The sequence below is a fragment of the Equus quagga genome, chromosome 11, assembly GCF_021613505.1.
Source record: "Equus quagga isolate Etosha38 chromosome 11, UCLA_HA_Equagga_1.0, whole genome shotgun sequence".
In the NCBI taxonomy this organism is placed as follows: Eukaryota; Metazoa; Chordata; class Mammalia; order Perissodactyla; family Equidae; genus Equus; species Equus quagga.
This window is the reverse complement of record NC_060277.1, coordinates 86,805,233-87,093,590: the sequence shown is the minus strand read 5'-3', so window position 1 is coordinate 87,093,590 and position 288,358 is coordinate 86,805,233. Positions and strand designations below refer to the sequence as shown.

The 288,358-nt window shown below is 39.0% G+C and overlaps 3 protein-coding genes across 7 annotated transcripts; 2 read left to right on the top strand and 1 right to left on the bottom strand.

Annotated features, from left to right (window-relative positions):
• Window positions 1-48,527: 48,527 nt before the first annotated feature.
• On the top strand, window positions 48,528-110,294 carry TOM1L1 (target of myb1 like 1 membrane trafficking protein). Of its 4 annotated transcripts, XM_046675299.1 has the most exons (16): window positions 48,534-48,768; window positions 51,085-51,169; window positions 53,327-53,405; window positions 60,049-60,198; window positions 60,826-60,951; window positions 62,476-62,580; window positions 63,582-63,698; window positions 88,743-88,876; window positions 93,714-93,774; window positions 94,146-94,263; window positions 95,589-95,685; window positions 102,151-102,202; window positions 104,195-104,300; window positions 104,999-105,080; window positions 108,955-109,019; window positions 109,613-110,294. In XM_046675299.1, the coding sequence occupies exons 1-15, from the start codon at window positions 48,711-48,713 to the stop codon at window positions 109,016-109,018; spliced, it is 1,434 nt and encodes a 477-aa protein (XP_046531255.1). In that variant the 5' UTR covers window positions 48,534-48,710; the 3' UTR covers window position 109,019; window positions 109,613-110,294. The 4 variants fall into 4 exon arrangements, 2 of the variants coding, with proteins under 2 accessions (XP_046531256.1, XP_046531255.1); XR_006890585.1 differs by lacking the exon at window positions 109,613-110,294 and having other exon boundaries at window positions 48,528-48,768; window positions 102,119-102,202; window positions 108,955-109,008; XR_006890586.1 differs by lacking the exons at window positions 102,151-102,202; window positions 109,613-110,294 and having other exon boundaries at window positions 48,530-48,768; window positions 108,955-109,008.
• A 151-nt stretch (window positions 110,295-110,445) lies between these two features.
• Window positions 110,446-116,812, bottom strand: LOC124246766 (cytochrome c oxidase assembly protein COX11, mitochondrial). Its single transcript, XM_046675301.1, has 4 exons — window positions 116,322-116,812; window positions 113,096-113,251; window positions 111,648-111,773; window positions 110,446-111,270 (listed from the first exon to the last, which is right to left on the bottom strand). The coding sequence occupies exons 1-4, from the start codon at window positions 116,745-116,747 to the stop codon at window positions 111,088-111,090; spliced, it is 891 nt and encodes a 296-aa protein (XP_046531257.1). The 5' UTR covers window positions 116,748-116,812; the 3' UTR covers window positions 110,446-111,087.
• On the top strand, window positions 116,758-280,472 carry STXBP4 (syntaxin binding protein 4). Of its 2 annotated transcripts, XM_046675297.1 has the most exons (18): window positions 116,758-116,848; window positions 128,483-128,559; window positions 129,025-129,146; window positions 132,898-133,030; window positions 141,999-142,105; window positions 142,282-142,501; window positions 143,497-143,575; window positions 148,887-148,981; window positions 158,261-158,357; window positions 161,096-161,187; window positions 172,296-172,385; window positions 176,317-176,382; window positions 207,879-208,055; window positions 214,921-215,037; window positions 215,521-215,570; window positions 218,125-218,258; window positions 258,364-258,421; window positions 276,515-280,471. In XM_046675297.1, the coding sequence occupies exons 3-18, from the start codon at window positions 129,100-129,102 to the stop codon at window positions 276,627-276,629; spliced, it is 1,677 nt and encodes a 558-aa protein (XP_046531253.1). In that variant the 5' UTR covers window positions 116,758-116,848; window positions 128,483-128,559; window positions 129,025-129,099; the 3' UTR covers window positions 276,630-280,471. The 2 variants fall into 2 exon arrangements, with proteins under 2 accessions (XP_046531253.1, XP_046531254.1); XM_046675298.1 differs by lacking the exons at window positions 116,758-116,848; window positions 128,483-128,559 and having other exon boundaries at window positions 129,087-129,210; window positions 276,515-280,472.
• Window positions 280,473-288,358: the final 7,886 nt, after the last annotated feature.

The following is a 288,358-nucleotide window of genomic DNA, read 5'->3' as shown; positions in this document are numbered from 1 at the left end:
GCAAAATTCCTTCAGTACTTAGCCACCGTTTCACTTTCTTTTGTCTCTGTTTCAAGGCCTCTATTTAGATATTTAAACCATCACCAACTAACATATTATGTGAACAGATTCAACTTTTGTGGACTTTTAAAATCCTCTGAGGGGTGGCACAGTGGTTAAGTTCACACATTCCACTTCAGCGGCCCGGGGTTTCACCAGTTCAGATCCTGGGCTCAGACCTACGCACCGCTATCAAGCCACTCTGTGACAGGCGTCCTGATATCGAACCTGCAGTGAGTTCACTCACCCGTTGTGCAGCAAGCCAATCTCTGACACCGGGTGTGGTGGAAGAAAGTAGAAACTTTATTATTGCACAGCACTGAGCAAAGAGAGAGGGCAGCTAACGCTGAAATCCCAAACTCCCCAAATAGCTAAAAGGAAGGGATTTTATTTGGGGTTTTAGGGAGGGGTGGGGGAGCATATGGCCTTGCTGGTCGGAGCTTTCCCACCAGCCTGTCTTTGACCTTGAGACTACTTGATGAGAGGAGGGAGCCTGTGACCTTGCTGGTCAGCAGCTTTCCCACCAGCCTGTATCTCTTTGCTGGGAGGAGATAATGAATCGAGGTGCTTGTCCTTGGCAATGACTGTCTCCATGGAGGATAGTGGATTCTGGAGCCAGGAAGCCAAGGAGTAAGCAGGGAATGAGTGTTTTGGTTTTAACCCCATATATACTGGGTTTAATGTGGGGAAACTGATATCAGGGTCGGTATAAGTCCCACATATAAAATAGTGGACGATGGGCATTGATGTTAGCTCAGGGCTAATCTTCCTCAAAAAAAAAAAAAGTCAGGTTAATAAAAACTCCTCATTATTGATACACAAGACAACCTGGATGAATCTCAAGAGAATTATGCTGAGTGAGGGGGGGAAAAGCCGATTTTAAAAGTTTACATAGTATATGATTCAATTTCTTTAACATTCTCAAAATGACAAAATTATAAAAATGGAAGACAGATTAGTGTTTCCCAAGGTTTAGGAATGGGGGGACGGAGTGGCAGGGAAACAGAAATGTGACGATAAAGGGGCAGCATGAGGAATTTTTGAGGTGATGGAGCAGTTTTTGTATTTCAGTTGCAGTGATGGTAACAGAATCTACATGCGACAAAATTGCATACAACTGCACACACACAAGTGCATGTGAGTTGGTAAACTGAATAAGCTCTGTGGATTGTACCAATGTCAATTTCTTGGCTTTGATATTGAACTATATAGTTTGTAAGATGTTACTATTGGGTGAAACTGGGTGAGGGGTACACAGAACCTCTCTCTTTTATTTTTACAATTTCCTGTGAGTCTATAATTATTTCAAAATTTAAAAAAAAAATTTAGTCTCCTGATCTTAGTGGGGGACCTCGTTGGACCACCAGTGCCTATGACCTCACCAGCCATGCCTCAGGTAAATCTACTCCATCATCCCCAGAAGTCCCCTCCCCATCAAGGGAAGCAGCTGGGACTCTCAGAGCTGCTGTCAAATGCGTCCCAAATCTAATCATGTTGCTTCTCTTTTTAAAACACATCCATAGAATAAAGTCCAATTTCCTCGTTTCGCATGACATTCAGGCTCATTATAATCTGAATCCTGCTTACTTTTCCAACCTCATTATATGCCCTTCCCCTGCCCCCCTAAAAAAGAAATACTCTCAGGCTTGTGGTTCTGATTTTGTCCTTCCTTCTTTCTGGAAGGCCTTTCTTCAGGGGCTTTCCAGAGGGACTCAGTTGTCAGAATTCAGCAGCCCAGCAGTACTGCCAACAGCTAGGGGTATGAGTATCTCAGGAGATCTCTTGCCTACCTCAACAGACTCAGTGTTTTTTGCTCCCAACAGACCTTGCAGCTAAGGAGCAGCATATAGCAAGTCAAAACCTCAACTCATCAGCAGGCCCACTGAAGATGCTTCACAGCCTCTCTCTCTAGTCGGGATTCTCAAGCATTTGCCTTTGCCAAGTACTGAATCCACTCACCAATTTTTTGCAGCTATCCTTCTATGACTCCAGAAGCAAAGCCTGACCTAAATTATCCCCAGAAGGGAAGCATGTTGATTTTTCTCTCCCACCATTTCAGGTGTTTCCTACCCACCAAGGTTTCAGAATCGATACTAGAGGGTGGCAATGACAAAAGGTAGCACTAAGACTAGGATATTGAAATAATAAATCAGCTAGACTTTGCCTGTACAGGTTACTTCTGAGAGGTTGTGAACCAACAGCTTAATTTGCATCACACAACTCCAGGGTTTCATGGGCACCCATTTTAGAGGAGAGAAATCATACAGTGTGGCTGCAACTTAACCCAATGTATGAGCCAGGAGGGCGAGAAGCAAAGAACATCCAGTGACACTCTCAGACCCAGGACTACAGAGCCAATGCCATCACATTGGTTTGTTCATCCTGAGAATTTTTGACCACCTTGGGTTCTTCTTTCCCCTCCTATCTTTCCATTCCTGGTGATTCATGCCATGGACAGGTAGTGGCACTCCTGAAAGAAGTGCAGTTCAAACAAAGTTATTCTGAGAGATCACTGAAGAGATGCATCAGCATAAAGGAGTGAAAATGTATTTGTGAGGTTGATTCTTGTCCCAATGATTCTAGCCTTGAGCTGATTTTTAACTAAGAGGGACATGCTGATTAACCTTCTCTCTAAAATCTCTTCTCATCAAGCCAGCTGAATCTCCAGCAATGCCTATGGATAAGATAAAGAATTGTTGATCCTTTTAAATAATTCAGCAGCATATTAATCTTTGTGAACTGTGGAGGACTGTGTTAATGTCAGCTTTACGTTGGTTATCTGGGGCCACAGAGTATTCAGGACACATTTCTCCCCTCAGGTAAAGAAGCACAGAGGGACCATTCAAGATGGCAGCATAGGAAGATGCTGAACTCATCTCCCCCGTGGACACACAGAATCTACAGCTACAGATGGAACAACTTCCTCTGGGAAAAAAACTAAAACTAACTGAGCAATGACTATACATCAGGCAAATGAGAAAAAACCCACATCCAAGTGGGTAGGAGAGGCTGAGACATAATCTCATCATAAGCCCCACCCCCAGCATGGGCGCTCACAATGGACAGGGAACTCAAAACCCACAGCTTCTCTTGAGGAGCGAAGAGTTTGAACCTCACATTGGGTACCCAACCTTTACGACCCGCACCTGAGAGATGAGCCCCCAAAACATCTAGCTTGGAAAGCCAATGGGGCTCACGTCCATGAGACCCACAAGGCTATAAGGGTCTGAGAAACAGCTCTTGAAGTGCTCCTGGCCTCACACTCAGCTGCCCTGGGGCCCAGTGCAGAGGCAGCCCATTGAGAAGTGCCCAGACTTGCTGTGAAAGGAGGCTTATTTTCTTCTCTTAAAGCATCCCTCTGAAGGGCAGCCATCTAATTTAACACACATCTAAAGGCCTGTTGAAATACTCTCTGGGATGGAGGCTGGCAGGCACCATCTTCCCACTCTCCCTCTGCCTTGCTCCAGCTCACCGGCATCCACCGGAAGGGATCTTACACCCTCCCCTGGAGCCCCGATTTTTGCAGCTGCCACCAGGGGGCGCCTCTAGATTAGGAGGCTCTGCTGGGCAGTGGGGCTTAAGCTCACAGGTCCCACAGGACTGTAACCAAGGAGAAAGAGTTCTTAACCAGCAGCTATGCCAGGGCACAGCAAGAGGCAAGAGTCTGAGGCACCCAGTCTTTCTGTGAGGGAGCTACAGTAGTGCAGGCTCCGAAAAGTTCAAGTCTGAAAGTTAAACTGGAGCACAAACAATCGGAAGTATTTGGAACTTGCCACCCATGAGCATTCTGTGGAAGTAGGGCCCTGTTCTGAAGAAAAGGTTCTGACTCTCCATTTCTTCCCAACCGACTTTTCCCACCAGGTAAGTAAGAACCCCAGAGCTTTGCTGATAAAAGCCAATGGAAAGGGAAAAGATGTCGCTGTTGAAGCAGAGGGTTCAACCCAGTGGATAGAATGGTTCCTTCCTTCCAGCCACCCAGTGTTAATTTCAGCCAGTCACAGACAGTGAAAGCTACTCAAAGAGCCGTGAAAGCTACTCAAAGAGCCGTGAAAGCTACTCAGAGATGTGAAAGCAATGTAGATGCCTAGAAGTTATCTGGCCAGTTTGATGACTCAAGTTAAGGTATGCATTAACATAGTCTGTCTACATCAACCAAAATATCCGATATTGCAGAATCTGCTTAGAAATATCAAAGCATAGAGGTCTTTGTGATTTTCTACTTAAATAAAGTTACAAATATTTTGAACTCCAAATCCCCTAACTTTATAACCAACTGCCATTTACCTCATGTATGTAGAATTCACCCTCTACCTAACTGTGAAATGTTAAATCCACCCATTGAGTATCTGATTAACCACTTTAAATTGAGGAATATTCCTAAACAAAGTATTTTCAAATTCTTGCAAAACAATTTAATCTAATTAATGGCTCAGGTATATATCGCTTGAGAATGGATTCAAAGTACAATAAATCATGCTTTTTACAAGAGCAGCCCTCTTACTCATTGTCTTCATGAAGAATTGGTAGATTATAGGTTCAACTGGTACACCACTGAATATTTGTACCCTCCAATTTACCTGATGGAGAATGTTAATCAGAGTTAAAGACTTTTTAGAAGTAAGAATTGATCTATCAGCTTTGTTCAAACACCCTCCTTAGGAGGTAGGGCTGGTCTTATGGATAGACACATGCTCAGTGCTAGGGGGTTCCAGAACTTTAAACTAGGGGGTGGCAACCAATCTAAGGCGCTAAGAAAGAAGCTGAAACATGCACACAAGCCAAAATCTATTGACGATAGCTGAAAGTAAAATTACAAAGAAGCATTTAAAAAAAAAAAGAAAGAAAGAAAAAGGACAATCCACAGTGCCAGAAATGCGAGATTTTGAGGAAGGGAGCCAAAAGTTTGAGGTCAGAAGGGGGTTAGATCAGACAAAGATTACATCAAGAACAAGCCAAGAAGATCCAAAGTGCTAATTGAAAAGACCATTCAAGCGTCTGTGGCATGCTTTTACAATTGGGCAGGTGGAAGGACGTCGCCAGCTGGCTCAACGCATCAGAATTAGGCTGCAGAAGCTTTGATCACACAGATGGGAACAGCATATGGGTCAATTCCCTCAAAATAGGTCATGGACTCTAAATGATTCTTCCAAGCCTTTGTCAAATCACCTCTGTGAAAAACAGATCACACAGCAATGGACTCAGGCCCCGTAAATTCTGAACCTAACCAATGTATTAAAAAATTTAAAAGGCTGTGTTCTAAACCCTCCACTTTCAAATTTTCACTTAGGGTAAAAATGTGAGTCAGGTTTCTTAATTTCCCTATCCAAATGTTAACTCTTCCACTTGTGCATCTCCATCGAAAGTATATGGATCTCATCGAACATCCAAACTCTCACTGAGACGACTGATGTTCTAGACAGGCTAAGAGACTTGCTAAATATTCATTTCCCTCAGTCCTCTAAGCTCTATACCTGAATCAAATCAAATAGCCAGAAAAGCTACATGCAAGAATGATTCTATTAGTTCTCTATAGAAATGCCATTACAGACCAGGTTAATATTATTTCTTCTGATTGAAAGGACAAAGTATTTGTCACCTCTTGAAAATGGCTATTGACAAAACTATTTAGTATGTTGCGTGATCCCTGCCATATAAAACACATCAAAAGCAAAATCAGTGCAAGAATATTATTACATGCCCTGATAAACAGGAACTTTGTTAGAAAATGACGGCATTGAAGTTTTCCACCAAAACAGCCAGGAAGCTCAAAACTAACATTTTTGTGCCTTCTCCATTATTAATTTTGTATTCCTCTCCTCTTCTTTTATTAGAAGCCTTCTCAAGTCATTTTTGGAAAGAGGAAGTATATAAATTAATAGATGCTGGAAGTAAATTTCGGAATACGAAAAGTGGAGTCATAAGTACAGCTTCATTATTGGTTTGCTTTTTTTTATGAGTGTACAACTCATGGTTGGCTCCATCTATTAATTTCTGATATTTGGGAAAGTTCCTAGTGGCAGAAACAATGCTGTATATTTATCAATTTCCATTACGTTTTCCTCTTCCTGGACATCCAGGAAGAATACACTTCTTGCGCAAGCTGCAGTTAAATTGCTACCCTGTCTGTGGATTCTGGCCAATGAAACTTAGATTGGGTCGGACACCCTGACCTAGATTGGGCTTCTTTAGTGGAGTTTACTATTTTCTTGCTTCAGAGAGAATCTCCAGCTGTTTCCACGTCACACAAGTGCAGGTGTAGGAACACAGCTTTTCTCACCATTACTGCCATGACAGGTACCAGAGCTCCACCCTCTTCCTCTGGGACCCCACCCTGCTTTTTTCTGTGGCTTACAAATGTCTTGGGATCTTACAAGATGGAGGAAGGTGATGGGTTGCTCACATAGGAGAAATTGGACAAGGACAGAGCAATCTCTGAGTATAAAAAGCATCTTCCTGCTGGGTGGTCAGTAGGCCATGGGCTAATGGCTGGTGAGGAGAAGTCTTCTCTAGAGAAGAAGGAAATCTAGCATAGCCCCTGGACATAAGTGACACACCATGGTCACTAGCAGGGAGACTAGCCCACACCATTGATGGGCTCTGGTCACTGAGGGTAAACACTACTTGCTCAAATAGAGTGTGTGAAGTGTGGGGACACTGACTCACAAATAACCCCTTCATGTGGGCTCCCTTGACTTCAGCCCCAACAACCTTTTCCTCTCATCCCTTCCCCTCCTCCCCTGGGTCCCCCTCCCCCAGACCTGGAGAACCCTTCTATACTGGGGAAGAGGAGAAGCCTGTATACTTGTCACACATTCTCCCTAACAATTTGAATATGAAAAGTACTGTTTCCGTGACTTTTAGAGCCTAAACTTAAGAAACTCAAAAGCCTTGAAGAGGCACCTTTTTTTCTGTGCTCTCTATTACATTCCTGCCCTGACAAAAGAAAGCAAAGAAAGACCTTTACTAAATGAGGGTGGTCAGCTGGTATTCTATCCGAAAAGCCACAGTCCGCAGGCAATTACCACAAGCACTTCTATTATTCATATCTCAATCAACACTTGAAGTTAGGCTCATTAGCACAGGAAGTAGTGGAAATGGGTTTTATTGCTGAAATGTGTAACATATTAAATGGCATGATGAATGCCAGATATGGAACTCTCTCTGGGAAAATTTAAAGTATTTATGGTATGTGGATTGGCTAAAACATTTTAAAGCTATGCCCCACTCTTGCGAGAGGGTATAAGAATCTGAACAGACTTCTAACTTTTTCTCTTAAGAGATGGCGCTTGTGGCTTGATCCCTAAATGGTCTTCTATGAAACCTTCTTGAGGGGAATTCTATTTGACTGATACCAACTGTAGGACAAACAGAATCCTGCCTCTGAAACAACGCTGTGTCTGCATCCTACCAGTGATGGACAGAACGTCCAAAAATACAGTGCAGAGAGACTTTATGGAGCTTACTTTATGGAGCGCAGATTGTATAAATTGTTTTATGCCTCTTCCATAAAGTGATTCTCTCATAAAGGTCTGTGTGTGTAGTCGAATTTGACCTAAGACTTGCTTTCTTAAAAACCTGGCAGTGAGATTGCAGAAAGTAACTAATCCTTTCTCATTCTAAATTCCTTTGGAGGCTAGGTTAAGAACTTGAGTTGAGCATGACTAAATCAGCCAAGAGGGATAATAAAATATCAGAAAAAATAAGTTATATTATAAACATATTTTTTCTGCTACAGAAGTTTCCAGATTGTAGAGTATGCAGCAAGGCATTAGCTTACTTCTACAGTCAGCAAGGGTTGGCACCAGGAATGAAAAGTTCCGGAAAGTGTATCTAGCAACTCAAGATTATATAGGTATCCAGGTATGCTATATATGGTTAGCCTTTCCAGGTGGAGAGATGACTGACCCTTCTAGTTACTTCAGGATTGGCTCTTAAAAGGTTTTTAGAAATTTAAGAAGGCCTGGGTATTGGGGGGGCGGGGGGAGTTCAGTACATGTGCTCATGGGAAACAGGGAAGACAAAGGCAGGATATAAAGCAGAAGCTGACAGTATGACAGTCTCCCTTTCTGAATAGACAAATTTTGTGAAATCAGTCCATCAACGGATATATAGGAATCTCTGGCCAAAAGGCAAGTACGCAGACATGTATTTCTTTATTTTTCTATAACTGAATTAAAATCCTATTTTCAGTAATCATTCAACCAGGTGATGAAAACTTAATCTCTGTTATTTTACAGTTGCTTCATCTTTACTCAACTTGTGCCAAGTTCCAGGGTAATTACATGGTGTCAGGGCTCGGTTGGGTGGGGTGAGGTGTACATAGATTTGATTGTGTATGTTTGGATTCCCCCAGGAACAGATCTTGAGACAAAGATTCAAGTGTATGTAGTTTGTTTGGAGCTGATCCCAGGAAACATTAGTAGGAGAGTGAGAAGTGAGATGGAGAAGGGAAGGTAAGGCAGCCGCTATGAGTAATGAGATTTTTCCTGCTGGGGAATCCTGGGGGTCAATGTAGAACACACACCTTTGAGTTATCTCACCTGAGCACAAGAGAGCTTGGATATTTGTGCACTATCTCCCATGAATCTACTGGTCGAGGAGTCGCTGCTGGGGGCGAGGGCAGGGGGCACTAATTCTGCAGCACTGCTGCAGTGGCAGGCTAGGTGGTGGCACTGTGAACTAAGGACCCATCTGCCCAAGCTCACCACCATTTCCTCTCTGAGGTCTTGCCGCCTCTCTGAGATTCTATTCTGGAAGCCGCACACAGAGCTTCAGACATACCTGTCATTTTTTATTGCAATCCCCACCTGAATTAGCCTGAGGGGCTAGGTCAAGGTGGGGATATCCCGTTTCTGAGCCCATGTGCACTGCTTCTTCTCAGACTTGTTTCTACCTCTCCACCTGTGGAGTCGCTGTCTAGTCTCCTGGCCTGATTCCTGCCGCTGACTCATCTTGTAGTCTGCTCACGTTAGTGTTTATCCTCTGAGGACTCTCAAAGGTTAGACTGTTCTTTTGAAAAAGTTCAAGTTTTTCTTGGATTTCTTTTTCATTCCCCTTAACTTGAGGCAATGAAGGACACAGATCTAGCAGTCCAAACGAGGAACAGGAAATACAAGAAAAAAAAAACTTTTGGTAACTCATCCAAGAATATCACGAAGCCATGACTGTCCACCCTGCTGATTGCTCTTTTGCTTGATGAGAATTCCATTCATTCATTAAGGAGCAGTCTTCTGAAGACACCCTTGATTTTGGGACAGTAAATCCTTTATCTGACTGTCTTATTTCAGGAACTATAACCATATTTACTTTCGTAGATATCCCCATAATTTCACAGGCCCTTCTTTTTCATCCAGGCAGTGACCAGCACATCATTTCCGTCTCTAAATGAGAAGAGTTAACCTTGCTACACTTTCTGGATTTACTGTTGGAGGCCTGTCTGTCCCTTATGTTTCCAGATTTGCAAATGAGACAGAGCTGAGTGTTATCTCACAACTCATGCAAATTAGATGCCAGGAAGGCTATTGAAAAGGGAAGATGGTATCATCTGTCTTGCAAGGGCATTGCTCGGATTGACAGCCCCACATTTAACCTCCTCTTTTCCTTCTCATGAATTAATAGCTCACTTACCCTCCCTAAGAAGTCATCTGCTTTATTGAAATTAAATTCCAGCTATACTGGGGAGAGCCACTAGACAGAATCTGTCACTTGCTGCCTTTGTTCTCCTGGGCTGGAAAGTTCCATACTCTTTAGCACTCATGTGCTAAAGAATCTTTAAGAAGACTTTTGATGTGAGTGATAAAGGGGGGTGGGGTAAAGACTCTTCCCTGATATTTAGATGCCTACACATTTACGGACTTCAGTCAGTGGCATTCCTACTGGGTCCTGCCATCATTCCTGCATTTCCCATAATGTCCAAGAAATAATGCTGCTAGACTTATCCATCAATATACACCCTTATACATTATGACAGCCCAGGTTGAAGATTAATTCAACCCACTCCATGAAAATATGAGAACCTGAGCAATTAGCAGGCATCATTTGTTTTGGTATATTTAGACGAACCTATAATTAGGGCCAAACGTCTCAATCAAGAGGCAAACATATGTCTCTGACCAGAATATAATTAGGAAACATGCCTAGGTAACTAATTACTCATTTGACAAATATTTATTGAACAATTACTATGTTCCAAGGATTATTCTGGTGCTCAAGATACAGTGGCAAACCAGACAAACAAAGTCAACACCCTCAAAAGTTCATTATCTTATTGGGAAACCAGAAAGAATATACTATAAAATCAAATAAATAAACTTGCTGATTTCAGAGTGAGGTAAACCATGATGGAAACAAAACAGAGTGAGGTGACAGCAATGAGCACTGAGGTAGACACACTTTGGGCAAGTGGTCAGGGAAGACCTCTCTGAAGAGGTGACATATGAGATGAGACATGAATGATGAGAAGGAGGCAGATATAAAACAAACTAGGGCTCCAAACCCTAAGGTACAACCAAGCCTGCGATAGTCCAAGAGAGGCCAGTGTAGCTGGAGTCTAGTGACCAAGATAGAGGGATAAGAGGGGCCAGAATCCACTGGATTTGGTAGGAAGATTTGAGAGTTTTCAGCTGGAGTTGGCATCATCCAAATTTTAAAAATATCACTGTGATATTTTTATATCAAATTGGGTGAAAATTGGGTAATCGTGGATCAAGAGTGAGCAAAGACACTGGTTAGGTGGCAATAGCGTAATCCAGGTGAGAAATGGCAGAGACATCAATAGACCAGTGTGTTTGGGAAAAATAAACCACATTGGTTTGTGTGTGTGTGTGTATGTGTGTGTGTGTGTGAGGAAGACCGGCCCTGAGTTAACATCTGTTGCCAATCTTCCTCTTTTCTTTTGCTTGAGGAAAATTGTCACTGAATTAACATCTGTGCCAATCTTCCTCAATTTTATGCGGGATGCCACCACAGCGTGGCTTGACAAGCAGTGCTAGGCCCGCATGCAGGATCTGAACCTGCGAAACCCCAAGGTGCCAAAGCAGAGCACACAAACTTAACCACTATGCCACCGGGCTGGCCCCAAACCACAGTGCTTTTGAATCAGAAGTATCGAAATCAACTCTTTATTCTAAAACTAGTGGATGCTGGAAGAAACAGAAATTGAACTAGTTTCTTCCCACTCAGACAATTTTGGAGATAACATGTACTTTTGGGAGAAAAAAGAAAGGAAGCGGAAGTGGAGAGAAAAGAAATCAATGATGTCATGTGCAACAGAAACAAAGAAAAGCAAGCTTACATTTTAGTAATCAACACGATTTCAATGTTTCATGATTCCACCCACTTTTTTCAAGAGAGATCAAAGTTTACAATGCAGGTATTAAAAGGCAAAATCAGATAAAAAGAATTTGATGGTAAAACTTGTCTTTATAGGAGATGCAAGAAAATCTCAAAAGAGGAAATCTACCACTTGGGACAGGCAGAAAAACAGATTTAAATTCAGTCCTGTTGGAACCCACCTTCAGCTTGATTAACTGGATAATCAAAACTTCTTTTTACTTTCAGTTTCTTCTCAGATCAAAGTAAAGTCCTCATGAACAGCACCTCATCTGTACGACCAACGTTCCCACAGCATCTTCTCCTGGCGCAGGATTCTTTGTTTTAGGTGTTCCTTTTTCAATCAAGCTGGGCAAAAGGAAGCATATAATTTTTATCACAGCTAAAATTCTACAGGTGTTAGCAGTGGTGATGCAAAGAAGGAAATAGATTCAGAATGTACAAACAAGAGATAAAACTAATGAGATTTTGTTAGTGGATTAGATTTGAGAGGTAAAGAACAGGGAAGAATCAAGGTAAATTCCTCAACTTTTGGGTGTGAGCAAAAACATAGACCTTCGTGAACGTAAGAGGCCTTAGGAAACTTAGCAACTAAGAACTAAGCACCTTAGAAATCAAAAGAGTCTTAGGCGTTGGTTCTTACTGATTTACGATTACAAGCCTCTTGAGGGCAGGAATTATGTTATATACCTGCATATGTCCAGCAAGTGAAATCGAGGATGTAGTTAAAGACTTCTACAGATTGCTAGAGAGTCAAGTTTGAATCGAAAATTCTATCAATGAGGGTATAGGGTCAATAAATCAAAGAGCTTTGAACAGACTACCTAGCATGGCTGAAAAACCAACTCTTGATAAGATATAATAATAATCATCATTACAATCACTAGTATTTTCGTGATTACCTTGCTTCAGCCTTAGGGTATTGTACACATATTGTTTCAATTAATCTTCCTAGAACTCTATGGGGTAGATGCTGTTGTTATGTTCATTTTACAGATGAGGAAATTAAGACAAAAGGTGTCCAAGCTTGCTCAGAGTCGCCTGGTTAGAAGTAACAGAACCAAAATTAGAACTGACACCAACCATCAAGCCTTGACTCAGAACCACCAGGTTTACTACGCACCAACGGTGAATGATTTTCCTGACATTCTTCACATTCACCACAAGTGAATCAAATCCTGTGGAAATATGCCTCTCAGAAAAGAAGGCAGAATTTCAAGGAAGATGACTCCATCTGGAGGTCAAGACTTGAGAGCTGTTCTATGCGGGGCTACGCCCTGACAGCTGTATTGGCCACAGGAGGGCCTGGTGCACAGGATGATAAGTCATGGCTCTTGGGCTACGTTTGCTGCAGACCTGTCCACTTGTGGAAACAGTTCCTGCTCTCTCCGTTGGCCTAGTATCTCCATGACTGGGCCCTGCAATCCCAGAGGACATTTATTTGATTTTCCTCTCTTTACCGTATTAGATTTCTCCAGAGAAACAGAACCAATAGGTTCTGTGGGTGTGTGTGTATGATTTATTTTGGAATTGACAATTTTGGAATTGACATGCAATCATGGAAGCGATCAAGTCCAAAATCTGCCAAGTGGACTGGCAAGCAGGGGTCCCAAGAAGAGCCAGTGTAGCAGTTCAAGTCCAAAGGACATCTGCTGGCGCAGTTTGTTATTGCTCTGGGGAGGTCAGTCTTTTGTTCTGTTCAGGCCTTCAACTGATTGCACGAGACTCATTCACATTATAGAGAGCACTCTGCTTCATTTGAAGTCCACCAATTTCAGTGTAAATCTCATCCAAAAACACCCTCACAGACACATTACCAAATATCTAGGCACTGTAACCCAGGCAAGCTGACACATAAAATTACCCATCAAACTCACTTAGGCAAAAGGAGAAAATATCAGTGGCCTCTAAACTTTTTCATGTTGCTTCTTCCCTGAGAACCTCTGGGTCTTCTTTGGAATGTAGTACAATATATAGACTAATGGTTAAATGTATGGGTTTGGTATCAGACTGATTTTGAGTCCTGGCTCTGCCACTCACTAGCATTGCAACTACAGGAAAGCCACATTCCCTTTCTACCCAAAGCTTGCACACCTGTGAAAGAGAGTTTATGATGTCTCCAACTCCCACAGTGGCACTGAAATAATGGAAGTAGAGCATGTGGCACACTGTTTGGCACATGATGGTCTCTACAGCTACCAGGAGGAGAAGTCATCCAACCTTGCCCAGGCAATGGTGAGGGCACATACTCTCCCTATGTGGAAGAGAAAAAGAAAAGAAACATCAAGAACCCAGGTTATAAAATAGTCCTCGATTTAATTCCCCAAAGCTGGACTCATACTAGGATATTTTCCTACCTATTCAAACCCAGAGTGATGTCTGTTTCTTTGCACTACTTTGTATATAATTGTGTCTGCGCAGTTTAACACTTATTTCTATTCTCTAAATCAGTGTATTCCTCAGAACCACAGGATATTAATAGGTGTTACCCACACCAAAAAGGCCTTCTGGTCATATGAGATATGGAATTTACACAGGCTTCTTTATCACGCGATTTCTCAGAGCATTTAGTGTGCATAAGTACACTGAAATCTCTGAAGGAGGGTATAATAAGCAACATTTCAAATGTAATTGACCACAGTGCTCTTTCTGATGTAGCTCTCCCACGGTGAGAGTTCTGCAGCACCCTCCTTGGCAGACAATGTCTAATTGTTTCAAGTGGGTCAGCCTTGTCTTTCAGGTTAAACCATAAAGTCCCCAAGAGTAGAGAAATAATTGCCTCTTTTGTGTTCCCCACAGCACCAGCACAGTGCAGGAAATAGAGCAGTTCAGTAAATACGTGTTCTTTGATAAAAATTATTTTAATTCCTTAATCAGCACATTTTTAAAAAGTTTTTTGCAGAGCCTGCTGTATGCTGGATATTATCCAAGGTGCTACGAAAACCAAAAGTAATTAAATACAGCCCCTGCCCTCAAGAAACACACAGTCCAGTGAAGAAGAAAGACAAGTATACAAATACTTGCAATATTGCTCACTAATTACTATAATGTCATGTTTACAAGGTCTTGGAGTGACAAAAAGAAGGAAATAGCTTCAGGGCCGGAGGCAGAGAACGGAGAGGGAGGGTTGGAAAAAGCTTCACTGAGAAGGTGACAATTGAACTGAAGTTTGAGCATTGAGAAGGAACTCTCCAGACAGGCACGGGGTTAAAGGGCATTCCAGGAAAAAGCAAGAGGCATGTGCCAAACCACAGGCATAAAAATAGCACGGCCTGTTTACTGAATCATGAGAATATGACTTGTGCATGAAATGCATGTAAGGATGCGATGGGAGCTGGAGAAGAGGAAGTGGGGGAAGCAGGTCAGGGAATGTCTGGTATCTTGCATGCCATACTAAAAAGTTTTAACTATTCTTGAGGTAATGGGGAGCCAGTGACAGATTTTGGGGGTCCTTGAAAGTGTTGAGGAAGTTACGAGGAAGGAAAAGATAGAACCCAGGAACCACATACTCCCTGCAATACTCCCAACTTGACAACACTGCTGCTAAGAACACAGCATCATGTCTGGTTTCTTTCTAATTGAGACAAATGCTTATCATCTTAGTTTGATGATATCGTTATATCAGTACGATTGTCAGTTTCCCATTTCAGGTAGCCCCTTTTGGAATAACAGTGTCTCTCCAGCATGAGGTATTACTAATTAATATTTGACTATTTAAAAACAGATTAAGTGAAAGCTTTGGGAAATTGTGAATGATAATATTACCATAAACAGATCTTGTTTGGAAGCCCCATGATATCTAAAGAAGAGAATTATGTCAACAGTGTCCTTAGAGATATTTCAAGTTTATTGTTTTTAAAATTATTCCTTAATATGAGAGTATATAAGGAAAACACTTTGGTTGAAGCATGCTCTGTAATATAAGAAAAGGATTATGATTCCAGCTGGTAGTAACACCAGCAGTTAATGAAATTGCTCTTTGGGGAGAACTCAATATATACCTTTAAACGTTACAAATTTGCATGATCCTTTAAGGATTCTTCTAGAAAAACCTCAGAGTTAAGCCACTCACTTGAAATCATTACTTGAGATAAGACTCTCAGCATTGAGATGATGCCACTATCTTCTTCCCTCTCTCCCTCAAACCCCACCAATTATTAGTCCTCCTTGCATTGTACCACTTTATTACCACATGTGCAATGAGTGACCGAAGTCCACTGGATGGGTTTTCAGAGTAACATGATTTCATAGAGAAGCTTCAATCCCCTTCATGAGGGAATAGGAAATAAAGTTGTCCTATGCCAGATCCAAAGAGGCTGTAACCTGTTCACCGTATTTGATGGTGCTCTGACAGCAGCTGCCTTTCACAGGTGCAGTGCAGGAAGAAGGGACACCCGCTCCCAAGAATGACAGGAGGAGACGAGAGAGGTATTAACTCTGGGAAATCCTCCTAAATGAAATAACCAAGTCAAACAGGAAAACAATAAAGCTCAAAATGACCCGGTTGTTACCAGAGAAGACAACTGAATAAAGGAGAAAGCCTGGGCAAGCCCCGAGGGCTCTGGCTTGAGATCATAATCAGGGACAATCTCACAGGCAAGCAGAGAGGCAGCTGCTCACCTGGAAGAGTCCAAGGGGTGCCTGGTCTGAGAGATCAGCTCTTCACCCCGGGCCTCAGAGGGTGGCACTGGGCAACAGGCATCTAGGGTCTCCTCAGCTGTGCCAGGAAAATCCCTCTTGTTTATCAACCCATTGTAATCGGTCTCAGAGGTTCTGGCACTCCCTAATCATCTTGAGAGGTAGATTAACAAATCAATAACTCATTTAATTGATACACCAGCTTATGCTAGGGGTCCCATCATGGTGCCAAGAGCTTCACTCAGACCCCAAGACCCAAAACTCTAGCTTTATACTATCAGCAAAACCTGTCGTGTGCACAGTATAAGCATTACCGTGATATAACATGACATACGTGCTCCTGAACAATCTCAAGTTTTACAAAATTAGATGTAAACATAAGAAGGTCTATGCAGAATATGGGGTTAGGGCAAACCACTCAAGATGTATGGGGCTTTGTAACCCAAGCACTATTGTTAACAATAACTGGAACCTCAGGAGATGACTTGGAGAACCCAATCAGACAGCTCAGCAGGGTTGAAGAACACCCCAGGGGATAGTAAATTATCCTCTACCTCAAAAGTAGAAATGCTGCTTGTATGCCTGAGACAACGCAGGCGGAGCGAGACTAGAGCTGTGCACACAGAAGGAAGTGCGATCTGCCGCAGGCTGAGCAAGCCCATCCTGGGGAGGGACATCCTGGTACAAATGCTCATCTCTACTAAAAAAGCTTCTGTCTGTGCCTCAGACAATGAATGTCTTCTTTCCTCTTGAAGGTTATAATTCTTCTACTATGCTGGTTCACCTTGCCTAGAAAAAATCATGTATGAACCAACATAACTTCCATGTTATGGGACGTCATTCCCTCACTTACCAATCGCACGTTGGCTGATTCATGTTTTAGAGATGATGCTTTAGCAGAACTGCTACCTGGCTTTCTGCTCCACATCTCTTCTCCAGACCAGAGCGCCACGAGTGGAACAGGAGACAGATCTGGGTGGCGTTACCAAGCCACAGGACACAGAGATCCTAAAATGCACTGCCATTTCCCTTTTTGTATAGCTAACAGCGAGGGGATGTCAGAGCTTGTGGCGAAGAGTCTAAAGGTGAATGTGGGCAGATGTTGGGAGAGCTCCAAGAGGGGGTTTACAACATGAGAATGTCTTGCAGAAAGCAAGTACAGGCTGTATAATAATGGACTTTTCTAGACCTTCAGCTTGACTGAGAATAGGAGGCTGGTACAGTGAGCAGTAAGGTAAGAAGAAATGAGAATGTAGTGTCATGGAAGCCAGGAAGAAAAGGTGCTGGAAGAGACACCAACTGTATATAATACTGTTGAAAGATCGAGTAACAGGAAATCTCTGAATGTGGTAACAAGGAAAATTTTGTTATACCTGACAAGAGCAGTCACAGTGGAAAGATGGAGACAGAAGCTTTAGCAGAGTGAACTGGGAGGAGACGGCGTTGTGAGGAACTGCAAAGACTGTAAACCAGAGGTCTATAAAGAGCCAGAGAGTAAATATTTTAGACTTTGAGAACCTTACGGGCTCTGTCACAACTCCTCACCTCGGCCATTATAGAATGAAAACAGCCGCAGATAATACATAAGCAAAGGGCATGGCTGAGTTCCAATAAAACTTTATTTATCGACAATGAAATTTGAATTTCATGTAATTTTCACATCATGAAATATTCTTCTTTTGATTTTTTTCCCCCAACAGTTACAAATGTAAAGCCCAATCTTAGCTCTTGAGCTGTGGAAAAATGATTATCAGGCCAGATTTGGATGCAGGCCACAGTATGCAAAGTCTTGCAATAAACTTCTCTTGGGAAAAGCTTTTCTGTGAATGGTATTGAGTGGATGACACGGAATCTATAGATCAAAAGGGAACGCAAGCTCCATGCAGGAAAGACATTTTCTCTCTTGTTTTCTAGTCTATTCTCAGCTTCTAACACAGGGCTTAGCGTATGATAAATGCTTAATAAGTATGTGCTAAATAAATGAATTCATTTAACCTAGATCTGACTACTAAGTCTGTCTTCTTTCTATTCTATCCCACTGCCACATAGGCACACAGCTACCTCGAATTGGAGCATCCCAAAGTTCTCACCAGATAATACAATAATAACCTGTCTGTGTATGTTGTGTGCTGTAACTCCTTCACCCCTTCTGGGACAGGAGTCAGACACCTGTCTGCCAAACTAGCGGCCTGCTTACTTGGCCTTACTTGGAATCCCTGACACAGGCATGTGCCTTTGTGCTCAGACTTCACCCTTGCAAACTCATTTGAGACTATGTGTCCTGTCCTTTGAAAACAGCCCGGGTTGAGTGAGGAAATTCCCACCTGAATCCTAGTGTCACTTTCCTTTTAGTGATGAATCCCTTTTCTTAATAGAGATACCTAGCTAAATGATAAGGCCCAGCCAAGAAGAAGATAGCTCTAGATAGAGGTATAGATATAGATATATGCATACATACATATATACAGCTATATCTGCATGTATACACACACGAGTATATATACACACACACAGACATAGACACACGTACATGTACATAAATATATACATATACATATTTTTTTCTTTGCTCTATTTCCCTCTTCTCTTTAGAGGCCTGCTATCTTGTGTTTCTCACAAACAGCCTCTGAGCTGCTTTGCCCGATAAGCCCGTGAATAGGTAAGCCCTTTCAGATTCCTCCAGGGCCTCTGGCAGCTATGCTGGCTGAGGGAGCAGATAACTCTGGGTTTGAGGAATGACAGAATTTTCCTTGATCCACTAGCTGACTCACTCAGCTCTCCGCTACACACAGATCCAGGGTCTGTGTTTTCAAAGATCACTCGGGGAGACGGATCCAGGGAGTGAGATTGTCAGCACAGAATTTCCACAACAAGAATGAGCCAAGGAGCAAAGGCTCACGTGGCTTTTTCCCTCCTCTGAACTCACATCACTTACAGTGTAAGCCACTTGAATTTAATCACACGCTGCCCTGGCGTATTAAAGCCCTCTGCCTACATTTTCAGTCTTATCATCCCTTACACACTCTTTCTGATCCCTCACAGCCTATATTTGAGTCACACTGAATTTTCTGCCATTTTGAACAACCCATTTTCCTCCACTTCATTTACTTGCTCATTTTGCAGCCTGCAACCCACTCCTCTCCCACTTCTCCGCAGCCCACATCTCTTTCTCTCAAAGTCCCACCCATCCTTTAAGGCTTTACTACAATTTTTCTTTCTTCCATGAAGTTTTCCCAGATGCCCACGCTGGCATTCACGTCTCCAGGTCCTACCATCCATTTCACTTTGTTTTCCCCTCTATTGCAACATGTGCTACATATAGTATGTAGGTTTCAATGGCGAGGGGACACACGCTAGCGTTAGAAAGACGTAGTTCAAATGTCCCTGGTAACTAGTCACAAACGGATCTTAGTGAAGTCAGTTAACCTCTCTGAGCTTCTGTTTTCTCATGGATAAAATGCCTAAATATTTCCAGGTTTGCTTGAGTAGCAAATGAAATAATGAATGGGAAGCACCTGGTTTAGGAGATCAACAAAAGACAGTTAGCATTTTGCTGCTTTATCCCACTCCATTCTGTAAGGAATGACTTTACACAACTTCCCTATTTGCTCCATCCCATGTGTTTTCCTTAGGGGATCTGGCCTATTTTCTCAGGAGGGAAGTGATTAAACCCAAATGCCTATAACCAACCTCTCAAGTTAAACAAAAGTAGAATTAGAGAGTTTATAGAGTAGAAGGAATCTGAAGAAAGCATCTGGTACTATCAGCTACCTTCAAACAAATCACCGGCTGTCACCTGATAGTCATGGGTATCTGCGCATGGACTCAACCTAATGCAATCACTGGCCATTATCTAGTGCTAACATTCCAGGCCCTCAAAACTGCTTTAGCAAGAGATCTTCCTCTCTGGTTCATATCCCTTCAATGTGCTGACTATATCTGTAATTGTGGCAATGCTGCCTTGGTTAGTAAATAAAAAAGGAATTCTTGAAAGAAACCAATCAAAAGGCATTCACCTTATATGGCTGTCCTTATATTTTTACATCACCAAATCTTTTATATTTCTGATCTTATCTTTAATTCTTTCGTGCTTTTAAATATCTCATTTCAAAGTGATGGTATTGTACCAAATGCAGCTTCTCTCATTTTACAAAATGGAAAATTTAGAGTCATAATGGTGAGGACAATGAGGCAGTGTTGCCATTGATCTCTCTGCCGTAGCCAAAAAATCTAGAAGCCCAGTCAGTGGAGTGCTGGTCAAAGGGCCAGCGCAAGCTTGGCCCACGGTCAGCATCACTCTAGAGGCATGTCTGGCCTCCACCAGACTGACCTGGAATGACACTAGAAATGAAGAGCTTAGAGTAGGATATTTTCAGTTTGCAATGAAAGAGAAACAAGGGCAGGAAGAGCAAGGCAGGAGATGACAGACCCACAAATAAAAAAAGGCTTTCCAAAAAGGAGATTTACCCAAGAAGATGATCACATTGAAAAATCGAATCTCCTCAGGCAAAGCAAACTGTTTCCCAGTAAAGGTCAGTTATTCCTTCTAGATCAGAGCTGTTGCAACCAACTATTTGTTTTAAAGTGAGCTCCTTAGTGTTTGTTTTCACAGATCCTGGTCTCTGTTATGTAGGGAGACTACTAAAGGGGAAAAAGAAAAAAGCAGAAACATCATTTCCTTTGATGCATGCCTAGGAATATGAAACGGTGGTTGACTATTTAAATGTGCTGTTTGTACTAGATTCAAAATGCATTATCCTACATCTCAGTTGATGTTGAAACACTTAGCCAAATGTTTAATGCCCAGAAAAGCTATGTTGGACCTTAACAGCTGTGGTTTAAACATAGGTGATGTCACAATTTTTTCACTAGCTTTTGAGTTAACTCTTGGTCATCCAGCATGACGTGAATAACGTCTAAAATAGACCCTGAATTGTAGAGCAATCATGGAATAGTGGAGAAGAAACGTTAGGAATCTGCTTAGGTGGTATCCTGAAGGGAGTTTCGATCTTTTAATAAGATTAATAAAAGGCTAAGGAACTAAGGGTTCTGCACCCTACTCCAGGGTGGAGGGGGTTCTTCTCACACCAACAAGCAATGCTCCGACACCAGCTGGGTGTCCTTCAATTCAACTCAATCCTGACACTACCTGGAGACAGTGTCAGATCCCACAGCTTAAGAGCTCAGTCCTACAAGACTGCCCCCACCCCCACTTCAAATGCCAGTCACAAGTCCATGTTATAAGCTGTGCTTCTGACCAACTGGCTATAGATTGGAGGTTCCAAACCCCGCTCCTTGGGTTCTGTAATTTGCTAGAGCAACTCATAGAACTCAGAGAAACATTTTACTTACTAGATCACCGGTTTACTATAAAAGGATATGACTCAGGAACAGCCAGATGGAAGAAATGCATAGGGCAAGGCATGGAGGAAGGGCATGGAGCTTCCGTGTCTTCTTCAGGTGCACCACTCTTCCCAAATCTCCATGTGTTCAACCAACCCAAAAGTTCTTCAAACCCAGGCCTTTTGGGTTTTTATGGGAGCTTCATTACATAGGCATGATTATTTAAATTATTAGCCATTGGCAACTGATTCAACTTCCAGCCCCTCCCCCCTCCCCTGGGGAGGTTGGGGTGGGGGGTTGGGGACTGAACTCTCTAATCACTTAGTTTGTTCTCCTGGCAACCAGCCCCCATCCCAAGTTGCTCCCAATGTCACCCGATTAACATAACAAAAGATGCCTTTATGTCTCTCCTCACTTAGGAAGTTCCAAGGGTTTTAGGAGCTCTGCGCCAGAAACAGGGACAAAGACCAAATATGTATTTCTTATTATAAATCACAGGGACAAACCAAAAGTTAGGATGACTAAGAGAAATAAAGGGCACTCTTTGTTGGAACTCCTGAAATGGCAAATGACTCTCAGCTTGGAGAACGCCAAGGTGCTGGGATAGGAACGAACATTCAGGGAACTGGTACATGCCAGGGATGACCCTTCCTAAAAAGAAGCCAACGAATCAATGGGCTGCCACAGGACACACACCTGGGTCAGGAGCTGTCAGATTCTTAGTAAAAGAACAGGTTAGTAACTATAGCATATTATTCACTGTGTCAGGCCCTGCAATAAGGGTTTTACAAACCTCATACCAATTAATCCTCATAACACTTCTTCTAGGTAGGAATTATTTTCTCCACTTCATCAACAAAGGGGTTGAGGACTTGAGGGGTGAATGAAGTTGACCGAGGTAACAGCTTAAGTGGCAGAGGTGGGACTTGAACTTTGTTTGTATGGTGCCTAAGCCTAAATACTTAGTACCATGCAGCCCAGACCCCCAGGACATCACAGACAAGGGAATTAAAGATACAGGAGAGGGTCAATGAGGCCAAAGTCAAGAGTAGAATTGATACATCTGCTAATTGACCATTAAATATTCCATGCAAAGACAGGAAGTTAAAAGGTGGAATCTGACAATTTGCCCTGGATTGCCAAAGCATTTACGTTTACGTGCTTCTTCATGCTCCCTTTAGCTTGATCCATGTTCCCCAGTTTTCAGTATAAGTTTCTGCCTCCTCTGATTGGCCCAGGGACCTTTCTAAATTCCCTTATCTAGAATGTTAGTCTCCACCCTCTAAGGTCTTTTGGTCCCAGTTCTAGGAACTGGCAGTTCCTATAAGATATATCCACTCCACCAACCCTAGCTGGAAACTTTAGCATACAGATCAGCCCCTGACTTCTTTGATTTCCTTTCACTTGCTGCCCCTTAGTCCCTCCCTCCCACCCTACCATTGGGGTGGGGTTAAGACTCAAGCAGGAGGTCACAGTGTCCTGAAACAGCAGAAAAGCTGATGGCTAAGCAAAAATTCCAGTTCTAAATAGACATTCTAATGACGGTAGTTGAAAAATCCTTCCTCTCTTTTTCTTCGGTTCCAAAACAGGCCACAAATCAGCCTCATCAAACACCCATAGAGATTCTATCTGTTAAGTGGCAGATAAAAAGGAGAGGACCTTTTTCGGATATTCAGGCTTGAGTGGAAATTTACATTGCTGGCCTCCAGGTCATCACTGAGAAAACATCTTCTCTCCACCAGAAAATACCAGCAACTCCTCCTTCTCAGGTTCTGTTTGTTGATTCAGTGGGTACACCAACACCTGTCTTCTCAGAACCAACCTGTCAGCTACCTAGCTCTTTCTGGCTTTCCCCAGATTCCACATTTTGCTCAGAAAGTGCTTTAATACCAGCTTTGTTCTCCCTCTATTATTTCCTGAACTCTGACAGCCCCAATGAATTTCTCCCCTTTAATGTTTAATGCTATGATGACTGTTACTGATTAGGACTAAATTTTACCCCAGGATGCCTAGGGAATAAATGTTTTTATTAAGAGTCCAAGAGAGGGAAAGTCATTCTGAAAAATAGAAAAGATTCCCATGATTTCCCTCTTGAGACTCATTGAGCAGAGAGCAGAGCTGGCTTGTGGTTATTATTTGATCCGCTAGAGCTAATCTGTGTTGATGCCTCCTGCCAAGTTCTACCATTTGTGTGTGATTTCTCATCTACTAATACATAATGTATAGATCTGGATATAGGCAAATCAATTATCCTGCCTCAAGGAAGCAAAGCCAAAGTAATGGAAACATTAGCCCAAGACTTCAGGAAAATTGGAGAATTGAAGACCCAGGTGTGCGTGTTTTATAGTGTTTTGGGGGAGAGCTTTCCAAAGAGGTGGGAAGCAAGGAAAGGGGTACAGAGAACAAAGAGGAGGGTGGAAAGAGGGGCAAAATTCCATCACTAGAGGCCAAAATAACCTGGCTGTTCTGTGTGGAGGACTCTGACCCTAACAACAAAGATTCATGGAAAACAACACCCGGATGCTTCCAGAACTCTTAGCTTTCTTGTGTTAAATTATCAGATGCAACAAGATATGTATTTAGCTCTATTGAGCCAAACTAAGGATCGGCCTGAACATCCACTGGAGAAATTATAAGTAACAGGCTCTTCTAGGGAACGCTGTCTCTGCCATGCTTGAATTCTTCAGGTCTCCAGAAGTCTGAAAATTGATGGCACAGATACAATGTCTTAATATCGGTAGGGGGTTAGAGGATGGGAAATTGGAAGGGGTTGGGGATACTCTTGAAGGCTGCCTGAACAGGATCTACTGCGTGCTTGAGAAGCTAGTTTAAATCTGTCTCTCTCCAGAGATTGATGTTTAAAACTTTAAAAATATATGCTGTGTCCTTTCAGTTATTTACACGTAAAAAATGTTACTGAATATGTTGTTATCTTTCAGAAAATACGATTTTCTAGATGAACTTAATCTAGAATTGTATGATATCTTTTTCTTGAGGAAGATTAGCCCTGAGCTAACTGCTGCCAATCCTCCTCTTTTTGCTGAGCAAGGCTGACCCTGAGCTAACATCCGTGCCCATCTTCCTCTACTTTATACGTGGGACGCCTACCACAGCATGGCTTGCCAAGCGGTGCCATGTCTGCACCCGGGATCCGAATCGGTGAACCCTGGGCAGCCAAAGCAGAACATGCAAACTTAACTGCTGCGCCATCAGTCTGCCCCTAGAATTTTATGATTTGACACTTGTAAGAAGCAATTTTGTATACCACTAAGAATTCCTAGGACTGAGCTCAGTGGCTAGCATATAGTTGGTACTTAAGAAATGTTTAGACGGAAAAATAGATGAGGGAGTGAATGAGTGAGACATCATATACATTCAGCTAGAGCATCCTATAGGCATATGAGGGTAGGCAGATAAGAACCTCAAAATATTTTAAAGCGTTAAGAACACTTTCCAAACATTTGAAATGATTATGACCACCTTCCAGTATTTGGTAGAGAGTCTACCCCTCTCTGAATGGTGAGAGTCCTGTATTTGTGAGTTGAATACAGGAAAGATAGGTGCCCACTGCGTGAGTTTTTTACTTGGGAAGTCATAATCCTTACAAGTGATATGAGGCTCAGTTATAACACACCATTAAGAAAATTCAAGCTAGGCAAACATCAACAGATCCAATAGAGTCTGAGATACTGAGAGTGGAATCACAGACAGGAGGGGAAAATTCTGGATGGTTCAGAGGACATAAAGAGCCAAATTTACTCTAAAACAAATATTACAATTTGATGGTGGCCTGTGAAACTCAATATCTGACATTTTTTAAGACAGAATACTGTGGTGATGTGAACACAGACAGAAACACATTTTGTGGCTACCACTACCAGCAGCTGCCATGTGTTGAAGGCCCTATGCTAGGCACTTTGACTCATTTCTTCTCACACTCAAAACAGGCTGAAGCTGAGTATCATTATCTCCATTTTGTAAATGAGAAAATTGATGTACAAAAGGTAAAGTATCTTTCCATGGTGGCCTAGCCAAGATGTGACAGAGTTGGGATTCAAACCTAAGTCCCTCGGACTCCAAAACCCAGCTTGTGATCTCCAAGAACCACTGCAGTCTGTTTCCAGAAGGACAAATGAACACAGAAAATTAATGTGTCGTTAGTTTGCACTAATCCAGAGATCAATTTAATACAAACCTTCATATCCCCAACTGCCTATGTAAAGGTCCTATGCTAAATACTGTGGATATGGATGTGAATAAAGCATAGTCCTTGTCCTCAAGAAATTTATAAGCTGGCATAAGAAATAGACACGGGCAAAATGAGACATAACACAGGGGCCCAAGGGCTGTGCTGGCAACACAACTGAGGAAGTAACTGTGTAGAGAAGAAATCAAAATGAATACCTTTTCTCAAAGAATCATGGGTGTTCTTAGCTGGCACAATCAATAGTAAGATTAAGTACTCAGGTGAGCACAAAGTCTTATGCCCAAGGAGGTATGTTTCTAATTCTATTTGTGATTTATTTCTATGCAGAGCTCTAGATGATTTTGAACTATTTTATGGAATATGTTATACCATGTCAAAAATAAAGCTGTACCCTTGCAAAACTCAACCAGAAAAGCAAGAATATATTCAATAACAGAATTATAATTATCCCCGACAATGAAATTTCACCATTTTTCTTAACTAAATCAACACTTGAGGAAATCACATGGCATTCTCCATCATAGAGCTGATTCTGCCTTTGTATAAAATAAACAAGACAATGGCTGTGATTTTTAACATGTCATTAAACTATAGGCTAAACGTACTTACAGATAAGTAATAAAAAAGCAATATAGGTCAAAGAACATCAAATAATTTATTGCAACAGAAAATATGCTCATGGTATTGACTAGACAAAAGAACTCTATGAATATTTTGGTACCTATTGATGAACCACGTGCATAATAACAAAAATATCTAAAGGTGACTCTACCAATACAAGAAATGCTCATTAGGAAAAAAGCACTGTGAACTAAAATAATTCACTTAGAAGGATTTATTTTGCGTAAAAGAGAGACATTTTGAAGACATTTGCACAGATGTGAATTTTAGGAAAGTTCTGAAGCCATGGAGAACTTCTCTCCGGGTTTTGAAAGAATTGTTGTCCTTATCAAAGCAGGTTAGGCAAAGATTTCTTGGCACAAAAAGCATAAACTATCAAAGAAAAAACTGATGAAAGGAAAATCTGATTTCATCAAAATTAAAAATTTCTCTTTGAAGAACACTGCTAAGAAAATGAAAAGAAAAGCCACAGACTGGGAGAAAATATTTGTAAAACACATATCAGATAATGGACTGAAATCTGGAATATATAAAGAACTCTTACAATTCAATAATAAAAAATAAATAACCCAATTAAAAACAGAAAATATTTGAATAGACACTTCATTAAAGAAGATATACAGATGGCAAATAAACACATGGGAAGATCCTCAATATCTTGTGATTTGTTGCATATCTACTAACTATAACTTCACTAGTTGTTAGGGAAATGCAAAGTAAAACCACAATGAGATATTATCACCCCCTTGTTAGAATGACTTAATAAAAAAGACTGAGCATATCGCATGCTGGTGAGGATGCAAAGCAGTTGGAACTCTGATATACTGCTAATGAGAATGTAATATGGTCCACCACTTTGGCAAACAGTTTGGCAATTTCTTACAAACTAAACATATACTTACCATATGACCCAACCATTCCACTTCTAGGTTATTAGCTGAGAGAAATGAAAACATATGTCCACACAAAGTCTTCTTCATGAATGTTCATTGCAGCTTTATTTGTAATAGCCAAAAGCGGGATCAGGGTTGGGGGCAGAGGGGTATGTCCATTACCTTATGAATGAATAAACAATGTGTGATATATTCATACAAAGGAATATTACTAAGCAATATAAAAGAAAAACTACTGATACATGCACCAACAAGGATGAAGCTCAGAAGATTCATTCTAAGTCAAAGATGCCAGATTTAAAACATACATGCGGTAGGTTCCATTTATATGACATTTTGGAAAAGGCAAAACTATAGGGAAAGAAACACATCAGTAGTTACCAAGGCTGGTGGGAGGAGGAGGGGGCGATGTTGACCACAAAAGAACATGAAGGAAATTTTGGGAGTGATGGAAATATTGTATATCTCAATCGTGATGATAGTTACACAACTGTGTCTATCTGTCAAAATTCACAGAGCTGCATGCCAAAGCAGGGCAAATTTCATTGTATGTATATTACACCTTAATCAACTTGACTTTAATAAAAGAATATACATGAAATACCTATTTCATTTACCCTTAAAGTTTAGTAACAGAAAAGTATTTACACACCTAGATTCCAAATAGAATTGTCACATGTGAGAAATCATAAACTATCATTTATTCAACAGTAAAAACAAAACTGCTACCTGAATTTACTAACAAATGTTTTTTGTAGTTTTAAAAAATATTCAACCATGAGCTACTGAACCTCAAAAATTACTCACTTGTAAAAGAATGTATATTAAACTGAATATAGGATTTTCCATGACACACTTTGCAGTTAATCATTCTTAGCTAATCTTTGTCACCTTTAAAAAGCCCCAAGTTACATATTTCCCTTCAGGATTATAATACACAGATATCTGAACCAAATGGACTCTACTGGTTACATTTCTGCTTTCTCACAATGAAGAAAATAAGTAATTAGTAGGAGCACCCTTTTTGTAATTTTAATTTTAAGGATTATTTCAACCTGCATGTATGACATGTCACCTCTGGTCTGTAGCACACTCTCTAATATGCAGTATTGAAAAAAGAATCACGCTTTCAAGGGTGAGCCTACTGAATAACTGCTCCAAATTCACGCTCATGGGCTGACATCCGTGAGATGATTCCGGCTCACCGTGTGCAATCTGAAACTCAGCAATTGCCTCTGACTGAGAAAGAGTATTAACTTCACATTATTGTTTCTGAGCTTTACGGGGTATCTGGCCTGGCACATGATAGATATACTGCTCTCTCAGTTTATTTTCATCTCGTTGTATGGAATATTTTCCACGGAGGACTTACGAGGGGGAAATGCAGGAAGCTGCTTCAGGCAGTGGTGGAATGGCCTGAGCATTTAATTTTTTGCAGAGAGCTCAAGAAAGGAGTCATATCAAGGGAAGAACTGAGCTGGGCCTCCAGAGCAGCTGATGCTTAGCAAGGTACTAGGTGACACATCCATACATCTTAATAAAGCACCGTGCATTAATCTATTAGCAGCAACTCAAGGAAATACTCCAGTGGCCAAAGCAGAGTGGGTATGTGGTAAAGACTAACAAGATGGATGGGAGAAATGTATTACAAAGAAACTTAGTGATAATGCTTTCTCCCCCACCCACAAAGAATTCTCTATCTTCAAAATTGAGAAGAATGCATCCCAGTGAGGGAATGGCTGTTGGAGGAATCGTCTGGGTATGGTGGGAGTTGGACAGGAAGCTGCTTGAGCAAGCCAGATGTGTATTGGGGTTATTTGTCCCCACTGATACACAGGGAAACAGTAGAAATAGCAACTGCCAGTTCCTAGAATGTCAGCAACAGAAAAACAATGGAGATGCAACGACAAGAAATGTTACTTAGTTTTTAAAAATGTAAAAGCATGATGCAAGCCAGTTGGGAGAGAGATGACAGGCAGTTGACTAGCTTCTTTGAGGTCTAGTGTCAAACCTGTTTGCACGCAATGGGTGAGGTCAAGTGGACGGTAGACAATAGTGGCACAGCAGCAGAACATTGGACTTAGAATCAAAAGATTTACATTTGAATCTCTATTCTGCCACCTGCTAGCAAGGTGACCTTTGGCAAGTTACTGAACTTCTCTGGAATTAAGTGAAGTAATAATATGAACGTGCCTGGCCCCAGCAGACACCAAATAGAATTTTACTTGTTCTGTTCATCTATTGTGGAGACAACGCATGCAGTACAGCCTCAAGTGATGAATATGTCTTTTTAAACTTTTTTTATTGTAAACAGTTCATTGGCATAGGACTTATCAGTCACGATGTCAATATCTTCTTGAGCAGGCCCACCCAAGTGGAGTCAGTCTCTCGGTTGACCCACCTAAATAGTTAATATACGCTGCCTGCATTTGTGTGTAGTGGCTGGTAAATTACTTTGTAAGCATTCTTATGTCTGCTCATGTGTGCGTGTCCTGTCTACTCAATTAGGATTATCGACTTATTGAGCCATAAGGCATTTTAGAGGAGGATTTAGGCCAAACTCTTCATTGTACAGGAATATCAAAGTCCAGGGAAGTCGAGGGACTTGTCTCAAGTCACATATCGATTGGTGACTGAGTTAGCATTAGGACCAATTCACTTCACTCCCTGGCCAATGCTTCTTTCTCCCAGTCTCATCACAAACTTTTCTAAAAATAAGCATCTGAGGACAAGAACCAGTTTTGCTATTGTTGCTGTTTGCCCCTAAAATTCAGTACGCATGCACACAACCTAAAAGACCAGGGACATTTGAAACTCTCAGTGTTTATAAATTGCTACATTCAGAAACACCAGAAGTACTCTTCTAATGATTGATTCATTCTGCGAATCCTATTCTTTCTTCATAAGGTTAATAACACTATCACGGTTATAGACATCTTTAGCTTTATAAAGCAGTTTCACCTCTATTGTCATATTTGATAAGTTTGGAAACCCTGTGGAGGAACAGAGTAGGTAGCACCACCCCCATTTCACAGTTGAAGAAATGGAAGGCCAGGGAGGTTAAATCATTTTCCTAACTACACACAGCTACTCATTGGTGGAGCTGGAACTCCAACCAACTCAGGTTTTCTGGCTTAATAATCCAATATACTGCCACTGCACTATGCTGCCTCACAGTGATAACAAAATGTTAGTTTTTGTACTGGTTAGGATGTAAATGACTAAAGCCCATTCAAACAAGCTTAAGTTTCAACAACAAAAAGAAGGCAGGAGAGTGGGACGTTGACCGGGAAAGTGAAACCCATTGGCCTAATGTAACCAAACCTTCTGGAAGGCAAAAGTAGAGCAGCCTTAAAGAACAGCCCTCGTTCTAACCTTCACAGCTTTATCACCAGAAGGATCGAGACCTTCCTCTCCCAGGTTCCTCTGAAAAATCCTAAGGAACAACTCTGATAGGGATCAGGGGTCAACTTGTATCATATGTTTATTTCTTAAAACCTTAGACCAATCTTTGCATCCAGAGTCCATTATCAGAAAATTAGAGAATGGAAAATCAGGCAGACAAAAACCAGTATTTGTCTACTACATTCATGTTCAGACAACGATGGAACAGCTGGCTCTCTGGCAAAACAAAACACACAAACAAAACACCTGATTTGCAGTGTTTGCTCATTTCTAAGGTATAAATACTCCCACTACGGCTGATTTCAGGTTACCAACATGACATCAACCAGATCACAAAATTCCTGAAAATTTAGCAACTGGCTCTTGTGAACCAGCCTCAACTCACCATGGCCAGGTAACACTGGTTAACCATACTCAGACCTGGACAGTTCAGGAAATTCATAAAAGCCACCAGGTCATGGCAGATGTTCCTTCCCACCTCTGGAAAGGAGAAACAATTCAATTCAGCAAACATTTATTGAGTACCTACTAAATGCCAGGCATTGGGCATGTCAATAAGAAGATAAAAAGATATTCCCACCTTCAAGGATTTCATACTCTAGAAGGAAGAGAAATGAACTAAAGAGTGGAAGATAGTGTGAGATGTACTATAATGGAAACGCTAATTCATTTCTTCACAAATATTTATGAATCAGTTACTAAGCACTAAGCATTATGCTTACATTCAAATGAGAAATGTAGACAGTTGATACAAAAATTCTAATGGAGGAAAGAGGGTCCAGGGCAGAAAGAACATAGAAGGAAAAAAGAAAGTTACTAAGAGTTGAGGTCAGAGAGGTAAGCAGGGACCATAGTGTATGGAGCAGTGGTTTACAAAGTGTGATCCCCAAACCAGCAGTAATAACATCACCTGGGAAGTTGTTAGACAAGCAAATTCTCCACCTGCAGTCCAGGTCTACTGATTCAGAAACTCTGGATGAGGTCTCATATTCTGGGTGTTAACAGATCTGCCAGGTGATCATGGAGCATGCTCAAACTTGAGACCCATCAGTATAGAGTTTTATAGATAAGGATAGACAGTTTGGATTTTAGTCTAAAGTATGGGGTCAAGACCAATGATGATTTTAAGCTCTAGAGAAGGGATATATGACATCATCAGACTTGTGTTTTTAAAAGACCACTCTCTGTGGCTTTGCAGAAAGTGAAATATAAAGATGCAAGAGTTCAATCAGGGAAATAAATTAGGAGGGCTTTTAAGGCTATAAATTAGGGTATCTTAGATTAGGGTTGCAGGCGTAGAGATGGAGAAAAACGGATAGGTTTTGAGGATCCACAGGACTTACTGATGTGGCAGGCAAAAGAAAGTAAGAAATCAAGGACAATACCCTGGTTTGGGTCTCAAGCAACAGGGTAGATTGTGATGCTGTTCCCTGAGGTAAAGACGATTGGAGGAGGAGTGTATTTGGGGGTGGAAATCAAGAGTCCCCTTTTGGTCATGTTATGTTTGAGATGGCTAATATACGTCTACATGGATGTGTCAGTTAGGCAGTTGGATAGAAGGGTCTGGAGTTTGAAGAAAAGATATCAAAGATATGTTTTTGGAGTCATCTGTACATTGATGGTATGTAAACCCACGGGATTGGATGAGATCCCCTGGAGAGAGTCTTCAGATAGGTTAGAAAGGAAGGTCCAGAACAGAGCCCTGGGGCATCTAACATTTACAGATCTGAGAGAGGGGTGGGGCCCTCAAAAAACAGAATAATCCATGAGACAGGAGGAAACTAAGAAACTGAGTTTATGGTGTCATGGAATCAAGTGAACAGAATGTTTCAAAAAAAGAGAGCACCAGCTGTTTTGAATGTTGTCAGGGGATCAATTAAGACAAGACAAAGAAGTGACCAATGGACCATCCCAGATCATTGGTAACCTTGATGAGAGAAGTTTCCATGCAGCGATAGGAAGGAAACCACTTAGAATGGGTTGAGAGGAGAATGTGAGGTAAGGAAGTAGAGAAAGTGTGTATAATGACACTTTACGTGAAGAGGGACAGAGAAATGGGAAGGAACTAGAAAGCCATGTGTGATTGAGGCAGTTTTGCGTGTTCTGGGAACTGTGTAAGAGAGACAGTGCCTGCCTCAGATAGCTTTACCATACAGCAGAGAAGTCAGGAAAGAAGAAAATAACACCCCCAAATCTAACCAATTACCATTGTGATAAATGCATAGAACAGAATAACATTTACTGAGCAACTATGATGGGTAAGGTCCTGTGGAGGTACTTTGTCATGGAAAAATGAATGCACAGTTAGGTAATTAAAATAAATGGTGTGTGATAATTCTACAGCAAAGGTTCAAATTGCTTTGAGATCAAAGAGAAAAAAAGGATTGATTTTTGTCTGACCTGTTGCTAATCTTCAAGAAAAACAGGATTGGGACTGTTTTATTGAAGGACAGAGAAGAATTAGCTTTTAATATAGAGGGGCTAGTTTGCTATAGATTAATAAAGAGAATGATCAGTGATGTTGTCAAATGGAAATATTAATTTAGCTTCAATTACATTCCAAAGAATAATACTAATATTATGTAATTCTGACTTTTTAATACCTTTATATTTTTGTTCTTCATATTTATAGAAAATAGAACAGTTGGATATCTGCAGAGAGAGAGAAAGAAAGGAGAACATAGGGAAGAAGTGGAAATTGAAAAGGAAGGAAATATATTTATTGAGCATCTATTAACCTATTACCTGCCAACCTTTGCGGCAATACTTCCACATCCATCATCTCATCAAATCCTCAGCCAACCTTACTCGGCCACCTTTATTTCAGTGCTAATCTGGAAACATTTATTTCACGTATATTCGCTTAGAGGAAATTACATATAGTTCCTTCTAAGGATGTCTCTCAGTGAGTTTATTTCCTCCCCAAATAAATGAGGAGTAATAGATCCTATTCCTTCCACAGTTATTAATTGGGCAACTATTACTTGCAAGAATCTTAACCGGGAAAAAACATATTTTTCATTCAAAGAATTTCTTAACATTGAGAAACCACAGTTGAATCCTGGGGGAAGCTTTCTGAAAATGCAGCTTCCCAGACTCCACTCCCAGAGGTTGTGATTCTGTTGATTTTATGCATAGGTAGGAAGCGGCAGGGTGTACAATATCCTCAGACGATTTTGGTGTGCAGCCAGCTGTGGAAAGCACAACTCTGATCACAGGCAGTACTCTCACAATTTATGTTTTCATAGCATGATTTGGCTATAATAAGATTGAAAGATTAGGGAACACTATTTGCCCTGCAAGGACAAGTGTCGGTATCAAGGGATGGCCAGGAACTCACAATGCTAGTGGGGAGAAAAAAATCTGTCGTCCACATAGTTGGTAAAAATGCTTTTGCTAACCTGCTGTACTACTATGTTTGTTTGAGAGAGTCTCTGTTTTGCAATAACAATGGATAGAACAAGTGATAAAGAGAAGAGTATGAGAGAGGTTCTGCTGATGAGGATGCTGATGATTAAAGGAAAGAAACCATTTTGCTTGAGAAAATTAAATGGGGGATCTGCTCAGTGATATTTGAGGACTATAATTACATACTCTGCCTATAGAAACACCTTCATTATTGAAATTTTTCAGGAAAAATAATCCATTTAATTCCACTTAAACAGTTGTTTTGGTAACACTTTTTAAAAAGAACACCATGTTTCTTTAAGTAATGCAACTATTTAATAGCAGAATAGACTACAATCTCTGCCCATGAATAGGTATAATAATAAACATGCAAATATGCAAGAGTATGCTAGATGTAAGCATAAAGGGCCCCTGATTCTGCTTAGGGGATCTTAAAAGATTGGCAAGAATTATGCTGAAAAGGTAGAGGGCGTATTAAAAAAACTACTTACTGCATTTGCTTCTCTCTTTACCTTTTAGGTGTTAAGAGATTTTCTGTCATCTTTGTTTACTCTACAATCTCACCACTCTACTAATTAGCAAGTTCTCCTTGAATGCTCTAAATCCCTTTCTATGTAATTCCAATTCATTCCCAAGAGGATGCTTTCGTTGACAGAAATCCTGCTTCGTAGAAGTAGCACCTGGATGGGTTGATTTCCCTATAGAGACAGGTATTGACAGGCAACTCAAGGCTCCTCCCTTCTCCCCCACCCTCATTTTACTCCTTCCGGAGGATGAGGCAGGGTTGGGAGAAGACACTTCAGCCTTCCTTCAAGGGCAGGAGCGCTGATCAGGATGATATACTTAGGCTGTGGGCTACTCTTTTGGGGATAGAGCTTTAAAAAGTGATAAAATGTCACTGATTAGCATGGTCTTTCTCCTCTTTCTGTAGATTTCCCTCAGGCACCAGGTGCAGCCAGAGCTGCTTCCATATGGGCAGAGGCTGACCAGCTCTGTCACCTCTGATATCCCCTTCTCCCAGGGCTATGCCACGGCAGGGCCAGGGGCAAGGACATCTTTACATTGGGGCAAAGGGGCTTTTTTGCACTCTAGCTCTCTCGACATCGCTTTTTCTCTCAACAAGGGGACAAAGTTCCAAAATTGGAAGTGGAAATACGGGGGAAAAAATGTGGCCATTTCCCCAGCTTTGGTTCTAGGCTCTTAACTCGGGCAAAAAGAGAATTTTCCATAGTTTAGCTCTCTTTAGAGTTTTGTACTGTATTGTGGTTTGAGGACAAATTCTGCTGAAAATCAAGCATCTGTTTAGTCTCTTTTGCCTCCATTGTGTTTATATTATCCCAAGAGATTTTGCTCAAGTCTTTGCAGGTGACCCAGCCCAATGCTATGCCCATTCCTTCTATTTGTAGCACCCCTCAACTCACCCTCTCCGCTCCAACGGAAAGCACAAGTCCAAACCGGGTTCTGTGTTTTCAGCCCCAGTTTCTTTCCTTCTATAAATGCTGCTCCGGGTACCTAAAGATATTCTGGGGCTGTGCTTCCTATTTCCAAGGAGCACTTGTCTGAGTCAATTACTGACGAGTCTTCAGGACTTTCTACCCAGCACCTGCCTATTAATTTGTTATGCCCAACCTACAACATCTGTCAGCTCTTCCCATGAATTAATAGGTCTGTAATTAAAATCCAACAGAGAGCTCAAAAATTAATTAGGACAGGAAACAGCCATGGGAGCAGCATGGAACATAGCTTTCTACAAAGAAAAGACAAGCTTCATGTCAAACAAGGGTATACCGCAGGCCTCTGTCCGTCTCTACATCAGCTGGTCCTTGAACTGCCTTTTTCTGATCTGTAACCTCATTGTGAAGGTGCCTAATGGAAGGCGGCCACATAGTGGGTATCAATACGTCGCATTGACCGTCTGACTTGTTATTTAAAATACAATCCAGGGGAGCCTATTTCTCCTGCTTACAGAAAAAAGGAGATTTAGAGAGATCACATATCTTGTTGCTCACACCTGGGTTTTCTTCTTCAGATCTCCACGCTCTGTGCATGGAGAGTTCTTTTAAGTTTTCTGGAGCCTGAGCTCATGGGCATAATGCTGGAGGCAGGACGGTACAGTGATCACGTACACTGGAATAAATGTATCTGCTACTTACTGTGGGACCTTGGGAAAGTTATCAATACTCTGCGCCTCAGTGTCCAGTACATGTCAAGTTTGCAAATCTTGGGTATATTATTAATGCAGTTCAGTCCCTAACAGAATAACAGTAATGACGTCTATTTTTGCCCCCTCTCAAGAGGGCAGAGGTAAGGGATTCATATCAATAACTTCAACATATTCTCAGATCTATAAGAAACAGTTTCCAAAAACATGGTGCCGTGTTTTACGCAATGTTTAGCAATTGGCTAAACTTTTTTTAAAAAAAGAATAAGAATGAATCAGAGAAATAAAATATCTTTCAGCAGAGCCCTAAGAGGAGATATATTAACAAATCCAAGAATTCACCCCTTCAAAAATAAAATATCTTTCTACCCTGAATAGCTGCAAAATTGCACCTCCTTTCCCATACTGTGGAAAAAAAGGACAAACATTTCTTCCAAAATACGTTATTTTAAGATTGGCGGCCCAAGAAGGGGATCTAAAACACTGTCAGAGATGACAAGGGATGAATTAAATTCCAGGGACCGTTAAGAGCCATGTGAAGGACTCGTCTCTGGCCAGGGATAACTGGACATAAAAGCATATTGATTAATAATGTTACCTCCCTTTAAACCTGTTCCCAGGCAGCCCAAAAATCCTTTGCTGCGCTCAGCTGAGAAATATGAAAAGGTTTCTCCAAGATTCCCTCAGAAGCGACAACTGGAATAAACTAGACTTGTCGTGGAAGAATTTTCACCATATGGAGCCCAAGCCTCAATGAGCAGCACTGAATGGCCTGAAGGGGATACACATTCCTGCTTGCTCCTCGTCATATGCCCCCAAAGAAAATGCGCATTTCCAAGGAAAGTTTTACCTAGACTTAATCTATTCAAAGGCTAGACAAAACGTATAAAACAAACGATTAACAGAGAAATCTCCTAATAGAGCCAGTACTTGGTGATTAAGATTTGATGTACAACTCTGGTTCCTAACCTACAGGCAGAGGAGAGTGTTAGCTGGGTTCTGTGGAATTATCAGAAATAGAAATTCATTGAGGTTATTTCTAGCAATGGGAAATCAGCTGTGAGTCTATGCGTGGAAATAAGAATAGAAAACCCCAGGAACACAGGAATTGCTGGACTAAGGTTAGAATATAGTTTAAAAATCGTAAGATTTTTTTTCAGGACACACAATTCCCAAGACCCATTGTGTTCTCAGGAATTTGATGACCCCCACCAATGGTAATCCTTTCAGATTCTCAACTATCTATATTATTAACCAACTACCTCCCCCTCTATTTAGATATCATTTTTCTATCTTTTGGCTTTAGTTTACTAATAGCTCCTGATTACTCCTGACTCCTGCTGAAGCTGATCCTGCTAACAATTGCTCTATCCACCTATCTATGTATCTATGTATCTATCTATCTACCTATCATTTATCTATCAATATCGAAACACCCTGATTGGTACAAAGATCTCATGCCAAGTCCCCTCCAAGGCTGCTGATCACCTTGACACTGCCTACTTGATTTGCTTCTCTTACTTTAGGTGCCTCTCCTAGTCTAGTCAGCTGAAATGGTGGCATCAAATGATTTAAACAGGAGTCTGCAAAGTGGCCCACAGGCCAAATCTGGCCTGAGACCTGTTCTGGTACTAGGATTCTTTTACGTATTGTCTATGGCTCCTTTGCACTGCAAGGGTAGGCAGAGGGGCCAAGGGCCTGCCCTGTGGCACAGCAGTTAAGTGTGCACGTTCTGTTTCGGTGACCCGGGGTTCGCTGGTTTGGACCCCGGGTGCAGACATGGCACCGTTTGGCAAGGTATGCTGTGGTAGGCATCCCACATATAAAGTAGAGGAAGATGGGCATGGATGTTAGCTCAGGGCCAGTCTTCCTCAGCAAAAAGAGGAGGCGTGGCAGCAGATGTTAGCTCAGGGTAATCTTCCTCAAAAAAAAAAGGGGAGGTTAGGCAGAGTTAATTAGTTGCCCACAAATCCTAAAATAGTTATGACTCAGCCTTTTACAGAAAGTACCTGCTGATCCCTGATTTAAGGGCTGTAAGTAGGTTTTCTTAGGAAGGACTCAGGAATATAGCAGGTATTCTGAGGCTAACGGCCTCAGGGAAGCTGCAGAATTATCTTAGGAAGTCCTTGGATCCATGTGCACACTATAGATCGAACAAATGTGCATACATTCAAATGCATATTGATGATTTTCTTGTGAATAGTATATAAAATTAATTCACTTTAAAGTGAAATTTATCCCATGCTATGTCTTTAATAACTTTTTTCTCCATGAATTGGAGCGTACCTCCAAGCATATTAGAAAGCCCTGCTATAGAAATAGCAAAACAGTACCTGATCTGAAAAGCATTTCTATTTAGCTCTGGAATGCAACTGACATTGTTGTTTTATTATGTTTTTGTAAGGAACATGGTTGTATATTCGCCTTATAACTTGGGGCTAAGACTAATATGAAATACTATGACTTCTAACACTTCCATCCCTGCCATTTGGAAGTTCATCCTGATCCTTTTAGGATAAGAAGCCAATGAGGAAAACCTGTGATCACTAGATTAAAGGACTTGATGAAAAGTGAATTTTCTGTCCATCTGCACAAGAAATTAACTTTGCCCGCTAGGTTATGGGTTCTTCCATCCTTGACGGTGAGCACTTGGCTACAGATTGGATTTCATCTCCTTCATATACCACTAATTCCTCATACAATGACTTGCACGTTTGAGGGCCCCAATATATGTTTGTAGAGTGAATGAGTGAACCTTGCCATATGTTCTCATAGCTCAGTTAGCAAAGCTGACCGAGAAGGACCCTTAACTATAAAGGAAATCGGACACACCTTCATGACTGCTATGGCCCCTGTAGAGACAGAAAAGCACTCAAAGTAAAAGTTCTTCCTGTAAAGGAGTCAGGTGCAGAGTTTGTGAGATCGAGAATTGCGAGAGCTTTCTTGCTTTCCTAACTCACAGAACTGACTCTAACTCTATGCCACCCAGACCTTTAATCCACGCCAGGATCCAATCCTCCACGCAAAGTTAATTCCCACTCTGCCCTCCCATGATACTGTGTCCATGCGTTTATTCACCACTTAGACTGAACTGCAATTATCATTTACTAGACAGTTTCTCTCACTAGCTTAGGAGTTCATATTGTGCCTCTGTATGATGAAGTTGAATAATGTGTGCTAAATGAAGGAATGAATGAATAAATGGTCTAATACGGATGTAAGCTGGGCTTTATCCTCTCTCGTCTCCCTGACCATCTACACTAATTGATCACAATGCACTTCCTTTGCTAGACTCACCTTCAACCTCACACCTTCCTGAATGGTTAGCCTCTCCAGGTAGCCTCTAACTATGTTGCAAAGTTTGTACAACTGTGGGTGTATATTTGTCATTGAGAGGTTCAAGTCCCAGACATGGCTTTTATTAAACCATCCCCTCCTGCAGCCACCTAACTGGATGCATATCAATCCTGCGAACAACCAGCTCCCCTCAGACTCTTCCCCATCTGCCTGCTGAATAAAGCACCCCAGGTTTCACTGGCATATCAGGTTTTACTACCGATACGAGACCCCAGGGAGGAAAGACAGGGAGCAGCATCAGTGTGCTTCCCTGCGGAGCAGCTAGCCTTTAGCAGGAAAACACCCTGGAAAACACAGCTGGCCTGGGTTCCTGGAGCTGTCCTCCACCTCCAGTGAATCATTCTGCTGGAATTCAGCTGCCCAGCTAGGCCTTTGGGAGAATTTAATAAGTTAACCAAGGCTGCCCTCTCATGGTCAAAAAAAATTACCTGTACAAAATAAAATGCTTTCTAGTCTATACACAGGAAATCTAGGGCACCCTGTTGAAAATGTAATACTTATATCTTTTTAAAAGCAGATAATTTAAAGTACATTGCAGCCAACTTGTAAGATTAAATGAATGACAAGTAAAATTGTAAGTGAAGAAGTACATTGATGGTTTCAAAACCTGTTCTAGATTGAATTATAATCGTCATCAAGAATTCATGAACTGGTTCCAGAATTGAAAGGCAGATGAAATAAGTCCTTAATACATGGGATTTCTTTCACAGGTGATTTCTTTTAGACATTATTGCCTTATACAGCAGTAACGCTGGTTCCATTCATCCATTCATTCATTGAGCAAGTATCTATAAAGTACCTACTAAGAAATTTCAACAATTCTAAGATACTCTTTCTTTCCTTATTTTAATATTTCTAATGCATTTTACAACCTGTGGTGCGTTATAATTTGTCACCAGGCGGCAGTAGCGATCTGGATGTGCCATCTGCTTGTTATCGCTGGTGGCTCACAAAGCAACTGCAGCTCCTTGATATCTCAGTCTCAAATGTATTTAAGGACCATTGAGGGAAGGAAAACCAGTCCCACTTGTTGCCTGAAAAACCTTACCTTCTGGTAAGATCAAGAAAGCATCGCCATCAAAACTTGCAAAATGGTTGTCTCCTAACCCAGCTTAGGGGAAAATATGGGGATACAATAGGAGAGTACTCTAAGAAATGCTACCTCATCGGTGCTCTTGATGGCACAAAGGACGACACGCTGCAGAAAAACACATTGACGTCTCTGAGGCAAGGAGTGAATCAGGAGAGATGGATTATGTATGGAAAGAAGAAATATCTTTGTTAATTTATTTTGCTTACATTTTCCTTCTCCTATATAAGAGAATAGGAGTCACAGGTATAAAAAACAAAATCTAGGTCTTATAAGTTTCAAAGGGTTATATAAATAAATACAAAATAAAAATCATAAGCGATAAGCAAGCAGTATGTCATAGTTTAATTGGAAATGTTTTATCTTTTAGCAGTCCCTAAAATAACAGTGCATCTTATAACAGGAGTCTTAGATTCAATGAACTATGGAACTTACTAGCAGTGGTGCAGGCAGTGAGTAACGCAGTGATGAACAAAACAGATCTTCTGCCCTCACAGAGCCAACTAAGGGGGAGACAACCATAAACATGCAAACTAATAAAGAAATGAGACCATTTCAAATCGCAGTGAGTGCTACGAAGCCATAAAGCAGAGTAATAGGATAAAGAGGGGCCGGGGCAGAGAGAGAGGCTTTAGATCAGTACTTTAGGGAGATGCAGAAATCCAGGAGAGCACACCGCCCCATCACAAGAGGTAAGAGAAGAAATGTGGTCAAGAAGCAGGCAGAGGGCAACTGTGACAAATGGTGATAGAAGGGAAAGCAAGGTGAGTTGAGAGGACTGTCCTCAGTATTGACAAGGCCATATCCTTTAACAGCGACCTCACAGCTGGACTAACGTGGGCTGAGGATGAATGGGAGATGTGGATGGAGGGGAGCAAAAAGGCATCTTTTGGGGAAGGTCTGTTTCAGGGACTGAGAGAAACTGCCGGGTGGGTCTTACCTGCAGGGCAATGGAGAATAACAAGAGGATACGTTTTGCAGTGTAAGGGGGACAATATTAAGTCTTGAGAACAGACAACAAATAAACAAATAATTAGGGGCCAGCTCTGTGACCTAGCAGTTAAGTTTTCACCCTCGACTTCAGCAGCCTGGGGCTCGCCATTTCAGATCCTGGACGCGGACATACACACCACTCATCAAGCCATGCTGTGGTGGGTGCCACATGGAAGAACTAGAATGACCTACAACTAGGATATGCAACTATGTACCAGGGCTTTGGGGAGAAAAAGAAAAAAGAGGAAGATTGACAACAGATGTTAGCTCAGGACCAATCTTCCTCACCAAAAAGGCATTCTTAAAAAAAACCCCACACAAATAATTACACCAAACAATTTGAGACCATAACTAGTGTTATGAAGAGCGTAATCAAGATGAGGTGGTAGAAAGCAGGGAATAGGAGCCTACCGTAGGCTTTGGACTTTAGCGATTATTGAGCACAGCGATATGCCAAGGCACCTGTTAAAAGTGTGTGAATGTTGTGAAATTGAATCTTGACCTATTGCTTGAGAAATATGGAGTTAGCTCCATTGTCGTAGATAAGGAAACGGGTTCTGAAAGAAAGATTTGCTATCAAAGGTCACAGGTAATGAAAGGTAGCAGTGGGATTTGAACCAAGTTTGACATCTAAATGAAATGTCTCTGTTTCGCTTGCTGTCCACCCTCTCCTTCAAGGCTCTCCTGCAGAACAAACCTCCAGCAGCATCCTGCTGGGCCTGCCCTTCTGCTACTCCAGCCAGAAATCCCAGCTCTGAGGCTTTTCAGAGCCCCATTCCCATAAGACTTTTTTTCAAGTAAATTATTCAACAAATCACACATTATTTGGGCCAGCCCCAGTGGCCTAGTGGTTAAGTTCAGCGTGATCTGTTTCAGCACCCTGGGTTCAGATCCCAGGCACAGATCTACACCACTCATCTGTTAGCAGCCAAGCTGTGGCAGTGGCTCACATAAAAAGAAAAAAAAGAGGAAGATTGGAGGCTGGCTCTGTGGTCAAGTGATTAAGTTCACGTGCTCCACATCGGCAGCCTGGGGTTCACTGGTTTGGATCCTGGGCATGGACCTACACACCACTCATCAAGCCATGCTGTGGTGGCATCTCACATAGAAGAACTAGAATGACCTACAACTAGGATATACAACTAGGTACTGGGGCTTTGAGGAGAAAAATTAAAAGAAGAGGAAGATTGGGGCTGGCCCCGTGGCTGAGTGGTTAAGTTCCCGCGCTCGGCTGCAGGCGGCCCAGTGTTTCGTTGGTTCGAATCCTGGGCGCGGACATGGCAGTGCTCATCAAACCACGCTGAGGCAGCGTCCCACATGCCACAACTAGAAGGACCCACAACAAAGAATATACAACTATGTACCGGGGGGTTTTGGGGAGAAAAAGAAAAAAATAAAATCTTTAAAAAAAAAAAAAAGAAGAGGAAGATTGGCAATGGATGTTACCTCAGGGTGAATCTTCCTCAGCAAAAAAATAAATAAAATAAAAAAATCACTCATTATTCATAATATGCTAATAGAAACTAAATGTGTGACTGGTATTGCTAGTGGGTGCTAATAGGACCCTCTCTCCTGAACAGGTAACACCTGAATATTTAAATAGTGGCTTTTAGGGAGCTATTGATAAGGCTCAAAGGCTGTTTTCCAAGGACATTTCACGCCACCTAGTAGGCTGGAAGGAGATGATAACTAGTTAATATTTACTGAGCTTTATTATAGGCCAAACACCATCCTAAGTGCTATATATACATCATCTCATTATTTTTCAAAACAACCCTATGAAGTTGGAATTATTTTTCTCACCTGAGAGCTGTGATTTAAACCCAGGTGATCTGTCTTGCAAACTTGAGCTAGATTTCCAAAGGAACACACAGGAATTAAATTACAAACCCCAAATGAGTTAAGTGTGACCTGGTGAGATCATGAACTCCACAGAAAGCGGATTGGCTTAGGTTATGAAGCTATTGGTTCTTTGGTTTATTTTCCAGATAAAACTTTGGTTTTAAGCTTTATTGGTGTCCTTTGAAGTGACAAATTTAGCCAACAGATGCTCTTTAGTCTCAGATTTCAATGGAGCTCCTTAATTCTAAGGGTGATGAGGGAAACTAATGAAAGCATTTGCGTGGTTTAAAGTTCAATATTGAAGGAAAGGTAAATGTTTAAAATCAATCAACAAACTTCTACTTGGCACTGCTGGATGAGGAGCTCTGGGATAGATGCCACAGGTGCTCCCGGAGATCGATGAAGGATCCTTGCTCTGGGTGTGTGTGATGAAATGGAAAAGGGCTTAAGTATCAGAATGAGATAAACACAACTTCATCCCCCGATTCGGAGTGACTTCAGGCAAGTCAGTCAGTAAAATGGGAATAATGAGTCTGAGTTTATGAGATTATTATGAGGTTTGTTGGAAATACCAAAGCCCTTTGTACAGTGGCTGGCACAGTAGGAAGTCAACCAGTGTAACCTCCCATCACTCTTCCTGTGCCTTTTCCTCTCTTATCTTGGGTCTCTGTGTTCTGCTGAAAGCCCATAAAAACGGACCAAGACATTCCTTGGAGAGAAACTCAAGAGCAGGAACAGAAGGCAGGCTGAGCTTTGAAGTTAATTTACAGAATCAGGAGTTACCAAGATTTAATATATTAAACAACTGTGGAAATAAAGTCAACATTTATCTTTGTACATATGGTTTTCAGAAATAATGGGTCAGAATTACTGTGGAAAAGAGGTCAATTTTAAAGACTAATAATGTCTTAAATTCACAGGGTCTTGGCTATGTTTGGGAGAACCCAAGCTTCAGTCTAATTTCATCCCTAAACAGTACTAACGCTTATGACGTTTAAGAACTGCTGGATGGAGCAGTGCCCACAGAGAAACAAAAGGCAAGGAGACAGAGAGAGAAAGAAGACAGGACAATCCAGAACTGATGGAAAGGAAAGAGTTGGGGATAACTTCAAGATTTTTTATTCAGGCAGTTATTAGCTCATCTGGGGAACTTTAAAGATCTTGAGGCCCTTGGTGCATCTCACGTTCATTAAACCCGAATCTCTGAGGGTGGGACCCACACACCAGTACTCTTTACAGCAACCCAGATGATGACATCCCATGCACAGAGATACACACACCTACTGTGCGCATCACTGTGTTATGCCGGCTAGGCAATCTTGTGACTGTTGTAAAAGGGACATTCCTATCATATGTGATGTATGCTCTTTGTTCCAAGATCATATTAACCACTCTGTACAACCCACTTCTTTGGTGACCTTCCTTCCTTGGGGAAGGAAAGTCCTGGGCTATATGGGCCTCAGATCTGGCTCATAACAAATTTACCCCAATTTTGATTTATTGATTGGTTATGGATTATTTTCAACAACAGAGGGTTGGAGAAGCACATTTAAATATTAAAATAGAGAGGAGGTGCCTGTAGTTGGAAGAGTTTGGGGCTCTGGTTAAGCTATTGTGTTGCATTCTCCAGGCTTGGAGCTGGATGGCCCTGGGCTAGTCACTTCCCTTCTCTGGCTGTCAGTTTTTTCATCTACAAAATCATGGGGATAGAGACTATCTGATTTCTAGAGTCATGTCCAGATCTGACAATCTAAAAACTTTAGTGGTAAGAACAGAATCAAATGAAAGGATGAAAATGACTCTTAGCTGTGAAAAGCCTGAGGATGGGTCAACTTTGTCTTCTAGACGTGAGACCTTGCCATGGCCACTCACCTCATTCTCTAGGCACCATCCCGTAGAACCCACTTTTTTAAAAAAGTGTGGCTAGTCAAGGGTACCACCTACCATCTAGGGCTCTGCCCATGAGAGGTGGCATAGTACGTACGTTAAAGTCACAGCTTCTGGAATCAGATAGTCCTTCACTAGCAAGGCGACTGTGTGAAAAGTTATTTACTTTGATTTTTCTAATCTGTAAAATAGGGTAATAATGGTACTGGTTTCATAGAGTTATTACGGGATTAAGTGAGATGATGCATGTAACGTATTTAGAGCACACCTAGCATAGAGTTCTAGTACAGAAAATACTAGCATTCTTGAAGAAGCACAGAAAGAGCAGGACCCTGTGCCAGCAAAGTATATGACAGCCCTACTTCTATCTTCTTCTAGAGGTCTCCCTTTGAGTCAAACAGATCCTTTGAAAAATGAGATGTCACGCTCAATGAGCAGATTCACGTAGTGGCAATAATACGGGCTTTGGAATCAGGCCCCCACGATTCAACTCTAGCAAAGCTATGTATTAGCTTTATTTTTCTTAATCTCAGCCTACCTATTTGTAAAACTGAGGTGAATGCTACCTGCCTCCAGGATTGTGAAGACCACGTTAAGATAGATTTCCTGTTCTGGGCTCTTAGCGCATTTTAAATAAAGGTTATTTTCTTTGTTTCCATCTAGTATTATGACTTACACACAAATAAATGCTTAGGAGGTGTTCTTCGAATTGAAATTGTGAAATTTTGCTCCTGGCAGCCAAAATCTTTACCCTTGTTTCCTTTTGGGATTCTGCTCCTTTTCCTTTCCTTTTTTCTTTCTTTTTTTTTTTTTTGAGGAAGATTAGCCCTGAGCTAACGTCTGCTGCCAATCCTCCTCTTTTTGCTGAGGAAGACTGGCCCTGAGCTAACATCCGTGCCTATCTTCCTCTACTTTATATGTGGGACGCCTACCACAGCATGGCTTGCCAAGCAGTACCATGTCCACACCCAGGATCCCAACCAGCAAACCCCGGGCCGCTAAAGCGGAACGTGTGCACTAAACCACTGCACCACCAGGCCGGCCCCTCTGCTCCTTTTCTGACCTTAACTTGGCTATGAATTCTACTGTCCTGCTCCCAGATCATAGCGACATCTGCTGAGTTGATTTTCACCCCTGAGGAGTCGAGTGATCATGGAGAAAGAGGCAGAGCACAGAAAGAGAAGGCTGCAACCACCACAATACCCTCATGGGCACGTGGGGAGAGAAAAGAGCACAGCTGAGCTAGAACACAGGTAGTTTTCATCAGCCTGGTGGTTTCCCCAGGCACGGCGTCCTGAATATGCTCCCTAGTGCGGTTTCGCCCATTCTCAGTGCCTCAATCCCGTAACACAAGAGAATAAAAAATAAAACAGCCTTCTCAATAAGAAGTAGCAGGGTTATGTTAAAAATCCGTGTGAATGCTTAGTTCCTTCCTAATTCTCACTTCCTGATGGAAGGCCACTGACACTAACAGTAACCTAAGCTAAAATTGCCTTTCTCTTTAAGCTTGCTTAATTGTAGGGTTCAGAAAAGGTGAAATATTTTGCTAGCGTCTGTAAGATGGAATAGAGATTAGTTTGGTGATTTTCAACAGTGTTGTAACAGAGGCTGTAGTGGAGTGACTAAGGAAGTTGATAAAATCTGAAATAGCTACTCAACCTGGATAAACAGGTGGAGAGTATGAGTGACAGGCAGGACCCATCCCATTATTAGAAATACCATCACAACAAAAATATTTCATTCTAGATTTTAGATCCCAGGTAGTAGCTCACTTAGGTGAAGAAAAATTAAAAACATAGGTTCCTCTGCTATCTGAAACGTCGCTTCACGCCACTTCGATCTTTCGAAAGATCTGACATTAGTACCTGTTTGTGCTAACTGAAAGAAATCTGAAGAGCATTTCACTTTTAAAAAAAAGGGGGAAAGAAAAAAAAAGCATTCAATGTTGTCTTTTTTTTTTTTTTTTTTTTTTTTTTTGCAGCCTGCCGTTATAGACGCAGCCTACACCCTTAGCAGCCAGACTGGCGCCGCCAAGCCGCGTCCCCGGGAACTACATGAGCGTCTCAGCATCAAGCCGCCGTAGCTTGGAACTGTGCGTGCGTTCACATCTGTGCTTTATCTCCAGTTATTTTGGTAGGTTATTTTTTCGGTCTGGGAAGGCTCAAAACTTTTTCCCATATAAATTAATGGCAATTACTTCTTCCCTTTATGCCTTTTCGGCTTATGAAAGGTCTTATAGGAATGCTCTACCTTCACATAGCGGGGAAAACCTGTAACAGAATTAGAGCAAAAGAAAAGTTAGCCCCTTGGCACGCATTGCAATTGGTTTTGACTTCTATTTTAAAATATCTAAGACTAAGGACATAAGTCAGACGAAGCTCCCTTGATCTCTCTCCTCAGCATTCCCAGGGCCAAAGAAGGGCGTGTGGAAGTGGGCCCACTTGACCACAGGAAGCCAGCTCTGGAGGCACAGGGAGCCCATTTTATGGCTAGTTGCCATCACCTGCACACACCCCGCTCTCTAGCAGGCTCCGGCGTCGCTGGAGATTGTGAACATCGCTAATCAGATGTTAATTGAATGCACAGGAAAAGGAAATAAATTCGTCTTCTGAAAGGGCAGCTGGAAAGGGGTTCGACTGCTCAAGTTCGGATTTACATTCCAAAGCAGTCCCAAGGCCAAACACACTCCAGCCTGAGCAGAAGGAAAACCCCTCTCCTCTTTCCAGCATCGCTGGAAAACACAGCTCCCAAGAGGGAGGGTTCTGGAACCGAGAGCTTGGCGGCGCCCTGTGGTCCCTCAGGAAATAGGGGCGAGACAAAGGACGCCGGCTCCTGGGAGGTCCCTAAATTCGAAGCCAATCCCTCTTCCTAGACACTACCTGCAGCTTTAAACGGCAAGAGACACACCTCCCCTCCCGGATCTCTGGGGCGAGGGTGGGGGGCAAATATTTCTTTCTAGTTACTCCATTCAGACTGTGCTTAAATATTTATTTTGTGGGTGTCAGACACTGACCTAAGCGTTTTACGTCCTTCATTCTCAATTATGAGATTTGTATTATTAATCCTATATTTCCTTGTCTACGAAGAGGAGCCAGAGGCGCAGAGAAGAGGAGCAACTTGCCCGTAGGCGGCGCGATCAGAGCCTGGGTCTCTAATTCCCAGGCGGCGGCTCCGGGGCAGCCCGGCTCGGTGGGGACGAGAAGGCCACCTGGGTCCGGAGCGCCGCCTCGCGTCTCCCCTGGAGCGGGGAGCACCGCCTCCGCGCCCGTCCCGCGGGGCGCGTGGCAGGTGCGCGCGCGCCCCAGGTCCCCGCCCCGTGTCCCCCTGCCCCGGTGCCCCACCCGGCGCCCTGCCGCGGCCAGGCAGGCACTCAGCCTGGGCCGGAGCCCGGGAAGCGCGCGGGCGAAGAGGAGGAGCCAGGGGCCCGAGCGGGTGGAGCCGGGAGCCCGAGATCGGTGGAGTCAGATTTCCTGGGCCCGGCTCTCTGCGGCTACCATGGCGTTTGCGAAGAGTCACCGGGATCCCTATGCGACCTCCGTGGGCCACCTCATAGGTAAGGAGGCACGGAGGGAGATGCCCGGGTAGGCTTTGGGGAGCGGGGCGTCCCTTCCTGCTGGACTCCATTCTCGCCTGCGGAGGACAGAGTTGGTCCAAGTTTGAGGAAAGTCGCTCCCCTCCCCCTGCAACTTTCCTAGGGCGCTTGCATTCCACCCGGCCTCGGAGGCGTTTCCTTAAGCCACTCTTTCTAGAACCCCCTTCTCAAAATCTCCCTCCCTTTTGATCTCCTGGGGAGTGGACCGAACAGGTGCACCACGCATGGGATTCAGGCGTGGAGCGTTTGGGTCTCTACAAGGAGAAAGCGTAAACTTTTTGGCCAGGGGAAGGCTATTCATAAAATGCGTTCACTCGAAGGCGCAGTATTGTTCTGTCCACTTTACAGAGGGGGGAAAGAAGGTTCAAGGCGGTTAAGAAGTGATGTGACCTCACTGTGACAGGCAGGTCTCTCCAAACCATTTTTCTCTGGGGCCAAGCCCTTACAACCTGAGTTACTTTTTCTTTAAACAAAGAGAATGAAAATGCTCGGCACTGGAGTGAGGAAGGAGGGGAGCAGATGAGCGATCTGGGGTCACAGGAGGCCTCTCGAGGCCGCTAGGGACCGCGCGGGTATCTGCCCAACTCATTCCTGTGGTTCTACTCTGAATACTGTCCTCGGCAGCAGAGGCCAGTGACTGGACTGTTTTCCCAGTGCTAGGTCGCTCCTCCGTTTTCTCCCCGTGCCTGCCTGCCTGCCTTGGGAACCGGGTGTGGCACTAGTGCCTGTGGATACCAAGCAAAGAATGATAATATCTGGAACTTAGTGGGGTTGAGGAAATCGTGAGAACCTGGGAGTTATAGTGAGGAGGCTGAGATTTGGAAAGTTTTGGCTGCAGCTCAATTAACTCCTGTGTGACATGGAACTCTCCACTTAACCTGAGCCTTAGTTCCCATACCCTTATAAAACAGTGAGAGTAACAGTCCTTTGACGCCAGGGTCCTTTCTAGTGTTGCTGGCTACATCCCTATTGAATATCAAAATGAGCTCTGAGCAGAAATGGATTCAGACTGCATCTTCGTAGGCTGCTTAATTCTTTAATGCAGTAAACATTTACAAATGGCCAGCTGTATGCCTGGACCTGGGTGAGGTCAAGGTAACGCTTGGCCTGAACCCTCAGGGAACACAATCTTGTAGGGAAGATGGACACAGTTTTGTAGTAAACATAATAGGGTATCTTTACAATGCAAGAAAAATACACAACACCCAAAATTTCTGAAAAGGGAGAAATTAACTCTGTCATGGCTTTTGAAGGGTGAATAGGAGTTTTCTAGGAAGATGGGTAGGTGAGAGGAACAGCAAGGAATCTGGCAGAAGGAACAACAGTATGTGCCTAAACACACTAGGTTGGTTAGCTTTGTCCATTGAATGCCAAATTCAAATAGCTTCTTTTCTAGATGGGAAGCAGGCTGAGCTTTGGGGTTCCCCCAACCAAACCCTTATTCTTTCATCCCCTTCATTATCCTGTTTACTTTTCTCTTTGTTCCCCTGGGACCTCATGTTTTCATGCTGAGGGATCTGCTTTCTTGTAGTCCAGATGTTAAGCTCGTTCAGGTTGAGCTCTCTTTTACCCTCCCAGAGAGCATTTTGTATTCTTAAGGGGGCCATCTGGAGAGGGCAAAATATCTGATTGTTTAGTAATGGGGTTCCAGGCCCAGGAGCATTCAGGTCGGCCTGGTGTAGCTTTGGTTGGTACAGGTGCTGCTTAAGGACACAATTTCAGTAGTTCTGATCATTTCCTCAGTACTCCCTCCAAGGAGAATAAATGATTTTTAAAAACAAACCAAAACTGACATCAAACAACTTAGGTTTGAATACTAGTTCTGCCTTGTACCAGCTGTGTAGCCTTGGCTAACTTTCTCAAGCTCTCTGAACTTCTTTTTCTTCATCTCTAACAGTGGGTTCAGTGAGATTGCATAAGAAAATACTCAGCACAGTGCATTTCACCTTGCACGTGGCTGCCCGGGAGGTGAGTACCTGTCCTTTGAAAGGCAGGCGGATGGAGATTTAGGGGGCCTCGCCTGGCCCTGCCGCCAGGCGTCATGCCTGCAGTGTTTGTTAATAGGTCACCCGTTACTGTTGCAACAGCAGCACCCTGAACTGGGTGCTCACTGAGTCCTGAGTTACTGGGAGTTGCTCAGAAAAAAGTCTCTTGGCCTTTTGGTGATAGAAACTTGACAGGACTTGCTGGTGAACCGCGGGCAGATTGTTTCAGGAAGACCAGACGTTTCTTACTTTGTTGTAGCTCAGACTCAACACAACAGCTCTTTCTTTGTAGAAAAGGCTACATTTGCTGGAGTTCAGACTGAAGATTGGGGCCAGTTCATGCACATCTGTGACATAATTAACACTGCCCACGACGGGTGAGTACAGCGTGTGGTTCATGCCCTTTGCCTCTGATAAGATGCATCAGAATTACAGCGCATTTTCCCCTGCAAACTCTTTGGTTTTCTTGTTGAAAGAGTGTTTTCTGTACCCCTTGGGCACCTGCTGCCTTTTGAAGGCATGGTGTGGTTCAAATATTAGAACAGCTGCTTGTTTCAGCATGTGGAATATTTGAGAAGCCATTATAATTTTTCTCCTCCTTGCCTTTTCCTTACTAGTTTCAAGTTTTGTCTCTGTGAGGCTCAGATTCCATGTTATTTCGAGAGAGACTGTTCTTTAGACATTCCCTCTGCTCTGATTGCCAGTATTTTATGTTACTGTAACTGAGAAATATTATCAAGAAGCTAGTGGACTCCTGGTGGTGACCTGTCCCTGGGCAATGGTCATTACTAACTAGGAAATAATCGACCAATCTTTTTTTCTCTCCCTGTCACAAGACAGTTTTTCTTTCAAGTGCCAATTCACCCTTGTTCTTGCTGTATTCTTTTTTTTTTTTTTGGTGAGGAAGATTTGCCCTGAGCTAACATCTGTTGCCAATCTTCCTCTTCTTGCTTGAGGAAGATCGTTGCTGAGCCAGCATCCGTGCCAGTCTTCCTCTGTTTTGTATGTGGGCTACCTCTACCGCTTGGCTTGATTAGTGGTGTGTGGGTCCACACCCAGGATCCTAACCTGTGAACCCTGGGCCACTGAAGTGGAGTACGCAAACTCAGCCACTGTGCCACTGGCCCCACATACTGTATTCTTAAATGATATCCTAACGTTTATTATACTTTTTAAATTTTAGAGAATTGAAGTTTTTAAAAAGAAATCATTAAGAAGGCCAACTATTTTGTGAATTTAGTCTGAATTACAGGTTGTTATAAGCGATACCATTCTGTTAATTTTCCTATGCATATTAAAGTGATAACTGATAGCATAAGAAATTTAGTTTATGTTGATGAAGAAAACGTTACACTTAATTGACTATATCGATGAAAAAGGCTTATGGTTAGTACTTTAAAGTGTTTATGGTGTTTTCCCTATAATCTTGTTTACCATATTTGGGTCCTCTGTGAATCTTTTCTTCACTGATAATACTAATTTCTTCACTGATAGTACAAAAAGGGAATCTCAAAGTAAAATTATTTTTCCTTTTAAAACAGTATTTTTATTCTTTTAAACTTTTCCAAGAGTTTAATCTTAGATTTTTTATAGAATTTTTTAGAAATATGGATAATATAATATTTTATAATAGTTACAATTTTATGAAAGCATATGTAATACTGTATAATTATATTATCATATAATAGAAATTCTGTCCACACAAACATAACAAACAAAATTGGAAGATAATATGTACAAAGGATTTCTATCTTTTTTTTTCAGTTTTGAGAAGTGACATATAGCGCTGTGTAAGTGTAAAGTGTACAGCATAATGACGACATACATATATTACAAAATGATTACCAAGTACATTTAATTAAGATCCGTCACTGCATATAGTTACAAAAAAATTTTTTTGTGATGAGAACTTTTAGGATCTATTCTCTTAGCATCTTTCAAATATACTATGCAGCGTGTTAACTGTGGTCATCATTTGTACGTTACATCCCTGTGACTTATTTATGTTGTAACTGGAAGTCTGTACCTTTTGACCATCTCAAAGTAAATTTTGACCCTCTACTTATACACAGTTCTTCCTTTTGTAACGTAAAATTGTAGCATATCAGGAATTGACCTAGTTAGTCATAATTCCTCCTACATCCTTTTGCCTATAGGCTGCTCAGGAAATACTAATAGTCTTAATTAAAATGGGTAACCTTCATTGTTTTGAAAATTGCATTTCCTATAAACTGGTTCTGTACATTGATGGAAAGAGATGGATATGAGTACATTTTACGTGTAGTGCTTTCTAGGTAATACTCTTATGTAACTATATTATTTGATTCTCACAAGGGGGAGGGTGGTGGTGTCTGCTGAGATATATGAGGAAACAGGCATGAGAAGTTATATGATCTGCCCAGGGTCACACAGCAGAACCAAGGCCTCGATCTTCTCCTTAGACGTTCCTCTTTCCACAGTGCATATTGCTTTTCAGACACTACTTGTTTTCAGTGACGCCTAAGTTGATGATTTCCCGGTATTTATTGCTGTAGGCCAAAAGATGCAGTAAAAGCTTTGAAGAAAAGGATTTCCAAAAACTACAATCATAAAGAAATCCAGCTTACCTTGTCAGTAAGTACCTTAATGTTATAATTAAGAGACTGGGATTTCCCAAGCTATAGTGACATTTTTAGTTTTGGGTAAAAAAAATATATAGATGTAAATATCCTGAGATAATTAATAGGTTAGCAAAAAGTTATTTACAGTGTGAATTAAAACTGTTTATTGAGAATTGCTGAATTGAGAGTTTTGTTAATTGTAATAACATTTAATCTTGTGGGAAGAGAGTGTTTCTGGGAAATCAGTTTTCCCAGGTCAGGAGATGGAAACCGGTCATTAAAAACTTATAGATACTGAGCCGATCGAGAAGCGTGTGTGTGTGTTACACATCGGGAGAACTGAAGTCTTGAAAGATGCCTCCCCATTAGCTTTCCCCCTCACTTGAACTTGTGGAATTCTGAGATGCCGGCAGCTCGTTAAGTTTCAACCAAGTTCTTCTGCTTCGTATTATTTGGAGAGTGTTCTTTGTTGATTTAAGCAATTCTTTTATGCGCCATATTGTCTGTGATTTGGGTGTGGACACTCGTTTGACTTGTTCCCATTTTCCCCCCATCCTTGGCCATATGAGCTCTTCAGTCACTTTGGTGAGTTGCCCTTTCTCCTTTGCTATGTTTTGCGAGCCCTGCGTGCTGCCTGAGAGTGAGCTGTGTGGCTTTCTAATTTCTTCTGCATGCTTTGTTTGCTCAGCCCAGCCCCAGGCCATGCATGGTTATGGCACCATTCAGCCGGGTCACACTGCTCTTGGGGACTTTGGCAGTTTTTCTCAAGAAGGCTATGGGGCAGAGGTGAGGGCAGCTCTCGTCTTCTAGATTCTTGGGGGAGAAAATTTATCACCTCTTGCTTCCTTCCAGAGTAACTGAGAAGAATTGAATTGAACAGTCTCGATGATGCTATCACTGAAGAAACCCTTCAAGTTGGCATCTGAATCGAAACTATTTTTAGAGGCATTTTCCTCCTTCACCTTCTTTTGACCTCTTCCCTGTCCTTTACTCATAGCAGCCACCTCAGGGAGGTCACAGAATGGAGGGAACTTCAGTAGAAGTATCACGACAAAGGGTCCCTAATGGAAATAAACCTTTGCCTGGAGCCTGATTGATGCTCTTGACAGCTCTGTGAAGTAGTTGTGTTATTAACTCTATTTCACAGATAAAGAAACTGAGACTAAGTGAGGTTGTGATTTTTTTTCCCCCACAAGATTTGAGTGGCATAGGCAAGATTTCAACCTGGTCCTCGGATTCTAAAAGCCATGCCCTTGCCCGGTACTCCCTTGCTTCTCAGAATAAATCAAGCCCCTTGAAAGAATGGGCTACTGTTTTTCATTTGTGTCTTCAACTCCTTGGTATGTGCTGCAAGACCCAGTACATCAGTGTATCAGGTGTCGACTGAATTAATGACTGAGTGTCCTTCAGCCCCATCCTACTCTCCTAGTATCCAGGAAGACTCAAAGGCTAATGGAATGTACTGTAGAGTTGGGGTAGAAAGATATGTGGCTGTGCCCTACAATGAGGTGAATATAGGATCCACTAGCCTTCCCAAGGCTGCTGGAGGTTAGGAGAATCGACTGAGGAAGATAGAGGCAGACAATGAATTTCCGCCACCTTCTGTATTTCAGCCTGTGGTATCTCACCTTCTTACAGTTGTTTATTCTATATAATGGGTTTGTCTCTTTCTCTGTTGTACGCAGCCCTCTTGACATTTCTGTGGTTGCATCTCATCCATATCTTCATATCTTCCTTCATCATGGTTCCTTCCTTCTGAGGATGAACCAGGACCTTGAGGAAGCTGGGTTATTCCAGAGTGTTGTGTCTTCTGGCCCTTCATTGCTCTTTGGGTTCCCACTCTTTCTTCCCTTCAGGTAGTCTGAGCTCTCAAGACTTACTACCAGCTAGCTGCCTGTTCCCATGACCTGTTCCACCTCATAACTGTACATCCTCCACCTTGTGATTTCCACAGCAGTATGTGAGAACAAGCGCACCTAAAACCTGGGCCAGGATAAAGGTGAGAGTCACAGGTTGGGGATCAGACTAGCCCCTCCTTGTTAGGGTCAGAGTTCATTAAGGTACCTACTTCTTGGATTTTCTTTAAATAGGGCTTTGACTCCTGATTAGCTTCATGCAGATGTCCCCAAGTTGTCTATTCAGTGGCCTGCTCACCTCACCTCAGACAACTCCATTATGGAGATATGTTTAAGGCCTCAGAACTGACTTTAATATTAACTTAAGCCAGACTTAATTATGACGGAAATTAGTCACAGAAAGAATCATCCAATGTCTGTCAAAGGCAATTATATGTTTACCAATAAACTCTTTAGAAATGAATCCCCACATAGGACATTTCCATTTTATCACTATGAAGTGATGAGAGCCTGTCAAAGTTAATTATCAATATTCTTTTTTTTTCTTTTGAGGAAGATTAGCCCTGAGCTAACTACTGCCAATCCTCCTCTTTTTGCTGAGGAAGACTGGCCCTGAGCTAACATCTGTGCCCATCTTCCTCTACTTTATACGTGGGACGCCTACCACAGCATGGCTTGCCAAGCAGTGCCATGTCTGCACCCGGGATCCGAACCAGCGAACTCCAGGCCGCCGAAGTAAAACGTGTGCACTTAACTGCTATACCACTGGGCCGGCCCCATCAATATTCTTTGTATTATCTGTCATTTGGGTTCCCCGTGGACTTGTTAGCCTTGATTAGGCCTTTGATGGGATCCGACTAGACTGTGATTTCCTACCATCAGTTGGTGAAGCAGTTCTGTCAAGAAGCCAGTGGTTTTGTTTTGTTTTATAAAAAGCGTTTTGTAACCAGGCTTTATAACTCTTAGCCAGAGGCTAGCCTTATCTTGAATGAGTGAATTGTGATAACTCTCAGCAAGATGATATTATTGTCAAATGGAAAGTGGTTGAACAGATTCCTGGGAATCAGTTAATTAACAGGCCTTTGTGGAGCACCCCCTAGGTGGTGAGATACGGGGCCTTGAGAATTAGAATAAAAGGCATTTGTTTCTCTAGGAGCCTGTTGTCCAGTAAGCTCATCCCCTAGGGTGGCCTTCTCTTGGTGTGGTCTCCTGCTCTGGGTGACCCCAAAGCCTGGTTTACCATGCTTGGCTTTAGAAATTTTTTGTGAGAACTAAAACTACCAAGTAGCTCTTTCTCTTCCAGCCATTCTGAAAAGAATACTTATACAGCTAATCAACATATTCTCCCCAACAGGAAGTTATCCGTGGAAGAGATGATCAAAATAGTTACCATTTACTAAGGTCCTGCTGTGTGTCAAGCTCTTTATATACTTTATATTCACTTAAGCCTTATAAGAAGTCTCTAGAGGGAGGTATTCTGCCCATTTTGCAGATGAGGATACTGAGCCTTGGTAAGGATAAGTGACTTGCCCAGCCAAGCACAATAGGAGGTGGGTGAAGCCTGAAGTCGTCACACTTAGTCTCTGACTCTTAGGTTGTCTATCCTGCCTCAGGTTAAGGTTTCTTGGTTGTCCTCCTTGGTTGTCTTGGTGTCCTCAATACATACATTGCAGTAACACCCAATTTCAAAATGTATAAAAGCAATGTATTTAATTTTTCCCATTTGCCACAACAGGTTTTATTGCTTATCTGAGTGGGCTGGGGTGAAAGAGGGACTGGTGACGTAATGGAAGAGGTGATATAGAAGTCCTTAGTCCTGACAATCTAGATTACAATGGGAAAACACAAAGGGCATGATTTGTGATCTCTAGATGTTAACATGTTAGCGTTTCATGTTGACTCTTTGATTTTGTGCAGGTAACCTCCTGGGACTGTTACCCATGACCATAAAATCTTGGTGCTCCAGAGATAAAAATCGGTTTGTGGCATAGTTAGCAAGAAATTCCCCATTCATTTAGGGAAAATGAGGCTTGGAGGCTAGATATCTTGTGTAAGACTGCGTAACCAGTTGGATGAAGTATTTCTATAAATTCCCTTTGAACTAAAGGCACTTTTCCTCTCAACGTTTCACCAGAAAAACTCATCATAATAACATATCAAGCAAAAAGTCATTTGTTATTCAACTTTTCAGCTTGTCTTTCTCTAGACAACTTGCGTTAAAATAGATTCCTCTTAGTAGATTTTGGATTTTGTTTTTAGTTTCCTTTGCCTTGAAGGTCGTCCCTGTGCTTCACAGAGCCGCATGTGCTCAGCATCTGTATTTTCTGATCGCCTTCTTAGCCACATTGTCCTTAAAACTGCAGCTTTCATTCCTCATCCCTTCTTCTTTTTGTATTGCCGTTAAAGTGACATAATACAGAGCATGGCGTGAAGTCAATTTTCAGGGCTGCTTTCCTGCAAAGATGATTATACCTGTCCGGTTGTTTTATGGTTTCTGTAACCTCTCTAAACCGAGGTTGAAGCATAGAAACTACAGATTTAATTTTGTTTTTAGCTCCCTTTTAGAAATCCACTCTCTGCAATTCTTCACTACCAGCTCATTCCTTCTCAGCCTGACTTCTGCTCATGTTGCTTTATTGAAAATGCTTTTTCAAGGTGACTAATGACCCCACTAGTCAACACACCTAGCTGAGTTTTTCTCAATCCATATTCTTAATTGTTTGACACACCCTCCTCCCAGAAACTCTGCCCTCTTTCGACTTTGCCAATATTGCGTTCTTTTTATTTTATGCATCAAGTTCTCTTGCTGCGGGGCCGTGGCACAGCGGTTAAGTTCGCATGTTCCGCTTCGGCGGCCAGGAGTTCGCCAGTTCGGATCCCAGGTGCAGATATGGCACCGCTTGTCAAACCATGCTGTGGCAGGCATCCCACATATAAAGTAGAGGCAGATGGGCACGGATGTTAGCTCAGGGCCAGTCTTCCTCAGCAAAAAGAGGAGGATTGGCAGCAGATGTTAGCTCAGGGCTGATCTTCCTCAAAAAAAAAAAAAAATTCTATTGTTGCTCTTCAGTTGCCTTTATTGAGTGTTCTTGCAGCCTGTGTGATAGGGGACCCCCATTGCTTCAGCGATTCCTCTTCTCTGCTCATCCGAGGCAGCCTGAATTTCTTACTTTTGGCCTAACTCTCTCCTGGACTGTAGCTGTGCATGTGCAGCTGTCGGCTAAACATATCTGCTCGAGTGTCCCCCCGTCTTTTGTCTTGGTCGTGTTAGGCTGCTAAAACAAAATTATAGCCTGACGGGCTTAAACAATGGACATTTATTTCTCACAGTTCTGGGGCTATAAAGTCTAAGATCAAAGTGCCAGCAGATCCAGTGTCTGGCGAGGGCCCACTTTCTGGCTTGTGGATGACCATCTTCTCATTGTATCGTCACATGGCCCAGAGAGATCATCTCTCTCATCCCTTTGTATAAGGGCACTGATCTCATTCATGAGGGCTCCACTCTCATGACCTAATTATCTCCCAAAGGTCCCACCTCCCAATACCATTACATTAGGGTTTAGGGGTGTCAATGTATGAATTTGGGAGGGACGAAAACATTCAGTCCATAGCACTTTTAAACTCAAAAATCTAAACTTCAACCCATCATTTTTGCCCTAGGCCAAATCATTCCACCCCATCCACTTCCAAATTTCCATCGAAGGTGCCATCAGTCATGCAGAATGACAGCTAGTTAAATTTCGATCATCTTCTTTCAACAAGCATCCAGTTGTTGAGAGTTCCTCCTTCATGATTCTCTCATATCTTTCCCTTCCTTGCCCCACATCATCCTAGTGTAGGCCTTTCTGCCTCAGGCCTGCACTAGTGGGTCCCTACTGGATTTCTCCATCATTCTAGGTTCTTTTGCCATCCATTTCCCTTTGTAGAGTGTTGCTTGAAAACCTTTCCAGAGCATTACTTTGCACACATTAACCTTTCTCTCAAGTTCAGGATAGATGGTGATGGTATGATGGTGACAAACTAACAAGAACCCTCAGTGGCTTCTTAGTGCCTTCAAGATAACGTTCAAACTCTACACTGCCACACAAATTTCTCTACAGTCCAGAAGATGCCCCTCAGACTTTTCCATCCTACCTCCCCCACATCCCCAGTTTGCCTACGTAAAGAAGCCTCTACAAACCAGAGTACTTATTTTCCTCGTCACATCTCAAACACTTTGTCAGCCGTATATGTGTGTTTAATACCATCTTCCTGTCTAAAATGTTGTTCTACGCTCACTCATACTTTTCTTAATTTTCAAAGCCCAGCTTAAGACCAGCCCTTTCCAAAAGACTTAAGACCACCTGGTCCTAAATGATCACATCTGCCTATAAAGGTCTATTGCTAAGGTGACTGTGTAATTTATCATCCAGACCAGGACATTTTTGACAGTGAAAGGGGGTGTCATCATTGATAAGGCCAGGCCAACTGAAGTAGAGCAGGACTTCTCTGGAAAAGCTGGGTCATTTGTTTTGTTTGCACTTCCCACTGAGCCCTTGGCACTTATTATCTTGTATTCTTATTAATGCTCTTTAACTATGTCCTGACTCCCCAACGAGTCCATCCTCTAAGCAGTGACATGACGCCTTGTACTTCCTCACATTCCTAGAACCTAACTTTTTGCCACATATTTTGGTAGATACTAAATTCTGTTTGTTAATTAGAATACTGCAGGAGATCATTACTTAGCAATTTCTACCTTATATTTAGTAGGGGGTTTTGCCAGAGAGAGACAATGTTTAATTTTTCTCTCCAATTTAGCTTATTGACATGTGCATGCAGAACTGTGGTCCAAGTTTCCAATCTCTGATTGTGAAGAAGGAGTTTGTTAAAGATAGCCTAGTCAAGCTGCTGAATCCCAGATACACCTTGCCTTTAGACGTTCAGAATAGAATCCTGAATTTCATTAAGGTAAGTCTGTGGTATGCCTTATGGGATGGTACATTTCTGAGATTAAAGGTTTAATTACATTCCTCCCAATTCAGTGATCCTTTATAAACCTGGGATTGAACCAGGAAGCATTGTTAGTAGTTTATTTTCTGTGTAATAATAACTTCTTGACATTGGATGGTGCCCTTTTTATGTAGACATTGTAGTCTTTTTCCCTTCTTTTCCCTCAGTTTCTATTTTATCCACATCAGGTAGGAAAGAGAGTAATGTGTACCTCCATCTTGCAGGTATGGAAACTATGCCTGGAGTAGATAGCCGACTACTTTCAGTTATTTGGCAAAAGAGCTACCGAGGCTGTTGTAGAATCTTTCTATTAATTCTGGATTTAGTACAACAACAACAACAAAAAATTGGTAGTATCTATTCCAGGGTCTCATTAAAATGTTGAGGTGTGGGAGTCTGATGATTAAAAATATTTGTTATTATTCTAGTCTTTGAAAATGTACATTTTGTCCATGGCATTGCAAAATAGCTTACAGAAAGCTGAGTGAGGTACATAATTGTCACTCTCTCATTTTCTGTCTCCAGCTTAAGAGTTTTGTTTTGGCTGCTGTTTTAACTCTGGAACTTTCCATCTCCTGAATTCAGACTTGGTCACAGGGTTTCCCAGGAGGCGTGGACGTAAGTGAAGTGAAAGAAGTGTACCTTGACCTGCTGAAGAAAGGTGTTCAGTTTCCTCCCTCAGAGGCAGAGGCTGAAAGAGCAGGACTCGAGGTAGGAGGCCTTTCTTTGACCCTTGTAGAGTAAGATAGTGGATTATGTGGGTCTTTTCTCATCGAAAGGGACAACCCCAGCTCCATCAAGCTTAAGCTAAAAGGTTAATTTATTAGAAGGTTATGGTGATTTCTCACAGAATAATCAAGCCACGAGAGAGCTGGTGTTAGCTGGATCTTTGGAACAGCAGAGAACCAAACACTCAAATGCCCTGTTACTTGTCTACTTCTCTTTGATCGTCAGCTTCCTCCTTCTCTCTCATTGCAGGCTAGCTTTTTCCACATAGTAGACAACGTAGCCTCCAAATTTTCGTATTATAGCTTTACCTTTGTCAGCTTCCAAACTCAAAAATTTTGGAGAAGGGTCTCATCGAACTAACCTGAGTCAGTTTTCCATTTCTGCACAAAGCAACTGAGGTCACTTAAGAACATGGAGGCTCCAAATGAAAATCATTTGGATATAGTAGAGGAGGGGGCAGTTTTCAAAAGAAAGGATTGATGCTAGACAGGCCAGGGTCCCTACCATAGGTAGTCATAAAATAAACTTCTTATTAATACTGTGCCCTTGGAAGAGTTTCTAGATGTTGACGTGTATTCATTCTCCAGTTTGCAAATAATTTGCAAGGTTTTGAACTTGTAACACTTTGAGTGGCTGATTATAATTCAGCTCCTAGCTTTCTGTGATTTCCATAATGTGAAACAGCAGTTCTTCCCTTGTATAGATGAGTTCTGCCTTGGTGGAATAAGCAATTGAAGTGTGTACCAGAAGTCTGATCTTTGAGGAAGCATTGTCTTGAGGGCCAACTCTTCTATTTGTGAAGGCTGCTCCTGGCCATTAGCCTCCTGCCCCATCCTATTATCCAACCAGGAGCTTGCCCACTGTACCCCTTTTCTGTCTTCCTTCCAAGGCACAATATAGTAGAGGCCTAGGACCTTGCTACTCAAGATGTGACTTGGGGTATAATCTGGGAGCTTGTTAAGTATATTCCACCCTCAACTAAGTCAAACTCTTCATTTTTACAAGATTTCCAGGTGACTTATTATTCCTTTCCAGAAGCACTGGCCTAGAGCCCTGTGCTTTGGGCTCTCTACCCAAGGTTGGAAATGCGGCATCGACTCTGGGAGTATTCACTGGTGGAGAAGGAGATGCCTTGCCAGCTGTGGCTTAAAAAGTCTTGACACAAATTGTTTTTAACAACCCAAAGAGAGGGCAGCACTAATCTCACATGGCAGTTTCTCTTGTAGCCTCTTGGTGTAACCTAAGAGCATTTTATTAAATTTCAATTTAGTTAATAATCATAATAGCAGCCACCTGTTATTGAACACTTGCTCTGTTGTGGGCACACCATTGCTTGGCACTCTTCTCAAAATGCTGGCAGGTTGTACACTTGATGACTGACTGTGGACTAACACCCCCCACTCAGGACTTTGGTTGAGAGAAAGTGAGTGAGTCATCTGAATGGACAAACAGCTTGGGTGGCTACCTTAATTCAAATAATAATATTTGCATATTTCATATTGATAGACTTCTCAGATCTCATCGAATCCACCAACCCCTGTTCCTAGTGCACCAGCTCTTTCTTCTGTAATTGCTCCCAGGAACTCTACTATCACACTGGTCCCAGAACAGGTAACGATAGCAACAACTGTATGTATTGATGATTCTTTCTAAGTTCTAAGCACTCTATCTACAGTTTGTTTATTCTTCTTAACAACGTTATGAGGTCAAGGTACATTATTACCCTCCTTTTACAGAGGAGGGACTGAAGCTTAGTGATACTGTGTGACTTATCATGGTTCACTTCTAAGAGGAATTATTCCCATGGATTCTGTCTCATTCTAAAGCCCACGCCTTTAACAGTTGTGCTCAGCTGGCGGCTTTCATGTCTTGGTGGAGACTGGGCTGTGGAACGGATCTTGCATCCCCCAGCTGATTCCTATTGCTGCTGATAGGACTGTCCAGATCCCATTTCAGAGTTCAGTAAGTGGTCGCCTTATTACTAGTATTAATTGTGCGGCTGAATTACATTGACTTGTTTATATCTGTTTATCAGAGGTCCAGAGAAGCCATTCTGATGTGAAGTTCCTTTCTGTCCCGCTATAAGGGAACTATCACTGAAGACTCTGTATTATTATTATTCAGCATCATATAAAAATTCATGTGGCTAATTCCTTTTAGAATTTAATCCAGAAAGAAATAAAGTGTTTCTCTTTTGGTTCTTCCTTCCCCAATGCCATGAGAAATATAAAACCTTTTTTTTCTCCTTTTTTTCCATTGGTTGCCAAGAAATGCAGACTAACATTTGCCATTTTGTCCAGGTTCCTAGTATAGGCACCTTCCCCCTTCTCCATGTTGTTTCTCATCTGGCTGTTTTCCCCCTTCATTTTTAACTTTCCTAAAGTGTATTTTTGAATTTATTACAAGTGATCTCAAGTCCTTTTAGAATGTGATAGATTATACATTTGTAAAGTAATTTTATGTATATTTATATTCATTTAAATATAAATTTGAAAATGTTAAATTTTGCAAAAGGATCGTCTCTTCCAGCAGATGTCTCCAAAGAGAAAGAAATAGGTTACCATTGTTTATGTGTCATGTATACTGACTGGCAATCGTGTTGCTCTCTCCAGATTGGTAAATTGCACAGTGAGTTGGATATGGTGAAAATGAATGTGAGAGTGATGTCCACCATATTGATGGAGAATATTCCTGGATCGGAAAATTGTGAAGACATGGAGCTTCTGCAGGTGTAGTATGATTTCAGAGATGCCTATAGTGTCTCTTAAAATTATTCTCTACGGTGCCAACCCGGTAGCTCAGCAGTTAAGTTCACACGTTCCACTTTGGCGGCCCAGGGTTCACCAGTTTGGATCCCGGGTGTGGATATGTCACTGCTTGGCAAGCCACGCTGTGGCAGGCATCCCACATATAAAAAAATAAAAAATAAAAAAAAAAAGTAAAGGAAGATGGGCACGGATGTTAGCTCAGGGCCAGTCTTCCTCAGCAAAAAGAGGAGGATTAGCAGCAGATGTTAGCTCAGGGCTAATCTTCCTAAAAAAAAAAAAAAAAATTATTCTCTAAACTTAGAGGCTTGGCGATGGAAGATGCGTTAACATTGTCTAATCTGTCCTCCTGCATCTTCAGGTGATTGTAAACTTAACAAAAAAAAATGCAAGGCTGACTTTATCAAAAATGCGATAGTAACTTAGATGTGGTCCTTACCCTCTTGCAACAAATAATTAACTGTCATTTAATCATTTATAGTCTTGGTCATATACAATCTCTTAGTAATCTCTAATTGCTTTAAATTCGAAGAGATTGCCTCTGTGTGCATGTATTCAACAAACACTGAGTAACTACAATGTGGTAAAGGACGTAGAGATGCAGAGGCTGTCCTAGTTCTCAGAAACTTACGTCTAGGGAACAAGATTGTTTTGCAAACAACCTGTTTAATGCAGTATGATACATGCTCGAATAGAAATTTGTTTATCATACAGTGGGATTAGGGGTGGGGGCAAGGAGAAAGGTGAGGATTTGGGGAAATATTTAGATGGAGGCAGTACTTGGGCTTTGGAGGGAGCAGAGGACAGTGCGTTTGGACCTGCATGAGCATGTGAGGACAACCATGAGCAGTTCGGTATTACTGGAGCAGTGGCCCTCCTACGCCTTTTTCTGTGTCTGTACATCCTTACACTCTACTTTTTTCCCTTCTAATGATTCATTCTAATGATCAATTTTATATTTTAACACACTTTTTACCATATTAATTTTAGAAGTTATTAGGAAAAAAAAATCAGTTTCTAAATCTTTTTTCCCCCACACAAGTTAAGAACTTGTCGTATTTTTACTTGTCCTGGATTCCCACTCTCCACTTCTCATGTTGGTGTTATCTTTCCTTTAAATTTTTAGATTGTTAGTAAGTAACATTTTTCTTAATCATTGCTTATTTGGGAAACAATAAATTGTAAAACTTTACTTGCTCAACATTGCTTCTTGCATATTACTGCTATCTCCTTGAATCATTACTAGTGGTAAACTATGAGCGTTGACATGTCCAAAAATGTCTTTTTGCTTCCCCATTAAGTGCTAGTAGTTTTGCTAGATACAGAATTCTAGATACAAAATTCTTTTCCTTAAGTCCTTTGAAGAGGCAGCCCCATTGTTATCTTGCACCCAGTGATGCTGAGGAGAAGTATGGTATTATTGATCCTTGTACCTTTGTTTTATAATCAGGTTTTTTTTTTTTCTGGTTGCGTTTGTGATTTCTCTTTACGTTAACATTTTTGAAATTTCACTGTACTGTATGCAGGGATGTGTGTGCATGTATGTGCGTATGTATGTTTCCCTTAGCTATCCTTCTTAGTACTCCATAGGCCTTTTTGCCTTGTCAACTTGTGTATTTTTTTTTTAAAGATTGGCGTCTTGTTTAAAGGGCTAACATCTGTTGCCAATCATTTTTTGTTTTTCCTTCTTCTTCTCCCCAAAGCCCCCCAGGACACAGTCATAGATTCTAGTTGTGAGTGCCTCTGGTTGTGCTGTGTGGGACGCCACCTCAGCGTGGCCTGATGAGCGGTGCTAGGTCCGCACCCAGGATCTGAACCAGCAAAACCCTGGGCCGCTGAAGCAGAGCATGCGAACTTAAATACTCGACTAAGGGGCTGGCCCCAACTTATGTATATTTTAATTCTGGGAAATTCTCAGCTCTTACTGCAAATATTTCTTTTCTAGCATCTTTCTATTCTTTTCCCATGGAACTTTTTTCAGATGATGAAACTTCCACCTATGTTTTTTATCTCTTAATGTTTTAAAAATACTGTTCATTTCTTCCTTCTTTTGGGCTGTAGTTCTAGGAAATTTTCTGCATTTCATGTACTGTTTCTCTGAAACATGTACATCAGATCGTCTGGTTAGCTCTTTTAAGGAATGTTTTATTTCAACAATTATGTTTTTTATTTTAAAAATCTATTTGGATTTTTATAATAGTTTTTTTAATTCCATAGATGTGCATTCTCCTTTTTCTAAAGATAATTATTTTTAATCTTACTTTTCCATTTGTGTTATGGATTTTCCTTCCTTGTGTGCAAATTCCTTTGTTCCTCCCTTCTTTCATTTGCATTCCTCAACTATCTGGCTGGATTGCAGATAGTGAGCTCATTTTTGTGTGAGATTCCCTGGCAGCTGGTCTGCATCTTCTGTGACCCAGCTCACCCATGCCAAGGGGAGGATACAATTGCTGCAGCTTCTGCTTGGTACTGTTTTCAGAGTATATGGGATTGGCATGGGATGATGCTGGGGTGGATATGTTGGTAGCTGGTCTTCTGAGTTATGTTTCCTATTTTTTCCTGGATGCTACCAGCAACTGGAAATAATACCCTATGTCTCTGTCCCAAACATTGCTCCCAGCTGGAAACAGATACTCCTGTCTCAGCTATTTGGTCTCCAATGGGGAGAGAGGTGTGAGAAGGGAATGTCTTGCTGGCTGTTTGATTGCCACTCCTCAACTCTGTTAGCTGCCCCTCATGCCATCTTGTTCCAGCTACCACAGTCTCTAGGCATGGAGTGGTCCTTTATTTTCCTTCCGTGTTCTACGGCAGTACTCACGGTGGGCAGTCTTGAATGTCCTGGATTATGCTTTCCTCTAATTGAGGAAACTGCCAGCAAACTGTGGCTGGTGGGCCACATGCAGGGCTTGGTATGTTTTTGTGCTGGCTGTGAACTCAGAATGGTTTTTACATTTTTATAGGGTTGTTTAAAAAAAAAAAAAAAAAAGGTCATTTCTCAAGCTATATCTATGTAAGCCTACCTCCAGAGACCATTAGGGTGTCAGATACACCTCTTAAGGAACTCCTTGCCACCCCTCACCCACTATTAATGGATCCGAGTTTGTGGTATCTCTCAGGTACATAAGGATGAGAAGAGAATTTAAAACTACAGCTTGGGGGCATAAAGTTCCAGGTGATGAGTGACAAGATTTGGTCTATACAGTTATTAAGGACCCTGTAGGCCATGCCAGAGTGGGCTGAACCCAGAGAGCAGAAGGGAGCCGTTAAAGGGATGTAAGCCGAAAGACTACATAACCAGATAACATTTGGAAAGGTTCCTCTGATGACATTAAGATAATAAGATTCTGGGGGAATCAACACAAAACTCTAGGAAACAATTTAAGACAGCATTTCCTACTGGTCTTATGCTGTGTTCTGTGGGGGTGAAATGCTACCTGTGGGCAAATAAGTTTGCAAAACTCATTGCCTACTATATTTCTCCTCTTTGAGGTGTTACTGAGCAAGAGCTCTCTGCACCCCATGTGCATAGAAGCCAATACTGTGTTACACAGGTCTTTGAGGGAAGAAAGTTTATTATGCAATCAATTGGCAAGGAGACAGAAGGAAGGCTCTCAACTCTGTCTCCCTGATCCAGGGTATAGGGTAAGGTTTAAGGCTGGTATGCAGAAGCACTGGCAGGATGAGTTTTGATTGGCAGATCAAAATTTTCTCTTCTGTACCTACTCCTGGCTGGATCACAGCCCCTGAAAAATTTCCTTAACATTCTGTTAAGACGAGGTGAGCATAGTAAACAAGGGTAAAGTTGTTGTGCAGATTTAAGTCATTGCCTTCTCTGTTGATAAAGAGTTTCTAGAGATTTAATTGTCCTCTCCTTTCTGCTCAGAGAGGAAGGCATCCTTACAAATGGAGATTTCTCTTATAAATGTAAATTTCTCTTATAAATGGGTAACTTCTTCTAGGTTTTCAGATCTTTCCTTGTGGCTGCTTTTTTTTTTTTTTTTCCTTCTTTTAAATACTTGGCCCAAAATAGTTTTTATGCTAAAGAGGCATGTTTTGGGGTGGCAAATTCTGTTCCTGGTCCTGTGGTTACAAATACCCTCTTTTGTTGTTCATTCCTCGATCTTAAAGGAAATGGAGTGACACACAGCTCTAGCTGCTTCCTACTGATAAGGGGTGTGGACTTAACAGGGGCTAGATGAATGAAATTGTTTAGCTTTTCATTGTAAATACCCAGGTTGTAATCTGGATGTTGCATTATGGGTCTCCCTTATGATCAAGACGGGAGTGTGGGGAGTGGATTTTTGGGTACCAAAAACACAGCAAGCGCAGAGTTTGACAAGGAGGAGTATAAATCCTAATAGGTGTAACACTGTGATACCTAACTTTATCAATCTCTCAAATATAGGCCTTATTACTGACAGGATCCACCAAAAAATATTGTTTGAGAGATCAAACCCAGGTTCTTGGGATGACACTTGTTGGAGCCAAGTTGCCTGTTGTCTCATTTTGTCTATATGAGTTTCAGTCTCTGAGGAGGTGTTAATATAGATGCAACAGCAAGAATTTGCCATGGCACAAATGCCTCCTTGTTCAGCTAGTATGTAATCTAAAGCAATTTGGTTATTGAGCACTACTTTAGCCGTGGAACCCAGTGCTTTCTGTTAGGAAGCTAAGGCTTGGGCCGCTTGCCTGGCTACTATTCCTAAGGTGGGAGAGAGATTTCTAATCATATGTTCATGAGCTGCCACCCCCCACCAGGTGATAAGGTTTGTCCAGAGAAATATGCATCAGAATCTTCCTGATATCCAGGCACATATTTGTCTGGTGCTTTCAAGATCAAATCTCCATCTAATATAGATCCTTTAGTTCTAGTGAAAAGTTTTAAGGAACTAGTCCAGTGCTGGGCTTCACTCGAGTTATGTACAGAGAAAGGAGTGACTAAATATCCTAATAGACCGGTACCTCCTATGTGCCAGCTATCAAGGCAGTTATAGGCCCAAGGATGGCGATTGGATTCACAGACAAAGATATACCCTGAGGGGGGCACATAGAATACCTTAGTCATGTTGGTAAAATTTAGGCTTTCATTTTTGGGGATTTTATCTAGGATCTGGTTGATCCAGGGGTCAGTGCAAGGCACTGTCCAGGAGGAAGAATGTAATCCACAGGTTGGTATAGAATTGGGTGTTCCATGCAGGAACACTAGATTTTTTTTTTTAAATTAAAATCCTGACATAATTAGGTGGACTTATAATTTGGATCTTGCCAGCACCTTTCCTGGACCAGATAGTAGGAAATAGGGAGTGAGCAGTAAGTATCATTGAGCGTACAGGTGAGTGCAGTCTGTCCGTTGGTTAATATCTGGTCCTGATGGCTATAAGTCCTTTTGTCCTTATGTTCTTCTTCAGTAACCTTCATAGGTTGCATTTTAGGGATGGTTATAAAGAAACAGGGGACAGGAAATCCTCTGTCTATTACCCTGACCCTATAGGTCACATCTGAAGGTTTTATATCATAAGTCACAGTAAAATCAGGTATACTTGAGAAATTGACTACTGGATTTACTATAGGGTCACCATGATCATGTACTGCGTAGGGCTTTGGGTGACAGGTCCAGCAGTCAGTCAGGTTCCCTGATTTTGAAAAAATCTGTGAAATTCTTATTAAGGACTTATCTTTCCAAGCCTGAGAGGCCAGGGCAAATGAAAGAACATAGCAAAGAAAAGTAGGGGACATTTTATAGCCTGGACTAGAATTGGCAAAGAAAATGGTTCAATCCTTCTGGAAGAAGGCAATTAGTTTGTAAGAAAGAAGTAGAAAGTCAGAATAATTACAAGAAGAAGAAGAAGAAAAAGGACAATATACCAAAAGGAGTCAGGCAAAGGTGTGTTAATGAGGTAGGCATGGTTAGTTAAACAGTGCAGAATAGGGTGTATGAGATAAGGTAAAATTAAGTTGCATCAACACAGGCCTGGTCCAGTATCTTGGGTAAGCTGTCTCCTTCAGCTGTCGGCTGCTTCTGGCCTCAATCTGATCAGACAGAGGCTGGCTTTAGAGGCAGGAACAGCTTCTTGTTTATCTGGAAATCCAAGAGTTCCCTCAGTTTCATTGGTTTTCTGAAAAGTAACTTAAGATCAGTTAAAGGTTCACAAGAGTACTCTTGGGTGGAAAAATTGGCCGTGGGCCTCCGTAGCTGCTCAGTGTTTGGATGATTTGGTCCTTCTGTTTCCTATTGTTCGTGAAGGGCATTACCTTTTTGGGAATTATAGAGTGGATGAGAGGAGTCCTGACTGGAAATGGGCGTTATTTTTATTCATGAGTGGTGTATCCAAGCTTTAACTCTTTAATTTTACTGAAGAACGTGTAACCAGAAGGACTTTGTAGGCTCCGTTCCACTTAGGTTGCAGTTCATCCTTAGGGTGTTGACTTCTGCAAGTCTTGAGGACCCAATCCCCTGGGTTTCTGCAGTGCAGGGGAATGTCTGTGGGAAACGTTAGTAACAAGAAGCATGTTCATGTATAGCAGATAAAGTAGCACCTAAGGACAGTACACATTTTACTGCATCTAATTCTTGTACAGCACAATCATTTTCAAGATTGCGATAATACTTAGTCTCAAGGGAGGGTCTCCCGTATAACATTTCATAAGGGCTCAGTTGGAGCCTACTTCTAGGGGCTACTCTTACCCTAAACAGGGCAATTGGCAAGACCTCATCCCTAAGGTTAAGTTGGTTTCCTGACATATTTTGGCAATTGTTTCCTTTAAGGTATGGTTCATATTTTCAGTCTTTCCTGTAGACTGAGGCCTCCATAAAGCATATAACTTCCATTGTATTCCAAGGGCCCAAGACATCTCTTGTGTTACCTTGGCTGTGAAAGCTCCTCCATTACCACTTTGAATTGAAAGAGGCACCCCAAAGTGAGGGATGATTTATTTTAGTAAGGCCTTTGTTACTTCGGAAGCCTTTTCCATCCTACATGGAAAAGCTTCAACCTGTCCTGTGAAGGTGTCCACAAATACCAGTAAATATTTATCATTTCCCAATAAGGTCTATTTGCCAGTTATCTTCTGGTTATGTCCCTTGGATTTGCACCTCTTTTATGATTGGAGGTGGCCCAGTTTTGGGATTGTTTCTGGCACAAATCAGGCAATTTTGCACTACCTTTTGGATAGTCCTTTGCATTTTTGGACCAACAGTTAACTTTTGTAGTGAATGATAGATTGCATCTCTCCCATAATGGGTTCCTTGATGATGTAGTGAGCAATAATTTTTTCCATTAAATTCTTGAGTATAAGCACTCGTCCCTGTTGATTATAAATCCAGCCTTCTTTAATGGTTTAATACTGACCACCTTTAAGTTGCTAGAGTCAGAATGAGATCCCCATTCTTCTGCTCTCTCTAGATCTGCTTGTTTTGCAGCCTGATCAGCCAAATTTTTTCCTTTAGCTATATAACTATCAGCCTTTTGGTGGCCTGGGCAATGCACAGGGCCACCTTTTCCGGCATCCAGACAAAATCTAATAAGGCCAGTATCTCCTCGACATGTTTAATCTCTTTCCTTCCTGCTTTGAATAGGCCTCTCTCTTTCCATGGAGCCCCATGTGCATGCATGACAAAGAAGGCACGCTTCGAATCTGTAGAAATGGTTACCTTTTTCTTAGCTCCTAGAAGCACGGCTTCACGAGGCCTATGAGTTCTGCCTTCTGGGCGGATGTACCTGGAGAGAGTGCTTCTGCTTCTAGGACTTCCTGTTGCGTTATTATGGCATATCCAGCCTTCCAAAGTCCATAGTCCATGAAGCTGCTTCCCTCAGGAAGCATTTCCACATCTGGATTCTCCAAAGGCTGGTCAATCAGGTCGGGTCTGCTAGAATAAACTCTCCAATTATTTGTGTACAAGCACGGACAGGTTCTCCTGTCATAGCGGGCAGCAGAGTGGCTGGGTTTAGAGTGGGTATCACCTTTAAATTTACATTTGGGTTATCTAGTAGTATGGCCTGATATTTGCCCAGTCTCCCTGAAGTAAGCCAGTATCCACCTTTTTATTCAAGTAGAGGAAGCAGGCACTGTAAAATGTGCACAGTTGTAGGCTGACCCAGAGTAAATTTTTCAGCTTCTTGTAAATGGTCACAGGTTGCAGCTACAGCCCAGAGGCAAACTGGCCACCCTTGAGTTATGATATCCAATTGTTTGGGAAAGTAAGCTACTGGTCTTCTGGAAGCACCTAAATTCTGAGTTCACAACCCAAGACTTATGCCCTGTCGCTCATGTCCAGTGGCTTTCTAACGTCTGGGAGACCAAGTGCTAGGGCTGTTGAAAGTGTCCCCTCGATGATATGAAACGCCTTATGGCATTCTGCAGGCCAGTTTAATGGCTCATTCTCATTTCCTCCAAGAGCCTCATGTGAGGGTTTGGCCATGAGTTCAAAGTTAGGAGTCCAAATACAACAAAACCCAGTCATCCCTAAAAATCCTCACAGTTGTCCTCTGGTGGTGGGCACAGCCTCCCTAGCTAACGCTTCCCTTCCATCTGGCAATAGGTTTCTTTGTCCTTTTGATAATTCAAATCCTAGGTATTTTACAGTTAGTGGAGAAATCTGTGCCTTTCTCTTGGAGACTTTATATCCCCGTTCTGCCAGAAAATTTAAAGTAAGGATTGTATTTCAGTTTGAGTAGTTTTACTAGTAATCAGTATGGCATCCACATACTGGAGTAAGACTCTCTCACTCATCTGGAAATGCTTTAAGTCTTTGGCTAAGGCTTCCCCCAAAATGGAGGAGGCATTTTTAAATCCCTCTGGGAGTACCATCCAGCAATATTGTTGTTTTACATCAGTCTCTGGATTGTCCCATTCAAAGGCAAGCGGTTCCTGTGACTCAGGACTTAGGGGTATGCAGTAAAAGACATCCTTGAAGTCTAGCCCTGTAAACCTACAGAAGTCTCCAGATAAAGTTGTAAGCAAAGTATAAGGATTTGGTACCACCAGATGTATATCCTCTACAATTTGGTTAATGGCTCTTGAATGCTGTACAAAACGATAGTCTCTGTTTTTTGTCCTGGCAGGATGGTCCCTGTTTTTTGTACTGGCAGGATGGGAGTGTTATATGGGGATTGATAAGGTTGCATTAATTGGCATTTAAGAAAGGTGGCTATCAGGGATTTTATACCTTCTTTTCTCTGTCTCTTTAAAGGGTATTGTTTCAAATTTGGCATCTTGGCACCTTTTGGATCAGCCATCTTGGCACTTCCCAGCCTCCCTTCAGCCCAAACGTCTGCTCTTACCTTTTTATTTATTTATTTTTATTTTTTTAAAGATTTTATTTTTTTCCTTTTTCTCCCCAAAGCCCCCCGGTACATAGCTGTATATTCTTCGTTGTGGGTCCTTCTAGTTGTGGCATGTGGGACGCTGCCTCAGCGTGGTTTGATGAGCAGTGCCCTGTCCGCGCCCAGGATTTGAACCAACGAAACACTGGGCCGCCTGCAGCGGAGTGCGTGAACTTAACCACTCGGCCACGGGGCCAGCCCCATCCGCTGTTACCTTTTGCAGAACTTCTTCAGGGACCAATTGAGGCTCGTCTCCCAGTTGCAGTGGCACTGCTTGGAGGGGGCAGGCTTAATCTGGGGGGACTTTAATGTCTACTTCTTCTGGTGAAAAAGTCACTTGGGCATTGTGTTAGTAGATCCCGTCCCAACAATGGGATGGGGCCCTCAGGCATTTACAGAAAGCTGTGCTTTAGATACGTTTTCCCTATGTGACACTCAAGTGGTTGTAGAAAAGGTTTAAGAGAGAGTGACTTAGATATACCCATAACGGATGTGGTCTTGGGGGAGAGGAGCCCCTGTCTGGTGTTTAGTACAGAATAAGTAGCTTTGGTGCCAATTAGAAACTCTATAAGTTTCTTTCTCACTGCTGTTGTTACCCGGGGTTCCTTGTAGGAGATGTCGATGGAGCTGGTGGAGTCTAGAGGAGCCCCTAGGCCCCTTCATTCTTGGTCTCCGTCGACAAATTGGGGCATCTGATGGTTGGGCACATTGGTTTTCTCTCTCAGCTTTCAAAAACGATTAGGACATTCCTTTTTCCAAGGGCCTTCCTGCTCACACTAAGCACATTGCCTCAGGGCTGAGGGTCCCTTGTGGTTGGAAGGTGGGGCCCCATGGGTCTTACTCGTGGCCATTTGTCTTTTCTCATTGGTCTTGGCGGATTGTGACTGAGGGCTGTGGCGAGTAGGGCAGCTTACAGTCTCATCTCTCATTGTTTCTGTTTCTCTAGCTCCTGGTCACACCTATTAAACACTTTAAAAGCAATATCGACAAGTTGAGACTCAGACATCCCCAATCCCCCTTCCAATCTTTGTAATGTTTTTCTTATATCAGGGGCACTATGGCTGATAAAAGTCATATTGAGCAGCCTCATGTTATCTGGATGTTCCAGGTCCATATCAGTATACTTTCTCTAGGTTTCAAAGACTCTGTACCTTCTGGACCTTATTTAGGCTCTTCAATTTGGGGACCCCCATCTGCATTCTAATTATTAAACATGCTTTATAATGGTTGAGCCTCACCCAGTCTCCTGGACCACTGGGGTCCCAGCCTGGCTGAACCCCGGGTATGGGCTCTACTGCTGGAGCACTGATTGGATGGTTAGGTTGTAACTCGTGGACTCTCTTGGCTTCCTGATGAGCCTTGTCCAGTATCATCCTATGCTCCCCTGGGCTGAGGAGGGTATACACAAGGGCCTGAATGTTAGCCTAGGCGGGGTTATGGGTAGAAAAGATGGATGTAAATAAACTTTCCATCTTTGGGGGATCATCCTGGTAAGTGGGCATGTTGTTGTTCCAGTTGTGTAAATCTGAAGTTGAAAAAGGGGTATGCACATTCAAAAATCCTCTGGGGCTGGCCTTTGTCATTGAGACCTACAGGGACTTGTGTTAGTAGAAATTGCCCTGCCTGGGGTGGAGCATTCCCTGGGCCAAATTGAGTACCTCGATGGGTATGAGGAGGGGAGCCATTCCTGCCTGACTGTTAGGTAAAGGAGGGTACAAAGCCAAGCCAGCAGCTTCAGGGGGATCATTATGCCTTTCCTGGTCATCTCCAATTGCACCCCCGGCATACTGTGGGGGCGCTGTAGGGGATAGCAAATGAGGAAGGATAAGATCATCATCTGACTTTGATGATGCTGGGAGGACAGGTTTTTTTCTGTGGAGCCTCCCTCTGAATCATAATCTTACATCTCTTTTGAAAGTTCTTGTTCTAATATAAAAACACAAAAGATTGCACATAGGGGATCTCGTCCCACTGAGTACTGGGGCCAGGCCGTATTACAAAAGGATATCATTTTCTTTTTCTTCATGGGCTCATAACTGAACGTCACCCAATTTTGAAGGATGCCTCACAGCGGGCTGCATTTTGGTATACCATTTACATTTCCCATTTAAGGGGGGCTTTTACCAAGGTGGCTGCAACAAGCAAGGTCTTTTTAGGGGATGGTGTTTTGATAGTGTGCTTGTGGGAACAGCTCTCCCAAGAATAACCAAGGGGTTGGCTGTTTCCCTTACGTGTTCTGGCATCCACAGATTTTGGGTGATTTGAGCTCTGGATGAGCTGCCGCTGCTGATTGCCTGACCTCAAACAATGAGGGTCCAATAAGATATGTTCCTCAGAATGGGGTCCCTATGAGGCCTTGCATGTCACGGGCAGATGCCTTGACACCTCCCTAAAGTGCCCAGTCAGGAACATCCCGAAGGACCAGAGGGAACAGTGCCTCTTTTTTTCTGAGTCATAAGACCCTCCTATGGTTAATTTCTAAAGGGACTTTGTTACAGTCACAGAGAAACTCAGTCCCCAAATAGCCAATACAATTCAGACAAACATTAACACACAATACAATCCCACATGTGACATAGACCAGAACACTAGCTAGTCTACCAGGAGCTGCTCAGAACCAGATTGCCAGGAGCAACTCACAAGTGACCCCTTTATTCTGCCTCTAATTACTTTGGGTGGTTCAGGCTCAAGATTCAGGACTCAGCCCACCGGGATTCCCCAGGATACAAGCTAAACTTCTATTTCCAAGAAATCAAACCAGTGAGTCACTTAAAGTTACTCACCCAGAACCCAGAGATGTCTAGATTCAGAAGCCATTTCTTCTCTCAAAGGGGAAAAAAAAAAGCACCGAGGGGCCTGGAGCACCACAGTGGGAAATGGAAATCCAATCCTCTGAGCCTCTAGACAAAATTGTCCAGGCGGCCAGTTAGGGTCAACGAAAAGACCCCTGCCCTGCCGGGGACTCCAGAGCCTCCAGTGGGTGGTCACAGGACCTATTCCCTTTGTGGTCGCCAAAAATTGTTACCAAGCAAGGAGTCTCTCCACTCATGCACGGCAGCCAATACTGTGGTACACTGTCCTTTGTGGGAAGAAAATTTATTATGCAATTGGTTGATGAGGAGACAGAAGATTCTCAACTCTGTCCCCCTGATCCAGGGTATAGGGTAAGATTTAAGGGCTCAGGGAGGCTGGCCTGGTGTGCAGAAGCATTGGCAGGATGAATTTCGATTGTCAGATCAAAATTCTCTCTTCTGCGCGTGCTCCTGACTGGCTGTCACCCCTGAAAAATAGTCTTAACGTTCTGTCGTTAAGATGAGGTCAGCACAGTAAACGAGCATAGAGTTGTGTAGATTCAAGTCATTGCCTTCTCTGTTAAGAGTTTCTGGAGATTTAGTTGTCCTGTCTCCTTCCTGGCTCAGAGAGGAAGGCACCCTTACAAACAGAGATTTCTCTTTAAATTCTTTTAAATAATCAGCCCCAAATAATTTTTATACTAAAGAAGCATATTTTGGGATGGCAAATTCTGTCCCTGGGGTTACAGAGATTCATAAAGTTCATTCGTATAGTAAACACTCTAGGAATCTTCGTTTAACTCAACATTTACAAACTTATTTGAGCAAAGAAGCCCCATTTGCTGAGTATCTGTTATTACCCTACAGAACATCAGAGAACATCCTGAGAAACAAATCAATATTTTGCATTCAATGGCATTAAGTATATTACTTTTAGAATATTTTACTTAGGAACATTTTAATATATCATTTTGCTAACGATTCCTGGGGCTCTTGGCCTTGAGCAAGTTATTGACTATCGTTGGACTTAGTTTCTGTATTATGTATAAAATGAAGATCAAAGAGGATACTTAGTAAACGAAGGTGATATTAACACGTCCTATTTATTAGGAGATTAAAAGGAAAATTAATCACTAGATAGAGTTCCTAATCCTTTTTAAAAAATTCACTATTGAAAGCTTTTACAGATACGAACTTTGTGACTCGGGATATTAACAAGCTTGTTAAACTGAAATTTAAATATCAAAGTAAAAGGGTATGTGGCAGATGATAGTTTTCAAAAATGGCCACAGCAATATTTCTAGTTCCGTGTGGTTCTTCAGGCCTTTCAGAGCTCTAAAATGACATGATTTGTGACTTTTCTCTCGTTTTCATCTACCTGTGGCAAACAATCTTTCAGTAAAAAAATGTACAATGAAACATTCCATTTAAATATGTGAAGTTAGTTTGATATTTTATGCCGTCCTGGAGTACACTGAAAGGCCTTTTTGTGTCGGAGTCTTTGGGTGCAGAGGTTTGGTTGAATTTTGCAAGCATAATGCTGATTTGTTGGTTGCTGTTCTGATGCCAGAGCTTAGAGCTGTGTATTGCCTTGAATAGTAAAGACACTTGGGTCATAAATCGACGTTAGAATACTACTCAAGGCCAATTCAAATTGAATGGATTCTGGCTTCAGATCAACTTATTTACGGGACCTATTGAATGGGTAGCTTTATTTTTTTTCTGTGCTTTCCGTTAGTAACACAGAGATTTGGTGTGGGGAGTGCCGTTCTTAAACTCTTTTGTCAGGTATTTAAGGTTTTTCTTTTAATCTAAATAATCTCATTAAAGAAAACTATTTCTCTCCTCACGACGCTTCTGACACTAAGCGTGTGGGGTTTTTTTCCTCACGTCGAACAGTTCTGACATAGCACAGACCCACAAGTTACGGGCTCAGTCCCACAAGAGTGCCCCCACTTCAGACACCAATCACAAGTAGTGGGTCCCCAGGTTACCTACACTTCTGTCCGATTTGGCTGTAGATCAAGGGTTCCCGCGATCCCTTCCTCAGGTTCAGTAATTGGCTAGAATGGCTCACGGAATCCGGGAAACACTTTATTTACTATCACGGGCTTATTATAAAGGATACAGATGAACAACCAGATGAGTAGGTACATACAGTGAAGTGTGGAAGGGTCCTGAGCACAAGAGCTTCTGTCCCTGTGGAGTTGGGGTTCACCACTGACCCAGAAACTCTCTAAACCTCCTCTTTTAGGGTTTTTATGGAGATTCCATTATGTAGGCATCATTGATTTAATCACTGGCCACTCCTGATTAACTGGATCCTCAACCCTTCTCCCCTTTCTGGGGGTTGTGGGGTAGGGCTGAAAGTTCCAGCCCTCTAATTACAGGGTTGGTTCCTCTGGAAGCCTGCCTCCACTCTCCAAGAGTCATCTAATTAGCATAAACTCCGGATGGTTGAAAAGCGTTTGTTATGAATAACAAAAGATGTTCCTCTCACCTCTACTTCTCGGGAATTTCCGAGGCTTTTGTGCCAGGAAATTGTGCCAGAAGCTCTGTGCCAGGGACTGGAGATGAAGACCAAATATATATTTCATATTGTATCACAATATCCTATCTCACTATAGTCAATCTACAATAACGTGATGAAATCTTCTATGGAGATAGAGGACAAAGAGCCTATTGGATTCAACCATCTAAAAGAGAAACCAGCAAAGACAGACTATGGAGAACCAAATTCTTAGTTTGTACTTTTTCAAGGTTTTCTCACATCTGTCTGAACCATTCAGGTGAACGGAGTTAGAGCCACTAGAGGAAGCTGGCTCCCTCCTGGCCTCCCCAACATCACCACAGGGGCTTTTGCAGACTTTGACATGAGCCTAGGGGGGTCATCAGAGGTTGAAGAGGCAGCAAGGTGGGAGGCAGTGAGCGGCCACGGCATCACAAGGGCATACTCTGGGGGAAGGAACGCATCTGTAAAGAAGTGATGAAAGTATCTGAAGTCAACGATGTGAGTTTTGAAACAGACATCTATTTTTTTCCCTCCAAACCAGCTAATAACCACAGGGTTTTTTTTAGCTTGCTAAGATAATAAATTTGCCTCCTCTTTCTTCCCTAAATCCTGTTGAAAGGACATAAGAAATTTCAAGAATAAACTCCAGGGATTACAGGAGAGCCTAGACAGACCATCAGGAGACCAGAACAGGGAGAATATTCTGTGTCTGATAATGTAGGTGGGATCAGACCAACTGGGAAACCCAGAGCTCCACCCAGGTGAGAGAGACCCAAGTGACTCTCCAGAAGAAGCCTATACTAACCTATAAATCAGAGTGAGATTGGATGGGCCTTAGGGACTTACATGGAGATGAAAACAGCTGTGTCTGTCCTCTGCTGTCACAGTAGCTAACTTCAGCAGCAGAGAACAACCAGTGTCACTGTTAAGGCCAGAGAAAAGGGACTCCAAATAACTGGTGGTTTCCAGAACCTGGAACTGTTACCACCCAAGGGAAGCCATCTGCCTGCACCAAAACATGCCAATAGTCAAGAGGCGAGGTGGTAGGAGAGAAAGGGTTTTTTATTACAGCTTGCTAGCAAGGGTGAAGATTGCCGACTAATGTCCAAAAGAACCATCTTAAGGGAGGTGTACAGAATCTTGAAGCAGTTATATAGGCCAGTGGGTTATAGGGGAGGGGGGTTGGGAATGTTGGTCACCCTCTCCCACCCCCACCCCTGGTGTTACAGGCTGGGAGTTGCCACATCAGATCTTTCAGTTGTCATGGATATCAGCACAGAATCTCTGTCCAGAGGCCATCACATTCCTAGAAATCACGAACAAAATTATCATCTTATTCTCACTGGGAGGGCCCTGCATATTCCCTGGAGATGGCCCTTAATTATCTAGGCAAACTAAAGCCAAGTTTCAAAGGGGCTGGTGAGTCAGGGTTATTCATAGTTCCAGTATGGCTTTCTCCTATAAGATGGCTTGTCTTATGCTATCTTTTGACTGTACCTGTATCAGTTAACTCAACGGCGCTCACAGAACCTCAAGAATCAGAAGAAGAAGGACCAGCACTCTCTAGGGTTTGTAAACATTGAAGGCAGGGAGTCTCATCCCTAGAGATGATGATGCAGTAAGGCTGTTAGAATTCTCAGGAAAAATACTTATTTTCCTACTCTCCCCAAAAGCCAAGGCTGAGACGCCATTTTCTTTTGTGGGTCTGAGTTTTGTTTTGTTTTGTTTTGTTTTAATTTACTGACTTATATAGTGAAAGGAAACCTTTGTTTTTTTTTTTTACTACTCACATCCAACGCTTCTGACACTGAATGTGTGGGTGTTTTTCCCACACTGACCAATTTTCCCATGCCAGCTTGTCACTGACTAATTGCCCCGAGGAGCTCAAGGGTGGGTTTGGAAGCATTTAACTGTGTAAGAAATGCCATCACTGACCACCTTGACCAGACCAAGCCCCACCACAAGAGTGATGCCTATGACCTTTGCCTTATTTTTAATGCTAAGATCTCTCCAGAAGGAGCTCGGGCCTTATGACCATAACCTGCAGTGTATGTGGAAGCATGTTTTCCAACTGAGCCTGCACAAGCGAATACCCACCTCCCCCTTTTGAATAGTCATTCCCCATCTGAAATAAAAGGCCCTTGCTATCTCTTGCTCAGGGACACCACGATTTTGGAAATGATTCTGCTTGGCCTCCTGTTTGCTGCAAATATACCCTACTTTGTGTGACAACTACTTCTAGTGGAGAGTCTGATTTAACTCACCAGGAGATGAACCCACTTTGGTTTCCGTAATAAGCTGGGTGTCCCACAATTCAATGCAATTCTGACACTACCTGGAGTTAGCATCAGATCCCACAGGGTAAGAGCTCAGCCCCACAAGACTGCCCCTACTTCAGATGCCTGTTGCAAGTCTGGGTCTTCCACACTTCTGACCGACCAGCTATAAACCAGGAGTTCCCACGACCTTCTCCTTGGGTTTGATAATTTGCTAGAATGGCTCATAGAACTCAGGGAAACACTTACTGATTTGTTATAAAGGATGTTGCAAAGGATGCAGATGAATTTCCAGATGAAGAGGTCCGGAAGAGTTCTGAGCACAGGAGCTTCTGTCCCCTTGGAGTTGGGATGCACCACCCTCCCAGCACAGGTGTGTTCACCAACCTGGAATCTCTTTGAACCTTGTAGTTTATGGATTTTCATGGAGGCTTCATTACAGAGGCATGATTGATTATTAACTCTAATCTCTAGCCTCTCTCCTCTTCCCAGAGAATGGAGAGTGGGGCTGAAAGTTCCAAGCTTCTAATCATGGCTTGGTTTTTCTGGTGACCAGCCCTCATCCTGAAGTCATCTAGGAACCCACCAAGAGTTGCCGTGTTAGAACAAAAGATGCTCCCATTACCCAGGAAATCCTAAGGGATTTAGGAGCTCTATGTCTGAAACCAAGACCAGTATATATATTTCACATCTTACATACAGGAAGTAGCCATCCAGGTGTCCCACCTGCATGTGGAATCTTTGATCCATCTCCCCATCTCGTTCAGGCCCCAGGCTTTGTCTCCTGCCTTTCAAAGTCGTTAGAGTTTGGCAAGTGGCTGCCTTTTGGAAGCTTTTGTGTGTTTATTGCCTCTCATATCTTTGGATCCTTGTTGGTTTCTCAGTCTTTGTGGACTTCTCTTGCTTTCTTAAAAGTTTAAGCATGCATGTTAAATATCTTATATCACATCAGCGTATTCAAGTATTTTGTTGTCAGAAGAGTGTTCAGGATAGTACAGTGCTGTGCTGAAAACCTTAGCACTTTTTTAAATTGAGGTAGAATTCGCGTAACGTAAAACTGTTTTAAAGTCTACCATTTCATGGCATTTAGTACATTCACAGTATAACCATTTCCTCTATTTAGTTCCAAAACATTTCATTACCCCAAAAGGAAACCCCATAGCCATTAAACAGTTTCTCCTTCCTGTCTTCATCTAGTCCTAGGCAATTACCTTTCTGTTTTCTATGAATTTACCTGTCCTGGATATTTCATATAAACGGAACCATATAAAATTTGGCGTTTTGTGTCAGGCTTCTTTCACTTACCGTAATGTTTTCAAGATTCATCCATGTTGTAGCATGTATCACAATTTCATTCCTTTTATGGCCCAATAAAGTTCCATTGTATGGATATCCTGCATTTTATTTACCCCTTCATTAGTTGGTGAGCATTTGGGTTGTTTCCACCTTTTGGCTGCTGTGAATAATGCTACTATGAACATTCATGTGCAAGTTTTTGTTTGAATACTCGTGTCTGGTTCTTTTGGGTATATACCTAGGAGTAGCATTGCTAGGTCATGTAGTAACTCTATGTTTAACTTGTTGATGAACTGTCAAACTGTTTTCCGCAGTGGCTGCACCATTTTACATTCCCACCAATGTACAAGGGTTCCAATTTCTCCACTTCCTTGTCAACACTTATTTTTTTTTTTAAAGCCATTCAGTAGTTGTGAAGTGATATCTCAATATGGATTTGATTTGCTTTTCCCTAATGACTAATGATATTGAACATCTCTATATAGCTTTTTAAAACATAAACCAGATCATTTAAGGGTAAACCCTCCAGTGGCTTCCCCTCACACTTGCGATCAAACCAAACCTCCTTATTTTGGCCACAAAGCCCTTCCTGATCAGCTCCTGCCTGTCTCTCCTTACACAGCACATGCATGCTTCTCCTTGGTCCAGCTACGCTGGCTACCTTCCTGTTCTAGGACACACTGAGTTCTTTCTTGCTGGGGAGTTGTTTCATCCTTGACTCTCAGGTTTCCCGCATCTTCTAATGGGCAGCTTTTTCTTGTCACTCTGATCTTAGTATGTTACCTCCTCTGAGAGGTCTTCTTTGACTCCCTAGTCTTTAGACTTTTATCAGCCACTTTCCTATCACGTCACCATTTCATTCTCCATGCAGCACTCTGACACTTCTCCTGCCCATTTGTTCAGCTGTCTTTGGCTACTGGAATGGATGCTCCACAAAGCTTGTCTTGTGTACTGCTCAGGTTCTGGCTCCCAGAGCAGTGCCTGGCATAATGTCATCACTCAATAAAAAATATCTTTAATAAATTAATGGAGTGGCCGGCCCCGTAACTGAGTGTTTAACTCTGCACACTCCGCTTTGGTGGCCCAGGGTTTCGCCAGTTTGAATCCAGGGTGCAGACATGGCACTGCTCATCAAGCCACGCTGAGGCGGCATCCCACATGCCACAACCAGAAGGACCCACAACTAAAAATCCACAACTATGTAGCGGGGGGCTTTGAGGAGAAAAAGGAAAACTAAAATCTTAAAAAAAAAAATTAATGGATTTTACCTAGATGTTATGTGGTTTAAAATTAAAATCTTTATCCTTTGTCTGAGTTAGAGACTTTACCTTCATTTATTTTTTTCAGTTAGATGGCTGGTTGTCCGAATAACACTATAATTCATACCTTCTCCACTGGTTTCAAACACCCCTTTGTCACATTCCATATTCTGATACAAGGATGTATTTCCAGATGGTTTTCTCTTTGTTTGGTTTGTTTGTCTATCCCTGTGTTGGTATCATACTATTTTGATTACTCTGTGTTTTCATGCCTTGTAGGGATTATCAGTCAAACAGATGGCATACTCAATTTGGGTAATTTGAAGAGAGTTTAATTGAGGCAGTATTTATGTAGCGAGATATCACAGGGTTCAGAGAAACCACAGGAGCTAGTTCACTACCCTGGGCTATTAACTAATGTCCCTACACATAAATAGGCAAGAGGGAACTTTTGCCAGAACCCAAAGGAAAGAATCATGTGGAGAAGGGCGGCTTGGGAGTGGTGGTGCCTTTGGTGGCCGGAGTGAAGGGAGTAAACACCCAGACCTCCCTCCCCTCCTTTCTCCCATTTCCTGCCACTGTATCTTGTTGGCTGAACCCAATCAGAAGTGAGAGGGCGGGGCACCTGGTGGTGTGTTCTCTACAGGCCAGCCCCCAGAGCATGGAGCAGGGCAGAGAGTGTAGATGGTGGATCTGGAGGGCAAAAGAAAGGTGTCCAGCACATAGGAAAAGTCTCCAGTCAAAAATTCCCTGGCTCTTCTTACACATATACTTTGCCAGTGATCATAATCTTATTATGAAATTTGTTAACATTGAAACCAGCCTCTGTACTTGGAATCTTTTCCTGTTTTTCTATTGGTGTGTACCTCCTAGCAGCTGTTCTGTTTATTTGGAACCCATTCGCTATCTGTTTCCTTCCATCTGAAATCCAGTGTACTTACCTGGAATCCTCGATCTGTTCTCCAGTCCATGCTGAACAGTTAGATTCTGAAGCCCTGCTAATTAATGAGGCCCTTGCTCTTTGTTAGGCTCTTAGGCAGTAAAGCTATTTTGTGTAGGAAACACCTTTTCCGCCACTATGTTTCTTGTGGACTTTGAACTTCATTAGAGGTGGAGACTGGGTGTCTTCTAGTTTGCCACAGCAGAGTACAAAGATTCCAAGGCTTCCTCCAGCCTGGTGAGTGTGGTGATGACTTAAAAGTGTGTGCTCTGGGGGCTGGCCCCGTGGCCGACTGGTTAAGTTCACATGCTCCGCTTCCACTGGCCAGGGTTTTGCTGGTTCGGATCCTGGGTGCAGACCTAGCGCCACTCGTTAGGCCGTGCCGAGGCGGCGTCCCACATAGAACAAGCAGAAAGACCTACAACTAGAAAATTCAACTATGTACTGGGGGGCTTTGGGCAGAAGAAGAAGAAGGAAAAACAAAAAAAAGAAGATTGGCAACAGATGTTAGCTCAGGTGCCAATCTTTAAAAAAAAAAAAAAGTGTATGCTCTGGCCACAGGAAGGAAACGTTCCAGCATGCGTTCCTCTATTTGCTTTCTCTTCATCGTGCCCTTGGCTTTGGGCCCCCTTATTCCAACCTTAAAGAGCTGAATTTCCCTGGTACCTCTCATTTTAGTCTTTCTTATCTTGTTCTTGCCCAGCCCCAGGAGGACAATGAAAGGGGAGGATGCTTAGCCTTCTGTAAAATAAAGTGAGCTCTGATTTTGAAAGTGCAACTAGAGAAAGCCTTACTCTAATTTGAGAAGTTTAAAATCCTGCAAATCTAAAATTGGATCCTGTGAGAATAATTTGTAACCAGTTGAGAAAAAAACCTGAGAGTAAAATAGGAAGTCATCCTCTCCTGACTACTCTTCCTGTCTTTACTGTTTAGAAACTTGTAGGGTATTAAGAGTGGAAGGGACTGAGTGTCACTGAGACCATCTCCCTTCCTTTACAGATGAGGCTGCATATGTAGAAAGGGGATGATTTGCCCACACAGTGGCAACGGATGGAGCTGGAGTGAGAACCTCATTCTCCTAAGCCTACCTTCTGTTCCTTAGCCCAACTTATTTCTCATTTTTGAACCTAGGATTGATTTTCTAGCATAGATGGCTAACCTATTGTCTTTTCATGTATTGGCTCTCTAGCTAGGTTGGAAGCAAGCTGAAGGCAGTAACCAAGTTCTATACTTCTAAATCCATGTGTCTGCATGTTTAGAGTGTATGCTTTGGACTCTGGACGACCTCATTGAATGTCAGTTGAATTGACTAGATCGATGTTATTGAAGAATTAATGATTTAGGGCAAAAGGGTGAAGGAGTTACTGAAGACAAAGGCTTTTGGTAAATAAAATGTGGACAGTATTGAGTTGGGAAAAAAAGTTGCAAGAGTTCTAATGCATTAATGATCTTTGAGGATTGTCTTGACCGTTTGTTATTCACTCAGCTGAGGCCTATATGCAGGAAGAAAAGACTGTATGAGCAAGTTACACTGAGAAATGTCCATTTTTAGAGTTGGTTGGAATTTGTTTTTGAGCAGACAGAGACGCTCTCTGAGTCTCTTGGAGTCTAAGTGGCGAGTACTGGGAGAGAGGAAATATGTTATGGGCTGATAATAGGAGTTTTGCCATACGGATATTATTTCCAGAGAAGGCTTTTGAGTAAACACATTTCTTCCTGTTTTTACTTATTCAAGGGAGATGTTCAGGCCCTTTTGTTTTTCATTTTATTGAGTTGCCCTGGTTGGTGGATGCGGGAGGATTACAGTTGGAGTTGAAATTGTGGAGGGATCTCCTTCCTTAATTCCTGAGTGCTCCGTGGAGGAGTCGAGCCATCTGGATGTCAGAAGAGGAAGCTCTTAATGAGTTCCTTTTTGTTTTGCTCCAAAGACTTTTGAATTGGTTGTTAAATTCACTTTAACTTAGAAGCCTGCCTTTGCTTTGATATGCTGTAAAGGGAGGTGATTCCGAGGGCTCTTCGATGGGCATATCCACCAGCAGCTGTTAGTCTGTGTTTTGACTCACTCCCGCTGGCTCTCCACATCCACAGGCCTGCAAGTGTGTGCTGTGGGGAACTTCTGACCCATCCTTTTGGACCATTGTGCTTGATCTACACTGTTTCCAGGTGGCTTGGCCCTGCTCTGAGACAGACATCAATTGCAAAGATCAGAGTGGGCTGGCTTTTGAAGAGGTTTTTCAAATTCCGCTTTGCAATCCTGCTGAGAGATGGGGGTGCTCCTTTCATGTTTCCATTCCATCTGTCTCTTGAGACGGCCAAGGGAAGGTCTTCATGTGACCGGCGGCTGTTGATGTTGGCTGCAAATTCATTTCAAATTAATTTCTACATTTTTGTCACAGGCATCTAACAACCATTGTATTTCCTTGATCTTGACATTGCTCTAGCAACGCTACCAGGGAATGAGTAAGAAGGAGAACAGTTCTGTACATTCACGCAAGAACAATGCAAAAGTCCTCATTCATCATGGGGTTATAGCAAATGCTGGTCTTAGTTGTTTCCTTTGTTTAATATTGGGTCCTGGGTAATGGCGTGAGTATTACAGGATTGTATTAGTTATCTAGTTAAGCTTCCAGCAACGCCTCCCTACACAACCATAATACATTCAGATACGGTGGGATTCCAACTGCACCATTCCCCTATCCTTGTTTTATAGAAGAAGAAAATTTTAAAAAGAGGCTAAAATTTAACGAAATCCAATGTCAGGTATGTAAATGGGAGATGCCTTTGGTCTGCTGACTCTAAAGTCTGTTCTCTTTTCCCAATACCAGGGAGCCGTAAATGAGTCAGATTTAGCCCCCACCTGTCTTTGTTTTATTAGGATACGGCCATACCTGTTTGTTTACATATTGTCTGTGGTTGCTCTCATGCTACAAAGGCAGAGTTCAGTGGTTTCCACAGAGAACACATAGCCTACAAAGCAGAAAGTATTTAATATCCGGACCTTTAAGAAAAGAGTTTGTCTACACCTGCTGATAGTGGTCAAGCCATTAGCACATAGGACAGTTGTTCTGGCTGCGCATTGCCAGATGGCACAAAACCCAGAGTCTGTCATGTGTCTGTCTATGTCACTTTTTTTCCTTTTCCTTTTGTCTTCTAAATATTTTTGTTACGATTTTGTGGAGAGTAGTGGCTTTTACCTCTGAGTCTAAATGCCAGCTAGTAATGGTTTGATTTATTTAGTTAGAGATTTCCTGTCAGGAGTATTGTAATAGATTGTTTGAGATTCTAAATGGTTTTGTGAACTGTAAGTTTTTTAGGGGGTCTTTCTTTCTTCAGGGGGAAAAAGTCAAATAATGTAACAGTGTGATGATTTAGCGAGTCATGCTGCTCTCATTTGGAAAAGGGAAACGTCCCTGTGTTTTGGCCTGATGTTAATGTACTGTTACATTTACAACTTCTAGCCGAGGTGGGTTTGAAGAAATGTTAATATCAGTTTTATGCTCCTCAGGCTTATTGGAGCTTTGCCTAGGAGGAAGTAAGTTGTAAGGGAGTTTTCAAATGTCGGTGTACATCCGCAACACTTTGGGATACTTGCTAAAAAATGTAGATTCTTCAAACCCTCAGCCCTGGAGATTCCAAATGAGTAAGTCTGCTGTAGCTGCCTCTGATGCGTCTGAAAAAAAAGCTGCTTTGGGGAGTGGAGCGATGGCTTAATGTAGTGATTCTGGGTAGTCCGAATGAGGATAGTATCCATGACTAGTTTTTTTTTTTTTTTTTAAGATTTTATTTTCTCTTTTTCTCCCAAAGCCCCCTGGTACATAGTTGTGGATTTGTAGTTGTGGGTCCTTCTATTTGTGGCATGTGGGATGCTGCCTCAGCCAGGCTGGATGAGTGGTGCCATGTCCGCGCCCGGGATTCGAACTGGCGAAACCCTGGGCCGCCGAAGCGGAGTGCGTGAACTTAACCGCTCAGCCACAGGGCCGGCCCCCATGACTAGTTTTTTAACCCTGGTTCAGTTTACCTTAGAATGTGATATTTTAACTGTAAACTTTAAATGTTTATTTAAGTAAAACATAATAGGAAAATTATGCTGCTGTAAATGTATTTTAACTACTTCTTTCTTCCACTACCACTGATAATGATAACAGCATTTGTTTTATGCAGTGCTTTATAGTTATAGAGTTCCTCATCATACACATCTCATTTGATTTTTATGCCTCCCCTTGAAGGAGATGTGGCAAATAGTATAATTTCATTTATCAAACGAGAAAACTGAAATTGAGAAAACAAGTGATTTTTCTTTTTCTACGTGGTACGGCCGATAAGCAGTACCTGTAGAGTTCCCATACACCACTTCTAATTTCTAGTCTAGTGTTACATGCAGTGTACCATATTGTTCTTATGACAGCTATTTTGATTTTTAGAGGAAAATACCATCATTTATAACTCATTGCCTTCTGATAAGGATGAGCTGTCTGTGGTTAAATACTTTGCTGATCTCCCATAGGTGACTAAATGTGGAGGTGATCATAGGTGTGTACAGATTGGCAAATCGGTTGTCTAATAGAACATTCCTAGCACGGAAGAGGAAATCTCTCTCCTTTCTTCCACAGAAACTTTATAAGACGGGTCGGGAGATGCAGGAGAGGATCATGGACCTGCTCGTGGTGGTGGAGAATGAAGACGTAACAGTTGAGCTCATTCAAGTCAATGAGGATTTGAATAATGCCATCCTTGGATGTGAGAGGTGAGTGGATGGTGTCCCCCCTCCGACCCTCCTCCAATTCTAGTTTGGCTCCAGTTACTCAGCATTCTTATTAGAGTGCCTACAACATGAACACTCAGGAAGATCAAGAACAAGTTCAGGACCAGACCGGCTTCCTCCCAAGATAGGGAATCTGGTCCTAGCCTTCTGGGAGCTTGTGATGTGGCTTGCAAGAATGAGAGACTGCCCGAGTAGTGCTAGGAGCATTCTTGGACATTTCGGGTGGTGTAAACACCTAACCTGTAAGCAGGTCCTGGATCTTATTCACTTAATATTGTCTTCCCTGAGTGCATCATAGGCTCTCAAATAGATGAATGGTATAAACAAAGCATCTTAGTGAAAGTGAAGTTTACCCTAAGTTTGAGATGGAGAAGAACATGGAATGGTTAAGAGAAAAGCGGAGGATATTTTTGTGTTTTGCTAGGAAAGATTTGTCCTGAGCTAACATCTGTTGCCAATCTTCCTCTCTCTTTTTTTTCCCCTCCCCAAAGCCCCAGTACCTAGTTGTATATTCTAGTTGTAGGTCCTTCTAGTTCTTCTATGTGAGCCGCCACCATAGCATGGCTACTGACAGACGAGTGGTGTGGTTCTGCTCCCAGGAACCAAACCTGGGCCGCTGGAACAGAGCATGCCAAACTTTAACCATTAGGCCATCAGGGCTGGCTCAAGTGGAGGATATCTTATGTGGAGAAAATAGTCTGTACAAAACCAGAGTAGCCAGTGAGGACATTTTGTATATGAACATAGATTCTTAAAAATTTCCATTTGGAAAAGTGTGAAGGCAAAGATTTTAAATACTCATAATTTTGTCACTGATATGTTAGGTTTTTCCCTAAACTTTTTTATAGTTGTGATCCTATAAAGAACATATACTCCTATTTCTCCCTTGATTTTATTCACTGTATAGCACATATTTGTGTATCCTATGTTTTTAAATGCTTTTGATAAACGATTATTTTTATTTTATTTAAAAAAATTTTTTTTCTTTTAAAGATTTGCACCTGAGCTAACATCTGTGCCAATCTTTTTTTTCTTTTCTTTTCTCCTTCTTCTCCCCAAAGCTCCCCAGTACATAGTTGTATATTCTAGTTGTGAGTGCCTCTGGTTGTGCTATGTGGGACACCGCCTCAGCATGGCCTGATGAGCAGTGCCATGTCCGTGCCCAGGGTCCGAACCAGCGAAACCCTAGGCCGCCAAAGCAGAGCACGCAAACTTAACCACTCAGCCTTAGGGCTGGCTCCCATTATATTTAATAGCTGAATAGTGGTCCTGTTTCTCTCACAGTTCACTTATTAGGCATTTAAGTTGTTTCTAACTCATTTATTCATTCATCAAAATAACAGTCTTATAATGTATTGTAATCTATAGTCAGGTCTACAGTCAGGAAAACACCTTAAATCTTACGTATGCACACACTTGGAAATTGAAACAAGTGCAGTGAAACAAAAGTTCAGGACATCTGTTTGGTGAGAATAACAACCGGACCTAATCCAGCTTGGGAGAAGGAGAGGAAGGCTGCTCTGAGGAGGTGCTATTTGAGAACTTACCTGACCAGTAGGAGTTGATGAAACAAGGAGCAGAGTACACGGAGGTACGGTCTGTGAAGCTATGGGAAAGTACGGGAGATATGAGATTGGAGGAGCGAGTGTGCACCCAGAACCCAGCCCCGAGGACCTGCAGCATGCTTTGATTGACAGGCAGCTTTTTCCTCAGTCTTAACGTAAAGTGATGGGTAAAATAAGAACATAGCTTCAGGCAAATCTCCTGGTCTCTTTCCAAAGCTATCCCTAGGCCTTCCTATCATAGAAATTATGGAGCCTCTGAGATCTACTCACTTTTTCTGGATCCTTGTTTCTCAGTAGGAGTAGTGTTGGCATTTTGAGTGGGACAGTTTTCTCTTGTGTGGCTCCTACTCACTAAATGCTGGAAGTATTATTCCTAGTTTAAGTGGCACATCTAGACACCCTCAGGGGCACCATTTCTGTTGAGAATTACTGGGAATGTGTAATTGCACGGTGGCTGTATTTCCAACCGGCTGATAAGGAATGAGACCAGTGTAACTAACATAAGAAAGAGACATGAATAGGCCCAGCTTCAAATCTTGATGATTTCAGATAAGTTGCTTAGCTTTTTTAAGACTTACGTTTTTTCCTGTATATTAAAAAGGATAATACTACCTATTTGGAGGGGTTTTTTTGTTTGTTTTGGGGTTTTTTTTTGAGAATTAAATAATATATATAAAAGCACCCAGCAAAGTGCTAGCACATTGACACTCTTTAAATAGTAATTTCTCGTTCTCCTCCCCATTAATGTCCCACTGAGCCTTTTAATTTGTTGACTAGATTTATTTCCACTGATTATAAATGAGCCAAGAGAATCAGTGAAGTAAAACCAATAGCTATGAAATGGTAAGTTCTCTGCGTCACCACCTGCCTGTCAGGGACAGCAGCCTTTCCTATGAGGACATGACAGAGCATCGACTGAGGATGTGAGCCCAGTGACCAGCGTCGTCTTAGCATTGAACAGACTCCCAGTCCTTGCCCTTTGTTTTACGGGTATAAATCTTCATAAGCAGAAAATATCTAAGGAAAACCACATAGTTTTCAGTAGAGTGCTGCCTTCTGGTTTTTATTTTGGATAATTCTATTACAAACCATAAGACCACTAACTAAACGCTTCCTTAGAGACTGAATGTGTGTTTATTTGGTCTAATATGAAGAGATTGGATGACTTCTGTGAATGGCTCATTCTGATTCAGCTTTGAACCATATGTGTGAAAAGCAACTGCAGTAAATTGTGAGAGAGAAACCTGTCTTAAGATTCAGAGAAAAGTTCTTGCCTCTAGAAAAGATGCTAATCTAATGTATTAGTTTCCTATGGCTGCTGTAACAATTTACCACAAATTTAGTGGCTTAAAACAACATAAACTTACAGTTCCGTAAAGGGCTATCATCAAGGTATCAGCAGGGCTACAGTCCTTTTTGGAGGCCCTAGAAGTTCTGTTTCTTTAACTTTTGCAACTTCTAGAGGCTGGCCACTTTCCTTGGTTCATGGCCTCTTTCCTCCATCTTCAAAGCCAACGTCATCCAGTTGAGTCCTCTCGCACCGTATCACTCTGCTTCCTCTTCTTCCTCCTCTTCCTCCCTCTTCCACACTTAAGGACCTTTGTGATTACATTGGGGTCATCTGTATCATTCAGGGTCATCTCCCTGTTAAAGACAGCTCTCTAGCAACCTTCATTCCCCTTGCCGTTTCACTGTTCTTTTGATTAGGCTGTGGATATCTTCGGAGGGGCATCATTCTGCCTGTCACAGTCTGCCCTCTGTTCCACAAAGGTTCACATCCATTCCACATGCGAAATATTTCCACCCTATTCCAACATCCCCCAAAGTCTCTACTCATTACAACCAGGGAATACTTGTGCAAATAAGGAAATGGGGATTTGTTACTCAAGGCTTTATCTGTGAAGGTTGTTCATACCCAGCACGTAACTAACTAGCATATAAGAAATCAATGCCATAAGTACACGGAAGAAAAAACATGCGTTTTAGAAATGGAAAGTCCTGGGGCCAGCCCGGTGGCACAGTGGTTAAGTTCGCACCTTCTTCTTCGGCAGCCCGGGGTTTGCCAGTTTGGATCCCAGGTGCGGACCTACGCACCACTTGTCAAGCCACACTGTGGCAGGCATTCCACGTATAAAGTAGAGGAAGATGACCACACATGTCAGCTCAGGGCCAGTCTTCCTCAGCAAAAAGAGGAGAATTGGGCAGCAGATGTTAGCTCAGGGCTAATCTTCCTCAAAAAAACCCAAAAAACAAACAAAAACATTAAAAAAAAAAAAGAAATGGAAAATGCTTAAACTTAAGTGCATGTTCCAATTCAGTGTAAGATTTTAGACTTGTTTGGGTTCATGGAGTCAATGTGTCATACTAGTAATAATGTATGTTTCTAAAGCAGCTTTTAGTTGGCAAAGCATTTGCATATTCATCCACGTGCATTATCTATCTATATCTTGCCCCTGAGAATAACTTTTTGAGGAAATGGTTCAAATGTTGTTATTCTCTTTTAGCAGATGGAGAACTGAGGATCAGGAAGTCATACCCATGGTCATGTAGCTACTAGATAATAATGCTGACAGTTGAATCTTGGACTTCTGTCTCAAGTTCACTATCCTTTTAAACCTATTATTTACTTAAAAGTTCCTCCTTTACTCCCAGTGTAGAGCAAGGTAAAAGTAAAGTTGTAAAAGGTCAAGATTTTTAGTAGGTATCAAGTGTCTTATAAAAATGAACATAAACAGTGAAAAATGCTTTCAGTGTATTAGAGTTTTTGTGGAAAATTATAATGGCAAAGTTAGAAACAAGTATTTGAGAGAAGAATAGTTAAATGTGTGATACATTCATGAGATAAAATATGCAGCCACTAAAAATTATATTTCTGAATAACTATAAAAATGCTTACAACATAGTTGAATTAGGATATAGAATTATGGAAAGTATAATTTCAACTAAGTTTAAAATGGATTAATTTACAGGAAAAAATACTGGAAGGAAAGTCATTGTAATGTTAATAGGGGCCATTTCTAGGTGATGGAATTCTTTTCATATTTTTGATCCTTGTCCTTTTTCGCACATTTTTCTCTAAAGGCGTTATTACCTCTATAAAGTAGAAAAAAGTTATTGAAGTACTTTATTGGGAATTGAGTGGGGATGAAGCTGATTGTCTTTGTTCCTAAATATTTGCATATTAATTGTTAAATATTCTAGCATTTTCGTATCTGTTTTTCTTTTAAATACTTGCATTTTGCTAATTCAAACAGGTTTACTCGAAACCAACAAAGGATTTTGGAGCAAAATAAGAACCAGACAGAAGATGCCAATGTAAGTGAATAGAAATGTTATAAAACAATTGAACTTTTAACGAATTGTAGGTAAGAAATAATGCTTACTTCAAATAGGTCTTTCATTCATTAATGATGGAGAGGTTTTGGCGGTGTAGAGTATTTGCCTTAATAACGATGTTATTAAGTTATTAATAAGAGGTCATAAGAAGATCCTCTAATTGAGCAGGAACCTATGTAGACAGTGAGATGTGATTAGTACTAGTGTTGTCCATTGAATGGAGAATTCTCCCTCAAAATGCATCCAAATAGAATCTTCCCTTCTCCACAGGCAAGTGTTTGGAGAGAAAGCTGTGAAAAATGACCTGACACATTTTTCCTAAGTTGTGTTTTTGTTTGCTTTGCTTTCAGATTACCAGTGAACCTTCTGCCCCGTCCTGTGATCTCCTTGACCTGAGTCCCAGCCCCCCGAAGCCGAGGGCCACTCTGAGAGAACTCAACTCCGTGAATGCTCAGCTCTCAGACCTAAGTAAATAAGCACGTGGGCCTTTTCAGACCAGCAGAAGAGCTTGATGTGAAACAGTTCTCCTTGGTTTCATGACTAAATGCAACCTGAGAAGGACTGAAGTCTGTCTGAATATCAGAGAACTATATCAGGGGATGTAATTGCTTCTTGGCAAACGGTTGGGTTATTTGCAGTACAGGAATGGATGTGTCTGGGGAAGAGGTCCTTGAAACTCATCCCACTGGTTAGAATCTCATGGGATTTACCTGGCCTGCTTTATCGAGGTTGTTCCTCTCCATGGCCAATACTTAAATCTACTCTGAACCCACGCACTATTATCTATGGGTTTCTCTGCTATGCTATAGCGTCAGGTAAGGGCATATTTGATGCAGATGGAGAAATTCAGGAATTATGAGGCCTGGTCCACATGGTGGGGAGATGTAAAAGGGAAAACACAGACTTTTGAGTCAAAGAATGCCAAGCTGAAATCCCGGTTCTGTCACATCTTAGCCACCAGACCATTGAGACTTTCCTACCTTAAACAGTGAGAACGGTAGTTGCTCTAATGAGTTGCTGTGAAGATAAATGAATAATGTTTATAAAATGCATTGTAGGCTTAGAGTTACCTATGTTACCTGTCTTATTTGTTATCTCCTACTATCCTTATTCCCAAAAAGTTTGGGTAAATTACAAAATTAAGGATGATGAAAAATGCTGAAACCCAGAAGTTTTTGCCAAACTAAAATCAGTTTGTTTTTCTCTTCTGTTAGCAGGTTTTTCCAGAGTCAAAATATTCAGTATCACTGAATTTGTGGTTTCCTTATAACTTCCCCTATTTCTAAAATGTTGGCTGCTTGCTTATTTAGACCAGTGGAACGTGTGGAGTCTGTTACATGGAAGAGTTATTCTTGAGTTTTTATCAGGCATTTTTAGAGGGGAGGAAATGATTATTCCCTTTGGGGCGTCTCACCTAGGATTGTAGGAAGTTAAGAGCTTGGGGAGGTGAAGGTGGAGCTCTGTACATACCATAGCTTTAAAACTTGTGTGCTTGGCAGAAGCGTACAGGTAAAATCTCTTCCATTCTGGATCAGCTTGGGAGTTTAGAAAACCCAATAAAATAACGTTTGTTACCTTTTCAATAACCTCTTTTTGTGGCAGGGGATTTCTCTCTTTCTAATGGTAAAAATGATACTTTTTAATTTCTGGTTGAGGAAATCCCATGATTTTGTGGTGACAGAAACCTCTCTCTTTAATTTGTTTTTTTGTTTGTTTTTTTACTGTGGAAAATCCCACAGAACTGACTGACAAAATGTTTTGAAGCCACACAGCAAATCTATTTTGTATTCTAGATTTCACTTCTCCAAGTCCTGCTGTAACGAACAACGTGAAACCTAGTCTTTGTCCACAGATGGATTTGCTAGCCTTGGAAAATACAGAAACATCCCTGTAAGTATGTCAGTAATGCTCCGGAACTGATACCATCTCATGGTGATTCCTCATATTTAAGAAAACATGACATAATAGAAAAAGTAGAGGCTTAGGAGTCAAACAGACCTGAGTCAGAATCTCAGTGCTACTTCCTACTATCTGTGTGACCTTGGATGAGCAACTTAACCAGTGGAAGCTTTCATTTTTCTTCTAAGAATATTTCTTAGGATTCTTATGAAGATTCAGTGAGATGTTATATGTCAAACTCCAGTATAGCTCTTGGTACATAATAAGCCTTCAATCAGTTGTCTTTGTTTCTGTTATTTTTTAGTGATAATAGAAGGTAGGGGGACTACAATGACAAAGGTAGGGGAAGAGAAATGAGGTTTAAAATTGTTAAGAGTAACAGCCACACCGATTACACAGCACTTGCTGTGTGCCAGGCACTTTGCTAAGCTGTTTTTGTTTATTTCATTTAATCTTTGCAAACGTTCTTGGGTCAGTTCTGTTGTTATTCCTATTTTAGAGGAGAAAAGGCTGAGACTTAGGGAATGGAACTTGCCCCAGTTCATTTAGCTATCAAGGAGCGGGTCTGATGAACTGAGAGTTCACCAGAAAAGAATACAAACGACCCTTAAACATATGCAATGATGCTCAACCTTACTTATAGTTACATATAAATATATATGTAATAAGTATAATATAAATTCAACTACAATGAGAGTATTTTTTAACCTCACAGACTGGCAAAAGTCCAAATGTTTGATAACGTGCTTTGTTGCCTGTGGAAAGACAGATGCTATCACAAAATTATACAGTTCTTATAAGGGGCAAGTGGCAATATCTATTAAAATTATAAATGTGTTTACCTTGGAACCTGCGATCTCATTTCTGGGAATTCTCACCTCTGCAAGATGAGTTGTTTACAAGATTATTCTTTACCACATTTGGGCAAGAGCTAATAATTGGAAACAATTCAAGTACCCATCAGTTGGGGACTGGTTAAATAAACATCTATGCAGTGTATTACTATATAGCTAGGGAAAAAAAAGTAGGCTCTTTATATGAGGAACAACCACTAATGTATTTATTATTAAGTGAAACAAAAAGGTGCAAAGTAGTGTGTGTATACTATATTGCATTTGTGTAAGAAAGTGAGAAATAAGAATATGTATTATTTGCCTCTATTTGCATGAAGAATGCAAGAAGGATGCAGAAGAAGCTAAAAAGCATGGTTCCCTAAGGTCAGGGAGGGGCAGGATAGGGTGGATAGAGCTAAAAATACACAGAAGTTGGATTTGCCTTATACCAAAGCCTATATTGTTTTTTTTCATTTAAATGTGTACATTTTAGCTAATAGGCAATGCATTTCCATGATTCAAATATCAAAACAATATAAAAAGTTGTACAGAGACTATTACTTTTCTTTGTTTTTTTTGGTTGGGTGGTGAGGAAGATTTGCCCTGAGCTAACATCTGTTGCCAATCTGCCTCTTTTTCTGCTTGAGGACGTTTAGCCCTGAGCTAACAGCTGTGCCAGTCTGTTTTGTATGCGGGTCACTGCACCAGCATGGCTGACGAGTGGTGTAGGTCCACACCTGGGATCCAAACCCGTGAACCCCGGGCCACCGAAGCAGAGCACGCACACAGAATTTAACCACTAGGCCACAGGGCAGCCCCCAACAATTACTTTTCTTTATTAAAAAAAGAGTAGGGGCAGAGGGGTAGAAAGGAGAATGAGAAAGCACAATCAAATTGGGGAGAAAAGCAGAAAAAAAAAAAAAAAAGCATAAGGGAAGAAGAGGAGTAAGGAAAGATTCATGTGCCAGGACACAATAGAGTCAATGGCTATCTCATGAACCACTAAGTTGGGTAAGAGCCTTAGGTTGGCTTCCTCTGGTGTGATGCAAGTAAGTGCTGAAATGTAGGCAGATCTCCAGTGAAGTTGCTTAGGAAGTAATGTAGTCTAAAGTAGCTGATGCTGTTTTCCTTTATCCTGCAAATCTTATTGGCTAATATGAGAAAGAAGAGGATATAGAGGAAATCCCATTATAAAAATTGTGTCTGTAAAACTCATAAAAAGATGAATCCTAGCTAGTAGCTGCTTATTTTAATCTGTACTCTTGTGGATGTCATTCTTTGGTAGGCATAAAAACCATTTGGGTGACTTAAAAGGTAAAGTTGCTGGGCCTCAGAAATTCTGATTCAGTAGCAGGAATCTTTGATTTTAAAAGGCATCCCAGTGGAATCATAAAGCAGTAGTTTGCCAGTCATACATTAGACATCCTATAATGGTCATCCACTCAAGATCCAGATATCAAAATAATTATAATAGTGCTTGGAATTCACTGGAATGAAAGATACTCTTTAATATTAATAATATTTTGTTTTCTATACTATCTTTCTAAGCCTTTTGTGTCTATTTTGTTCTAATTTTCAAAAAAGCTTAATTAGAGGGTCCCTGACTTAGGATGGTGGTTTGAATTACGATTTTTCAACTTTACGATGTGCAGAAGCTGTACACGTTTAGTAGAAACCACATTTTGAGTTTTGATCTTTTCCTGGGCTAGCAGTCTGCAATATGATACTCTCTTGTGATGCTGGGCAGTGGCAGCGAGCTGCAACTCCCAGTCAGCTATGCGATCTTGAGGGTAAACAACCGATATATTTACAACCATTCTGTACCCTTACCACCATTTTGTTTTTCACTTTCAGTACAGCATTCAATAAATTACATGAGATATTCAACACTTTATTATAAAACAGACTTCGTGTTAGATGATTTTGTCCAACTGTAGGCTAATGCAAGTGTTCTGAGCATGTTTAAGGAAGGCTAGATTAATCTATGATGTCTGGTAGGTTTTTGGCTTAAGTTATTTTCAACATATGATGAGTTTATCAGGCATAACCCCATTGTAAGTCAAGGAAGATCTGTACATGACTGAAACTGTGATTAGACCAATTTTTTACAGTGTCAGAAATTGAAGGACTAAAGCTGCCTAGGACATGTATCTACGTTAAATTATATGCTGAAGATTACGTATGAGAGGCAAAATCAGTCACAATAATGCCTTATGGTCTTGAGATTTTTCCACCCCTCTGTGTTTGCAGTTTAATTTGTTTACCATCACAGAACAAATGAGTGATGGAATTATTCATAAGAGAAAGGATCCTTGAAAAACAATGATAATGGTGGGATAAAGTCATAGGTCATATATATTTATAACCCACTTATTATCAGGCAGCACACTAAGAAGAATAAGAAATGTTTACTAATTACTTACCAGTGCTCCCAATAGACCTATGAGGTGGCCTCCCGTGTCATTCTCATTGTAAAAATAATAAACCAAGGCTGAGGAAGATTAACTTGCTAAAATTTGCCCAACTAATGCAGAAACAGGATTCAAATTCAAGTGGATCTGATTTCAGTACCTGCTCTCTTTTTTCTTTCTGTAATTTAATTTTATTTTTAAAATTTCCATATATTAAAATTGACCCTTTTTCCCGTTTGATGTACAGTTCTATGAATTCTAACATATCCTGGGCCACCAAAGCAGAGCGCGCGAACTTAACCACTCGACCACGGGGCCGGCCCCCATCTTTACTTTTAACTTAACTATCTTGATATATTTGAAGTGCGTTTCTTGTAGATGGCGTATAGTTGGGTCATGCAGTTTTATACATTCTCATAATTTCTGTCCTTAATTGCTATTTTAGGCCATTTACATTTAATTTAATTATAGGTTTGGATTTAGGGCTACCATTGTGTAATGTGTTTTCTGTTTGTTCCCTTTCTTTTTCTTCTGTTTCCTCTTTCCTGCAGTCTTTGGGATTATTGGAATGTTTTCAGTATTCCATTTTATCTCCTGTGATTTTGACTATAACTTTGTGTGTATAGTTTTTATATGGGGAGGGGGGCTGGTTGCTCTAGGGATTGAAGTATATGTATTTACCTTTTTAGTTTACTTAGAACCAACATTTTACCTCTTGAAGTGAAATGTAGAAAACTTAGACATACATCCTCCTTTATATTGTAGTTATGGCAGATATTACATCTGTATACATTGGGGAGAAAACCACCACCAATGTTATCATTTTTGCTTGCAACCCTCAAATATATTTTAAAGAAGTTGAGAGGAATAATCTATTATATTTACCCAATATTCGCTATTTCTGTTGCTCATATATTCTTCCGGTATAATTTCCCTTCTCTCCGAAGTATTTCCTTTAGCAATTCTCCTGGAACCAGTTTTTGGCAGTGAAAATCTGTTCGTTTTACTTCATGTGAGAATGTCTTTATTTCTTTTCTTTTTTTTTGAGGAAGATTAGCCCTGACCTAACTGCTGGCAGTCCTCCTCTTTTTGCCAAGGAGGACTGGCCCTGAGCTCACATCCGTTCCCATCTGCCTCTACTTTATATGTGGGACGCCTACCACAGCCATGTCCGCACCCTGGATCCAAACTGGCGAACCCAGGGCCACCGGAGCAGAATGTGCGCACTTAACCACTGCACCACCAGCCAGCCCCCTCTTTATTTCATTTTTGTTCCTGGAGGATATTTTCAGTGGATATAGAATTCTGGGTTGACAGTTCTTTTCAGCAGTTTCTAAATGTTGCTCCACTCTCCTCTGGCCCAAATGGTTTCTAATGAGAAAACTACATTCATTCAAATTGTTGTTCCCCTAGAGATAATGTGTTCTTTTCTCTGGCTGTGCCTTCAGGAAATTTTCTTTTCTAATTTTGAATGGTTTGATTATGATATGTCTGGGTATGGATTTCTTTTGGTTTATTCTGTTTGGGGTTTGCTGAGTTTATTAGTTTCCCGTGGCTACCATAAAAAAAAAAATTACCACAAACTAGGCAGTTTAAAACCACGGGAATTTATTTTCTCATATTTCTGGAGTCCAGGAGTCTGAGCTTCAGCAGGGCGACATTCCCTCTGGGGCTTTTCGGGGAGAAGCCATTTTTCCTCTTCCAGATGCTGGCGACTTTTTGTACTCCTTGGCTTCCTTTGCTTTGGCCACATCACTCCACTCTGTGCCTCCACCTTCACATTACCTTCTCCTTTGTGTGTCTCAAATCTCTTTCTGATTTTCTCATTTGAGGTCACTTGTCATTGGATTTAAGGCCCACTTGAATAATACAGGATATCATCATCTCAAGATCTTTAACTTAATTACATCTGCAAAGACCCTTTTTTTCCAATAAGGTAACATTCATAGGTTCCAAGAATTAGGACAAGGACATAACTTTTTGGGGAGCCATTCAACCTACTACACTGAACTTCTTGAATCTATGTGTTTATGTCTTTCACCAAATTTGTGAAGTTTTCAGCCTTTATATTTTCAAATATCTTTTCAGCCCTACACACTTTCTGCTGTCCTTTTGGAACTCGTTGTTGTTATTGAGGTCATAATAGTTTATAACATTGTGAAAGTTCAGTTGTATGTTGTTATTTGTCAGTCACCATATATATGTGCCCCTTTGCCTGGGGTTTTGGGTGTGAGAGAACAGAGAGGGGAGGGAAAAAAGAGGTGAGAGATTTCCACACGCTTTCTGAGCATTGGAATTTCCCTTTCCTGCTCCTCGAGTAAGAACAAGGGAGCATCTCTTGGAGCTCTGTCTGTCCTCACTGCCCTCTTTCGCATTTTAGGTTGCATTGCATTCAGGTTAGGGAATACCACAGGGGCGAAAAATGGTAAGTTCACCAGTGATTCAGCGATCTGGTCTTTTTTCCCAGTTAGCCTGTAACTATTTACATTTCAGTTCTCAAATATTTGCCCCATACATTCTGTCCAGGTTTTATTATTGCATTCAGTACGAGAGACAGGGTGAAGTGTGTTTACTCCATCTTACCCAGAACTGTCCCACTTCTTTCTTTCTTTCTTTTTTTGAGGTAGATTAGCCCTAAGCTAACATCTGCCACCAATCCTCCTCTTTTTGCTGAGGAAGACTGGCCCTGAGCTAACATCTGTGCCCATCTTCCTCTACTTTATATGTGGGATGCCTACCACAGCATGGCGTGCCAAGCGGTGCCATGTCCGCACCCAGGATCAGAACTGGGGAACCCCGGGCCATTGAAGTGGAATGTGTGAACTTAACTGCTGCACCACTGGGCCGGCCCCCCGCTATTTCTTTCTTAAGCTCCACTTTGCATTGCCTCTCATCCTTCAGGGATTGATAGCGTGGTGGCTGGTCTGAGGGAAAGATCGAAGGCTCTGTTTTTGCTTGTGTACCATGCACCCTCCAGGGTCTCAGGGCTACCACTGCCCAGGGACAGTGCTTTTTCTTTACTCTTTTTGGTATTTGGGCATCGTGACCTGGGGGGCACTGAAACCAGATGGCAATTGTTATAGAAATTTAATGCTTTTGTGCAGTCTAAAGGTACATTTTAAGTTTTGTTTTTAGACTAAGAAAGCCATCTTACTTTCTGCATTTGTGTTCTCACTGTAGGGTAATCATGCTGTGTTATCACACTATCCTAGGTTTGCTCAAAGGACCAGCCAAAACCTCTCCTCAAGTCATGCATATGAGAATGTGAGTAATGAACCCTTCCCTGACAGTGCTCCTAGTCGGCAGATTCTCCTGGCCAGAACGACCTCCTGCTTGTTAGTTCTCCTGTTCTGCTCAATATTTCTTTGTCTGTCTAATGTATCGATACTGGCTTTGTTAGGACTTTCCCTTGTCTTCTTTTAACCTTTCGACGTTGACAAGTTGAGTCTCACTTCTCTTAGAAAGATGGTTAAGGATCAAAATTCCTTTAGAGTTGTTTATATTTGCTGTCTCCAGTTTCTTTCTTCTCCTCCTCTTTGACAGACTCCAGACAGGCTCTCATCCCAACCACTTTACTGGCATAGCTCTTGTCAAAGTCACCAGTGACTGCCATGTTGCTAAATCTAGTCCTGCCATGCTCAGTCCTCATCTTACCTGATTTATCAGCAGCAAGTGACAAAGTCAGTCACTTCCTCCTTTTTGCACATGTGGCTTTCAGATACCACTCATTTTTCTTCTCTTGCCTCACTTCCATTTCTTCACCCATCTCCTTTGCTGGTCCCTCCTCCTCTCCTGGCTTTTCAATGTTGGACCTCAGGGTTCAGGCTTCAGACTTCTCTGTCCATATTCATTCCTCTGTGGTCTTTTGGTCTCATCTCTTGAAATACTATTCAAATTCTGACAACTTACAAGTTGGTGTCTCTAGCCTATACCCCTCCCTGGAAAGCAGAACTCACATGTCCACTTCCCACTTAACATCTCTTGATTTCTTTGCAGCCCCGGCTCCCAACCTGCTCTTCCTACGGTCTTCCCCACCTCCGTAAATGACCACTCCACTATTTCAATTGCTCAGATGAAAAACCTTAGAAAATAGTGCTTGAATTTTACCTTTTTACCTTCAAAATATATCTTATTATCCAGCCACTTCTCACCATCTCCACTTCTATATCCCAGTCCCAGCCACCATCAGATGGACATTGCAGGGGCCTCCTAGGAGTTGCCCTTCGTCAGCCTTCACCTCTCTCTTCGCCCCCCGCCCCCACCTCACAATCTGTTCTCAAAACAGAAACCAGTGCAATCGTTTTTAAAAAGTAAAGTCATATTATGTTACTCGTCTGCTCTAAACCCATCTACGATTTTCTTCCTCACTCCATTTTACATAGTAAAAGCATTAAATGCTGATCTTCTCCCTCCCCTTACTTCTCCAACCTCACCTCTTGCCTCCCTCCCTTGGCTCACTCGGCTCCAGCCACACTGGCCTCTCCTGCTTCAGAGCATCTGATCTTGTGTCCCCTCCGATAATCACCAGGCCCACCTCAGTCGGGGCTCTGCTCATTGTCCCCAGTGGTGAGCCTTCCCTGACCGCTACAAGCAGAGCAGTATCCCACCCCGCCTCCTCTGCCTCCCCTGCCTCCTCTGCCTCCCCTGCCTCCCTTCTCCGTTACCTTGCTTTTTTCTTAGAGCACTTGCCATCTGACATCCGTTTACATTTGTGGATTGTCTGCTCCATGAGGGCAGGGATTTGTCCTGTTTTATTTATTGCTTTATTTATAGCACCCGGTAGGTGCCCAGGACGTTTGTGAAATGAATGAGGAAAATTACAAGAAGAAAGAGATTTCTAATTAAGACCTTAATCTTTATCAGTCCTGATTTGATAGCATCACCTTCTGCCTTTCTTTAGTTAAGATTGGTTTTTGTCCTGTTTGAAGCTGAGGTTTTATATTCAATGTGGAACTACAGAATCTGGACTGAGCCACATATTCCTGCTGCTTTTTTTTAAAGCAACACTGTTTTAAAAAAACAATTTACCTTTTATGAGAAATGAAGTGCAATGGGGCTGAAATCAGACAGAAAAGCAATAAATTGTGTAAGCAGTTATTACCTAAAAAACTAAAGTAATAGTTAATAATTACTAATTCTTGTCCAGTTGAGGGTATATGCTTCTTGGAATAGTGCCACTTGGAAGCCTAGGAATCTAAAGAATAAGAAAAGCTTAATGTAGAATGTTTATTTGAACATGTGCTATACCTTCTTCAGTTTCCAGAACATTCAAATTCAGTGTTACTACAGCCGGTTAGTCTACAGACCATTCCAGCAACACCATCAAACCAGACACTGCCGTCCTTGCCCGGCAATCACCCAGGTACTTGAGACCTTATTATTTGCATCAAGTAAGGAAACTTGTGGGAATATATGAGTCTGCCAGACTTATTGGTAATTGAAAATAGATATGTAGAGGAGAAAAATTAGTTCATTTGCTTTTGTGTGGTGTTTTTTTTTGTTTTTGTTTTTGTTTTTGTTTTTGTTTTGGTGAGGAAGATTGGCCCTGAGCTAACATCTGTGCTAATCTTCCTCTACTTTGTATGTGGGATGCCACCACAGCATGGTTTGATGAACGGTGTGTAGGTCTGTGCCGGGGATCTGAAACCATGAACCCTGGGCCCCTGAAGCAGAGTGCACGAACTTAACCACTATGGCACCAGGCCAACCCCACAGAGGAGTTCATTTGCATTTTTAAGTGACATGAAGTAAATTCAGAGCAGTTATGACCATTATGACTGACATTAAGAGACTGTAAAAATGCTTGTGTTGCACTGAAGATTCTATGTTGAATACTACAGTAAATGAAGCTTTTGTTGACGTTTGGAAATTTTTCTTTGCAGATAGATTTGTTGCCCTTGCAAGCAGCATGGGAACACCAGTATATTTGTTTCTGGTTGTCAGTTTGTTAGGATCTTATGTTTGAAGTCTAAATCATAAAGAGAATTGTACATAGCACTTCTCGTCGAAAAGCACAATGTGTGTTTATTGGCTTTTTTTTTTTTTTTTTTTTGCCTGTAGCGATGACAAAGAATGATCTCCAGCTACCCCATTACTACGAGGTAATGGAGTTTGATCCCTTAGCTCCTGCTGTCACTGCAGAGTAAGTCATTTACAAAATGATTATTTTTTGTCTAGATTCCCTTTGGTAGCAGAGCTAACAGGGCTTGCTTATACGTTTAACTTTGTTTAGGTCTTGGCAGAAATTGATGGCCTTATTAAAAATGACTTACGAGGTTTTATGGAGGCTATTGCTCTTAATGGTCTTATTGTTCTCAGTCTTGTGACTAAAAAATAAAAATCCTGGGATTGCACATTAAGAAATAACCAGAACCATCATGTGCATCCGTGGATTCCTCAGAGATGCCTTGGCAGAAAGTGGGGTTCTCTCCAGCTTGAGAAGGGCACTATTCACTGATGCGTGACATAAGTGACACCACATTGATGGGATATTTTAGCTGTTCTTTTGACTACTAATCCCAAAAATACTTACATAAGAACTTATTTTTAGCCTTCACTACATATGACAAGAGTGTGCTCAAAATGGATTAATAAAGCATTAGTGTAAAAATTACTTTTTAACTTGAAATCCTTAAAACACCATTATTTTATGATTCTATATTGGTCAAGTGTATATAAATATTTATGGGATGGTAGGCTTATTAGAGCTTTAATACCCTTTGATTGACTGAAGGTTAGCCCCAAAATTGTTAAAAATGATTAAAGCAAGTTTATGGAAATCATTGTTCAGAAACTGGTAGCCTGCTGGCTGTATCTTGCCTGCAGCTGTGTTTTGTTTGACCTATGCGGAATTTAAAATATGCATTTAAAAAGTAATTGCCAACAGTTAAAAACTGAGATATTTCAAAAAATATCTGGACCTCTGGATTCTTTTAGATACCATGGCAATACCAGGCTGGCATTTTTACATGCTAGCAATAGGTTGGGGCTGAATATTAGCTGCCTCCTTAAGGTGAGGCATGCTCTGCAGTCCAGTGGCCTGCACCTGGTCCCCTGCGTCCATTCATTTGATCTGCCTGGCATGTGTAGACATTTGAGGTTTTGACCCTTGCTTTAAGCCCTCAATGTAGTGATCCATTTTGAAATAACTTATGAATAAATCTTGATAGACTTAGGAGTTCATTAAATATTTCTTAACTTAGAATTGTGAAATTTCCCTAAGTCATTCTGTTTGATAAAGTTCAGTCATGTGCTGTGTAACGATATTTCAGTCAACGATGGACTGCAAAAATGACAGTGGTCCCCTAACATTAGCACCACATAGCCTAGGTGTGTAGTAGGCTGTGCCATCTAGGTTTGTGTAAGTATACTCTATGATGTTCGCACAACGATGAAATTGCCTAGCAATGCATTTTCAGAATGTATCCTCGTTGTTAAGCAGCACGTGACTGTATTGCTGAGTATATTAATGGTTTAAGGAATTAGAAATTGGTTAAACTAGGTTTGCTGTCTGGAAACTGAATTTTTTTAATCAGTTTATGCATCCAAATAGGAAGCAGAAAAGTTTTTTTTTTATTATATTCCAGTTAATTAGGAGGTTGTTGTAAGTGGATATGGCAGTGCAACAGATATTAAGATGAGAGAGGTACTAAGAAGCTGGAGAGGTGAAACTTTGGAATTCTCTACCATTGTGGTTATCACTTTCTAGGGGATAGGGTGTCTCAATTCCTTTGAAAGTTGCATGAAATCCAGGGAACTTCTCTCTAAAGAAAACAAAATCTTGCAGAAAAGTTCTGAGATTTTACATCACTGGTTGTCCACGAACCACAGGTTAAGAATTTCTGCTCTAGTGCGACACGGAGTACAATACTTATGAAGATATATACGTACACACAATTCATTCATTTGACGAATGCATTGAACATTGACTATGTGCCAGGGACAATGACTGGTACCTAATCTATCATGTTGAACGAGAGAGATTCTCTCTGTCCTCATAAAGGTTAAATCTAGTGTGGAGGCAGAAATTAAATCAGCAGCCAAACACGTATTTACTCGTATTTGTGGTAATGGTATGGAAGGTTATGGTGACTTGACAGTGTATCCCAGGAAGATCTAGGTTAAATGAGGGTTAGAGGAAGTGACATTCAAGATGAGACCTGTAACTGTTAGTCAACTGCCAAGTTTAGGAATCAGTTTGTAGGCCCAGGGAACAATGTGTACAAAGACCCTGAGGAGAGTTTTGGCACATTCAAGGAAATGGAAAAGCCACGAGCAAAGAGAGCAACAGGGAACCTATTACCAGATGTGGAAACTGCAATTTGGAAACAGAAAGAAGAAGGTGCACAGCTGTGATGAACACCACTGAGAGGACAAGTAAGATGAGGACTGGAAACTAGTAACAGATTTTTTGTTGTTAGTGCTATTGAGTTGATTCTGACTCCCAGTGACCCTGTGTGCAAGAGAGCGGAACCCTGCTGGGTCTTTTTATGCCATCCTCTCACCTTCCAGAGCTGTATCAGGCAATGCTCCCCTGCTATTCACAGGGTTTTCATGGCCAATTTTTCAGAAGTAGGTGGTCATGTCCTTCTTCCTAGTCTGTCTAGTCTGGAAGCTCCACCAAAACCTGTCCACCCTGGGTGACCCTGCTGGTATTTAAATACCGGTGGCACAGCTTTCAGCATCACAGCAACACACAGCCTCCACAGTATGACAACCAACAGAGAGGTAGTATGGTTCCCCGACCAGGAAATAAACCTGGGCTGTGGCAGTGAGAGCACCTAATTTCAACGACTAGACCACCAGGGTCTAGGTTATTTAATGCATTAAATAACCGGAAATCATTGATTTTAGTACAAGTCATTTTGGTAGATTGATGGGGACAGAAGCCAAATTTCAGTGTGTGAAAAGTAAGAGATGAAGTAGAGACAATAAGTGCAGATGACACTAGAAACTTAACCATGAAGGGATGATGGAAAGTGGCCTGGCAGCTCGAGGATTACTGAGGTGATTACTCTAAGTAGACATGGGATTGAGGACGGTATTGTAAAGTGGGAGATGCTGGAGCCTCTGTAAATGGTGAAAGGGAGGATCCAGTAGAGAGGGAGAGGTCGAAGATTCAGTTTGAGAAGGGGGATACCTAATGAGTGAAGTGTTTGAGAAGCCAGCGGTTGACAGGATCACAGAAGTAGATGATGGTGCACATGAAAATAGACTTGAAGATTCGGTGATGGGAAGATGAGGAAGTCTCCATATCAAGGCATTTAATTAAGAAGAGAGGTTTCTGCCTGAGAGTGAGAGGAGGGGGCTCAGAAATTTGAGGAGAGTAAAGGAGCCTGAAATAGTTTTGTGGAAAATGAGACAAAACTTATTTGAGAAATATATTAAAACTTTTGGACCATGAAGTTGATTATGGCTTCATAGTTTCACAGTGCTGTGGTTTTTATGCAAGTTTTCCTCAGCCATGTTTTAGTATGTAGTGTATATGAACATTGTTTGTTTGTAGGTAGAGAGATTTTCTAGCTAAAGACATATGTAAGACACACATAAAGAACTGAATGATGTCATAGAAAAATTACTACATGCGAAGTACAAAGATAACAGTTAAGCTAAAGGTGGCTCAGGAGTTTGGACTGTAATAACATAGGTTAAATAAGCTGGCATACTAATATTTTTTAAAAGTGTTTTGAGGCCAGGAAAAGCAGAACAATTTTTGCTTTTTTTTAAAGCAGAAAGCAAACTGTCCAAATTTGAGCCATATTTTCCATTAAATCACAAGTAAAATGAATTGGTTATATAACAATACATATTTATAAGATGCAAGGGACTTGGAGCATTAGGATCTGAGAAAGCTATCATGTAAGCTTTAGGGCAGAGATTTTTGTTTTTATTCACTGACAGAGCCTGAACACCTAAAATGGCACCAGATTTTTAGCTAAGGTGTTGGCAGTTAAAAACAAAAATAGTACTTTAAAACAGATATAAATCTTTTTGCCATGATGACTTGTTTGTTTCAGAGCTATTTATGAAGAAATTGATGGTCATCACCAAAAAGGAGCTGAAAGTCATAGTGATTGTTGAGGTAAAGACTTCAATTTATACCACTTACATTGCACATTCTACATGATTTCAGTGCAATTATCACTTTGAGTATTTAGTATATACATTTTATAAGGGCCATCCAATCCTCTGACACTTTGAGTGAAATAGTATATAAGTCCCACTGAATCACTCAAATTGTAATGAACTATTGTTCACTAATGCAATACATTGTTTGTGACTTTGTTAGCTTAAAATAACCTTAGAATGTAGAAGTTGGTTTATGGTATAGAAATATGAATGCTAACAAAATAGATGATCAATAAAAACTTCTTAGCAATGGATTCAGACATTTGTGCTCCTAATACCTATTAACTGGGACTAGTAGAACCCATTCATGGTTAGTCCACATAGGTCTGGATTCTATTTGCTGTAATAGTCATCTCATTTATTTATGAATGAATGCATGACCACCAGTAACCTATTAACCGTATTTATTCCCCTTAGACCCTTCCCCATGGAAGTAGTACATTCCCACCTTTCCTCTACCAAACTGTGGCTCTCTAGTTACCAAGGAATAGGGGAAGAGAGGGAAAGGATGGATGGACATGGTTGACTATCTTCTTTTTATTCTAGGTGCAAGTGCATGACCAGCTCACCTGCTAGACCCTGTCCACTTTTGAGACCCAGAAGACAAGACCTACCAACACATCAAAACCATGGTGGAACATTTCTCCCCTGCAATAATGAAGTTTAAACAGAAGAGTAACAGCCCCAGAGTAAGATTTATGGTTCCTGACGGCAGCTCAAGCTTTATCTCAAAAGAACTTGGTTGTAACATGAATTCACTTAAAACTTTACAGAAGAAAAGTTCATTGTACTGAGGCCAACCAGGTTACTTGTAGCATCTTATGTTTCACAGACCTTCCTACATTTAGAAATCACCACACAGCCATGATAAGAGGAGATGAAGATTATTTCATTACAAAATAACTCTGAATAGATGTTAAGCATGAAATGTGAGAAACTATTATTCAGGAAGAATACTGAGTGCCTTCATTTAACTAAAGTTGAATGTAAAAGTCAATTTGCACTTCTTTATAAATACTACTCTTGTTTAGGAGTATGAACTCTAAAAGCCGTGATTGTAGTTTAATTATATTTCAGGTACTCAGATGAGGTCACCGGACTACATCGGACTGCCTTTAAATAGGACTCTTTATAATACTAAATTTTTTTTTTCTTTTTACTGCAATTTAATATTTCTATTTGGAACAAAAACTACTGGAAGACATAATAAATTGTGCATTCGTTTATGTCATAAATTACAATGACAAATAAATTACTATTAAAACAACTTAATACATCTTTTTTATAGCATTTGTTCAGAGAATCTTCACAATCCCACACTTACACTTTAACATTCAGGGACTTGGAACTGTCGTAAAAAATGATAGAAGCCTAGTAGATATACTTATGCATTTTATTTCAATTTCATGATACTGAAATTTCAAAATAATTATAAAGTACTCTGAATGTAAAATAGTCCTAGATCTGAAAGGAAAACTACAGTCAAATTTGAAATCAGAATGTAATCTTTGGGCAAGCTGGTATAGGGTGTAGTGATTCCTCTTGTTTTGAGCTTTTAAAATAGTGACTGTTCACAAAGAAAGTAGTAACCAACTATATTTGAGAAACAATGAAAATGGTCAGAAGTTCTGACCTACAGCCTAAAACAAATAACCCTGGCATTAAAAAAAAAATTCATTATTACAAGTATGAAGTGCTAATAATTTGGAAGGGGACTGGGGAATTAAGATGAACCATCAAGTCCAAGCTTACATATTTAAGAAACAAAGCAGTTTCTTTTAATACTATTTAACAAACTAAGTATGGTTTTGAACAGTCATACATTCTAAATTGGCGTGTGGATTCCTTATGATAAAAAGGTAATCCCGTTCTCTCAATTTTAAGTAGGGTAAATTAGTTGGGAAGAAGAAAAGAACCATCAGTACATAATATTTAAAATAGAAGCATATTTCTCTTCTGAGAAGACTAAATACATGATTTTTCAAAAATCACAAATTTGAAGCGGGACTCAGTTGCTGACTTCAATTATAGCCTGGAACCGGCAACTTGTATCCCTCCTTTGCTTCAAAAAAAGTATAAGAAAGAGTGATGAGATCAACATTCACCATTCTTGGATCTTCAGCAAATTCAGGATCAATGTAGAAAAACACTGGCATATCTACTTCCTCTTGTGGATTAAGCCTTTGTTCTTCAAAACAGAAGCACTAGAAGTTATAGAAAGGTATTTATTAATATTTCTATTATCTATAACAAACTAATATGGCTTTAATAAGCCTATTGTGAAATATAATACTTAAGTTCTGTGATAGAATAATAGCATCTTTTCATCTCAGATTGAGTTTTGCTTTAAGGACTGAGAATCAACAAATTAATTCTTCTAAACTTAAAAGAAGATATCCATATGATTTGGTTCTCAACCTCTACATAGCTGTTTAGAAGCAATAAAAAAAAAAAAACAATTTGAAGTTTACAAGAAATAAATGTTCAGAAATCAGTACCTACTAAAACACTGCAGTACCCTTAGTACTAAACAGTTTTATGTACTTTTATAATATTCTATGAAGTCTGCATTTAGTTGTACCTGTATTTTATTGAAATACTGTCCAGCTTCAAACGGGACAACATTGTACGTGGAAATTCCGATTACTGGCTTGTCAGTAGGATTCTTAGCTTTATAAAACGCCAGTGCAGTCTCTCCTGGCACTACCTGTTTTAAGGAAAATATACATCATCAGTACTTTAAATCTCACACAGCTCCTTCTTTCCCTACTGTATCAGTCATATTATTTTTCCTATCCATCAGACCATAATACCTAATCTAATGTTAAGGCTCAGCAAAATAGTGAATACTACCCATGAGCATCTGATTTTCAAATTTTACTTGCATATATCAATGAAGAAGCAATGCTCTATTATACATATTTTGTTACGGATTCTCCTCTTGTACATCTGAAGTCTTCAAGCAACAACCTGCGAATTAAGTTATTTAACATGTGTCCAAGGACAAGCCTAGCCTATCACAGCCCATGCCTAACTTCTTAACACTTATCCCTGAATATCATTATATGATTGACTAAAGATTCTTTTTAAAAGGTTACCAACATTGAACCTAGCTTATAACCAGAGTAAATTGAACTTATAACCAGAGAAAAGCTTTGACTGAATAGAATCTTTATTTAACAAAATAGCACCAATACTTTTTTAATAAGAGAATAACAGATAAAATAAATTGCAAGGCTTAAAAAACATCAATTTCCAAAGGATGCACTATTTGTACCAATTCAGCCACTAATACTTTGTATACTACGTTTGGAACTAATGTTCAAAATCATAACCTAGAAAACCCTCGCTCAATCAAGAGATTTAGTCATGTTTACTAATCTGGGGAAGCACTAATATTTATAATGGTTTTACAGTAAGCTTTATGATTCAGCTTTTCGGGCTATTCCTCAGTTCATGAGATAATTTCAGTTAAATCTTCTAGGATTCCAGTTAGTCAAGATTTTAGGAAACCTTTAAGGTGTAGTCTTTCTGAAGTAGAACATGACTACTTAGTATGATTACTTCAAATTTTATTTTTTAAGGGATCGGGATAGTTTTGGTGTCAATCAGTAAACTACCCTTCATTGTAACCAGTGATTTTCAGCACTTTTCCTGTATCATCTATGCCTGAGGGAAAGACAACTATATAGTATGACAGCTGCTCCTACTCTCAAGATTACTGACCAGAGAACTTCTTAGTGAATTCTTCATACGATTCTAATAAAAACATGACATTTTCCATTGTTCCAAACTGACTTTTACTATTGTACCATGAAACTTAAAAGTTAAAGTATATTCTTTTACATTAGGTGTAGGGCACTGTCAAAAAGTAGTCTGTGGGAATAAAAGAATTACAGTAATGGAGTCAGTATTTTGAAATTAATTGTAGACAAGTGTTTTCTAAATCATAAAACAGTTTAAGTGATGAAAGAAAGGAATTTTTACCTTGAAGAAAGGAATCTTTTAATAACTGCTTTAATCACTTACATATATTTCTGTCTGCTGAGGTCTAAAGTTCCACTGGAGGCTTGCGTGCACATCTGCATTAAACGTGACTTTGATGATGCGATCCTTAACAGGCACCATGTTTTCAATCTGGTCTGATGCATGCCCTGCTACTGCTGATCCTCCAAGTCCAGTAGTCTAGAAAAAGATATTAAAGTATAATACGCTAAATAATACTTTTAGGTGCTGATGATCTATTGAATGGATAAAAACGAAATTTTAAAAACAACTTAACTCTAATAATCCAGTAGGAGTCAAGTTTATATACTATCACTGACCATTTCCCATGAGTATATCAATGGTTTGACCACTTTGGGGGTGTCAAGCGGCTATACTTGTTCAAGTCATATTTTTTCAGTAATTGGTTATCTGGCTTAGTCAAAAATGAGTCATTTGGAAGAGTGTGGACTCTCCATTGATAATACAGCTCAGAATTTCTACCTTAACTTTTTATTAAACATACTTCCCTTTACTGCTATTATTTCATATCAACTATTATTAACAGAAACAAAATTTACCCAGGACCCTGTCATTTCAATACAACTATTTAAATAATTCCATTTTCCACATTCTTGTATCATCTTTTTCCATATAACGTTTACAGCACAGATTACTTTGTAGCTTCACTTCTGTAGTCTGCTTTTCTCAAGCATCATAAGTATTTTCCCATGTTGGTAAACGTTTTTGTAATTTTTTCTGTATTTTTTGTATAGTACAGCTTTTATAGCTATCACCAATTAATCAGAGAACCTGATCCCTTTGGCCACTGAACCAACTAATCATGAGGCATCAGGATAATCTATGTCTGACACTTCTTGCCTATCTCCATTGCCATTAGTTATTTCCTTATCAGAGATGCTTAAAAAAAATCCTTACTTCCAGGGTCATCATTCTTCTGATGCTTGAGGTTGCCAGAATTCTGGTCTTCGGATAATTAATCTGTTACTATACTAGGAAAAAAATACCAAATTTGAGGCCAGGGGAAGATTCCCAGCAAAATATAGTTATTAATATCTTCTGCTTGTTACACAAGTCAACTAGCTTCACTCAACTGCCATGCAACATTATCGAACTACATCATAACCCTAAGAAATGCATCAGAGGGCAAGCCTTTATTTATCCTTGTCTAATAAGTATATTCTTCTGCCCAAGAGCACAATTATGCCTAAGTTTTAAGATAAAACTCCTTTTCCTGAAGAATTTTACTCACGAGAATAAAGATTCCTTAGTGTATTCTTTCTGACAGTCTTTGAATAGAGATTCTTCAAATTTGTAAGTGAGATGATTAATTAAACAATAGAAAAGGGCACTGAAAAGAAAATATGTCCTGGGCTCTAGTCTAGTTCTGCCACTCACTACAAGAACTACATAAATCTTACTTACCTTCCGTGGGCTACAGTTCCCATACTCATAAAACGAGACCATTGTATAAAATCCTTTATATAATCCCTTATATTCGGCTCCAAAGTTCTGTGATTCCAAAAGTGAAAGAGCAGCTTTTTTGGAAATGTCCCTATTTAACATCCAACTGTAATTTAGGTTTAGGTTGCAAGAAACAATTATTTTTACTTTCCTGCCCTGTGCTTGCACATACATGCACAAAATATGGTCATTCACTTAAGTTTGGGTCCAAGTTTCTCAAGCTTGGTACTAACGACATTTGGGGTTGGATAATTGTTGTTTTGCGGTGAGGTGTCTGTCCTGTGCAGCGTTGGATGTTTAGCAGCATCCCTAGCCTCTACCCACTAGACACCCATAGCAGCCTCCTCCCTCACCTCCCAGAAGTTGTGACAACCAAGACAACCAAGAACGTCTTCAGACATTGCTAAATATTCCCTGAAGAATAAAATCCACCACCACCCTCCCTCCCCGGGGTTTGTGGAGATCTATACTTGCTGTTTTGGATTCAGTTCTCATGATTTAACCAACTGGTAGTTTTGAGATTCATGCTTGGTCTAGGCTGGCCTCTGATGAAAACTAATGCACATTCCCCACTCATCCTCCAGAAATCAAGCTACTGTGCTTTTCCACATAAACGCTCATACTAGGAAACTGAAAAGTCCTTTTGACTTACGCTGTTCCAGTCTTTATGGAAAATAAAGGCAAGTTAATCTCCTTAAGGACTGGGGAAGTAACCCAGGCATTAACAATAGTGGCAGGAAAGAGTAAGTACCCAGTGATTCTCAAACTCTGCTGCACACTGAAATCACCTGAGGAATCTTTAAACTATTACTAACGCCTGACTCCCACTCCAAGACATTCTGATTTAATTGGTTAGGGATGTGGGCTGGGTGTCAGGATTTTTAAAAGCTCTCCAGTTGCTTCCCACGTACAACAAGGTTTGGGAACCACTCTCAGACATACTGAATGAACCCAATGTGTAGCTCTCGCTTGTGGCATGTTTATTTAAGAAGCTCTACTGGTGACCCTAATGCCCAGCCAAAGCATCAAACTGCCACTTAAGAACTAAGGAGAACACATGTGAAATAGGCGAAGTTGGCCCTTGCTAGTGGTTGAAAAACATCAGTCTGCATCACACTCAGCTAGAGGACTTACTAAAATACAGACTGCAGGGCCCTGCCCCCAGGGTTTCTGATGCAGTAGTTCTGGAGTTGGGCCCAGAAATGCGCACTGAAGTTCCCAGGTGATGCTGAGGTTGCTGGTCCGGGGACCACACTTTGAGAACGACTACACTAGTTTCGGATCTAAAAGGGAGCCCAGGGTAAGCACATTACAAGAATCTATTAGCAGCGGGGGCAGGCCTCAGAGGCCTAATTCGTGCCTCTTTGAATGGATAAAAGGCTTCTCCCAGTTTAAGCACAAGTACCACGCAGACTCCCATTTGCAGGGTTAGCCTTCGCACAGAAACCCTGCGTGGTTCACAGAATGAATGCATCAACATCAAGTACATTGTAAAGGCGGGCACGTGTGCAAGCAGCAGGAGGGTGAGGCGGATTGCTGGATAAGGGGGCACAGGCTGCGGACCTCGGTGGTGAGGCGCGCGTGGCACAGAGATCAGGGAATTTCACCCCGCAGTGCGGCTGGCGCGTGCACGATCACCAGAGGGGCCTGGGTTCTACTTGAAGCTTTGTCACTAACTTCCTTGGTGACCTTGGGCAAGTCACTTTGCTGAGCCTGCCTCCTCTGCTACGTGATCTCGGACACTCCTTCCAACACGACCCCGCCCCGCGGGCAGCGCCGGCCCTACCTGGCAATAGAGCCGATAGAGGGGCACGGCGGCGTAGGACGCGCCCAGCATGCCGACGGCGGCCGCGGCCACGTACGTGAGGACGGTCTTGTTCCGCCGCCGCCAGTCCTCCTCCTGCGCGCGCGTGTACGGGTTCGTGCTCTTCGGCCGCCGCGGCGGCTGCACGGTCAGTTCTCCAGCCAGACTCGGGGGCTTCCATGTCCCAAGCCGCCTCAGCCCCGTCTCAGCACCTCCTGTCCCACTCCTGCCCGGCCTGAGACACGGCTCTACCCTCTCCGCTACCCGAGTCGGGGACCCAGGGTGGCTCCAGCGCCAGCCACAGAAAACGACGGGCCTCAAGCCCGGACGCCAAAGCCCTCCCATACCGGCCGGCAAGAACGCCCGCCCGTCAGAACGAGAGGTCCGATCTCGCGAGGCCTCCTGCATCTCGCGATATCTGAGTTGAGCCTGCCGCTGCCTTGGCTACCTGGCTCCTCAGGTGGCCGCGTTTGTAGTCGGGCTACGGAGGCCGGGTTGTCAGATTACGGGTAAGTTCGCGTTTTCCTTTATGACCGTTCCTCCCGCTTTGCTTTCTTCCAGTACTCTCTAACTTAGGAAAACACCTTACGCTTCTCCGCGTGCAAGCCCATCATCTCTTGGGTTTGTGTCCCTGATCTTCCTAAACTCCACCAGCCTTTGTGTCGACCTAGCGGTCCCCAGCGGCCGCTGTCCCGCGGTCCTGTGACCCGGGGTCCCCTGGCCGCCGGCCTGCTCCTCACTGCCCGGGACCCGGGCTCGAGGATCACCTCTCCCAGGCAGCCTTCCTGTGTTAACCACAGCGCCTTGGACCACTCACACATCTACAGTTTCCCAGCCCCTGGGAATCGGCTTCCACTGCTCTGATGCCCCTTAACTACTCGCCCAGTGAAGATAACCGCTTCTTTAGCGGCAGAGGCGTTGTCAAACTGAAGTTTGTTTAGGGGAGAGTGACCAGAATATGAGGATCATTTAAGGAAGGATTGAAGGAAATAGGGATGTTCATCTTGGAAAAGAAACACGTGAGGGATGTAATAGCTTTCTTCAGTTGGGACCTGAGGGGGACAGACGGTCGAGCCGATTTTGCTGTATGGAAGGAAGCATTTCTCTAGGAACTATAAAGTAGTGGTTACGAGCTCAGATTCTGAGGTTAGGTTCATACCTGGGTCCGCGCTTTGGCCTTGTGTCCTTAGGTCAGTTATTTGAACTCTCTAAGACTTGGTGGCCTTCTTTGTGAAATGGGAATCCCAAGAGTCAATGAGAATATGCGTGTAAAGCGACGTTCAGTGCCTGAGGCATAGTAAAAATTTAGTAGATGTTAGGCTTTATTTCTAATGACCAGAGCAGGTGTAATTATCCCCATTTTATGAATGAGGAAAGGGAAGGCCTGAGGAGTTAAATGACTGTCATTTAACATTTACTTTATATATTGCCCTTTTACTTCGTGCCAGACCCTGTTCAGCCTACTGGGACTGCAGCACACAGAGGGTGAAACAGGATCGCTTCTGTCATGCAGTGCGCTCTCCCCTGATGGACTCAGGAGATAGTCAAGGAACAGATACATGAATAAGGGAATTTCAGATGATCATCAGTACAGTAAAGACAAAGGAATAGGATATGTGATTGAAAATGAGGAGGAGGGGGAGTAAAGTCAGGTCTTTCTGAAGATGTGACATTTGAGCCTAGTCCGGAATGATGATAAGGAGCTACCTACACAATGACAATCCCAAGCCATGCAAAGGCTCAGAGGCAAGAAAGAGCTAGATACCACTGAAGAACAGAAAGACCAGTGTGTTCCTAGCACAGTGAGCAGGGAGCAAGGTGGTAGGAAATGGGGTCAGAGCCGGTATACAGGGGCCAGATGACACAGAACCTTTTAGGCCATCTCCAAGGGTTTGGGTTTTATTCTAAAAGTAATACAAAGCTCTTGGAGAGATTGAAGCATACAGGTGATATGATCTGTTTCACATTTTTAAAAAGATACTGGTTATGTTGTGCAGGTGGATTAAAGGGAGGAAGGAAAAAAATGGAAGTAGAGTAGTTAGGAGGCGATTGCTATAGTCCAGGTGAGTGATGATGGTCGCTTTGAGTGAGCAGTTGATTAATTTATGGTCGCAGGGCCAGAAAATTGCAAAGCCAATAAAGTCCAAGTATCTTCTGATTTTTTTCCTACTCTGGCACAAAAATTTCAAGATTCTATGATTCTTCAATTCGTATTGTTTTATGGGAATGTTTGGAAATCTTTTTCATCTGTATCTACCTTAGTTCTTATACCAAATTGTCAGCTCTTTCAGGACAAGACCTGTCTGTCTTATTTTAATTTTCTTACAGCGTAGACTCAAACTCCATACAAACGTTAATGTCCCTGAAACCAACAATATAGTCCCTTCGACCATCGTTTTCCTCTAGGCAGCCCTCCAGTGTAGCAACAGATAGCAGTATAAATATGTCAGAAATAGTGCCTTTGTCTTGGACTCTATCATTTTATTTTGTTTTCTAATTGCAAATGGAACTATTCCTTTCCAAGGTCCAGTAATCTTGACAGCAATAAAGTGGTGTTGCCTGCAATTCCTTTGAGTTTGAGTGTGCTTGTATGTTGCGTAAATCATTATGTTAACTAATGGTAAATAATGGGTTCTTCCATGAATGGAATGTGAGCACTTCAGGGCTAGTACAGCCCTGTTTTGTACAGAGAGATGTTGATTACAAACTTAAAATATCAGGGGCTGGACTGCCGTTTCAGACTTGGCACCTTTAATTTGTAATATTCTTTAGCGGTAAATATTTCAACCCTGTGGACCCTTTCTAGTTAGCTCTGATCATGTCCAATTTTTACACTGTAGGTAAAATAGGTTGTTATTTTTGATACAAATCATTTTGGGAGGTGGGAAGTGAGCGAAATGGGTGGAGCTGCAAAAAGGAAGATAAAAATGGAAAAAGAAACAAGATTTTGATAGTCACCCAATGTTTTCTTATCTGATTATTTGTTTACAGGCTTTCTGAAAGCTTAAGGATTATAAAGATGTATTTTTAAAATTTGGTTTGTAATTACATTTTAAAATATTTTTAGTTCATAATATAAATTAAGGAAATTGCAACTTAAATCTTAATACGTTCGTCACTGAGCTGTGTTTCTTGACTGGCATTTGGCAATATGAAGTACCCGACAATTATTCCAACAGTACTAAGAACTGTTTATTTGGTAGCTATTTATTACATACTTTCCTTGTACCTAAAAGAGGAAGTGTAATGAATTTGAATAAATAGTAAGAACAAATGAATTGTTGTTTGCTTGAGAATTGGTTGGATAATTACTGTTTTCTGATTAGTGCACAATAATGGCATGAACTTGCCTCAGTAGGTCTTGATATCTTAGTTTCTTCTTTCTTGCTAGCTTCCTTTAAGCCGTATGTTTGAGGGGCTACTCCATTTAAAATATCTTGAATAAGTTTATATGATTGACAGATAAAGTGAAATGAAAACAGAAATCAGTCATCAGTAGAAGGCATTTATTTTTTCACCTCACATTTATCCAGATCAGGGCCAGCTTCATGGGTGTGTGAACTGTGCAGTCGCACAAGGCCCTGCTCTTAAAGAGCCTCTCACTTAGATGGGTCTCCTGTACTGTACTTGGTTTAATGCTCTGCTGTCAATGTCTTGAAATTCTGAATAATTTTTTTTAACGTGGGGCAGAAAACCAGGGAAAATTCAAAAGCAGGGCACCCAACCACAGGATTTAAAAGGTAAGAGACAAGCCAACTGGCAAATTCAGGTCTCCTGAGAATAGTCGGATTATATGAAATAAAATCAGACAAAAAATCCAAACTCTTGGGGCCAACTTGCTGGTATGGTGGTTGAGTTCGCTTGCTCAGTTTGGGCAGCCTGGGGTTTGACAGTTTGGATCCTGGGCACGGACTTACACACCGCTTATCAAGCCATGCTGTGGCGGGCATCCCACATATAAAATAGAGGAGGATGGGCACAGATGTTAGCTCAGGGCCAATCTTCCTCAGCAAAAAGAGGAGGATTGGCAGGGGATGTTAGCTCAGGGCTAATCTTCCTCAAAAAAAAAAAAAATCCAAACTCTTTAACCATGGTCATCTAGACCCTGCCTACTTCTCTAACCTCATCTCCTGCCTCTCTGCCCGTTCACCATGCTCCAGCCACATTTCTTTCTGTTCTGTAAACACCCCAGATTTGTTCTCCCTTGAAAGCTTTTCTCTGCCTGGCATACCTTGTCCTTCAGTTTTTCTCCTGGCTGACCTATGATTTGGATCTTAGCTGGAACACCAATACCCAATCTAACTTAGCCGTCTGTCCAGTCACATTTGATCCTATCACCTTTGCGTGTCTGAAATCTGGTTCATTTTAGTTTTTCCTTTTTTATTGGTTTTCTCCCAACACTCGAATGTAAATGCCATAAGATCAAGGACCTTGGCTTGTTCACCGTAATCAGAGCACCCAGCATGGTGCCTGCACCTGATTGGACTGGGTGAATGTTTGGTGGATGAGGGCATGAATGAAAGCGAGCAGGAGGCAGGTAGTCTGGAAGCTTCTGAGAGCAGTGAGCTGTTGCTCTTTGGCGATTTCAGGTTTCAAGAAGCCTAGGACTCCTTCTTTGAAGCTGTTCTCTGGTGTTCCCCACAGGGCTGGGCTGTGTTTTACAGGCAGATATTATGCATCCACCCCCAAGCCAAATGAGCAGCATTCCTGAACTGCTTAGATTCTTGAAAGAAAAAAATTCACTAGCAGTGGGAATATTGCCCTTGGGTGCGCCATAAAGGAGATAGGAAAATACCCCTTTGACTGATCTTTTCTATCTTGATTTCCTGAAACTATCCTGTCATTTTAAAAAGATCAGTTAAGTAAAGGCTAGCCCAGGGAAGGGAGTCATTCTTGATTATGTAACCTTACGGCTTATATAAATAGCTAATGCTGTCTCGAAGAATCTCTGTGTGTTAAGGTGTACAACTTGTTGCCACAGTTTCTGAACGCTTATTTTTTTGTCTCTTCAAGTATAACACTGAATCTATGGGACTGACTTTCAACAAGAAATATTTCCAGTTATATTATTAGCTTCAGTGAATCTGTAAATAGTAGGCATTTCCAACTCGTCAGTCACGGAATCCAGACAAATTATTTATTGGGTAGCCCGCACCATCATGCCCTCTTCCTCTCTTGAAATGACGTTACTGTAAAATTTCAGTACACAAGTGCCTTTTTTTCCTCGTCTCCAATTCCTTCCAAATGACCTACCTGCAATATATCCTATCCCATTCGTGGACCTGACTGACCTTAGAGGGGTGCGCACATTTTAAAAAGGAAATCTCCCTTAAAAAACAGTGGGGAGGGCCTGGCCCGGTGGCGCAGCGGTTAAGTTTGCACATTCCGCTTTGGCGGCCCGGGGTTCACTGGTTCGGATCCCAGGTGCAGACATGGCACCGCTTGGCAAGCCATGCTGTGGTAGGTGTCCCACATATAAAGTAGAGGCAGATGGGCACGGATGTTAGCTCAGGGCCAGTCTTCCTCAGCAAAAAGAGGAGGATTGGCAGCAGACGTTAGCTCAGGACTGATCTTCCTCAAAAAAAAACCCAAAAAAACCGTGGGAAATTTGTAGTCTGGTAAACCTGGAATCGAATTTTCCGTTCGTGGAGCCAAAAAGAACCTTTAAAGGTCCTTTTATGAATGGTCTTGTCATTCTAGATATGAAGAAACTGAGGAGCAGGGCAGTTAAGTGGATAATCAAAGTCACATGGCTACTGGGCGGGAGAAAGGGAACTCAACTGCAGATATCTTAGCTTCTAGACTAGTGCTCTTCCCAGAGCAGTGCACTTCCAAATAGAAAACCACTGGCAAGGAGAATTCCACAGTGTTGCTTTTTTTAAACAGACTATACATGGTTAATTGCAGGTCAAATTAACATTAAATAGTGTTTGTACTGTGAGTTTCTTTGCTATGAGTCATTTCTTTTTAACTTATAGCAGAAAAAAAGTGTTTTATTAATTTTCACTGCTTGTCAGTTTGCTTACAAAGAAGTAGTCATAAGAAATTATTTAAAGGGTTTAGCCAGTTTTCTTTGGTAAACACCACATCTGTGTTGTTTTCTCTTTCAACTTGCAAAGTTTGCTGATACCTTGGCAAATGAAGATAAAAGAAGAGAATAACATAAAGGGAAAATGACATTCAAGGAGACATAACTAGAAAGAGCTAATTTTAAATACTAGATACCAAGAAGGGACACTCAAACCAGATAACTTTTTGGTATTTTTCCTTCATTGTCAAAATCATGTATCAAAGTGTATATCCTCATTGTGAAACATTCAGAAAATAAAGAATTTAAAGAATAAAATAACAAATAACAGTAAATTAAAAAACAATAATTCTGTTAGTTATTATTGTTTACATTTTAGTGTATATTTATCCATAAATTAGTTTTTAAAGGTGAAATTATTCTGTACATTTCATTTTTACCCTGCTGTTGTTTTTTACCTAATAATATATCTGGGAGTAATTTCCAAGTCAACGAATGTGAAAGAATGGATCTGCATGGTCATTTTTGATGACTGTGTAATGGTATTTTATATGGACATACTATAAAGTATTTAACCATTTATCAGTTTTTACGTATTAAGATGGTTTCTGATGTTTTGTCATTATTAACTGTTCTGTGACAGTATTCATGAACCAACAAACGTTTTTATGTGCTTGCTGGGTCACCTCTTACCATAGAGTATTAAAAGGGCCCAGTGTCCTGCCTTTTATAGACAAACCCGTTTTTGGATTTTCCATCATTACTTATATCCTCTCTCCCCAAATACCCTCATTAAAATGTTTTTGCTCTCTCACTTTCTCTGATCCTCTTTTTCTGATTGTTCATAATTATTCATTGAAGGTGCTAAATTTTCACTTTTGGGGGATGTTTTACAAGTTCTATAAGGCAAACTTACTTTCTTAGATACCTTCCTGTTTGAATATAAAATCAAGGAGTGCCCTAAATGTCCTTATTGCTCTCTCTGGAATCTGGTTACCTTATGTAGTATGTGAACCTGAAAAGACAATTCCGTCTCTCCTTTATGCACTTGGAGAGGCCACCAGTGAGTGCCCTCTCCTAAGAAAAAACCACCTTGAGCTCCTTTCTTGTCTTTTGTTCCCTCTCTAATAACATAAGCATTAGCCCTCACGCTCAGTAATGAACATTTAGATCTCCAGTCAGTTGATCAAGATAATCTGATGGATCTTGAAAGACATCTAGATGTATATGAGGCCAACAGCTTCTGACAAAGCACCTATATGCTGAGCTTTTTACTATTATTATTACTATTAGACTGTTTGGGCTTAGTAAGTATTAAGCCAAGAAATCTCTCCCTCACTGTTATCACACTTTGTCCTTCTTCCTTGTCCTTCTGGTTATATTTTCACTTTTAAGAAACAACTAAAAGACGTTACAGTTCCTTGACCACACAGCTTATTAAGTACTTTGAAGTAAATAAAGAACCTTGGCAAGGGAGGATAGGAATTAGGCTATTGTTTATAACGCTCTTATAAATCTATTCCAGATGTATATTATTTTAATCTTTGCAATGCTAGCTCAGTAAGTCTTCTGATTGTTGTCTGTAAGATGTATATATGTGTGTGTGTGTTGAAGTGTTAAATAAGATGTACTTGGATATAAGCATACTGCAGTTAGACAATTTTCAACTAAAATCTAATATATGAATTGTGCCAGTTTTTCCTTCAACTGGTTTATTTAGTAAAGTTTTAAAGTAAAGACATTCAATCATATGGTAGAATTTAGGGTGGGAGGGAAATTATTTTCTAGAAGATACTACTCTTAAGGCTTCCCAAAACGGTTTTTGTTGTTTACAAAATAGTAAGATGTTTTAAAAGGCATTAAGTTAACAACAAAAAAAGATAAAAATACCTAGGAATTAACTAGATAAGAAATGTGCAAGACCCGTATGAGGACAACTTTAAGACACCACAGATATGACACAACTAGGATGTGCAACTAAGATATACAACTATGTACCAGGGGGACTTGGGGAGATAAAGCAGAAAAAAAAACAAAAACAAACCAAAAACACCATCACAGAAGGTCATGAAATAAGACTTGAACAAATGGAAAGACATTCCCATGGATGAGAAGAGGCAACATCATAAAGATGGATACCAATACTTCCTCAATTAATTTGTAAATTTAACATGATTCCCTGATAATTAGCATTATTTTGTTTTGTTTTATAACAAGATAAGGAGATTTTTAAGTTAATGTGTAGAAATGAACAACCGAAAATAGCCAGGGAAACTTGGTTAACAAAAGAGCAGTGAGGACCTGTTCACCTCAGAGTAATATGACCCATACCCTCAGGGATTGTATAGTGCACAACCTGAACAGCTGGATGCTTCGTGCCTGATTGTAGCTCTTTCTGTATCAAAACAAAAGTCAAAGAATCAGAGTATTTATTCATATTTGTTTATGTATGTATGAAGGAACTAAAAGGATTCACAAGAAACTAAAACATTAGGTACCTAAGTGTGTGGAAATGGTGTGAAGGTGGACAGGATGGATATATACATCTGTTTTATCCACATGGGAATGTACTAGTTATTTTTAAAAATTAAAAGACAATATTTTGTATTATGGTAACTTCATCAAGTTAATTTTTACCATCATTTCTCACAGATGTTTTTATCCTTTATTTTCTCTATTTTTGGTCTAGTAGAAAGGACTAATTTTCTGAAGTATTGAATGTCATGTCTCTGAGAATATAAATTATTAAGTCCGTTATTCAAACATCATATGCATGATGGACAGATTTTTTTATCTGATGATTTCTAATTATATGCAATGAAAACTTTTAATGAGATGGTAAGTAAAGCAATTCATATATCAAAGTAAGGCTCTGATTAAATTTTCTGGAATAGATTCATCTTATAAAACAAAATTTTTTCCCCAGTGTTCCACTTTCTCTATTTTTTGCTGACCTAACCTTTTCCCACTTATGAATCAACAAACTAGAAAAGCAATATATTTTCCTTGAATGGGCCCATTTTTGGTAAAAGAATAGAATGTTTTCTTTCTGTGTCATTCATTAATAATGTGAAGTTGGTGGGGGGGTGCAGTGTTTGTGTAACGTTACTCGAACCCCTATTGATTGAGGGCCTTGCTCGCTTGTGTAAAGGAAGGAGTAGGAAACAGGCAAAGGAGAGGCAAAGGAAAGGCATTTAATGCTATTTAAGGGTATGACAATGGACACCATGTTCATTTAAAAAAGAAAGCCTGCTGTTTGGATGGGTAAGATTAAACCCATTTCTGTTATTGTAAAAAAGTGTAATCAATAGTATCATCTTCATAGAAGAGAGACAGCATATTAGCACTATTAACACTCATCCTACTTTTTTGGAGAATGGCATTTTTCCACATAAATTAATTTCCCAGCATACTGTAGTGAAAAAGCTGGCGTTTGAAGCCAGGCAGAACTGGATTCACAATCCACTTTACAACTGCTTAGCCTTGTGGCCATGGACAAGTGATATAGCTTCTCCATTGATTGGTTTTCTTTTTTGTAAAATGGGTTAATATTACCTGCCTCTTGGGGTTCCTGTGAGGATAAAATCCTTTAGTATGGTGTGTGGCCATGTTGGTGTTTAGTAATGACTCCTCCATTCTGGGTCAGGTGGCCTTCCTCCCTGCTCGCCCAGCACCCTGTGCATCCCACTGCAGAGCACTTAGCACCCTCCTGACGTCTGTTTACTGACTGTCTCTGGGGACAACTCTGCTTTTTAATCTCACTTCCAGTGCTCAGGACACTGTCAGGCATGTTAGGTGAATGAAATAATTTAAACACTTAAATTTCTTTCTAATGCTTTAACATAGAAATATTTTAAATGTCTTGTTAAGTATGATGTAACAATGACACATCCATTAGACTTGGGTATGTTCCAAAACCTGGGGACGCCTTGTTTACTATTCCTGCCTTAGCGTGAGATGCCGCCAAGGGGTTAGATATTGTTTCTAAGGCTGTATGGCTAGCATATAGCGGTATTGCCATTTGAACTCAGGTTTGTTTTTTTTACTTGTGTCTAATGCATTTTCTATGATATTAAATAAGATAAATATGTTTGAAATACTTAGCACGGTTTGTGACACATGGTGCCAATAAATGGTAGTTGCTGTTATTATATCAAAACTTCCTCCCTCGAGGTTTGAGAATCTGCCCCATGCATGTTTTATTAAAGCAATCTGTAATGAACTTAAGAAAACTTGGTTTTAGAATTGAACTCTTCCGTAGCTCCATCAGTCTTGTGGACTGCAGCGGCTCTTGATTCTGAGTCATTACTCAGTCAAAGCCCTAGGATTTTTAGCTCTTCCCTCAAGTCCTTGCTCTTTTCCCCTTGGGGTACTGAGTAACCTTCTTGCTTCCTGACCATGAGACTCTGCCTGCTGACAGTGATGTTGCTTGGTTGCTTCATTTCTCAGCTGCTTTTGATCTGGATGCCCCCATTGTTCCCAACACTTGCCGCAACAGGTGCTATTCTGAAAGTTGAAGTAAGTTTTTAACACTCAGGCTAGTGATTCAACTCTGTGTTAGGCTCCTAGAAGGTAGTTGGTTCTTTCTTCAGGATCCATTTAATTTATTTACAGAAGAAACTATGATGTCTTCTACATAGAATGGTTGGAGAAGAGATGGGGTAATCCCCTTGATTTTAGTTCTCTGTCTGAGTTTTGCTCCCTCTGGAATTTTGGGTTTCTGAGTCCTTCACCTCTCTGGGATTCTGCAAGTTCGGTTCGTGGAAGATGACGTGAGTAAGCCATTGCCTGTACATCTTCTTTTCTTTATCTTCCAAACTGGACTAAACCACCAACATCCACTGTGAAGTCAGTAAGGATGAGAATATCCTGTTTGTAAGAACTGATGAAGTTGGACTTTGCTGAACAAATCACTAACCAATCAATGAAGTACAAGTCTAGTCTTTTGCCTGATGACTGAATCTCAAGCCAATCTATGAAGTAGCAACCTAGCCTCACCTCCTCTAGCACCAATGAACTCTTCTTTACTATGACTCACCTCATCTTCCTCCCTTTTCCCTGTAAAAGACTTGAGCCCCTCTCCTGTAATCAGGACACTGTTTGGGTTTCTACCTGAATCTGTGCTCTCTGAATTGCCATTCTTTGATCCCAAATAAACGCTTGCTGCTGGTTTCTGTTTTTGTAGGATGACAGCTTCCTTCTGCAGCTCCCTCCAGCTATTTCCTAGGCCAGAATTTTGCGGTGGATCAGTTACTGGTGTGCTGTGTTGTTGATTTCCCCTCAGCTTCTCAGAGGTATAGCATGCCGCCTCTGCTTACCTCAGTACACCGTACAAATATTCCCATGTTCTGTATGTGTGCTCAAACTTGAAAGTGTTTAAGACGGCTTTCTGTAGCTTTCAGCTTATTCAGTCCTCCTTTATCAATTATCCTACCATCTATTTTTTTCTTCTAGCAATTTGTTGAAAATCATCTAATGTCTCTTCCTCCATATATTCATTAACATTATGAGTTTATATGGTTTGTAACCCTTTACTCTCATTTTAGTGGGTTCTGTGGAGGGAAAGATACATGCCAAGGTTAAGTTGCCGTTTTTAACTGAAAATCAGATTTTTAAAAAATTGAATTTTATTAAGGTATAATTGATTTATAACAAACAGCACATATTTAAAGTGAAGCAACTTGGTAAGTTTTGACATATGTATCCACTTGTGAACCCATCACTACTACCTACTGTACCTGTGAAGAAACAGGCTTGGAGAAGGCTAGGAGCTCAAATTGGAACCCAGGTCTATCTGATGTCAAGGTCTGTGCCCTAGGCTCTGAAACCTGAGTTCTAGCTGGAAAAACAACCATTGACTATTTCTCATTTGTATGGGGAAAGTACAGAATCTCTCTGAATGTCTACTCATTTCTTTAATAAAAGAGTTGTGCTAAATGATCCTAATGTCTTTTTCAGCTTGAAGTTTCTGTACTTCATTCATATTTCTTGTGCAGAGGTGGTAAATCTCTGTTCAAATACAAATTTTTTAATTAAAATGAAACTGCACTGTTCTCTGTAATTTTCACAGTGGAGCTATATGAGATATTAAAATAATATTTTTTTCTTTCTGTAGGAAAGTATTTAAGAAGCTCATGGAGTAATATGAGTCAGAGTAATATAGGATCTTCAGGAAGTCCCTCAAGATAGTTGGTGAGACAACAGGAATTTCTGCTTTCTTCAACAGTGTGTTGTGTAATTATGTTGCAGGCGTTCTGACTGTAAACCTCCTAGCATTGAGCTCACAAGAGACATTTCTCTCAGTCTTTTATTAATTTGAAGTTTTTAAGTTTACTAATGGTGGAAGCTGTAATAGTTACCTAAAGCTTGATTATATCCTTCACTTCTGCCAGAAAATGTAGATTTGATATCGATATAGATATTGATAATGATATATAGTCCTATATCTATCTACCTACAGAACTATCTTTACATTTCTCGGATGTCATCAGTAATGACTAAAATACCATAGCCCAAAATAAATAAAATACATCTACCATCTGTACACATGCACATATTGTCTATGTGCCAGGTGTATGTAATGTTTTTATGCAAAGTTGAAATCAAATTTGACTGTCCTAAGACATGACAATTGATTTTCTACTTCTCCCATCTTAGGAAAAGAATTTATAGACTTTTCATCCCGATCTTCAGTTGTACAGCTGTTAAGTCCAAGGCTGCTGTGGTGAAACCATGAATAAGAATGCGTCTGCTGGAGTGTCATCTGGTCTACTTGAAAAGTAATTGTTAAATTAAATTTAGTATGTTCTGATGTATCCTGGTATGAAATATGTACATATTAATGTAAGTATGGTGGAAAGTTTCATACAGCTAATTACCTGTGGCCTAAGATAGCAGTAATAAGAAAGTCAATCAATAATTACCTTTCAGTATAAGTCAATTATAGGACAAATTCTGCATTCTCTTTTAGAATTATTTATAGATTGCTTTTTAAACATTTGTTCTGATTTGTTGAATATCTAAAATATTTTATAATTCCAGTAGTATAAAAATAACAACATGAGATTAACTTTCGCTGAGTAACAAACCACCGTAAAGTGCCTTAATCAACAAGCGTTTATTCTTTCTCATAATTCTGTGGTTTGGCTGGGGAGTTCTTCTGGTTTGCACTAGATGATGTGGGAGGGCCTCATTCGCATGTCCTGGGGCCTTATCTGGGAAGGCTGGATGGCTGAGCTCTCTCTTTTAGACCTGGTCTCTCATCCTCCAGGAGGCTGGCTCAAGCTTTTTCACATGGTGGCAGAATGGTTCCCAGCAACAAGCACAAGTGTTTTTCAAATGTCTATTTCCCCGACATTTGCTGGTGTACCCTTGACTGAAGCAATTCACATAGTCCTGTCCAAATTCAAGGGTAGAGATAGAGACTTTACTTTTTAATGGAAGGAACAGTAAAGTCACATTCCAAGGGGCATGCAGATAGGAATGGAAAGAATTGGTGGCCATTTTGCAAACATGTAACATACATATAACAAGGTATATTTAGAGAAGTCTTACTTTCATTCTTGTCCTTCACTCTGTGCCCTCATTCCTCCTATAGATAACTGTGTTTATCCTTGGTTCTTTTTCAGTGCTTCTTTTTGAATAAGCAAATTCATATACGTATAAATAAGCTTACGTGTGTGTATGTATATATGTATACATATACACATGATAATTATACGTATTTTTTTTCTCAAAGCTATTATTCTGTACAAAGTTCCACTGTACGTTAGACACTCTTCTACTCTTGCTTATACAGTGAACAAGTGTACAGCAGCCCTTTGGTTCAGGTTCGCAGATCTTCCCTGGAAAAGGGGTGTCAGGCCGGTTAGGATGTCTTTCTCTGATGCCTCCTCCTGGGAGCCCTGGAAAGCTCCAGTCTCCAGGGCACAAGCCGTGCCCAGCTGTGTGGTGTGCAAAGAGCTCCGTGCACAGGGCCCCGTGCCTTGGTGCTGAACAGCTTTACTTTCTGGGACAGCGCAGAGTTTCGTTGAACTACTTAGGGGCAAAATCAAGCCCATGGGAAAGAATCACATGACTGTAGCAAGACGTCTCAAAATACCCAGGCTCCAGCTCTCAGGCTCCACTTGCCAGCATATTCTTAACTACAAGGTGTCATGTTATGTGTGCTGTTTTCACCTTACTTTTTTTTAACTTAAAATTATATCTTGGTGATCACTTCGTATCATAGTTTATAAAGATCCTCCTTGTACCTTGTTATAAGTGTATAGTATTCTACCATGTGGATGTACCATAGTTTATTCAGCCAGTACCTTATCGATAGACATTTGAATTGTTTGCAGTTTAGGAGGATTACAAATTTTGCCAAAATGAATAACCTAGTATATAAGTCATTTTGTATTTTTTGCCAGAGTATCTTTGGAATAGATTCCTAGAAATTAGATTGCTGGATCAGAGGGTATATTTAGACATTACCAAATTCCCTCTTTAGGAGTTAGGCCATTTCACATTCCCACCAACAAAGTACTAGAGTACCTCTTTTCCTACAGCCTTGTCATCAGAGTATATTGCTGAAGTTTTAAATTTACGTTGATCTGCTAGATGAATAGCTGTATCTCTGCCTAGTTTTAACTTGTCGTTCTCTCATCGTGATTGAAGTTGAGCAGAACTATTTTTAATAGCAAAAAAATAAATAATATAAATTCTTAGCAATAGGGCAATTTTAAAGTAATGTCCTAGCCAGTAAATACGTTGCTGTGTTAACAATAGATACTTTCGTAGATTAAAAAAAAGAGGGATCCTTTACTGAAACAATAATATATGCTGGAGATCATGTGTGTCTTTATTTAAAGAAAATTTAGCATGTTTAAGAGGTTACTGGAGTACCTAGTAAGGTGCTTTAGTTCCTTCTCTCCTTCATCTTTCTCATTTGTAGGCTTCACTCCTTTATGCCCTTGAACCTAATATCCCATCAAGATGGGTCAAGGTTCTGAAATCCATGACAGTAGAACATTTTGGATCCAGTCCTTTCTGCCTTTTTTCCTAGCTAATTGACTATTGCCCTGTTACCCAGCCAGGCCTTCCAACATTAGAGCTGAATTCAATGTAATGCAGCCATAAATAATGTGCTATGTAGAGAGCAAAATATTCAAAAACATGAGTTTTGTAAGATTTTTAAAATTTTTCTTTCATTCTTTTTTTTATAATCTAACTTTTGAATACAAGTTTTCTTAAAGATATAGTTAGGATTTCTATGGCAGAAAGTAAGAAGCTATAAGCTTCTGTAAGATATGAAGTAACTTTTTTTAATAGTAGCTTCAGTTTTTTCCTATGTTTGAAGATAGCTGGAACTCCTGTATTCCACAGTGGCTTTACTACACCAAGGAAGCAGATCTCATACCATATTTTACCTCTGGAGTGAGCTAGACTGGGCTCACATTACTGTTCTCCAGCTTTGTAACCTTAGGCCACCAAGTTAACCTTCCTAGATTTTGGTTCTTTTAGAAAAATGAGGATAAGAATCTTAGGGATTTTATAAATACTAAACTGAATGGCATAATGGATGCATATCACTTAGCACAGTACCCAGCACATAATAAGTAAGCAGGCAGCCCTAAGCCATATTTCAAACTTTGACCAGTAGAAGTCTCTGCTCTGACCACAGTGTCCAGAAAGGTCCCTTGGGGTTTACCTTTTGCAGAATTCTTTTGACAGTTCCTTCTTTTCTAATGGCGTTGCTCTTATGTCTGGCAGAAATTACAGCTGGAGCAAGTGCTTCGTACCAGGCAAATACTCTTTCTCAATTAAAAGGATAAACTTTATTTTTATTTATTTTTTTTTTTAAAGATTTTTATTTTTTCCTTTTTCTCCCCAAAGCCCCCCGGTACATAGTTGTGTATTCTTTGTTGTGGGTTCCTCTAGTTGTGGCATGTGGGACGCTGCCTCAGCGTGGTCTGATGAGCAGTGCCATGTCCGCGCCCAGGATTCGAACCGACGAAACACTGGGCCGCCTGCAGCGGAGCGCGCGAACTTAACCACTCGGCCACGGGGCCAGCCCCAGGATAAACTTTATTTTTGAGATTCAAATGGAGATCATATTTATTTTGCTTTAAATGACCAAAAACATGTCTTTTAAAGTCGTTACCTAACGCATTAAAATATTCAGTGTAAGAATTCTTCAGTGTAGTCTAAAAATCAACTAAAAGTAAATCTTTTCAGTCACCTGTACTAAATCTTTAAATTTATCTTAATAGTATATTTAAAGTATTTTCCTTGGTTCTCCAAAGAAGTAAGCATTATTGCTATTATTTCTTTTACGGTTTGGTTGTTTTGTAGAGAAAATTAAAAATGTAGGTAAGGAAATCCATTTGATTGCTGTTGTATCACAATGCTTTTCTAAATGCAGTTGGTGGTGTGTGCTGAGGATTTTGAGTTATCTACACCTAAGAATTTGACTTAACTAGTAGTTTAAAGAAGAAGTAGGTCCAGATCTCTAGGCTAACCTGTGGGTGCTCATGTACTTTGTCTTAGGGATCCTGCCCTTCAGATGATTATGGTTACCAAGGAAACAGGCCTTGGTCTGAAGATCCTAGGAGGAATTAACCGGAATGAAGGTCCCTTGGTATATATTCAGGAAATCATTCCTGGAGGAGACTGTTATAAGGTAAAAATGAAAATAAAAGTAAGCCTTCATCAAAAAACAAAAGCCCTCATGATAAGGCTTGTTTTTCTACTTCATCAGTAAATTTGTAGTATTGACTGAATGTGCACAGTGACCATTTCTCAGTGGAATATACAAAGAAACTGGAAGATAGACGTTTACCCTCAAGGAGCTTTAACTTAAATGAACATGAAACAAATATGAAAATGATAGATTTCGACTCTGTTATATATGTTTAATTATATGCTGTTCAACTGTTATCCTTTGTCTGGTTGAGAGAAATTATATTTGAAGATGTTATCTATGTACTGCTCTTGAGTTTGCATTAAGTTAGGTCACCTAAACTTGAACTGCATTCATTTAGCCTCTCCTAAATGCAAAACAGAACAGGCAAAAACACTCAGCAACTAAAATCCATTCATTTCTGAATTTACAGTAGTTCTGGTTGAGTTTGTTAATTATATCACTAATTAGTTGCCCACATGAGAACTTCAATTTTGAATTTAGATCAGAAAATATCCTTTTTTAGGAAATTAGAAAATCTTACTCTTCTTTTCAATGTAAGAAATATGTAGATCCTGAGTTCCTTTTTGCTCTGGTTTCTAGGCAGCTCAGACCCAAACTTGAAGCAATAGCAGCAACATTGCTAACACACTGGTTACCGTATTTGCATTCTCATTTCTCTTGGAGTTCATTTGCTATTTTACTGAAATGATTTTATATATATATATATATATATATATATATATATGAAGTGATTATATGTGTCTTTTTTTGAAAATGGCCTCCAGTGTTTTTTAGAGATATATATAAGACATAAAGAATTTAATAAAATATTCTATGTTACTATCAAGCTATATAGCATAAGAAGGGTTTCTCCTATCATTAAGTTTGTTCATATTGTTGTTTTTCTTATTGTTTTCGTTGTTTTGGTTGAATAAATAGCCCTGCCCTTATCCCCATCCCCACCCCTAACACTTCTTTAGCAATCATTTTATCTATTCAACTGAATTTTTTTTCCTTGTTAGTAAAAAAACAAAATCAGTTTCACTAATAACTTCCAAAATACGAGAAATGGTTTTAATTGTTTCAGGTTTGTTGAGATAATGATATATCTTCCAAATACACTTACTGAGTTGTAAGTCTTATATAAAGAGTTTAGGATATTATAATGATACAAATTTTTGGCTGTTGAATTTAAATTATTAACCAAATAGCATATTTAAATGCTAAATTTAAACAAATTCAAGCAAACAAAAAGATGAAGCTTTTCTTGTAAGAATTGACATGTTTATAGTACTGCTGTAGTTTTAAGCTGAGATGTGTATATGTGTGTGTGTGTGTTCAGCATAGCTAAGATATTTCTTAGACTACACTTGATGTAATGCAATAATAGATCACGGTACCTAGTAAGTGATGAGAATTTGCTTTTAAGGCAAGCATCAATTTCTGCTTTGTATTCCTGTGGGAAATATTTGTAGTCAGAGTGATAAATTGACAGCAGTGGTGCTGAGTGGCTCTTCATCTGCTGTCAGTGATAGCAGACTGAGAAGTTATACCTGTAATATATAGTTTTTCTTGTTGGTTTTCTTAGAATTTCATTGTTTGAAAGGGTATTAAAAAGCAAAACCCTGTAATGGACTGTATTCTGTGTTTACCACTAGAGAGCAGCACAGAGTTATTAATGTTCTTTGACATCCAAAACAGAGAAATGTAGACGGAGAAGAATAAAGAAGTTTGCAGTGCTTACATTTATTTTTGTATACTTCCTCAAGGTAGAGAGTTATATGCATATTTACCCTGCAAATACAAAATGGGTACAATTTTATTTTAAAATATTTTAATTAATAGTAATAACATTTACGGTGTTCTAAATACTGTTAGAATGTTAATAAATTCCCAATCTGCATAAAATTTCTACAAAGTAGATGTATTCATAGAATAGGAAACACAGGCTCGTAAGGTTATCCTTGTTAAGTTGTAGAACTGAGCAACTGTTAATATTTTTAAAATGCATATGAGTGCTTTCACTTGCTCTAATTTTAATACTATATTGTTTCAGAAGTAACAGTATAGGCAATCTCAAGCTTATATATGGATTATATTCCATTTATATTCCCAAACTTCATATGTTACGGGGTTATTGGAACTTAGAAGGGCTCTTCCTTAATTAACCATAGTTAGTGCCCCTCCCTCAGACACACACACACACACAAATGTGTTTTCCACCTGGCAGATATGAAATACAATACTGGTTCAGTAACCAAAATATCATGTTTCTTTGAAAAACATTCAGAGTTCAAACTTGGAACATCTTGAACACATTTTTCCAGTTCAAGTAGGAAAGAAGATTCTCCCATCTCTAAGAGTTAAAGGCAGCCTGTAGGTGGGGACTGAATTAAGGAGTTACGAGAACTCCAAGATACTTTTCACCCCACGAGTCAGTCACATATCAGTCTGGAGTCGTCAGTGTTCAATCTTAGACCTTTTTCTGGCCTAGATACTCCTTTGAGCTTCCTACCCACATAACCACTTGCCTCATCAACATTTCCACTTGGATCTCTTAAAGGCATCTCAAACTCAGCATATCTGTGGCAGGACTCATGACAGTCACACCGTATCTTCATCTGCCCATCTCTTCCCAGACAGGGCCTCTTCCAGTGTTCCCACTCTCAGTGAATGACACCTTCTAGCTGCGCAGTCAGAAAACCTAAAAGCATCCTAACTACTGCCTCTCCCTTAGCATACACATTCAGTTCATTCACACATCTCTTGATTTTTTACTCTCTAAATATCTCTTGAACCCATCAGTCTTCTTGAGCTCTGTTGCCATCACTGTACCTTAAACCACCATCACTTTTTATCAGACCTCACAGTAGCTTTGTCTGCTCTTATGCACCATGTCCATTTCCCTCCCAGCCTACCTTACTAATACGTAGTTGCCTACCAGTCTCCGTATAATGTGACTTCTGCTCTCGACTTCTCTGGTTCTCCATCTCTGTGTTTCCTGAGTAGCATTCTTTCAGTTTCTGGAAGGGGCCAAGTTGTTTCTCATCTCATATGCTGTTTCCTCTGACTGAAAGCAGCTCCCCTTGCCCCCCGCCCCTGACTTTCCCTTTACTTCTAGATATCAATTCAAAGTTTACTTCCTGAGGAGTGTGTTGCTGCCCTCTGTCCCTCCCCCCAATCTAGGCCAGGTTTTTTTTCCTATGTATGCTCCTAGATCCTGTTCCTTTCTTTCATATCACCTGTCTCAGTTTGTAATCATACACTAATGTGTGTGATTATTTTATTAAGTCTGCCTGAACCACCAGACAGTGTGTTTCCTAAGTGCAAGGATTCTGTCTGATTTTATTCACAGGAATAGCCTTAGTCCCCAGTGTAGTAACTGACACATATTAATTCCTCAATATTTATGAATGAATAAATGAATGATCCCTTAGTTATTCTGTCATGTTTCTGAGAATTACTGATCTGCCTGTTTACAATTCCACTGCCACCATCTGGGCTCCACACCAAGGTACCTTTCCTCCCTGGCCCTTTGTGTTGGATTCTGGACAACCCTTTGAATATTTCAAATGTTTTTGTTTCTTTCTTTTTCTGCTAATAACATAAAGAAAGCAGGCAGTGGTCAAATACTTTTCTTCAACCCTGATACATTTTTTTTCTCTCCCTTTCTAGCATCTCTGAAATTGAGACGGATCTTACAATAAATGTCATAATATAATTGGCAGCATTTTTTCTTTTTGTGATTCATAAAGTAATGCTGTACGTTATAATCAATGTCATCTTAGATTTGATAAATTCAGGACTTTTTTTGGTCAAAAAAGGTGAAGACAAAGATCACACAGATATAGGTACTAGTGGTTAGTTCACGAAGGATTGAAGTAGTGCATATTTAACTTTCAGAGGAAGTACGTTTTTAGGATATGCTGAGCATGTCACTGGAACTGGGACCAAGGAGTTTTGGATAAATGGGCCCAAGATGTCTGGATGGGAAAGGGTAAAGAAACCAGTCCCATTGGTAGGAGCTAAAGGAGTAGCAGCTAAGAGGGTTTACTTTGCAATGTCACTCTCTTTCCTCCTTTGCATTACTGTTTCTGTGAGAGCCACCTTAATTTCCTCAGACTGTTTCCTGGGCCTTATGAATTCATTGTGGACTTATTACATAAAAGATACTATGCTGGGGGAAACAACCATGAAAGGACATGGTTCTGGCCAACTGAAAGAATCAGTGCTGCTAGTTTGAGAGTTGCTGAGTTAATATGCTCTAATGGGAGAAAAAAGATGTGTAAAAAATAAGAACAGGAGGCCAACCTGGTGGCATGGTGGTTACGTTAGTGTGCTCCGCTTTGGCGGGCCAGGGTTTGCAGGTTCAGATCCCAGGTGTGGACCTATACACCACTCATCAAGCCATGCTGTGGCAGTGTCCCACATATAAAATAGAGGAAGATTGGCAGAGATGTTAGCTCAGCAACAATCTTCCTCAAGCAAAAAAGAGGATGATTGGCAACAGATGTTAGCTCAGGGCCAATCTTCTTCACAAAAATAAAGAAGAAGCAGCAGCAGAAGAACAGTACAAAGTAAGTGCAATAATATAAGTAAGTAAACGTGCTTTTGGAGCAAAGAGAAAGGAACAATTAAGCAAATCTAGGGAGCTGGGGAAAACTTACAGCAGAGATGATGTTTGATTTTGGCTGTGAAGTTTAAGTGAGAGTTCATCAGAGAAAGAAGTGGCAAGGTGGGCGGTGGCATTCTAGACAGGAATTAGTATGTGTAAAAGCATTAAGGCTTGAAGAACATTTTCTGAGAATGGAATGAAGAATTTATATGCTGAAGAGGGAAGGTGGAAGATGAGGCTAGCAAAGTAGCTTGCAGCTCCTTCGTTGTGCCAGGTTTGGGAAGTTAAGGCGTTTCAACTTTTCTCCCGGTGGGCAGCCATCAAAGGTTCTTAATTTGAGGAGTAACAGGATTAGATTTGCTATCAGTGTGAAAATTGCCCATAACAGATAAGGCATTCTGAATCAACTCACCAGTACTTAACACCTACGATGTGCAAGGATTTTATATATGATATTTAATTATTATAGCAAGCTTGTGTGATTGGTGTTTATCCCCACTTTAACTGAGAAATGGGAGTCTCATGGAGGTTAAGCAACTTGCCTAAACTCACATTAATAACTGGTATTAAAAGAAGGATGCCTCCGGTTGAAAGTTTGGAAACTATACGAAAGGAATCTGTAAGGCTTGCGGGAGCATCCTTAGTAGATAGGAATGATGAGTCAGTCAACTCAGTCAGGCTGTATAGATGGTTTCTGATAATATGGGAGCCTGTTATTTGGAAATCTAGATAATAGTAATCCATAATCTGAAAAGAACAGTGCTGGTGGTGTTTACAGACGTGTTTGAGTGGTCAGGAATACATTATTATTTCAACATCTTTATAAATGTCAATGTGAATGAATTCAGACTCTGAAGTTGGGCAAGTGAGAGTGCTTGGCACGTTGCCTGCCAAATTGTATACAGTTGCTCAGCAACTGCTGAGTCAGAATCTAGACCTTGTGGAAGAGGCCTCGGCATATCCCCGAAGTTAGTATCTTCACATATACATTAATCCAGCTGGGACAGAATTCACTGGTTTTGGATGCTAGACTTTTACAGAAATAGCTTTGTTTTAGTTTGCAGTTTCTGACTTTTAAACAGGTTCAGAAATTCACATGATCAGCTAAGATCTTATTCTAGGAGGCAAAGAAAAAAAAACTGCTGTGAATACTTTCTAGAAGGAAAAATATATATAAACACCAGAAGGCATTATTCTTCGTCTCTTCTCTGACTCTTGTCTTGCTGGAAAATGCTGCTTCATTGCGTCAGTGTATTTTAATAGGAGATGTGTTCAGTGGCCGTCCTGAGAGCTTTGTGCTCTGTGCTGCAGTGCTGTCCAGGCTGAGGGGAGAATGTGGGAGGCAGCAGGTCAGCGTAAACCCTATTGCCTACCGCTCTTCTCTGTCGCCTCTTTCCCCATGACCCTGACAACCAACTGTAGTCTCTACAAGGTACAAGGATACAGGATCTTCCTCTAACAATTTAGAATTTAATTCTCAGTTCCTTAAGGAGGAGATTGTGTGCCTACCCCATCCCCTTCCTTCTCTCTGTCTCATTGTTGATGAAGATGGAGCTAGCCAGTTGTAGAGCTCAAATTTTAATGTGGGTCTGCCTGATTGCCAAAGCTCCTGCTCTTCCCACCTCAGTCCGCTGCCTCTGATGGCTCCTGCCCAGATGAAAGATGCATGTGTTGCCATCTGACTTGTAGTCCTCATTGTAGAATTCTCCCTTTGCAAGGAAGTTGAATAAAAGGAAGGAGCTTTAATACCAAGAACATTTAGATGAAAACAGAATGACCTAATATTTACTGACCACCACCCCAATTCTGAAAGAACCTTTCCTTCCTTGTCAGTGTCCTTTAAATGCTTTGCTCCAATAAAGCAGGGCTTTCTTCATTTTTCCCTTTTTTTCTTCTAAGTTATTGTCAGATTTGGGGATACAAGCCAGGAGTAGTATAGTCATTAAGTTTCCATTATGGTCTACCTTATCAAACTGATTCTAATGAATTCTTTTGCAGATTCCAAATGGTCTAGTGCTGGATTTAACAATACCATTTAAATAATTAATTAATTAATTTTAAAATTAGATAAAAAATTCTCTATTTGACCCTTACTTTCAATACCAGTTTTGGGATATAGAAGGCAAATATAATTCAGCTAGGTAGGCACACTGTTGAGGCAAATGTTGTGAGCTTTCTTTTTATTTTGGGGGGATGGAGAATTTCTTTTGTTTTTTATAATGTAATATTTGACACACACAAAAGGATATTGAAACATATACCCAACTTATGAAACATAATAATAAAATGAACACCTATGGGGCCAGCCTGGTGATGTAGGGGTTAAGTTCTCACGTTCTGTTCAGCAGCCCCGGGTTCACAGGTTCAGGTCCTGAGCACAGACCTATGCACTGCTCATCAAGCCATGTGGTGGTGTCCCCCATGCAAGATAGAGGAGGATTGCCATGGATATTCGCTCAGGGCCAATCTTCCTCACTAAAAAAAAGAAAAAAAAGAGAACACCTATGAATCCACTTGACTTAAGAAGTAGAAAATATAAGTACTGTGTGCTTTCCCCAGTCGCCTTCCACACCCTGCCTCCCAGAAATAAGCACTCTAGAATTTTGTTTATTCTTTCCTAACTTTTATTAGCCTTATTTTTTTGCCTGTGGCAAAAAGGTTGTTTTTCTCGTTTGTTACCATTTCACCTTAACCTTGAGTGAATGACTGTCCTCAAACTAAAATTCAGCATATTAAATTGCAAGCTAATGTACAAAAGTATCTAAGTATAGTCTGGGTATAGTTGATTTAAATGCATATGTAATCAAACTCTGTAATAAGATTTGGGCCCAGCCAATACAGAACTGTGTTTAGGAAATCTTACAAAGTCAGCTCTTTCATTTTACTGAACGTGTAGGATCCATATTGCTCCAAATTGCTTCATTTTTTCCAGCATTACTATTGTATTTTACTCCCCACACATTTATCAAATGGAAGGAAAAAAATCACTTGTGAATATAGCAATTGTGTTATAGTCTCTGACTTGGCTAGTTATATTTAATCACATACTTAGAAAATTCAAATTAGTTTCCAAATTTTATATATATTTTGAAATCAAATTGCTTTTTTGGTTTAACTTTTTAATAATATTTATAATTCAGAAGGGTCATAGGGTCATTATGCACTTAGATTATATCTTTTAGACAATATTTGAGATAACATGTGCCCATAAGATTTTTGATAAATATTTTGTATTTATTTAGTTGTTTTCCTATGTACTCAGTATTCCGTGTAAGAGGATAGCACTGTCTTTTTAAAAAACAAAAATAACTGCTGTTATTTAGCAGGAAAGTAACCATAAGTCATCATTATTATTTATAATGTAGTTTGGGTCAAAGATCAGTTATCCTAGGGATGTATCTTAGTAGGTAAGACTTTGAGGAAAGATATATTGTCGAATTTGTGGAATTTACTTAAATGCCATCAGGGTGAAAATCTAGCTTTTTAACCATGTAAGCTTCTTCCCTAGGTATGGAAATAATGCTTTCTGTCTTTTTATGAAGGCTAAATAGAGAAGTATCTTAGGAACTGAAAATGAAGAGAGCTCGTTTTTCTTTTCCAGTTTGAATTAAGAGAAAAGACAGATGAAGACTATGAAGCTTGCCTAACAAATACATTGAATCTTGAAACTGATATGCTATCTTATTCACTTAGGCTATTCAGTTAGCTTATTCCTTAATAGGCAGAGCCAGGACTTAGCAAAGACAATGCCAGGCAGTGAAATGGAAGTGGTCATTATTAGCAGGACATGACTGAAGCTATATGCACAACCAACTAGGAGGGATAGCAGGTCCAGTATAGATGTTTGACCATGAGATGGAGTATGGGTCTGGGGTCAGTGTAATTAAGATCCTTACTGAATTTTTAGAAATTCTTACTGTAGAATAAATCTTAACAGTTTGGTAGGATGAAAGATGCAAGGATGCTCCGAAACTAAAGTGAATGAGTCTTGTATTCTGAAATATCCTAGGATTATTTGACCTATTTTATCACAAGTCAGAGCTATATCTGTCTCAGTACCAAGCTTTTTAAGACAGGTTTCTTTTCTTGGTATCCCAAGCTATGTTTCGTAGGATTCCTTAGCATGCAAGTTTATTCAAGGTATACATAAACCATTCCATTTCATTCACATATGTTACTAAACCAGGCTTTAATCAAAACTTTGTGCTACTGAGCCTCTTTGTCTAAGATTTTCTTATCACTCTTTAAGACATTCTTCGCTAAACTTTTTCTTTGCTTTAATTGCATCAATTATGTTTTTTTAAAAAATACTCTCATTAGTTTCTTTACAAATATTATTGTTTTTGTTAGGATGGACGTTTGAAGCCAGGAGATCAACTTGTCTCAATAAACAAGGAATCTATGATTGGTGTATCATTTGAAGAAGCAAAAAGCATAATTACCAGAGCAAAGTTGAGGTAATTCTCCTATCCATAAGATAGAATGAGTCATTTAGCATGTCTCCTTAAAAATAGTAATTTAAGATGTCTTGAATACTTTAGACCCTAAAAGAAGTATTTTTTGCTAATGTTTGAAACATTATCTGAGAATTCAATTCTACTTTATCTATAAAGTGATTTTTTTTTAATACCAGGTCAGAATCTGCTTGGGAGATAGCATTCATAAGACAGAAATCTGACGGCAGTCATCCAGAAAATCCGTCGTATACATCCCTTTTACAAGCTTCAGGAGAATATGGACCTCAAGCCTCAACATTTAGTCCTCTTTCTTTTCCCCCTGAAATGCTAATTCCGAAGACCTCATCCACTCCCAAAACTACAGATGCCATTTTACCTTCTTTTAAGATAAATCAGGTAATCTTAAATTTCTCTGTTTATTTATGTGCAGTCCCTAAATCCCCTATGTGTTTTTGTTTGTTATGTATGTATAGAATTATAATTTTGATTGTACAGTTTGTTAACAAATTGGTATTTCCTTGAAAGAGTTTTTCTTTTTCTTCTGTTTCAGATTTTTATGCTGTGCTGTCAATCAATATTATTTTTCAAGTCAGTGTGTCCTTTGTCCACAAAATCATGATCAGGAATGACATCACAAAGATATGCCTAGGTGTCACTCAAAACTGTGTTAGCAATGTCCTGTTTATTTTCAGACTGTCTTTAATGTGATTGAGTTCACTATTATTTGTTTTCTGCCTGACTGAGACAGTCAGTCTTCCTTTTTGTTCTTTAGCTTCTTTCCTCCACAGTGAGGCTAATCCTAGCCATCCAGCGTAGGTGGCTCGTGTTCCCTCACGTGTGTGTGCTAGAATGTGGCTCACCCTAGTAGAGGCACACAAAAGGGTGAGTTTCTACATCAAAATTGAAATGATCAATTACTAACTGCTACAGCGCCCTAACAAATCAAAGTTATGAAACGGAGCATATACTCTTTAAATCTGTGTTAGCTATAAAACAAAATAGGAAACTCAAGTAGGCGTTCAGTCAGTGGAATAAAATTCGTCAAAGGTAACTTCATTTTCAGGTGCATGCTAATCAGGTACAGAGTATAAGATTTTCTGTCAGCCCCTCCCTTATACTTGTTCATTTGGGGTTATAATACTTTTTCAAAGACAAGGTGCATGGCCTTGTGTTTTGTTGTCCTTGGACATGGTAGAGCTGAAAGCAGTTGTTACCTGAAATTCTGAATTGCTTTGTTTGAAGATGAATATACCAAAATTTTAGAGGTTTTATATTTTTTGGACTATTGCTTTAATTTCTTTAACCATTCTTTTTATGTTACAGTGAGCTTCTAGTCTGGTCTTTGACCTACTTAGAAAAAGACATTTCATGTTCTTTATTTTCTTTCATAGATAAAAACTGGATGCAAGAAAACAGAAGAGACTCTAATTACTTCTTCGGACAACAGCCCTACAGATGTGTCTAATACAGGTAAATGCACATTTAATTCCTTTTTCCTGTTATTTTTTCAATTACTCTCTCTCAATGAGGAGTTCATAATGTGACTTAATAGACTTTTAAAAAGGATGCATTATGCCTTCTTTTCTTTCATGAATAAAAGAGCAAAATGAATGTATTGTGCAGTGGTCCCTGTTGGATTATGACTTTTATTCAACAAAGAGTTGAAATATTAGAAGATGCATTATCATAACAGTGTCTACAAAGCTGTAATGATCAACAAACTGTTGAAACCAATAATGAAAACTCTTCTATAAATCAAGATTAGGTTGCCTTGTCCTTTTAGTGAAATACCGGTGAGGTATATAAAATGCACCTTTCAGAGAAATTATAGAAGGGAGCATAGCTTGAGAAAAGAAATGTGTTTTGGTTTTTGGAAGAGATTATGTAGATATAAGTTAGAAGGAACACAAGTGTTGTGAATTCAATATTATTGGTTCTTAATTACTATGCAATGGTTTATTGACTTTTTAAAACAATAAAGAATTAAGTGTATAAGCTACTCATAAAAAAAGGATTTTTATTACGCTGTAAATTGTCCGTTGACTCAAATATCAAGAAAAAAATCCCCTTGCCTTAAATTGCCTCCAAAAGTTAAACAGAACAACAATCTAAAAACTGTACTTATAGAAAAGAAAAGTTCATTACGTATGTCTAAATTATGATGCAAATTGTTACCCATATATTTAAATTTTTCATAGCATTTTCTTTCCAGATTAGAATTGCAGAGTAAGAGTTCGTATAAATTACTTAATGTCTTAGTCCATTTGGGCTGCTATAACAAAGTGCCACAGACTGGGTAGCTTATAAACAACAAACATTTATTTCTCACAGTTCTGGAGGCTGGAAGTCCAGGACCATGGTGCCAGCATGGGCCAGGTGAGGGCCTCCTTCTGGGTGCAGACTTCTCATTGTGTCCTCATATGGTGGAAGAAGCTGGGGAGCTCTGTGGAGTCTCTTTTATAAGGGCACTAATCCCGTTCGTGAAGGCTCCACCCTCATGACCTGAGTACCTCCCAAAGGCCCACCTCCTAACACTATCATCTTTCGGGGTTAGGATTTCAGCATATGAATTTTGGGGTGACGCAGACGTTCAGACCATAGCACAGAGCTTGCGTACTTGACAGGAATTTAAAGTAGATTCCGTAGTAGTTTCCTCTGATTTGGAGCAGTATTTACCAGTGGATTAGTAGCAATCTTTAGCCGTAAATTATAAGCCTTTTTACTTAGTGAGATTTTTTGACTCTTGGAAACTTTATTAGTATTTAGTATTACACCCTTTATATAATTAATTTCCATTCTCTTGATATATTGTTTTTATTTTAAACTGGGAATCCATGTGAGAAAACAGATAAAGAAGCAAACCATGGTGAGGAGACATTTATGTAACATGTTTTTAATTTTGAAAGTAGTTGAGCTGCTCAATGCCTCCTTTAGCCTTTTATTTGTTTAGCAAGCATTTACTGAGTATGTCATATATAGAAAACATATTTCAGTAGAAATTATGAAGGAATTAGGATATTTTCTATGAGATACTTGATAGTATGTTGTGAAATGAAACATAGGGTTAAAAAAACCTTCATTATTCAGATGAGAAAACATAAATATATACGTGTGTGTTTATGTGTGTGTGTGTTTAGTTTATCGAATAACTGCTGTTTGCACAGTGTTCTGTGTTAACTAGAGCAGGGTGTGGGTGGTTTTAGTACTCTAAGGAGCATAATGTCCTGTGGATAAGTAACACATTTGCACAAATAGTGTAAAGACATGAATAAAGTGGACTAAGGAAAGAAGTAGTAAGTGGCCTGAGTGTGGTATAGGGAAGGCACAGTGGTCAATCACCAGGCTCTGAAAGCAGACTTAGAAGTTCAAACCTTTGCTCCTGATTTATTAGCTATGTAACCTTGAGATAGTTGTCTCATGGGGTTGTTATGAATATTAAAGGAGATCATGCACGTCAAGCACTTAGCATCATAATTGCTACATAGTATATGCTCAATAAGTTTTGCTGTTATTATTATTAATATTACAGAACCTGCAGACTAGAATATAGCTCAGATAATATTCCAAGGCATGTTTTTAGAACAGAAGTGAAAGCTTTCATCCTTTAATTCAGTTTTGCATCCTCCCTCCTACCCCAAAAGTTAATACATAGTAAAGGATGTGTCACAATATGCAGAAATTTCTTGGCAAATGTTAGACATCATCCAGATCTTGAAGGAAGTGGTAAACATCGCTTGATGGATGAAGATAAGAGATATTCTAAGTGAAGGCAGCACCGTGAGCAAAAGCACAGAACTGAGGTTGAGCTGGATGTCAGGTGACCCTAGGAGGCAGATCTGATTGGAGCAAAGAGATCTTGGAGTAATGAATAAACTGAGGTAAATTTACATCAGTGACTCCAAGAAATGAGACTGGATTTTGTAATACAAAAATAATTTAATGAAAAATATATTTGAGTGAGTAAGCTGTATGTAAAGTCAATATTAAAATGCAGTTAAAATGGAAAATTTTTCTAGGGAGAAATAGCATTGACTTAGTCCCATTTTCTTACTTCCACATAAATGTGGCAGGCTAGATGTTTCTGGAGGGGAAAAAGCAAATTCAACTCTAAATCATCTCTAGGTAACTTATATGCATTGTGATTTGTCTGACTGTTGTGTTCTATAGATTTCTTACTTCAGAATCCCGAGTCGTTTACCATTGCCGTAGGCTGAATGAGGCATGAGCTAATGAGTGAGCTAAAAGCAGAATACAGATGTTCCTAAGGAATTCAGTAAAGAGTTACTGCATAAAGAAATGCCATCATTGTTTTACCTTTAACCATAGCCCAGGCCTTAATTTTCCTGCACTAACAAGGCTTTTGAAACAAAGCAGTGAAAGGGAAAAATATCCATGGAGTCATGGTCTTTACTGAATGGTATTGATCCTGCCCTTGTAAAACATTCCCTTTCTTCTTCTCCTAAAGAGAACAGGAAGAGCAGACCCGAGAGAATAATAGGCCAATCTTCGAAAAGTCTCACTCCCGCAGATAGGAGCAAATAAAGAGCTTGAGGCTGGAGTCGAGAGGTGCCATTGGCAAATGAGGAAAGCTGTCTGTCTACGAGGGGCTTTGCAGGTCTAACTATGAATTATCAAATCCTGTTGGATTTATACACAGATCCCCCTAAGGTTTTGGCTCAAAGGTAAAAGTTTAGCAGAAGGTTAGCTGGAAAAAAGTGAGATTTTGTTACGCCATGATTGCATATTGTTAAATGAGGGGGTTAGTATAATTTTACATTAAATCTCCTATTTAAATACAGTGTCTCTGTGCTAATATTAACAATACGTACTTTATAGTTTTCATAGTCGTTTTCTATAATTTTTTATTTTACCTTTACAGTTCGTATAAGGTGGGCTGTTTTATTCTTCCTAATACAGATGAGAAAACTGATGATGAAAGATATTGGCACATTTATGAACTTAGCTTTGGCAATCGCGGGAGATGAGAATCCTAACCTGGTCACCTACTAGCTGTGTGATCTTGGGCTAACTTCTTTCTCTTATCTTTGGGAAGGGAATAAGAACACCTATGTCCTTGTGGTTATTGTAAAGATCAGTGAGCTTGTATATGTAAAGTACTTAGTGCACTGCCTGGCTAAAGTAAGCATACATAAGAGCTAATCTTCTGTTATTTCCATTGTTACATATAGCAAATTTTTCTACTTAGGTGCAGGAAACCATCAGTGAGAACGCATGCCCTAGTGGGTGTGGAGGTTGTGTGTGTCCCTGTCTCTCCCTCTCTCTTTCTCTTCCCTTCTCCAGCTCTTCCACACATTTGCACTTGAATTGAGTAATTACGCGCAGGGTCAGTGGTGGTCTGAGACCATGATCAGTTTAGCTTGGGTCCACCTAGCGTTAGTGTGCCTTAATTGTAGCACCAGGCTGAGAGCCTTTGTCAAGCCTCTCAAGTCCAAACTTTAAAAATGGAGGATAAAGTTTGACTTATCTGCTGTTTGGGCTTCCATACCACTCCACTCCATGGTGATCCTTTATGCTACACTTTAAGTTCAGCACAGAGTTTCTTTTAAGAGAAAAAAATTTATATATAGTATTTTTTATCCCATGGCCATTAATGAAGTATCATGATAACAAAGGAGACTTTGCTGCTTTTATCAGAACTGTAAAAATTCTATTATACTAAAATCAGTCTGTCTCAAGGTTGGATTCTATTTGAAGCTAAAAGTCAGTAACCTTTCTTTTTTTTCTGATCTTGACACCTATAAGCTATATTCAAGATTTTACATAGAATGTTAAGGATGTGTTAAAGGTTTAGAGGAAGACTATTTATTTTCGTATGCGCTTCTTATGTTCTTAAGAAAGAGAATGCAAATCATTTTGTACTTAGAGACAGATGCTCTGAGAAATAAAAAAAAAAAATTAAAACACTGCATAAAGATGTGACATTTTAAAAAGTTTTTTCTCTTCCTCTTGTTTCTTTGTAGAACTAGTAAAATACCATTTAAAAGTGTATTTAGAATAGTGACAATTTAGATATAAGGATTGACATGAATTACAGGAATTTGTTATAAAAACTTTGGCATATTAAAACAAATAATTTTTCAAGTTTAGTCCCTTGTGGCACCTGGTTTCTTATTCATGCAACAAGGACAAAGATTCATCTAAATAATGGGGATATATTGAGAAGGTGTTACAGAATGGGTGAGAGGTGTTTGAAAGTCAACTCTTAAAAGTCTGTTTATGCTACTGGAAATATAACCTTCTGTAGAATAAGAAACAGGGTTTTTAGTTCAAGAAGTTCTGAGACTACTGTATCATACTTTATGTGCAAACTTGAAACTATTTGCATTTATGAGTTATTCCATAGTACCTCCAGAACTCAGAACAAAACCGCTTTTGCCAGTCAAAGAAATATAGTGATCTTTTTGAATTTCTAATATGATCTTACTTACCTTGGAAGAAAAAAAGACTTTTCATTTTACAATTAGTAAATTGTGATGACGGCGTACTGGTCGGGTATATGTCTTTTAAATTAGTATTTCCATGGGACTTAATGCACAATTGGCTACTCTTTTTATATCATATCTTTTAGGACTCAAGTGAAGCTGGTTTATGTGATACATTTTAGATTTAAAGAAAAAAATATCATGAAAATAAAAACGAAAACTGCCAGCTGATTAGCCAGAATTATTTTTGAACAGCGGGAGCCCAGAACACATACTGTCAAGTGAAAAGTTCTATTCCAATTAAATTTCCAATTAATGTGCACCCTGTTGTCTCTTAGATATTGCCCCTACCTGGACTGATAATTATGGACCACAAGAAAAGAAGATCTTCCTAAGTCCCTCTGTTCGCCTTAAGGCAGAGAAACTGGAAATGGTAAATATTTTAAATTTCCGTTTTGCTTCAGGAAAACAACAGCAAGGAAGTGTTCTCATTCTTTGAGAGGGTAAAGGACTGGAGCCATTCGTTTCTTGAAGAGTTGTTTATTTGCAGTTTAAATGAACGGCAGTTCGGGTTTAAATGATTTAATTGATGTTTGAGTTGGGTAGTTCATGATGGTTCACTAGTACAAGATAGAAATTGAACCTTTTGTAACTAAATTGACATTCAAATTAGTCAGTTTCTTCCTGTGTGGAAATAAGACAAATGTGATGTTTTACGCTGTAGAATCAAAGGAAACATGGAATAAATTATGACAAAGTGTAGTGACTTCATATATAGTAGCAATAAGTGCAAGGAAGTAATACTCCATTATTCAGTTTTTTAAAAAGGGAAACTAAATCCTAAAGAACAAAATGGTCAGATGCTCACTAAATATAAGGAAGATGATACCAGTGTACTAAGGCACCAAAAAATAGTCCTGGGGTGGGTAAAATATTGAGAGCTTTTCTATATAAAAGAAACCTCAGATGATTAAAAAGAAAAATTGAAAGTAGAAAAGCATTTTAAAACTTTCCCTATCAGATTACCTGGGAGCCGACAGGAAAAATGTGCTACGGCTTGTTTTAAATATAAAAATGGATATAGTGCTTAAGGCCGACAGCCTCTACTCTACCGTCATTTTTTTGTGGATAATGATGTTTTACATTTTAGAAAATGCATGGCTAGAATAAATGCACATTACATTTATTCATGTATTCATAACTTTGCATGGTCTTATAACAATACCCTTTTCATTGCCAATTTGAATCTTACCCATTGTTCAAGTTCTGACTCAATTCCAGCTCCTTCATGTAGACTTTGCTAACTATTACAGTTTGAGTCAATATTGCCTTATTTTGTACACCTGTAGCACTTACCATCACTTTGTAGTATCCTATCATCTTTCATGTATCTTGTTTTATCAATGAGATAAAGCTTCATTACAGCAATACCCAGGTGCCTGCCACTGTTTAAACACCTGGTTTCTGCTCAATAAAACTTTCCAATTAATTCAATACTTGAGATCTATTTACAAAAGAGATTTACAAAATTTTGTAAATTGTTATTTACAAAATCCTGAGTATCTTTTTGCTAATTTGTGCTTTCTTTTCGTTTGTGGCTAAAATGTAAGTTTTGGCTAATGGCAAGGTTTAGAATGAGTTAATATGAACACTTTCAAAAAATAGAATGTTTGAGGTTTAAAAGCATCTCTGTAAATGAATGGTTGTTGTTTTTTAATGGTATTGCTTTAATATGCATATGTAAACATCCAAGACTTAATACTAAGTATTCCTCTGGATAAGGAGAAAATTATCTAGCTAATGACTACCTGACAGCCTTTGTTCTTTTACTTGGTTTAAATATTTGTAGCATATGATATATTTTTTAATCTGATTGGTATTCCCAGAGATATGGGAATCATCAAAATTTGTATTAATTCTGAGAAATATGAGTTGCCTGAATATTGAATCATAATTCCAGTTTTGGTCCTCCTTGTAGCCTAAGCAAGTTGATTATTTTTGTAGAAAAATAAAATGTCAGTTTTACAGCAAAAGAAAACCACATTCTGTGTAAATTCAGCTTCCTGGCTTTTATTCAAAATATATTTAATGACTGTGGTTAGTGGAGCATTCTTTGTTTTCAGAATTTGAAACTATATTTCACCTAATGAAAATTTTTTTCTAAAATCCAAATTAGTTACTATACACCCAGTTTTTCCTAAGCTACTCTTTATTTTTTGGATAGTTACATATTAATAAAATAATATCACTTTAATTTGAAACAGGTTCTGCTAATTTAGTTGCTACTTTGTAGACATTCAACCTTATTATCCATTACATTTTTAACGTATTTTCTACTCAGTAATAGATAAGGCCAGTGTGATCAAGTATTTACAATGTGATAAAATTATATCTTTTTCCTTTATCTTCTATAAATATATTGCATGTAATATCTAGAGAATTGGTAATATAAGATTTCACAAGGAGAAGATGTTGACTGATTATGTGGTTATTAAGCAATTAGCCTACTCAGTACAATTTTTAAGAAAGGCAGAGAGGTTAGAATTTGATGAAGAAAATTACCCGTCAAGATATATGTATGTATAACATTGTCTTCATGAAATCTCCCATGTTTTACTAGTCTAAGTAGACAATTTTATATCAGGATATACTGGAAAATGATATCTAACACTGAACTAGTTATTTGTTAGTTCCTTGTCTGAAAAAATGAATTGCTTCTTTCTGTGAATACTCTAAGAATGATTTCAGATACACATATTTTAAAGTAATTTCACCACAGTTATTTGTAGCACTATTTTTTCAAAGGATTTTTACGAGTATTGTCTCAATTGATCCTAACGTTAAACTTACGAGTAGATGTGATAAACATAATGAATAGGGATATGGTTTATAAGTTGGCTTGAAGGCAAAGAATTATTGCATCTCTACACTATCTGTATATTTGTACCTGAGAAAGATGCTTTGGGATACAGATGCCATTTCACTGATATTTACTTTACCTCTTGCCATTTCTGTAACATTTGAAGAAAGCTGTAGTGAGCGATGGCATACCCAATGTCTGATTATAGTTAATGAGATGTTCTTTGTATTAGGTTGGTAAGTATGTGATTAACATTGTAAAGAAGTAACATTTTTTAAATTCATCATTCAGTCATCAGAAAAAGTTAAGGACATTTATTTGTCCAATTAACAAATTTGCATTTTTGTTTAAGGTTAAAAGATGACATCAGTTATTCAAGTAATTATGGGAACCTACTTTTTGATTAAAAATAAATTACCTTCAATTTAAATTTATGAGCTTACCTCACAGACACGCTGTGTTCATCTAGAGTAAATCTTACTTTCAAGAAAACTTTCACCTGTTACAAGTTTGACTCTAGATCAATTTACACCGTGGTTAACAGCATTTTGTAATTTTATTACTACTTATAATAAGAATCACCATATATTGAGTACCTTCTGTGATAGGTGTTTTAGTTGCATTTACTTTTGTAAAACTGTTTTTATTTCTTTAAATGAAAATATCGATCATACCCAAGAATGTTTATATTGTATATTTATGGTTTAAACAGTAGTAAAACAAGCAGGCATGTACCCACCACCCAGCTAAGAATGAGAACCTTTGACATTACCTATGTGTTTCTTCCTGATCGTATATACCTCTCCCCTCCGCAAGAGGTAACTCTTTTAAATTTTGAGTTTACTATTTATATGCTTTTTAAAAATTGATTACTAAAATATTATGAGGTCAAAGAGTTTGTTTACCTTCAACTTTACTTGAGGTTGCCAAAATTTTCTCTTGTTTCTCGAGCTCCTAGAAAAATGCTTGGCTCAGAGTAAATGCTCAGAAAATAATTGTTGGATTGGCGAGGTGTTTTCTAAAGTAGTTTTACCAATTTTTGTTTCTGCTAGTCTTAGGTCAGAGTTCCCACTGCTTCACATACTTTACATCTGGTCTAATTATAATGCATATTGATTTATTTTTACCATCTTATTTTAAAATTTTTTTCTTTTTCATCACTTCTTTTTTTCCTCTCTTCGTTGTATTCTTTGGTTTGATTATGTTTGATTATTTGGTGGTTGTTTTTGCATTTTATTTTTTCTCCTCTAACTTGTTTAGAAATTATACCTTCTCTTGCTATTCTTTTAGTGATTACCTTAAAATTTCAACATGAATATTTAACTTAAAATTCACCAGTCTAGAGTTAATCAGAATCTTTACTCCTCTTTCAAACATATGAGGCACTTATATACTCTAACTCTGATTAGCCTCTTTGCAACTTACACGTATGCTTATTATTGCCCAGGATTTTAGCTTTACTGACAAATTGTTTCTCTAGTTCACTGTCTTTCTTTGTAGCTGATGCGGGGTCGGTGAGCCGAGGAGTCGAAAGAAAGATTTCTTAGACTCTCAAGATCTGGCAGTAGTGCTCTTTTATTTAGAGAATAGTGTGGAATAGCATGGGGACAGGACCCATGGGCAGGCAGAGCTGGTGCGTGGGGACAAGGCCCACGGGCAGTCAGAGCTCCTGCTGCTGCCCCCGCTGGCATGGGGACAAGACCCATGGGCAGGCAGAGCTGGTGCGTGGGGACAAGACCCACGGGCAGTCAGAACTCCTGCTGCTGCCCCCGCTGGCATGGGGACAAGACCCATGGGCAGGCAGAGCTGGTGCGTGGGGACAAGACCCACAGGCAGTCAGAACTCCTGCTGCTGCCGCTGCTGCTGCCCCCGCTGGCATGGGGACAGGACCCATGGGCAGGCAGAGCTGGTGCGTGGGGACAGGACCCACGGGCGGTCAGAGCTCCTGCTGCTGCCCCCGCTGGCATGGGGACAGGACCCATGGGCAGGCAGAGCTGGTGTGTGGGGACAAGACCCACGGGCAGTCAGAGCTCCTGCTGCTGCCCCCGCTGGCATGGGGACAGGACCCATGGGCAGGCAGAGCTGGTGTGTGGGGACAAGACCCACAGGCAGTCAGAGCTCCTGCTGCTGCCCTGAGTTGAGGGTTAGGGCTAATTTTATAAGGCATAGGTACGTGACTTATTTTTACTGGAAAAAAAGAAAAGATGATGTAAAAAGTCATTAAATGATTTCAGTGCAGATGGGGTCTGGTTATTGTGCGGTCATATAACTTTAGATACGAATCTGGCCATATAGATCGGCATGCAGGTGAGGATGCCCCGGGCTTCTCTCCCTGGGGCAGTCCTAATTCATACCATAAAAAACGTCCACTGGGTCATATAGTTTGGCATGTAGGCCAGGTCACCTTGGGCTTCTCTAGCTGGGGCAGCCTTAATCCACATCAGTAGCCATCTGCTATTTCACATACCCACTGAGTTTCTAATTTGTTATTATCTACCTAGTATTTTTATAATAGTATCTTGTTCCTAACTTTTATTCTTAATTCACCTTTTTTTAACTTAGAAATGACAAACAAAATGTAGTATATTCATACAATGGACTATTATTGGGCCACAAAAGGAATGAAGTTCTGATGTACGCCACAGCATAGATAAACCTTGAAACATTAAGCTAAGTGCAAGAAGCCAGACACAAAAAGCTGCAAATTGTGTGATTCTCTTTTGATGAAATGCCCAGAATAGACAAATCCATAGAGACAGAAAGTAGATTAGTGGTTGCCTGGGGCTGGGAGGACAGGGGAAATAGCGAGTGACTGCTAATGGGTATGGGGTTTCTTTGGGGAGTAATGAGAATTTTCTAGAGTTAGTGGTGATTGATGCACAACTTTGTGAATATACTAAAAGCCACTTAACTGTACACTAAAATGGTGAACTTTATGGTATGTGAATTATAACTCAATAAATGTTATTAATAAAATGAGAAGTCACGTATTGATAGTATGGTACCATTTATACAAAAGTCAAAACTTAAAAATATTTTTTAAACTGTTCATCATATATATTTATAAAAATATGAAGTAATGGTATAAAAACATGCCTAGGAAATGTCCATAAGAAACTCCATAAAAAGAGAATGTAAAAAAGTGAAAAGGTATGCCAAAAACTGGGAGAAAATATTTGTAATATACATAACATATAACATATGCTAGTATCCACAATATGTAAAGAACTCCTATAAATAAATCAGAAAAAGACCCACCAATATCACTCCTAGGTGTATATGCTAAAGAATTTTTTATGCATGTGCTATAGTAGATATGTACAAGGATGTTCGTTGTTACATTTCTGCATTACCAAGCAGAAGACCCCAATGACCATCGACAGGAGGATGGATAAATAAATTGTGACATATTAATCTAATCAAATGTTATATTTATTAGCAAAAATGGATATATTAATGTTACAGTAGCATATAACCCCATGGATGAATGATAAAACCATAGAGTAGAGTGAAAAAAGCAAGTTTCAGAAGACTGTCTGCAACAGTTTTAGGAAGCTAAAAACAACAAAACAAGATAGTGTGTTAGGGATACATAAGTATGTGACAAACCATTTTAAAATAAATAGTAGAGGAATGACAATCACACAGTTCATTAGCAGTGGTTACCTTTAGTGGAGTGGGACAGGAGTATGTGAAATAAGTTTAGTAATTCTTAAATGGATTCATGGATGTCATATTTTATTGTCCTGCTTTAAAACATGTATTTGTTACATATATGTTTTTAGTATATATCAAATGTTATATAATAAATGCTTGGTACCATTAAACCAAATGGACAACAGTTGTTACCTCTGGGGAGAAGTTCAGAAGAGGCTTTTGCAATGTTCTCTTACATTCAAAATCTGAGGTAAATATACTTAAATGCTAAGCTTTAATGTATCTAATAATTTACATACATTATTTTTATAGAATTATATATACATTATATACAATAATTTTAATGTATATAATAATTTAATGTTATAATAGTTATAGCAATTCTAAAAAGCATGCAAAAGACCTAAAATGACAGAATAGAAAGCTGTGGTATACTGATAATTTTTTAAAAACATGGGACACTATATATAGTATAATTTAACTTTTGCCAAAAAATGCATAATTTATATATTTTTATATATAGGTGCTATATTCATAGGAAAAAAACTAGGAAAATTAGACATCAAACTGTTAATAGTGTTTGTCTCTGGAGCAGAGGTTCTGAAGGGCAGAGATGTGGGGGTTTTGCCTCAGGGGACATTTGGCAATATCTGGAGACATTTTTGGTTTTCACAATTGGGAGAATGCCACCAAATTAGGAATCACTAAAAAAAATGCTTCTATGTATGAAAATTTAAAACATATTGTTAGATAATTTATGAGTAAAACTCATTGCTAATAAACATGTAAACATAGTTCAATCTCACTTGTAATTAGGGAAATTCAAATTAACAAACAATAAACTATTTCATATCCAACATATTGACAAAAATTAAAGTGTGAAACCAGCAAATGCTGTTAAGAATGTACAAAAATAGAAGTACTTATATGCTTGTGGTGTGCATAAATTGGTACAACCAGTTTGAAGAGTAATTTTACAATGTCCAACAAAATTGACAGTATGTTTACCCTATGACTCAGCGTTTCCTCTTTTAAGGTCATACTGTAGAGAAATTTTCACACATCTATACAAGGAGAGGTATTTAATGTTTTGTAATAAAAACAGATTGGAGTAATTATAAAAGCTCATCAGTCAGAGAGTGGATAATAAATTATAGTATATTCATACAGTAGGATACCATTTAAAGTTAAAATAAGTGAACCAATTTTGCAGATAATAATGTTGAGCAATTGTGAAATCATAACATTGAGGTAAAAATAAAAATAATTTGTAAAGTTGTCCTTTTGTATTATATTATTCATGTAAATTTTTAAATATATTTAAATACATATTATTAGGGGATACATATAGTAATGACATCCAATCATAGACAGGACAGATACGCTAACCTTAGGATAGTAGTTCCTGCTGAGGAACAATGGAGAAAGCTTGCGACCAAGTCTATAGTATTTATTTCTTGAAAAATATATATATATTTCAAGCAAATATCAATGAGTATTTGATGATAGTGAGTACATGGGTGTTCTTTGTATCTTTGTATTATTCTCTTTTCCTTTTTTTTTTTTTTTTTGTATATTTGGTACATTTTTATGACTGAAAGAAAAGAACACCAAAAGTTGAGAATCATTACTCCATGTTATGCAAGACGAATGTTTACAGCTGTGTGGACAGGGTAGGCAGATATGTTAGACTCAGCCCCAGAGGCACTTTGGAAGTGACTGTCCTCCCTTCCTCCTGTCTCTCTCACTGTGCCAGCTACCTGTCTAGTACCAGTTTGTTCTCGCCGTAGTGTATCCTGTACACACTTCTGTTAACTTACATATTGCACTAATTGCATTTATTTACGTGTTATTCTCACCCTGGAGACAATAAGCTCTTCGAGGATAGTGGCTCTACCTTTGCATAGTTTAATGCCTGATAAATAGTAAGCACTAAATAAATACTTGGTAAATGAAATGATGAATGACGGAACAGATTCCAAAGGAGGAAGAAATTTATAAAGGACAATTACCAATATTAAATTTTGTCTACATTTTAGTTTTGATATGATTGACACAAAATATGTTCTTGCCAGAGTCCAATAAGAGGGCATCCAATCAGGCCCTATGTGTTAGTTAAGATTAGGTTTTGCTGTATATAACTGGAGAACCTAAAATAACAGGGGTTTCCATTAGAAATTTAAGTCTCTCACACCCAAAGAAGGCTGAAAGAAGGCCATCCAGGCTGCCATGGAGGTTCTACAGTGCCAGGGACCCGTGCTCCCACTATCTTTCTGCTCCACCATCGTAGGTAGCTCATGAACCAAGATGACTACTTGAACTCCAACAATCTTTTTCTTCCTGTCTTCCTCCCTCCCTCCCCCCTCCCTCCTTTCCTTCTTTCCTTTCGTTCCAAAGTGAGAAAGAAAAAGGACAAGAAGTGCCTACCCCTACTTTTGAAAGACTTCTTGGAAGTACCTACAGCACTTCGCCTTCTGTCTCCTTGGCAGTACATAGTCACATGGCCTCATCAAGCTGCAAAAGGGGCTGGGAAATAGTGTTTTTTACCTGGATGGCAATGTTTCCAGTTAAAAATTGTGGTTCTGTTACTAAGAACAAGAAGAGAATGGACATTGGAATACAGCTAGCAGTGTCTGAATTCTTAATCGGCTATGGATACTAAAAGGAGAAAGTAGTGAGAAGTGGCTTCCAGAGAAAGTGTTCTAGTTTACTACTTTTGTAAGCCTGCCCATAAACAAGCCAAAAATTAGAATATGTTGTATTTAACCCAATTCCTGTCAACTTTAGTTTTGGTCTCAAGTACAAGATATTAACACAATATCCATGTTTTAGAGTGCTACTTATAGAAATGAATATTAAATTGGATTTAATAAGATTTCCTTGCTATTTTTCTTCTGCCATATCACATATTTTAAACTAAGAAATTGTTTGAGTTTTGGTTCTAGGGCTATACTTATAGGTTTGACATTAGCCAAAGTGCTAGCCTTGAAAAAAAAAGTGGTGGTGGAGTCGAAAGTTAATATTTTATAGAAAAGTAATCCATAAATAGTCAGCTGACTTTCTTTCGGCATCTAATTCTGTTCACTGTCCTTGATATTGATTCTTTTCCCTGCGTTGTAAAATAAAGTTGTAATGAAAAGTTTTATTCTTTGGAGATTTGAAAAAATTGCTTCACATGAATCTTTTTCCTTCCAGGCTCTAAATTATCTTGGTATTCAGCCCACAAAGGAGCAACAGCAAGCCCTGAGACAGCAAGTGCAAGTAGACCCAAAGGGGACAGTGTCTTTTGGAGGTAATATTAGGCTTATCATGTTGTAACATCACAGAAACTTTGTCGAAGAGTTATTGTGACTCGTTTTCATTAAACATGCCTCTTCTTTAGAAGGAAAGAGAGAAAAATAAGACCACATCTATTTCAAGTTCCTTAATCAGTACTCTAAAAACGCAGCTAGAGTTACTCGCCTGGCTGGGTCAGCAGAAAGCAGAACTTTCTTACAGTCTTTCAGCTCTCAAATATCATCATTCTATTGTAATCTTTTACATTTTTTATTTATTGCATAAACATTGCTTAGTAAAACCAAAAAAGTACGAAATATAGGAGTCCTAATTCTGCTACTGTGAAATTCTAATCTTTTTTTCAGCTAATATGATAGAATAAATATTTTTATGATGCTGTATAATTATTCTTATTAAAGATAGCATAATGTTGACATACATAGTTGATGTACTATAATATTAAACCTTTCCACCATTGGGAATTTTGATGGTTTCTCAGTAGTTGATATTATAAATAATTCTATATCATAACTTTTTTTCTTCTAAATCTCCACAAATGGTTTGGACTTTTGAAATGTATTGATAAGTTCTTTTCCAGAGACATTTTCCACATGTATTTGTTCTGCCACTAGTAATATCTGAATGTAACAGTTTTTTGTATCCTTGACAGCATTAAGTATTAAAATTGTTTTTCTTATACAGTAGCTACAACATTGTATCATTTTTAAAACGTCTGTATTGCTAAAGAAAGAAATTCATTTTTTTGGTTTTGAAGTGATAAAAAAAAGATGTATTTGCTCCCTCTCCTCTTGAAAACAACTCCAAAATAATAAGGAGAATAAGAAACAGAATTGCAGGTATAACTAAAACCATTATATGTAAAGACAGAAAGTGGATGAGGAAAGTAAATGAATTAGTGAGCAGAGACAGATAAAGCCCAAGTGGCTGGAGAGAGAGGGATATCACAATGGGGAATAGACTGATTTGCCCCTGAAAAGGCTTAGGAATTGAAAGCGTCAAGTACTTCTGAAGACTGGCCGTAGGCAGGGCATTTAAAACAAGCTAGTTAGAAATCTGGATAAGGAGCAATTATATATGCTATTCCCTGCCCCGTCTCAGGCAATCCAGCAACTACCACTCACTCCCTTATGCTTGCAGAGGGAAATAAGTATATTCTCTTGAGAAATTAAACTAGAGAGAGTCTGGCCCTGTAGTTGCCAGCAGCCAGGGAATGTGGAGGGAGTGTATGGTGAGTTATCATTCACAACACACACCCAGCTTGCTCGGTGAAATTTGCAGCCATGTTTATACTCTATAGCAAGAGATTGTAGGCTTCTTCTGAAGCTGAACAAAAATATCAGCTGGCCACCCGATTGCTCTGTACTGCAACCCGCCAGTCGACAAGGCAAGTTATGTACAGAAAATTTCTAATCAACGTTTTAGTGCTGGGTTCATCTTAAGTGTGAACTCATAGCCAAGGGTCAACAGACATTTGGAGAAATCCTCTAACATAAAATATAGAGCCCCAAACTATCAGACAAATAGAAAAAAAAGGAACTCAGAAAAAAGGGAAATATTGCAAGAACGGAAGAGAACCTCAGATATACCATAATTACCATGTTTAAAAAGATAAGCAGGGGCCGGCCCAGTGGTATAGTGGTTAGGTTTGTGCACTCTGCTTCGGTGGCCCAGGTTTCACCGGTTCAGATCCCAGGTACAGACCTACACACTACTCATTAAGCTATGCTGTGGTGGCGTTCCATATACAAAATAGAGGAGGATTGGCACAGATATTAGCTCACCGACAATCCTCCTTAAGCAAAAGGAGGAAGATTGGCAACAGATGTTAGCTCAGGGCCAATCTTCCTCACCGAAAAAAAAAAAAAAAGAAAAAGATAAATGAAGATAAGACATGCATGAAATAAGAGTAGGTATTGTAAAATAGGAATAATCAGAGAACATTAAAAGGATCCTTGGAAATTAAAAATACAGTAGCCAAAATAAAAGAATCTGAGGATACACAGGTGAATAGGTCACACTCCACCTCCAAAGAAGCTTACAGTTTGCTAGGACCGCATCAGCAGTCCTAGCAATCCTAATAATCACGAATAGAGGCCTTTGAGTCAGACGGTAAATGGAATCCTGCTCTGCTGCTTATTTGACAGGTGGCCTTGGGAAGTTTAAGCCAGTTAACTTATCTTACTCCAAACTGCAAAGTAGTGAGGATAAGAGGACCTACTTCAGAAAATTCTGATGACGAAATTGCAAAGCACCATGCCTAGCATATAGAGACTGTTACAGAAACATTGATGGCTATTATTTGTTTATTAATTTTTACCACCAAAAGTCTAGTTACCATCCGAGCTATTATTATTATTAAACCTCGGGTTCTTCCAGCTAGAAAAGCTGTAAATCATAATGTTGTCATGTGTTTCAGAAAAAGTTCTGCTCATAACAAAAGAGTTGGAGACATAGTTATGCCTGTGATAGATATTTGCTTTATTGTCTTAGCTGATTTATTAATTTCAGCATAAAGTTAAATGAAGTAAGTTAAAACCAGTTTATCTCTTACTTCTTGTTTGAACTTATATTTGTCTGCCACTTCAGTTAATACTATTTTAAAGTAATTTATTTAAGTAAGGTAAATTTTAAGCGTTAGTTATGACACATAGCTTCAACTTCATATAGAAAAAGATAAGCTTTATTTAGATGAGGTTAATTGCTGTGTTCTTACTGAAATGTGTTCCATTTTAGATTTTGTCCAGGTTGCCAGAAACTTGTTTTGCTTGCAGTTGAATGAAGTAGATATTGAGGCACATGAAATTTCCAGCTTATTACAGTCACAGGTAGAGTATGCTCTATAGAATTATCTTGATGGCACTGAAATCATAAGCCTTGAATGTTGTGTGTCATATGTAGCCTTTTTTTCATTTTTCTCTGTCTTTTAAATGTTATGCCAATAATACATGCTTCTTGGATAAATATAATGCAATAAAGATTAATTTACAGTCAAAAGAAAAATTTCACCTTGATCCCCTCCATCCTCCTCTTTCACTGTCCCCTCATGCTACTCCCATCCCTGAATTTACCACAGACGAGTACTCATGTCATAAGTATATACTCTGAAATTTTACAGTCTGAACCATCCTCAGGTAATCAGCATCCAAATCAAGACACACAGCATTAAAGAAATACATTACCAGGACCCTGATGCTCTCCTCCCCCCGTGTTCCCTCCCTCCCCCTCCCTCAGCCAAGCTAACTACTCTTTCGCCTTCTAACAACTTAGATTGGCTTTGCCTGTTTTTGTGCTTCATGTAATTGAAATTGCAAAATCTGTTAACTTCAGAAGTCGTTTGTTCTACAGGACTTTGACATTTATGTTGTCAAATCTTTCAGTCCTTTTCATTATAGATTTTTTTGTATGGAAGACTGACCCTGAGCTAACATCTGTTGCCAATCTTTCTCTTTTTGCTTGAGGAAGATTGTCACTGAGCTAACACCTGTGCCAATCTTCCTCTATTTTATGTGGGATGCTGCCACAGCGTGGCTTGATGAGCAGTGCGAGGTCCGTGCCTGGGATCCAAACCTGTGTACCCCGGGTCGCTGAAGCAGCGTGCACAAACTTAACTGTTAGACCACAAGGCCAGCCCCTCATTATAGATTTTTGATGTTGTTATGTTATTAAGGAAGGTCTTCCCAATTTATGTGATATATAATTTATATGTTTAATTCACTGAAAATTTATTCTTGTCTATGCATAAAGTAGTGCCCCAAATGGATAACCATTTGCCCTTGTCCCACCGTCATATATTTGATAACCGTCCTTCTCCACTTTTGCCACTAATTTGATATACAAACCTTATCATATACTAAATTTCTATCTAGATACACAGATCTGTTTCTAGACACACCACTCTCTTCCACTGATTCATCTCTCTCTACCAGTACATTATTGTTTTAATTATTCTAGCTTTATAGTCTTAGGTTCATTGCTATCTGGTAGGGTAAGTCCTTAAATTTTTTTTTTTTTTGACTTCTTGATGTAGGTCTTTTAGATAATCTTTAAAAGCATTTTAACATGGTAATAAAAATTCAGTTGGGACTTTTTTTTAATTTGAATTGCATTGAATTTAGAAGATGGTTTGGGAGAAATGGACATGGTTTATTTCTCCATTCATTTAGGTCTTTATTGATGTTTTGGAGAGAGAATTATATCTTGCTTAATATATGTCTTGAATAATTTCTTGTTAGGTCTGAATAGATATGCTATAGTTTTTTGATGCTATTGGGAATGGGATTTTTTTTTACTGTTATATTTTCTGATTGATGATTACCAAAGATATTAATTTTTGAATGGTTATTTTATGTGATGCCACTGTATTAAACTCCCTTATTTCAGTTGTTTTTTAATTATTTCTCTTGGGTTTTCTAGGGACACATTTGAAATTAATTACATTTTTGTCTGTTTAACAAATTTTTACTTTTTCTGAATACTGTTGAATAGGAGCAGCAAAAGTGAACAAGAAATAAATTTCCATGATATTTGAGCCATTTTACATATTTACCTTTTTTAAAAGAAGCTAGCATTATCTTATTTAAGTAGGTTTTATACCATTTCTATTTTTCTGGAACAGTTTCAATAATGGAAACTTTATTTGTTCTTTTAAGGTTTGAAAATGTTTCATATGCCAAATGATCTGGGCCTAGGTCTTTCAGGAGAGGAGATAGATCCTACTTTTTAATGTCTTCTGTGGTTATTCTATTCAAGTTTTTATCTTTTTCTTGAATAATTTTGTTAATGTACATGTTCCTAAAAAATTTTTTCTGGGGCCGGCCCGGTGGCACAGCAGTTAAGTGCACACGCATGTTCCGCTTCGGTGGCCCGGGGGTTCGCTGGTTTGGATCCCGGGTGCACACATAGCACCACTTGGCACACCATGCTGTGGCAGGCATCCCACATATAAAGTAGAGGAAGATGGGCACGGATGTTAGCTCAGGGCCAGTCTTCCTCAGCAAAAAGAGGAGGATTGGCAGCAGTTAGCTCAGGGCTAATCTTCCTCAAAAAAAAAAAAAGTTTTTTTTTTCTTTTATCAAGATATTAAAATTTATTAACGATTAACATGGAACTTTTTTTAGGTTTTTAATCTTAATTTGATGATAGTGCATTTTATTTCATAGATGTCCTACATAATGTTTACAAAGTAGTCACACTCACAAGTTTTTATTTTCATATTTTAATTATCACTCAGTATACAATATTTCCATTGTGGTTGCTTCTTTGACTCTTATTTTGAACTTTTTTAAACCTTTTCTAGTTTCATAGTTCCTTTTTTTTTTTGAGGACGATTACCTCAGAGCTAACATCCACCACCAATCCTCCTCTTTTTGCTGAGGAAGAGTGGCCCTGAGCTAACATCTATGCCAATCTTCGTCTGCTTTATATGTGGGATGCCTGCCACAGCATGGCTTGATAAGTAATGTGTAGATCCACGGCCAGGATCTGAACCAGCAAACCCCAGGCTTCCTAAAGCAGAGCACGCAAACGTAACTGCTATACCACTGGGCCAGCCCCTGTAGTTCCCTTTTGGTTACTGATTTATAGTTTAATTCCGCTGAGGTTAGAGACATTCTATATGCTGTTAATCCATTGGCCATCTACCCAGACATATAGTCAGTTTTCTGAAATGTCTCCCATCTTTTGAAAAGCATGTATATTCTGCACTTGTGGGGTACAGTGCTCCCTGTATGTCAGTTAGGTCAGGGTTGTTAACATGTGCTTCAAATTTTTTCTTTTCTTTTTTTTCTTCTTCAAATTTTCTATTTCCTTACTCTTTTTTTTTTTTTTTGGTCATCTTTTATTGTCTGTTACTGACAAGTTTGGTTTCCAATGATTATAAATATTTTTCTTTTCTAAAGAAAACTGTTATATAACTCTTTTAAATGTATCTAATGGAATCTAAATACTGTAGTTTTTGATACCCGTAATCATTTATTTAAAAGAAAATTCATGCATAAATTCTTATCTCAGAAATTTATCATCTTTCCTTTTTCTCTCTTATTTCTATTCTATATTGCCCTAGAATGTTATCCTGATATATTATCATTCAAGCATATAGTATGCTTAAAAACCTTTCATTTATCACCCTATCTTTTTGCTGCAAAAAAATTTAAGTAAATTAGAATGTATTTGTTTTAAATTCACTGTGTTTTCATAAGCTCTTACATATTCAAATTTTCTTCTGAATTGAATAGTAATTATACTTATTATTGGCACACAATCAAAAAATATAATGTAAATTTTGATCAGTTATTTTTATAAAGGTAATTTTTAAAATATAAATTTATATTTCAGTGGGATGGAAGGAGGATTATTTGCAGTCCAGCTATGTCACTTATAAGATTTCCTTACTTGCCTGGGTGCTTCTGGACTCTACATTCTGGTGGTTTGTTTGTCTTCCTAAGTCTTAATAGAAGACACATTCTCCTACCTTGTTCTTCCTTTTAAATATTCTTGCCTAATCTTTGCTCTTGTCCATATAAGTTCTAGCAAAAATCTTACTGTATTGAATTTATAGATTATTTTGGGAAGAAGCAACATCTTTATAAGTTTAAATCTTCCTATGTTGAACATGTTTTGGCTTTTTATTTATTTATATCTTTTTGAATGGCATAAATACATTTGGTATGTTTTTTTCCAATACAGGCTTTATTAATCTTTTGTTAGATTTATTTCTAGTTCTCTTACACTTTTTTTGCCATTATAATAAATGCTTTTTTTAAAAATTAAGACTTTATTTTTTTTTGAGCAGTTTTAGGTTCACAGAAAAATTGAGGGGAACGTACAGAGATTTCCCATTTGCCCTCTGTCCCCACACAGGCATGGTCTTCTCTATTATCAGCATCCTCCGTTGGAGTAGTACACTCATTACAATTGATGAACCTACATTGACACATCATAATCACCTAAAGTCCATAGTTTACATTACAGTTCTGTGTTGTACATTCTCTGTGGGTTTGGACAAACTTATAATCACATGTATCAATCATTTTTACTGCCTTGAAAATCCTCTATGCTCTGCCTGTTTCTCTCTCCACACCCCTGTCCCCAACTCCTGGCAACCAGTGATCCTTTTATTGTCTCTATAGTTTTGCGCTTTCCAGAGTGTCACGTAGTTGGAATCAGACAATATGTAGCCTTTTCAGATTGGCTTCTTTCATTTAGTAATATGCATTTAAGGCTCCTTCATGCCTTTCCATGTCTTTTTAGCACTGATTAATATTCCATTGTCTGGATGTACCACGATTTATTTATCCATTCTCCTACTGGAGGACATCTTAATTGCTTCCAAGTTTTGGCAGTTGTGAATAAAGCTGCTATAAACATCCATATGCAAGTTTTTGTGTGGACCTAAGTTTTCAACTCCTTTGGGTAAATACCAAGGAGCGCAATTAGGGGATCATATGGTAAGAGGGTGTTTAGTTTTGTAAGAAACCACCCAGTTGTCTTCCGATGTGACTGTACCATTTTACATTCCCACCAGCAATGAATGAGAGTTCCTGTTGCTGACAGTGAGATTTCCCCGAGACCTAGTTGTTTGGAAACTCACAGGAGACCCAGTTCTCTCAGAATCGAAGCATTGGTTTCTCAGAACTGATTCTTGTAGCATTTGCTGAAGCTGTAGGAGCACAGTTTTCCTTCCACTGATTCGGGTGTTACATGTTTATCTACCTGATGTTGACAGCAGAGCATTGTTTTCTTACTGCCAAATAGTTCTCAAGGAGACCATACCCACTTTTGATGAGGAAAGGCAAAGGTGTTTGGATGGCTTACAACATAAGCGAAGTAGGGGACTCAGAGTACTTTGTAGGAGCATGCAGAGCTTTCTTAGCAGCTGCAAAGAAATACTCGTGCTCCAAATCAGTAATTTGCTTCCTTCTCACCAATATGATTTTAAGACAGATAAGAATATATTCAATCTGTGATACTTTGATAGCCAAAGCCAAGTGCTGATGGTGATTGTGCAAGGTCTTCTACGTGCCAATAACTTCCTGTTTGTGGCTTCTGATCAACATGTTGTGCAACAGTCACTGTATCAATTTATAATCCTTTCTGCTTGTCAGGACACAGAAGATATCCCTGTAAAATGTTGACTTTATTTTCACTTGAATCCACAATGAAGAATACATTGTACTTCACCACACTTGCATATGTAACTGAAACAGAAGGCCCAAAGAATTACTTACCTTTTCTACATCATTGCATTCTTATTTAATATCCAATTCTATTTCATTAAATATTTGGTCTTACAATTCACTAATGGGTCCTGTACCACAGTTTGAAAAACACTGTAAAAATCACTGCTTGTGAAGCAGCTCACCAGAAACAAAGCAAAAATATCTCATTATTTTGTAGTATAATTCCTAATTTTTTTGAGTTAGAGAGCAAGTATAGTGCCTCATCTGAAGTATATCAATTGATCTGTGGTTGAGGATGCTGACAGCCTGTGAAGGTGGGGAAATTCCACTCTGGTTACCCCCTCAACCATCTTGTCACGAACAATAGAGTCAGCTTTGATAATCCATCTGTTAGGGATGCTTGTTTTTTACTCATATGTTTCCTTTTTTGGCTTGTCTTCTCCTTAATTCACTGTTTAAAAATATTTTTACTGAAGTATAATGGACACACGGTAAAGTACAAAAATCCCAAGTGTCCAACTTGATGAATTTCTGTTAGTATCTTATGTGTAATCACCACTCAGAAGGCTCCTTCATGCCAACATCCGACAGAACCACCATTCCCACATTTATAGTGGAACCACTATTCTGCCTTATATAACGTAGCTTTCTTTTGCCTGTTCTTGAACTTCATAATAAATAGAATCATACAGCATATATACTCTTTTATAACTAGCTTCTTTCAATCGTTATTTTGTCTTACTCATAAGATTTCTTGAGATGCTTCCTTTAAGAAGGAAGAATTGCTGAGTCAGTGTAAGTCAGTCCTACTTTTCTTTAATTGAGAAAAAACTTAGTTTTGGAATAATATGGCATTTAGAACCAAAAATATAATTATCTTACTGTGATTCTAATCATCACTGCTATATTAAAAAATTCACACCGTGCTACACCTGCTGCTGGCACAAGGTTACACACTGAAGAGGCAAGGTTGGAGCCTACATTAGCAGTATTCTAAACTTAGCAACAGCAGACCATAGTCCATCATAATATGATGGGTTTTCTACACTAATCAAGTGTCGTAAATGGATTATCTTAAAATTACAGAGAGAATACTGTAAATTCCTAATTTCACAATTGGAGTTCTTGCTAAATCAATTTAATGGATTGCAACCATCATTTTAATGAATGAAATAGAATAGAATGGAAAATATCAAAGTGAATTGTATATAGTAAGCGTGAGTATACAGCTATTCCACTGCTGGATGTTTATCCAAAGAAAATGAAAACACGAATGCATAAAGATATATGCACCCCTATGTTCATTGCAGCATTATTCACAGTAGCCAAGAGTTGGAAACAACCTAGCTGCCCATCAAGGGACAAATGGATAAAGAAGAGGTGGTATATATACACAATGGAATACTATTCAGCTATAAAAAAAAAGATGAAATCTTGCCATTTGTGACAACATGGATGAACCTTGAGGGTATTATGTAAGTGAAATAAGTGAGACAGTCAAATATCGTATGGTCTCACTTATAAGTAGAAGATAAAAACAACCACCACAACAAACACACACACATATAGATACAGAGAGTAGACTGGTGATTACTAGAGGGGATGGGGGAGGGAAGAGGGTGAAAAGGGTGTCAGGGCACATGTGTATGATGATGGATGGTAATTCGTCTTTGGCGCATGAACATGATGTAGTCTACACAGAAATTGAAATATGATGTACACCTGAAATTTCTATAATGTTATAAACCAGTGTTACCTCAATTAAAAAAGAAATGAGTAATGTTTCACTTATACTGAGTCATGATATAAATGGTATTTTCACTGTGTAGCAATAAATACTTTATAACCACTTCATTATATATTCATCTGTAAAACATTAAATATATATTGAACAACTACAATGTGTATGGCATTGTGTTTGGTGCTGCAGCACATGTTATTAAAGTAAGTAAAACTGGAGCCTGTCCCTCAAAGAACTTAGGGTATAGTGTAGGAAAAGTTATGTACACAAATAAGTATATTAAAGAATGCAGTGTGATAAGGCCATAGTGATATTAGAGCTTAGAACATTCAGAGAAGATTCGTAACAGAGTTGGCAGTGGAGTGAGTTTTGAATGATAAATAGGATTCTTTCTGCTCAAGAGGTAAACAGAGAGTGGTAAGAGTATTAGCATGAACAAAAATATATATATAAAGTGATGGTAAACAGAGAGTAATCTACTTTTTTAGAATAGATAATTGAGTACATGCAGGTCAGTGAAGGAAGTTAGGCCTGAAAGGGTAAAATTTGTACTTTTCTCAGTAGTCAGTGAGGAGTCATTAGGGAGATTAGTGACATGATCAAAGTGATATTTTAGAAATAGTCATCTTTAATAGTGTGGGTTATCTTGGAAGGAAATGAAACTGGTGGTAGATAGTCTAGAAAGGGGACAAAGGAAAGAGTCCAAATACAGAATAATAACTAAACTATGGTAAAGGTGAGGAGAGTGAAAAGGAATGGAGAAACAGAGCTACAATATTTACCAAAAACAGCAAGTATATCATCAATAAGACTTGCATTTAGATATAAGAACCAAGAGAGAATGAGTTAAAGATAATTCCAGAGTTTTGATTAGAATGCTTGATAATATGATGGTACCGATAATAGAAACAGGGAAATAAGAAAGGTGAAGAAGATAATGGGTTGTGTTTTAGAGAAAGTTGGAGATGCTGACAGGTAACCAAAGGGCCGTTGGAAATAAGGAGTGGACACCAGGAGAGGAATTTGGGAATGATTTGGAGGATGGTAGTTGAAGCATGGCAGTGAATGTCATCACTCAGGGAGAGCTTGAAGAGAAAAAGGCAGAAAGGCACAAACTTTGGGGAACCTCCCCATTCCCCCATTTAAGGAGTAGAAATGAAATTAAGTCATTATTACCGGCCTAAATATTCTGATGGGTAGGTGAGATGACGGGAAATCAAAAACCTAGGAAGAGAAAATTTCAGGAACAAATGGCTTGAGCAATGTTGTATGTAACAAAGAGGTTAAGAAAGTTGATAGGGGACATTTATTTTGTCAAATAGGTTTACTGGTGACACTGCAAGTACTTATTTTTGAAATGTGGGGATGGGAGGAAAGATGTGTAAATCAGGTTATAGGAAGTAAAAGGAGTGAGCAGGGGAAATGGAGAAAATAAGGGAATACACAGAAATTTTAAGGAAAGGAGGTAATTGAATAGGTTCCTGATGGAAGGCTTTATCAATAAAATTAGACTGAAACAGAGGTGGTCATTTTGTTCTGTTTAAGATGAGTTGAGGTTGGGAATGTGGCCAGTGGAATAGTGGCTATCCAGAATTGATACAAGTGAAATAACTTAAAAATGATGATGGTGGAGCAACAGTGGAGGGAGAGATGAGGTCAGACCCAGACAGCACAGTCCAATGACCTCCCACAGTGTCTCTTGGTATCTCCATAGGAGACTTGAGAAAGCAGAGTGGAAATGATTTACAATGTCATTTACCAGGTATTGCAGAGGTCAGGGAGCTGAAGGGTGGCAAATGATATCATGGGAGCCAGGCAGGAAAGGGATGTAAGAAGGTAAGGAGGATAAAGTCCAAGAGTTGAAGGTAGATTAGAAAGCAGGTATCAGTCTAGAATCATTGATGTTAATTAGCAGCAATTCATTTCACTTGCTGCTTGCTTAGTTGAAGCATATTTGAACTTTTTTCTTTTCTTTTATGCTTTTTGGTGAGGAAGATTGGCCCTGAGCTAACATCTGTTGCCAAGCTTCCTCTTTTTTTTCTCCCCAAAGCCTCAGTACATAGTTGTATGAACTATTTTAACGAACTATTTTAAACAGTCACTGAGCACAAAGGGGCTTTTCAAAGAATTCACAAGTAATATTTATGGCCAGTTGTCTGGCTATAAGTTTTTGCTGCTTAGCCTAAAATGGCAAAAGAATTATAAAATATGGTTTTGGTTTTTTTTAAAGTCGTGGTTTGTTCTACGACTGTTCAGTATAGTGTTTTGCCTCCCAAAATGGTACCATGGATTCTTTTATGCATGATCTACCTCCATGTTTTAAGCTCAGAAGCTTATGATTACATCCCTAAGACCCCAGTCCATACTTTCTCTTAGTAAATTATTATAGCCCTGTTATCTAAACTCTTATTTAAACTTTTGAATTCTGCTTATTTCACTTCTTCGGATAACAAGATAGAATAGGCCCATCTGAATGTTGATGTTAAGGCCGTTGGAAGCCTCACAGGAAAGAAAGTTAGGTTTTCTAAATCCTATGTTTCTCCAACTTATCTGACCAGAGGGAGCACTACCACCGTCTCCACTGCCCAGGTTTGCTTTTGCACAAAACTAGTTAATATTCTGTGGAACACACTTTGGGGAATGTTATGTTTGAAAATGTATCAAAAACTAATCTAGAATAGTTTAAGAATGAATTATATGAGTGTGTGTGTCAAGTACTTAAGAGAGAGTAGAGGAACAGAGACAGATGAAGAATATGAGATCATGTATATTTTGGACGATGGCCATAGACAAAAGCAAATATGTCAGGACAAAAGGAAAAATAATGTTTAGGAAAAATATTTCTTCCAAAATTTGAGGAATTATGCCTACTTCTGTTAGTCTAGGATTTGGAAAGCAAATCTGAATTTATCATTTCTATTCCACCATGATTTTTGTTGAGTAGTTGATAAAAATCACAGACTAATGTCAGACCTCTGGGAATCTTGGAATAGCCATCTGTTAGCTGTGAAACCTTAGGCAAATTACTAACCTTTTGAGCACGTTTCCTCGTCTGTAAAATGGAGACAAGGTTATAGTAAGGATTTAATTTTGAATATACATAGTCCTTAGCAATGTATCTGCACTTAGTAAGCTCCCAAGAAATGGTTGGTATTATTAATTGTTTGTATTATCTGTTCCTACTCTGCATTCACCTCCTGTCTGTGCTTTAAGTCCATATCTATATAGCAATTGCTTTCTCTACTTAATCCTTTAAACTATATTTTATATACTTTATTTTTAGTTCTATTATGACTTCTACGTAGAAGATAGTTATGATTAGACTTGGATTTTTATCTCTGATAAGTTTGTCATTGTTTTTTACCTTGTAATTAACTGTCAGAGAGATTATGCTAGAAGAGGAACTGTCATCTCTGCTATTTTCTGTTGTTGTTACTCACTTGTGCATGAATTATTAATATTATCTTCAAACCACAGTTTCTGTGCAGGAATCTGTTTAAACCACTTGGCTGTTACTTTATATTTTGTTTAGTTAAAACAAGACACATAATCCATTAATACACTTTACTGGGTTCCTGTAAACCATCTTGGTTGGTAGTGTCCAGCATTTTGTTAGCCATGGATACCATGTTCTTGGAGTGGATGTCTTTAGGGAATAGTTTATGTCGATAAGTCGTAAAGTCTTTTTGACATTATAAACACAGTCTTGGAATTTGAACTTTTAAGGAAAATTATATTGTTAAAATAAGAATCATAAAGATGACAACAGAGTATGCATACCTTCCAGTCATCTAAATTCTGTTATAAGTAACAACAATGTAAGGTTAAGCTTAAAGGAGTGAAGTTACCCCACGTTACCTTAATATTCTCTTATCTGGTTAAATGACTCCAAAGAAAGAAACTGAATTTGTTATTGGAATGCAAAAGCATAAGACTCCTTAAAAAGGACCTTTGTGTTCGTCCTCATAATTGGCGTCTAATGCGTGACTTTCCTCTTATATTTTAATGTTGACAGCTTCTTCCCTGTGAATCCTTAGAAGCAAATGAAATGGAAAGGCTTAAGCGTGAACGAAATGATGCTTTGGAAGAAGTGAACACACTTAAGGTAATCTCCAGTTTAGCTTCCTTACATTTTCCTTAGGAAAAGGAAAGAAAGTTATCTTGTGTTAAGCTCTGACATATTGGGGCTTAGTTTTATTTTTAATTAAAAATATTAATATGAAATAGCTTAATATTAATCTCAAATAATTGATATTGGAGAGTAATATCAAATAATTCAAAGCTAATTTATTTCTCAGTCAGCCTTTAGAGAGTTAATTTTTTAGTTCACACACTTATTATTCATCTTCCCATTATCCTTGTAAGATTCAGTGTGACAGTGGCTTTTGCTCATACCTTCCAGTCTGACTACTTCTCATCCCTTTTCTTCCTCACATTGGTGGCAAGGATGAGGAGCCAGCAAAGTGAGCCATGACAGTTTTGGATCCTCAAGTGTTCATTGGGAAATACATTTTCTCCCATGTTCACGGGCATGCTGCAGGGACATCTTGTTTTTGCTAACGTAATTTGGAATTAAAGCAGTATGATTTAAGGGAAGAAAAAACACACAGTATATGTCAGATATGCTTTAAGATTTTGATTCTCTTTGTATATTTTCATTCTGTTTTTAGTAGAATATTAAATTTAAATTATATCCTAATTTTTATAGAAAGCCATTATATTTTCTGAATCTTCAAGAAAAGTAGTATAACTACTTGATTGCTGTTAATTTACCGTAGGAATATATTTTAAAATTATTTTTAGTTACTTTCTGAAATAAGTGAAATTCTATTGCTTATTTATTTAATTTTCATTAAAGCAAAATCTTTATATAAAAAAAAAGAAAGACATTTCCTTGCTACCTTAGTTTTTACATTCTGACCTCTAGAGGAAGCCACTGTTGAGCATATCTTATTTATTCTTTCAGAGAGTTGCTCTTGTATAGCTAATCATATGTTAAAAAATAAGTATATACATGTATTTTGACTTTTACATAAATCACTTCATACATTGTACACTTTCTTATAACTAGCATTGTATCTTGGGCTGCTTCTTAGGTTAATATATACAGATCTTCCAGATTCTTCTTAAAGGCTCTCCCAGCATCAGATGGTTCTGTCCTAGGTTATTTAGCCAGTTCCTTGTTGACGGATATTTAGGCTATTTCCAGTTTTCCATTATTAAAAATAATTCTATCATAAATAGCTTTGTAGGTGTATCTTTGTGCAATTGTAGAATTCTAGAAGTACAAATTGAGGAGCCAGCCTAGTGGCATAGTGGTTTAGTTCACGTGCTCTGCTTCGGCAGCCCCGGGGTTTGTGGGTTCAGATCCTGGGCACAGACCTATGCACTGCTCATCAAGCCATGCTGTGGCGGCATCCCCCATACAGAGAGGAGGAGGATTGGCACAGATGTTAGCTCAGCATCAGTCTTCCTCAAGCAAAAAGAGGAAGATTGGCAACAGATATTAGCTCAGGGCCGATTTTCCTCACCAAAAAAAAAAAAAGTACAAATTGAATAAATTTCTGAAAGTGAAATTGCTTTATCAAAGGATATGGGCACAATTGATTTTATATTTGTTACCAAATTCCCTTTCAAAAGTCTTTCCCAATTCATGTTCCTTCCAAATGTATATGAACATTTTATTACTAAAGGTCTATTTTATATACTTCTTTTTATAACTTTGAAACCACTATCTTTCCAAAGTGTTTTGGTATAACAATTAAGCGTTAAGATGCAAAATATAAATTTAGTTTTAAAAATAAATTGACAATAATTTCCTCTTATTCTCTTCGAAAACATCTCCAATGTTGGTTACCTTGGTAAAATAGCATTTTTATATAATTTATCTCTTCATAAACTATTAAATCTTATGGTTCATCAGAATGTTCAGAGTTTTTGGATCTTTTTCATTTCTTTCATGTTTATTATTATTAAATTTAGTTTCATATATTTCAGTTTTTTATTTGAATATCAGTATTAATTATTAGAATTTTAATTTAAAACTGAATTCATGTAACATTTAAAGAAGGCTTCCCTCAGGGGCTATTCAATAGATCAGGATTCACATTTAAAGTTTATGAAATATAACTGAATATATCCTAGTGTGACAAAACCTGAGATCCCAGATAAAACATATTCTGTATTTTATCATTTCCTTTACCTGAGTCCTGTCTATTGGCTGAGAACTGCTTGTTTAGCTATATAAAAGAGTATACGAAACAATAAATATTTCATTAGAGGTAATGTTTGTACTTTCAGTTTTTCTGCTTGTGTTGTACACACACAAAAAAATATCAGAGGTTGTTAAATGCAGTATGTAGGATGAGTAGACAGCCTCTCATCGCTCCCATTGTCTTGTGACATCTGTATTCTTCATGTCTGATTTGAGATAGAAATAAAAATGAAACCAAGATATTTGGTGCCAATGGCTAATTTTTATTTTGCAAGAATGATTTTTAAAAATGCTCTGTGCTTTATTTAACATAAAGCCTTTCGACAGAGTTCACATTGCTAGTGCTTTGCAAAGCTGAATAAAAATAAATATAACTTTCATTTACAGATGCAAAAAACTGGGACACAAAGAGGGAAGGTGACTTGCCAGAGCATAAAAGCACAGGAGCCAGCGGTTTCTTGGCTCCCAGTCTGTGGCAGACTCATTAGATTGCTGTATTATATTCATCTTCATATACCTGCGTTTCATCTCTTAGACAGCAGTGAGCTGAAATATACTGGAAAGCAGGCTGCTCTTCTTTTTTTGAGGAAGATTAGCCCTGAGCTAACATCTCCCACCAATCCTTCTCTTTTTGCTGAGGAAGATTGGCCCTGAGCTAACATCCATGCTCATCTTCCTCTATTTTATATGTGGGATGCCTGCCACAGTATAGCTTGACAAGGAGTGCGTAGGTCTGCACCTGGGATCCGAACCAGCAAACCCCAGAGCCACCAAAGCAGAATGTATGACCTTAACCGCAGTGCCACCAGGCTGGCCCTAGGTTGCTTCTTACAAACATTGCAATGTTGCCATGAATATTTACCACTCAGTTTAATCTTCAAGCACTTTCTCTGTTCAAGTTTATAATAAAATAGGTCTTTTTTTTCGTGAGGAAGATTGGCCCTCAGCTAACATCTGTTGTCAATCTTCCTCTATTTTTTCCTTGAAGAGGATTGTCACTGAGCTAACATCTGTGCCATCTTCCTCTATTTTATATGTGGGACGCTGCCACAGCATGGCTTGATGAGTGGTATGTAGGTCCGTGCACAGGATTTGAACCTGCAAACCCCAGGCTACTGAAGCAGAACATGCAAACTTAACCGCTATGCCACTGGGCCAACCCTTAAAATAATTCTTAAATTACTCTTAGTATTTCTGATTCAGTCAATAAAATATGAATTTATTTATGATATACTTAACAAACTTGAACATTTTAGGGTATATGCTTAATTTTAAGTTCAAAGATGATAATATTTGACTTGCATGTGTAATATTATTCTATCTTACTAACTATTATTTTATAAATTGGTTATGCCAGTCATAACTTCATTTTTATGGATAATCTTCCAAGGATAAGCTAAAGTAAGAAAACCATGGTCAACCCAGTTCCATGTGTTCTCTTTCGAAGGGTAGGGAGGCTTCTAAGCTGTGATAATAATGCTCTTCAGTTTGGAAGCTCTTTGGCAGTGATAGCCATTACCCAAAATTTAGTTAATATTTACGCGTTTTGATTTTGATTGACTTACTCTAAACCTCAGATTTTGAGATTTTTCAAAATGGCTAATTAAAGTAACAGAAAGTACATTTACATCACAATTATACTGTAAATAACTAATTACTTTTAAATGGTATGTATAAAGCCAGAAAAGTGATTGGGAACTACATCTTCAGATTGTAGCAATTGGACATTTGGGGAATTTATAAGCTTTGAAACAAAACCCTAGAAATGATACTCATTGATGCCTTCATAACAAGTTATTAATTCAGTGGTTTTTAAATATAGGAAAAATTATTTGAATCAGAAAGGCAAAGGAAACAATTGACAGAAGAACTCCAGAATGTGAAACAAGTAAGTGCATGTATTGTATATATGTCTATCGTGTACGTGTGTGTAAACGTGAGGAATAGTTATACAGCAGTGATGCTGTGTGATACCCCAGAGCTTACAGATGTGAATCATAGAGTATAAAATAGCATAGATCTTAAAAGCACCACTTTTAGAGGCTATACCTTTGCTGAAGTCCTGCTACTCTTGCTCAAAGAAATGTTAAAACTTTTCTTTGAAATTGCTTTCAAAATCAGATAACCAAGGCCTGAAACCATCAATGTCATTGCTTTTCTATTCTTTTTTCTTTTTCCTTTTTCTTTAATTTTTCCCTTTTCTGCTGTTACTTGTACCTCCTTTTTTACTTTTATTTTTTAGTAATAAGAAGTAAACATTTATGCTTAGAACAAATCAAATACAATGACATTATGAAACAGATTAACACGTAAAATATTAATAAGTATAGAAAGTTAAGAGAACGTTGTTAGAGATCAAAGGTAATCACCTGATTTTGAATCTCCCCAACATTATCCTCTCAGAAAACATAAAATCGACGAAGAGTGCAAATAAAACCATACAGGACCCATATCTTGAATATGACTATGTGACAAAGAACACCACAACCTTCAAAGTACATATAAAAAAAGTAAAAACATTCCAACAAAATCCTGCAGCTTGCCTGCCACTGAAACCTGGGATACAGAGAGCAGAGGGAGTAAGCCTTAAATGGCTCTGGAAAAGAATAGGGAAAAGCAGAGCAATTAGATGAAGTACAGATAAAATCACCTCCAGAAAGAGAAAATACAGCAATTAATGCCAAATTGGTGAGCACAGGACAGGGTTTGGTGATTCTCAGGACTTGAGAAGGTGTGTGCAACCCGGAGTGGCAGCCTTAGAGAATCACTGCTTCTGGGGAAGAATCAAAAAAATAGAGTTTGGGTAATATCCCTTGAGAGTAGGCAATGAAGGGAAAGAAGGAAATGAGAGGGGAAAAGTAAGGATCTTGCAGAAATGAAAGAGAAACAAAGTATCCCAATCCTCTCCATCTCCTCCTGCCATGGCCATCGACAACGTGATCCATACAAGAAAGTGCACAAAAGAGGGTGCTGTTGAACTAAGCAGTCTTTGTGTGAAAGAAAAAGGAATGGGGGGGAAACATCTGTCCCCATTATTATAAATAACTGTTAAAAATCAGACAATAGAAATTAAAGCTTTCCTTCTGATGAAGACTCTCCAGAACAATTCAACCACAAAGCTGAAGGAAACTGTGAAACAACAGTCCATACTCAACTAAATATCTTCAAACAAGCATTTGGCGCTAAGAAAATAATACCCCGGGGGCCAGCCCAGTGGCGTAGTGGTTAAGTTTGTGCGTTCTGCTTTGGCAGCCCAGAGTTCATGGGTTGGGATCCTGGGTATGGACCTACACACTGCTCAGCAAACCATGCTGTGGTGGCATCCCACATATAGAATAGAGGAAGATTTGCAACAGATGTTAGCTCAGGGCCAATCTTCCTCACCAAGAGAAAAAGAAAGAAAACACCTCAAATCAGAAATAAAAAAACTAAGAATAGAAACTGACAACAAACAGGAAGAAATAAAATGAGAGTTGATAAAAATTTATGAAAGAAATAGAAGAGAAAAACAAAATTGTATCAGAAATGAAAACTAAATTACAAGTTGACCAAGAAAGAATATAACCAAATGAAAAAGCTTTAAAGAAAACCAGAAAAGTAACCAGGAAAATGAGAAAGAAATAAAGAAGTAAAAGAAATTCTTGAGGAAGTAAATCAAAACAACTGAACGGCACTAATATTTAGAACTATATTCCAAGAAAACTTTCCAGAAATAAAAGAAGGCCTGAACCTATTATTACATACTAGGGAAATTTTACATGGAAAGATCAACTCTAGGACATATCCAGTAAAACTATTAGACTTTAAAGATAGAGGGAAAAAATGTACAGTGCCTCCAAGTGAAAAGATCAAGTAACTTACAAAGGCAACAGAAATCGACCAGCATCAGCCTTCTCAACACAATATACAAAGTAAGGCAATAGGGGAGCAACATTTTCAAGAAACTAAAGGATAGTAAATGTAGACCAAGAATATTGTACATGGCCAGGTTGACTTTCTGCTATCAAAGCCATAGAAAAACAGGACTGTGCCAGTATTCAGGGAGTACTGTACATATGTAGCATTCCTGAGGAATCTAGGAGAGGATGAGTTTCATCCAGCCAAAAAATGACTGGAATAACTTTGTCAAGAGTTTCCAAACAGTACTCATTTTATATGTGTTATTTTCTAGGTTAAACTAAATGAGAGTGAGTTCACAGGTAAACGAATAATGTGTAAACATTATGTCTGACAAAAATCAAAAGATTCAATTTATTTAAAAGATGAGAGGATAAGGGAGAAAAAAGGAGGAAATAGAATATAATCATTCTGTGTATAAGTAAAGGATAGTAGTCAACAAATATCCTTTAAAACTGACATCAAATAGTAAAAGATCAGGTACAAATAGAGGGTGTATCAGGCACTATTATAAAAAGTAATAATACAAAGGTAACCTATAGAATGAAAATATGAACTTTCCTAAACATGAAAGGAAATTTTATTGAAAAGCAAAAAGGACACACAAAATAGAGAAACACAGTAAATATAATGTACACAATTGATTTCAACAAAATGTGACGAAATTGAGACCAAACATAATAGTCCTCTTAATTAACGTGAATGGGATTAACTCACCTATTACAAGAAAAGATTTTTTAAGGAAAATACAGTTTACCAAAACTGACCTCAGTAGAGATAGAAAGCTTAACAGACCAGTTTCCATAGAAGAAATAAAATTATCAGGAAACTACCCTACAGAATAGGACCGCCAGATACGTTTCACAAGGAAGTTTAATCAAACCTTTGGAATCAGTCCCAAAACTACATAAGTGGCTTTAGTATAAAAAAAAGAAAGAGGAAGATCCAAGATGGCGCCGTGAGTAGTCCTCTTTGTCTCTCCCCCTTCGAGTCTACAATTATTTGGACACTTATCGCTTGACAAAGGATATCCAGACAGCATCTCAGGACGTCTGAGATACCCACGCGACTATACATCGGAAGGCGGACGGACTTTCCTCCGGGAGGATGTGGAAATAGGTGAAAACTCTCCGACCCCGACGAGCAGCCTAGTACCCGCAAGCGGCTTTCTTCCAACGGACGCCCCCAGAGGATCTACACACATCTAGGGCAGGAGCGAGCACACAACAGAGGAGCAACGGTGGAAACAGGTGACCAGAACCCTACCTAAAACCCCCGCAATTACTCCTAAACACAGAGGGAAACTCTGGAGTAGCACATCTGAGCCTGCAGGGAGTGTCTCTCCCTGCCATTGGCGGGGAGACCCTGCCTGGTGTTCGCGGCACCCGGAGGGTCCCAGAGAGCGTTGCTGAGGGTACGGAGGTCTCCCAGCTGCCGTTGCCCGCCCTGTGGGACTAGGGATTGCCAGAGATCTCGGAGAGGACTGGGGCTGGGGGAAGTTTCAAAGGCCGGCTCTGCGACCTGGAGGGGAAGCTCCGGAGTTCCACCCGGGCAGCAGACAAAACTCTCTGTCTGCCATTAGCACAGGGGCCACGCCGAGCATTCACGGCTCCGGGAGAGGCCCGGAGAGAATCCCAGAGGGCGGGGTGACCCCCAGCCACTGTTGCCCGCCCCGTGGGACTAGGGATTGCCGGAGATCTCGGAGAGGACCGGGGCTGGGGGAAGTTTCAAAGGCCGGCTCTGCGACCCAGAGGGGAAGCCTCGGAGTTCCGCCCAGGCAGCAGACAAAGCTCTCTGTCTGCCAAGCCAAGCATTCGCGGCTCCGGGAGAGGCCCGGAGAGAATCCCAGAGGGCGGGGCGACCCCCAGCTGCCGTTGCCCGCCCCGTGGGACTAGGGATAGCCGGAGATCTCGGAGAGGACTGGGGCTGGGGGGAGTTCCAGAGACCCAGCTTCGTAGCCTAGGGGGAAACCCTACAGGCTCACAGCAGCCTTAGGGAAAGCCTCTGCACAGCACCAGTAGAAGGCACCCAGCCGCCAGCCACAAAGCTGGAAGACCCCAGGGCAAAAGCAGCATAGCTAGGTGAACTAACCACAGACTGTAGAAGATGCCAATAGCTCTCCTGAGACCCATAGAGGACAAGTGAGATTTTGTGGGTGCCGACAGCAACGGAGCGACAAATATAAGTGATCCCACCCCTGGCCGCTGGAAAAGCCCATAACACCGTGGCAGACCCCAAGGAGAGAGCACATCTAGGTGGGCTGCAACAGTAGGCACCAGCAGCCTGAAGCCCCCCTGTGACGGCCCCCACGGCAGAGGAGGGAATCCAAAGGGCCACTGTGGCTACGAGGAGGGGCCCAGGCCCAGTTAGCAACTGCAGACAGGGTTCCTGGTCGGTGCAGTATAAACAGCTGCTCCCCCACCGCAGCAGCTGAAACAAGTGAAAGGAGCAACTAAACTCTATCTCCATGCGGAGGCACAAATCAACAACATCAAGCAATATGAAAAAATACATTAAATCTCCAGAACAGAAAGAAAGTAACAAATACACAGAAAACAATCCCAAAGAAAATGAGATATATAACCTAAATGATGATGACTTCAAAACAGCCATCATTAAAATTCTCAATGAGTTAAGAGAGAATTCTGACCTACAACTCAACGAGTTCAGGAGCTATGTCACAAAAGAGTTTGATACGATAAAGAAGAACCAAACAGAAATATTGGAAATGAAGAACACAATAGAGGAGATTAAGAAAAATCTAGATGCTCTGAACAGTAGGGCGGATAATATGGAGGAAAGAATTAGCAATTTGGAAGATGGCAATATAGAATTGCTGCAGGCAGAGGAGGAGAGAGAAGCAAGACTAAAAAGAAATGAAGAAACTCTCCGAGAATTATCAGACACAATTAGGAGATGCAGCGTAAGGATTATAGGTATACCAGAGGGAGAAGAGAAGGAGAAAGGGGCAGAAAGCCTATTCAAAGAAATAATGGCTGAGAACTTCCCAAATCTGGTGAGGGAGATGGATCTTCAGGTGACAGAAGCCAATAGATCTCCAAACTTTATCAATGCAAGAAGACCAACTCCACGCCATATAGTAGTGAAGCTAGCAAAAGTCAATGACAAGGAGAAAATACTAAGGACAGCCAGGCAAAAGAAACTAACCTACAAAGGAACCCCCATCAGGCTATCAGCAGATTTCTCAGCAGAAACTTTACAGGCTAGAAGAGAATGGAATGATATATTCAAAAATCTGAAGGACAAAAATCTACAGCCGAGAATTCTCTACCCAGCGAAAATATCCTTCAAATACGATGGAGAAATAAAAACTTTCGCAGATAGACAAAAATTAAGGGAGTTCATTGCCACAAAACCTCCTCTTCAGGAAATCCTCAGGAAAACCCTCATTCCTGAAAAATCCAAAAAAGGAAAGGGGCTACAAAACCAAGAGCAGAGGAGATAAGTAGAAGGACAACAACAGAGAGTAGCAGCTCTACATCAGAACAGATTAAACCATGGGACGAGAAACAAAGAAAACTGAAGAAAACCGGAAAACAAGACACAAAATGGTAGTGGTAGGCCCCCACATCTCAATAATCACTCTAAATGTAAATGGATTGAACTCCCCAATCAAAAGACACAGAGTGGCAGGATGGATCAAAGAACAAGATCCAACAATATGCTGCCTCTAGGAAACACACCTCAGCCCCAAAGACCAACACAGACTCAGAGTGAAGGGATGGAGAACAATACTCCAAGCTAATAATGAACAAAAGAAAGCAGGTGTCGCTATACTAATATCAGACAAGGTAGATTTCAAAGCAAAACAGATAAAGAAAGATAAAGAGGGACAGTATATAATGATAAAAGGGACTCTCCACCAAGAAGACATAACACTTATAAATATATACGCACCCAACACAGGAGCACCAAAATTTGTAAAGCAACTCTTAATAGAACTAAAAGAAGACATCAACAACAATACAATAATAGTAGGGGACCTCAACACACCATTAACACCAATGGACAGAACATCCAGACAGAAAATCAACAAGGAAATAATAGAATTAAATGAAAAATTAGACCAGATGGACTTAATAGATATATATAGAACACTTCATCCAAAAACAGCAGGTTACACATTCTTCTCAAGTGCACATGGAACATTCTCAAGGATTGACCATATTTTGGGAACCAAAGCAAACATCAATAAATACAAGAGAGTTGAAATAATATCAAGCATCTTTTCTGATCATAACGCTATTAAACTAGAAATCAACTACAAGAAAAAAGCAGAGAAAGGTGCAAAAATGTGGAGACTAAACAACACGCTTCTCAACAAACAATGGATCATTGAAGAAATTAAAGAAGAAATCAAATATTATCTGGAGACAAATGAAAATGAGAACACGACATACCAAATCATTTGGGATGCAGCAAAAGCAGTCCTAAGAGGGAAATTCATCGCAATACAGGCTCACCTCACTAAACAAGAAAAAGCTCACGTAAGCAACCTCAAACGACACCTAACGGAACTAGAAAAAGAAGAACAAACAAAGCCCAGAGTCAGTAGAAGGAGGGAAATAATAAAAATAAGAGCAGAAATAAACGATATTGAAACAAAAAAGACAATAGAAAGGATCAATGAAACAAAGAGTTGGTTCTTCGAAAGAATTAACAAAATTGACAAACCCCTAGCCAGACTCACCAAGAAAAGAAGAGAGAAATCGCAAATTAATAAAATTAGGAATGACAGAGGAGAAATCACAACAGATACCAATGAAATACAAGAGATCATAAGAGAATACTATGAAAAACTATATGCCAACAAATTGAACAACCTGGAAGAAATGGACAAATTCCTAGACTCCTACAATCTCCCCAAACTGAATCAGGAAGAAATGGAGAATCTGAATAGGCCAATCACAAGTAAGGAAATAGAAACGGTAATCAAAAACCTCCCCAAAAATAAGAGTCCAGGACCAGACGGCTTCTCTAGAGAATTCTACCAAACATTCAAAGAAGACTTAATACCTATTCTCCTCAAACTGTTCTAGAAAATTGAGAAAGATGGAGAACTCCCTAACACATTCTATGAAGCCAACATCACTCTGATCCCCAAACCTGACAAGGACAACACAAAGAAGGAGAACTACAGGCCGATATCACTGATGAACATAGATGCAAAAATCCTCAACAAAATTTTGGCAAACCGATTACAGCAATACATCAAAAAGATTATACACCATGATCAAGTGGGATTTATACCAGGGACACAGGGATGGTTCAACATCCGCAAGTCAATCAACGTGATACACTACATCAACAAAATGAAAAACAAAAACCACATGATCATCTCAATAGATGCAGAGAAAGCATTCGACAAGATCCAACACCCATTTATGATAAAAACCCTCAGTAAAATGGGTATAGAAGGAAAGTATCTCAACATAATAAAGGCCATATATGATAGACCCACAGCCAACATCATACTCAATGGACAAAAACTGAAAGCCATCCCTCTGAGGACAGGAACAAGACAAGGGTGCCCACTTTCACCACTCCTATTCAACATAGTACTGGAGGTGCTGGCCAGAGCAATTCGGCAGGAAAAAGAAATAAAAGGAATCCAAATAGGTAACAAAGAAGTAAAACTCTCGTTGTTTGCAGACGACATGATTTTATATATAGAAAACCCCAAAGAATCCACAGAAAAACTAATAGAAATAATCAACAACTACAGCAAAGTAGCAGGGTATAAAATTAACGTGCATAAATCAGTAGCATTTCTATACACTAACAATGAACTAACAGAAAAAGAACTCAAGAACTCAATCCCATTCACAATCACAACGAAAAGAATAAAATACCTTGGGATAAACTTAACCAAGGAAGTGAAGGATCTATACAATGAAAACTACAAGACTTTCTTGAAAGAAATTGACGATGACATAAAGAGATGGAAAGACATTCCTTGCACATGGATTGGAAGAACAAACATAGTTAAAATGTCCATACTACCTAAAGCAATGTACAGATTCAATGCTATCCCAATCAGAATCCCAAGAACATTCTTCACAGAAATTGAACAAACAATCCTAAAATTCATATGGGGCAACAAAAGACCGTGAATTTCTAAAGCAATCCTGAGCAAGAAAAACAAAGCCGGCGGAATCACAATCCCCGATTTCAAAACATACTACAAAGCTACAGTGATCAAAACAGCATGGTACTGGTACAAAAACAGGTCCACAGATCAATGGAACAGAATTGAAAGCCCAGAGGTAAAACCACACATCTATGGACAGCTAATCTTCGACAAAGGAGCAGAGGGCCTACAATGGAGAAAAGAAAGTCTCTTCAACAAATGGTGCTGGGAAAACTGGACAGCCACATGCAAAAGACTGAAAATCGACCATTCTTTTTCACCACACACCAAAATAAACTCAAAATGGATCAAAGACCTAAAGATTAGGCCTGAGACAATAAGTCTTTTGGAAGAGAATATAGGCAGTACACTCTTTGACATCAGTTTCAAAAGAATCTTTTCGGACACTGTAACTCCTCAGTTGAGGGAAACAATAGAAAGAATAAACAAATGGGACTTCATCAGACTAAAGAGCTTCTTCAAGGCAAGGGAAAACAGGATTGAAACAAAAAAACAGCTCACTAATTGGGAAAAAATATTTACAAGCCACTTATCTGACAAAGGGTTAATCTCCATAATATACAAAGAACTCACACTGCTTAACAACAAAAAAACAAACAACCTGATCAAAAAATGGGCAGAGGACATGAACAGACATTTCTCAAAGGAAGATATGAATATGGCCAATAGACACATGAAAAGATGTTCATCATCGCTAATCATCAGGGAAATGCAAATCAAAACTACACTAAGATATCACCTTACACCCGTTAGATTGGCAAAAACATCCAAAACCAAGAGTGACAAATGTTGGAGAGGTTGTGGAGAAAAAGGAACCCTCATACACTGTTGGTGGGAATGCAAACTGGTACAGCCACTATGGAAAACAGTATGGAGATTTCTCAAAAAGTTAAAAATAGAAATACCCTATGACCCAGCCCTCCCATTACTGGGTATCTATCCTAAGAACCTGATATCAGAAATCTCAAGAGTCCGTTGCACCCCTATGTTCATCGCAGCATTATTTACAATAGCCAAGACGTGGAACCAGCCTACATGCCCAGAAACTGATGATTGGATAAAGAAGATGTGGTATATATACACAATGGAATACTACTCAGCCATAAAAAAAGACAAAATTGGCCCATTCACAACAACGTGGATGGACCTCGAGGGTATTATGTTAAGCGAAATAAGCCAGTCAGAGAAAGACAAACTCTATATGACTCCACTCATAGGTGGAAATTAGTATATTGATAAGGAGATCTGATCGGTGGTTACCAGGGAAAAGGGGGGTTGGGGGGAGGGCACAGAGGGGGAAGTGGTGTACCCACAACATGACTAACAAAAATGTACAACTGAAATCTCACAAGGTTGTAATCTATCATAACATTAATAAAAAAAAAAAAAAAAGAAAGAAAGAAAATTTCCAAATTCTTTTTTTGGAGCAAGTATAACACTGATGCCTAGACCTGATAAGAATAGCACAGAAAAAGAAAATGGAATTAGATTAGAAAAACAACTAGGGACATATGAATTGGAAAAGAAAAAAGAAAGCTGTCTCTATTTGCAGATAACATAAAAGTAATCCAGAAAACCTAGAGAATCAATGATAAAGCTAACTCAATGAAAATTCATAGGCTAGTAAGATATAAAATTAATATGCCAAACTCAATTGCATCCATATACATGAATAACAACCAGTTGGAAGTTTTAACAGTGGAGGAGAAACCAAAAATTGCATAGAAAAATGGGCAAAAGACATGAGCAGACAGTTCACCAAAAAGTTATAAACATGTCCCTTACACACATGAAAAGATATTCAATCTTTCTCATGATAAGAGAAATATTCATTAAATCTACACTGAGAGAGGACTTCCGTCTTCTAGCAATGGTGGAGTGAGATGCTGGCAGGACCTCACCCAACAGAAAACAAATCAAAGACCTAGATATTCTTCAGTAACCACCCAGGGAATTAGAGAGTGAACATCATCAGACAAACCGTTCCTCCTGAAGGAACTAAGTTTCCTATTTCCACGGCTTTAAGCCTGGAGCTAACAGCAATCTGACGCCAGTGGAAATTGACTCACACTTATGATCATTTGATATTCAAAAAAGATTCTAAAACAATTCAGTGGGGAAAAGAAGCTCCTTAAGAATACATGGTGCTGGAATAAGGGAATATTTCTGTGAGAAAAGAATGAATCTCAACCCTACCTCATATCATACTCAAAAACCAACTCTGAGTGGATTACAGATCTAAACTTAAGAACGGAAGCTATTCAATTCTAGAAGAAACTTTTGTGACCTCTGGTTAAGCAAAGTTATCAAACTATATAACTAAAATTGGTAAATTTTACTATTTATAAATTATACCTCAGTCGAGCTATATTTTTTTTTAAAAAACCTATGCCTGTACAATTTCTCACCCATCAGATTGGCAGAAATTCAACAACTTGACAGTACACTGTTGGCAAGGCTGTTTCAAAACAGGCATTCTCATATATTGCTGGCGGTAATGCAAGATGGTACACCGCTGTGAAGGAGAATTTGGCATTTCTGACAAATATGTGTATGCATTTACCCTTCAACCTGGCAATCTCACTTCTAGGAATTTACCCTGAAGAAATATCTCCAATATTAAAATACATATGCACAGTATTTATTACAGTATTATTTGTAATTAGAAAATACTGGAAACCATCTTAATCGCTAAGCATAGGTGACTGATTGAATAAACTATGGTACATACATACAATGGAGTACTGTGCTGCTGCAGGAAAGAATAGGAAAATCTCACTTCAGTAATCTGGAGTGATTTCCAGAAGATTTTATCAGCTAAAAATACCAGAGTACAAAAGAGTGTATATAGTATGCTATCTTATAAACAAAAGAAATTAAAGTATATATCTGTTTATCTTTACAAAAGAAACCAAAAGAAGGATAAACTACACAGCAATGAAATTGGTTATCTACAATGTGGGCGGACACAGAGTGGGTAAGATACAGAAAGCAGTGGCACTGCTCTGAGAATACTTTTTTAGGTAATTTTTATTTTAGGTGCATGTTACTATTCTACACATGCAAAAAATATATAAAGAAATCAATAAAGATAGGCAAGGGAAAATGAACTTGAAACTACAAGCAAACTGAAATCATATCCACAAGTGAATATCATAACCACAGTAAAGGAAAACAAAAGAAGAACTAATTCAAGCAACTTGTGAACACAGTATTTGTGTTTAGAGTTTGACAGGTTGGAGTTGAGTTGGAAAAGAATTGCAAACAAATCCGGAACCTTTTTTAGTGCGTTTTGTTTTGTTGTTGTTTTAGAGATATGGTCAAAGCAATTCTGAGACAATTTTAAGACGTATTATAGGACTCAGCAAATGTGTTGATTGCTGTTGAAAGCCAGAATCTCAATGAAAAAGCACAGACATACAAAATAGAATGGAGGAAGTCAAGAAAGAATCCTGTGGGATGGCCTGGAATTGGAGGTATCATTGTAAAAGCATCATTTTTAAGATACGTGTGTGTGTGTGTGCATATGAATGTATGTGTGTATGTATCTGTGTGTATGTGATGTGTGTGTGTATGTGTACATATGTATCCCCAGCTGTCAGCTGGAAGAGCCAAGAGGCAGATACCCCAATAACAATGAGCACATAGCATATCTAAGTGCCCAGATAGCATTCCCCACTCCAAGTCCCTGGAGAAATGACTGATTTCAGGGCTGAGGAAGGGTAAGTACAAGGTGAACCTGGAACATCTTGTGCCAGAAAATAAGGAAGTGCTCAAGATGACGGGAGCATGTCACAAGGAACCAGTTTGAAGGAGCCCTACTGGCCAAATCTGGAAGTACTTGAGCACGACAATAATTAAATACACCAATGAATTAAAACCATCGAAAAAACAGTAATTCATGATTCCATCCCATTAATAAATGGGTTAATTAATGGGAGGAAAAGGAGGGTTCTTGCTCATTCTAGACTGTTGAGAGCTGACTGTTAACTACAGAGAGGCTGCCAGATTTGGGAAATCAGCATTTTGCATCTGTGTTAGTAAAGACTAGATCAGACTAGAATCATCAAACGCTAAATCGAGAGAGAAATTTTGATGAAAAGCAGATTATTTACATATTTACGTGGCTTTAAAGTAGCTCTCTATAAATTGCTTATTAATTTCAAGGGGAAAAATTGTAATTAGACAGTATTGAAATCAGACAACTCCTTGACTGGTGCTAAAAATTGACATCACCAGTGAAGAATAGATGGACGTGTGTGACTCCAAAGAATGATACCTTGAAAAGGACACATCATCCAAGTAGTATTATGGCTGAGAATGTATAAACCTGAATCTCACCATGAGGAAGCATCAGACAAACCCGAAATGAGGGACAGTTTTATTTTTTAAAAGGGCTGTATGTGTGGGGGTTTGTGTGTGTGTTGGTATGGGTGTGTGTGAGTGAGTGTGTGTGAAGGGATTGTATTCTTCAGAAATGTCAACGCCATAAAAAAATAGAAAGATGATAAAAGGTTCCAGATTAAAAGAGGCTGAAGAGGCATGAAAACTAAATACAATTCCTGACCCTAGACAGGATCCTGCACTGGAAGATACTATGAAGGATATTATTGGGTTAGTTGACAAAATTGAATACAGATGGTAGATTAGATTAAAATATTAAATCAAGGCCTGGCCCCGTGGCCAAGTGGTTAAGTTCGCGCACTCCGCTGCAGGTGGCCCACTGTTTCGTTGGTTCAAATCCTGGGCGTGGACATGGCACTGCTCATCAAACCACGCTGAGGCAGCGTCCCACATGCCACAACTAGAAGGACCCACAACGAAATATACAACTGTGTACGGGGGGACTTTGGGGAGAAAAAGGAAAAAAATAAAATCTTTAAAAACAAAGTATTAAATCATTGTTAAATATCCTAAATATGATAACCACTCTAGGGTTATATAAGAGAATATTCTTTTACCTAGGAAATACTGAAGGTTTTAGGGGTAAAGAGTCATGGTGTATGTAATTTACCCTCAAATGGTTAAGAAAAAAATTGTGTGTCTTTATTTATATATGTATGTATGTTTTATATAGATAGATACACATATTTATGTATGTGTGTATATATGTGTGTATATATATATATATATGAGAGAGATTGAGGCTATCTCAGCAACAGCAACCTCTAAATATCAGTGGCTTATAGGAATACCTTATTTCTCACTCATGAGCATGTTGGCAAAAGGGTGAATTTGTGAATTAGGTAAATCTGGGTGAAGGGTATGAGGATGTCCTTTGCACTATTCCTATTCTTGCATTTCTTCTGTACATTTGAAATTATTTCCAAATAAAAACTGTTTCAAAGTCTTCTATTTTTTGGCCAATTTTTGGACCCCATTTTATTTTTGAACTTTGGTTGATATGCATTTTCAGTTCTGTATCTTCAATAGTTGCATCAATTTGTGTGGCCAGGCCTTTTACTTTTTAGTGTTTCTTTGCATCCTGAAAGTGGACATTTATGAATCTTCTTTGTTAGGTTTTACATGTAGAATAGATTACAGTGTGGAGTGTTTTCTACATTTAATTAAAATTTTCTTTTCTCCTAAAAGCTTGGAACTTGAAAGCTTTAGAACATGAAGCATACTTGATAAAATAATAATTACATTAAGAGTTGATTAAGACATGGAGGTAAAGAAAATAGCATTTTGCTTTCTTTTTCTAGCAATACCTGCTTTTTCCACATGAGGCCCTCCTGTATTTATTTCTCTGAATGGATTAGTTTCTGTTATTAAGGAAGGACAAGTCTGCATGAATAAATAATCTAAGACTACTCTGTATCAGAATTCAATAAGAATCAGAAAGAAAAGATGGGACATAGATGAAAAAAATAGACAGGAGAAAGAGTCTTGTATGATGAAAGGTGAATTGGCATAAGAAGCACTGTAGTAAATAATGAGCTGTGGAATCAGACCGGGTAAGTTTATACCCTGACCCTGCCTCTTGCTCACTTTTGACCTTGGGCAAACTAATTCACCTTTCTAAGCCTCAGTCTTCTCATCTATAAAATGAGCTTGAGAACAGGATCCCTCACAAGAGTGTAAGAAGTATTAAGTAAGGTAATATGGGTAGTATAAATGTATACAGCATATAATCATCACTCCATAAATATTAACTATTATGGTCATTATTATAAATAATAGAAGAAATATTAGGTGCTGAGAAAGGAGTGGAAATGATTTGTTTTAACCATTTGATAGAGAAAGAAAACCTCATTCTGGCGGAGGGGATAAGGAGACTTTTTATAGAGAAGGTGACACACAGACTGGACCTGGCATAGAAATGGAAGAGTATTCCAGGCAAAGATACAGCATGAAAATCATGGTATGAGAGGAAGAGTCTTGTCTTTAGAGCTAAAATAGGCCCTCTTTTGTATGCCTGCATTACCGTTATTTGTAAATATGCTTGTCTCTTCATGTCTAAAAATGTGATAATATCTGTCTTATAATTTCTTCATAGGACTTGAGAGTTTGAGCCGAAAACTGTCAGAAATATAGTAGGTTCCTAAAAAATAATAGTTTTGATTCATATTATTTTATCATCATCATCTTCAACATCGTTTTCATTATTAAAGGCCTGGAAACATAAGGGAAATGTGGACAGGTGAAAGTATCAGGAAACGACATTTGTTGGGTACGCTGAGGGCAGAGCTTGTAGGCACTTGGGAACCAATCTAAGAGTTTAGGCAGTGGACTGCCTCTGAAGGTATCTGACAAAGGAAAAGAATGATAACTTGCTCTACTTGTAATCTGACCCCCTCTTTTCTTCATACTTCACATCCAACTTGTTGGCCCTACTTTTCAAAAATTGTAGAATTTTACCACTTTTCACTGCTTCTGTCACTGGCCTAAGCCACCATCACCTGCCACCTGTGTTGCACTTACAGCCTCCTACCAGATGACCCTGCTTTTACCCTTGCCCCACCCCCACACAGTCTAATCTGAACACAGCAGCCAGAAATATCCTTCTCACACTTAAGTTAGGACTCTCTGGGACTTTCCGCCCACTCAGAGTAAAAGCCAGAATCCCACAAGGAGAAGCCTCCAAGTAAATGTCAGAGCCTACAGGGCCGACTGGATCTGCCATCCTCTCCCCCATCTCACACTTCTCTTACCCAGTTACTTCATCTCTTACCACTCTTCCCTCCCCACTCTCCTCCTCTACTAGTTCTCCAGCCCCTCTGACCTCTCTGCACCATCACTCACTAACCCTTCAACCTGACTGTGTGTGGAGAAGGTGTTTGGTATGACTGCTTTCTTGCACACTGTATACTTGTTATGTTTTTGTCCTTTATCTTATCCCTCAACTAGAGGGCAAGCTCCATGACAGCAGCTATCTTTGATTTATTCTCTGATTTCTCTTAAAACAATAACTGACACAGAGTAGGTACTCAAGAAATATTTGGTGAATGAATGAAGAGCATGTATATTTTATGAAGATTAATCTTATAGCAGGGAGGGGAGTAACTGAAGAGCAGATAAGAGGCTTTTGTAATAGTGTAGACCAACACTGTCCAATAGAAATGTAATGGAAGCCACTTATGTATTGTTAATTTTCTAGTAGCTGCATTAAAAAGAAACAAGTAAAATTATTTAAAATATATTTTATTTAGTCTAATGTATTTAAAATATCATTTTAACATGCAATAATATTAAAAAATCATTAATGAATTATTTTTACAGTGTTTTTTCATACTGTGTCTTGAAGTCCAGTGTTATTTTTACACTTACAGCACATCTTAATTTGTGCACTCAATTTCCATTGGAAATACTGGATCTGTATTTAGATTTAACAAGGTTTAGAGTTGAAAAAAGTAGATTCATAAACCCAAATGTTCCAGACATACTTAAAAAGTTTCCAGTAACTGAATTGAATACCAAAAATCTTTTTCTTTTAATATTTACATCCGTATTGACAAGAACTATTCCATGTTTTCTAGAAGACTTTATGTTTGAAGCACAATCATTTCAAAACTATATCTTTTCAAATTAAGTATCCCACTAATTTTTAACTCAATGTTGACATCAAATTCAAAGGAGTATTACATATATTGAAAGCAACTCTAAATTTATCAATATCGACTAAGCATTTTAAGTTTTTTTAGTTTTTGTAGTTAATTTATGTAACACTATCAGTAATTTAAATCTACATATTGATTTATTGTAGAAAAATATGTAAAATCATTATTGTTGATTTGTATTATGAAAAGTTTCAGTGTCAATATAAATTCTTTTACTTATCTATCTTCACAAATAAGCTTTCCCTTTCCTTGGAGCTTCAGATTTAGCTCATTCATGTGCAATGTGATGTCAACGAGAAAATGTTAATCACGTTGTCACTTTTTTGTCTTTGATTAGTGAATTTTAGGCAAGTATGCCTTTTATTTTAAGAAAACCTTGAATTGGAGTTAAAAGTACAGTAAATCTTTGTAAAACTCTTGCCCAATTCAGCCAAAGAGCGTTGGCAGGGAACACAGGATGGTTATGTTCATTGTCTTCTAAGCTAGTGAAAAGTCATAGAATTTGCCCGTACTAAACAATGTTGACAACTGTATCCATGACATTTTTCACACATTCAGCCTCAGAAAACTGAGCACAGATGTTTTCAATATGTATCATATAGTGGAACGAAACAATAAAAAAATGAGTCTCTTGTTTGAAAATGTCAATAAATCTGAATTTTTGATCCAACAAAACTGGAGCACCATGTATTAGGATAAAAACTTTTCTTCATTATCCAGCTGAAACTCTTCTTTGAAAGGTGTATAAGAGTTAAAAATATCCATACCACAAGTTTGATTTTTTTTAGCCTGCAAATTGACAACTTTTGGTTGTAAATTTGGAAATCCTTTAAGGCATTATGTGCCTGATGTATGAATTGGGTCGTGTCTCCTGTATCACATGGCTCACCTAAAGCTAATGAAACGGCTTGTAGTTTTTCAAATTTGAATCAATTGATTATTGATATAGCTAGAAAATTCTTGTATTCTGTAGACATTTGTTTTGTGGCTTAATTGATTGTGGGACTTAATTTTTTGTAAAGTACCTCTTCTAGTCCTTTATCATAGCTGAAATTACCATCTTGATCTAAAAATGGTTTACTCTTTTGTGTACAAATCCAAGCTGTTTTGTAGCTAGCCAAAGTTACAAATGTTGAACATTTACTTCTGATTTCAGCTGACTAATTTCACTGGTTCTTGTTTTACTGTTAGGAGAAAGCTTCTTAACAAATTCACCATACAGTTGCAAAAAAGGCTCTTAATATTGTGCATTTTTTATATGTTTAAAATGTTTTGTACAACACAGCTTTGTAAATTACTATCGCATTCATCGTGAAGTTTGCAACATACCTTTTCTATCCTCTTTTTATTGTCCTGGTTGTATAGTAATATAACCTAGCTAATTCACCTCTACTTTATTCTGCATTGGTAACATATCTTCATTTTAAATTTAAAAACTTTTCCATACCTGCTTTTTTTTTAAGATTTTATTTTTTCCTTTTTCTCCCAAAGCCCCCCGGTATATAATTGTGTATTTTTTAGTTGTGGGTCCTTCTAGTTGTGGCATGTGGGATACCACCTCAGCATGGCTTGATGAGCAGTGCCACGTCTGCACCCAGGATTCGAACTGGCGAAACCCTGGGCTGCCGAAGCAGAGCATGCGAGCTTAACCACTTGGCCATGGGGCCGGCCCCGCCATCCCTACTTTTTAAAATAGAAATAATAATTTAATTATCTTCTAATAAAAGTAAACATTTTAATTTAAATACCAGTTTTGATCTACATAGGTATTACTATAATTCATCCTGTTGTGTAAAATATTCAAATAAGGGCTGGCTTGGTGTTGTGGTGAAGTTCACATGCTCCGCTTTGGTGGCCCAAGGTTAGTAAGCTCAGATCGTGAGCATGGACCTACATACCACTCATCAAGCCATGCTGTGGCAGTGTCCCACATACAAAATAGTGGAAGATTGGCACAGATGTTAGCTCAAGGACAATCTTCCTCAAGCAAAAAGAGGAAGATTGACAGCAGATGTTAGCTCAGGTTCAATCTTCCTCTGATACACACACACACACACACACACACACAAATATATATATATATATATGTATATTTGTATATACACACACACACACATATATTTTCAGATAAGCACACTATTACATTGGTGTGTAAAAAAGAAAAATGAAAGTAGTTCATTGACAGTAACCAGATCACTTACATGTTTATGTATACTATTCATATGGCTCACATGCCTATTTAACACTGCAATTCAATAATAATATCTTAAATGGTGTAGTGATTAAAGTGAAATATAGTTCTAGCAAAACAATATAGTTTTGTGTAATGGAAAAATATTTTATACTTCATGAGTTTTTAAATTTAAATGCAAACTAATTAAAATTAAATTAAAAATTCAGTTCAGTTGACTAGCTATATTTCAGCTGCTCAATAGCCACATATAGCTAGTGGCTACCACATTGGACAGTGCAGATCTAGAACTGCACATTCTTGCTATTCAAAAAGTGATGCACGGCCAGCAGTGTCAGCCACACCTGGAACTTACTTAGAAATGCAGTCTTGGGTGCCATCCCAGACCTAGTGAATCAGAATCGGTATCTAACAAGTCCTCGGGTGATTTGTACGTACCTTTAAAATCTGAGAAGCACTTGTCCAGCTGATAGCCATGGAGGACTTAACTGGATATTTGCAATGGAAATATATGAAGGAAGTGTGTGTAAGATACCATGAGGTTAAAGTCAACCAGACTTAACATTGATAAAGTATGCGGTAATAAAGAGAGCAATCAAGACTTTGGAATTTGGTGATTGAGAGGCGGTAATGACGCAGTTAACAAAATAGGAGAAAGGAGATTGAGAGTAAAGATGTTTTAATTTATAATAGTATTTAATGTGTATTTGCCAGTTTTAGCAAAAATAATTAAAAACATATCTATATGTTTGTGTATACAAACCCACATGCGTACATACTAGCACAGTCATTCATTTCAGAAACACACATGTGCAATGAAAAATGTACTACCCGAAGTCAACCCTACAACTTTCCATTTTTTTAGTATATTGACCATGTATACCATTCAGCTTCTCGTATGTATATAGAATGATATTGTTCTGTTTAAGGGGTTTTGAGTGATATAGATTTAAACTGTTAATGAAAGAGTTCTTGTGCTTTAGTGAAAATACAAAGCTCCATTTTTCCAAGGATTAATTTCTTTTTTCACAATTAGCAAAAGAGTCTTTAAAAATGGCAAATAGGGAGTGTGTATAACTCGTCTCTTAAAAACTTTTAAAAAAACAGAAACTTGAGTTGTATTAAATTGGGCAGTTTCTTCCCCCTTTTTGGTATCCTTTTGAAGATCTTGATGTGAAATCAGTCCAGTGCCAATAATTATACCATGTAAATCCTTTAAATACATAGGTAACCTAATTATTAAAACACTACTAGGTTGCTTTTCAGTTTGTTTTACAATGATGGTTCCCAGTTGCTTCCAAAGGGAGGCGAGGGCACCGTTTGATAGCCCTTGTTCACTCACTTAGGAACTATTCATTGAATTATTGTGAGACTGGGGCCTGATCCTAGAAACAGAATAATCTCCCCTTTTGAAGGCACATGAACTGTTTCAAATTATGGAGATTAATTTACCTTCAGTGTGGAGACCCAAAAAGAAAGCAGTGAAGAACTAAAAGACAGGGAAAAGGAAGAAAGGGAGAATGAGAAGAAGGGAGAGGGAAGAAAGATATAAATAAAAAGGAAAGAACAAGCTATGAAGGGATCCTTTTTCACCGAAGGATCAGGTACATTGTTTTTTTCAACCAGGGCTAGCTACCAGAATACTTACTCACTGTTCTTCAAAGAATTGTCTGTACTGTTTTCTAAAATCTAAGTATTTTTGACGAGTTTTTATGCCTTTCAGCATAACCCAAACTTACTGTTTAAAATCATGAGCATAATTTCCCATGAAATTATACTTCATGTTATTTTTTCTTCAAGTTCTAACAACTTTTAACAGGTCTGGGCCATTCTTCTAGCAACTTCCTTTGATCAACAACTTTCTAAAACCAACTTTCACACCTAAGTTGTTTTTGAAGTTTTTCAGCATAGCGTTATGACCTAAGGCAGCAATGAATTGGTGAACAATCCAAAGCCAAAGGATTTAGCTTGTCTGAACCAGTCTTTGCCCTAAAGAAACACGGGAAATTGTTCATTTGGCATCTTCTCTGGGTTCAGTAAGCCCAGTTGTAGTTGGCCTCACCTGTGCAAACGTTGGGTCAAATGCTTGAGGAGAGCATGAAGTCTAAGGCAGAAACAGAAGGTCAGATCAGTACAGGATTCTCTGTGGACAACTGAGATTGAACGTGAACTTAGTTACAGCTGGTGCTGCTGACATGTGAGCTATCTTGGTTTGTGGATGAAGCAACATAGGAAACTTTAAGAACAGATTAAATATATCTCTAAAAGGAACAATAATATGTGATTACTAAAAAAGTATTCACCTTTCACACTTTTAGAGATTGTCTTCCTTTGTGCACTTATTAAAGAAACAGCAAAGCTTCTAATTTTTAGGATTGATGTAAGTTCCCATGCCCTTTTTATTCATCTTTAGTGATCTCAACTTTTTATAGTATTTCAGCATAGCATTGGTAGATATTCTAAGATGCCAATCTCATCTTTACAGGGGAAAAGAAGAAAAATATATGTATTTGATTTGTCAGTCTTTTCTGTTCTAAAGGAGTAATAGTAAAATGTCCATATCTTTCCATTTGAGATGGTCACTTGTGATCTCAGAATGTCAACTTTTGTTTTCCAGCAAGAACTCTCTGTACGAGGATCCCTCATGCTACTTTTTACAGCCACAAGCACCTTCTTCCATCCTGCCTTCTCCTAAGGGCTGGCAACCACTGATCTGTTCTCTATCTCAATAATTTTGTCATTTCAGGAATGTTACATAAATGTTATCATACAGTTTGCCACTTGTGGGGATTGGCTTTTTTCATTCGGTGTAATTCCCTTGGGATCCATCCCCGTTGTTGCCTATATCCACAGGTTGTTGGCTTTTATTACTGAGTGCACGTAAAACTGGTGATGTCTGATTGAGGTTGGTGACGTGTGTCACCGAAGTTTCCTGGTTGTGATATTCTACTATAGTAATGCAAGATGTAACCACTGAGGGAGACTGAGCGAAGAGCACAGGGGACCTCTCTGTATTATTTCTTACAGCTGTGTGAAATCTACAGTTATCTTTGAATGATTTTCAAAAACGAAAAAAAACTCTGAGAAGAGAAATTATGAAGTTCTTATAATGATAAACAGTAACCTGAGTGGAGCAACTTATGAAGTAAACTTGGTTGGATTTATATTTCAAATTAATTCCCTTTTTGTGAATAAAAATATACCTATGTATTCTGTAACATTCGACTTTGCCCAAGAAACTGCCTAAGTTATAGACAGCTTGCTTGGAAAAGGAACATAAGGACAGCCAATTTGACACTCCTGTCTGCACAGACACCAGCCATACCTAGTTATTCACTGGAGGTGACTGTAGCATTCTAAGCAAGCATTAGCAAAGATGTCCGTTTCCAAATAGCTGTTTCTTTTATTTTCTTTTATGAGGAAGATTAGTCCTGAGCTAACATCTGCCACGAGTCTCCTCTTTTTGCTGAGGAAGACTGGCCCTGAGCTAACATCCCTGCCCATCTTCCTCTACTTTATATGTGAGATGCCTGCCACAGCATGGCTTGCCAAGTGGTGCATAGGTCTGCACCCAGAATCCGAACCAGTGAACCATGGGCCACTGAAGCGGAACATGTGAACTTACCCACTGCGTCACCGGGCCGGACCCTGAGAGAAATTTTATTATCCTGTTGATACCATAGAATCTATTTTAATTGTGTTAGATTAATTAGAATCACAGATTTTTCATGTTGGAGAATTTGGAAGGGAATTATGTTATTTTTCATAGAACCCTTCCAGTACAATTGGTTATAGTATTTTGTGTAGTTGGTTGCCTTTGTTAGAACTGATGTTAGGATTCTGGGTTCCATACAGTGAGCCACTTATTTTCTGGCTGTTCAGGGACCACATTTGGCATTCTTTCATCAGTTGTTTCATACCTGCCTGTAGTAACTTATAAGGGAGTCTTGGGAAGGGAACATAAGAAACTTTTATTAAATGCTGATTTTATCTGGATTCACTGTGATAGCTAGACATAGTCTCTGCAAGGAGCTCTCAATCTAGTAAGAAAAAGAAAAATAGAGCAAAACCATCACTTTCTAGAAAGCATTTCAGAATAAGTGCCCTGTAGCTGGGGAGTTTTCAAAGGCAGGTTTGTGCACTACGGTAGGCTCAACTCCCTATAATTTTCCTTATTTCACTAAAAACAAACAAATAGAAATCTCTCAAATTCTATTAGTCAGTTGCTAAGAGAGAACCTTTCAGGGTATATTTTAAACATCTGTGTAGATGCCAAACACTTTGTGTTTCTACATGTTAGAGCAATATATATTAATTTGGCTGACAAACTAGTAAATTTTACACAAGGAGGAAGTAGTGATAAGGCAGTTGATACTATAAAACTCTTATCTTGGCAGTTTACTATGTGAGAAACACTTTTCAGTGCTCTTACTTCATTATGGGACTCATGACATTGTGTTAGATGATTTATTCACAAACTATTTTAGAATCAAAAACAAGACTTCTCCAGTCGTACCAAACCCTGCATAAGTAAATCACCCTATTTGAAAATATTGTACTTTGATTCATTGTCACTCATGCTGGAGACCAAAGATTGTCTGTGGATTTCAAATTAAATTGTGAATCTCATCACAATTCTTCAAGATTGAAGGCAGCTTATTTCCTGATATGCTTGCTAGTGACATTCTGCCACTCCTAACCATATACCCCTTATCTTATCTGTATCACTTCCCAGTCCTGCTTTTTCTTCTTCACTTCTCTTGTATTCTTAATCAATAACTTGCTCCTTTTTCTCACATCATTTTCTGAGATCTCTTTACATTGTTGTTATTAACCCTATTTCTACCAAATCTGTTGCAGATATTTTCCCCTGTGTACAAATTGCCTATTTTTTTCAACGTTTTTAAACACAGGTGTTTTTGTGTTGTCAAATCTATCTTTTTCTTTGTGATTTCTCCTCTTTTTCACTTTTTTAAAGTTCACTCCTAGCCAGATTTCAGATACACATTTACATAGTTTTCCTCCCATGTCTGTCTTTACTTAACTCGTCTAAGAAATTATTTTGTTTGGTATATGGTGTGAGATACGAGTCTACACTTTACACTTTTTTCCCCCAGTAGTTTGTTGTCACAGCCACTCCTGGTTTTGTGGTATCTCCATTCTTGTAGATTAAATTCTTATATGTTCTAGGGTCTGTTGGGGCTTTCTGGTCCTTCCAGTTGCTTCATCAATAAATACTTGTTAGGTGTGTGAATGTTTATCTAACCCTTCTTTGGCCAGTACTGACTATTATAGCTTTATCTATGCCTTAAATCCTTGGGCCATGTCCCACCTGGTTTCTTTATTTCTCATTATTCTTGTTTTTCAAAATTTGCTAACCAGTTCTGACTGATTTTTTCTTCCAAATCAACTTAAGAATCTTATTTATTATTTAGATCTTATTATACCTCGATTGAAATTTGGAACTCCTGGTTAAGTTCCTCCAAAACAAACAAAATTTGATAAAATTTTTATTCCAATTGAATTAAACTTATAAAGGTTAGTTGAGAAGGAATACATTTCTGTTTTGAAGCCAGATCTCCCTTAAATCTCAAACTTCACAGGAATTCTAAACATAACTGAGAAAGTAGCCTTTGAGCTCTACCTGATTTTAATGAACAGGGTTTAAACTCGCATTATGAAAGGAAATTTCCAATACGTAAATGTCCCCTTTTTGGTATTTGTCACCAGAATTGGAGACGTAGAAAAATAGTTTTTTCTTTTATGTCAACTTTCACTAAATCAGAAAATACATGTTCAGGGTTAAACATATTATCACAACAGGATTTAACTAATTAATATTTATATTGTGAACAAGTTCACATGGTAAAATTTATCAGATAGATGTACTGTGTATCTGTCTTTGATTAGGGACTTCTGTTTATAAACAGAGATTGAAAATTGTTTCTTTGATTTTCTTTGATGTTCAGAGGCACCGCTCAATTTTGCACCTTTTGGAGAATGAGGCAGCTGCAGGTAAAGAGCTGACAGCTCTTGGGAGGGTTAATTAGAGCTAATTATACTTTGATTGACCTGCTTTTCCTCCACAAAGCTTAACCAAATTTTCCTTTGCAAAGTGAGGATTTTCCTTTTACATACAAACTAAAAAAAATCTTTGTTTCTTGGATTTACAAATATATATCATTTTTACACGCTTTACAAAGAAGTGTCATCATGTAAATCATAGAATCAGGGATATGGAGGGGCTTGGAAAGGACCTTCAAGATTATATAGTCCTTGAGAGCATATATTATATTAATTTGTGATGGAAATTTGTGATTTTTAGGGAAATATAAAATAGTATGCATGATTTCTAAATCTTTAAATTTTTAAAGCTATTTAGTAAAAAGCCAAGAAACAAAATTGTCAAGCACAATAAAACATAACTGTCCTTTTTTGACCTTGGTATTTTCTTTATTCTACTTAGTTTTGATATAATCTCTTTTGCTTAATAAATACAATAAAAGGATTTTTGTTTATATATAAAAAGACTATAATGAAATGATTTGCTTTTCATTATGTGGTGTTTTTCAAGAGCATGGTTTATGGTTGTTATTGTAATTATTTAAATGAAATATAGTTCTACTACTATTCCCATAAAATTGAAGCCTTTAATGAAGAACTTTCCTATGAAAGCTTCTTACCTAGTAGAATTCTCTAAGGTAATTTTTATATGTGAAATACAAAATAGCGATTTTCACTGTTTGTCAGCGCAGCTATATCATATTTATGTTAAGTGGAGCACCTGTTCATATTAGGTAGGTTTTTACTCTCAGACAGCTTCTGTTTTAATGTGGGCTGTCAAGACCCTTTGACTTTAGAAAGTTAGATGGTAAAATACTTAATATTTTAATGACAGTTCAAGAGAGCAGTAGGAGATACTAAGTAGTGTGTGATTGATTGCAGATAACAGGTATTATAAAAGATAAAAAGAGGGAAAGATCATTGTAAACTGAGGTGATCTGGTAACATTAGAGAAGGTAAAATCTGAAGTAGATTTTGAAGGATAGATGAGAACTGGGTGAAGAAGAAAGGGGAAAATTGTATATACCTAGTGGAAGGAATAATGTGCTCAGGAGCACCTTGGAGATGAGAGAATTTAGTCTGGGAAGTTTGGTAAGTTCTTGTATGGATATGGCAATCCTGTAAGGTTGTTGAATGTGCTAAGGCTGGAAAGACTGATTTGGAATAAGTAGGGGAGAACCTTGAAGTATGGAGATTGAGGATGTGTTTTATCATGTACCATTTTATGATTTACCATGTACTTAGGTTTGTTACCGAAGGTGGAATTGAGCAATATTTTGGGAAAATTGATCCTTCAGAAGTGTGCAGAATACATTAGAGTGAAGAACACAGTAGGCAGAGTGAGCACTTAGGTGATTTTCATAGTACCTACATGTGAGCAGGTAAAGACATGACTCAGTAATGTGGTGGTGAGGACAGAAACTAAGGAATAGCTGCAAATACATTGTAAATAAAGACTTCACAGTGCTTACCAACTGGTTAGGTAAGGAGGTGGAGTAGTGGGCTGGATGGACGCGTGGAGGAAGAGTAAGGAAAGAGAAAGGAGAGTGCACATTTCAGAGGCATAGAAAGTTCTGTGGATTAATTTTCTTCCCCAAGTGTGTACATGCTTAAGGGATGAATTGTAGATTCGTTCAGGAATTTCTGCAAATTACTTTGAGATCATCCATTGAGAAGAATATTATACATATTTTAATAAACCCAATACGTAAGTTAAGGAAACTAGATAGAGCTTGCTTTTAAACACTTTCCTTCAACAACCCTCTTCCTGTGGTAACCCTTAATCTTTTTCACAAGCTGTAATGGGACCAAGACCAAGAAAGATTTTCCAATGAGTGAATGTAGGAAGCTGATAAGAGAAGTATTCTTTCGGGCTTGGTAGCTTAAGTTACATTACCCTAAAACATACATCTCTTTGCAGTCTCCTTTTTCTCCTGTCAGCCATTGACATTTTGAAAGATTTACTGATTAGCTTAAAAATTAGAGAACTTCTAAGGTTAGTGATGTGGCTGTGGTAGCCTAATTATAAATGTGCAACTGCAGTTAGTGCTTTTCCTTCTACTTAAGGGAGCATTACAACTCATACCTAGGGAAGAAAAGCTTTTACATAGTCGTCACTAACATTAAAAAAGACATGCACATTATGTTTCCAAACGACTTCTCTAAAGTTCAATAACTAGTATTACTAAATGAGTGCCTCAGGAAAGCCCTTAATAAATTATCTAGTCTACCTCTCTAATCACATAGGGGATTCTGTATATTTTTTAAAAGCAGTAAGGAGGAACGAGAAAAAAACTGTACCAAGACTTGTAATCGTTTCTTCAACCCTCTTGTGAGAGTTGTTTTGATCTTATAAAGCAGGTGTTGTTATTTCCCATTATACAGATGAACAAACTGAGTCTTAGAGAATTAGCCAGAAAATGAAAAAAATCCTAGATCTGAGATTCTGACCTAGGTATAACTCATCTCACACTCATGTTTTTCATTCTATTTCGTGTTGCCTTGTGGGGAGAAAGTGCTGTATGTGGAAAACACACAGCATATTATCTTTCGCCTGAGCTTATACTGCCCTTTATGTGAGTTTATAATGCCCTTTGTCTCAACACAATCACATAGCTAAGTTCAAAGTATTTGTAGCCTATGAAGATTTTCATTAGTTTGAATTATATTTTCAGAGAATAATTTGGTCTCATCTTCCATGAAGATTCATTGTGAAATTGTGAGGTGGAAAATCCTCATTTTACAATGGGACAGTATGAGTTGAAAGCATTTTCTCAGTGTTACCAAAAAAAAGTTGTCAGAGGGGGCCGGCCTGGTTGCTTAGGGGTTAAGTGCACACGTTCCGCTTCGGTGGCCTAGGGTTCGCTGGTTCAGATCCTGGGTGCGGACGTGGCACCGCTTGACAAGCCATGCTGTGGTAGGCATCCCACATATAAAGTAGAGGAAGATGGGCACGGATGTTAGATCAGGGCCGGTCTTCCTCAGCAAAAAGGGGAGGATTGGTGGCAGATGTTAGCTCAGGGCTAATCTTCCTCAAAAAAAAAAAAAAAGTTGTCAGAGATTTGACTTCATACTTCAAGATTCCCTTCTAGTATATTTGCTTATACTGCTTGGTATTAAATAGCATAATGCTTGTGTTGATTTTTCTGATTTACCATTACATCTTAGTTTCTCTCTTTTATTTTCTTTCTAAACTGGATTAATCTCTACCTAATACAAAGTAAATCAGTGACCTGGCTGCAGCATTCACCCTGAAGCGATTTCAGACTCATGGTGAAGGACTGAGAAAATTCTGGCTCAGTTGTTACTGACATAGGAGGCTTTACAGTTATTTATTAGAAGACAGCCCAGGAGGAAAAGAAAAAAATGGATTTGTGTGATCCTGTATTGCTCAATACGACACACTGCTGCTGTCTTTTCTTACCGCTTCCTCTAAGTCATCATTTCAATGCACTAATCTTTTAAACAGCCATTCAGTGAGAATTGAGCTAGAACTTTGCTAAGGGGTCACATTTACCAACCTGACAGTTATACATTTGCAAAAGAAATAGCATGAATTTATTCAGCATCAAAACCTCTGCATCTTTTACCACCCGACTACATTTCACACTCTGTTACCATCAGTGTACTGTAATGGCTGTATAAATCCCATCCAGATTCTTCATTTAATTAACTAGCATTCTTTGAACAAAAATAAAAGTGCTGTTTTTATAGAGGAATAAAAGCTGCATGAAGTGAGTGTGAAGGAGACAAATCATCAGATTAGTTATTCTTCATTGCAGCTATGGAGAATTCTCTGCCTCTCCTCTTTCTCTTCAGTGACAATATATTTTTTTCTAGCTTGATTGAATGGAAAGCGGGGAACAGTGCACCAGCCTCAAATGGGTTTGAGTATATTGTAATGGCCACATCCTAAGCTCATGCAGGGCTGGGCACTGATGATATTGTCATCTACAAGTGATTTTTTTTTTAGCATTTTCTGTAGATGGAGAGAGAGTATGGCATAGTAGCCAAGAGCATGAACTTTCTAACTAGATTGTCTGGATTCAGATCCTAGCTTGGCTGCCTATTAGGTTTGTGATTCTGAGCAAGTTATATAACCTTTCTGTGCTTCAGTTTCCTACCTATTAAGTGAGGATAATAACAGACATACCTCGCCCAGCAGTGTGCGGATTAACTGAGTTGATCCATGTAAAACACTTAGAGTAGTGCCAGCACATACTAAGCCAGTACCTCTTGTATGCACAGCAATAGTCTGATGTGAGGTTGATCCAGCTGTGACCCTGGTGACCATTCATCACCTGGGTTGAACTGACTGATATGACTGATGTGGCTGGGTAGATGTCCCTTTATTTCCCCAGGTATTTCTTTCTAAAAGTATCCTTTTATTATAAGATAATTACTTTAAAAAATAAGGAAGTAAAGTTCTTTTTTTTTAAAGATTTTATTTTTCCGGTATGTAGTTGTATATCATTTTTTTTAGTTGTGGGTCCTTCTAGTTGTGGCATGTGGGACACCACCTCAGCATGGCCTGATGAGCAGTGCCATGTCTGCGCCCAGGATCCAAACTGGCAAAACCCCGGGCCGCTGAAGCGGAGTACACGAACATAAACACTTGGCCATGGGGCCAGCCCCCAAGAAAGTAAAGTTCTTTGAATCCAGGGCACAGTAGGCAGTTGTTGGCCAAATTCTCCATCCTGTACCTGCTGTCAGATTTAGCTTTCTAAGTCACTGTGTTCTCATATCAATTTCTGCTCAGAAGGCTTGAAGACTTCCCCAGGTACAAGGGTTTTGGCTGTCATGCCATTTCTACCAGAGCCTGGCCCTTTCCCTCCCTCTCCCCAACCTTTTTTATCCATTGCTCCCCTGTAAGAAGCATCTACTCCAGTCAAAATTAATCTGGTGCCATTTCTCGAATGTACCACATTCCTTCTTGTCTCTCTTCATTTGTTCACGTTGTTCTTTTTGTCTAACATGCCCTACTCTCTTCCTCCACTTATGTAAGTCATACCTAATGTTCTAAGCTGAGCCGGAAAAGGGAAGGTATCCTTTACCCCCTTTGTATTGTTTATCACATAACATGATTGCAGTAGCTGCTAAGTAAATGTTGTTAATGATGATGAACTATTCTGTTAACCCTACTTTCAAACTGTATTTGGAATCTAACCACTTCACACCATCACCACCACTGTAACCCTTGTCCAAGCCACAATTATTTTATACCTGTCCCCTTCCTCTTCTCCCTGCTCTACCATTGCCGACCCCCTACAGTCTACTATCAACATGGCAGCAAAAGTAATCCACTTGAACTTTAATTCAGATCATATCACTTCTCTGCTGAGAACCCTCCAATCACTCCCCATCTCGTCCTGAGTAAAACCAAAGTCCTTACAATGGCCTACAAAGCCCCTTAAGATCTACCTCTCCATCGCAACCCCATTCCTGCCTTCACTCCTGTTACCACTTTGCCCTCACGTCCTACCACTCCCTTCCTGGCTCCTACTACTCTCTACTTCTGTCAGACTGGCTTCCTTGCTGTTCTCTGAAGATGCAAGGCATAATCCTATCTCAGGGCCTTTGCACAAACTGTTCTATCTGCCCAGAAAGCTCCTCTTTGGGACATATTCATGCTCCGTCCTTGCTGCAGGTTTCTGATGAAATGTCTTCTCAATGAGATCCTCACTGACAATACCTAATTTACTGTCTCTCTCCCCAAACTGGAGTATAAATTCTGGGGGACAAGAGGGAGGATTTTTTGTCTATTTTGGTAGGTGCTCTATTAATATCTGAAAGAGAACAAGACACGTAACAAGTACTTAATAGTTATTGAATGTATGGATGAAAAATTGACCCTTAAAAATATGTGCATATTCCTAACCCTTCCTTCACTTCAAATGTATTTAGGCTCAAACAAAAGCAAGTGTTCTATAATAGCTCTGAGAAAATTAAAATAACCATAGTTGAGTATTAGCCATGACAATTGGAGCAGAAAGTTCCATTGCAGAGAAAAGAGATTTCTGCATCAAGTAAAGAAAAAAAAATGGTTTACAGTATAATCTGCCATGTTAAATCATATTTGTGTCTTAGGGGACTGTCATTGACCCAGCACCAAGATTCATTTTGAGAGAGCAAGTGATTTTGGCCATCTAAGATGGAGAATATAGCTAGTATATAAGAGGGTTTTGTCATCTAGTGGCAGAATAAAATGGTGAAAAGAGCATTAATGTTGGAGTCAGGCAGACTTGGGTTTAAATTCTTGGCACTACCATGTGTCCTTGGGCAGGTTATGTAACCTCTCTGAACCTCTGTTTGATTCTGGATAAAATGGTTTTTTATAATGCCTTTCTTTCAGTGTTGTTCTAAAGGTTAAATGAGAGAAGACACGTGAAGCACCTGAGACATAACATGTGTTTAATAAATGTCTTGTGAGCATTACATCCTATAGAAGTAGCTATATATTTTGCTACTGAATTCTACCTTTTGGCTTAAATCAAAAGGGAGAAGTAGCAGGTAGACTGATATCTAGAGTAAGCGTTTGCTCCTGGGGCTTGTCATGGAGAAGCCCCACAATGCTGTAAGTCTCGCAGCAGTATCTGATGAAGCCACAAGAGCACTCCTGGAATGTGAGCCCGACCACCTACTTGCATTTTGCAGAAGCCTGCTCTTTTTACCTTTTGAACCAATTCTTATTTTTCTGTTTTCCATTTTCGATTCTCTTCTACTTCCCTTATCTTCAAAATGTTATGCTAGGTGTGTGCAGTTGGAGATTCCATACTGAAAATTATCCAGGAAATTAACCAAGGGAAAGTCAGATCAGGCAGCTACTCTACGTAATAAAATAACATGAATATTAATGTTCAAATTGAGACATGAGGAACATAGGTGTATTGATTAAGTTTTGGAATTAAAACTTCCAGAGGGCAGAAAATATTTTATTTAAACCACTGAAGTATTTTTTTAGCTGTTTTTTTAATTAATGACATTAATTTTGAAATCTTTAGGAAACCAAAGCTGTAGTTGAAGAAACAAGAGCCCTGCGAAGTCGGATTCATCTTGCCGAAGCTGCACAGAGGCAGGCGCACCGAATGGAAATGGACTATGAAGAAGTGATCCGTCTGTTGGAGGCCGAGATTACAGAGCTGAAGGCTCAGCTAGCTGATTATTCTGACCAAAATAAAGTAAGCAAAACAGTCCTCTCTTCTAGTTACCATGGTTTCCTTGCCGTCGTCATGTATCCTGTTTTCATTTTCTTTTCATCTGCACTTCTAAACTAGGTCGGTGTTTGTCTTCTATTATTCAATGATAGGATGATGTATCCTGATGGGGGTCATGTAAAGGTTGTGAGCCTCCCTTTATCCAGATAGCGTTGGAATGGAAAAGCATGTGCCCCAAATTTATTTGGGTCATCGGTCAACATTGTACAGCTCAGGCGTTAAGTCCTGGAACTGTTTAGCATTTCATGGGTTACATTGGTTTTCTCCTTTTGTTTCAAAACTTGCTAATTTGTCTTATGGGGACAGGAGGAGGAGGACAGTCTAGGGATGGGTTTTGCTCTTTGGTTAGAGCACTCAAGAAAGTGTGAAGGTTAAATAATTTTTTGCCCAAGGCCCAAGATAATTAATGGGAAGAAACTGAGTGTGAATTTAGTTTTAATGGAAGATATACTACATTAGCCTCCAATTTCAACAACAAAATACTGAATGCTTTTCAGAAGGCAATGTAAACTTTTTTATGTGTATTTTTTTGTTATGTGATTTTTTTTTTATTCAACACATGCTGTGTTCATTGAATAGTCTTCAAAAAACTGTAATAGGTACATTTTTACTTCACTGAAATAAGGTAGAAAATTAAATAAATTGAAACAGATATTTTATAACTTCGTAGAGTTCATTTCTAAACATAACGGGTGGTTATATCTCTAGTCAGTTTTCAAGAGAACATAAAGCAAATTTGAATAATTTATGACTGTTTATTTAAACATAAAAGAGTTAAATTCTTTAAATATACCAAGTAGAAGTGAAACCAGTTTTAGAAAAGGAAAATATAAAGAAAACCTGAAATTTTTTTGGTTAACTGTTAAGAGTCACTGCTTTCTCACTTCTGTCCATTTAAACCAATTTGAAAAGAAGGCTGACGTTCCTGTTAACTTTTGATAATACAAGGTCAAGGGGAAAACGTATTATTTAGAAAGCAACCATACTTACGAATATTACGTACATTTACTATTTTTTGACCCACTGTTTACATTCTGAAAACAAATACACATGCTTATGTGATGTGAGTAACTTTAACATGATTCTGAAAATATTTTGGGAATTATCAAAATATGAAAAGCTCTTTTTTATAGTAACTATAGTTACTTTTGGAGGGAAAATGAACAGTCTTTAAAAATACTTTTCCTTTTAAATAATATTATGTTCAAGGAGTTCACATGAATTTATTCCATGGTGTTTTTTTAGGAGTAAGTTATTTGTAGTTCTCTCTTCCAACTCATAGCTGAGAAACATTTTTGTCCTAAGTTGTCTGATAATATAATTAATTCAGCTCTTCTCTTTTTTAGCATAACGGGAATCTCAGACCATCTCTTAATAAGACCCTAAGCTAAGCCCTTAACCTGTCTCTGAAAACAACCTTTTTTTTCCCCAAAGAAGCGATATTAGACATGGCCATCTCAACATTTTGCAACCCAAAACCAGTGGAGAAAGAGAAGGAAACATTTATTTTTTAATTGTTTGAGATTGCTTGAAGAGACATTGACCAAGATGTTATAGAGTTGGGATTCAAATATTCATTTAAAAACACAGATTCTTTCTGTAACAACGCTTTTATTTTTCATTATAATTTTTCCCTTATCTATTTATTCTCCCTTTTAATTTTTTTTATTCGTTTCCAGCGTAACAAATAAAACATTACCAGTACCTTTGAAAACCCACAATGTCCCTCTCCAATTGCATCCCCCTTCTTGCTCTCAGAGTAAACTGCTTTCCTGGATTTAGTGTTGACCAATTTCTTGATAATATATCCATCAACAATATGTTGTTTAGTTTATCCTGTTTATCAACTTTATATAAGTATACTGTATGTATTTTTCTGACTTGCTTTTTTCTTTTTTTTCCAAAAGATTTTACTTTACCTTTTTCTCCCCAACCCCCCCAGTACATAGTTGTATATTTTAGTTGTGGGTCCTTCTAGTTGTGGCATGTGGGATGCCGTCTAAGCATGGCCTGATGAGCAGTGCCATGTCCGCACCCAGGATCCTAACCGGCAAAACCCTGGGCCACCGAAGTGGAGTCACAAACTTAACCACTCGGCCAAGGGGTCGGCCCTGACTTGCTTTTTTCACTCAACATTTTATTATTGCAATTCATCTACTTCAAGTTTATAGCTAGTTCATGTCTTTTCATTTCTTGTTTATCCTCCATTGAATGGATGTACTATATACTACACTATATTTATTCATTCTGTATTTGATGGACAGTCCAATTGTTTCTGTTTTCTTCTGCTATGAATGATGTTGCTAAAAGCATTTTTGTATATATATCCTGCTCCACACGTGTAGCAGTTTCTCTTGGATTCATATCTTGGACTGGAATTGCTAGGTTGAAGGATGATTGATCAACTTTACTAGGTAATGCCTAATTGTTTGAAAGTGCTTGAACCAATTTTTATTCCCACCATTAGTGAGTAAGAATTACGTTTACCCCACATCCTTGCTGACACTTCGTTTTCTTTTACTTTTAATTTTTATCAGTCCTAGTAGGTGTCATAAGTGTATCTCATTGTGGTTTAATGTGAATTTCCCTGATTACTAATGACTTTGAGCCACTGATGTGCTGGGACCAGCTGGCACAGGCTCACAAGAGCTGATTGTGTGCATGTCTTCTCAACTCCATGTTCAATGACACCATCTTGGTCACTTGAAATTAGCCATGGTTGGATTATTTATACCCCAAACATTATAAACTAGCACTTTGCCCCCTGCCCCAGATAGATAGTTGAGCATATATTTATGTATTTGTTAGCCATTTATGTTTCTCTGTGAAATCTCTCTCCCTGTCTTTTAACCATTTTTCCATTGGGTTATTTGCCTTTTCTTATTGATATGTCGTTATTGTTCATATGTTCTGGTTACTAATCCATATTAAGTTATATGTTATTAAAATCTTCCCTGGAATTTATCGCTTGCCCTTTACCCAATGGTGAATTGGGTGAAAGATGTTCTTTAATTTTCATGTAGTCAAATCTATTGATCTTTTCCCTCATGTTTCTTTTTAGAAGTTCTTCCATTCCTAAAGATGTAAAGATATTCTTTTATATTTGCCTGTAAAAGTTTTAAAGTTTTGATCCACCTGTCATTGGTTGTGGCATTGTATGGGGTAAGGATTCATTTTATTCTTTCTTTCTTTATTTTAAATGAATAACCACTTATCCCAGCACCGTTTATTCAAAAGCATCTTCTTCCCTAATTGATCAGCAGTCATATATCAAGATTTCATGTGTGTTGATCTTTTTGAGGGCATTCTATTCTCTTTCATTGGTCTATTTGTATATTTCTGTGCAAATAACACAGTATGTAGATTACTATATGTTTTACAGTAAGTCTTGTTTTCTGATCACTCTGCCTAGTTCTTTGTCTTTAAAAGTGTGTTGGCTACATGATCTTTTGGTCTTTTATACTTATTTTAGATTCAGCTTATAAGTTCCCCCAAAAATTCATCAAATATATAGATTAATTCGGGAAAATTTTGCATATTTATGATTGAGCCTTTATTTATAAACACCACTGAGGCACAGAAAGGTTAATTGCATTATGGCCAGAGAATCTAATCTATAGGATAACAACTCCAAAATGTGTTGATGGTTGCTTCATGACTTACTGTATGGCTAGTGTTTACAAATGTTCAAAGTGAGCTTTGAAAGAGTTTGCAGTTGTTTAATGGATTGTTTTATATAGTCCACTAGATCAGGGTCGTGAAGTGTGGGGTTCACTTCTTCTCTAGTCCTGTTGATTTCTTTGTCAGAGAAGTGTGTTAAAATCTCCCTTGTGGTTTCTTTTTTAAAATTTTCTTTATATGTTTTGAAGTAATATTTGTAGCTGCATGCAAGTTTGGAATTGTGTTGTCATCCATTTTGAAAATGTTGTGATTCTTCAATCTAGCCATCTTCTCTTCCCCTTAATGCTTATTTTTTTTTTTTTCCTTTTTCTCCCCAAAGCCCCCCAGTACATAGTTGTAATTCTTCTTTGTGGGTCCTTCTAATCGTAGCATGTGGGATGCTGCCTCAGCGTGGTTTGATGAGCAGTGCCATGTCCGCGCCCAGGATTTGAACCAACGAAACACTGGGCAGCCTGCAGCGGAGCGCACAGACTTAACCACTCGGCCACGGGGCCAGCCCCCCTTAATGCTTATTTTTGATTGATATGAAGATAGTTACACCAGCTTTCTTTCAGTATTTACCTATGTACTTTATCCGTCATTTTACTTTCAGCTTTTCAGTGTCCTTATATTTTAATTGCATATATAGTAAAAAACATGAGCTGGATTTTCCCTTGTTTTACTTTTTTTTTTTTTTTTTGAGGAAGATTAGCCCTGAGCTAACATCTGCTGCCAATCCTCCTCTTTTTGCTGAGGAAGACTGGCCCTCAGCTAACATCCATGCCCACCTTCCTCCACTTTGTATGTGGGACGCCTACCACAGCATGGCTTGCCAAGCGGTGCCATGTCCACACCCGGTATCCGAACCAGCGAACCCCAGGCCACCAAAGTGGAGCGTGCGGACTTAACCACTGTGCCACCGGGCTGGCCCATTTTACCAGTTTTTGACCTTCAATTGGAAAGATCTTTCCATTTACACTTGTATTTGCTAATGCACTTGGCTTCATTTCCGCCCTCTTCTTTTGTACATTTTGTTTATCCCATGTTTTCTAGTTGCTTTTTCATTTTTTGCCTCTTTTTTGGATTGATTCAGATTTCTCTGAAATGCCCCCCCCCCCCATGTCATTTCTTTGCCTCTGCTGGTTTAGAAGTTATACACTCTCTTTCTAATTTATAATGGTTATCTTGGAAGTTTTAACATTCTACTTTAACTTAAATTATAAACTAATCATTAGCTTTCTTCTTCTTTTAAATATTATAAGAACTTTAGAATGTAAATCCAATCATCCCTTCCTACTTAATTTCTATTTTTGTCTGTGTTTTAGTTCTTTCTTGGCTTTTAACACCATAAATTAGACACTATTACAGTTTATTTAGTGCAGTCCACCTTTGTTTAGATAGACCCCATGCTTACCATTTTCTTTGTTTAACATTCTTTCTTGCTTCTCAGACCTTCTTGCTAGAATTATTTCCTTTCTTCCTGAAGTACATCTTTTAGAAATTTGTTTAGTGAGGATCTATTGGTAATAAACTCTCTCATTTTTGTTTGTATGAAACATCTTTATTGAACTCCTGTTCTTGAAATATATTTTTTGCTATATTTAGAATATTAAGTTGGCATTTAATTTCTTTCACTTTTTATTTCATGGTTGTGATATCAGCTGTCAATCTGTCATTTGTTTGCAATTCTGTTGTTTCTTTCGAGATTATTTTAAGATTTATTTTCAATGTTCAGCAGTATAACTGTGATGAGTCATGTATTGACTATTTTTATTTCTGTTGCTTGAGATTCATTTAGCATCCTGATCTGAGGAACATCTTTTGCCATTTCTGGAAAATGCAAAGCAGTTATCCTGAGCTATTTCTTTTTCGTTCTTTCTGGTCTCTCTTGTGTAATTCAGATTGTATGTATGCTAGGTCTTCTGACTATTTTCTCCTTTCCCCCCTCCTCCTTTTGTATTTTCCATTTTTATCTTTCTGCTGTATTATGAGGAGTTTCTTTTCCTCTGTCTTCCAGTTCACCATTCTCTTTTCAACTGTATCTAATTAAATGTTAATCCTGTACATTGAGTTTCTAGTTTAATTATGATTGCATTATTTAAAGTTGATTTTTTTTTATCATCTGGATCAATTTTGATAGTTTCTTGTCCCTCTATTGTGCTTTCAATTTCTTCTTAATTATTAAAACATGTTAAATATCACCACTCTATATCTGCTTACTCCAGTGTTAGCTGTCTTCATAGAGCTGACCCTGTGATTTGTTTCCTTCAGCTGACTTTTTATTCTTGGTAGTTTATTTCCTGAAGTCATATTCATTTGACCCATTTTACATGAGAATTCTTTGAGATCTGAGTTTGGAAAATATCCGTCCAGAGAAGTTTTGTGTTTGCTTCTACCAGCCTGGGACAATTTAAATTAAATTTTCAGCTTATGAATATACAGGCCACAGAGGTAATATAAATTCTGACCTCAAATCTGTGTGAGTGGGACGTGTGGTTAGCAATTATTCAGGAGAGACTTTTTTTACCCACTCACCACAGCCAAAATCAAAACTCTGTTTACCTCTGTGAGGTTTCTTTATTCCTAGTTCACCCATTAAAGTTCTCCCATTTGCCATTTGTACCTGATGAAACCCCAAGCTGTCGGCTGCCAGAGATCAACATATACCCTCAAAGCAAATTATGCCACAATGCATTCTTACTCCAGTGGGTTCACTCGGCATCGCTATTGCTTGTCTTCGTGGAATTCTTTTGCTATCCATGGAATTCTTTTACTTCTCTGCTAGCTTGGCTTTACATTGGATTATATTACATTAAATATATGTGTATATCTTGAGCATTTTTGGTTGTGCCATGGTGGTCAGGGTTTCTGTCAACATCTGGTAAGCCATCTTGCCAAAAAACACTATAAACTAATTTAAATGTATTTTACTATAACAAGCAATAAAGTCATATGCAGCTTGTCTCATAAAATTTGTAGCATCCCTGTGCAGTTTAACTTTTAAATATGCAATTAGTCAGGTACCTCCAAGATCACAAGATGTGTACAGTAAGAGAGAAAATAAATAATATGGTATTGTTGGATATTAGTTAATAAAAGCTGAAAATAGGAGCCACTGGTGTAAAATTGAAGAAATGTGTAAGACACTCCTTTTGATATCTCTGAATAGGAAAGTGTGCAGGAGTTAAGAAAGAGAATCACAGTACTTGACTGCCAATTGCGAAAGTCGGAAATGGCTCGAAAAACTTTTGAGGCATCCACTGAAAAGCTTCTTCATTTTGTAGAGGTAAATCTTCCTGTTACATTACTTTATTCCCATTTTAAAGAAATCTATAGGCAACTGATATATAGATAATATCACAGTGTTTGGTGGCTATAGAAACATTCTCTGGGCTCAAAACAGCAACGGTGACTTAGAGTCAGATTTAGATAATGGAAAGACCAACTAACATATAGATTGTTAGGAAAATAATTGAGACAAGGTAACATGTTGCCAAAACATACTGTGTTTTAATGAACACTTTCCTAAAATTCTTGATACTTGGTAAACATGGTTTCATATTGACCCTATAAAGAAATGTTTCTATAGCTATTACATTTCTGAGTAGAATTGCATATTAATGTAATTGCTTTTTTCCCCACATAACAGAAACGCCTTTTTAATCAATTAGAGGGGAGGGGTAGGTTATACATATTAATTAAGCAAGAAAAGACATTTTAAAAAACTATCAACCTTATTTATCTCCTTCATTATCTTGTTTGTCACTAGGCTGTTCAAGAAGTATTTTCTGATAATTCTGCTTCTTTATCAAATTTAAGGTAAGAATATTTAAGTGCTTTCTGCAGAGTATGGCCACTGATTCTATTTTTCATCTGGTAATTGTGACTAAAATATTAAAATCTCTTAAATAGTCTTAGGATGCCACATAACTTTTGGATACCATTCTTTAATGTCTTGTGGAAATAGATACAAGGACACATTGGTTTTGTTTTGTTTTGTTTTGTTTTTTAAAGATTTTATTTTTTTCCTTTTTCTCCCCAAAGCCCCCCAGTACATAGTTGTATATTCTTCGTTGTGGGTCCTTCTAGTTGTGGCATGTGGGACGCTGCCTCAGCGTGGTCTGATGAGCAGTGCCATGTCCGCGCCCAGGATTCGAACCAACGAAACACTGGGCCGCCTGCAGCGGAGCGCGCGAACTTAACCACTCGGCCATGGGGCCAGCCCCAAGGACACATTGTTTTTGATCCCATCTCTATCAAAGAAATTCCTGGAGGTGTTTAACCAGTCATTGTAACCTGGTACTCTAAAATAGAGGTAGGAATCACCTATCTTGTCTTTGTCAGAAATTCTGTAAAGATGAGGTCAACGGGAAATTCTTTAAGCATCCTGTATATGAATAAAAATTACTATACTAGTCACAGGTTCATTGCTAAAGGTCAGTCTCAACCCAGCAGATCAGTTGTTATAGCAAACAGAATTTTGCAAAACATGCGCATTTAATGTTTGTTTTATTTTCAAGATTCAGTAAACAAATAAAAGAAATATATTTAGAGAATACGCCTTGATTTTGTTTTTATTCACAGTTTGTTTCTGATTTAAAATTTCTTACTAGGAGCTACAGACATATTAACGAGATTTATTTATTTCAAACTGCAAGCTTATGGTCACTTTGGTAGATGATAAAAGAGATATACAAAAGAAAGATTCCTATTTATACATTTTCAAAGTAGTTTTTTTCCTCATCTTTTAATAGCTGCCACTAGCAATGTACTTTTATTTCTAGCAATGTATGCTAGCAGAAATACAGGAAACCTCTACACTTTACTATGAAAACAGCAATTTAATAAATGAAGATGATTCATTGTATTCTTATTATATTTTAGGTTCCCACATAGCGTTTTTTAATTTAGAAGAATATCTATAGTAGTATACTTTTAAACTCATTTTAATGTAATACTTTATTTCTTCTAATGAAGAACTCTGACATTGTTGTTATCCATGTTGTTATGATGTAAGATAATTATGTGAATTTTCCATGATGATTATTTTCAGTAAGTATATTAAAATACTCAGCAATCAGACTCCTCTTGTGTGGGTTAGATGTGTCCCCCACCCCCACCCTCCAAGGTCTCATTGTGACCTTGAATAATAATTCAAAAGGTTTGGTATTAAAAATGAAGGTTAAAAATGACTGTTTAAAACCCAGAGCCTGCCCTTGCCTTAAACTGGTTTATGGAAAAGGGAAACTTTAAAAAGCAAAAATGAGCAGCTTTTCACCACCTATTGGAAAGTTAAACACAAGTAAAATTTGGTTTAGTCTTTTGCATATAGTATATCTTCTATAATAGATATTGGCCTTGGTCATTCAACGTAGATTAAAGGCTCTGTATTTGAGTTTGAGAATTGATGCTTTAGTTTCTCCTTGTGAGTTAAGAAGATGGTTCTAAGTAATGATGGTATTGTCATCAGTTTAAAATTATTTCTTTTCGGGGCCGGCTCCGTGGCCGAGTGGTTAAGTTCGCACACTCCTCTGCGGCAGCCCAGGGTTTGGATCCTGGGCGTGGACATGGCACCGCTTGTCAGGCCACGTTGAGGTGGCGTCCCACATCCCATAACTAGAAGGACCTGCAACTAAGATATACAACTGTGTACGGGGGTGGGGGGTGCAGGTTGGGGAGACAAAGCAGGAAAAAAAAAGATTGGCAACAGTTGTTAGCCCAGGTGCCAATCTTAAAAATAAATAAATAAGTAAAATAAAATAAAATTATTTCTTTTCAAGTAAAAGTTTTAGCGTGATGGTTTTTTGCAGTAAAACCCTGCATTTTTAATTATGTCAGAATGCATTCACTTCAGGTGACATTTGCATTTTTAAAAAGTGATGTAAATGCTCTAGGCTGTTTTACACTTAAGGACAACAAATGGAAGCGCTTAAGAGATAATTTCAAAGGCAAATGTACATATTGAATTTATATTTCATATCACTAGAAGGAATTGTAAATGTCTGTTTAATAAATTTATGTTTAAATGCTTAAGTTGAATTTTTACAAAACTAAAAGGCTACATTATGTTAGCACAATACAGGCACTCACAGAATAAGCCCAACAAATGTAGGAGGTAGGCCCTCCTTCTGTTTCTTCTTCCTTGTATGTGAAATCAACCTAATTTTTAAAATATGCCTATTTATTATATAATAAAGAATGGAAAACAGAAATATTGTTTTGTGTGAATTACTTCATTTATGGCTATAAGATTATAATATTCTGAAATAGAAATATGTTGATACAAATTTATAACTAATAGGAATTCAGATTTAGCAAAGATAGATGTTTTTTATTGTGTAGTAAGTTCCACTTTATTTTATTGCTCTCATAGTGAAAGAAGAGCTCTGTTAGCTTCTCAGACTTCCCTCACACCCTTGGGAAGGAATGGACGGAACATCCCAGCCATGCTGGCACTTGAATCTAAGGAACTTATTAAATCTGTTCGTGCCCTACTTGACATGGATTGTAAGTTTTCTGCATTTTTTCACTTTTTTAAAAAAATAATTCATTTAGCGGAAGAAGATTTCAAGTTTGACAATTTTATTTTGTTAAATGTTTAGTTTACCTACAGGAAAATTGATAGCTAAGGATAGAAATGTTAATATAAAGGGAGAATATTTGCTTTATTTAATGTGCTCAAAATGGCTTCCAACAGAAGATAGCTGGTTAAGACATATCTTTACTTCTACCTCCATCCAAAGTCTCTTTGAAATGGAAGAATAAATATAAAAATAAATCCACAACAGCACTGGAAACCTGGAAGGGTGGAGTCAACATTGAGGAATTTTTGAATAATATACAACAGATGGAATAAGATTGAAGGTACAGCCCAGCTGAGCAAAGACCCCAAAACACAATAAAGGTGAAAGACAAGACTGCTGAAACAGTGAGTTAAGTAGAACCGTGGAAAAATCACCAGGATCACAAGCAGGGAAAACTAGGAACAGACTCTCGGGCAGTTAGCAGGATAATTAATTAAAGGGCTGAGGAATAGCTGAACCAGTTCCCTACTCGTCAGAGCTACTGGCTCAGGCCTTTACTCCTAAGCTAGGGCCAGAAGAGTACCTCTCTTAAGGAACAGAATGATCTGTCACTGGACACCCCTAGAGTCAGCACTGGGCTAGAGAGAGAAGCAGAGGAATGCTCTGAGTAACTTCTAACATCCCAATAGACAGGGAGATCCTTGGGGAAAACTTAAATGGTTGGACATTTCCGTCCTTCTCTCCTGCTATCTTCCAGATGCTTTTGCCTCTTCGTGGATTTGGACTCCCTTTTTATTTATTTTTCTGTCTTCCCTTGATGTCAGTCTGTCTGCTGGCTGTCTTTGTGCTGGCCTTTAGCGTTCCACTATCCCTCTAGTTTGCCACTCTTAATCTTCCCTATGCTGGGGACCAGATATCAAATATATATAAATATAATATAGATAAAATTCTATGTTAACTAAGTATCAGAATAATAAGTTTTGAGTAAAGTCCCAGGCAATAAATGGCTTCGCTTTCTAGAAGGGCATATTCAAAGACCCTCTGGGGTAATTTTGACTGAGAACTATATTATAGAGGATTGGAAACCATGCCTCCAATAGTATCTGCTCAATTTCTGCAGTGTGTATTTTTTTTTAAATTTTGTATAACCTATTACATTTTTAAAAATCAAATTATATTTCAAAAGCCCTGTAAGAACTCTTTATGTAAGGGAATTCTATGGGTCTTAGGAGAGATGAAAATAATCACTCCTCATGTATTATGTGTAAGCTCAGAATTTTATATATCACATTTTTGAAGTTAGGGTGGGTGCAGTGGAGGGAAACACCTGCACAGACATAGCCCGGTGGACATAGCCATCGTTAATTTTAATTACCATACTAACATTAACCTTTATATTTGTCAAACATGATTATTCAAAGAAAATATTTGAAATTCAGCAGAACTTCTTTGGAAGAAAAGTGAAAAATTCCATCTGCACTTTTTATCAGTTGCAAGATTATACCTACTCTGCTGTTTAAAACTAGCAAACAGTTTCTATGTTGTCTTTTTATTTGGAAATATAATTGCTAACGTTGGCATATCTTCCCAGTACTTTTATAATTTTATATGACATATCTTTTTAAGTTTGATAATTCAGATAAACTCAGCTCATTTTTCTTCCTCTTTAAAAAGGCAGTAGCTGTTTCTTTATGTAATGAAAAGCAGAAAATGACTACCGTGAGGTAGATAATTCAGCTGCATCCTCCACCTCATTTCCTTTGCCATGGCTCTCTGGTTGTTTCAAGTTACAGTTTGAAATTTTTATTTGGGTAATTGCCTCCGCTTTCTTCTTACTGTAAGTACACTCTAGGATGTTATATTGTGGGATTTCCTCGGAAATGAGAAGAAGATTTCTGGGGTCTTATAGTTTAAAGCTAGCCTCTGAGGAGTATCTAGAAGACAATTCTGAACCTTTTTTTAGCTCATGGACTCCATTGAAATCTCCCTTTTCCCAGAAATGTGCAATTATAGACATTTTGCATCCATTTTTCAGAGTGTTTATGAACCCCAACTTAAGAACCCCTGATGTAGAGTCATAGGGAACATGAATGCTTTTTGCAGCATTGCAGACACGGCCATCCAGCCCTCATCAGAACGCATCTAGCAGTGGAGAAGTGTGTGAATCACAGAGGCAGCCTGGAGGAGCAGTTTGAATCCATGGAGAAGGGCTTCTCAGAATCTCCGATGTTGCCTAAAGGTGCCCCAAAGAGCATCCCGATTAGTCATCCAGCTTCAGTGGGCAAATTACTTAACCTCTGGACCTGTTTCCTCATATGAAAAGTGGAGATTATCATATGTGAAGTGGCAGGATTGGAGGATTCAATGAGATACATGTAAAGTACCTAACAGAGCACCTGGTAGTGCAAGATGTTCCATAAAGGGAGGTTACTGCTGCTACTGCTGCTGCTGGTGCTACGTTGTTATTATTCTTTACAGTAATTAATTTAAATTTATGTTCTCTCAGTGGTAAGTATTAAATAATTATTGTCTAAAGCTTCTTTGAACTTAGATACCTTTGAAAATATGATAGATGAGAGCTTTTCTTAATATATAATATTTAATGTTATTATTGATTTTGAGTTAGAATGAAATCATGACAGGAAACTGTAGCTAAAAGTATGAATCAGCATCTTATCTTTCAGTTGTTTATTGCGAACTGCGAGGAAACTTCAGTCTGTTGTGTCACATTACTTCCAGTGAAACAGTATGTAGACAGAATCGACTTTTCAATCAGTATTGGAACCCCTGGAGGTGCTTATATTGATCTCCATCAATATTTACATGGTCAATATTGTAATGATTTGGTGTAATCTTTATTTGAAATAACTACTTGTTTTCAACTGTAGTCTTTGTTTGACCCTAGATTGACAAAATAATTCTGTGACGAAAGCAGGAAGAGACAGTTCTATTTAAGAAAATGCATACTAAAACAGTAGCTGGCCAGATATCCCATACGAGGTCTTTAATTAAAAAGAGAACTTACTGACTTCCTGGTAAATTGGCAGCATAAACACAGGCATCTACTTTCCTTCAAGATTTTCATGGAAATGATAAATGAATATAAAAATAGGGTAAAAACCTTCAAAGGTACTAGCAGTTACAGGCAAATCCCCAGAACTTTTTGATATAGGGCAGATAGGACACATAGAAGGAAGGAAAGCACCAAGAGCCAACTTGTTACACCCTCCGCTAAACAACAATAGCAGTTGTGGGACTAACTGGAGGGAACCCTGGCAGGAGGGCACCTTTAATGCACTCTAATTGGAAGGGGTAGTGAATAAAGTTGAAGACTGGCTAGGAGAGGAGATGGACTCTTTTTAATGTTTTATCTTGGTGAGTCTATGGCATTTATTGAAATCCTCAGGGTTTACACAGGTTCTATGTCAAGCAGAGGGCCAAGTGGGGCTTCATCCGTTAGGCTGCATAGACATACTTTAGATCTAATATGCAAAGGGGCATACAGGAAACTTTAAATGTAAAGGGAATCTGGCACAGTGGCTTCTGCACCAAATGCCACATGCCTCTACACAGCCACCTCTGGTCTTGGCTCGCTTCTCACTCTGCGCATACTCTACATCATCCTCATACTTGTAACACAAATGCACGTTGGCCAGCCCCCAGCCTGAGCTTTGAGAGGGTAGTCCACGACACCTGGGTTGAATGTCAGGGCAACTAGGGGCTCCACACATGCTTTCAATAGTCAAAATCCAACTCTGAGGAGAGAGTGCTCTACATGCAAGCTTTTGTAAAGAGAAATATATATTATATATATATGTGTGTGTGTGTGTCTGTGTGTACACACACACATTACATTCAAGGTCTTATAAACAAATATATACATAAACATGCAAATATATGATTATGAAGAAGTCCACAGTATTAAAACAAGAAAATATAGCTGTCAAGATTCAGAATAGACTTTGGGATCAAGATGGTAGAATGATTTCATGCCCAAACCTCCCCATTCTGTTCCTACTCTTAGAAATGACATTTAAAGTTGTGTGTGTGTGTTCAAAAGATAAAAACCAAGAAAGGAACGTCTTCCTGCACCAAAAACAGGATAAAACTATAATGATAAGTGGAGTCTTACACTTCAGAGCTTCATGGGATTGAGATGGGCAGCTGGAATAAAGGTTTCTGTACCCACGAGGGCCCATATGAGTCCTGAGCCAAGGAAGCAAGGAGCAGGGATCTTCCTGGAGAGAATACACTTTCTTGAGTCACCCATATATTAGGAATTAGAAAAAAATCCCTCAAATTTAGGAGCCATCTGGGCCTGCCGCTAATTAAAGTTGAAGGTAAATATTCTCATCCACTACAGGTGGGAATATAACTTGGCACAACATTCTTGGGAATCAATTTTGCAGTATATAGCAAGAGCTTTTAAAATATCTATTTGAAAAGTTTTTTTGAAAGTTAAAAAAACTGTTTAATGGTCATATATTTTAAGCCAGTAATCCCACCTGTTGGTATTTTTGTAAAGAAAATACTGAGAGAGATGTGCATATAAATGTATATGTAAGTATTTTCATCACAGGATTTCTTAGGATAGCAGAAATATGAATGTTCAACTGTTACAAATTGGTTGAATAATTACGTGACTTTTACTCAGTCAATTGAAAATCAGGGTGAACTTTTCCTCTACCAAGTTGTGACTATCTGATTGCATATATTCGTGTTTTCGAGTCTCCTGCTCAATTCACAAGTTCCTGTCTGAAACTGGCAATATTTTAACTTTTGAAATGAGGATGTCAGGAATAGCTGTTTTTTGCATTTACATTCTGAAGCTAATTAGAAGTTCTTTAGGCAGTTGGGAAGGGTTTTCTGAGAAAAAGGGGAAATGCAGCACTGCGACATTTGAAGGCCTTCATAATTTTTCTCTTAGATCCCAAACTCGGACTGGATAGCATCTTCTCATTGTATTTATTCTAGGTCTCAAACTCTCTTCATTGTTTTCCTTATGTCTCCCAGGGCGTATTTTTATTAACTAAAATGAATTTATCAAAGGAAAAGCCATATGTCTTTGGTGAAGGTCAGCTATACTATTTACAATGGGCATTATGGTATTTGCTTCCTCGTAAGGTAATCGTTCTATTTCTGTGTTTCTTCCCCTGGAACTGGGGAAGCTGTTCCAAGTATAAGGGGATAACTTATGTGATTCTGATGCCATTTGAGACACAATTCCACCTGTCTTTGTGAGGTGGACCTGTTCTCTAGTGACTTGATTCTTCAAAGCCAGATAATAACCACTGTAAATATTTGTGGTGTCTTACCATTCAAGGAAAGTGGTAAACTCACATATTCTCTTGTATTGTTGCAAATTGAAAGTAGGTCACTGCTTAATGTTCCATTAAGAAAATATATCAAATTTAATCTTGAGTGATTTCTAGAAAAGAAGCTGTGCTTGGGTTATTTAATTTTCTTTTAAATAGGCAAATTATTATTAGCTTCAAGAAAAATAAGTAATTTCTTTCCTGGTACAGTTTTATTTCCAAAAAAAAAAGTGAAAGGAAAAATATGTCACTTAAGAAAAGGTAATCCTTTCGCTTTATTCGTTCTTTCATGAACTGTTTATTGAGTATCTGCAGTGGGCAGACTCTGACCTAGGCACTGTTATAACAGCGTAAACAAAGCCCTATTATCAAGCTGCTTAAGTAAATTGTAAGGGCAGAGATGGACAGACAAGTTAGCAAATAAGTAAATAACAATTGCAAACAGTGCAAACTAGGCATATAATAAAACCAGATGATGTATAAGGGGATGCGAGTAAGCGGCAATGCTACTCCTCTTTGAAGAGGTGACATTTGAGCCAAGATTTAGCCAGGAGAAAATCTTTGGGAAGAGCTTTTCAGGCCAAGTACAAAAGCCCTGTGGTGGGAACAATCTTGTCATAAATTTGAAGGACAGAAAAAAGCCTGGGTATCTGATACATGTGAGCAAACAGGAGAGTAGCATGAGAGAAGGGTAGAGACGTCGAAAGGACCCAGATCATATAGGGCTTTGAACACCGTACTAAGGAGTTTGGATTTTGAGTGTCATTAGAGCCATTGATGGTTTTAAGCAGGAGGAGTTAACACCATCTGATCAACATTTTAAAAGATTATTCAGGCAGTTGTTTGAAACTGGACTGTAAGAGAAGCAAGAGGGAAGAGAGCAGAAGACTAGTTGGCTATTACAGTGATTGACATGGGAGCTGCTTGTAGCTTGGGCCAAGTTTGGAGTAGCAAGGAACAAATATTCAATTTTAAAAAAAGAGATTAGCAATTCATCAGTATGTATAATAACTTTTTGGAATACCTGAAATTCGGTATTAATGTTTAAACTTGATATTGTGTGCATATTGGGTCAATGAGTAACTGAAAGTCCAGAAGCACAAAGCGATTATCTGTTGTCATCTTGGATCTTAGGCTACCTCATGTGTCTCTGTGGCTCTTTCTGCACATTAATTAACTGCTGGGTATTTGCCTTTTTCATTAAAAAAATTCCTGAGAATTAAAGTACTGAAATTATTTAATAATACCAAATCTACAGGAACCATCTACTATTCTCTATTAATACATAGGAAGCAAACATAATACACTTGGTCAGTCATGAAAGTCAGGAGGCCACTGTGTTTCCAGTATTTAGTGGACACAAACAAACATCTAGTGTGACTGAATCCCACATCTACCCCATGGTATGCGTTTTCATAGAAGAGCGTTTCCAGGAAGATATTTCAGATATATGCCTTAATCACATACACTGCCAATAGCCGTAAGGTATGAAGGCATGGCTAGACAAGCAAGACTTGATTTCTCCCACAAGGCAGGAATATAGTTGTCGAGGGAATTGCAGGATGCACAATATCTAAGATTTAATCAAGTAAAAGCCTATGTACCTCAGTAGTAACATGGTGAACACCCTATAACATAAAATGATTTCCCACACAAAGGCAGAAAAAATACAAGGACTGCTTCAAAACTTACAGAAAGCATTGACAAGAAAGCAGAGTAAATTATCTGTCTTCCAAAAAATGAAACTCCGATTCCTTTCATAGTTAGAGCTAACTATAATAATAGAATGTCTAAAGTGTAGTTCATGTTTCAATCCTATAACTGGACAAGCAAAATGTAAATGATGCCAGAAAGAAATATTTTCCCTCACGGCCTGAAGATGTCCTCATCCAAACCAAATGCATTTTTTTGGGTTCATGGAATAGGTGTTCCCTGGAGTTCATATGAGGACAAAGTCTTAACAACTCACCTCAGAAAAGACAGCAGCAGTAGCAGCGGTGCGCAGTAACAGCTTTCAAATTATTTAATAGGATAAAATAGTGCAATTTACGTCCAGAAGTTCCTGCCTTCAACAACAGAATATTAATATTATGATTACAGATAATCTCTTTAAAAATAATAATGCCATTGATATAGAAGGTTTTAATTTATATCAGTTTTACAGTTTAAAAGTACTATTTTACATCATGTCCTCACACCAATGCTGTGAGATAGGCATTATTTCTAATTTAAAAGATAGGAATTGATCAAGGCTCAGAGAATTTAAATGGTTTATTTAAGTCATATGCTTGGAAAGGACAGTGCCAGAACCCTAATTCGGGTCTTCTGATATTGAGTCCCAGGAGTCTCAGAGGGGTATAGTTAAGTCGTTGTGTCACAACCGAATTGGCAGGTTTTTTCCTCTTTGGAGCATATTAAATGGTGGAGTGTCTTATACTCAGTGGTATCTTAGATTCGATATATGATGACCTTTTGGAGTTTTGGCTTCCTGTCTCTAAAGTGGGGATACAATCTTCATAGTTTGTTTCAAGGTTTAAGTGAATTAGTATGAAAGTACTTCATATAAGATTATGTTTTAGAGTTCATTTATTATTTTAATTAGAATCATTGCGAAACCTTACCTCATCTTAACTAATTTTCATGCCTTACAAACATTCAGAATCAAGCAACAGATTGCATTGGTTCAAACAGCTTTGATAGCTTTCAGGCAGGTATAGAAGGATACCTAACTCACTGATATGTTGGTTTTCTTAGGAGGTCAGATTGGGAGAGTATCTGTTTTTTAATTGAAAACCTCTGTATTGTTTGGGGGTTTTTTTTGGAGTGAACATTTGTTGCTTCTCAAATTTAAAGTGTCTTTTAAAAGTAAAAGAATTTGTAAGCATCTTAGAAACCTCACAGTAAGAAATAAAAGCTGTCTTTGAAATCATTTACAAAATAGTACCTAGAGGCCTGCCCCGTGGCTGAGTGGTTAAGTTCACAGGCTCCACTTCCTCAGCCCAGGGTTTCACCCATTCCGATCCTGGGCATGGACGTGGCACTGCTCATCCAGCCATGCTGAGGCAGCGTCTCACATGGCAAAACCAGAAGGACGTACAACTACAATATACAGCTATGTAGTGGGGGGCTTTGGGGAGAAGAAGAAGAAAAACAAAAAGAAGATTGGCAACAGCTGTTAGCTCAGGCACCAATCTTAAAAAAAAAAATTGTGCATAAAGAAGGAATAATAAACGTGCCTAGGTAAAGACCTTAAAACTGAGGATGTGGAACCAAGAACTGAATCTTTAATATTTTTCAAAAATTTGTGACCTTATGAACTTATCCAACCAACATTATCAATTAGATTAAAAATGATGTAGGCCCCAAACTACACAATGCTGTTAGTGTTTTTCAATTCTTTTATAATAACCCCCATCAGCTAATGAAAGTTAAAGTCAGAGTAGATAGAAAGAGCATTAGGGGTGAGAAAACCTGCTTCTTAGACAAGATCTTTAAACCTAAGGTAAATTCCTCAACCTCACTTTTGCTCCATTTATAAAATGGAAAGAATGAGTGTTATAGCTCATTACGTTACAGGATAAAATGAAGTAACGATTGCAAAATTGCCTATAGTTTTTACATAAAAATTAGTTGTTTGTACCCTGAATATCTTTCTCAAAAATATAGATATTTTACTTGTAGAGAGGCAGAATAGTATAGTGAAAAGACCATATGCTACAGGGTTCAAATTCCAGCTCTACCACATAATAGATTTGTGCTTTGGGGGTTCTGTAAGCTCTCTGAGTCTCATTTTCTTTATTTATGAAAATGGAGATAACACCCACTCATAGGGTTGTTGTAAAGATTAAAGGTAGTGTATCTGAAGTGGCCAGCTGATTAAAGATAATGTTTATAAAGTGGCTCATATCTGATAGACACTCAATATATATCATCATTATCATCATCGTTAATAATCCTCATCGTTCATTTTCATTATGTAAAAGGATTATTTTGTCCTTGCAACCTAGTCTGATATGATAAACTATTCTCTTCCCCATCTCTTTTTTTTTTTTTTTTTGGAGAGCTGGAAACCTTGGGAGGCAGTGAAAGATTTCTATTAATGTAGATTTATATAATCTATCATTATTAAATTACTCCACTGAGAACATGTAAGAAGCCATGTGCTAAAACCCTGAAAACAATTACAAAGTAACATTTCACTCTTTAAAGTAGCAGTTAAAATTTCGATAGGAAATTCAGCGTCAACTCAAATTTATTTCGTGGTTATAAAGTTTAAAGTAATAAAGAAATTTATGTCTAACTGGCATCCATTTAACAAATACATTTAATATATATAAATGTTTCATATATATGTTTTAATATCATTTACTTAGGAGTGAACCTAAAAAATAATGAGGCACCATTTTATTCACCAGAGGGCCGTAGCAGTGACTCTCAATCTACCGTGTGAGTAAATATGTGAGGAAAGCAGCACACTCGTAAACTGTTGATCGATGTTCCTCAATTCAGCTCTTTTGGCGAGTCTGTCTTTGTCTCTAGGAATCTAAAATGTACATTTTCTTTGACCCTTCAGTTTCACTTCTAGGAATCTATTATACAAAAATAAATACCCATTCATATGCCTGAATCTACTAAACAGAAATACCCATTTGTATGTACAAATAGATGTCAAATAGTCAATTCTTTCCACCAATATTTGTTGAGTACCTATATATCAGACACTAAGAAGAGAGACTAGCTCTGATAGTGTTGAGGATGTCCCTGTAGTAGAAAGTGAGCAGCTGAAGCTCTGTCATGAGGTAGTGAGACTTGAGGAAGAACAGAATTAACTCTTCTTTCTCATACATATAGACCCTAGGTGGGGTAGCACGCACCATAAGCTGCAACTTTCTGAAAAAAAGTATTTCCATGAATGGCCACATCTTTTCTGAAAGCAACAGATCTGATAGAAGGGGAGTAAGACTACAGGCAGTTTCCTGTGCAGAAAGCCGTGAATGGGAGTGAGGGTGATGCACCATCAACAGCATTAAAGATAAAGAAAGAAAGAAAGAAAAGTAAATCTCCAAGAGTGGACCTCAAATGGCCCAGGCAGAAAAAGAATATGAATGTTGCTTTCTGAAAGTAGGTCATTAACTAGTGTGTGCCAAGCTGTTATAATAGTGAAGCATTTCACCTATTGTAACATCTGCTGGAATTGTAGTTCTACCGAAAGAATCTAAAGAGGATGTGATTGTTTAATTATGTACACATCTGGACATATACCACAGATTCCATGAAAGCAGCTTTGTCTTTTTTTATATTGTTTTGTTTTATTTTAGAGTTGGGTAAAATGGGTTTGTTCTCATGTCTAGAGACCACGGATAGGAATGTGGCTTGTGGGGTAAGAAATCCCAAAAGATGAACTCTACTATGTACAATTACTTACAGTCTCAGTAGGAAAGACAAGGTAGAGATATACAAATAAGTCAGGGGAAGCTTCACAGAGCTCCTTGATGAGCTTAGACCCTCAAACACTATACAAAAGCTGGACAAAGAAACAGCCTAGAACTAACGAGAACTCTTAAGAATAGTGGCAGGAATATTAAAGCCAGGATTAACTTAAGTTTTTAAAAAGATTAAAGATGAGAAGAGCTATATTTGAAGCATTAATGAAGAGAAAGAAGATTTGGTATATTAAATTAATATACAGGGGTAAAGTCTTAAGTAATGTGGTGGACAGACTCTTTGGGGGATCTCCGTGATCCCTGCTTCCTGGTGTCCATTCCTTTGCGTGATCCCCTCCCCTCAAGTATGTGCAGGACCTGTGATTTACTTGTAGCTGATAGAACACAGCAAAGGTGACAGGATGTATATGACAACATTGCATAAGATTTTAGTACCAATTTTGCTGGAGTCTCTCACTGCTTCTGGGCTTCAAAGAGGTGAGCTGCTATGTTGGGAGACCCACTTGGCAAGAAGCTGAGGGCAGCCTCGGGCCAACAGTCAGGGAAACTGAAGCCTTCAGTCTGATAACCACAAGGTATTGAATTCTGTTGGCAATAGCAAACCTTCCCCAGTCAAGTCTCAGATGAGACCACAGCCTCGGATGAGACTCACATGAGTCCTAAGCAGAGAACTCAGCTAAGCTTTGCCCAGATTGTTGACCCATAGAAATTGTGAGATAATAAAACAAGTATGTGTTATGTTAAGCTGCCAAGTGTGTGGTACTATGTTACACAGCAATAGAAAATTAATATCATGAACTACTGCCATTTGCCTCTCTCTTCTCAGTTAAGAAAATAACCTTCACAGTGGCAAGGCTAGAATTTTCCCTGGAATAAAGAATTCCCTTCTATTGGAGAAAAAGACACAAGTTACATTTCGTAGAACTTTGAATCAACATTCATGCTCCCCATGCGAGGACTTGTTTCTGTCTCCCCATTTCTTTGACTTTTTTATCCATTCAAAGAAAGTTTGAGGGAAATAGAAGGATATTCCTCTACAAGTTTAATTAAGACACCAGCCTCCAGAAGCTGATAGTTGCTGTTATGTTACAAATGCTGTCGTGAATCTTCCTAGAGAAGCAGCTGTCCCTCCTCACCATGTGATATTGTCTCATTCAGCTTAACATTCCCAGTACCTATCATACTGTTTGACACTTAGTTGATGCTCAATGACTGTTTGATGAATGAATTTCTTAAGTTACCTCACCCATAGACCCAATAAGAAAGAAGGAAAGTCACCCTTCCTTACTGTGGTACTTTTCCTTCTTAGACTTTTGGGAATGAAAAGGCAAGCATGATATTTATTTGTGTACAGGGAAGCAAATGAATGAACCCTGAGAATACAGAGATGAGTGAATTGCTTTTTGTAAATAAAAAGAACCTTAAAAACCTAATGTGAATACTGATTATTTCATGATTTTCTTTTTTTTCCCCTCAATCTACAGAGTTGTCTTTAGTTTTATATGAGACATAGTCAGTGTTGGTAGATGCCAAAAGCTTTGTTGTCTGATTCCAAATGATGCTGACATAATAGACTCATTTATTCTGTCTCCTTTCTCTATCTTCACATCACATAAAAGGAAAACTTTTTCTAACCGGATAATAATTGAAATGCCTTTATCTTTTATTCATTTTATTTTCAGCTTCCGTCTTTGTAGACCCCTGATGGAAGCATAATTTTAGCATTATTCATTCCCGTTTGGTATACTGAATAACTGGTATATTGTACTTCATTACTAGCAATTTGTGAATTCTTTATAAATACTTTCATTAATTCATTCCTAATTACCTTGTTGGACCTTACTGAGGACAAAATACCCAAAATATTTGGTTTCATTTATGTAACATTTCAGTAGAAAATGGGCAAAAATATATGCTCCATTGCTGTTACTGTCCACTTCAGAAACATGGCATTGTTTTAATCTCAACTAAGGAAGTGAAAGTATTTCAACTCATAATATCATTATTTATGAATTAGGAAGTTACATACCTGTTAAATTGAAACCTTCATTTTAAAAATTGGCTCAGCGGCCATGTGTTTTGCCTAAGAATGTGGTTAATTTTTAAAAATTTAACAGGTGTTATATTACTTCTTTCTTATAGTATACTCTAGTGGTCTTTAATACATAGATCAGACCACATCACTCCTCAAGTCAAAGCTCTTCAGTCACTTCCCATCACACTTAGAATAAGATCCAGACTCCTTGCTGTGGCTTACCAGGTCCTTCGTTTCTGGCCCTAACTAGCTGTCTCATCTCATTGTCTATCCCTGCTCTTCCCCGGCTTACACACCAGCCACATTGGTCTTTTTGTAGTTCTTCAAACATACCAAGCTCCTTCCACCCCTGTGCCTTTGCACTTGCTGTTCCACCTCACTAGAGTGGTCTTCCTTCAGATCTTCACAAGACTCACTCACTCCATACAGGTCTGTGTTCTAATGCCATCTTTTGAAAGTGTCTTTTCCTGGCCACACTCTCTAACATAGTAGCCCCCATCATCACTACCCATCACTCACTATCCCTCTACTCCTGTTTGTTTTTCTAATAGCACTGATTGCCACCTGAAATTGTGTCTGCCCACTAGAATATAAACTCCAGGAAGGCAGGGGCCTCACTTGTCGTGTTCACCACTGTAGCCCCCGAATCTACTACAGCAGTTATTCAATATGTGTTAACTGGATAACTAAATGAATTAGATCACAGAGGTAGATTTTGTAGGACTAAACAAGAATTGAAGAGGGAAACAAGAAGAGAAGTGAAAACGACAGTGAATTTTCAAGCCTGGATTATTAGAGGGTAGTAGAACCATGGAAAGTAACAAGTAACTCAGAAGGGAAAACCATTTGGGGAGAGAAGAAAGACAAGTTTTGTATTAGACATTAGAAATGCTGATAGACATCTAGAGGGGGATTGGGAGAGAGGTCAGGATTGGAGATGTTGTTTAGGGGATTATTCTGGTGCTTCTGATAGTCGAAGCCCTAATATTACAGAGAAAGACTATACCAGGAGAAGAAGGAAAAGTCCTTGAGGAACAGGTCCGAGGAGGAAGAGAGGCCAGATGGGGAGCAGTCAGGATGATAGGAGTAGAAATGAAGAGTAGATTATGGGGAGGTAAAAAAAACCAAGGAGAAGAGAATTTAAAGGAAGGTGTGGTAAGCAGTGCTAAATGCTGATAACAAGAGACAAGATGTGAGAAATGGATTGGTTGTGGTTGTAAGCATTTGTGACCTTTAAGAAAAGCTTCAGTAAATTGGTGAGGACAGAAAGACATTTTACACTGACACTGTCTTGAATGTCAGTTTAATCTTTCTTCTGTGATTCGTAAGGCATTTCAATATCTCTTAGGACCTCTTGGTCATTTTATAAATATCAGTTATGTAACTCTGTAGTTTAAAAGGTAGAGGATTAAGGAAAAAAGGTATAGGAAATTGAACTGAATCTCTACTGATCCTACAACATGTGTTAGAAATTCCTTAATTTGAACAAATTCCTCCCTATAGCCAAGTTTCTGTGACTTTCTCCTGAGGGATGCAGTGTGCTCTGATAGCTGCCAACAAAGTGTCATTTAAGTGTGTGCAGAATTTGTCTAAATTGAGAAGTGCTAAGAGGGAAAATGTTGGTTAGGACAGCAATATTTTTATTATATTGTCTGCTGACATAAAAATATGTTGAGCTTTGTTTTTGTTAGTTTGAAAAAGATCTGAAAAGAATGAATAAGCAGAAAAAATTGCTCATAATCCACGACCAAGCAGCAATCACTGTTTACATTTTAGCCTGATTACTTTCAGCTTTTTTTAAACTTCTAACACTTTTGTGTTATTTTTACATAATGGGAGAAGGAGTATAGTGGCTAACAGCATGGGCTCGAGAACCAGATTGCCTGGGTTCAAATCCCACCTCTGCCTCTTACGAGCAACATGATCTTTTTTTTTCCCACTTATTTTATTGAGGTTATAATGGCTTTATATTGTATAATTTCAAGTATGTATTATTATTTATCAGTTTCCATATAGACTGCACTGTGCTCACCACCAATAGTCCATCAACACCAAGTTTTATCCATCACCATATATTTGTGCCCCTTAACCCCTAAGCCCACCCCCAACCCCCTTCCCATCTGGTAACCACTAACTGTTCTCTTTGTCCATGTATTTGTCTATCTTCCACATATGAGTGAAATCATACAGTGTTTGTCTTTCTCTGTCTGACTTATTTCACTTAACATAATACCCTCAAGGTCCATCCATATTGTTGCAGATGGGATGATTTTGCCTTTTTATGGCTGAGTAGTATTCCATTGTGTGTCCATCTTCTTTACCCATTCCTCAGTTGATGGGTACTTGGGTTGCTTCCGTGTCTTGACTATTGTGAATAATGCTGTGATGAACACAGGGGTGCATAAGTCTCTTTGTATTGTTGATTTCAAGTTCTTTGGATAAATACCCAGTAGTGGGATAGCTGGATCATATGGTATTTCTATTTTTAATATTTTGAGAAATCTCCATGCTGTTTTCCATAGTGGCTGCACCAGTTTCCATTCCCACCAGCAGTGTATAAGGGTTCCCTTTTCTCCACATCCTTTCCAACATTTGTTATTTTTTGTCTTGTTAATAATAGCCAATCTGACAGGTGTAAAGTGATATCTCATTGTAGTTTTGATTTGCTTTTCCCTAATAATTGGTGATGTTGAATATCTTTTCATGTGCCTGTTGGCCATCTGTATATCTTCTTTGGAAAAATGTTCATATCCTCTGCCCATTTTTTGATCAGGTTGTTTGTTTTTGTTGCTGTTGAGTTGGTGAGCAGCATGATCTTGATGAGTTTCATAACCTCTCTGTGCCTCAGTCTCTTCAGCTGTAAAATGTAGGAACAACTAATTCTTTCGTAAGCCTATTTGTTTAATATCTGGTATGCAAAACAGAGTTGATTTCACATTCTTTCCACCTTTCCAATCTTACTTGTTCTATTTTCCCCTCCTTTGGCACTCATTTGGAAAACTGCTCATCCCTTTTGTCATTTTATCTATCCTTCTCTTGATATTCTGTACTTTAGTCATTTGTCTTGATATGGAAATGTTGTTTACAAATAAAATCTAGATTAAGAGCCACCTCTACTCCTGGAGACTGAGCTAAAATGAGAAACTGAGGAACCCAGTTGAGGATTATATTTGTCTGTAACAGCCTTAAAGTTGCATTGTGCTGTGCCCTCACATTAAAGTCAAATATGGCCTGGATCTGTTCTGAAATAAAAAAAGGATAATAAACTAATTAAAGCATTTGATTGTCTGTGTCAGAGTTATTATCCTAAAAAGCCATTAACCATACAATGATAGTCAAATGACTGGATGGGCTGTTAACAGTAAAATGTCCCTTAGGACACCACATCACAACTGTGTGTGCTATGTGCAGACTATTGTGACAGAAATGTTTCTAAGACGAGGCCAAATGTGAACTATTTAAGTAATAGAAAACCCAAGGGAAAACGGTTTCTTCTTTTGTTTACTTCAGGAAAAGATTAGAATTTAAGTATCTTTGAAGAAAGAGGAGATTAAGAAAAATGGCCTGGTTTTCCTCTTGATTAAAATAATTGGTCAAATAGCATTAAGGCAAAACATGGCCATAAAAGATGCAACACCTCTCTCCTGGCTTCATGATTGAAAACAAAACTAAGCACTGAGTTCTCCCCATCAAACTCAATGGGTCCTATGTGTGTGACAATCATAGTTATATTTCCCAGAGCCAACCTTGATTTCGAGTGCTTTGGCATCCTTTCAATTACTCCCCTGATTTGGGGCTCAGAAAAAAAATAGTTGAAGTATCTATAATATTCTTTCTTTGTGAGCAAAGTTTTGTTAACTTTAGCCTTTGTTGAAAACATCTTTGCTCTGTCCTGGGAGTGTAATGTAGGTTGTAATCCCAGGGTGCATTTGTCTTTATTGCTAAGGTACTGACAAGTACATTGCTATGCTTTGAGTTGGAGAGTTTTTACAAACAGCAAAATGCTATTGTTTTAGTGCTTGAGAAGATGGTGAATTGACATTAACTTAAGGAAACAGACTGCTGTAGGTTTTTCTAAGTATCTTGCAGTAAATCAACCTTCAAAGACTTCTTTAGGAAACACATTGGCTCCTTTTAAAAATATAAATGCAGTACATTAAACATAGTTCTTAAATCATCTAGCTCTTTTTTCTAATGTGAAGATAAGAAAAATATATGTCATATGACTTCGTAGACATTTGAACAACAAAAAGCTTGGATGTTCTTCATCTAACAGAGCTATCAATTTCATAGTTCTCTGTGTGTTTTCATTTGTTAGGAGTTGACTGAGCAGAAGGTCACATTTGTGTGGCCTCAGCTCATCATTTTGAAGTTTTCTTTTAAAGAGCGACTAATTATGTACTTCTTCCCAAAGCAAAGAACAAATTTTGTTCATATGTTTTCTGAATTTTTAACTGCAACTTCTTTTCTATTCTACTGGAGAAACCATTGTTTGTTTTTTCTTTAATGAAATCTAATAATACAATTATTTTAATATAAGCTGTTTACTAGAATATTTGAATCTCTAGCCCAATCACGGTTTATAATAGTAATTCCTCAGCAGAGTTCTGCCATTGGTGAATCTGAAGTTCAGAGTTGTAAAGCAATTGCAAAGGGAAGCAGACCTATGTCATAAGAACATTAGTGAGGATGTAGATGCTGTCTTCCAGCACCTAGGATTATTTTTTAAATTTATAATTCAGGAGTCAAAGCTGAACTAAATTGACTAATCAGAAATGACTCATGTGCTAGGTTTAACCGTGGTGGGAAATGACAGAGTAAGACTTCTTCAGTTCTTTTCTGAATTGTTGACAAAGGGTTCAGTTTAGTTTAGTTTCTATCACTGTGTTAGTCTTGGTAGTCAAATATAGGAGTAAAGACAGACTCCAGGAAATAATACCTTGATTTTTGTATTTAAACTAAAACATCTGAGCTACTTGCTCGTGTCTCAAGAACTAAAAAGGTTAATGAAACATACACATTTATAAACATATTTTTTTAAATGCTCAAAGGAGATATTGCCATTGCCCAGAGACCTGACAAATACACTGGAAACGTTGCTGTGGAGTATGTTTGCATTTGAGAATATAGCTTAAATATTTTCTTGTCAAAGTGTTTTGCGGTGTTTGTATTATTTCCAAAGACCATTAATGTCTAAATGCAAGCACACAGATATGTGTTGACCATAGTATCACATTCAGAGAACTGTGAAGGCCTGCAGATCTGTTGGAACACACAGGACAGCAAGTGTGCTCTCTTTTTTGTTTAGTTGTCGACTTGCACGTGACAAGCCAGGTCTCCCCATCTTAACTCTGCTGCCTTATGATGCTACAGAAACTTAATTGGTGTTTAAAACAGTTTTGAGATTTCCAGATAAAAGCTTTCACGGAAGCACACATTTTATTATCTGGCTTTCTGTCTAATGGTTGCTGTCGGTGCACCCTGAATGTAAACTTCTTGAATATGAAGGTAACACGTTAAGACTGTGAAGAAGTCAAAAAGGATAATTATGGTTATAACTAATTATCATGTAGGTTAACCAAATGTAATTACAAAGCAGTTAATTGTTAACTTTTGTTTAAACATCATTTTCTTATTTGAACGAAAGGCAAAAAAACATTGGGCCTCTGTGCTCTTCTGTGATAGCAGTGCTGTTATGTGACCTAGATTTCAAATCTCTGTAGTATTTCCTGTATAAAACCAGTGTATTCCCTCTCTGCACACCTACCGCTAATAATAAAATATGAGTCAGCTACGTGCAGTCCCTACCTGTGTAAAGTTTTTAATCAAAACTTTTTATTATTGAAAAACAATCACATCATGCTATTATAATGCAGATAAGCTAATAAGCTAAGTATAATTAAGAATCTTTCTGAGGGAGATTCCTCAGGAGGTAAATATTTAAAGATTCATTCAAGTTTTTTAAAAAATAATATGCCTTTTTGTATGCATAAAGAGATTTCTTATTTCTGTCTGATGTAATCTTGGAATTCTTGATAGGCAGAAACCGTGACTCTTTAATTTGATATTGTACTAAACAAATATTTGTTGATCTATTCAGAGAGTCTTTCCTGTTATTACAACCTACTATTATAATCTCATTCTTTTTTTTATTATTATTATTTACATTCTGGAAAGCAAACAGCCATTCAGTTCGGCCGTATGTCAAGTGATATGGCAGATGTCAGCCATGCTATAACCTTTCCTCTTGGCTCAGCCCTTAGTATAAAAAAGACTAATTGTGGGGGCTGCCCGGTGGCGCAGCGGTTGAGTTCGCATGTTCCACTTCTCAGCAGCCCGGGGTTCGCTGGTTCGGATCCCGGGTGCGGACATGGTACCGCTTGGCAAGCCATGCTGTGGTAGGTGTCCCACATATAAAGTAGAGGAAGATGGGCATGGATGTTAGCTCAGGGCCAGGCTTCCTCAGCAAAAAGAGGAGGACAGGCAGTAGTTAGCTCAGGGCTAATCTTTCTCAAAAAAAAAAAAAAAAAAAAAGACTAATTGTGAAATTTTCTCTTTGTAGCCCATTCAGATTTTGATGACCAAGGACCATCATGCTGTAATGTTGCTGTTAGGAAATTGGACAAATTCCAGGTTATTTCACTGAACTTGCATCACATGGTCAATGTTTCCCAACACTCTGGCCTTGACTAAATAGCACAACACTCATTTAAGAATTTCCTGTATTTTAAAGAAACATAGGTCCATCCAAATTGGCTGCACTAATCAGAAAATAAAGTGATAGTTTTAGCTGTATCTAAATAACGTAAAACATCTGTATTATGAGTGAAATACTGACTCATGTACCTGTTTTCAAATGTACAGATATTTACGTTATGTGTGGGCAGAACAACTGAATGATCAATTGCATGTTTTTAGCTTGTCTTTGAATTGTTATCATAGTCTTGGAGCGTTACTGTAAAGCATTCTCCTTTAGGGTCTGTTCTCTCCCTCAGCCGTATCATCACATCGTTCCTTCCTTCCCTCTCTTCCTTTCTTCAGCAAATACGGATTAGTACCTACTATGTGTCAGACAGTACGTACGGAGTAGGGGAATAAAAGAGACATGGCCTTCTGGGAGATGCACTGGGTGGGGAGTAATTGGACTTTTTTTTTAAGTTTAATTATATACTTACCAATTGTGTATGCTAAAGAACAGTAATAAAGTGCTATTTATTTATTCAGCAAACCTTTTCAAGGGCTTCCTATATGTCAGCATTTCACTAGGTTCGTCGTAGACAGGGATGAATGGGGCAACATGATCTCTGCCCTTGTAGAGCTTATGGTTTAGTTGGGGGGAAAAAACAAACAGGAAAGCCAATAACCATGTAGTTTCAGACTGAGAAAGTCCTATGGCTGTAGTGCACATGTTGCTCTGATAGAAATGGAGGGAAGACAAGGATGGTCTGTTTGCATGGTAAGATTAAGTTGAGACTTGAAGGATGACTAGGCGCCAACCATCTAATGAGCTAAGGAGAGAGCATTCCAGGCTGAGGCAAAGAGCTGCCTACTCCAAGATATGAAAGGAGGCCAGAACAGATTCATTTAGTGAGATGGGGAAGATTTCAGGGAGGATCAGCTTTTGAGAAATAAATCTAAACTTAATTTTGGAAAAATTAAGTATAATTTTCCTGTGAAATATCTAAGTGAAGATGTTATTGGGAAGTTGCTTATACTAGCCTGGAGTCAGAAGAAAGGGCTGGGCTGGCCAAATTTGAGAGTCATCAGCAGAGATAGGGTTTTTAAAGCTAATGAAAGTCGTGAGATCACCTAGGATAAGAATATAAGTAGAGAAAAGAAGGGGATCCAAGGTCTGTAGGGAAAGAAGAAACTAGACTAAAAGGGAGTGGTCAGAAAAACAGATGGAAAATAAGGCAAGTGTAGTATTGTGGAAACCAAGAAAAACTGAATAGTTTTAGAAGCATATGCTTTTGAATAGTTAAGTAATTGTCCTGGTAGATGGTAAAATTTTTTAAAATTATTTTTGGCAAATTATAAAGGACTCCATAGTCATTAATATTATATATGTATTTTTTAGAACCATTTTCTCCAAACAGTAGAGACTGTCTTGACCAGGTTAACCAACTGACTCCATTCTCTCTGTAAAGCATTCTGATGCTCAGAGTACTGTCTGCTGCCATCCAACAGGCCTCCCTCTAGTACCGTGAACTTAAGCTGCTGCCAGCTAACATGCGTATCACAGTTGGTTGTGTTTGTTTCCAAAACAGTTAACGCCAGTGTTACTTGCTACTGTAAATTAGTTGTGTAATTTGTAATTTGATGAATATGAATGTGGAAAGAAAAAGTTGTTTTTACAAAAACTAAGTTGAATATTTTAGAGAGATTTGATAAACTTGAGCTAATAATGCTACTGATTAGATGTGAGGGAGACATCTGTAAAAGATTGAGGGAAAATCATGAACGTCTAGGAGAATTCTGCTCTTGGATTGTTTTATAACTGTTCTTAATTCTCAATCTACTTTAAAGAAACCGAAACTGGAAATGATAGCTGATGCATTTTGAGTGTGGTTTCTGCAAAAAGAACAATACAGAACCCTAATCAGAGGACTAATCAACAAACGAGACATTGACCTAATAAAGACTGGCAAATGGATATATATTTATATGTTTTGATTTAAAATAAAATATATAAATTTAAGTATATAAAATAAAAATATATCTCTGTATATATGAAACCTTAACTGATGGTTAATCTTCTACTGTAGCCAAGTATCTTTGTATCCAGTTCTACCATATGTCAAGTGATACAGAGATAAACTTTAACTCAGCCTATGTTCATTACCAAAGTGTATTAACAAATTATCACTGAACGAATGGAATCTTACAGTATAAGTTTATTCCTTTTCTTTCATGGTTTTGATGTCAAACAAGGAAAATGAGTCTTTGGCTATTTTGCATTTTTAAGCATATGTATATTTGTGTTTCTGCACCTAACCTTTGTATTTCTTTGCTTTAATCATACTGATAACTTTTAAGAATGTTTGATTACTCATCAAATCAAAACAACATTAGAATCTCACTTTTATTCTTCATCATAACCACAGTTAAGTTTACTAAAGCATACTTCTCAAGTAGAAAATATTATAAATTAAAAGGATTTTTCTTATTTTCTGAAATTCTCTTTCCAATTGTTTTCAGACCTATCCAAGATACTTGACATGAAAAAGAATGATTTTTAGTACTGCTACATGTTAAATATCAGTTCTTACTCTTCTATAAATTTAGCTGCAGGCATTTACTTTTTTATCAATAATAGTATTTTCAAATTAAAATTCCATATTTAATAGTCAGATTATCAGTGATCAATGTGGGATGGCAAATGATTAACGTGGGTAGGTCATAAAATAGAGTATAGTAGAAGACAGTCATCCCGTGGGGGGAAATGAAGTTTAAGATTCCCAGGGTTTATAAATTAGATTCTTAAAGTAGATTTGATTTATTGGGCTTTAAATACAGTTTTTTGCATGTGCACACAAATGTCTGATAACCAAATACAGTGTTCATGGTCACTACCTATAAATAGTTATGTGCCGTACCATTATTTGTATGTTGCTTAGGATGCAGCTTCAGTGCCAGTACAATGCTTTGAAAGATGATTACTGTATATACAATCAGAAGTTAAGTGTTTGGGCCATGAGATACAAACAACAGGAAGGCAGATTTTGGCTCAATTATGAGCAAGAACCTTGGACAATTAGACCTATTAAAAATGTGAAGTCCTGGGTTTCCACATGACTACAGAGCCTGGAGAAATCACAAAAGACTTGTAGATATAGTGGATGAAAATGGAACTTCTGAAATCCCTTCTGTATGGCTGCTGCAGAGCATTGAGCATTTTATGCAGTAAGGAGAGGTCAAGGGATTACTTGAGGGTTGAACTACAACCCACTGGATGCTCTGGTACAAGACCGCATCACATTTCCCATAGGTAAGAGTGCCTGTTGGTCATTTTCACAGAAGGACCACTGGTCTTGCAAGCTGCATGCCCTCAGAGTTGCTTCAGCTCAGGGGAGGCACTACTTTCAAGACTTTGCACACAGAGGGAGTGCCATTTTCAACTCAGGATGGAAACTTTTTATCTAGTCTTTACAACAACACCATAGGCTAGTAGTGGCCCTGTTTTTATGCATGTCAGACTTCCCTTCTGTTTCCTTCCTTCCAGTACTAAGAGTCTGAGTAAATAAATAAAAAGAAATGAATTAAATATTTGATTCAGAAAATAATATTTTTGGAACCACGTATTTCTGAGGAAGACTCAGTACTCTCAAGGAGCTAGCAGTCTATGGGAAGAGGGGAATAAAATAATTGTGCAAATTATCATAATGTGAAGTTGAAGATATTAAGTATTTTATGAATGGTACAAAATACTAATAGCTCAGAAGAGTAATGGGGGAAATTGTTTTAAAATCAGGAAAGCATTTATAGAGAATGAAACATTTAAGATTTGGCTCTGAAAATTTTGCATGGCAGCAATGGAACCAAAAGGAAGTTGGGGTGAAGGGGAGATAAAGGAAAACTGTCATAATTTAAAAGCACTGAAAGAATTATGGGATGCAAGATTGAAACAGATATCTCATTATTTATGCCATTTTAAGCAACCACGGTCTTGAAAAAATCTCCCAACATGAACTTTTAACAATATGCTCATTTGCACCGTTACCCGAGGGTCCCCAAGGTCTCACACACTTGTTCTGACAAACCTGGTACCTTAATATTTTAATTAACCTTAAACCACCCTCCTGCTATCTTTTTGTTTTTGTTTTTGTTATCCATCGCAGACCCAGTGTTTGCCCTACCAGGTCTGTCACATTAGAAACTGTAAAGTCAGATACTTGCCTTCTCAGCCTCTTGCATCTGGGGGTAGCCACACAACTCATTTCTGGCCAGTGAGATAATGAAGGGAATTCTGCTTAGGAATTTCTGGGGAAACTTCTAATTAACAGATAAGGACAGATGGATCTGGAACCACATCTTTTTCCTTTCTTCCTGCCTTCAATATGGATATGATGCCTCTAACTTTGGAGTTCTCTTGCAACCACAAGGTTGCACTAAGGATTCTGGAGTAGAAAGATAGCAAGAACTTGGGACACTGAGGTCATTGTTGAGCACCTTCCAGGCTTCTTAAAAATAAACTATTTGTTTGCCCAGCTAATGGGCTAGTCTGTCACTTTCACCTGAGAACATTCCTAACTAATATGCCACATTTTTTTCTAAATCTCTCCTGGCAATGCTGCTTTTAAAAAACCTGAAGATAGGGGCTGGCCCCGTGGCCGAGTGCTTAAGTTCACACGCTCCGCTTCGGAGGCCCAGGATTTCACTGATTCGGATCCTGGGTGCGGACATGGCACCGCTCATCAGGCCACGCTGAGGTGGCGTCCCCCATGCCACAACTAGAAGGACCTACAACTGAAATATACAACTATGTACTGGGGGGGTTGGGGGAGAAAAAGCAGGAAAAAAAACACCCTGAAGATAGGTCTTACTTCTTTGAACGTGAACACTCAACAATCCATTGTTGAACATTTATTGTGCACCAGAGACTGTACTGTGTACCAGAAAGTGAAACAAAGATGAGTAAAACATGGTCATTGCCCTGAAGGAACTCACATTTTGCGTGAAAAGGTGATAAGTGCTATGAAAGAAGCTGCTGCAAACCACGGAAGTACCATAGAAGAGGGGAAGAGGAACTCTGCCAAGGAAACTGGGGAGGATGCACTGAGAAAATACCCTTCAAACTGGTTCTGGATTGGTGAGCAGAAGTTTACAAGGCAGAGAAGAAAGGCGAGAGTAACTCCAGGCGGAGTTAATAGCCTGTACAAATGCAGGGATGAGTACAGGGGCATGACTGACCTATGTTGGGAAAAGCAAAAAGTTGAAGGTAGTCGGAACATTTTAAGTTTAATTTTTTTCAGGTAATGACTATATTTAAAAATGAAGATAGATTTTACTCCATGCAGCTACTTACATAATTATAGAAAGTTAATTTAAATTCCACCCAGTTTGAATTTTTAAAAATATTAACAAAAGCCAATTAGAAGTTTACCTCTAGATTGTGAACTTACGTATTTAGATATGTATGTTTATGTATGACTTCCTAGGCAAATTAAAATATTGAAATCAGAAGGGAATTGCTTAAAAGTAAAAGTGCCATTGAGTCGATTCTGACTCCTAGCGACCCTCTGTACAACAGAGCAGAGCCCTGCCTGGTCTTTTTGCACCATACTCTCACCTTTGGCGCTGTATCAGACAATGCTCTGCTGCTATTCATATGGTTTTCATGGCCAGTTTTTTCAGAAGTGGGTGACCGGGTCCTTCTTCTCAGTCTCTCTAGTCTGGAAGCTCCGCTGTAACCTGTCCACCATGGGTGACCCTGCTGGTATTTGAAATACCAGTGGCATAGCTTTCAGCATCGTGGCAACACACAGCTGCCACAGTATGACAACCAACAGATGGGTGGTGAGGTTCCCTAACTGGAAAATGAACCTGGGCCTTAGCAGTGAAAGCCTCGAATCTTAACCACTAGATCACCAGGCTGGCTTAGCTGATTTACCAGTGTGCAAAATTTGGATTCACTTTTATAGCTATATTAGTCAGCTCAGGCTGCCATAACAAAATAACAGATTGGGTGGCTTAAACACAGAAATTTATTTCTCACATTTCAGGAGGCTGGAAGTGCAAGATCAAGGTACCAGTAAGGTAGGTTTTATTCTGAGGCCTCTTCTCTTGGCTTGTAGGCAGCCACCATCTCTCTCTGTGCTCACATGACCTCTTCTTTGTGCATCCAAGGTGAGGAAGGGAGAGAGAGGCATGCTCTCTGGTGTCTCAAAAGGACAGTAATCCCCTCAGACCAGAGCCCCACCCTTTATCCTCATTTAACCTTAATTACTTTCATAGGTGCCCTCATCTCCAAATACAGCCACACTGGGGAGGTTAGGGCTTCAACATGTGAATTTTGTGGTGACACAAACATTTAGTCTATATCAATAGCAAACTGTTAAGCAGGCAATAATTAATAATTGATAGTTAATACACTTTACATTTGAAAGGGAGGTCTGAGTGCAACATTTTACACTCTGCACGGAAGTTGCTCTTTCAGCATTATTGCAGAGTGGCATAGTGGATAATCACTAGATTAAGAGTTAACCTCACTTTTTCCCAATAACTGACTCTATGACAAAGCTTTTTAACCTATTTTGGTGTCAGTCTCCAATTTGTAACATCAGACAATTGAATAGATATTTCCTAAGATCTCTTTCCACTCAAAACTTCTATGATTCCGAGAGTTCCACTTGTAGTGTCGCTGAGTAAGCTGCTCTCAGACTAACGATCCTGGAGAACCCAATTAAAAACCCTGGGCAAAATAGAAAAAACTACCTAAAGCCTCTGGAGAGTGAATAAAATCAGGCAAATTCTGGACATTAGTCAAAACTTGGAAGAAGGAACTAACATGAGATAAGTTTTGTGTTTGTTCCACTTTTAGGTTGAGGGCAGGACCCAGGGCTCAGACTAGGGTGAGGCAAGCAAGGCCCTAGGTGCCTCATTCTTAAGGAGGCACTCACACTTGGGTGCTGACTGTGCACTTGTATGAGCCTGAGCATTAGTGCCTCTCTAAACTCTGCACCCTGGGCACCTTGCTTGCCTCACCCCACTCCAAGACCCAGCAGGGCCTATGGGGTGTAAAACTCTAGTAACCTGTAGTCTTTATGACCTGTAGAACTAGGATGAAGTTTGAAGCAACCGGTACTACTGGAAAAGGAGGAGGGAAAAGCCCAGAGAGAAGACAGCCAGATATAGGGCTTCCCAAATTCTGTATATAAACTCAGCCCAAGTCTCTGGCTGACCCCCAACTACACAAGCGTAGGGAAGATTGCAAGAGCCCAGCCAGGGGAAAAAAAAACAACTGAGATTTGAGCCACCGCTAAAGAGATAGAGCTTACAGCTTGAGTCCAAGTAAATTTCCTGCTAAAACAAAAATATCAACACTTTTCAGAGTAATATAACAGAATTCAGAGTTTCTACAATATAACATTCATAATTTTCAGAATATAAACCAAAATTACTCAGTGTAAAAAGGAACAGGAACATGTGACCATTCTCTAAAGAAAAAACAATGAGCAGAGACCAACTCCCAAAAGACCCCAGGTGTTGGAACAAGGACTTTAAAGTACTTATTATAACTATGTGCAAAGAAGTAAAGGAAAATATTTTTACAGTGAATGTAAAGATAGGATATCTAAGCAGACAAATAGAAATCATTTTTTAAAAGTATTTGGAAATTCTAAAAGCAAAAAATATGTTTTTAAAAATTAGAACAGTAGTAGCCTCTGGGGGAATGGTGGTTAGGAATCAACTGGAAAGGTATCTTTCTGGGGTGATGGTAATGTTGTATATCTTGATAGAGTTTTGGGTTACGCAGGTGTAGACATTTGTCAAAATTCAATGAATGTACACTTAAGATTTGTGTATTTCATTGTATGTAAATTTTACATCAAAGGAAAAAGTTCTGGATAGACTTCCCAACTGAAAAAATCCCTAAACAGAGACCTGCCCAAAGCTGGAGAAAGAGATTTTGGTATGTGACTATTGTCTTTGAAATTCATTCAGAAATGGTTATTGAGTGAAAGTATTCCAAGGCAATGAGTGTTCCAGGTGGAAAGAATAGCATCTGAAAGAGCATAGAAGGAAAGAAGTCAATAGTATGTTCCAGGAAATAGCTCAGTGACTAGGCAGTATGTGGGATTGATAGGACATGAAGAGGAGCCCTATTTTAAAGTGTCTTTTTTTTTTAATGGGGTTGTTTATACTGCTGCTTTGAGAGATTTCCCTCTGCTTTTTAAAATTTTTAATTAAAAAGTATAACTTACATACAATAATATGTAAATGTACCATTCATTGAGTTTTGACAAATGTAGACAGTTGTGTAACACCACCATGATCATGTTCTAGAATATTTCCATTACTCTAGAACTTTCTCCTGTGTAATCATTCCCCTCCATCACCCTGGTCCCAGGCAGGCACTGATCTGCTTTCTGTCACTATAGTCTTGCCTGTTCTAAATTTAATATAAATAGACTATAACTATCTAGCATCTTCCACTTATTATAGTGCTTTTGAGATTCATCCATGATGTTGTATGTATCAGTTGTATCAATATTGTTGAGCAGTATTCCATTGTATTGATATTCCACAATTTATTTATCCAGTCACCAATTGATGGACATTTTAATTGCTTTCAGTTTGGGGCTATTATGAATAAAGCTTCTATGACCATTCAAGTACATGTCTTTCTGTGGATATGTGTTCTGAAATGGTCTTGAATGCCACATTATGGATTTTTTAAAAATTTTAAGTAGCCATCAACTATATGGTGAGAGCTAATGTTCTTTGCAGAGGAGAAAAAGCAAAGTTCAAATCACCTTTATTTGAGTTTGTAACTCTTTAATGTAATCAATATTGAGTTCTCTGTCTGCATGAAAGCTATTATTAGGAAAATTTACCTGCTCTACAAAGATGCTTTTATTGCTTTTCTTTAAATCTTTTTTAAAATGCATTTAATAAAAATTTAAACAAATCTTCTTAAAGGCCAATATCTGAAAGAAGTTTTGTTTTTATGACTTTTTAAAATTTTACCTGAAAATAATGTGAGATCCTTAACAGATCTTCAGATAAACACCCTTGTTTTTTTTAAGACAAGAATGTTAACAGCAAAACGCTACATGATTAGGGACTAGCAATGTTTAGAGTTGCATTATTTATCCTCAGGGTGGGAAATATAAATGATCTTAACTTAATTTCATCTGGTCTGTGACAGCGTTTCTAAAACTACATGTCTGTTGGTCCTCCACTATCCTGTTGTCAAAATCCACAAATAACAGTTGTGCAAATATTTGTGAGAAAGTTCCCCCGGAGAGTACAAAGACCTCACAACAATAATAAAATTTCAAATATGTGCGAGATTCACTTAACCATCAGCCTTCATGGGAGGCAAATTTCTGCAGTCAGTCAAAAAATATTTCTTGAGTGTCCCGTATGTGTGTGTGAGGCACTGTTCTGAATCTGGTCACCATTCTACCAGGCCTTGGATAGTAGGCACTCAACAAATGTGAGTAGAAAACGTGTTGAATGGAGTTTCTGACAGATCCAGGATCTAGGCAGGTAAGGAGCCAGAGGTACTGCTGAGGATGTTCAAGAGATTACCATGGTGGACAAGGGTGAGGGAGACCTTGACCAACCATACCAGGGGTAGCTTGGACGAGATTCCAGATCAGATGGAGAGATGGGGTCTGGAGATTTGAGGCCACCATCTCCAAACCCACTTTACCTGCCCAACTTTACTGTACCTAAGTTTAACCTGCCCTGATTCCTTTTGTGTGTTCTCTCTCTCTCCTGTCTTTGTTTTTAAGTGCTCTATAATTATACGTAAAACTATAAGATTTCATAGCCAACTTAGTTAAGAGCAGTAAGCATTTTTTTAAATCTTTTTCATCTTCTCCTATCTTCTGGTCTCTCATCCCCTTGCTTGCTGCCTTTTCTTTTTCTTCCCCTTTTTCCTCTTTTGCTACTTTCTCTCCTTGACCACAGGATGAAACACAGAACTGTTTTTTAGTTTCCTAGATTTATTGGGGGGAAAAGTTTATAATCCCTTGACTAATTTAAATTGTGGATTACTTTGATATTTTTTGCATCTCCTTTTAAAAAACTGAAATTAGTTTTGAAGATTTTTTTATTTGTATGTGGCCTTTGATATAGTTCAATGACATTTCCCTTCCTAGGGACAGAAAAAGTGTCCCACCTCTGATTTAGACATTATATGAAATAAATATGAGCATTGTGGTAGGCAGAATTCTAACATGGCCCCCCCAAATTCATGGCCATGGGTATACACTCACCTTCCTTCTATCAGTCATTCAACCGAGTACTAATCTAGGTGTTGCTGTGAAGGGATTTTGCATATTAATTAGTTAACCTTAAGACAGGGAGATTATCCTAGTGAGCCTGACCTAATCACATGAGCCCTTTAAATTTGAGTCTAGAAATCAAAAACAGAGAAGTCAGATTGGAAGCATGAAAAAGATTCTGTGCGTCATTGCTAGCTTGAGGATGGAGGGGGTCACATGGCAAGGAATGCCAACTACTTCTAAGAGCCAAGAGCAGCCCCTGACTGACATCCAGCAAGAAAACAGGGACTTCAGTCCTACAGCTGTGAGGGACTGAATGCTGCCAGCAACAAAAATGAATTTGGGGGCAAATTTTTCCCCCTAACCTTGAGACGGAAACTCATCCCAGTCGACACCTTGATTTCAGCCTTAATACCCTGAGCAGAGAACCCAGTCATGCAATGCCAGACTTTTAACTTACAAGACTAATAAACGAGTGTCATGTTAAGCCACTAAGTTTGTTGTACTATGTTATGCAAGAGTCGAAAACTAATATAACCATGAACAGTGAGTGTGTTTTCATGAAAACTTACTTCCAAAATACTTCATTTTTAAGATTCTGGTATTCTGGGATGGGGTGCTTTTATAAATATGTTATGGTAGTAGAAAGCTAATGACATTCCATAGAGATATTCGTGGAATCACCTTGAGAGATAGACTAATTTCTGTCGGTTTGAATCTAGCATCTTGACCTAGTTAACGAACTGCTGTTCCTATTTTCTTAGATCAAGTCTGTCTACCTATCACTCTCAGGTAACCTGTTAGCGGCAGGCAAATAGTAGTGTCCATTTTGGAATCCCAACATTGCTGTTACTCTTAACCAGTAGAAATCAAGCTTGTTTGACAGCAGCTTTACCACCACTAATAACTAAATCAGTTTTCATGAGTGGAGTAGAAAAGAGGAGGTGCAATTCATATTTTTTTCCTTCTAATAGGTCCAGTAATTCATACTCAATAGCCACTGACTCCTTAATATGTTTATTAATGTAATAAAAGCAGTGCTTTAAAGAAAGCCTGTTTATCTTTATTCATTAAAAGGAATTAGGACCCCCCCCCGCCCACACACACACACACACGTATCATCTCCTTAGATTGATTAAGCAGAGAGAGATCTCACACTCTAGTGAGGAAAGCTTCAGGAAGTTTTATGCTGAGTTATATTAGTTCACGGAATGAAGTCCGTTGTATGTTACTGATGTTAAGCAAAATAAACCTAAACCAGATCATTCCCCCAGAGTTGCATAAATGCCCAAAGACAACTGCCAATGAAATCCTACATTCTCATTTTCAGCCTGGGTCATAACATGAGCATTAGCTGTGTAAGAAAGAACATTTAAGGGGGCTTCTTGAATGCCTGGACATCAGAGTTCAAGGAAATGACCCTATGGTTTTAACTGGGTGTAAAAGAATTCCATTTGTAAAAATACTGTTTTGCATCTGTTGGGAAGATAAATATAAAAATGAATGTTAGCTTTTTCCTTCTTATGTGGGTATTAGTTTAGTATTTATTTGCCCAAAAACAGTGACAAGAGGATAAAGAAGACTATGAACCACCAAATAACCTCTAGGAATATTGTTACCATGTTATTCCTTTTACATATTACAGCTTTTAACTTGCTCAGTGAATGACATCTAACTACAAATAACTTGTATCGAATTATGTTAAGATTTTAACTTATGAATTTGAGACATACAAATATAAAAACACATAAAATCTTCCTACATTATATATCATTTTCTTTTTTTTTTTTTTGCTTGTCCAAATGATGTATGTAACCATGTGATAAAAAAAAGAGGTCTACAATTTTGTTAATACAGAATTTATGCAAGTCTAAGTTTAAGGAGTGTTTAAAGCACAATTCAGGAAATCTGTATAGATTTTTAAGAAATTATTTCCTTGGAAGTTATTTTTATATTTAAAATACTGCATTATTTGGTTGTTTATAGGTTACAACCATCTCTCAGCATAATAGATTCCTTTTTCATAGGAAAATTAGCTAGTAGTTCTTTTCAAATTGGCACTGTAGTTCAGACCTACGAATTAACTTGTGCAAACATACATCTAGCATGAAATGTCTCTAAAATAGACTGCTTTGTGTTCAACCCTAAAAATTATTTCAGTTCCTTTCAAAAGAGCATTTCTCTTGGTAATAAGGCAGAAATTGAGATGTTGAGAGTTTTGTTTTCTTTTTTGTTCTTCAGAAAGTTAGGCAAAAGTATTATTTGACCATTTAAAAATATTCATTGATGGCAATGCAAACAGGGGTTAGAGAATTGGAAACAAGTGGACAATGGTTAGATGCATAGGCTGTAGCACGAGACTCCTTGGGTTCAAATTGTGACTGCACGGTTTGTTAGGAGTGTGACAGTGAACAAGTTACTGAAACCTCTTTATCCCTCAGCTTCCTCTGTAAAAGGAGGTTAATAATCGCACCTATCTCAAATGGTTGTTATGAGGGTACAGTGAGTTAATATTTATAAAATACCTAGAAGAATGTCAGGCACCTAGAAAGCTCTATGTAAACGTTTGATAAATACATAGTTTATTGTTAGGCAGTGATTCTCCACATCATGAAAGGCTGATACCAGTGTCATGTAATCACCTATTGGACAGTACAGTATTTCTAATCCTTTGGTTTTTGGAACTTTCTGCCTATTAGGACCAAGAACTAAGAGATGCGTTCCACAGTAGTTATGTTTGAGCTGATTAGTACTGGCTTGCACGAGTTTTGTGAGCTGATTGTCAAACATAGTCATTATTAAAAATTGAAACGTTTGGGGCCGGCCCAGTGGTGCAGTGGTTAAGTTCGCACATTCAGCTTCCCGGTGGCCCAGGGTTTGCCGGTTCGGATCCCGGGTGCGGACATGGCACCTCTTGGCACGCCATGCTGTGGTAGGCATCCCACATATAAAGCAGAGGAAGATGGGCACGATGTTAGCTCAGGGCCAGGCTTCCTCAGCAAAAAGAGGACTGGCAGTAGTTAGCTCAGGGCTAATCTTCCTCAAAAAAAAAAAAAATTAAAATGTTTAAACTGAAAATTAAATTATACCAAAAGAGGGGCCAGCCCAGTGGTGTAGTGGTTAAGTTCACGTGCTCTGTTTCAGTGGCCCAGGGTTTGTGGGTTTGGATCCTGGGCACGGACCTACACACTGCTCATCAAGCCATGCTGTGGCAGCATCCTATATACAAAGTAGAGGAAGATTGGCACAGATATTAGCTAAGGGACCATCTTCCTCAAGCAAAAAGAGGAAGATTGGCAACAGATGTTAGCTCAGGTCCAATCTTCCTCACGAAAAAACATATATATATACTAAAAGAAAAAGTAATAAATAGTCATAACTCACCATTTCCTAATTATTTTCCTACATTTTACTAATATCTTTGTTCTTGAGGTTATTTACATCTTTTATATATGGGAATACTTTATCATGGTGTACTATTGTACATTTCTTCCCAACTCTGTAGTCAATGATATCACATTAGTAGCTTGAAATTAGTCGTGGTAGCAGTATTTACACCACATAAATCAACAAATGCTACAAATTAGGGCTCCCCGTGCAAGAGCTGGTTGTTATTTACCATCACACCACTCAATGAGGTTCACAGTGTCCCATTAGTTTTTGTTATTCTTTTGCTGAATGTTATTATGAGTGAAATTTCCTGTACTGAGGAAAGAGTTGTAAAAAATACACCCTGATGGAGATTTCCCCTGTAGACAATTTAAATACTTTTCCTATATTAAGTATTCAAATTACTTTATATCTCTAGAACCATAAGCAATGAAGAAGGAGCTGTTATTTTCATTACTATGAATAATAACAGTCTCCTTTTGTATGTCATTGTATAGTTTATATTATCTAATAAGAGTCTCATGATAACCCTATAAGCTAGGCAAGATAAGTGCAATTACCACCTCTATATAGATGAGAAAGTTGCGATTCCACAAGATTATTACTTTTCCGTGGTTATTCAACTTGAAACTAAGGAACATTACATAGATTCAGATTTTTAAGTGAAAATTCCACTATGTGCTGAATGTCATATTTTTTAGTGAAGCCTTATTAATTGTGCGTTAAAGATCTCTCTCTCCCCCCCACCCCTTCTCTCTCTCTCTCGCTCCTTCTCTTTCTCTTCCTCTCAAGATATCAGATGCTAAAGAATAAATGCCTTTGAATTTTATAACAATTACTCTAGCAAGTGTTTTTCAAATTAATTTGGCTCTGTTTGAGCTCTGTCTGAGATTGATGGTATTGTCCTTCTCTATTTTATTCTTAGAATTCTCATTCTCCAGATTTCTCCCCATCTCAACTCCTGCCATCATTCATGTGAACCCATCACCTTCACTTTGCAGTTCTTTTTGTCCAGTGCCCTTTTTTTTTCACTTTACCATCTTCCTCTACTCCTGCCACGAACGTTGGCATGTACAGGTGGTGGTTCAAACTTCCCACTCTCCCACTCAAACTTCTCACCTTTCCAGCTTACCACATGGTCTGTTGTCCTCAATAAGATCTCTCTATTCTCTCTATCGTTTAGCTTCAACTGTTGTTTTTACTTTATTCTCATTCAGCTTAAAGTCTGGGGTCTGTTATTCCAATCATCTTTACAAATTCCCTCAGGTCACTTGGCCCTCTCTCCTTCCATCACACCATTTAACAAGACTCCGGGCCTCAATGAGGTCAATCAGCTACCTTTTGCGTAATGTACACAAGTAATTAACATTACTGCAGTTATACAGACCATAATTCACTGGATTCCACTAGATCTTTTAATGTATAGTTATAATTATTTTTAAATCCAATATTTTATCCACCTCTGGATCTGGTTCTGTTGGTGGTTTTAGCTTTGGGCAATGAATCTTCGTTTTCTTCTCTCTTACTTTTCTGTGTGTCTCATAATTTTGATTGAATGTCAGACATTGAAGATACAAAACTGTAGAGACTGAGACAAATGTTGTTTAAACCCAGAAATGGGCGTGTCTCTTCTCTATCAGGCCATCCATGTGGAGGGTTTATTCACCCTTATTTGTAGATGAGCTGGATTTGCATTTTGTTTCTAGAGTTCCATTGAGTTCACCACAGACTTCAACTTTCTCTCATGGTCGCCTGCCACTCTCTTGTGCTTATGTGAGGTCTGGAATACAGAGAGTTTTTCTCTGTATTCCTGCCCCATCAGCTGGCAGCAGGCTCTACACACCTGCGTCACAGTGGGTGTTTAATGTCTGCTCTCTTGCCCTCCCCCGAAGTAGACAGCTGTGGCTTTTTACTCAGTGCAAGGTTAGTGGTGGATGGGGCGGGTGGAGAGTAGGACAAAGGCTCTTTGTTTTTCTACTCCAGTCCCTGGTTAGGCAAGCCCTGTGCCCGAATCTCAAGAGTGGGACTTTCTCCACCTTCCTGTCCCTCCTCAGAGGCAAACAGCCCTGTCTCCTACTCGGTGCTCAGGTGGGTTTCCTGCCACTCTCCTTGTGGAAGTCAAACTCTGCTATGTACCAGTGCAGGATTCTGGATTTGAAAGGTTTCCTGCGCTCACCCCTCCAGTGACTCGGGTCAGTGCAGGGTGAAGACATCAGGTTTTCTACCCAGCCCCCTATCCCCACAAAAGCGGTTTTCCTGGAGTAAGGGCAGGGACCAGGGGCTGTGACGATTTCTTGCCCCACCCCCAGGAATAGATGATTTTTGCCTTATGTCACTCAGAGTCCTGTCCAGAGTGTGGGAGTGTCTCTTGTTTCTCTTCCAGCAGCAGCCGGCTGTTACTTCATATCAGAGGAGGAGATGGGGCATCTGCAAGTTTTATGTCTGTCCCCCTGTAGCAGTTAATCACCATCTGGTACTCATGCAGGGCCCAGAGCATGGATGGTGTGCCTGGACCACCCTCGAGCCTTTGCAAGTCCTGCATGAGCTCACTCCCAGTCTTTCTCCTCAGCAAAGAACCATTTAGGCAGGGCAGGCTCTCCATGTGTCTGGGCTCCCAGGGACCCTAACCTATCATGCTAGCCCATCATCAGGCTTTACAAATTTGTTACAATTTTAGATGTTTTTCTTCTCACTCACTTTTATGGCAACACCTCTTCTCCCTGTGTTCTGCAAAGAGAGAAAGAGTTCGTGTGCCCCATCTTGCCTCAGAGGGGCTAGTCCGCCTTTGGAATTCAGTTCACTTGAGGGTCAGCTCAGGTGAGGAACTCAGTCTCTGAAGAACTCAAAAAAAATTATTATTTTTTTTAGGTTGTGCAGCTTTTCCCCACAGATGGTGGGAGCAACATTCTCTTGCAGTTTTCTTCATCTTAAACAGGAGCAGATCTCCTGCTTCCTTTTTAAGAAACTTTCAAACAATTTTAACATGGCCTGCAAAACCCTGTATAGTCATATTTGCCTGTCTCTCTAACCAGCTCCTCTCTCGCTCTCCTCCTCCCTCACTCACTGTGCTCCAGTGACAGTGATCTCTCACTTCCTCAAATGTGCCCAGCTCTTCCCAATTCCAGAGCCTTCGCACATGCTGTTCACTCACCTAGAATGTTCTTCCCAGTGTCTGTACCTGGATAACTGCAGCTCCTCCAAAGATCCTTCCTTGCCACTACACCCCCTTGTCCAAATTACTTCCTCATTCTTTTTCACAGCTAGATAATAGCCCATTATCTGGATGTATATATAGTCTTTATTTAATCAGTCCCCATTGGTGGTTATTTGGATTATTTCCCATCTTTTGTTTTCATAATTAATAATTTCATATATTAAGTATATCTATATAATAAATTCTTAGAAGAGTTTCTGGATTAAATGGTCCATGGAGACAGTTCAGCAATTGTAGTTAAGAGTCTGGGCTCTGCCCCCCGCCAGCTTTGTAACCTGAGGCAAGTGATTTAACCTTTCCATGCCTCAGTTTCCTCATTTGTAAAATGGGAATCATAGCGGCACCTCTCTTAGAATTGTTGTGAGGTTTGGTGAGTTGGTATATGTATAGTGCTTAGAATAATCTCGCAAATAACCACTCAATAAATGTCAACTGTTACTAGCATTTAAGATTTTAGATATTGACGTTTCTACCCATAAATATATTATCAATTTATATTTCCATCAATATGACAATGACTACCTCTTCACACCCTCAGTACACTGTCTTATCAAACTACTTTTTAATCTTTGCTAACATGATGAACATGGCATCTCTTAATAGTTTAATTTGTATTTCTATTAAGAAAAGTTGAGCATATTTTCATGTTTAAGTGCATTTATGTTTCCCATGTCCTAAATATTCCACAGATTCCTCTTTGTCATTCACCTTTTCCTTACTGATTTGTAGGGGTTGTTTACGTATTAGGGAGTTTAGCCATTCTATGCTATGGGTTATTCTTTCATTGTATTCAATACGTTTTCTTCATAGTATGTATTTTTAATGATATCTTTATTTATGATTATTTTTTAAAGTTCCATAGGATCAAGGTCCATGTTTATTTATCATTGTATATTGAGCACCAAGTAAAATGCTGAACACATAATAAATGATCAATAAGTACTTAATAAATAGGTCAAATGTGACAAAGAGACTCTTGGTACATATAGACTGGGAAATTGGAAGGGAACTACTTTGTATGGAAATACAATGAGTTTAGTTTGGGATATGTTGAGTTTTAAGTGACAGCCACTATTCTAAGCTGAATATATACAGGACTCTTACTTTGGCAAGATACTCTTAAGATTTTGGAGTCATCACAAGGAAGTGGTTGATTGGAAATAGATAATCTCTGATGGAAAGAATGTTATATGAGGGTTCATAGACAAACACTTCCAATCAGAAACAATTTCAAGTGATTATAGTTGTCATAACAATTTTAAAACAAATATGAAAAGAAAAGGAAAAATAGAAGCATTATATATTTGCAAATATAAAGATATGGGGAATGTAGAAAAATTTTAATGCCTTGGAACAATAACAATAATTGGAAAGTATTTAGATAATATGTTATAATGATGCCCAAATCACTCATTATGAAGAAATGAAAACCTTTGCTAATGGAAAACTGAGTCTATCATAATCATATAAGCTTGTAAAAATCAAAAGTGCTCTTTTTATATGAAGTAGGCTGTTTGGCTTATCAATATATTGTGTTTTTCAGTTTATAATTGGACACTGATTGTGTTTTCTATTACCAAACTATCACTGAGAGATAGTTACTATCAATTTAGTCTCCAAGTCTGTTTTTTGCAGATTATGTTAACTGTAAGAGAAAGAAGAAAATGTTCAGTCTTCTAAAAAGAAATGGTTACTTTTTCAGAACAGAGAATTTATTCTAAAATAAGCTATACATATTATTTAATACACAGGAATATCTCTATGGCTACAGTCATTGAATAACCATTTTGATTTAAATGGGTATGAATTAGTGCCTTTAATAAGCCTGTTGTGAAGTTGTAGTCCTTTTTTAATAATTTTAAGCAAAGAATCAGGGCAAGAGTTCTATTCTGATGACACAGGCATTGTGGTGTCCCATTGTCAATCTCGATTTCCAAATGATCCTGTGGATGAAAAGATACTATTTTTACAGCGTACGTTCTTTTTCCTTTTCATTAAAAAAAAAATCTGTGAATTAACAAATTAGAAGTGTGGATATAATTATGCTGATAATATGCAGATAAGTCATTTAGACAAAAATCTTAGTCCCATTACAATGACTTGCTACTTAACTTTTAGCTGTCTTTGCCTTATTGATCAGAAATCCTGGTAATTGTGAGCATTTTTGTCATGAAATCAAGGTTTTTATGTCCAGTCATCAGATTCTTCCCTGCAGGTGAGGGACTTGTCAGTGATGAACGAAATGATCTGTAACAAAGGCGCAGAAAGTCTGAAGAGAGAAAATGAATCCTCTTGAATTGCTGCGGCGGCCGCGGTTTATCTAGCATGGCTTATCTGGCAGGGCCTGTGCTGGCAGTGGATCCTGGAGGAGATGTATATAGTGCCACTTCAGGGGCTTTTAAGAAGCCAGTCATTTGCTTGTGCTGAGTTCCCAGAAGTGCTTATTTTCTACTTAAAATAGGAACATTTATTCATTAAGAGAGAAAAGAAACTTCTAGGTGGCCTATGTTAATCTATAAAGGAAGTAGTTGCAGAATTTTGGGCAAAGGTCTTATTTTATACAACTTATGTTAAAGGACTGGAGATAAATATAAAATAAAGCTTGTTTTGTTTTTCTGAATTATAAAAACAACATCCTTTGAGCCATTCTCAATGAGTATTCTCTACAAAGCGAATGGTGATAGAGTAGGATTTTATTTCATTCAAATAGGTACTGTTCCTACATTTTTTGCTCTGCCTCTTGCTGAGACTTGGGGAAATGGAAGTCAATGGTTTTTTGTTATAGCTCTGTAACTTTCTAAAGCTATAGGCTACCTGAGCCATGGAGTCTGTTCTGTAGTGTGTTGATATATTTTATGCCCATCAAAGGAGCTTGATAAGCCAGTATCAAAGGACTGATCCAAAGGGTCAACTAAAATCCTTAGCAGTACTCAGGGATAAAGCAGAGAGTTCGAAACCATTGTATTCTAGGGGGTTCTGTTTGGAATATAAGAGAAGGTGGCTGCCTCCACATGGACCTGTTCTCTTGGTATGATGAGGACAAAAATGTATTCATTTACAGAAATATGGCCAAATAATTGCCTGCTTACTTCAGTCTGCATTCCTTTATATCTAACTAACTATTCTCAAGCCCATTACAAAAATGGAAGCTAAGTTTAGCAAATTGTTTGGCCATTTATGTTTACTGCACAAAATTCTTAATTAACAAAATAAAATACCACAATCGACTGTAAATCACTTTGCTCAACTTTCAGACTTCATAAGAAATTTTGTCTTGTCGAAAAGCTACTTTCAAACCCCTGCTGAGCTGGCGTTCAGGCACCGATTCCCTGTGGAGCTGAGCGAAAGAATGTAAAGGGAGCCAATTAAAGAAACTTTGAGCCAGAATAGACAAGCAGACGCCATCTTGTCCATCCTTTTGCCTCCAGGCAAAAACCATCCCCTGCACCAAAAATTTCTGCTTAAAATCCTGCTGACAAAAATGCTCACCACATGTAAATGACAAGCCATAATCCAGTTAATGCAACTAAAGCAGATTGTTAACTGTTTGAGACTTATTTATTGTGTTGTAAAGATGCTGACATGAGAACTCCTCTGAATTGTTTTAATTCTTCCTTTCTAGAAAATTATTTTGTATAAGAAATGCGTTCAAGATGTGGGAAGTTTGTGTCCAGGAAATAAAGTTATCTTTATCATCTTATTAAATGTATTTTTGGTTTCCTTTCACTCTAGGTCTACCTTACGGGTGGGAGGAAGCTTACACAGCAGATGGAATCAAGTACTTCATCAAGTAAGTGCAAGCATCTCAACCGAGTAAGCAATTTTCTTCACATCTGGAGAGAACCTGGAAGTTGCAGAACAATCAGCAAAACTGAGAAGCCCTCTTGGAGGTTACAAAAATTAGTAACAAGAATGAAACCTCACCGTTTTCACTTCATGTGATTTAAATGCTAATATCAGATATCATTTAGAAAACAAAAAACCAGTAATTATTTCAAGGGAAACATCAAAAAATTGGAACAGGATCATCATTTGAACTTAAATGTTGACTTCTTGAATTTATTTCTAGCTAAAATTATTAATTTTTATGAAAAGTTAATATCCAGTGAAAAAAATACACTTTGTGTATCTTAAAACTTAACAATAATACTAATAATAATTAGCGTTTTTAATACTTTACAGTGTACACAGTTCATTCATTCTGCAAATATGTTTTGAGCATTTGCTGTGTGCCAGACAGTGTTCCATGACTTGGAGATACAGTAGTGAAATATATAGACTAGTTCCCTGATATCATGGAATTTACATAATAGTGAGGAAAGACAGACAATAAATAGCTTAGATAAATAAGGCAGTATGTGAACAAACCTATCTCAGTGGAGGTTCAGAACACCTTTGAGGTATGCGTACCTGATTATTTTCCCTATTTTATAGATGAGGAAAATAAGAGCCTAGAATAGTTGTCAGAAAATTCACAGCAACTAAATTACCAAGCCAGAACAGAATCAAAGTCTTCTGATTCCAGCATCCTTTCTGATGTACTAGACTGTCCCCGGCAGACAGAGATGGAGGCTGTCTTTGAGAGCCTCAACAGGAATACATTCTCTAGCTTCAGACCAGTTAGTTTCACCCTGGACAAAGCAGTCTGATATCCTTCTACGGTGTTCTGGGTCACTCCTTTCATGTTAGGAGAACACAAAGGGAAGCCCAACAGACACGTAAGATCTCAGGAGACTCACTTAGATGTCCTTTTTATCAAATTATTCTTGGTGTGCATTTGGGGAGGAAAAGGCAGATGTGTCCTTGCTCTCCTTTCTAATGTGCAAATATTTTCCAAAGCAGTATCTAGATTTTGGATTCACAAGCTCTGTGACTTTACACAGGTTTCTATATCTCTCTTCACCTCAATTTTCTCATCATAAAATAAGAGAATATTACCTACTTTATAGAGTTGTTAAATGTTAAGCACCTAGCAAAGAACTTTGAACACAGTAAATGTCCACTAAATAGTCATCATTAATGTACAACACGGAGAAACCATATGGGGGGAAAAGAATGAGAAATTATATGACCATTGAAAACACTGAGAATGCAAAATCTTCATATTTGAAACGTTCAAGGAAAAACTAGGGATAAACCTGGCAAAGTATTTTCATGATATGTTTTTTTCTTGTGGTCTCTAGAAAAAAGTAACTGGTAAAGCAAAGGTGTAGTTTATAACATGTGAAGGAGAAAGGGACTTTTTGGAACAGAGGACTCAGGAAATCCATGCACAGATTATATTTAGCACCGTACTATTCACTTCCAGAATCATAACCTTTCTGGAAGGAAAGTCGCACTCTGATATGCTGTGTTAACTATGTATAGTTCCTGGGAGATCTGAGTCACTGTCCTGGAGGGGTGGCAGGAAAATTAAAACCCATATTCAAACTTGCATTGGGTTTCTTTCTTATATTAACTTTGTAATTAATAAGGGAAAGGGTATGGGGTGTGAGGGAAATGAGCATTGACTGGGCACTAGCTGGTGCTCAATAGCCAGGCAAGTGTTAAGTGTCTTTTTCTATGCATTGTATCTTTTAATCAATCCTCTTAGCAACTTGAAAAGTGGGCATCACTCTGCTCTTACTAGGACGGTATTATGATGGTGGTAAGCTGCATCCTGCCCTTAGCCACACCTGTCTTCTAGAAGGTCCTTAAAAGAAATGCCCAATCAAAGGAAGGCAAACTAGCATTCATTATTAACTGGGGTTCTGAATTCAAAGGCCTTTGAAAAATGTCAGTAAATGAGTCTAGACCCTGTGGGGAACTCCTTTACCTAAGCTTAGCCTTAACCATCTGTCATTGTATCCTAACCCAAAGCTGAGTGTCAGAGCCAGCTAGTACCCTGTCAGGAAAGGTTATTAAGGGCACAATCATTGACTACAAGGGAAAAGGAGGCAGAAAGAGATAGCCAGCCACAGAATGGCTGTATCCCATTGTCTGGTACCAGCTGGCTTAAACAACTCTCCCTTGCAGACCGGAACAATAGCCTTGGGCTGGGCTTCTGCTGTAAGAGAGGATAGCATCCAAGGAGAGCAGAGAAGAGGAGAGTAAACAAGCCCTTTAACTGCCGTGAGATCCAACTCACAGTCCCTGTGGAAGGAATAGAAAGAGATACTACATTTATATAGTCCACTCCAGTCCTATAAAATATACCCTTTGAGTGTGTTTTGGAAGCCCATCAATTCTCTTCCTTGACCTTAATCTCCACTCATAAGGAAAGCAGAAAAAAGATAAGAGAGATTTGTTCCCCAAAGGAGAGTGGTGGGTATCATTGTCTCACCATTGCACTTGGAGAAACTATGAGGAAAAGAAGCTAACTTTATCATGGTCACACAATATAAAATTGTAGAGCCAAGCTACAGATTTAGGGTTGTCTGGCTCCAAAGCCAACCACACACACGCACACACACACACACACGCGCGCGCGCGCGCGCGCGCTGCACCATCTCCACCTCCTTACATTAATGTAGTATGTTTACATCTGACAAGAAAGATATTTTAAACAGATCTTCATTTAGATAGAGCTCTGTACTTTATCCATTTTTAAATAGCAGAATAGAAACTTAGTTCTAAGAATGAGTAGTTATCTCCTGGAGATTTGAAAAGTCAAACAGCCAAGATAAGAAAATCTAACAATATACCAATGCTTCCTTCACGCAGCCCCTGGAGCCTCATGGAGGAATAGGGTGCTTACCATGAGTTGGTGTTTCTTACTAGAAGTTAACTGCATTCAAGCACCAGTGCTTATTTTAGCTTAACTATTCTTGATGAAAGTCTTGTTTAATAAGTGTTGCATGCTTCGCTGCCTTCTTGTACCAAGGCCTCTGAACAAAATCATTAGAACATCAATCTTGTACATAATACAGTGAGTTCTGCGGGGGGGATATTAAGCTGTATCAGCTAGAATAGAGATACAGCTGTCATCCCTCTCCGCTCTCAATGTGCCTGGCAATCCCCTCATCCCCGTTCTCCTTTTTTATCCTCTGCATGCTTCACCCTGTTCCTCAGGAGTTTCTTATTTGAAGAGGGCAGGACGCCAGATAATCGGACTTACTTGAATGGCTTGTCAGTAGTCCTTGAGTGTGGGTCTGCAGGGCTTTGTGGGAGTCAGGGACATAAGTCTGGCGCAGGTGGATTTGATTACAGGAAGGCCCTCTGGGATAGGGGAAAGAAGAGCAGGGGCTTTGGATTGGGAGAAACGTGGGTTCACATGCTGGCATCTCCGCCGAATTGCTGAATGACTTTCAGCACATTTACTTAAGCTCTATGGGCTTTAATTTCCACGTTTATAGAATGGAAAGAATATTAGCATGTCATAGGGTTCCTGTCCAGAATGAATGAGCCTATGTATGTAAAGAGCCTATCGTAGCACCTGACCCAAAATAGACACTTTCAGCAAAGGTTAGCCCTCTTCACTCCCTCTCCTTACTCTGACGTTTTCATGGGGTTACTTCATGGCTCCTCGCTCCTAGTTCAGATAGGCAAGGTTGCTGGATAAGTACTGTCTGCATAAGCAACCATCCACTATATGTCTTTCTTGGAACTATTTACCTTTGGTTTGTTTTTTAATCTTCATCCTCTCACTACCCCAACCAAAATTTTGAGCCTGGATGGCCTGTGTTAGCTTTTGAAATAGGAGTGGTTCATATACCAGGTGAACAGTACTTTAGAGGCAAGAAATAATAAGTAGTGACCTCAGGTCATTTCCTCTGTCACCTTACTTAAAACGAACAGTGGCTGAAATCACCGTTCCAGAACACCAGAGGAGATGATGGTCCGTATAACATATAATCTCTTCTCTGAGATTGACATCTGTCACTGTCTTCCCAGAAATTGAATTGTTACATCCGAGGGAAGCCAAGCTTCAGGCAAAGCAATAGCTGTCAGAGCTGTCCCAAGAATACCCAGATCAATTAGTCCTCACTGGATATTCCCATCCGTCCACGTGTCCGCTGCACATCTATTAATACTTTGTAGTCATCTACTTAAGTTCTGACACAAGAGAAGAAAGCATTTTAGCTGGTGTGAACAAATTTAATCAGTGTTGGCATTGCTAGAGCCAGTGTTTCACAGAACTGACAAACGTATGTGTCTGTATATATGTGTATGTGTATATACCAATATGTGTATGCATATATGCATATAGGCAGGGCTTGCTCACTTGCAATATATATATATATTGCTATATAGAGAGATAGATATATTGAGTTATGTATATATTTATCTATATATATATCTGTGCATTCAAGGGAAAACTTTCTTATTTTCTCCTGAGAGAGTTGAAGCACTCTTAAATTTAACAACAAAAGGCTAGTTATCTTGATGGTGCTATACTGAAATTATCTGATTAACTTGACCATTTTTCCACCCAACTTCTTATCTTCCCTTTGAAGCTGTATACTATTATAGAATCATAATGGTCTTTTGGTATGATTCCACTTTAAAAATTCATATACTTTATATGTATGTTTTATAATTTAACAAAATTATGATGAGTTATGTTTGATAGTAAAAACAAATTAGATATAGCTGCTACATTGCACTCTTATTTTTCTGTTGAAAGATTCCAATTCACTGTGATCAATGATCATGATTATATTAATTCTCTATTGCTGCATAATAAATTTCCCCCGAATTTTGCAGCTTAAAACAATAAACATTTATTTTCTTACCCAGTTTCAGAGGACCAAGAATCCAGGCATGGTCATTGCATCACTCTGTTTCTCTCTCAGTCCGCGTTTCTCATGATGTTGCAATCAAGCTCTTAGCCAGGGCTCGGAATTGAGGAGTCACTTAGTGGGGCTGGAATATTTGTTCCAAGCTCACACATGTGGCTGTTGGCAGAAGACTTCAGTTCCTCACCACAACGTGGATCTATCTCCCTAGGGTCATTGGGCTGCGCACAACATGGCAGCTGGCTTCCCCCAGAGCAAGGGATGAGAGAAAGAGTTAGAGCAAGAGAAACACCAAAACAAAAGCTACATTGTCTTTTATAACCAATCTCAGGAATGACATACCATCACTTCTGCCATCTACTACTGGTATATGACCAACCCTGGTAGAGTGTAGGAGTCAACTACACAAGATCATAAATGCCAGAAGGTGAAGATCATTGGGAGCTCTCTTAAAGGATACCTACAACAATCGTGTTGCACAATATATGTAAGATATTAATTAAGCCAGCCCTAGTCGTCTAGTGGCTCAGATTCAGTGCTCTCACCGCTGCTACTCGGGTTCATTCCCCAGTCAGGGAATCTCACCACCCATCTGACAGTTGTCACACTGTGGCAGCTGCATGTTGCTATGATGCCGAAAGCTATGCCACTGGTATTTCAAATACCAGCAGGGTCACCCATCGTGGACAGGTTACAGTGGAGCTTCCAGACTAAGACAGACTAGAAAGAAGGACCTGGTCACCCACTTCCAAAAAAACTGGCCATGAAAACCCTGTGAATAGCAGTGGAGCATTGTCTGATAGAGTGCCAGAAGGTGAGAGGATGGCACAAAAAGGCCAGTGTTCTGCTCTGCTGTACACAGGGTTGCTAGGAGTCAGAATCAACTCGATGGCACTGACAACAAATTATATTAGTTAAAAATTAAATATATATATAATCTATACATCTATATAAATAAAACAAAAGTCTCAATATTAAAGACTTGCTTCAAATATTAAGTTATACTGTTGGTGATTTTTTGAGTAGGTATAGTGATTTGTTTTTAAAAGTTACCTAAACTTGGCTTATAATTCTCCATGCGTTCATTTGTGTTGATAGACATTCATATCAGATCCTAAGATCTGAGCTAGCACTCCTCATATTATAAAACCTCTTCTGCATTACATGGGAGGTGTTATACTTACAACGTTACAAAGGCTATCAGTGGAATCTAGGGAGTCTGTGATTTCTGAATGAAACAGAAGTCTCTGTCTGGAGTAGGGCAGGCAAATAGATTTCAGCTCACTGCCTCAAGTGTTGTTTGTGAAGAATTCCGAGGCCATTTTCAACCTCACTGATGTGTGCTTTGGTGGATTAGAGCTGTCTGCTGTGGGTTCAGCGGGGAAGAGGTGTGTAGGACACATGCCACGTCTTTGCAGTCTTTGGTCTTCTAGAGCATGTTGCTAACACAGAAAATCTCCCAGGATGAACAGTAGTAATGCAATAGTAGGTTAGAATGACAAAATAAACAGGGACAACCCCTCTTCCCAAAAGTTCTTATGACATATGCAGTATTTAAGAGCTTTGCCTTTATAACTCCAAAGAATAAGTGATTTCCAGTAGGCTTGGTTATTCTCATTTCTCTCCAGTCAGAGTTTGTTAATGACCCTAAATGATTGTCTGAACTTGGAGTTGGACATCCTATTAGGATGTTTGCAGGTAAGAAAGAATGTGGATCATAACCTTTACATAAATACAATTTGTCCTTGTCAGCCCCCTATATCAATTAAGGGCTTAAGTTACGTTGTGTCATCTCATTTATAAAATAAATGGAAAACACAAAAGAAAAAAATCGGAGGTTATGTTTTCTTACCCCGTAACTTTATTTTGCAAGTAGAGCCTATATTAAGTAAGCCTAATGTAATTAGAAATTAGGGATGTTGGAGAGGGGAGGGTGGAGAGGAAGGAATGGTTTCTGGATTAGGAAATAAAAAACTGCTACTTTTAACTTTTCCTAAATCCTTACCAGATTATTTTAGCTCCACTTTAGTGGATACTGTCAGGAGCCCTCCCTCTGAAGACCTCATTAAATTTGGTTGCTTTGATTCATTTTGGATGAGTTAAGAAATGCCCACTGATGCAGCAGTTAAGTTCACACGTTCCGCTTGGGCGGCTCAGAGTTCACCGGTTCGGATCCCAGGTATGGACCTATGCACTGCTTGTCAGGCCATGCTGTGGCAGGTGTCCTGCATATAAAGTAGAGGAAGATGGGCATGGATGTTAGCTCAGGGCCAGTCTTCCTCAACAGAGAGGAGGATTGGCAGCAGATGTTAGCGCAGGGCTAATCTTCCTCAAAAAAAATGAAATATAAATAAATAAATGCCCATTGACAGACTACTAAAGTCTAAGGCTCACTTGATGAAGTGACAGGGCAATTTCTATGCACCTAACTTCAGGTTAGATAAGAAGAATGTGTGTAGGCCTCCCACTGTCTTTTGCACGTATGAGAATCCTAGGCATTTCTTTCTTAACAAGATTATAATGAGGGAACCAACAGAGGACTTGAAGGATGAAATATGGACATTTTTAATGTTTTGTTCCTAAACACTTCTCGTTAGTGGCATCAAGTCAATTCAGACTCCTAGCGACCCTGCCGGTCTTTTTGTGCCATCCTCTCACCTTCCAGCACGAGATCATACAGTGCTCCACTGCTGTTCACAGGATTTTCATGGCCAACTTTTTCAGAAGTGTGTGGCCAGGTCCTTCTTCCTAGTCTGTCGTAGTCTGGAAGCTCCACTGAAACCTGTCTGTCATGGGTGACCCTGCTGGTATTTGAAATACCGGTGGCATCGCTTTCAGCATCACAGCAACACACAGCTGCCACAGTATGACAACTGACAGATGGATGGTGTGCCTCCCTGATCAGGAAACAAACCTGGGCCACAGCAGTGAGAGCCTCGAATCTTAACCTCTAGACCACCAGGTCTGGCTTGAACACTCCTTAGCTGTGAATAAATTGTAAGGTATTGAAACCACTAGTTTGGATGTAACCATCTATGTGATAACCGGCTTAGAATATCCAGTAATTAGTCCAGTGCCTGGTATGTGTCAGGACTTAACAAATATTTATCCAGTGAATGAATACTGTCTGGCAATTTGGGGAAGCAATTGGTGAGAAAAAAATAAGGGCCTTAGAATCAGACAGACCTGGGTTTTAATGTTTATGCTACCACTTTTTGAGTGTGACCTTGGTATAATTGGTATTATTTCAATCGTCTGTACCCCCTTTTCTCATCCAAAAAAACAAGTAGTTTCTATCTCCCAGGAATGCTTTGCGATTTAAATAAAATAAGGGGTGTAAGGCCCCTGGCAAAATTCCTGGCACGTGGTGCATGCTTAACAGATGTTAGTCCCCCACTCTTCCCTTATTTTATCCTGCTATTTGCCAATGGAGGAGTTTTAAATGACAACATTTGCACAGCTGCAAATAGGATCCAGTAGCCAAAACCTACACTTCTGCCACTCCCCAGCCAGTCAGAAGCCCTGTGACAGGAGCCGAGAGGTTGCCCTGCTCAGGAGCCTGAGACAGCTTGCTCTGGGTTTTCTATAAATATCCACGAAGGGGTGTAGCAGTATGAAGCGCTATATGAGCAACTGTCATTTAAACGAAAGGCCAGCCAGCTGACTGAGGTTATTCAGAATAGCAAAGCCCACTGAAATGAATAAAACATCTGGATCTAGACAGCCAACACCAAACTTCCCCCCCACCCCCATTTAACCAATGACAGGTGTAACTGAAGCATGTTTTTTAGCATTTCATTGGGATAATATAAGCAAATCCTCTGGGACTGCATAAAGTACTTTGGAAATTCGTTACCTTTCTGGCGTTATCATTTATTTAGGCAGATGTGGAATTGTCTCTGCCTTCAAGATCCTTTATATAAATTTATCAACAAATACTAACTTTCGTTAAACACTGCCAAATTTGGTTGCTGTATTAATCTGCTGGGGCTCCCCTAACAAAATACCACAGACTGATGGCTTAAACAACAAATTTTCTCACAATTCTGGAGGCCAGAAGTCCAAGATCAAGATGCCATCAGGATTGGTTTCTTGTGAGGCCTCTCTTTCTGGGATGTAGACAGCTACCTTCTCACTGTGTCCTCACGTGGCCTCTTCTCTATGTGTGCACGGAGAAAGAGAGCTCTCTGGGGTGTCTTCCATTGGACCAGGGCCTCACCTCCAGGACCTCATCTAACCCTAATGACCTCCCCACAGGCCCTGTTTCCAGATGCAGCCACCTTAGGGGTGAGGGCTTCAACATATGAATTGGAGAGGGTGGGGCCACAATTCAGTCTATAGCGGTTGCTTCTCCCTTAAATTACTTTCCATAAGATCTCTAGCACCTTCTTTTTCTCCATCCAGTAATCTCCATTACAGTGTAACATGTAATCTTTCTTCCTATACATTTACCAAGTTTGAGGCAAACTGGAAGAATTAATCCAAACTGATGCCTTTCCCTTAGGCCCTAGTCTTTAGTGGAAGAAGCAGCTGAGGGGAAGGGGAGTATGTAAGCAGAAGAATGGCTCCCCAACAATGTCCACATGCTAATCCCTACAACCTGCGAATGCGTTAGGTTACATGGTAAAGGAACATAAAGGTTGCAGGTTGAATTAAGATTGCTAGTCAGCTGACCTTAAAATAGGGAAATTAGCCTGGATTATCCAGGTGGATCCAATCTAATCACATGAGTCCTTAATAGTGGAAGAGGAAGGCAGAAGAAGAGAGTCAGAGAAAGAGATGTGACAGTGGAAGCAGGGTCAGAGATATGCTCTGTGGCTGGCTTTGAAGATGGGGCCACTTGCCACGGAATCTAGGTAGCCTTTAAAAGCTGGGAAAGCAAGGAAATGGATTCTCCCCTAGAGCCTCCAGCAAGGAGTGTAGCTTTGCCAGCACAAAAACACAACTCGTTGCTTTTAGCCCAGCGAGACCCATGTTGGACTTCCGATCTACAGAACTGTAAGCCAGGACATTTGTTTTGTTTTAAGCCACTAAATTTGTGATAATTTGGTACTGCACCAGTAGAAACTAATACAGGGTGTTAGAGGTGGAAGGGAGAGGGTGATGGTTATGATCAACCTCGAGTGTGTCAGGCATGGAGACAGGGGATCTATATATGTTATCTCAGTGCTGCTAAGGCAGGTAATATATGTTTTCTAGATTAGCAAACTGAGGCTCAGAGTTTGTCACTTTCGCAGAGACACACAGGTAACCCAGTGAGTACGTGGGCAGTCCAGAATTTCAAACCTGGTCTGCACAGTCTGTATGAAAGAAGAGTGACCATAGTCTGCATCGAAGCCCTAGCTCTGCGACTGTGTGACCTTGGACAGTGTACTTGAACTCTCTTAGCCTCAGTTTCTTCAATTGTAAAAATTGTAGAGAAGAGCAAGGTTCATGAGATTTAGATGAACAAATTGGGAAATGGGTATCAAAGGACATTGTAAAGTACAAAATGCTTATCTGATGTAAAGTCTTCTCCAGCTGCCACATACCTGAACATCCATGTCAAATGGATGTTCGAGATATTGAGGGGGCTGGAGGGCTTCTCGGATCATACCTGGACTTTGTTACTTAGCCTCAGCATTAAGCAGGTCCCTCTGTGAAAATCTCCATCCTTGTGTTGGGCATCAGGTGCCTTGGAATATGGTTTTGGCTGCATTCTGAATCATTTCGGCGGCTGAAATTTCCAGTGTGGTAAAGTCCTCTCAGTAAAGGTCAGGGAATGAGGGGTGCGGTGAGCGCTTAGCCAAACCACTTACCATCTTGTTTATTTGTCTTTGTAGGAATTTATACTCTAATAGTTAATACAAGATTTGTTAAAATAGTATTTGTTTGATGTAAATAATTATAACTTAAAGCCTGGGATTTGAGTAAGTTTATACATAACTCCAGCTATTTAGTAATTAAACTCTAGTCAAAATTGTTTGGAGCCAGCCTTGATGGCCTAGTGGTTAAAGTTCTGCGCACTCACCCCTGAGGCCTGGGTTCTCTTCCCCGTCACAGAAGCTCACCACCCATCTGTCAGTTGCTATCCTGTGGCAGCGGCTCACGTAGAACTAGAAGGACTTAGAACTAGAACATACAACCATGTACTGGGGCTTTGGGGAGAAGGAAAAAAAATTGTTTGAGTTATCATAGTGATTCACTTATTACCTGCCACCAAAGATATGAATAGACCTTGTCAAATTACTTGGATATGAGAATATTGGTGAAGAGGGCTAGTCGTTGTGGTTATTTGGTAGTTTTTTGACTATTTCAATAAATTGAACTTTTTTTCTGCTAAAGTTGAATTTCTATACACATATTTCTGAGTCGTTTAGGGCAAGGCCACTGCATCATCACATCTGAAGACTGTTTTATGTGATCCTCAATTATGAATAAGCTCGTCTACCACTTTTGAGCATTTTTTACTCAGTGGTATAACAATAGTAATATATCAGTGGAATGTCTAATGGATCCTTGCATCAAACATTTATTGACCCCCCCACTTTCTGTGAGCCTGGCACTGGGGCTCTAAATATGCATAGGACACTTCCCTGCCCTCCAGAAGCTAACAGCCTAGTGGGCAAAGATAGACATACTCAGAATTCATTGCCACACAATGTGAAAAGTACAAGACTGCTGGGAAAGCAGGCCTCACACAGTACTTTCTATTTATACTCCCTCAATAAATTTTTTATGAATTTTGTGGCAAGTGCTTTAAAAAATGCTTTAGGCATATACTCTATGATCATTGAATTAATCAGTCAACACATCTTTACTTAGTTCGTCTTATAAAGCTGAAGAGCCCTTTCAGGTGATCATTTAAGCCATCTGAGAACCTCCATTCATATTGTTGTTGGAGCCAACCCAGATAACAGAGCCTCTGAGAGCAGTAACGTAATGGTTAAGTTCTTAGAAGTCGGATTTGGATCCAGGTCCCGACTAATACTTAATAGTTTTATGTTTATAAAGCTGGAGTGAGGTATTTCACCTCTCTCAGTTTTAGTTTCCTCATATAGAAGATGAGGATAAATATAACTCTTTCTTTCCTTTAAAATATACTAAGGTTCTAAAAGACCTTAAATAAGTCCATTTATTCACAAGTCCATGGTGGCACCATTAGAAACAATTAGTATGTGAAGTTCATTATAGAACTATAAAGGTTGACAGCATGGTTGGTTTTTAATCCCATAATTTTTACTATAATTGAAGGTTTCTACTTTATAGCACTCACTCTCAATATGGAGTCAATAATACTTATAAAACACCTCATGCTTTTAGAGATGATCCCATAAGGAACCCCTCCAAGTCCCTTTCAGCTTTGATTTTTAGGGATGTCAATTCTTCTCTAACATAATATGTATATTTATCTTTTAGTGTAGTCAGTTTAACTTTGGTAGAAAAGTAATACTAGAAGTAGTATAAAATTCGTTGAAATCTTATGTTTCAAATAGTTTTAGTTCTTTCAATACTTCACATTTGGTAATTAAGAAAAATACATTTAGTCAGATGTTTGTTAAACTTATTTTATTGGATAAATTAAGTAAAAGCCTTATGACTTATAATTCTTACTATTTTAATAAGAACATTAAAAATTAAAGTAGCTTCTATATTTCAGGCACTTCTACTTATAACTAGGAATTTAATGAGGAAACTTTGGCAATGGTCTTGAAAACTTGTTTCTTATTAATTTTAGTTCCATTACCCTGTATTCTGACAGTCTGTTGATTATTGACGTAAATTTAACATGAAAAAAATATTGCCTGTTTTCTATATTTTAAAAAAACAAGCTCTTTGGTTTGTAAAAGTTGTACATGTATTTACTAGGAAGGTAATAGTCATGACTTCCTTGAAATGCTCTCTTCTTGCTTAACATTGACTTAGAATGACACTGGCTGCTATAACAAATCACTGCCTTTCAGTGTCTTAGCGCTCACATACCAGTCAATGCACGGATTCCTGGTTGATGGATGGAGGTTTTTTGTCTTTGGGTGGTGACTTGCAGACCTCAGCACCTTCTAGCGCATGGCTCTGCCATCCCCTAGGGCCTCAGAGTCCTCTGCATTCAGCTAGTGGATGAGGAGTAAGAGTAGAGAAAGCACTCCAGCTTCTTAAAAACCCCTGGCCCACAAGACACAAACATCAATTCTCTCACCTTCCATTGGTAGGAACTAGTCACATGCTCACATAAGGATGTAGATGAAATGGGAGATGAGAAATGTAGTCTCTGCCTGGGCACCTGCCTCCTGGTGACACTCAACAGTATGGAATGGAGGACGTAAATGTTGGTGGACACTGCTGGCGGGTGTATGAGAATGTACAAATATGCCAACTATAAAATTCTGTATAATTGTTTATTAGTATCTAATAGTCCAGTGTATAGGTACCAGTGTCAGTGGAACATGTTCTTTGAGGTCTTCTATATTTTTTTTTATCTGATAATGATCAAAAACAGTTACCCCGAGCTGTAATTTGTGACTATAGAACACTTACTTTCTTTGAAAAATTAATTGCATCAGCTTTGGACCTGGGATTTTTTGGTTCTATACAAAATTGCCAGCAGTCTAAGCTTCCGTATATTATTTGAAAACAATATAATTAATATTTTCCATATTCTTTTCAGGCATTTTCTTTTCAGTGATCTATTTTTACAAGGCGAGTGACATAGAAATTTTTTCCAATATTATGCAGAAGTAATATTTCAGATTCTTGTAATATAATTTGATATCTGAGGCCTAAAGATTTTTTGATTCATTGGATTTTTTAAACTTTCCAAAGATAGAGGATGTATTTTTTATAGAAAATGCCATAAATATATAGTAAAAATAAAATTTGGCCTCTAAACTGTAAAGATTTGGATGGGATCCTGCTAATATTTGATCAGAGCCTCGCTGGATTTCCAAATGCCTAATTATGAAATACTCAAAGTGTTCTGTGATATTTACAGAGTTCACTAATGAGAAATATTCGTTTTGATTTTAGGCATATATTTCTAAAATCATGTAAGAGGGAACTCAATATTTCCTTGGAAACAAACTGCCTATAATTTTCTCTTAAACATGCTTTGGAATGGACTTCCTATTACTAATCTGTAGTCATTCTCATAACCCATGTCTGACAAGAATACGTGCCACCTCATGGTTTGGTGACTTTTTAATAATTTTTTTTGACATGGTTCACTTTTTGTTCTTACCTTCTATTTTGTTTTCAATGGGATTCTTTTTTAAATATAAATCTTTTATTGTCATTAATACTTGCAGTTTATGGCCAGTTGGAAAATTTTCCAGTCTTTCCAAGTTACTGGTGCCAGGAACAGATTGAATTAACATGTATTTACTTGTCTTTGTTTTCTGGTTCACATGAATGTTATATGCATAAGATTATCTGCTCCCCTCCAAAAGCACATTGGACATTAATTACTTTGGCTCTTTATTCTGTAGCTTTACTAAACATGATAATATATGCGATCTTGCTAAATTCACAATGCTGTATAAATAGTGCCATCCCCAATGGAAGATTAACAAAAGGACCTCTTTCATCATCACAGACGGTTATAAGAATGAATTTCTACAAAACTAGTGCACTTTTTGTCTTTAAACCACTTTTCTCTTAACAGGCTGTCCTAAATTTTTATTTCAAAAGAAAGCATTTTGCATGCTAGGAGGTAAGAAACATAAGGAGTGTAATTATAATAGGATTTAAATAATTCACTTACATTTCTTTGCCAATAAAATAAAGTGTGTTCTCTTAGGTTTTTTTGTAAGCTCTAAAATATGTCTCTCAATTTACTAATATTATAAAAGAAAAAACTCAACACTGCCATCTTCCCAAATCGAATATTAATGTTTTCCAACAACAGATTTAGCAATCATTTAGAGGCAAGTAGTATTATGCTGTTAGATTTTCAAATATATCTGAACTTCTGTTGATGGCTCCCCCAAATCAGGTCAGATGCACTCTCCGCAGGAACATTTGCCAGAGGTACTGTATGTTCAAACGGAAGATTTTCATGTTTCATAGGCAGCCTCATTTATTTTCCAGACCTCTAAATTTTTCATACTAAGTAACAGCATCTCACTTTATGAACCATGGGGTCTTTATTAATTAAACAGAATCAACAGGGCTGATTTATTCTCTCTCTTCTCAGTTGAATTACCAAGCGCACAAATCAGAGAGGAAATATTTCTAATACTAGAATGTTCTCCAAGCCAGTAAATCTGGGATTATCTCATCGTAAGGATTATGTCAAAGCTCTTTAGTCACATTGCTCACTAGGACATAAAATGGAATAGTATACACACAAATGGCCCCATTCTAGCATTACAGGAAGAATTCCAAGTTTTTCTTAAAATAATCGGAAAGCCCTAATTATCAATAAAACTAGCCATGATCATTTACTGAATATCTACTCATTGCCAGGCACTTTACATGCACTGCCTGAGTTTTAGAAGCATTGGTTCTGGATGTTTTTATGAAAGACCCAGATGTGAAATGCGCCACTGACGCATAGAACGCTATCTCTCTGTTGCTGAAGTTCTGTTCTTTCCTGTGAGTATCTGTTGTAACGGCATATTTGGTGCTTAGGTGTGGGTTTTTCAAACATCTACAGAGAAATATATTGTGAATATAAGATTAATCAATATTTTATGGTATTTTATATTTGGAGTAAGATCAGATGTTGATTTGTTGATTAAAAGTGCTTAATGAAGGTTCCTGGCAAGGATGACCTTCTGGTGGAACTTTCTCATATTTATTGTTTAGAGCCTATAACTGCATTTTTTTCTTAGACATTTGTTTTTAATTATTTTAAATTATCAATTTAGTGAAATTTCCGTATCTGGGGAGTTATAATATTTCAAGAACAAGAGTTTTATTTTTTAAAAAGTCAAATAGGGAAGCATGCACCCAAACTCATCCCCAGGTAATTGTTCCTGTTTTTCTTCCTCCCACCCTCCCCAATTAGGGAACATTATCAGGGAGGGAGGATTTATAATAATTTAAATTGAAGTCTCTTCTTTGGACTAACATATTGTAAATGTGCTGATAAACATTAAAGTATATAAACAAAGAGTTTAAAATTAGCAAAACTGTCTCATCCAGCTTTTTCCTTTTAGTTTTAAACAGGTACTTTGTACAGGACGGTGTGTCCTCATTTCACCCTGCAGCGGCGTTCTGGCCCTCTTAGGTTACACTCATTAGTATTTCTTTAAAACCACTTTCAATTTAGGCCACTTTCCAGCATTATAAAAGCCTTGAAATGAAGTTAACCTGTTCAGAATCAAAAGCCTTAGTAAGTTTAGCCTCCATAATAAGAAATTCCATTAAACCATTTTAAAGAGATAATAGTAATGTGGATTACTGTCAAGAGAATAATGATTCTTTGTACCACTTAACCACACTCCGAGGTTTGAAACTATGAAGATATCTAGGCCTTACTGCCTTCTCCTTGATTCTTAAATAACTGAAACTCTTTTACCCCATCATGAAACTATCAATGATCTTCCATGGAAAGATGGATTTTAATATTTAAGCAGAGGAGTTGAACAATTTGTATAGGAGGACATGGATAGAATTTAGAGTATAGGATTGAAAACAAACCAAATCCAGTAATGACAGTAAAACTGACCATTTGTACTAAGTCCAACATTCTCAGTTATTGTCATCAACAGCTGATAAAGTAAGAACATTTTTGTGAGAGTCCCAAATTGTGCTCTGTGGAGCATTCACCCCGTGTGTGCTAACAGGGGCACGTTAGTTTGAGTACTATTGCATACTCTTGGAGAGTCATAGAACACATTAGTATATTTAAGGCTCTGGGAAATCCTACGGTAAAGAAACCTACTTAACTATGTTTAACTTAGTGTATCTCAAACTTATTTGACCATAGGATTCTCTTCTTCACATAACAATTTGTTAAAAACCCTTGGAACACACTTTGGAAAATGTTATCCAGTAATGTAAGAGATACTTTCAGATCCATGATCTTATTTGATCCTCATAAGTGCCAGCCCTCAGGAGGACTTGCTCTAAGACATGATGCAGCTTCTGAAGTTGAGTTTGGGTAGGATCGGGGCGGGGGAACTAAGCTGAGATGGATGAGGGCAGTGGGGTAAACCAGAGCTAGAAAGAGGATGCAAGGAGAAGAAACAAATTATCCTAATTCCAGAAGCTGTCTGTCCAACACTCGGGAGCTGTGCAGATGGGGTGGACTTAGGAGATTCGTCCAGCTGAAGGCTGGGAGTAGAATACTAGGTCTGAGAACCACCATCCGCCAGGTAGGGACACGCTTGGTGATGTTTCCCCACTCCTTGAACATGCCCTCTATCTTTTGTACATCCTTCCTCACCTCTTCTTGTGTTCTTCCCTGAAATGCCTAGTCATTTGTTCTGAGAACATGTTAGGTACCATAAATTCAGAGATCAGAAATAGTTCCTGCCCTCAAGGAGCTTCATATTCATTAAGAGTGCTTCAAAATAAACAAGCATTTATAATATAATATAATAAGAGATAAGACCATGGGCACAGATCAGAGGAATCTTGAGGGAGATTTGGTTCTTTAGAATTAGTATGAGTTAAGATAAATAAGATGGGAGGGAGGAAGATTGTAGCAGAGAAGAAAGTATTGTTGAGGCAGGTAAAAAACAAGGTATTTCATCCTGTAGAGTAGGTATTTGATCCAGAAGGCATCGTTGGCACTGAATTTTTCGCAGGTGAGCAACAGCGTATGATTTGTCATTTAGAAAGATCTCTTAGCTTGAGTGGAGACTGAATTAGAAAAGAGGCAGAGAGACAAGCTATTTCAGTGACCCAGGCTATAGCACTGGAAAGGGAGAGGAAGGAAAAGATTCCAGTGATCTTACAGCAAGACACTCACAGGACGTGCTGACTGACTAGATGTCAGGTAAGGAGTCAAAGACAACACATTCTCCTGCATTGCTTTTTACCAAAGAAGAAAAAAGGAAATGGTTTTTGTTAAGCCTTAAGATATGTCTAAAAGTTATTGAAACCATTGGATCTAGTTCCAACTGCTTCCTACCACAAGGGACCGCAGTGGGGTGGCTGCAGTGTCACTAGGATCAGTACTTGCATGGATGGGTAGAAGGACCACCTTTCAGATTGTAATTGCATTCCTTGTTCTTCTCAAGTCACGTAACACAGACCACATCCTGGATCCATCCCGTGATGAGCGCACTGAACCTGTCTTGCTCGGAGGAGAATGAAGAGGATTGCTCCAGAGAACTTCCTGACCAGAAGAGTTGATGGTTTTCTGGAGGAAGCTGAGCTGCCTAGTCTTCTGGCTTCTCAGTCTACTGGATGAGGATGGCTCTGAGGCACACCAGTCTAAAATAGGAGTAAAATACACACTGCTTACTGGAGTTGTAAAATGGAGACTCTAGATTTCAGCTATTTTTGTAAAACTCTTTGATATAACTGTATACATTTACGAGCTCAATTGCCACTACAGTAGTTCTTTAAGAATAATCTAGTCATATTTTTTGAAATCGTATATAATTAGATTTTATAATATGTATAATTTTTTCATATATAATTAGATTTTTGTAATTTTATATATATTTCTTTGTAGAGTATCAGCTACAATGGTTTTTATAGTTAAGACTTATATTGGAAAATTATATGAACATAGTGAAACACTTCATTTATTTGTAATTCACTAACCTTTTATATCGTATCTTAGGAAAGTGATTTAAGCAAGCTTTCTGGGGTTTGTAAGGATCACATTTAGACAACTGTCTCACGGGCTCCTGCATACAGCTTACATCTTTATGGGTCTTTCTAATTTACAAAATGCTTTTCAGACCCTGGTTTATTTAAACCCTACGACATGCCTGTGAGGCAGATCCAGTGAGTATTTTTCTTCTTGTTTTTCAGTTAGGGAAATAGCGGTTCAGAGAAATGAAGCACCTTATCCTGGAGCCGAGACTCACACCTAGGTGTTCTGATTCTGTGTGCAACCCCCTCTCCACCGCACCCTGCTGGCCCCGCAGAGGGAGGCTACAGCCCCACGCGCAGGGCACCGTGGCTCTGTTGATGCAGCTGAGCTCCACAGCTGTGCACTCCGGGGGCCACAGAGATTCAGGGAGCACTTCTTCAGTCAAACACGGCCCCCACATAACCCCACTCTTCTCCTATAAACCCTTCCCCCTGCTTCTCCCCCAAACACTCACCAAGTAGGAACACGGCTTTGTGATGTTCTGTCTTCTTTCAGCAGATCAGTTTTCTAAAGAAAAGGGACTGGCTCACATCTGGGATTTGCCCTGCTTTGGTTGCCCTTGCCAGAGGGAGCGTTTGAGGGGAGATGATGAGAAGAGGGGCATCAGAGTCTCCTCTGCTGTGAAAAGAGACATCCTTGAACTCTTCCGCTAGGAGTTCAAGACTGACCTCATTATTGCTGATTTATCACCCTCCAAACTGATTATACTTGTGATCTTATTTTATTGTAAGGATACTACTCCACAGTTTTTGGAAGGAATGAGCCATTGACTTGGAGTGCTAAAGATTTTCTCTCAGTTTAATGATTTAAACTTGAAGCTGGGAAATGGGGAAGTGGAGTGGGGATGAAGTCATTGTAAATATCCTGGGCATTAGGTACCAACTGAATAATAAAAAGGGTCTTATTCTTATCCAATGTTACTGTATTGTCAGGTAATACACTTAGGAAGACAGTGAGTAAGAATCATTAATCGGAATACTCTGTTCCCAAACCAGGCCTGATAACACAGAAAAGTTACTGTTGTCACTCCGGCCTCTTCTCTTCTCCCCACCACCATCACCCCTCCTCCCCCTCCTCCTCCATTCTTCCCCTTTTCTCCCCCTCCTCCTCCCTTCTCTCCCTCCCTCCCCACTTCTGAAATACAAGTAGGAAAAAGGAACTCAGAACCTTGAGGTTCTGGAAGGAACCTTAAAGATCACCTGATTCAGTGATTTTCAAACATCTTTTGATGAAAAAGACTCATTTTTCAAATGAATTCTTATGCAGAATCCCAATATATGTAACAGATTTTTTAAAAATATTGCTGCTCTGCTTGAAACAAGATGGAGGCCTGGAGCCCGTTAAAGCAGCCCCCAGCCCTGCTATGTAAACCTCAAGTTCTTTAGGACAGAATGTAAGAATCGTCGGTTGTAACCACCTTATAGCTGAGTAAACAGATCCTAAGAGTTCGCGCCGTGAGTTAGTGGCCAGGTCAGGATTAGACTAGATCCTCAGTCTGCGAGTCCACCAGATTTCCTGTGGTATGTAATACGCATGTCTATTGTAAATATGTGTGCGCGGTGTACTCACCATACATTCCTGAATATATGTAGGATTTATAGTTTATATCTTGAATAGTAACATAAAGTCAAATCCAGGCTGATGGGTAGTCATTAGCCCTGAGAAGTTTCAGACAGCTGGAGAAGCCTGGCATTTCACCTGACAGCTATTTGAATATTAGGAAGCTTCGGGGAGACACGTTTTGAGAGAAGCCCCTGAGGGACCTCTTTCCTTGTGTCCCCCAGAGGGGAGTGAGAGTCTCAAACACCCGAAGTTACTTTTGTGAGTGAGTAGCTATAATTGTGAATGTACAGACTTTTGTTGTTCCCAGATTGATACTATGAAATTTCCCTCCCCCTCCTGGGGGTGTTTCTCTAATTTGTTTCTAGTGAGGCGAACACAGAGGAGATGCTAGAGTCACTTGAGATCAAGGTCCTCAGGCACCCATTTCACTGACAGACACCTCATATGTTAACTTTGCTGTTTTGAGCCACTTTCCTCCCTGTTTCTGTCAAATACCTAATGGAAAAAGGTCTATGAAAATTGTGATATTAAGTATTTTGCGTCATACATTGTGATGGGCAGTTTGCGTATATTATTTCATTATCTTCTTAAAACAATGCCATGAGGTAGAAACTATAATGACCCCATTTTGTAAAGAAGAAACAGGTGTACAGAGGGTTGCTAATCTTTGCCTAAGGGTCACACAGTACCCACTTGTGGAAGCTGGGGTTGCAGGCGGGCCTCACAGAGCCCCTTCTCTTAAACCACTGTGCAGAGCTGCTTAGATACGTTGTGTGTGATGCTAGGGGCAGAGCTGGGGTCTGTGGGTCAGTTTTATGAGAGGCAGAATCCAGTTCAGTGCAATAAGGAACTTTCTGGTAGTTAGGGCTCAGGAAAGAATTCCCCAGGAGAAAGTGGAAGCATTGTCCCAGGAGGTGTAAACCAACAGATAAATGCTGTAAGAGACACTCAAAGAAACATGTGGTGGGGACTCATTAAGAATCCTTGTCCATTGCAAAGAGAATCCGCAAGTTATTTTTTGGTGAGCTAACATTCACATAGCCAGTCTTTCTTTAATATAAATCAGCCCTATCGATGTGGTCATTTTAAGCTCTTCGTCGTTGACCCACTCACTCAGATTTTAGGGTTAAAAAGTCTGAGTGTACTGATGTCCCTCCATCTCAGTTTACTAAAGAGTGACCAGGGTTAGCCATCCTTATTCATTCTCAGAATATTTCCTGAGCACCGACAGTGTGCCAAGCGCTGTGTTGGAGCACTATGACAAGCAGGGCAATAGCTAGCCGCTTCCTGGGTTCTGCTTACTATTGGCTTTAGAGAAAAAAGTTTCTCAGGTGGCCAGAGCTGAACAGCTTCTCTTTAATTTTTAAGTTTCAAAGATAATCTATTTCCATTTAAAAATTCAAGTAGTATGGAACTGAGTAAAGTAAAAAAATAGCCCGTCTGACTTTCCAGAGGTAGCTGTCACTAATAGTGTGATGAGTATTTTTACTCAAAGGAAATCATACTGTTAAGCAGCTTTCTTTTAACTTACTAAATTGTGGTCATTTTTTCATGTCAATACATAGATTAATGTTGTATTTCAAATATTTGTGTAAAATATCGCTACCTAGATAACTCATAATTTGGGTAGCCAGCAATCTATTGATGAACACTTAAGGCTATTGTAAGTTTTCTTCTGTTACTAAGAATATCACAGTGAATATTCTTATGTTCGTATTCTTATATTCATTAAATCCTTTTCTCGTATCTATGAATTCTTGTGCCAATATGTCTATAATGAGAATACATTTATAAAAGTAAATTGCTACATCAAAGGTGTGTTCATTTTAATTTTGGTAGGTAATCATAAATTTTCCTCCATAAAAATAGGACCAATTTGCAGTACTACCAATGATATATGAGAGGCTTTTTTGGTCTGAAGATTGCCAATAGCTTTTCTTACTGTTTTTGTCCTTTAAGAGTAACCTTCCTTCCATCGTGGTCTAGGGACCTGAACTCTGTTGTCAGTAGGTGTTAGTTGTCCTTTAGCAGCAGAGACTGACCCGCTGTATAGAGACTAGCGGTGACTAGTGTTCACTGCATGTTAAACACATCATTACCCTCGTCTTCGTTCTTGAAAATATTGACCTTTCCTGCTTTACATGCAGTGATGGTGAGGCTCGACTTTTAAATGAGCTAACTTGGGTGAGGGCCCTTGGTAAAGTTCAAAGCACAATGCAAACACACGCACAAGTCCTTTCAGCCTCAATTTCCCCATCTGTATAGTAATCCCCTACCTCTACCCAAACCCGTTCAACTCAGTAACCACTTCCTGAGCACCTATTATATGCTAGGCAAAATGCAAGGTCCTGAAGTTTCCGTGCTGAATAGTACTGATTCCCAAATCAAGAAGCTCATAGTCTGAAACCTTTTCCCATTCTTTTCTTTTTTCTCAAAAACCTTTTATTTTTCCTTAAAGGAGTAAGAAGTTAGGGGTTTGTTTAGTAGGAAACCCTGAAGAGAAGCCTTTTATCAGTCTCTTAAATTTGAATAATTCCAAAATAATATTAACAGCACCCCTTGACTAGAAGTGAAAGGAGAAGAACATACTGTATGAAGGGCCTCTCTAATAATAAATGCAAAGCAGCTGTGAAAATACAGGGTCAAATGATGCTTTCATAAAGTGTGTGCAAAATTAGAAAATATCCTTTTTCTAGGGGGAAATGGGACACTTTTATTTTCTCTGCTAAGTGAAATGCAACTTTTTCAAAGGTCAACAAACTTGAATTTACAATATATAGAACAGAACTAACATTAAAGCAACTTACTCTATTGCGTATAACTTTTGAGAAGATGAAAAGAACTCTAAACAGAATATGCTTGTGGGGCTCAACTTGGGAAATAAAATACCCAAGATGTTTTAACCATAACTATCCACGTGTAATATCATTGTGCCTGCATGATGAGTATATAAATATTAAATGCAAATCTGCATTTGCTTCCTTCATAGGACTTTTTACATTTAACTAATACTGCTTTTGTTAATTTTTTTCAAGTTTGGTTTTTACCCTGGGGGGTGGGGGTCTGAGGGAAAGTGCAATCAGATTAGTAGCTCTGACCCTCCCATTCCCATTTCTCAGTCATCAAATTATTCTCTGTCGCTTCATTCTGTTTATTCCTTTTACATTATTTATCAGTTCGGAGTGATCTGTTTGTTTACTGTCTTCCTTAATGGAGTAAGCTCCACGAGGGCAGGGATTTCTCTGTCTTGTCCACCATTGCTCCTCAGGATCTAGCATGATGCCTGTCATGTAGCAGATGTTCCAGACCTACTTGCCAAATTATGCGTGTCACGTGCTGCCTATAACTAAGACTTAGTTGCCAGTTTAACTCTCATGCTCTTGTATTCATTTATTCACTTCATCTCATACCAAATGCTACTAGATGCCAGACACTTTGCAAAGTACCAGGGAAACAAAGCAAAACAGATGTGATCCTAGCCCCCATGTGATTTATATTTTATGCAAAGGACACTCAACTGAAATTAACCAAAGCTTTTTCCATTTATTTTCTTTCTCCCCTTTCTTTATCCCATATTTGAACTTCTAGGACATTTAATGTTCATTGCCTCAAGAAAGGGGTATGACATCAAAAAGCAGAGGAACACATGCTCTTTTGAGTTTCAAAAGTATGGCTCCTTAGGGAACTGGAAAGGATTCATGATTTAGATCAAAGATTTGAGAGCACATATGATGAGGAAGAGCAAGGCTTTCCTACTCCCTGTCTAGGAAATAATTCCCCTGGCTGTGGGAGGGAAGAAAGAGCAAAAATGTTGGTGGAGCTCAGGAAAAGGGGCCTGGGTCCAGCTCCCGGGAGCAGCAAAATCCCACTTATATTTGTTAATGTTGAGAGCAGAGGAGACCTATTCCTCACTGTACCCTAGGATGGAAATGATTGTGCGGTGTGTCTAGGCAGATGGGGCCTTAGACAACTCCAGTGAGCTTCCTCCAGCCCAATGTGGTCCAAACTGAAAGATCAGATTGATTTCTGTGAACCCAAAAGGATCATAGGAGTAACAGGAAGACACATTGGACCTGAGTGAGGATTTTTTTCCATTCAATCTGCATGGCCTCTCAGTGAAACCCAGTTGGGATGATGACATCAGACCACCAAAATGCGGAATGCCTTGGCAAGAGTTAAGGCTCCCAGAGCTTAGCAAGGACTCCAAAGAATGGAGGGAAGTACAAGTTGATTGAGATTAGTGTTGGTCATGCTCATTTATTCCATTCTTCTGATGTTTCCTTCCTCATGGAGGGAGCTCCTTAGAGTAATGCTTCTGGCCTGTCTCTGTCTCTGCACTCCCAGGCTGTCACTTACATGCCTAGTGAGTTCAGGATAAAGAGCAAGACACGTACTGTTTCTAGAACATTTCTTAAATATATTCCGTTTTCTCTGTTCCATGCAAACTCTGCCTATTTGTTTTTCAGGTCTTTCTCGTTTATTACCTGGATAATCACCATGTAAGAAATATACCTTCCTCCCTCTCTACCACACTTGTCCCCATCAATCTACCCACCACATTTCCGGCAGAATTATCTTTCTGAAACACAAATTTGGTTCTCTTGCCCCCTTGCTCCTCTTCAGTAGTTCCCTAGCACCTCCCATTACCTGACCCTCTCCACTTTCTCTTCAGCCTCGTTTTTCATCCCCACCAGTCACTCAAATAGACTTATGTCTGTCTGAGAAACTTCTCCTGCCTCATTCCTTCATCAGATCCTTCTCATCCTTCAAGACATCACTTTCATTTCACCCCTCCTGTGACGGTTTGGCCACTTGCTGCCTTCCTCATGCCCAGTACTGGCACCCAACAGATGCCCCTCTGCATTTTTTCATATATGGCCACCCGTCTTCCCACGCGGGAGTGGTGAAGCAAGAACTTCCACCCCGAGAGAAGATGCTGACCTGTTTGTCCAGTCACTCATTGGACTATTACATTTATTTACTAGTTCATGTAATGAGCTGGGTTACTGAGTCTTAAAGGCTTGAAATCTGGTCCTACCCCTCTTTTGTGCTTTCTTTCTCCATGTGGTAATGAAAATCGGAATTCTGGTTAAAGCCAACTAGTCTCTCACTGCGGCTGTCCCACTCAACATCATCACCTCGGTGAGGGAATCAGGTGGGGATGGGAGGGAAATGGGATGACAGAAAACTAACTCAGGTAGTCTGTTGTTTCTGGATTGTCTATTGTTGCTTTGCAGTGTTTTTATCTAGAACCCTGGAAAGTGAGAAGGTTCACTGGGCAGATTCATGCTCTGAAATCCTATCCCAGCCCCCTTTCATGCAAACCTTTTAAAAAAGCCTCTGTCATGCTATATTTGCAATTAATTGGGGTGGGAAAGGGAGTTGTGTGTCTCTTCTGTTAGACTTTGAGCCCTCGAAGTCAGAGTCCATATATTATTTTTAATCTCTCGCATAAGACATGGCACAGTGATATTCAATAAATGTTACAGAATAAATTAAAAACATGATTTATTGTTTTCAAAACCTCTTAGCTGTTTCCTGTTTCTGGCAGGGAAAGATAAAGTAGATGAAAAAGGAAAAAAATGAGATGGGAATTTAACTAAGCATATCTTCACTAACTCGTTCTAACGTTGAAACAATATAATGGGTTTTGCTGAAGATGGAAGTGCATGCTGCCTAAGTTTGGTCATAAAATTCACAGTATGATTGCAGTGGAAGGATTGTAAAACATATACTGAAACATTGTTGATTTGCCCAAGGTTTTGAAAAGATACAACAAAATGATTTGGTATGGAAGGGTAGAGAAAGCCTAAGAGCAAAATACAAGGTTAGTGCATTTAACATACAAGGTTAGTGCATTTCAAGGCAACGGCATTCAAACTTCTGTTCTTCTAGGTTAATTAATCATGGTGCTGAAGAATTGATTGGGCACAAGGGAGCTGTGTATTACCACAGGGCTGTGAAAGTGCAGAAATTATGCTGTCTAGAACTAAGCCCCCTGGAATTGCTTGACTGTTGCTCCTTCACAGTGGAGAAATTAATCTTTCATCAGCAAAATATGGGAAGGGAAACAGGAAGACAAAACAAATTGGGTGGATAATAAAGTTACCTTGGCATATAGACAGTTCAGATCAGGTATTTCTCTGGAATGGAATATGAAAAAATGTTTGTGGGCAGATCCTAGTTCTATATACTGAGTAGTTTTAATCATTCAGGGAAGTAATGCATGCATTTAATCTAAGGCCAGCTTTTTATTTTGTGTGGTGATCACATGGGTTGTACATGGTTTTGTGATCATCACACACACACAAAAAAAGCCAGTGCCAAATGAAATGCATGGATTACTTCTCTGAATGGTAAGAGTGCTCAACATAAGGAAAATCTGAAGGAAATAGGGTGTGCACATGTGCACACCTTGTGTGTGTCTGTGTATGTGTATATATGCACCACGTGTACACCCATACACATATACACACTTTGGAGGCATAAGAAATATTTAATAGACTGAAGTCTACAAATTGCAAGAATATGATCAAAGTGGTGTCTCCTCATTCTCCAATAGAACTCCTGCTGTGAATCATAGAAGGTAAGTCTATGAAGTTTTCTCGGTTATCCCAATGTTGCTAAGATTGTTTATTGATTATATTCCTTCTGTCTCTTTGAGCACCATATTCCTGATTAGTATTTCACCAGATTTAAGACTCCATCAGTTGTAAGACTCATCATTATTTTATGTGTCACTAAAAATGAAAAAAAAGGGCATTTAAAATATGACAGTACTTTGAATTTTTGTCTTATGACCCTTTAAGTAAATCTAAGAGCTGTCTGAAGATAGATTTTTTTTATTATGTGTATATATAAAAGAAAATGAAATACAAATAAATTTCAATGTTCCTAAAACTTCTGTATATTCAGAATGGAACTCTTTCAATGTTCCTAAAACTTCTGTATATTCAGAATGGAACTCTTCTGAATCTCTGTTTTGAATCAGAGTTGTCATTCATGTTTTTCACAATAACATCCTTTCTGCCATCAAATGAAGCATTTCTTAAAGGAGTGCTCCCCTACTGTCTCTGGTATTTTTTTCCCCAAGTCTTTGACATCTATTCTGCAGTTTGGATGCCGGCACTTTTTTGTTCTTTACAAAAGGTTTTAATAGAAAATTTTTAGACAACAATCAGGATTCATATTCCTTCCTCAAATAGTCCTTAAATGCTTTATTCACCGAAAAGTAAAGGAGTAACAGTCCATTCATGCCAGGGGAAAAACAACCAAGTTCCTGCTTGCACGGGCAAAGACGACTAATTATGGTTTCCTGGCCAACAGTTACTGCAAGACATTTTTTATTGTAAAGCACATCTTGTAATATGTTCGATTCCCCTGTGATGAGGATTTGTATGAATTAGGGGAAAAAACAATAAGGAAATAGAGAAATAGGACCAACACAAAGGGAAGAGGAGAAAAAACCCACATAAGGATGTGATGTCAAGCAAAGCCAATGGGTGGGGGAGGGGTGGTACACCAGAGAGCGCTGGAGATGGAGTAAGTCCTACCTCAGTTGTCCAAGTCAGAGGCCAGGAAGCTGGGAGAATTGATACCTCTGTACCATCAGTCATTGGTGAAGCGTGGGAGGCCTGCGAGGGGGCCGTAAGTCTCCAGGTACCACTAGCTCTGTCTAGGCAAAGTGGATTCCTGCAGCCATGCAACAAAGAGATGCAGGTGCTGAGTATTGGGAGTGAAAGCACACAGAGCTAAGAGAGAGCCATAGAGGGATCCGAGAACACTGACAGTGTCTGTTACACATCCCACTTTCAAAGACATTTAAATGTGAAAAATGTGTGTCTTAGAATCAATGAAATACAGTATTGGGGATCAGATTTCCTTGTTCCTGGCTCACCTCAAAGCATCCTTAAAATTGAGTTAAAGATGAAATGCCTTACCCAATGAAAACAGAATGGCCTTTCTGAAAAATTATTTAATTCAATCAAAATGATTTGAAAAGCTATTCCTAAAAACCTTAACAGATGTACTTGGAAGAGATCGAGTGACTTGTCTCCCACATTGCTGGGAGTGGAATGTCTAAACTGTCCAGGACAGATAGCTCTCTCTTATGTACTCTGTGAAGTGACTCTTTAAGGTTGTGGACAATTCAAACTCCCTCAATAATCTGTTCCAGTACCTTCTTTCCTGCCAGTTTAGAAAGAAGAAAAGTGGAAACAAACCTCCCCACCTGTGATATGAGGCTTCCCTAGATTATTGATTCTAGTGAATTTTTAAGTAATGCGACTTCTCCAGAATTATTTGTCATATCTTAACATATTGATGTTTTAAGATATAATAAAAAAAAAATTTTTTTAATACAATAATATTCTATTTTAGTGAGGGTATATGACATCAATATTCTCAAGTATTCTTAGGGCATCTATAAATCACTATAAACTTTCTGGAAAGCAGTTTTGGAATATCTATCGAGAACTTTCAAAATGTTCAGACTTTTTGACCCTATAGTTCTAGTACTGTGAATTTATCCTCACAAAGGATCACAATTTTAGACAAAAATTTTGTATTGAAAGATTTTCTGAAGCATTGTTTAAAATAGAAATAAATACCTATATGCCTCAAACCAGGGGGATGTCTAAATAAAATATGGTATCTCACAGAATAGGAATTGTTTAATAATATTTAATGACCCGGGGAAAGTATCACAATATAACACAGAGTGGAAGTAAAAGAAAGCAGAAGTCCATATACAGTATGCTACCAACAGTATTTTATGTATAAATACCATAGAAGAACCTGAGGAAAATATTAGGCTACACTATTAGTGATATTTATTCTATTCATTATATTTTTCTGCATTTTTTAAACTTGCCACATTGAGCATGCATTTTATAAGAAAAACAGTTGTTAGTAATTTTATGTATATGTGGAAAAAATATCTCTGATTTGATTATATTTGTATTTCCTCTTACATTTTCTAGGAAAATTTTGCCTTAGAACTCTGTATACCATCCAGTGAAAATTTGTGACGCTATAGAGCTAGAAAGGTGAATGGTTGGGCTGTGGCCATGAATGAGACCTGACCTGTATTCTCAATAACTACATTGATTATTGTGGGGACAAACAAACAAAAAACAGATTTGTGTTTAATATCTGTGTCTATACCACTTGTGTGGCCAGATGCACTGCATTTGATGCTTATTCAGGACTTTTTTCTTGCTAGACAGGTAGAGTTGTCACAGATGTGATATTTCCTATTTCATTTTCTGGGAAGGGCCAGGGTTGATGGCAGAGTAAAGACTGAAGCCTTCACTGCTGTTGTGGATGTCAGTGTAAATATTCCCGTGCAGTGTCATTGAGAGAACCGTCCTGCCAAGCACCTGAGTTTGCCATCTATATCTTGCCATTCTCAAAGATCCTGGGCCTATTTTCTCTCCATTGAAAACAGTTGTGCAGTAAAAATAGCAAAGAGGTCTAGCAGAGTTTATGCATCATTAGATTTTTCACGTTAACTCTATACCTAGAGCCACGTCTGAAGTATTCTTCCTTTGGACACAGTGCCTGGTGCTGGACTCTGCCCCCAAAATATTAGGCGAGCCTCTGAATAACGTCTTTGCAGGAAGCACAAAATCTTACAGTTGAAATGAACTTGTAAGTCCCTCTAGTCCAACCACCTTTCAAATGAAAGGATCCT

Excerpts from the sequence above, each read along its gene's own strand:
- STXBP4 (XM_046675297.1), top strand. The coding sequence starts at position 129,100 with ATGAATAAGAATGCGTCTGCTGGAGTGTCATCTGGTCTACTTGAAAA. Across the intron at positions 133,031-141,998 it reads CTGGAGGAGACTGTTATAAG|GATGGACGTTTGAAGCCAGG; the intron begins GTAAAAATGAAA and ends TGTTTTTGTTAG. Across the intron at positions 258,422-276,514 it reads GGAATCAAGTACTTCATCAA|TCACGTAACACAGACCACAT; the intron begins GTAAGTGCAAGC and ends GTTCTTCTCAAG.
- LOC124246766 (XM_046675301.1), bottom strand. The coding sequence starts at position 116,747 with ATGCAGGAGGCCTCGCGAGATCGGACCTCTCGTTCTGACGGGCGGGCG. Across the intron at positions 113,252-116,321 it reads TCTATCGGCTCTATTGCCAG|ACTACTGGACTTGGAGGATC; the intron begins GTAGGGCCGGCG and ends ATCTTTTTCTAG. Across the intron at positions 111,271-111,647 it reads AGTATTTCAATAAAATACAG|TGCTTCTGTTTTGAAGAACA; the intron begins GTACAACTAAAT and ends TATAACTTCTAG.
- TOM1L1 (XM_046675299.1), top strand. The coding sequence starts at position 48,711 with ATGGCGTTTGCGAAGAGTCACCGGGATCCCTATGCGACCTCCGTGGGC. Across the intron at positions 62,581-63,581 it reads TCACACTGGTCCCAGAACAG|ATTGGTAAATTGCACAGTGA; the intron begins GTAACGATAGCA and ends TGCTCTCTCCAG. Across the intron at positions 95,686-102,150 it reads GAAAATACAGAAACATCCCT|GTTTGCTCAAAGGACCAGCC; the intron begins GTAAGTATGTCA and ends ACACTATCCTAG.